At 47.6% G+C, this 223,503-nt stretch overlaps 26 protein-coding genes across 57 annotated transcripts; 12 read left to right on the forward strand and 14 right to left on the reverse strand.

Moving 5' to 3' along the window:
- Positions 1-475: 475 nt before the first annotated feature.
- Positions 476-2,005, reverse strand: LOC121598849 (lactoylglutathione lyase). The gene is made up of 4 exons (XM_041926183.1): positions 1,915-2,005; positions 1,731-1,843; positions 977-1,200; positions 476-868 (listed from the first exon to the last, which is right to left on the reverse strand). The coding sequence occupies exons 2-4, from the start codon at positions 1,794-1,796 to the stop codon at positions 625-627; spliced, it is 534 nt and encodes a 177-aa protein (XP_041782117.1). The 5' UTR covers positions 1,797-1,843; positions 1,915-2,005; the 3' UTR covers positions 476-624.
- A 75-nt stretch (positions 2,006-2,080) lies between these two features.
- On the reverse strand, positions 2,081-43,898 carry LOC121598837. Of its 4 annotated transcripts, none has more exons than XR_006005623.1 (15): positions 43,813-43,898; positions 42,917-42,968; positions 4,976-5,228; positions 4,790-4,882; positions 4,671-4,724; positions 4,367-4,604; positions 4,204-4,295; positions 4,072-4,140; positions 3,762-4,002; positions 3,605-3,696; positions 3,486-3,536; positions 3,184-3,421; positions 3,031-3,122; positions 2,437-2,959; positions 2,081-2,153 (listed from the first exon to the last, which is right to left on the reverse strand). XR_006005623.1 is itself a non-coding variant. In XM_041926159.1 (14 exons), exons 4-14 carry the CDS (start codon positions 4,874-4,876, stop codon positions 2,492-2,494), a joined length of 1,722 nt encoding a protein of 573 aa, XP_041782093.1. In that variant the 5' UTR covers positions 4,877-4,882; positions 4,955-5,228; positions 42,917-42,968; positions 43,813-43,898; the 3' UTR covers positions 2,115-2,491. The 4 variants fall into 4 exon arrangements, 1 of the variants encoding a protein (XP_041782093.1); XR_006005621.1 differs by having other exon boundaries at positions 4,955-5,228; XR_006005622.1 differs by having other exon boundaries at positions 4,948-5,228.
- On the forward strand, positions 12,807-47,108 carry LOC121598836 (bone morphogenetic protein 6). Of its 5 annotated transcripts, none has more exons than XM_041926154.1 (4): positions 12,807-13,187; positions 14,903-15,646; positions 43,844-43,979; positions 44,632-47,108. In XM_041926154.1, the coding sequence occupies exons 2-4, from the start codon at positions 15,059-15,061 to the stop codon at positions 45,915-45,917; spliced, it is 2,010 nt and encodes a 669-aa protein (XP_041782088.1). In that variant the 5' UTR covers positions 12,807-13,187; positions 14,903-15,058; the 3' UTR covers positions 45,918-47,108. The 5 variants fall into 5 exon arrangements, with proteins under 5 accessions (XP_041782088.1, XP_041782087.1, XP_041782090.1 ...); XM_041926153.1 differs by having other exon boundaries at positions 12,807-13,171; XM_041926156.1 differs by lacking the exon at positions 12,807-13,187 and adding an exon at positions 13,231-13,408.
- Positions 47,109-47,927: 819 nt separating this feature from the next.
- LOC121598846 (actin-related protein 10) lies at positions 47,928-49,513 on the forward strand. The gene is made up of 2 exons (XM_041926180.1): positions 47,928-48,143; positions 48,221-49,513. Exons 1-2 carry the CDS (start codon positions 48,073-48,075, stop codon positions 49,299-49,301), a joined length of 1,152 nt encoding a protein of 383 aa, XP_041782114.1. The 5' UTR covers positions 47,928-48,072; the 3' UTR covers positions 49,302-49,513.
- A 1,057-nt stretch (positions 49,514-50,570) lies between these two features.
- LOC121598839 (ATP synthase subunit beta, mitochondrial) lies at positions 50,571-53,046 on the reverse strand. 3 transcript variants are annotated; one of them, XM_041926171.1, is made up of 2 exons: positions 52,958-53,046; positions 50,571-52,803 (listed from the first exon to the last, which is right to left on the reverse strand). In XM_041926171.1, exon 2 carries the CDS (start codon positions 52,725-52,727, stop codon positions 51,219-51,221), a length of 1,509 nt encoding a protein of 502 aa, XP_041782105.1. In that variant the 5' UTR covers positions 52,728-52,803; positions 52,958-53,046; the 3' UTR covers positions 50,571-51,218. The 3 variants fall into 3 exon arrangements, with proteins under 3 accessions (XP_041782105.1, XP_041782103.1, XP_041782104.1); XM_041926169.1 differs by having other exon boundaries at positions 52,930-53,032; XM_041926170.1 differs by having other exon boundaries at positions 52,934-53,023.
- A 316-nt stretch (positions 53,047-53,362) lies between these two features.
- On the forward strand, positions 53,363-55,104 carry LOC121598845 (peptide chain release factor 1-like, mitochondrial). Its single transcript, XM_041926179.1, has one exon. The coding sequence runs from the start codon at positions 53,612-53,614 to the stop codon at positions 54,833-54,835; it is 1,224 nt and encodes a 407-aa protein (XP_041782113.1). The 5' UTR covers positions 53,363-53,611; the 3' UTR covers positions 54,836-55,104.
- LOC121598847 (exosome complex component RRP41) lies at positions 54,929-55,767 on the reverse strand. Its single transcript, XM_041926181.1, has one exon. It carries the CDS (start codon positions 55,682-55,684, stop codon positions 54,944-54,946), a length of 741 nt encoding a protein of 246 aa, XP_041782115.1. The 5' UTR covers positions 55,685-55,767; the 3' UTR covers positions 54,929-54,943.
- Positions 55,768-56,236: 469 nt separating this feature from the next.
- On the reverse strand, positions 56,237-61,702 carry LOC121598835 (interaptin-like). Its single transcript, XM_041926152.1, has 4 exons — positions 61,600-61,702; positions 57,161-59,616; positions 56,949-57,095; positions 56,237-56,877 (listed from the first exon to the last, which is right to left on the reverse strand). The coding sequence occupies exons 1-4, from the start codon at positions 61,652-61,654 to the stop codon at positions 56,626-56,628; spliced, it is 2,910 nt and encodes a 969-aa protein (XP_041782086.1). The 5' UTR covers positions 61,655-61,702; the 3' UTR covers positions 56,237-56,625.
- A 3,468-nt stretch (positions 61,703-65,170) lies between these two features.
- On the reverse strand, positions 65,171-66,122 carry LOC121598848 (trafficking protein particle complex subunit 5). The gene is made up of 4 exons (XM_041926182.1): positions 65,834-66,122; positions 65,640-65,766; positions 65,381-65,563; positions 65,171-65,290 (listed from the first exon to the last, which is right to left on the reverse strand). The coding sequence occupies exons 1-4, from the start codon at positions 66,001-66,003 to the stop codon at positions 65,192-65,194; spliced, it is 579 nt and encodes a 192-aa protein (XP_041782116.1). The 5' UTR covers positions 66,004-66,122; the 3' UTR covers positions 65,171-65,191.
- Positions 66,123-66,348: 226 nt separating this feature from the next.
- LOC121598844 (probable DNA-directed RNA polymerase I subunit RPA43) lies at positions 66,349-67,778 on the forward strand. Its single transcript, XM_041926178.1, has one exon. It carries the CDS (start codon positions 66,483-66,485, stop codon positions 67,716-67,718), a length of 1,236 nt encoding a protein of 411 aa, XP_041782112.1. The 5' UTR covers positions 66,349-66,482; the 3' UTR covers positions 67,719-67,778.
- Positions 67,779-68,325: 547 nt separating this feature from the next.
- Positions 68,326-89,731, reverse strand: LOC121598840 (sprouty-related, EVH1 domain-containing protein 1). 4 transcript variants are annotated; one of them, XM_041926172.1, is made up of 11 exons: positions 89,322-89,731; positions 87,421-88,330; positions 77,038-77,215; positions 76,742-76,910; positions 74,926-75,116; positions 74,523-74,586; positions 74,271-74,437; positions 73,110-73,342; positions 72,817-73,017; positions 72,571-72,744; positions 68,326-72,504 (listed from the first exon to the last, which is right to left on the reverse strand). In XM_041926172.1, the coding sequence occupies exons 2-10, from the start codon at positions 87,438-87,440 to the stop codon at positions 72,618-72,620; spliced, it is 1,350 nt and encodes a 449-aa protein (XP_041782106.1). In that variant the 5' UTR covers positions 87,441-88,330; positions 89,322-89,731; the 3' UTR covers positions 68,326-72,504; positions 72,571-72,617. The 4 variants fall into 4 exon arrangements, with proteins under 4 accessions (XP_041782106.1, XP_041782107.1, XP_041782108.1 ...); XM_041926173.1 differs by having other exon boundaries at positions 73,110-73,339; positions 89,322-89,729; XM_041926174.1 differs by having other exon boundaries at positions 73,110-73,297; positions 89,322-89,726.
- Positions 89,732-90,596: 865 nt separating this feature from the next.
- Positions 90,597-99,382, reverse strand: LOC121598833 (7SK snRNA methylphosphate capping enzyme bin3). Its single transcript, XM_041926150.1, has 5 exons — positions 98,706-99,382; positions 93,117-96,229; positions 92,813-93,031; positions 92,595-92,741; positions 90,597-92,502 (listed from the first exon to the last, which is right to left on the reverse strand). Exons 2-5 carry the CDS (start codon positions 96,162-96,164, stop codon positions 91,741-91,743), a joined length of 4,176 nt encoding a protein of 1,391 aa, XP_041782084.1. The 5' UTR covers positions 96,165-96,229; positions 98,706-99,382; the 3' UTR covers positions 90,597-91,740.
- A 284-nt stretch (positions 99,383-99,666) lies between these two features.
- LOC121598838 (stromal membrane-associated protein 2) lies at positions 99,667-105,029 on the forward strand. Of its 8 annotated transcripts, none has more exons than XM_041926160.1 (3): positions 99,667-99,897; positions 101,277-101,703; positions 102,240-105,029. In XM_041926160.1, the coding sequence occupies exons 2-3, from the start codon at positions 101,455-101,457 to the stop codon at positions 103,593-103,595; spliced, it is 1,605 nt and encodes a 534-aa protein (XP_041782094.1). In that variant the 5' UTR covers positions 99,667-99,897; positions 101,277-101,454; the 3' UTR covers positions 103,596-105,029. The 8 variants fall into 8 exon arrangements, with proteins under 8 accessions (XP_041782094.1, XP_041782102.1, XP_041782096.1 ...); XM_041926168.1 differs by having other exon boundaries at positions 99,688-99,712; XM_041926162.1 differs by lacking the exon at positions 99,667-99,897 and adding an exon at positions 99,909-100,014.
- Positions 105,030-105,100: 71 nt separating this feature from the next.
- LOC121598843 (nuclear inhibitor of protein phosphatase 1) lies at positions 105,101-107,254 on the reverse strand. Its single transcript, XM_041926176.1, has 5 exons — positions 106,975-107,254; positions 106,633-106,847; positions 106,335-106,552; positions 105,574-106,258; positions 105,101-105,494 (listed from the first exon to the last, which is right to left on the reverse strand). Exons 1-5 carry the CDS (start codon positions 107,001-107,003, stop codon positions 105,388-105,390), a joined length of 1,254 nt encoding a protein of 417 aa, XP_041782110.1. The 5' UTR covers positions 107,004-107,254; the 3' UTR covers positions 105,101-105,387.
- Positions 107,255-107,520: 266 nt separating this feature from the next.
- Positions 107,521-156,102, forward strand: LOC121598832 (serine/threonine-protein kinase Genghis Khan). 5 transcript variants are annotated; one of them, XM_041926144.1, is made up of 22 exons: positions 107,521-107,627; positions 109,384-109,866; positions 137,362-137,910; positions 137,980-138,455; positions 138,522-138,626; positions 138,699-140,575; positions 140,658-140,975; positions 141,053-141,159; positions 148,872-149,020; positions 149,270-149,728; positions 149,809-150,237; positions 150,300-150,395; positions 150,476-151,178; positions 151,253-151,351; positions 151,430-151,540; positions 151,607-151,792; positions 151,864-151,954; positions 152,030-152,180; positions 152,249-152,321; positions 152,400-152,524; positions 152,599-152,720; positions 152,805-156,102. In XM_041926144.1, the coding sequence occupies exons 3-21, from the start codon at positions 137,856-137,858 to the stop codon at positions 152,716-152,718; spliced, it is 5,730 nt and encodes a 1,909-aa protein (XP_041782078.1). In that variant the 5' UTR covers positions 107,521-107,627; positions 109,384-109,866; positions 137,362-137,855; the 3' UTR covers positions 152,719-152,720; positions 152,805-156,102. The 5 variants fall into 5 exon arrangements, with proteins under 5 accessions (XP_041782078.1, XP_041782083.1, XP_041782079.1 ...); XM_041926149.1 differs by having other exon boundaries at positions 149,465-149,728; XM_041926145.1 differs by having other exon boundaries at positions 107,540-107,627; positions 109,379-109,866.
- Positions 156,103-156,322: 220 nt separating this feature from the next.
- On the reverse strand, positions 156,323-159,658 carry LOC121598834. The gene is made up of 2 exons (XM_041926151.1): positions 159,463-159,658; positions 156,323-159,378 (listed from the first exon to the last, which is right to left on the reverse strand). Exon 2 carries the CDS (start codon positions 159,351-159,353, stop codon positions 156,387-156,389), a length of 2,967 nt encoding a protein of 988 aa, XP_041782085.1. The 5' UTR covers positions 159,354-159,378; positions 159,463-159,658; the 3' UTR covers positions 156,323-156,386.
- A 1,310-nt stretch (positions 159,659-160,968) lies between these two features.
- LOC121599426 (malonate--CoA ligase ACSF3, mitochondrial) lies at positions 160,969-166,009 on the forward strand. The gene is made up of 3 exons (XM_041927220.1): positions 160,969-161,785; positions 163,687-163,779; positions 163,861-166,009. The coding sequence occupies exons 1-3, from the start codon at positions 161,347-161,349 to the stop codon at positions 165,435-165,437; spliced, it is 2,109 nt and encodes a 702-aa protein (XP_041783154.1). The 5' UTR covers positions 160,969-161,346; the 3' UTR covers positions 165,438-166,009.
- A 1,720-nt stretch (positions 166,010-167,729) lies between these two features.
- Positions 167,730-190,526, forward strand: LOC121599002 (guanine nucleotide-binding protein G(s) subunit alpha). Of its 6 annotated transcripts, none has more exons than XM_041926423.1 (12): positions 167,730-167,829; positions 171,565-172,547; positions 186,007-186,650; positions 186,724-186,885; positions 186,987-187,083; positions 187,158-187,278; positions 187,417-187,545; positions 187,635-187,814; positions 187,925-188,049; positions 188,125-188,198; positions 188,282-188,428; positions 188,501-190,526. In XM_041926423.1, the coding sequence occupies exons 3-11, from the start codon at positions 186,534-186,536 to the stop codon at positions 188,426-188,428; spliced, it is 1,152 nt and encodes a 383-aa protein (XP_041782357.1). In that variant the 5' UTR covers positions 167,730-167,829; positions 171,565-172,547; positions 186,007-186,533; the 3' UTR covers positions 188,501-190,526. The 6 variants fall into 6 exon arrangements, with proteins under 6 accessions (XP_041782357.1, XP_041782354.1, XP_041782355.1 ...); XM_041926420.1 differs by having other exon boundaries at positions 167,789-168,063; XM_041926421.1 differs by having other exon boundaries at positions 167,789-168,054.
- Positions 190,527-196,603: 6,077 nt separating this feature from the next.
- LOC121600291 (probable phenylalanine--tRNA ligase, mitochondrial) lies at positions 196,604-198,396 on the forward strand. Its single transcript, XM_041928749.1, has 2 exons — positions 196,604-197,893; positions 197,963-198,396. Exons 1-2 carry the CDS (start codon positions 196,670-196,672, stop codon positions 198,128-198,130), a joined length of 1,392 nt encoding a protein of 463 aa, XP_041784683.1. The 5' UTR covers positions 196,604-196,669; the 3' UTR covers positions 198,131-198,396.
- A 153-nt stretch (positions 198,397-198,549) lies between these two features.
- Positions 198,550-202,963, forward strand: LOC121600294 (mitochondrial 2-oxoglutarate/malate carrier protein-like). Of its 2 annotated transcripts, none has more exons than XM_041928755.1 (5): positions 198,550-198,960; positions 200,821-201,057; positions 201,179-201,372; positions 201,448-201,658; positions 201,747-202,963. In XM_041928755.1, the coding sequence occupies exons 1-5, from the start codon at positions 198,905-198,907 to the stop codon at positions 201,973-201,975; spliced, it is 927 nt and encodes a 308-aa protein (XP_041784689.1). In that variant the 5' UTR covers positions 198,550-198,904; the 3' UTR covers positions 201,976-202,963. The 2 variants fall into 2 exon arrangements, with proteins under 2 accessions (XP_041784689.1, XP_041784688.1); XM_041928754.1 differs by lacking the exon at positions 198,550-198,960 and adding an exon at positions 199,857-199,966.
- LOC121600292 (inositol polyphosphate multikinase-like) lies at positions 202,836-205,501 on the reverse strand. The gene is made up of 3 exons (XM_041928750.1): positions 204,283-205,501; positions 203,367-204,199; positions 202,836-203,229 (listed from the first exon to the last, which is right to left on the reverse strand). The coding sequence occupies exons 1-3, from the start codon at positions 204,503-204,505 to the stop codon at positions 202,987-202,989; spliced, it is 1,299 nt and encodes a 432-aa protein (XP_041784684.1). The 5' UTR covers positions 204,506-205,501; the 3' UTR covers positions 202,836-202,986.
- Positions 205,502-205,543: 42 nt separating this feature from the next.
- On the reverse strand, positions 205,544-215,770 carry LOC121600293 (inositol hexakisphosphate kinase 1-like). 3 transcript variants are annotated; one of them, XM_041928753.1, is made up of 3 exons: positions 215,622-215,770; positions 206,030-206,801; positions 205,544-205,940 (listed from the first exon to the last, which is right to left on the reverse strand). In XM_041928753.1, exons 2-3 carry the CDS (start codon positions 206,622-206,624, stop codon positions 205,546-205,548), a joined length of 990 nt encoding a protein of 329 aa, XP_041784687.1. In that variant the 5' UTR covers positions 206,625-206,801; positions 215,622-215,770; the 3' UTR covers positions 205,544-205,545. The 3 variants fall into 3 exon arrangements, with proteins under 3 accessions (XP_041784687.1, XP_041784685.1, XP_041784686.1); XM_041928751.1 differs by lacking the exon at positions 215,622-215,770 and adding an exon at positions 210,078-210,436; XM_041928752.1 differs by lacking the exon at positions 215,622-215,770 and adding an exon at positions 210,010-210,436.
- LOC121600297 (hydroxyacyl-coenzyme A dehydrogenase, mitochondrial-like) lies at positions 206,887-208,241 on the reverse strand. Its single transcript, XM_041928757.1, has 3 exons — positions 207,929-208,241; positions 207,587-207,862; positions 206,887-207,524 (listed from the first exon to the last, which is right to left on the reverse strand). The coding sequence occupies exons 1-3, from the start codon at positions 208,001-208,003 to the stop codon at positions 206,985-206,987; spliced, it is 891 nt and encodes a 296-aa protein (XP_041784691.1). The 5' UTR covers positions 208,004-208,241; the 3' UTR covers positions 206,887-206,984.
- Positions 208,325-210,012, reverse strand: LOC121600296 (hydroxyacyl-coenzyme A dehydrogenase, mitochondrial-like). The gene is made up of 2 exons (XM_041928756.1): positions 209,378-210,012; positions 208,325-209,203 (listed from the first exon to the last, which is right to left on the reverse strand). Exons 1-2 carry the CDS (start codon positions 209,483-209,485, stop codon positions 208,388-208,390), a joined length of 924 nt encoding a protein of 307 aa, XP_041784690.1. The 5' UTR covers positions 209,486-210,012; the 3' UTR covers positions 208,325-208,387.
- Positions 210,952-212,361, forward strand: LOC121600299 (40S ribosomal protein S26). Its single transcript, XM_041928760.1, has 3 exons — positions 210,952-211,040; positions 211,454-211,631; positions 211,870-212,361. Exons 1-3 carry the CDS (start codon positions 211,038-211,040, stop codon positions 212,034-212,036), a joined length of 348 nt encoding a protein of 115 aa, XP_041784694.1. The 5' UTR covers positions 210,952-211,037; the 3' UTR covers positions 212,037-212,361.
- LOC121600298 (protein no-on-transient A-like) lies at positions 213,939-215,690 on the forward strand. The gene is made up of 3 exons (XM_041928758.1): positions 213,939-214,270; positions 214,342-214,668; positions 214,857-215,690. Exons 1-3 carry the CDS (start codon positions 214,240-214,242, stop codon positions 215,234-215,236), a joined length of 738 nt encoding a protein of 245 aa, XP_041784692.1. The 5' UTR covers positions 213,939-214,239; the 3' UTR covers positions 215,237-215,690.
- Positions 215,771-223,503: the final 7,733 nt, after the last annotated feature.

Genomic DNA, 223,503 nt, shown 5'->3' on the forward strand with positions numbered 1-223,503 from the left:
TCCGAACCGAGCAACGCTTCCAGTGGTGCGCGCAAAGCGAACTTCGCTCGCACCAACACTTCATCAGCGGGGCTGCGGGGCGACAGCAGTTGCGCATCGTTTGTCACGTTTGGTCGCTCACAACGAAAATCCCTATCCCATTCTAAAAGCCGGTGCGCTTTCATTCAATGGCGACAGTGATTCTGGCGTGAAGGGTTTACCGCTCATGCGAAAATGCACTAACAACTGCAAACTGCAGATGGATGCATGCTGAGGTTGAGGTCTCCCTATTTTGATGCTATTTTCCATTCAGGTTTCGAGCGGTTCTAGGCGCTGCTGCCCATCTTCAACAAGCTGTGCCTAATTACGGGCCGAGACAGCTGCTGAGACGCGCTTCGTCTTGTCATCGCAAATTAAAAAAAACCGCATCTGGAACCAAAACTGGGAGCACGTGATATTTTTAACTCTCTTTTTCGATCCATGCTGCAAAATGAAATATGCTTGGGTGGTTTTTATTCTTTTCCCTTCAAATTCTGCTCTTTTCGCATACGCCCTAATTATTAGCCCGTTTTCCGATTCCGACGTTATCGCTTGGTGAAGAAAAATATATAAATTCAATTAAAAAACAAACAAAGACAAATATTTTCAGTGCGTTTGCACCGTGGCTGCGTTGAAGATCTCGATCCAATAGCCGTCCGGGTCCTTAATAAAGGCCAAACCCTTCATGCGCCCCTCGTCCGGGCGCTTCACGTACTCGACGCCCAACCGATCGAACCGCTCGCACGCCTTCTTCACGTCCGGCACCATGATGCCGATGTGGCCGTAGCCGCGCGGGTCACTGTTACCGTTGTGGTACTTAAATTCGGCATCGTTCTCCGTGCCCCAGTTGCTAGAAAGAGAGAGAGAGGCAAAGAAAAAAAAAACACATCATCCATTATCGCATCGTTTTTTTTTAAGAGAGTGTCTTCCTCCTTTCCTTCACGGCGGTGGTACTTACTGGGTGAGTTCAAGGGTCCCCTTCCGGCTCATTGCCCACTGAACGCATTCCTTACGATCGGACGGCTGGTTGGCAATGTCCTCGTAGCCCATAAAGTACAGCGAAAACTTGGCCTCGGGGAAGTCCAGCTTGCAGAGCAAGTTCATCCCGAGCACCTCGTTGTAGAACGGGAGCGATGCACGCGGATCTTTGATGCGGTACATCGTTTGCTGGAACAGGAAGTTCTGCAGCCGGAAGTCACGGTGTCATAAAACAAAAACATATTAAAAACGAAAAAGACGATCGATTATCAAACAAGTGAGGCGATGAGTTGGATGGCAATGACTCGGTAAGAATTGGGTGCGTGAGAGTGTTCTTGCACAAGCGATAAGATAATGCGGGTTTTTTTATGGTAAAAGTCCGGAATGGTCGTGGGGACGCTCTGGTTGTAAAACGATTGACCATTCGCTGCTGCAATCGTCCATTGTAGGAATGTGAACGATTTAAATTGCACCATGGTGTGATAAAAATAGTGAAAAGCATTATACAATACGAGGAAGGGCCACGGGCCGGGGGCGTAATGCAACCGGCATACGTAAAGGCGTACGAGTTCAATGTAAACAACAGGCGGAAATGGACAGTGTAGCGATGAGATAATACTGTTTCTAACACTAAAAGACTTATTACGAGAAGTATGAAAGTGGATAATGTGTAAAAGATCCAAATTTAATAGATTTCTAAGGCAATGATAGCATTATTGAGCCTTTTCTCGTACCTTTGTGTCGGCATCCGGCAGCTTCAGCAGCTCCTTCGCTTCCTTGTCGGTCAGTCCTTCGCTCATTTTGCTGGATGTTGAGGTTTCCTCCACTTGCTAAGGCACAATACAATCTGCAAAAGGAACGGACGGATTGAAATAACAATTAAATAATATTGCACAGCGAGAAGAAAGTGTTTGGTACCTTCTAACAACTTCCCAGGGTTAAATCCAATTGGATTTGTTGTATTATTCCCGTTGACCAACTGACAGTTCCCCGCTAAACAAAAACGACAGTTTTCACGAGCTCACCAACGCTCCTAATCGATGAGTTTTTCCTCGATGGCGAGCGTTTTTGTAAGTCGTTGTGAGGGTTGTTGACGTTTTGAGCGAGGGTTTTTCAGGGTTTAAGATAGCCCCCAAAAAGCTCGCGTTGGTATGCGACTGTGTTGATGGACAAAATAAATGGCCAAACAAATTAATATATTCCACCACTGCCCTCCACCTCCTCCTTCATTGTACCCCACCCAGAGCTCCTTCATTGCATGTGTGTGCCCATCGCTCCGTCGCTCTTGCTTGCTCGTACATGTTACGCTTTTAACAATACGCAAAGGACCACCATGCAAGCTAGAAGGCTAGAACGGGTGGAAGAGCATCTAGATCAACGCAGGGTGAGCTATGCAGTCCCTTGACAATAAACATTAAACATTAAAACCCCTCGCCTTACCCTATGGCATACTGTTCACACTGTCAATTCAATTTCCCATTTTATTGGCATGCTCTTAGTCTATTCGAGCATTTGGGTATTTGTTCAGTACTTTTAACAATTCATTTTCTATTTCCTCGAGTTGCGCTTTTTCCTTCCGCAGCAATCGTTGGGAAAGGATTTCAATGAAGGGAGCTATACGCTGTCGCTCACTATCGCACGGCTGACGACTGGAGGCTTCTTTGGCCTCTTCTGTCGGCTGCGGAGGATCCTCAGCACCATCACAGGTTTGTTCCAGCCGTTCGACAGAATCTTCCCCTGCTAATAGCTGCTCCTGCTCTTCAAGATATTCCTCTTCTTCGTCATCGGAAGGATACGGTGATCCATCGATGCTAGATAACTGTTCCTGATCTTCATCATCGTCTGCATTGAGAATCTCGAGCGAATCCAGGAAAAATCCATCATCGTTCTTGCGTACGGTTGACGACCGCGGAGCATATGAATTCGATTGAGGTTCTGGTTTTGGTCGTGGAGATGATAAACGCTAAAAGAGAATTTAAAATAATAGCAATAAAGCTCAGTACCATGTGAAATTACACACTGTATATGACTTACCCGTTTCCTTGCTTTCCCATGCTGAATCACATCGGTCAAGAATGTCATGGCGTCGTACGCATACCAGGATGGTTGATATATTTGATCGGATTCTGCGAAAGTATGTGACAAATTAAAGCCTGAGGCTACAGATCAAACACTTTAATCCTATACCTTTTGCATCTTCGCTTGATTGTAGAATTTTCCTTCTTAGGCGACGAAACTGTGCCCGCAGCGAATTCCACTTGTCTTTACAGTCTTCTACGTCGAGATCCATCTCATCGGCAACTAGCTGCCAGGTATCTTCCAGCCTTTTAACATTCCCATAGTCTGGATGTGCTTTGTTCCACAGCAACGGATGGCTCTCCACAACCGCGATGAACTCCAACGTGTTTTCATTCGAAAGAAAGTACTACAAAACGACGAAACGGGAGCATTGAGGCCAAAAACGTAACATATTTTAACAATGCACTTACATTATTCTCAACAAACGTCGCATCTGTTCCTTCAGGAATGTTTCTATACGTCTTTGAAAAACAAGGCAAAGTAAGATGATCACGTTGCGGATAATGATTTAAATATAAAACTATCTTACCGTATTCGATGCTTTTCCATAATCCATCGTTCTGTTCAAGAACGTCATGGCTTCGTATGCATACCAGGAAGGTCGGTATATCTGATCGGATCCTATTATTAAACAATAGAACATGTGAACTAACCAACATAAGAGTGGAATCCACCCCTCCATTTACCTGATCCCTCCTTGCTAGTTGATTGTAAAACCTTTCCTCTGATTCTACGGTATTGGGCACGCATTGCAGCCCACTTTTCCTTGCAAACGTCTACATCCACGCTCATCTTTCTAGCGACCTCTTTCCATGCATCGTCAGCCTTTTTCGCGTACTTGTTGTCACGGTTTGCTCTATCCCACAGTACAGGCAAGCCCTCAATGATAGAAACAAGCTCAAGGGTGTTTTCTCGCGAAAGGGAATGCTGGGAAAAGGGAAATTGGAAACATATTTTTGCTAATATTTGACCATTTGATATTTCATGACCACTCACTGCATACTCGTCTAACGTTGGCTTCGGTTTCGTGTTTGCTGTGCAGTATTTAGTGTTGTTTCCATCAACCTTTTGAAAAAGAAATACAATCCAATCAAATACAAACTCGATATGTAAATAGTACAATATTACCGTATTTGTATCACCTTCACATTCCACTGCTTCGTTCAGGAATGCCATCGCTTCGTACGCATACCAGGATGGTTGATATATCTCGTCCGTGCCTTCAAGCCAACAAGACATAATATTTGTAAAGAATCTTGCCCACAAGCCACAGCCGAAACATATAACAAACCTGTTCCATTCTGGCTTGACTGCATCATTCTTCGCTTCAGTTTGCGAAACTGGGCCCGCAGACAGGTCCACTTCTCCTTGCACACCTCCACGTCAAGCTCCATCTTGGACGCCACCATGCGCCAGGCGTTTTCAGTCATTTTTACATTCTTGTAATCGAGCTGCGTCTTATCCCACAGCAACGGTTCACTCTCAACGATGGCAATCAGTTCTAGTGTCCTTTCTGCGGAGAAAAAGTACTGCCGAAAGAATGGCGTTAGCAATCGATCCCAAAAATGTACAGCAAACAGTGGATTCATGCTTACGCTATGCTCATCCAACGGTGTCTTTTGCTGCAAGATTGAACTGTTGGAATCGATCTAAAAAGATAACAAAAATAGTATTATAATTGTGTCTATTAGGGTTGTTTACAGAGCGCTTTCACCTCCGGTTCGGGATCGTAAACCACCAGCATCTCTGCAGCCTCATCGTACTCTTCTTCGTACATGTTGGGATCTGTTAACATTCCCATGGATAGCTGGAAAAATAAGAATAAAATTAATGGACTACATCGATTCCGCATTTCTGGAATACACTTCATACCACATACTTATTGTCCAAAGCTACTCACAACATATTTCTTTTAAAACATTTCAGCTAGTTCCGCGCTTCATCGATTCGTTTCCCGATCGGCTGTTGGTTTGTTTATGTTTTGCGGCGCGCGGACGGCATTTTTGACAGATGCTTTCTTGACGATTTGATTTGAATTCCCATAGCAGAAAAGAAAACGGTATGGGAAGACGAAATGGTGATAAATCCTACATCACTACGAACTTATGCTTTTCTTCACTCAACCTTCGCCGACAACTAATCCAGAATAATCCCTTGATGCAAAAAAAAACATTGAGAAAACATTACCATTGTCAGTTGCAAGTTTACCCGAATGCTTGTGTTTACGCCCGGCAAAACAGCTGTCAAGGTTAATACATTGTGCGACAGCTGTTGCTGAAGGGCCGTCTACACGAGGACTACTTAAGATTCATATACGTTATAATTTCAATTCGACGTTAAATATTCAAACGATGTTCGTTGCGTGTTCTATTTGAACATTATTTTTAATAAATGAGACGGTGTAAACACACAAAAAACCAAACAAGCTTGATAATCGATGCAATAGGTCAATCAGTATTTGATTTTTAGAATTTGTATCAATCAGTGAGAATTTTAAACATTGGTTGTATTTTTAAGCAGCAAAAGCATTTCTTAAGGTTCTAAAGTGTTTGTATTTTATATAAGCTTTTGAGTAATATATCCAAACACTTACCGTGCTGTAAAATACCTAAGATGGGAAAGTATAACTGATCCTACATCTGATTCAACTGATCCTACAAACTCGCCAAAGAACCGTTGCCATTTTTGCTGACGGTTCCTTTCAAAATCATTTATTAATGGAGAATTACTACAACCAGGCCTTTGTGGCCGGTATCCATTCATTTGCTTGCCTTCATGTTCTGATAAATCAAACACTCTACGTTCTAAGCTCATTTTTCATACCACCCGGATGAGGCACACACTTCACACGACCAACTGTTGAACGTACAAGCTGATTAGCTGATTTTGATCCATCAATAAATGATCCGCACCAGCAGAGTTTGCAACAAATTTACCGATAGCATCCCCGCATTTCGCGAGTGTTAAGCACCTTCCTTTTTGCTCACAATTGATACCATAATTTAGAAATCAATTAATCACACACAAAAGGTAGGATTGCGTGACAGAGAAGAGAAGAGCCCTTCGTACTGTTCGCAATAAATCGAGCGAAACACAATCTGTCTGCTTCGGCAACCGATGATCATGCTTTGGTTGATGTTTTATTGTGACAGACACGTTCGATGGCTGATGAAAATAGTGACCGCAATAAGGGCTCAAACTCACTGCTGCAACAACTGATTGCTGCTTGGAATATTCCCAAAAAGAGAGACCCTTTCCGGCATGTATGCATTCGAAAAAAAAATCCCTTCAATATCTATTGTTCCACTGCCACAGTCGTGACTTTACACCAGGGGGGTGGTGATGCTTTAAGGCGCATGCTGTTGATGAGCCTGGACCACACAGCCCAAAACTGCACGCAGACACAGACGAGCAGTACAAATTGCTTGCGCCATTAATCACCAACACGAAAGCGGAAGCGAAGGCAAAACTAAAAAGGCACACACCACACATGGAAGGGAAAATCCGCCGATCCCTTTTACCACCAGAGTCCAGAGCCTTGAATGGAGTCAACATGGCTTGGATAGCGATCGATCGATCTCTTCCCTTCGATGACGTTTCGCCATCAATGAAAGGGCCCCTTTCGTCATTGTCATTTGCGCCGCAAAATGATTTCCAGGAAAACAAAACAAAAGCAAACTAACCCACTAAACCCAGTACTAATCACAGGAAAACAGACGTCACCTAATCACCTAGTTTCTGTAGCTAATCGGACCAGCGAAATGAGAAACCGTCGCCATTCGTCACCAAAATGCACCGACGTCATGATGATAACGGTAATGATTCAGAGTGTCAAACACCCGCCAGGACGCAGGTCCGCACAGGTAATTCACGAGTAAATAAAACCGAAAATGTAATGCACGGTGGTTTTACTATCCCAACGTTATCTCGTGCAGCGTTTTTTTTTTGTTACCCTTCCTAGAGGAAAAAGAAACTCTTCCCACGTAATTAATTACGCAGTACGCGACGCTTAATCCTTGCCCTTGCGTCCTTCGCCACCGACGGCGCGTGGTCATCCGCATGGAAAGCATCGTTCAAATTCGTTGCATGAAAAGTGCTCAACATTTTACACAGAACCACTCTCACCACCGCCCGACCACCAATTCCCTTCCCTGGAATTTCCTGGAATTTCTGTGTACCAAGCTGCATGCGATATGTGTGCTTCTGGCGCTGCGGCTGCTGCTGCTGCTGCTGTCCGAATGTAGGTCAGTAGGGAATCAATTCGTAGGGCTCTCGGGATGCGCACAGGTAGTATAATCACCTCCAGCCGACCCGAAGAAGAGGACGCTGTAACGAAGCCCCCCATCACACACACACACACACATCACACACGATAAAGAGGAAAAAAACTGGAACAGAACAGTAGATTTAAAAAACAAACGAGACAAAAACGACATTTTTCATTCCGCACCATCCAATGCGCGATGCGTCCCCTCTCTCTCTCTCTCACCGTGGTGCACTCGCGGACGCGCGTTATCGCACGCCAGTCCGCTTTAAGCCCAGCTGCTCCGGTTTCCCACATTTCCCACATATCTCCCAAACTAACTAACAAAAAAAGTCCCCCCCTTTCCACCTCCCCCCCAACTTGGGGGTTCATTTTAACTATCGTTTTCGTCTTTCCGATTCTGTTTGTATGTTGCCACCACCCACCAGGAAGGGGCAACGGGCGTGGTGTAATGCCTCCCCGAAAAAGGGCTCACACTCCAACATCTTCCCTTACCTTTACAGTGCAACGCACCTGGCAGAATCATGGTGTGCTTCGACCTATCATCGTTGGTACGTGTGTGTGTTGTTATTCGTTGTTTCTTCCTTTTTTTTGCTTCTTTTTTTGGAGGGGAAGCGACGCCACAGCACGGGATCAACGATGAGTTTGAAAAGATGGGGCAGTAAAACAAAAACAAAAACAAAAATGCACAAGACCGGGAAGCTTCCGAGTGCCTCATGATGGTCAGTGATTTATGGGACGGATGGATGAGGACCGCGCTCTCCACCGAAAAGGGCTGGGAAGCGATTTCAATTAGTGCGATACGGCGCGTGGTACAAACCTGGGGGGGGGAGGGACGAAGAAGTCGAATTAGGACCGGCTTAAAGGGACGAACCCTTGCCCGTACACTTTCATTGCATGCGAAGGGTCATTAAAACGGTGCATCTCCACAGTCCACACATGGGTCATTTGTGCGTCTTTTTTTGTTGAAGTCGCAAAAATAAGGATTTTAGGGCGGAAAAAACACACAGCCGAACACAAACAAGCTGTCTGTGCTGTGCTGTGTGTGCATTTGCTTTACGAGTTTGTTTTCGTGTTTCCGGGGTCCCACCGTCCCACTGGATTGGGCTAATTGCAGCTCTTCAGCCCATTTGCAATGGGAGGCTGGCTATCAATTTACAACAGCAAAGGTACTCCTAATGCCACACGCTGCTACTGACCACACGACGGTTGACCACCACATTTCGGAAGGTACTCACAACAGCATCCCGATGGTTGTCATGGTTTGTTGGAGATGTCGATTCGAACCCGATAACTATGTTAAGGGCCTGTGTCTGATGCTATCTCTGCGCTCTAATCTTGTCCCATCTGACAGCACAGCTACCGATGCGATATTTGATCCTGAAGTTAAGCTCAGCAGAAAGCAACAAAGGAAGATTGCTTCCGTGTGTTTCGATTTGATCGTATTCTTAACGCTTTTTCGTGCGTCTGCTGAGCTGCTCACGCTTGTCAGCTGGTTGAAAGATGCATAAACAATTCCATGAAAAAAGAAGGTTCGATCCTGAATAGCTGCTCAATAAAGGAAAGCGAAGAAAACACGCACACACACTTTTAAATGCATTATTAACAATAACCGGGTTGCCCGAGGTTTGTTGGCGGCTTGGTGTGATCTACAATTATCGCTCCTCAAAACCACGCACGGAAATCAACGATAAACTAAAAATACAGGCCAATCCATACAAACTACCGTTGGAATAAATTGTCTAGTTGTGTGCTTTTTTTTTGCAAACCTTTCCTTCCTTTTGGGCAATTTTCTCCGCTCCAATTTGTCCTCCACGCCGGATGAAGGTGTCGAATAGCTAGAATCTTTCGATTCCATTTTCAATACGGGTTCTTTTTTTGGGTCAAACATCGATAACACTTTTCTGCATCCAGGGGTGTACAACTTTCGTGTTTCAAGAATCGGTTTATCCTTCTTAAAAATGCATTTTTCAAAATGATTATTAAAAGGGGGGAAACAGATCAAATAATAAGTTTGTCTAAAAAAGCATTCTAAAATATCACCAATGGGTTAGCGACACGTTGCCATAAAATCTTCCCCCATTTCTATGCAGAACGTTCGTCTCCATCGCCCAAAAACGCGACAACGGAGACAACGAACCCCAAACCGTATTTACCTTCTCCGATAACATTCGACCGGGGAAAACGATCTGCTCGATCTGCTCGATATAAAAGTGCAACGGAAGAGATCTGCGCTTCCCGTGTTCGCAGCCCCACTAACTTCCGGAATCGTTGTCGGCGGCTGAGTCACATCCCTCGCACGCACAGCGCGCTTCCGCAACCGTCCGAGATATGCGTAGCGGAATGCGCTGGCGGAAAGAATTTCGTACAAAACATTCCAATACCGTGTTTGCATCTTCCCACCTTTTTTTTTATTTTTCTTCTTCTTCTTTGGCAAATTGTTTACAGGTGCAAACGACGTCACACATTAACACGCCGTCCCATCCACCCGCCCCAGGGAGGGGGGGTGTGAGAATAAGGCGCAATTTTTGGACAATGATCACACCTTTCCCGTTCTGCTTGTGATGGTGTTGGATCTTGAGCTGAGAAAGTCATCCGGGGTAGCCGTGTATTGCCGCCATCGCTGGGTTATTTCCTCTGCATAATCTCCGCTTCCTTTTTTGCGCGTGGGCAAGTCACGCAGCTATGGTTTTCCCGCCAAAGATAGCACACACACACACAGGTGTTCAGAGTTGCGGCCGATTGATTTGTCATATGTTGTGTGCTATTGTTGGGTGTTGCGTTGAATAATATAAAAAAAAAAATTGGCGCATGATGAGGTATCGCCTACACCTGTCCGTTATCTGTCCGATGTGCTCCCCGGGGGGATTCCAAACATGTTGCTCACCTGTGGGCACTTTGTGATCGGTACCACACTCGCTCGGTGAGAGCGGTATCGTTCGATTTTTGTTTGATAAAACTAATTAGCTGGCGCCCTGTGCGCACCGAAGGTGGCGGTATTTCCGACCGACCGCTCAGCTGATAGCGCTGAAATTGAGTTAATTAATTCTAATAGTAGCTCCGGTTTAGGTGGTAGCCTTTATTTTTGATAGACACCATCACCAAAAGCGACGGTATCTTATTGGGGACGTATATCAGCTCACGCAACACCACGTGGCACTACTCTCCCCTTTTTCCTATTGTGCAACAACGTGGACTAACGCTATGCTCCAGTCTTGCAGATGCAGAGAACTATCCCCCCCCCCTGCTTCCTCGTCATCATGGTGCCATCGCATAGATAACGGGTCTGATTATGCACTCCCGGAGGGATTGGGGCGAGAGCCGCACGATGCACTGATAAGAAAGATTGCTCGTAAATACTCTTGCGCCAAGGGAGCAAAAAACCAGAAACGATTGCACGCCGACCATCGCCGACCGATCAACCTCGCATGGGCAATGGTCCGTTTGGGAGACACCATCTAATATTATCCACGTACCATGCCGGGTTCCCACGTGTTGCCCACGGGCGATGATTGATGCCGTCCTAAAAAATTCAATTTTACGCCGTCAAAAGCCCTTCTTCGTTTCGGTATGCGCCATCAGCAGCAATTGATTGCATAGCCCTTTTTTCCCGAGTCGTGATGGAGGCAGGAAGGAGAAATTTGTGAACCATTTCAGTGTTATTTAAATGCAAAGAGATGACAGTTTACCTTGGGGTGGAAGGTTTTAAGCAGATTTCGAGCTCAGTGCTCTGTTAAGTCTTCGCCTTCGCCACATTCGGAGGCACGGTAAGTCACGGGAAAAGCCCGACCAAACCGACACCGCAAAAGACGCAGTCATTGCTGCCTTCTCTCGGGTGCTAAATGAATTCGTCTCACTTTCACTCGGAAGTTCGAATTTCCAGCCGGCTTGACACGGTCGGTGGGGCCATCGACAACTGCGGCGGCCTGGTCCGTGGGACCTGTGCATGCGCCAAGGTAGGGGGAATTAATTAGTCCTAACGAACGCACGCAACAATCTACCCAACTCGTTCACCGTTCTCACCTCACTTCAGTGAGTAAGCGCGCGCGCACGAGGCACGCGTCTGCACACTTGCTCGTTCGTTTCCTCCCTCGAACATATGACGGACGGTGACGATTCGTTTCGGGAGCAATTAAAGTACGCCAGAAGTCAAAGTCAATGGTTTCGCTCCCGCCTGCTTCCCCCTCCCCAATCCAAGGAATGACCTCAAAAGTGTTCACCTTTAGCGGGCCCTTTTCTTTCCATTCCTTGACACCAAAGCCGGTAAGAATCCGTTGTGTGGTGGTGGTGAGATGTATGATTAATGTAAATCGTTTGTTTGATGTTTCAATCGCGGCGGAAGGCGGAGGTAATCCACCGATCCTTCGAAACCCGTTCGCTGCGCGGTGTCGGTGGCACTATGTGTGGGAAAGTTTTGTGAGTATTTGGAGAGAATATCTATCATACAGGATTAACAACGTTCGAACAGAATGTATCATGTGCAATCAGCAGTAAATTCGGTGAAAGAAACATGGATAAAGCGCCTATGGACAAGCGTATTATGGACTAATTCTGTTCTATTAAGTGAAACAGTATCGAATTACCATATACTTTCACACTTTTTCATCACTTAAATTGAAGAAAATTCTTTGACTCACCCATCTATGACGCATTTGTAAGCGATTGGCTAATTAACAAGTTCAATGAAATCTGATCCATGTTCATACAGACAAGAGCATTTTTTAATTATTTTAGCGAAATCAATGTGATTATATTTCTCGTATTGACGTTTTTAAAAGATTTGTTCTTATTTGATTCTTCTTTCAACATTCTATTATCAACTCAAAATGCTCAACTTATTCAATTTGTTGCAACTCGCAACGTACTGTGTCTAATTTTTGTCACGCACTGTAAAATACCCACGAGGCAACTTCGTTGCATCTTCGGGTTTCAGGCGTTCGCGTTATGCTCAAATGCAGGGTTGCTGGTACAATACGATGAAATGGGAAAATTTAAGAATAAAGGTAAGGAACCATTATATTGCCAGTTGATGATTTTTTTTTTTAAATTTTGCTAAGCCTTAGTTCCCCATAGAAAAAGAATAAGTCGTAGATCAAGCTGTCTTTTGATCCTTGGAGGGATAAATAACATTGATATATGAAATGAAATGTAAAGATCCAGATCTAATATCTACTAAGTAGCTTAAAGTATAAGAGAAATAATAATACTTCAAACATTTAAGCATTCAAATACAAGAAATATGAATTTTATATTTCATAAAGTCAAATGTAGGTTAAATAGAATATAAGCATTTAACAAAAAAAGTTGCGAATACGCATACTATTTTAGAATATTACTAAATTCACGAAACGCCACCCCTGTAATGGCCAATCGCGCCAAGGGCTCGTTCGTGCGTTCGTACCACACAGATTTTCCCAGTTCGTGCGCTCCGAGCCCTCCGACACCGCTGCTAGTTCAAATCGACTATTCCGACGGTGCGGTTCGTTCGCGCGGTCGCTCTCGACCCAGAAAAAGAAACATACATTCACACGTTCGCAACATTCGCGATCACGCTCGAACAAGCCTAAGAGAGATCGAGGGGAGGAAAATCTCGTGAAAATTAGAGAAACCAAAACAAATCTGCCTCATTTTGCCTCCGCGCAACTCGCAACTGCAACCAAAGAGGCATTTGGAAGTGTATTGATTGATTCGAGTAAAAAAAAAGAAGAAAACAAACAAACAAACAAAAATCGACATTTCGAACCGATTCGAAAATTGAAACGAAACGAAACGCTACCGCTAAACCAAAACGCGTGCCCCGAAGTGAACAGTTTTCAACAGTGGCTAAATAAGGTACGGGTGAGCAGTGGTGAGCAGTTGCAGGAGGTTCATAGCAAGAAGCAAGTGTTCAATGTTTTTCTCACAGCATAAATACCGGTGGTGATCGCCGGTGCATTTCCGCGACAGCACCACCGCAACTGTTCTTGCGGTGTTTTGATGAAATCGTTCGCTCTCGCTCAAACTGTGGCTCAAGCTGGGTGGCGTTTTTCGCAGCAGCAAGTTCTTCTTCGCAAAAACGGCAAGTGTGTTGTGAGTGATCGGGGCGATTGGAAGAAGTGTTTGTTATTGGGTTGGTTATGCTTAAACGCTTCACAAATGCGAATATCGTGAAACTTGATGCAAGTGCCGGCAAGTGCAAGTGGATTGAAAGGAAGAGAGAATAGGATACCTCACTTCCAGTGGGTGTGTGCAGCTAGTGAGTGATGTATTGCATCGAGAGAAAGAGAGAAAAAAGGCCACAGTGCATCAGATGACCAGACGAACGAGTCAAGCAGGATGTGAATCGCGAGAGCGACGACAGAAAAAAACAACGATCGTTTAAAACAAGACACCAAACATTCTTTCCTTTTGTTTTTTTGGCCTGTGATCCTCTCGCCATGGCGCGGAGGATGCTTATACAGTGTTGTGATCATTCCCAAAAACAAAATTGAAAAAACCAAGAATTGAGCTTATTGAAAACCGCCTCGCTTGAAACTGGCTATCAAAATCAAGATCGTTATCGGGTTGCGCGCGTTGTGTTGCACACGTTTGGCCCGAAAAAATCGTCTCCTTTCATGCTTTTGTAGCGCTGCAGATTCCTTTGCCGCTTCACGCCAACAAAACGAGCACAGCAAGAATGCAGAACGATTGGGGCGGCCGGTTTAGAGGTCCTTTTCAACGACAGCACCAAAAGAAGCCGTTGATCGTTCGGCCCAAACCGTCAAGTGAAAATTAGCAGCAAATTGGCGGTTGTTTGCTTGCACTCGTTAAAACAAGCGCCCTTAAGGGTTTGGCTTTTCTCTCTTCCGCCCCCAGGGGAGAACACGCCCGTCGCACATCGCACCGTTTTTTTATGGGACGCAGGCATCCTCCCTGCAGTTGCGAGGAGACGCCCTGACCAATATAGCCGGCAGGGATTATTTGAAGGGTACAGGCAGCACACGGATAACTCTCTCCGTATGTCTCTCTCCCGTTGGTCTCTTGGTTGGTTATAGAGCAACAACAATTTGCATAACACAATTCCCATGCTCCTCCTCCTGCCGCATCCCCAGTGCACGGTGGAGAAGGTGTTTGGAAACAGAACCCAGAACACAGACCTCCCATTTGAAAGTATAATTGTAATCAGTGTACGACTCTCACTACCGTTTTATAGGCGACCTGGGCCTCCCCCGATCCCCACCTTGGGTGTTTGCACTTACTTTGACCGCATTTGGACCGCGTCTGGGTGTATGTGACACAACCGCCCGCACGGTACATACACACGTTGGTGGCCACCTACTGCTCTGCTAACCGTGTGCGTGTTTGGCGTGCTCGGCCTGTCTCGGGCCTGTCCACATAAAACCCGATCGCCACCTAAAACGCCGGGTGAAAACGCGTGGGGTCAAACTGGGTGACTTTTGTCGCACGACACTGCTGCTTCCACCCCACATTCTAAGCCGCTTCGATGCGACTACATGGTAGAATTGGCTGGTGGACAGTCGATAGCGTGCTCGGATGACTCAACAACATCTCAAATGTTTTGTTTTCTTTCTCATTAATCTGCAGCATTTGACCTTTTCGCAAGTGTTTCGCAAGTGATCTCCGCTCTCCCCCAACCTACAGACACACGCGAGTGATCACGTTGCACAGTGAGTGGTTAGTGAGCGAGTGTAGAAAAGTGTCGTGTACAGAAAAAGCAATGCACAATAATCGCATCCCACGATGATGATGATGATGATGCGTGCCAGCAGTTGTAGCAGTAGTGATAGCGACTCCACTCTAATATCCAACAGTCACCGGCGCCATCTCGATCCTGACGAACGCTGCGAGATGCGCTCGACCGACGAACCCTGCCGCCCCACCGCGCTAAGCTTCCGACGGACACTACACACGCCGGTAGCGCGGGGCAAAAAACACACGTACAGTTACCCACACCACCATCACTACACTGCTCTTACTCCACCTCTTCATCGAGGGGTCGTACCGGGCGGTGTACGGTGCCGGTTGGTGCCGAGTGTGGTCAGCTTCCTGTCCAAGTTCCTGTTGTTCCTAGTTATCTGTGATAGTCAGACAGTATCCCGCGCTGCATTTCGGACTTCCGTCGCCGCTGCCGCCACCATCGGCCACCCGGACGTCTACACCGACAGTATTATTAGCAGTGGAGGCAGTGAAGACGATGGTGGTGGTGGTGGTGGTGGTGGTGGCGATGTGGAAGTTCAGCCCAGTTCCGGCGCGGCCATCAACCACACCAAGCTGCAGGAGATCGTGCTGGAAGGACTCGGCCTGAGCGCGCTACCCGACGTTCGCCTGGTAAGTGTCGCGCGGGTTTTGCCTAATTAATCGTATCCGGTGTCTGAACCTCCCCCGCGCCCTTTGGTTCCTCGTGGGACTTTTGGAGTGACGCAAAAACACAGACACGATCATGCCCTTGTGGTATTTGGCTTTAGTACGAAAATAGGCCCACAAGCGGGGAAATGTTTGGAAGGAATAAGTTTAAAATTAGGAAAGCAGTTTGAGCGGGCACTTCAAGTTATTACTGCTCTCTGTCTCTTTACGATCCATTAACATGTGTGAGTGCGTGTGATTGAAGTAACAAAAAATCAATCCAAACTACACTCTCTGCCAATGCGACCAGTGCGCACATAGCATTACCTGCTGCACTAGGTTGTTGTTTTAGTTGATGAGCTATAAACATTTTCAATTAACGATGTTACAAAGCCGCGCTCCACTCCTTCACTCGGTGAAAGTGAAAACTGGTCCCACACAAAGCTCGTCTTACTCTCCTCAGTGTGGTGTGCACTAGTGGTGGGAAATGCCTGAGCAAACCTGGAGGAACGGCACAGCCAATTGGAGACATCAGGTTCAAAACAACTCCGTTCTTCAATTCAGCAAAAGTTCTCAAAATGAAATGACGAGAATCGATCACATCCGGTCTTGCACGAACCGGTGCATATATCATATAGACTATCAGGCCGCACTGTCTCCGGCTACATCATTAACCAATTTAAACGTATTGGAGCAGTTCCACATCTTTAAAATAATGAACGGGTTGAATCCACTCCTTTTTTTCGGAACTCTTCCCATCACTAGCGTGCAGACTAGGCTGGACTTCACCATTGCACTAACACACCACACTGGTGGAAACCGTGTCAGGCTGTCAATCATCGTCATCCTGCTCGTCACCAGGCTAATAATCAGCATCCCACCTCCCCTCCCTCTGTCAGCAACGCCACTAATGTGCCAATAATCACCGTTCCACAAACCACCTCAATGAGGTGTACCCGCGTACGTGTGTTGATGTGCGTATCTAGTGTGCACGAGATGAGAGAAAGAGAGTACTTGACACTAAGCGCAACACACAAACACACAGCATCCTCTCAAAGCACTGCCTCCCTTCCCGGAATGCTGGCAGTACATCATAAATCTAGAACTCGGCCATATCCCCCGAAGGCAAGGACAACACCACCATCACCAGCAAACCCCTTTCCGCTTTCCCCTTTTTCCCTGCGGTTATGTGCCGGCAATTCCGTCGCCCCCCCCCCCCTTGTGCTTTCGTCCTTGCGCATACAGATGATTCGCGGGAAGCAAATAGCAAAACTCGAAGGTCAAAAGCACGAAGGGGAAACGACGCGAGACAGGGCAGGGCGGTAAGGAAAAATGCAAAAATCAATCCCCAGCACTTGTGTGCCAACTGATGTGCCATGGCTGGAAAGGCTGCTGGAGCGATTGTCGACCCAGGACGCAAAACTCGTTGCTCTCGTTGTTGCTCTTGAACTTGAACGGGAAACTTTGTCCTCCGGCCAAATACACTTTCTCTCAGTTCACGAGCAACCAGCAACATGCACACACACACACACAGCTTGCTAGGATGGTGGTGTTACTGTAATAAAACTTTTCCCACTGTTTGTCCCTCCTCTCGCTTTGTGCCAGCGACATCCGGTGCATCCACCGCGCGCGCGTATGTGTGTGTGTGTGAAATTCCTTTGCCACCAAATTTCAATCCCATTCTTGTTTGCAACTTCAAGCTCTAGCGCTGTGTAATACGAACTGCTGTGGACTTTCTTCCAATTTCCAAAAAAGGAAGGAAAGTGCTAGCAACCCCATAACCATAAACTAGGCGGGCCGAGGCACACACATCCACAAAGCGAAAGAATTGCCGGCAGCGGACTTTTGGCTCGTTCCGGCCCCGCCAACACCACAGCGGGGTGTCAAATTCGGGCCAGGGAAGTGAAGGGTGTAGCAAAAGAAAAGCAAAAAACGAACTTCCCACAAAACAAAATTGTACCACAATCCCCCACAAAACCAAGCGAGAAATGCGTCCATTTTTCATCGAGTGCAGCAGTGTGCAGTGCACGGTTGCATTGCTCCTCTCTACACTGTCGATGCTGGGATGCTACTGCTACAGCCGGTCGAGCACCAATACAGAATCGAACCAAATCAGGTCAAACGGGCAAACGACCAAAATTCGAAACTCGATTACAATGCTTCCGGGAAAATACAAACGATGAGGGATAGTAGAGTGTGTACAAGGGAAAATCTTGTGGTTGAAAAGAGAACGTTCTAGAGGATGCAGTGGTTTCCACCACATATGTGTGTAGTTATTTTCATTGTACTTCCTTACTAGTACTTCCTATGGTACACGTTTTTTTATGACGAAAAATTGATTTAAATGTTGAAAACTATTTAGATAAAACTTAAACGAGATTTTGGTACACGTCCGGTCTTGTAATAGATAACACGCCTAATCATTTGACCACAGAGCAGTTCAAATGAAGCTGCGTTAAAGTTGCTATTGTTTCAACACAACTCCGCCATACAAAATCGATTTTTATAGTAAAATGATTCTACAGTTCCTGAAACAAAATATTATTAATTTTAACCAGTAAAAACTAAAATCTCTTTCTTACTAAAAACCCCTGCAGCTATGCTTTTGAATTGCTCCACACCTCGGAAAAAGCATTGCTCGTAATAGAGATGCAATAGAAAAGAAATTGGGTAAAACCCCTATCCTCCCCTCCCTTCGATAGCATAGAATGGAAAATGTCGATAATGATTTGTTTAGATAATGTTCTCAATCCTCCCCCCAGCAACAATCGATCGAACCAGACCGCGCTCTGAGCTCGTGCGGACGTTCAGAATCCGTCCGACCGTGTGAATGGTGAATGGTGATCGTCGCAATCATGACAACATTCGAGATTGTGTTAATTTTGCTTCCATTATAGGAGTCAAATTAAATGAAGAGAATAAAAACACACACACACACAAACGACAAATCGAGACACCGTTCGAGAAGCTGCTCGCAAAAGTGCGCCCAGAATCGATTGGCCGCCCCGGCCCCCCGGAGGCTGGACTGGGTTCACGCGCCAGGGATTCGCACACACTCTGCGCGGCAAATGAAGGTGTCCCTCTCCACCATGTGCATGACACTACGAAAATAGAACTCCGGTGCGATTAATTTTAAATGAGCCTCGTCGCGAAATCTCGTGCCCCGCACTCGTTGCAACTTCCCCCCGGGGCGAGAAGAGGGCGGGGACGGGACGTGCGATGGACGTGAGCATAATTCTCGGCAATTTAGCCGATAGCGCGAGCGACCGAGCGCACACGGTTTTGGATGAATGGAGGATGAGTTTTCCCGTCTCCCTTCAGTTCAGCCCTTAAAGAAACTTTTGTGAATTTTTCTTCCCTTCCACTTTTGCTTGCCGGCTTGTTTAGCGGCGGTCCAAAAACTCGCGCAAAACATGGGATTCAATATTCTAATTTCATCCATGAATGTACACACCTCTCCTGCGTTGCCTGCCTGCCTGCATGCCTGCCTGCGTCTGAGAAGAGCAAACATCTGGGCTGACTAATAAGCATCGGATTGGCAGGGAAGGCGGTTGGGGATCCTTGTGGGAGAATCCTTTCCTTTTCGGTCGACTGTAAAAGAGGGCCCTAGGCAGGCAGCGGCGACGGCAGCCAAGATGTCAGACGCAATGAGCGATTTTTATTAGATTTGCGATGTTGTAATCGGTCCCAAAAAAGCGCCCGGGACCCGCTGTTTTCCCATCATCTCTGTTGGTTTACTCTCTCGGGCACCGTCGTCTCTCTTGGGCACCTTCTTCCAGCTGATCCAGCAGTGGATCGGCTCCATTTTTACCCTTCCTTTCATAAACAGCTGGCAGCTGGATTGCCTTTTTTTGTGTTACAAAATTTTCCCAGCATCCGGCACACAACTTTGCAGCCAGTGGTGGTGGGACCCCCTTTTTTCGGAAACGACTGGAAGGGGAGAGCACAACAGAAGGAATAAGTGGAGTGGTTTGGCATCTTCCAAGAGCCAGATTTAAATTGGCTGGCAGTGGAAAATTTGTTATCCATCTATATGGCTCCAAAGGAAGAGTGCAGAAAAAAAGAAACCAAGATCGAAGCATATTAAAAAACCGGCAAGCGGATTTAAGCATGAATGCTCGGTACGGTATGAGCACGCAAAAGCATAAAATCCAAAACACACACACAGTTCTTGGCAAAAAGGGATTTCTTTTATCCGTAAGAAAAACCTCAAGATGCACAGCACCGTTGGTCCTCGGGAAGAGGTGGAACAAGTTTGGTCGCCGATAAGCAGCTTCCCATGCTGGAGAGTCGCAGATAAGTCGCAGGCAGGAAAAACTGCATGAGCATGCAGCTTACTTTATCGATCTTGCTGTGTGTGTTTTTTCTCTCCCAAAGTACACCGGTATGTAGCCTTATCGCCGCTGCTGCGCTCCTGCTGACGGCCTTCCTCTTCACGAACCGATTATTTCGAACATGGTGTGTTTGCAAATCATGTACGTCTCCCTTCGCGGAAGTTCCTTCCCCCACATTGCGTCGGGTTGGACGATGCTGCGCTTATGCAAATGTACAAGCAACGACGATGTTGTCGTCTGACGAAGGTGAAGAAAATGTCAACAACAACAAAAAATACCACCAAAACAAAACCGTCCCAATTGGAAACGGACGGAGGGGTGAGTGCGTTCGCATCGCAGCGTTTTCGAAATTGATTTGCTAGCACATTAATTTAATTCTTCGCATCCGGCATATAGCGCCGTCCCGCCAAAATGGGGGACGTGATAAAGACTCGCAGCTCATTTCTTATCCCGTGGCGGTGGTCATTTGTTTGTTGGAGTGTAAAAAGAAGCTCCAAAACCGGCTGCATGCATTCATAAATTCTATTAATATGTAGATGCAGCTGATTGTGTGCCGGTTTTGGGTTGTTTTTGGGAGGCAACCGGTGGCGATATTAATTTTGTCACACTTGTGAATGGCGATAATAAGTTCAAGAAATGTATGATGATGTGTGCGAGGACTGTGTATGTATGTGTGGGGGATTATATCCTGATTAGGGTTGGAGATACATCATTCTCAAGGATCCTCTGCCCTGGTTGGTTTATAGGCCCCATGTGGACTAAAAACAGTGATGAAAGAGCATTTCAAGACATGTGCGCGACGTTGTCGAAGCAGCAGTTTGGTATCTATTTACGTTTTTCAACATGTTTTTATTTCTTCTTTTATAGCTTAAACAGAAATGTTACCACTCACACACACATCAAAAATCATGTTTCGTCTGTCGATGTTCCTCAAATTGCCATTCCCACAATACTCCCAGAGAATAATAAGATTTTTATCAAGGAGGGAATAGTGCGTCGCAAATGAGATTTGATCTCACAACTTTTGATGTGAAAGACCGTCAATTTAGTAACGGGTCTATAAGACTTCAACCGCAGGCTGTGCGCAGGATGTTAATAAGAGATCATCTTTTATCACTGATATACGTTGATCCATTTTAATCCACATTTTTATTCATCTTTCGGGTTTTTGAAACATATTTGAATCAAATTAAAAATCCTTAAATCCAGTAACTTTTAAAGCTCCTCCAAAGCAGTCTCACTTACGCATCAACCCAACTGCATTGCCATGCAAGTATGGAATGAAATCATCGATCGAACAACCTCAAAGTGCATACTGAAGATGTGATTTTGATAACCGCAGCAAACCATCACTTCCTCACCTTCCGTAATGTCCTTTCGCTTTCCCCGCTGTCTAGCAGTTCAGATTTCACTCTCCAAAGCATTATTCAATTATCCAACCAATCCCAGTTACTACATCCTTTCGCATCTCCCACACGCTACCCGCTCAAGCACTCTTGCGCCGAAGAAACTTTCTGAGAGGAGAGAACGAAGAAGAAGAATAAAAAAAAGCGTACCATTCCCCAAGTACAGCAGTGACCTACTAACACCGGAGTAACTGGAAGTATGTTTGATTTAATTATAATTAGAATTAGAACCTGCCTCCGCCTCGGTCACCGCAAAACCTCCGGGCGTGTAAACCGCTAGATTGCGGCAGCGCTCCATTAGCAAAATCTGTCCCCAGGGAGTGGGAGAACAGGACGACACGCAACCTGCCAGAACCTGCTGGCTTGTGTGTGTGTGTGTGTGTGTGTGTGTATGTGTGTGCGCTTACGTGCATAATTAAAATTGAATTTGATGCAGCTCGTTCTCCTTCTCTCTGTGCTACTACTGCTTGTTGCAGATGCTGCAGTTTCTAATGCAGACTCTACATTAGCAATGCCGATAGTTTCGCTTTTGTCTTTGCTTTCCAGACCTTTGCCGAAGGAACCAGAAACCTAATCAAAGGCAAAGCCAGATCGACCGGCAAGTATTACGCAACGGAATGGACGACCGCATGGGCAACAGGTTCGCAGCTTGAAGCGCTTTCTCGGTAATTAATCCGTTTTTTTTTGCGCAAAAGAAAGTGTTCACCAAGACAATTCTCTGCTCCACAACAAAGTGCACCACAAATACACACAGCTTGTGGTGCGTTCTGGAGCCGCTCGTGCCTTGTAAGCTCGCGATTTTACATCCTTATTATGCTGGCCGCGTACGCGTGCCGTTTTGCGCTCTTCGCGTCATTCGGCCAATACTGCGCGGCATGGTGGCCGTGTACCTATCGAGAACTTTTCCCACTAGTCCCGCGCCGCACACGGCTTCGGAAACAATTCGAACCCTTGCGTCAATTTACATAATTGAACCCCCGGTTCGGCTTGCGAGCGTCCCGCTTCGTTTGGCTGCCCCGACCGAACATATGCAGTTAGTTGTCGCCATTCGGTGTGCAGTGTGCGGTGCAAGCGCTACACAAATCGCATTCGCCGCCGTTGTCGTCGTCTTCGCTCGCTGCATCACCGACGCGCCGCGTCTCCGCGGTCACTTGTGGACGAGTGATTTATCGCGCAAAGGGGTTCATCCGTGCCCCGCACTACTGCTAACCTGCTTCGTTTTAATTATCCTCCGCCCGGTCGGTGGGGGCACGGCATCGAGAGCACGCGGACCCGCGATGGAACCTGGGGACGACGTAATATCGACAAATTGTCCACATTGCCGCCCTCTCATCGTCCCGACCCGGCCCCGACCGAGACGTGATCGTTCGATCGTTGGCTTTCATTGCGCATCACCATCATCATCATCGATTGCAGATTGCAGGCGCCACGACGCCTAACGTAGGAAGGAACGCGCAGAAGCTTCGGCCAACTCCTTGCTGAGCCGTCGTGATTTGAGCTGCGCAGACTGGTTAGTCTGCTCCATAAAGTGCCGCACTTGTCCACACCAGTCTGGGAACATTTGACATTGATGGGCATGTTAAAGTGTCGTTTTGGGAGGCTTGATGAAGAGCCTATAGCGTTGAAAGGACTGTTGTTTGACTTGGGTAAGGTTGAGTTAAATTTTCGACTTATTCGAGCAGTAATACAGACAAACAAATATTCGAGCAGTTTATAGCAAACCACCTTACTCATCCACTGGCATAGACATTTCACAATATGTCCTATTTGTTTACTGAGTTCAACATAAGTTGGTCAAACGTTAACTCTCCAAAAACGAAACCTTCTAGATAAACTTCGCCTGGCCCTGTGTTCGTTGTGCGGTTTGAAAAGCAGAAATAATCTGCCATAACTACTAATAAAGCATTCATACTAAACGTCGGATGATTATGTGCTTCCCGCTCAGCAACACTCAGAACGCGAAACACGCAACCATCACCACCGCCGCCGCCGCTGTCTTCCATCATATGTAACAACGAACGGCGCTGTACCGAACACGCCACCAGCACGACCGCATGCACACCCGTCAACATCACGGGCAGCAAGAAAGTGATCAATTTTGCTAGTGCAATCTGACCTGACCGACCGAGGGCCTCTCGTAAAGCCTCGCTCGGCGATGGTACGAGCCCCATAAGAGTCTGCAATAAATTCCCCGGCCATTACTCGCGCCCCGTCCGGAGCGTCACTAATAAAGATAAACGGAGGTTCACCGCACAGGTATTTCCTCTAGTTTCGGTTCCACACCTACTTGAGATGATCCGACCCATCACGTCAGTAGGGCATACACCGTGTGTGCTGACCGTGTAAAATTTATTAACAACCAATACCAATTATCGGCCTATCAGCTCAGTTCATAATAAACATTCCGGTGCTGCCTCTTTCGCTGTGCGGCTTTGTGCCGATAATCTCGATCAAACCTCCAATAAAGTTGAGTTTCCTTCGAAGGCTATTAAAAACAAAATCTGAAACTCCGAGAGTCCGAGATTGTGGTTTTATTTTTTAACGGCCTGTCGGTCGCAAATTTGCAAAATTGATAGCATGGAATTTTGGCGACGAAAAGTGGACTTGATAGCCAAAAAAACACACACAAATTCCCAACCCACGCCACGGTGATACAGGGAAGGAAAAGCAGTTAAACTAGTTCCAAACCACAACGATTGAGCCGCGTCTTTTTGGGTTTGCCTTCCCAATAATCGTTTCAACTTTATTGACATTGCACAACTGCTCGAATCGAGTTCGGGACTAAAAACTGACGCGTTTAATCGATCCGACCACTCAACTTGCGGATGTGCTCGATTTGATAAGAAGCAAAGATGAGTTCTTCCACACTCATGCATTCCACAGTGACTGTAAATCAGGATAAGTGGAATTAGTTTCACTTTCCAGTGGAAAAGCTTCCCATCCCGAAAATAAGATTGTTGCCGTTTTGACGCAACTCGCAACACTCCCGCACCATTTTACAGCAACGCAAGCAACAGAAAAGCCGATTGATTGTAAATGTCTTCATTATGATTCTCGCGCTTAATGTTCGTGTGTCCACACGGTCACAAGGTCTCGCCGCCGGTTTCTGTTGGTCGTTCGTCGCTTGCGATCAACGTCGTCGTCGTCGTCATTGCATCGACACGTCACGTGAGCAGCCACGATAAGAAACGGGACCAGTTTCGGAGGCCAGTTCCCGCAAGCTCCAACTCCACTCCACACCACGTCACTTCTTCTCAACCGTAGGTGTAGTACAGTCACACCGACACGCACTCACTTTGCCGGATGTTGTCGGAAAGCAACGCCACAACAGGTGAGTCTCACGATCGCATCGGAGGCCGGGCGCTCACGACAACAACAACGCTCCAACGAACGTGGAGCCACACGCACCGATCAGCAAACAATGCAAAAACTCGATGCTTATCTACCCTCGATCATCACGCGAACTTATTACGCACGCACACTATGCTTCATCGATGCCATGGAGGAGAGTTCGGGTGAACCTAATTAAACATGACTGAACATGATATAGCATTGTGCGTTCGACGTGTGGCTCTGTATGCGTGTGGTTAGAGAAGCAGAATAGCAGCTCAGACTCATTTTCAAATAGCAGCTTCCTTCCACAGTTTTTTCCCGTGGTGCGCCATAATTGGACGACACTTAGCAGTGTGACCTCTGCGTCTGCTGTTTGTTAAGTTTTGCAACCTGCAGAGATTTTAAGAAACTTCCCCACACATAAATGCAGCCCCGGCTGCAAGCTTTGACGCACGAGCAGAGATTCCCAATTCGCAATGCACGAAACGGCAAGCGAATGGATCGGAATGGATTATGATGGTAGAGAGACATGGCCTACAACAGGCCGGGGCTACGCAAGCAGCTCGAGATGAATATGGAAGACTACTACCATAAAAATCGACCATTAGCTAAACAGGTTTACGTTTTTTTATTTCGTTTCTGCCCTCCCGCTTCGACGTTGACACTGATAAAAGCGCACCACCACTACCTGCCGTCGGTGACCGCGTGTTGCGTCCGACGCCATTTTTTTAATGCGTTTGTTTTAATGGTGGAACTTTTGTTGCTGTTGTGATTCTGCTGTTTTGCACCTTCCGATGAGGCTCTTGCTGCGGGCGAAGAGTCTCTCTGTGGAGATGCAACAACGTGTCCCCTGAGGTGACGTGGATGGGTTCCTCATCACTTGCTGCGCGCAACGTTGACAGCAGGATGTTAACAGCTACGCCAGCCGGCGCAAGACATGTGCGAATTCCTCACTCACCTCCCAAGAAAGGAAATAAAGCAAGGTCCCGTGTATTTATGGTGCGTGCTTTTAACACACCCCCGAGAGGATCAAGTTCGCTAGCTCCTAGACCTTGGATCTATGATCCCGATGATCCTCTCTTGAACCTTCGCACTGTTCAAGTGAAAAGAGAAAGAACGCAAAACGCACCCACTTCCCGGAGTGCTATCCGTACAATGTTCCATTCCTTCTCATTTACACTGATTTATGCGGAGGGCTGTGTCGGAGAGCATCAAGCGGTGCCGAAAATTTGCAAATGATTGATCACCCGATCCTTTCTGCAAAAGGCGCACAAGACCACCCGCCGTCCCTGTCAAGAAGCTTGTCACGGCTTCGAATGCTTTAGTGCTTTATGAGGGTTTGCGTCTTAGCATTGCTTCTTCGCATTGATTACACTTATCCAAAGAACTTTATATTCGAAGGTCACAGCACACTGCTTACCTCGGCCCGGACTGATGCAGCTCATCGATAATGATGATCATTTGGACAGGAACTCCTCCTCTGGACAATAACGTATCATACTCATCTGTCTCTTCTTGCTGCCTTGTGTCGAGCAATTCATAGAATGATAAAAAAAAGACACGATCTTCTCCTCTCCCCGTCGTATAACCAGCTGATATGACAGATCCAGCAAAACATGAGTTTTTCATCACCCCTGCCACAAATAACCCGCGATCACTACGCGAATGAAACGCAAACAACTGAACAACGCTAATTTTAAAAATATAATCACACCCTTTCAGCTTAATGATGATGACTAAAGATTGCTAATAGGCGAACGTTCATCTGGTTTTTCACCACCCAAGTCGACGGCGGTGGCGGCGTGTTGTCAAACGCGCCCGAGAAGGAAAACACAACTCCCACTCGGCCAGGAGGACCAGTGGGAAGGGGGGGGGGGGTTGGTTGGCCGACCAATTGAATACCGAATTCCATCGCGTTCACCAATTAATTTGCTATACACTTTTTTGCTCGCTCGTGTTGTGGGTGACATTTGTGTTTTTGCGATGTTTTTCATGCTTTCTTATTACGTACTATTCCATGTAGGAATGTTATTTTCATTTGCATCGATACAGACACACACACACATATACACTAGCAGGCGCTTTCATGGTGAGATTTCAACTTTATGAAGAAGCAAAAAAATGGATATAAAACCGGTACCGGCAGCCAATTTGGATCCACTTTGGTCGAAACGTCCTTGCCCCGATGCGAAGAATGCCATCGAAACGGCAACCCCCGACGTCTCTTTCCGTTCGCCTTCGTTGGCGTTGCTATTTTTGGGTCGAATTTTCCATTCTTGCCACCCTCCAATCTCACCTACCCACCACCTCCACGTGGCCCTCCACGCACACAAACACACCATTCCTTCAAGTTCCATTTTTATCCCTTCCCCAGCCTCTGCACCGTTTGATAGAAAGGCCTTTCCTGCGCCTGTCAAAACAACACTGTCACGGTGATTTGTTGGTGAAAAAAGGCGCGATCAAGACGCACAATCATTTTGCGCAAAAAGAAAGGAAACTATCCGACGCCGGGCCGGAGAGCGTTGGAACAATTTATGGTATAAAAAGCGAGCGGAGATGAATCCACGACAACAACAACAACAACAAACCGCTCACAAGCCGTGGAATGTCTGGAATTTGTGCACGAAAAACACGACGCACACGCTGCCCTGGTTGGTGGCGCCTGTCGAATGTCGCGAGGAATTCGCGACATCAACAACGACATCACTCAGCTAGGTAATGCACACTTGGAGTTGCTATCGTCCGAGGTCTTCTGCCGTGTGCCAGATCGTAAAGATTCTTGATAGACGATCGGCGACCATATCCTGACGCGCTCGATGACGATGGAATGAAAAACGCCAACTCATCGGCACGAGAATACACATCCCGGGGGATAAGCTATATTTGTGTTGCCTTTTTTGCGTTGCCATGGATTTCTTAGACTTTTTTCCCGTTTTACGGCCATGTGCACCTTCCAGCGAACAATTTCGTTCATCCGAATATCGGTAAAGAAACAGGTATTGACCGGCGTGTGTGAGTGTGTAATGGAAGGCCACAATTTACGACCCATAAGGTCCCGGTGGAAGAGTCAGTACCCCCGGACACGGGTAGCTCCAACCGGAACTCGGGGCTGGTGCTCGCTACAAAGTTTCGTCCAGAATTTCACGGTCAAATCGATGTACGGAGTGTAGGTAAAGGTGGCCGTGAAACACGAATCGAAGCCACGATTGTGGATATAGCTTCGATCGATTTTTATGATCACCCGGTCCATTAGAGAGGGGGGGCGGGACATATGACTTATGGATGTTTTAGGTCTTGTCCAAAACACGTGGATCCTCTTCTACCGTCCGATAGGTCAGGTGATTCCCGTGTGCACCTACAAGGTGGAATGTAGTGGATAGCTTTGTGTGTGTGTTGAAATATATTTTATATTTTATATCTTTTTTCGGCCAGATTTATCACAAAAAAGCCATGTAGCTATGTAGCAAAATGGTGAAACACGTAGGTCATAAACATGTTTTCAAAATATTGTATCGCACATGCTCATGATGGTCCCAACGGAGCATAAAACTGAAAAGGTCCGCGCACCATTAATTCTTTGCAACCAAACGGCCCTCTAATGACTCACGCTCTTTCTGGTGAAGATAAGCCGGCATTTAACAGTGAAGAAGACAATCAAAACATTCAAACGATTCCGAAAAAACGTGGATCCATTTTTAGCACACCGTTTAGGACCAACAAACTCCCAACACACCCTGGATATGAGACCGATGAAACATCCTCGGGGTGGAAAGATGCCGAAACCCCGGTTGTTTGTGCCGCCCGGAGGACACAGCTGATCTGATACAATAACAATCTTCCAAATATCTCGTCGCTCTTCTTGGCAAAGACCGAACGGAAGCGGATACGCCTACTCAGCGCAGAGTTTAACCCGACCGGATGGCGAGCGGTTCGATTTTCACAGGGCAGCCCGGTGTTGTTCCGGACAGCAGGTACGCGTTACATTAACAGCAATCTGTGCGCGGACAAGACATTCCTTACCGATTACAACGCTTTTGTTTTACCGCTGCGCTATATTCTGCAACTCAGGAAGAGTGGGTGGATTTTTGTTATTGGGGAGATATTTACACCTAGCGCTTTCGCAGTGGGAAGTTCGATGGATGCCGTGTTTGAACGTCCGAAGAAGATTTCAACTGAGATCTGAAGAATAGAATGAATATTTGGCATAGTAAAGCCAGGTCGAAAGGACAGTTGTTGCATAGAACTATATCACAGTTGTAAGAACTACTCTGAAAATCGATAAAACTAATAAATGGAGTAGAGCTGATGCAGAAATTCCAATCGTAAGTCATAGATCTTAATTATTTGATGGCACACAAACAATTTCTGGAACACCATACGCTCTGAGTTAGAGCTCTGTCGGTGCACAATGCATATATAATAATATCTTCTTTAGTTGTAGATGCAACAACACTTGAGCAGCACGGCCCAGATGCACACAAAACAGGCGGCAACTAACCAAAAACAAAACCCGTATTAACGCATTACGGGTGATATGGCCCGATACGGTACGGGCCGTTATGCAGCCTGCGCCCATTCGAGCCCATTCGGCTTTATCTCGAGTGAGTCGTTGTCCCACCGCGTTCTTTTTTTGAAGGGTGCCGGCGTATGTGTGCGTGGTCGCTGCATGGCCATTTGGTTTTTTTCGGTAGACCTGTACTACCCTTGAGCAAACACCATACGACCTAGCAGGCCCCCGCCTTTGATGAGAATTGTTTGAAGAATGATCCAAAAAAAAGCCCAATACATACACAAGAAAGCGCAAGTACTTCTACTTCGTCCATCGTAAAGACCTTTCAGAAAATAGAAGTCGCTTTCGTTACTTTCCCCCCAACATTTCAGGGGGAGGGTGGGAGTTTTATAGGCCAATGGCCGAATTATCAGCCAATCGTATCCAATACCCACCACACTTGCACGTGTCATTGGGAAGCGTAATAAGGTTATCTTGGCTAATGTGTTCACGCCGTCCGGGCGCAATGACTCCCTCTCTCCCTGGGGCCGACCGACGACTCCGAGACCGTAAGAGAGGTGGCCTCTCGAGAGCAACCTGGCCTTTATGGTCCATCGCTTGCGGTGCGGCCGGCTCAATCCCCTCCATCCAGCGCAATGGACGGGATTGCCGATGTTTAACGACTTACTGTCACCGACATCGACGTCAGCGGCGTGGCTGTTTGTCAAATTTCACAACACGCTGCCACACAGCAGGCTGGCAGCAGGAAATGGGCCATACCTCACGCATGGTAACCGTGAGCAAACGTGTAACGCATCACGGGATTTTGTCATGCCGCCTGCGTGGTGGAGGCGACTGCAGGAACTTATCACACTAGGTCTGAAATCGTGAATTTCTGCTTTCCCAAAGGTATGGGTGGATTGTTTCTTGGACCCTTTCTTTCCACTTTCGTTGCAATCAGCCCCGTCTGTAAAGCTGAGTATACTACTCTAACACAATCACTTTAGCTCACGATTACCGTAAGAGGAGTATTCGCAAGACCATCCAACCAAACCCTGAAGCTGTGTTGATATTAAAACTAACATAAACAACAACAAAAACGCCACAAATTGAATTAGCTATTAGCAGTAGCAGCAGCAGCAGCAGGGCGGTAAATGTGAGAGGTGAGTGATAATTTTTGCGGCATTTCGCGACACGCTGATGGTTTGTCCGTTTGCGTCGCCTTCTGCGTCTACGCCAGCGGCCATCCTCGCAGCATTCGCCCTCCCCTTCGGTAATTACCCATTCCCGTGTGTACGGTGCGCTAGATTAACCTTGCAAAAATTAATCGCTCAGGGACGACCGATCGGTGAAGGGGTGCCCACACAGTGTGCTGCCTCTGATTTGGTAAGCCACGGGAAAGATCGCACGGTGATCATTACTTATCTGCGCTGAGCGTGGCAACACACACCTGTGAAGTTGTAAGAACACATTTTTCAAAAAAATATATAACGGAACGGATAGAAGAAGCTCATGGTACGAACAGAGTTCCTTCGGCAATACGCTTGCAGCAAGAACAAACATCCATTCCTACTCCGTATGTTAACCCACTTTTTCGAGTCCTTACTCCGGACATCCCGTTCTGATAAGACCAACAAAATGAGACCCTTTTTTCATGCGAGATCTTTCCCTTAAAACAACACCTTCGATCAGGTGGACCTAAATCTACAAACCGCGTTCACGTCACGCCCTGCGCTTAACGCTGTCGTCTCGCGATCGCATTCCGACCAGTTCCATTTCGCCCACCCGGACGACCTGAACAAATATCCTTTCCCGCGCGTGATGTGTTGCATCTTAATCTACCGACGCTAAGGAAGAAATCCGTCCCATTTATTGTGTTCGGAAAGCACAAAATTGGACCACGAACAAACAGACCTCGGAAGAGGATGGATGTACCCCTCTTTGAGCGCAGATAAACCTGGTGTAGATTGAGTCCTGGAATGATATTGGGCAATGCGCACTGTTTGCTTGTAGGTGGCAGGATCCGGACGGCGCTATCGTGTTCCTTTCCTAGTCCCCGCCTTGACGCCACGCTAATGGATCGGAGTCGGAGTAACAGTTAGTATGCAACCAGCGGGAATCGTCCGTCGGTAGATTCAGAGCAAACTTCCCAGGTAGAAGAAAGCGATCTTCAGGAATCCTTTTTTTTCCTCAACGATTCTTTTTTTATGATGCTGCTGTGATTTCAACCAAACATCGTGTGTGTGTTTTTTCCGTCGTTTGAAGATAAGCAAAAAAATATCAAACAAAACGACCCGGATTCTTTTGCCAGAGGAAGGGAGGACTAAAACGGGCACACGGGTAGAGGTAGAAATTCTTCAAGCATTGTTTTGTTGTGTCTCGTAGTTGTTTGATTCTTCAACAATTTTGCAGCCATACCAAGCAGAAAGTCACGCCGCAGGTGTTAAAGGAATGTGTCAATAATTTTCCGGTCCATTGATGAAGAAGAGCTGCTGCCGTACTTGACGCAACACGCTCATGTAGAGGGAGGGGAGGGCGTGTAAGCATTGATGTAGTACTCTCGAGACATCGGCCAAGAGAGCTGTGTGTGTGGGAGCCGCTTTTTCACATCCGGTTCGGGAGGGGAGGCCGGTGATAATGACAAAACCATTCACAACCGTTCAAGAGATTTGCTAAACCGTACGAAACGCCTTGAAGCAGCAAACAAAAACAAACCCTGTGACTGAAGAAGTGCGCTACTTCGGCAGGCAAAGCCTTAGGGGCCTAAGCCGACCAGAGCACAATTGCGGGGACCACGCGCGAAACAACGCAAGTGTGCGGAGAAGTTGGATCAAGTACCGGTGGAAGCACGCGAACTACCCGCGCGAGTCGCGTGACAACAAACCCCAGGGGGGAGATGACGAAAACGTGAAGTCGGCTCGATCATCAATCGATCGATCATCATTATTTTTGGGAAGATTTTGGAGCGTTGGGTTTTCCCCTCCAATACAGGACGGACTTTTACGAACTTTGACTGGAACAATATTTCAACCACTCGCATTAATCAGCACTCCCTACCCGTTGCGTGCGTTTGTGTACAGAGCATATAAATCAAGATCGAGTACTTTGGTCGAACAGGTTTCTCGTACTCATCTCCTTGGAACGCACCAGACGCAACACCCAATGCCCGACAATGCTGATTGATGAAAGTGTTCCGATTCCAGCCAAAGACACACCACGATCTCCTTCGACCTCAACCTTCGCCATTGACGTGCGATCTATTAAAACGCACCCCCAGCAAACAAAAAGTAAGGCCATAAGGTTCTTCCCTTTCTGTTAAAACATGCGTCACCATTAGGTGGAATTGCGCACCGATTAAAATATTACAAACCGATGCGAAGTTTGATTACGGCAACTGAACAAACGCCGACTTTGGAATGCTCCTCTCGGGAAGGATATACGTCGTGTAATAAAACTGTGTATAGTTTGTGGATGTGGTGCGGTCGCATCTGTTCCGCGGCAGCCAACTCAAGAATGCCCATGTCCACGTAGCACGCAGGAGCGCGGGTGTGGGGTGCAATAAATATTATGAATACATCCATCTTCCCAAAGCTATCTGCTACTTATCTAGTGTCTGTTTTGTGTGTGATTAATTTGAGCAGCTCACAAACGGTAATGACGAAAGTATGCCAGGAATGTAACTGCTGCTGTTTTGCGTGGAAAATGGTCACAACAATTTCACAACCCGTCGGCCTCGGCAGCGGCAGCGGCGGTAACGAAAGCAAAACGGCAAAACTCCCACGCGCCATCCCCAAATACTTCCGGCGCTCGTCAAAATCCCACGAGCACGTGTCGGAAGCACATCAAAGTCAAACCGATTTGTTGTTGCACACTGTTCCCTCCTCCCAGATAACGCCCAGGAGCCGGTGGTCGTGTGGTGATCGTAAATTTGCATTACACATCGAACGCCACACAGAGCAACAAACCAAAAACGAACCGAAGAATAAAAAAAAAAGAACCCGAATCTTGTCCAGATCTGCTCGATCATATCTTGCGGAAATAGCGAACCGCACGAAAAAATAACAACAACTTCATAAATAAAACATTGTTGCTATTTCTGAGCGCAACCCCGCGCCACCCGTTCGTCGGGTCGTCGTCTTCAGTGTGTTCGGGTCAATGTGAGGACTATTTTTGGCGTGTTCCAAAAATTGCTCAACATGCTCCTCTCCACCCAACGCAGGCATCTGACCGTCCGAATAATCGAATCGTCACTATTAATAGGTCCCTTACGGTTCCCTTGCCACCCTCTCGTCGGGAAGTTGCAAATATCAATGGGGATTTAATTTTAGCACAACCCTACCAAAGATTAGCCCCACGGGGTGGGTAGGAACCTTCTTCTCAACCCGCGGGCGGAGGGCAAGGGAGATTTGTTTGTTTATGTTTTGGCCGTTCTTAATGTTTTCGCCAACAGCCGTGCAGCCGGTGGGGACTTCGGGAGGAGTTGCCGACGGCGGAAGCGTGCTCCGTCCAATTCCGGCGAGAGTATTTTGGATCTTCTCACCCAACCCTCACCACCAACAAAACCTGTCGGCCAGCTGGTCGGCGGGATATCTGGAAAAAGGCCCCCGGGAGCCGATTTATGGAGTGAATCGATTGACAGACCGACCCCGACACTCCCGCCAGGTTTCGGTAAATCATCGTGATGCGTGTATCAGCACTCGGGGGCCGTTTTTTGCCCGCATCCGGCGTGTATGCTGGTAACACCGATAAACATGCTAAATCTTCCGTCAAGTAGCTGGCCGGCTCCATTCGCCATTCAGGCACGGTGATGGTCAGCAGTGCGGCACAGGGCACAGGCACGCACATTTCTGAGCATTTTGCGTGCTTTTTGTACGGCACACGCTCCGTGTTCTGAGCGCCCTCCCCTGTTTACATTGCAATCCGTTGAATCATCACGATTTGAATGGGATTTTGAGGGAATAGAGGGTGTAGAGAACATTGTGCGTATTTAAAGATTCCCCAAAAAAAGCAACATCCGCGTGCCTCTCTAAGTAGGCGAGTCATGATGACAGACGGAGCTACAGTTTTGACGGCTGCCTGTCATCGGGTTGGAAGTTGAGTGCGATTTATGAGCAACGCGGTTTGAATTTCAGAACATTCAGATTTCGGCACGGTTGTTACACTACAGTTGGGCTTTTCCTGCAAACCCTAAATATCGACCATGACTTCATGCCTTGCCGGGGCACAAAAGAGTACAGCCGCACAGATCTACTACGACGAAAGACGAGCAGAGAGAGAGAGAGAGAGAGAGAGAGAGAGAGAGAGAGAGAGAGAGAGAGAGAGAGAGAGAGAGAGAGAGAGCTAATTGACGGAGCACTTGACTCATCGCCGCAAGGTACGAGTGTACTTCTGGCCGCTTGGCAGCCAAAAATGCCACTCGATGTCACTTGACTGCCGGCCCGAACACGATCAGATAATTGCTTATCGAAGCCCAACAAACGTGAGCATGCCGAAAAGTACCCGAACCGGGCCTCAAACTATCCAAGACATCTCACACTTCTTTCCGATGCCGATTTCCCGCACAATGACTTGTCACTTTTCTTCCCTTTTTTTTGGCAAAACTGACCAACTTGAGGGGAAGTACCTGTTCCGGAGACTACTGGCACAGAGAAGCCTCAGAGCATGGTTCCTAGAGCTCGCGGTGATTCGGGCGAAGTATTGTTGCTTAGGAGCAGCAAAAAAATCGGACAACACATTAGAATTGGTCGCTCTGAAGGTACTCCTCTGACGTAGTTTTACCCCGTGATTCTGATAAGATCATCGAACATTATGACTAACACAGCACCGAGTTGGCCAGTGTGCGTTGGTGTATGTGTGTACATCTGGTTTCTGTACTGTGCCCGAAAATCGCTCTGACAACAGTAGCACTTCTGGATTTTGTCTACGCCCTGCATCCGAAACAATGTGCCTTTCTGCTGCAACTTCTGTACGTTCTGCACGACTTTCTCTCTCTCGAAAAAATCGGCTTACTACCAGTGTCAGCAAGCCAATGTTTAGAACCGAGACAAGACTCAAGATCGAGATCCGAGGGAAGAAAAAAAGCAAGCGTAAAAACATTCGTAATTACCCGTACCGAAAGTAAACATCCTGTGTGGCTGCCCTTACCAGCGTTCCATAATTCATGTGTCTCTACCGAAAAATATGCACCGCACAACTGCAACGGCAACTGCATCAACAACATGTCGGCACATTGCACAGAACGCCGCATCAGACCCGGCCCAGCAGTGTGGCCGAACTCCAGCTGCGGCACACAACTCCACGGGGATGGACGGGCAGATTAAGCGTACTTACCGACGGATTACCAACGACGATGATGATGACTACGACGCCGAAGCCGTCGCCGCCGCCGCTGCCGCCTGGTCGTCCAGACGGAGACGGAGAGTCATGGGTACCTCCGAAACGGTTGGTTGTTGCCGGCGCACGCATTGAAATGCTCCGCTTCATTGGCCATACCTTCGATGAGCTTTGTAACGTCGATCTTTATCTTCTTCCGATCCTCTAAACTAGCCTTGATTCAGCATGTTGTGTCGATCGTTCCTGGCAGTAGTGCCCTATGGCTGGACATTGCAAACACATGCAACCTCCACGCGTAACGCTCTGGAAACAATTTGTCATGCCCTTGATCCTTTTGCCAACAGGGTGTGCCCTCTGGTGTGCATGTATTATTCCTTTGCATGTTTTCTCGGGCTTTAGGGTAATGTTTGCTGTCGATTGTAACGAAAAAACCCATCATTCTCTCTATTTCTCCATAGCGCATTGCAACAAAAGTACGAAACCGAACCGGATGGAATGTTTCCAACCATTATCTCTCTTTCTTTGTCTGCCTTGTTTTTGTGTTCAGCTTTCTGTTTTAAGGACACTATTCTTGTGCGTTTGTGTTGTTAAAGAGACACTTCTATAACTTCATGTTTTTTTCTGTTGTCCTCAAGGTAATTAGGGAGGTGTACAATAAATGCCATAAACATAGGTACGTACGTCAGTCAAAACAACAGATCCATAAAGCGAAGGTGTTTCGGTGTTTCTCCTTCCCGTTCAAAAGCGTCCTAAACAAGCGTTCGTGTTATTTTTGTGGTTTTGGGATCGTAATCAACTGCAATTCTTTAAAAAAAAGCAAAACATTGCATCTAAAAATAGCTTGTTATCGGGAAAAGTATACCTTTTTCCCATTTTTCTTATCGGTAGTGCGGACAGTCTTTGCAGTACACCTTGGCGTGATGCACGATTGACTCGTCAAGCAACCTGACAGTGTAGACAGCTTTATCCATCATCATGTAGCTTGCGGTATTATGAGTACTCCCACCCGAAAATGCTATCAAAAATCAATCTTCACCCCAACTGAGCTGGTTGGGCTATTGCGGAAATACGCTCCGACACTAATTAATAGGCAATTGTTGTAAATCACAAAAAACCGAAAAATATCGCCCCAATCCCAGATACGGAAGGTCTGGGCTAAATCGAGACCTCCTATTGGGAGATGGTGGCAGATAACCTCAGGCCTTTTTTTGTTTTGGGGAATTCCCCGTCTAAAAGTACTAAGGCAAACCTTTCTACACCAGCGCACAATGTACGGTGTGACGGTGACGAAATATCTCGCCAGCTAGCGACAAATTGACCGTACTAATCGCAAAGCAATCGCCGCAAGTCATCTGACGGATCTGGCTTTCGGGGGTAGGTCCTCTTTGACAGACCACCAGCTCCACCGAAAAGAGCTAAAGCCTTAAGGTGGTACCGTGTTTCGCAATGTTTCCCGAACAAGGGAAATCCCCACGTGACTAAAAATCCCCCAAAACCCAGAGGAGAAGGGCGAAGAAACAAAAAGCAACCCAAGAAGACGGCTGTTAAAAGGAAATCTGCAAACAAGATCAAACTCACCGGCGGCGTACATCGGCGATCGTTGCCTTTTTTTTGCTGAAACGTCACGTTCGGTAGAGAAGTACCGCAACCGCGTGTTGCGATCACTTCAGACCGCAAGTTTGCGGATGCAATTGGATGAATCAGCGATTTCGCTTCCCCTCCCCCCCGGGGCACAGTTTCGAATGTGCGAATCAACTTCGGCTGTTTGCGGGAGTTTCTCGTCACGTTTTTGGAGCGAATTTTAAAAGGCTCTGAGGAGATGTTTAGAAGAGGTGTCCCGAACGGGCAAAAGAAACCCTCGAGGCGATGTACCTTCTGATGGAGTCATCATCAATGCCCAATCTGCTCAACCTAATTAGCAGTCGATGCCTATCGCCGGCCGATTCTTCTTCGCGAAACGAAAAACCCTCCAAAATCAGTAGCACAATTACGTGAATCGTGTGATAAATAGCCGATGCGGTGTTTGTCTGTGTGTGGAAAAGGTAATTCGTACGTTCCCCTTCATCCGGGGGTGCATACGAACCCCAGGCGAGCACCAGAAGGCGCTTGATTATAATCTTTACTGCTACCGTGCCCCTCACCACAGAAGATAAGAGGCACGCCAAACCCCCCGGAGGAACATTTCAACGAAGCAGTTCGTGCAAAACAAACGGTTGTAAAAGTGTGCCCAATGTTCACACGATAAAGATTTACGGCGCCTGTTTTTCTGTGCTGCAGGTTCGGGGAATCAAAGCCAAGCAAAAGATGTTCCTCTTTCGATAGGCAGATCTCTCACCAAACAAAAAGCTCATTACTATAGTTGATTTCCATTTGTACCGCTTGAACAGCAAAAATCTTGGAAGGCACAAACTCTTTTCAATCTACCCTTTTTTTGCGGGAACAGAATGAACAATGTAATACGAACGGTATCATCTGCACTCTCAATCAAAACTACTTCAATGCTACGCATTCTCCAGCGTGCCACTGTTGTTCTCCAAAAAAGGATCTCAGTACATCATTAAATTCCACCAAATAACTACCACTGCCGTCGTGATCGCGGTTTGCTTTGCGAATTTCTTCCGTCATCCTTGCACGTACGCGCATCGATCCTCACCGAGGTAAGTGCAAGTGCAACTGATCGATCGAAGCGACGATCGAAGCTGTTGGATAACTCGTTTTCCCTGCTCGGGGAGATCACCGCACACATGCTCCGCGTCATGCTTGTGGCAGCTAATAATTTCTTTCCGATCCTTACGCTGTGCGGGCTACACGCTCATTGCCACCGAACCGCTAATTACTGTTGACGTTGTTGTGTCGGCAGCGGGCAGATTCTTCTGTCATTGTACCGTCCTGCCTTACCTCCCAAGAGGAGGGTCGTCATCGAAGTAATGTATGTATCTCCACCACGCACACACACACACGATGTAATAAGTGTCGCATGGTCGAGGCATTGCCGCATTGCTAAACCGAACCTCGGCTATTCGCACTGTGCAAACACAGCGCGCGAGCATTGGCGCACATCCGTTTGGATGGGTCTTTTCGGCAAAGAGTTGCAACATACACACGTCCACTACATTGTCCAAGGCTTTGCCGGGCAGGTGACTGATGAAGATGAGCTTTCTTTTTCCACCGATGACCTCTCTCTGGGACCGATCGTGTATCTATGTGTGCATATGCATAGTCAGGTTTTGCATATGCGATGCGTGTGTACTCATGCGTACGGGTGAAGTAAGCCGATTAGCAAAATCCGGTGCCCACCGTCGGTTGGTTCAAGCTACCGCGCATGGGAATGTGCCGTTTGTGTGTGGTCTTCTGGGAGTTACGGGAGAGCTCGTCAAACCATCGTCCGAACAAACAAATAGCGAAGATGGTGTCATACCGTGGTATGATGATGACATCTAGCGTAACGCTTTACCGCGACGCTTGTTAGGCTGCGTTGGAGAGGCTCTACTCCAGAGGACCCGGTAGCCATCGATGCGGACATTGTCCTGTGTAAGGGACTTTACTCATGTCTTGCTTAAGAGCATGTAAACAATCGCATGATCCTAAGCTCATGACAAGGATTTTGTGGTTTGAAGACAACTTTGTAGGCTTGTCACATTCCACAATTGTTCCTGGAACATCTCCTTCAATATTTTAGCATTAATATCACTTCATTGGCTGGTATTAAAGACTAAAACGAATAAAGATTCTTCGAAGGATTGGAGTTTTGCCCGGAATCTCCTTTTTCAACAATAACCTGAACGAACGCTCCAAAGTGACTAGAAAACCAATCAAATTCCAGCCACCGTGAACTATGCCCTGACGCAAGGAATTAGGCTACCAAATGAAGTTAATCTGTACTGACCGATCGACGGCGCTTCCACGCGTAGAAACAAGCGTCCATCGCAACAAACACCACTGTGTACGATCGCGATCGAGATCCACACTCAAATTGATCACATTCGCATAAAATTTGCATCCCATTTGAATGGAACCGATTTGCCCGTTTGGCATTAGGCTTTTCTCTGTCGTCAACTTCACCTCTCGTACACATCCACGGGGGGGGGGGGGGGGGGGGTGGTGAGATAAAACCTCCCATGAAATCGAGGCGGAATACTTCACATAAGATCTTCTTTTTTTTCTTTTTTGGTTTAAAAATTAACCTCAACAGACGAATCAAATCATTCACTTGGATCATAAGAATCACGCTTTTTCCTAGACGATGATGATGCCCCGTCGGCTGATGTGGGAACTTGAAATATGACCCGTTTTCGAGGGCATCACATCTGAAGGGGATGTATTTGTTTGGAGTATAATACCATACGTCGCATCATAATTGTCACGAGCGTCGTCTATTTCGCCTTCAACCTCACGAGATGTTGTGTTTATGCAGCCACCCGAAGGGCTAAACTAAAAAGAGCATCAAGAGGGTTTGGATGACGGTCCTGCCGGAGGGCTCTCTTTATGCGCCGCCACTCCAATCCGTGCCGTGTCATGGAAAGTCAAGTTTAAGTACACAACACTGCACAACACCCCCTCCCAACACATAACGTAAGTGCACGTACCGGGTGTATCCTCTCCCCGAGGCTAGGCAGAGTTAACTGAAATCGAGCTAGTGTGTTAACTGCATTCGCCCGCAACTGTGGCGGTGTCGGTAGTAATAAAAAATCAATCTCCCAAATCTGCCCCGAAAAAAAAAATAACAATCTACCACAAACGTCAACTTAAATCATCTCCGGAGGGTTCTGCAGAGCTGGTGATGATTTAACCACCAAGCATAGCCTAAGTAAACACACACACACACTCGCACGCATGAGGACCCTTTTTCTGATGCGCCAGGGCATTAAAATCGGATCGGAGTGTTCCGCAACGGCCCAACCAACGCCATCCCACCTCGGGTACACGCGCTTTTTAAATGACTTTGCAATCGAGCAACCGCCGGAGCCCCGCTCCGTCAATAAACGACCCATTACCGAGGGGTTAAACATCGAAGCCATATGGCACAACACCCACAACGGCGTGTGACCCTGGGCACCCGAAAAAAAAGGGTGCCCGATCATGACCGTAAAATTGTCGGATTACCAACTGCACACGGAGAGCACGACGAAGGAACGACGTGCTAGACAAACAATCCCCTGGATTACGGCGCTTCCGGGCAGTGTTCCGGGGATCAGGATTGACTTCCAGGAATTCCCCTCCGTCCTGACGGTCGACCTGGATTCACGTGTGAGTGTGTTTTCCATAACCGAAAGGATCTTCCTATCCCAAAAGTACCGAATCGAAGGTTGTACACCGATAACCGTTAATGCTGAGAAAGAGAGAGAGAGAGAGACAGAGAGACAGTTCCCTCGATGGTTTATGATTATCAGGCTAACCACGGTAGCCTAATCGGATTGTTTTCGGTAGTACCTCAGCATGTCAATGACCGCTTTCTACCCAGCCGCTCTAAAATCCTCCAATATTTAGCCCTTTTGCCCTGGCACGTGTAAACACTCAAGCCAATAAAAAGTAAGGCCCTTCTAGATACCGGAACAGACCCCGAGATAAAGGGAGGAAGAACACACATCACAACTCCAAGAGTCATATTCCATTCCCACCAGCAGATGGCTTCAATAAACTTCGAAAATATGGACTCCCCCACCCAAAAGGGGAGTAGTTCAAAGTGATCCAAAGGCACGGAGAATGCTTTAACTGGTTCGGATATGTTCGTTAAACGTTTTCAAAACCCCAGTCACACCGTGTCAGCATGTTTTTGGCAGCTTCTTTTTTTTTGGGGACTTGATTCACACAACACGTTACCTAAGCTACCTCCTCTCCCATTATCTACCCAAGCCTCGGATTGTCCTCTTTGCACGGGCTATTCCGCTTCAGTGGACCAACTCCGGTGTTTACTGTTAAGAGCGCGCGCGCGCATGAACACACACACATACCTTATTAGCATCATTATGGGCATTACTATGCTACCAAGAGTTGACATAACCTTGCCGAAGCGACTGACACCACGGTGGTAGTACACGATACAATTTAAATCAGGATGTGTGCTGAAGGTTTCGTTCCGGTTGGCGCAAGTGTGTGTGTATGTGTGTGTGTACAGTTCACTTCCAGACAGCCCGTCAGACGGTCAGTGAACGCCCTCGAAGATGCAGTCCCCCTGAAGGATCTCCAAGGATCCATTATGCACCGTCCCAGCAAACAAGCTCTCTTTGACCGGCACCGACACAGCGTCCTCTCTTTATCGTTATCATCCGCAACACAAAAGACAGCCCGCTTTAAAAAGGATCCAATCCTGCCATTGAATGGCCGAAAGGTGCTTTCAGTTCCGGCGGGTGTACACAGCACACATCATCAGCGCCGTCGTCATCACAATACCCCTTTAAAAAACGAAACACTCCATCCCCAAGCCGTGCAGGCTATGCTTTTAGTGATGTGTAAAGGGTTTTTGCGTTCAATAGACACAATAGGTCACATTACGCGAACACGACCTACTGCTGCTGCTGCTGCTGCTGCAACTCCCTGCATGAGCTAAAGAGGTTGTCCATCTACGCCTTTAACGCACAGCTTCGGCCGTGTGAAGTGTGCTGTCATAATATTTGCACTCCAACCCGTACGTAGGCCCGTCTGAGGGAGGAGGGTGCGAACCTTACGGTTGAACAACAACGCGTGCTTTAAAGGGGAGGATGGGAGGATGGCGGTTCCATCAAATTTGGCCGTTTTTCAACACGCGTAGTAAAGGGAAGATCTTGATACCTTTGCGCAAGAAGCAAAACTTGTACGCGTACGCGTCCACTTGCCCTTAGATAGCGTCCCCAAGGGCAGCTGGATATGCTAAAGTAGCTCCAAAATGGTTTCTGCCTACTATTACGACCACCCATGAAGATCACCTGTCATCTGCAGGTGATCGGTGGTACTTAATCTTGTTCGTTATCGGTTGAGATGTTTTCCTCGGGGGGAGGCGGCTTAGGGAAATTTGCCATATGTTAGTGAGCGACCTGCGACGGTGGTCACCAATTGCCACTGTCTGCACACGCGCGAACGCTAATTGACATTTGCAAATTCCTGAAATTGTTTCCAATGCCCCAACACACTGCGTCTCTGCGGGGGTTTGGGTTTAGCCGCCGCAGTATTTGAGGTGGAATGTATTTAGCGTGGGAAATTGAATGGAGCAGACCTAACCACCTTCACATTCGCACACACACACACACATGGTCAGTGTACGGGGCGCAGTAAACAAAATATTGGACCGCCATAGGTGTCGGATGATTTCGTCGGACCCCGTGTTCAAGGTCCCCCGCCATGTTTTACAAATTTAAAGTTAATAATAAGATAGGCAAACGCTTACCCGGTCAAAAGCTTCGGCAGGTCAAATTTGAATTGCACGCCGAGGTCGAGGTCTGTAAATGAGAAAAATAACAAACTATTAAGCCGTGGCTCTTATCTTTAGGAATAGGTCCCCTTGGACAAAAGTCACCAGACCTCACACGCAAAGGCAACCAAAAACAGCAAAATGATTTACGACCCATTTCAGAATTATGATATAGCCATAATCCGCAATAAATTTCACCCAATGTTTTCTTTTAACGGGTTTCAAATCATCCTTCCTTCGACAACCCGCCGCAAGTCACCTGCGATGGGAAGATGGTGTCAATAATGCAAACCCGGCCAAGAAAGCAGGGCCGCCGGAGGAAGACACCACACGACACGATCGACATTAATTGGCACATAAATTTGGCACCTGTTTGACGCAACCTGTTCTGCCCGTTCTGCCCGTTCTTGCGACTGCTCTGTCGTTCGTTCTTGGGACATCCGCCTCGGTGGGATAATGCTGTGAAGCGCCCGAAAAACTTAAGGACACAGATAGCAGCAACAACAGCAAACCGGTCCACATTGGCCACACAACTCCACGGCAAATGTGCCGATTGCGGCCACTTTCAATCGTTTCAACTTGGACTTGTTTCATTATGCATGATAATGTCCAAAACGCGAGACGACCAGATCTGCAAAGCATATCTTTTTCCTCTCCCCGAATGTGCTGGATTATGGGTTTGTTTTTCGGGGCCTTTTTTGCCTTTTTTTTCGCGCGTTTTGACGGTTTTCCCATCATATCCTCTCCGTTCACTTTTCAAAAAACTGCCGTAACGGCCTCCTGTTTGCTTTCGCTTCTTTCTCCATCGTCCGCCGGGGTTCATACATATAGACATATTTTTGCTGTCCGTAATTTATTCCTCAAACACTTACTATTCTGCTGCTCCTTCTTCTTCTTCCGCAGATGGACATCAGCCAGCAGGAGTACGAGACGAAGTATGCAGAGTACTTGGAGCGTGTCAACCGTCGCCGTACCCTGGCCGGGACGGCCGAGGACGGTTGGTACGAGCAGCGGCAGCTCTTCCGCTTTCCCGGTTCAGGTGAGTGAAGTTGGTTACTAAAGAAAGAGATATAAAAGTAAAAGACATTCAAAACGGAGGACCATTATTTGGCTACCGCGAGGATTTACATCTTCTCGGAAAAAAACAAATCGGAAAAAAGGAGTCAAGGTCAAAGGCGTGCTCCGAAACAAAACAGAAAGTCAAAGCCATACTTGAAACCCGCGCACCTGATATGAAACGCAATCGAACCCACGAGACCCATTGGACCAAACGGCACCGGGTTAGTCCGGATGACGTAAAAGTGAAACATTAATGGAAACATAAATTGTAGGATTTTCGGTTTCGTGTGCCGATGAGATGCGAAATAACAGGGCAGGAAAGGAGAAGACCAGCGGTGGATGGGTGCACCCACAATTCTTGTGCAAGCTTTAACCGTTATCGTGGTCATTAGTGTGAGGGAGCCGAGAAAGGATGGATTGGAATTCTAAGGCCGTTCGTTAAATTATGGAGTGATTAAAAGCCCCGAAAAGGAATTTGAATAATCTGCAACTGTTTAAAGGACCCGCTGGCTGGAAGTGCTTCACACCAATGCGATTAAAAACTTGGAATGAATTACAAAATTTGAATTAAATTAGAGCAATTGGAGTGTTACTTACCGTGACCTATATATCTTTCCTACCCCATATTCCAGATCACACACTGAACCATCGGAAACTGCGCCGCAAGCGTTCGCTGCACAACGACTACGATCTCGTCTACATCCGGTTCGATATACCGACGCGGAATGCCAGCACCGGCCAGATGACGGGCTTCCAGTCGCCCTCGCTCTACCACGACCCCCGTGGGCAGCACGGCGAGGAGGATGAGGAGGAGGACGATGCTGCCGTCGTCGATAACCCTGCCAACGCGCTCGAGCATCCGTCGCCGTCGTCATCTCACAGCATCCATCGGCCGGGGCATCGGCAGTCCCTGTCCGAGCTGCCGCCCATCTCGCCCGAGAACATCGAGGAATCGTCGTTGAACATCATGCTAACCAGAAGACAAAACAGCGCACGCAGCACAAACGCGCACAGTAAACATCAACATCACTCGCAGCAGCAGCAGCAGGCGCATCAGGTTCAACAGTCGGCACCATCGCCGCCCGCATCTCCCGCCCAGCTTCACCAGCATCAGCTGCAGGCTCACGGTCATCGGCGGAAGGGGCGGGTACGATTCAAGCAGCATCAGCAGCAACACCACCACGCCTCCCAGCAGCAGCAGCAACACCAGCTTCACCCTGGCCGCGCAACAGTAACGATACACGTGTACCAGCTGGTGGAGCCGTACGAGCGCCACTTCCTCACCTCAAAGACGGTGGCGGTGCAGGAGATCCCCCCGAACGGAAGCCGCTGGTATCAGCTACCGCTGGAGGAGGCCGTCCGCACCTGGCTGGACGGGTCGCGCAAGAACCTGGGCCTGGAGCTGTACTGCGAGGGTTGTCACGCACAGGACGTACACATCGTGCACGACTCTTCGCCCTACTTCCGCAGCTACGACGAGACCCCGGTGCTGAACGTGGTCGGCCGGCTGGTGCAGCGCGAGAAGCGCTCCAAGCTGCAGCGCTACCGGCCCCAGATGCGGGACTACCTGTCGCCACCGAAGACGACCGCGTGCACCGCGGGCAACAAGCGCTGCTGCCGGCATCCGCTGCTGGTCGACTTCCGCGACATCGAGGGGTTCGATTTTATCATCCAGCCGAAGATCTTCGATGCCGGGTTCTGTCGGGGCCGCTGCCCCACCAAGTTCAATCCGGCGACGCACCACGCGCTGCTGCAGAGCCTGCTGCACGAGCACATCAAGTACGACGTGCCGAAGCCGTGCTGCGCCCCGTCCAGCCTCGACCACATCGATGTGCTGCACGCCGATCCGAAGAATCCGCAGCGGCTCAAGGTGTCCACCTGGCACAATATGCGCGTGCTCGAGTGTGCCTGCTCGTGATGGGCTTGCCGGAACGGAGCGCGGCCAGTGGCATTTATATCTCCAACGTAAACGAAAGTATTATCGCAAACCGTGTGCACAAAGCGAGCAGGAAAGGCGCCTGGTTAGGGGAAGTGTTGATTTTTGGTTGTACATTTCCTCCCCCATTTCCCTTCCGCGTATCTCTAGGCTGCACAGGTTCTTCTGCTGCGACAAAAAAAACGGGTTCCACGATGGATAACACTAGAACGGGAAAAGAGAAGGGAAACAGAGAGAGAGCAAGGGAGAGAGAGAGAGAGAGAGTTAATATATATTAGATTGTAGGTGTTTAGACGTTTAGAGAAAAAAAGTGCAAAGCGTTTAGGGTCAGTCACTACTGGCAGAAGGACTACTGTGTGTGTGTGTGTGTTCGTGTTGCTCTGTGTGCTTTGATGAGCCTGGACGGAGTCAGAGGTGGCAGACGGCAGCGCCCAGTAGCAGCGCGGTGGCGCGATTGACAACGATGCTGAGTGTTTTGAATTTTATTTATTTATTTATTCGTACGCGAACTGCATCCAAGCAATCGGACGGTACAAAACAATTCACTCGTTTGTAAATGTATATATTTACTGTATTGTACTACCGTATGTATTTAGGTCGGGTTTTTTTTTTTGCTTTGCGACCTGGCAGTTTTTTCTATAGTATGTTCCCTTTTTGTTTTTTAGTGTCCTTTCATTTTGCATTAAGCGCTCGCTCTCTTTTTCGCGTGACATGTGTAGTTTCGATTGTTTTTTTTTTGTACTTCTCCCGTCTCTCTTTCTCTTCGCACATTTTCCCGCCAATTAGACAATACAATGAACAAAAGTGCATTTCATGGTAAATCATTTTAATAATTCATGTTTTTTTTTGCCTTACGCGAATAGTATTACTTTCACACTTATCTTGTAAGCAAACTCTTCCCAATACAATCCCGCCGCGATTACAGGGGCGCAACAGAAACGTTTAGAGGAGAGTTTTCACAGGGCAGACTCTAACGGAAAGCTAGCAGATGCTAATCCTACTTACCAAAGGTAGTAATTGTCCGGTTCAGGGATTTTTGTTTTGTTTGTTGGCGCCCAATAAGTTGTACTCCGTTACCAGCGAGCAGTGTGAGGAAGTGCATACCGCAACAAAACGCCGGCTAGAATTAAAAGCTTTAGAGGTACGTTTTAGGTTCCGCGCCATACAAACAGATCGACACAAATACAATACTTACACAGCTGTATATATATATAAATGGTGTTAACGTCATCGTTCACTAACTAAGAGACTCGTTCCTACGCCCCCTACCCCTTTTGCAGAAGCTCTCGTGTCAGATAGTGTCCTATTTATTGAATCTTCATATACCCTATGAGTGTGCATAACTCCCTGTACCGAGCACACCATACCATGTTAGTGGATGCTTACACCTTATCAAAAGGAGAGAGAGAGGGAGAGATAAAAAGTAAATAAATCAATACAAAACAAATAAATAAAAAGAATAAGTAAAAACACACGCACACAATCGAACGAACCGTACCTAAAAACCGAAACGAAATTTCCCCCTTTCGAACGATTCGAACGATCACGATTTAACGAAACGAAAGTAATAAAGTGCAGCCAGAGGAGTGCTTTTCACCCACCCCCCGATGAATGTCAACGAAAACTGCAACCTTCCAACTATTGGTGTCTATTGGCTTCTTTAAAAAAACATTACTTCGAATGCTATGATTGGCAAATACTTGTTTAATAAATAAACGTGCAAAAGCTACTCTCTGGAGGTTACGTTTTATGTTGTTTTTTCGTTTATAGCACACTCCATCCGAAATTAAACACTTTTTAGTTGATCAGTTGTTATACAATTCAAGTTCCACCGCCGAAATTTAAAATCAGTTCAATCTGTTTCCTTGCAACGGTCCAGCCACGTGCTTACGTTCGTATTTCAAACGTCACAGATTACATGTAGCATTTTCACCGGGCAGTACGTTTGACATTTCACGAAGAAAGCCGAAGTTTGACAGTTTGCATTGCGGTTTGATGACAACATATGTAAATAAATAAAAAAAAAGATAAAATTACACCCATAAATTAGAAACACTTTAGAAAAGTGCTATTTTCTATCATCTTTACAACAGAAGTAAGATACGTTGTCGTTTAGCTTTGTAACAAAATCATTAAAATGCCACTGTACGAAACAATGCTTCAAGAAAAACCGGCCATAGTGCTGGAAATCGGTACCGCTTTGACCAAGTAAGTGCCTTACCTCGGGGACACCCATTTTTGGGAAAACGTTTCCTACTTAGAATCTCCCATCCTTCCCGCTACAGATTGGGCTTCGCCGGAGAACCATACCCGCGCAGCATCATCCCATCGGAGGTGCTGGACCATCAGGCAAAGAATGCCGGCCTGACGGCACCGAACCGGCGGCTCTTCGACTACACCAACGAGGTCGAGCTGTACGATTGGTTGGTCGAGTTTCTCAAGACGATCTTCTTCAAGTACGTGCTCGTTAGCCCCAAAGACCGCAAGGTGGTGATAGTGGAATCCGTGCTCTGCCCGACCATCATCAAGGAAAAGCTGGCCCGCGCCCTGTTCGTCCACTTTGACGTGTCGTCCGTGTTCTTCGTGCCGACGCATCTGGTCGTGCTGGCAACGCTCGCCGTCGAGACAGCGCTCGTCGTGGACATCGGCTACAAAGAAGCGATCGTGGTGCCGGTGTTCTGTGGCGTACAGGCGCTGTACGCTTGGGAAGCACAACCACTAGCCGCCGAGAGCGTGCACAACGAAATCCGGCGTCAGTTGATCGAGAGCGGGGTAGACGAAGGTCTGCTCACCGAAAGCACGGTGGAGGACATCAAGATACGCACTTGCTTCGTCACGACGGCCGACCGGGCGGCCAAGTATCGTGCGGACGGTGGTGCATCGCTGCAGCCCTGCCCCGACGTTGACTATCCGGCAAAGGGTGAGGCGATCATCAAAGTTACCGGACGGTTGCGCGAAACCGCCTACGAGGTCATGTTCCCGGAGGATAACGATCGGCTCGGGCTGCCGTACATCGTGCTGAACGCGATTCTCAAGTGCCCCCGGGACATGCGGGTACCGCTGGCCAGCAATCTCGTCCTGATCGGGGGTAGCACGATGGTGCAGGGGCTGACCGCCCGGCTCAAGTCGGAACTGTTGGCCCTGCTGCAGACCGACCTGTACAAGGAGCGGCTGTTTGTGCAGGCGTTCAAGTTTCATAAGGCACCGGCGGAACCGAACTTTACCGCCTGGCTCGGTGGATCGATCTACGGTGCGACCGATCTGGTGCTGACGAAATCGATCACCCGGGAAGCGTACAGCAAGAATCAAACCATTCCCGACTTTACCAACTATGAGGAGACGCGCGGCGTGCCGATGCGGGGCTGACGGCAGAAGGGCAAGGGGCAGCGTGGGGGAACGGTTGCGATTAAGTGATAAATATTATTTATATACTCTACTCTAATTACTTGTACTGCTGATGCTGATGAGAAAACTCTAATCCCCGGGCGTACCCCGTCTTGTTGGCATTTTCTAAAGCAAAGTAAAGAAATATAATTCATCTTAATGAAATAAAAAAAAAAGTTACTTACACCAATAAAAAACGATGCCAATTTGGTTCTGGTTGTGTGAATTTTGAAAAATTGTTTAATCTCAAGTTGATAAGCGAACATGTCAAAACGGCCAGCGCCTTTTCCTATTGGATTGGATTCTAACGGGATTCGCTCGGAAGAGGAAAGACGATGACAGCATTTTGTTTTTATTCGAAAAAAGGTCATTTGCTAGGGGGAAAGAAATATCGATTAGCGCTAATTATTACTCCGCGGCTATACAACACTAATTCCTATCTATTTTCCTCCTTGTTCTGTGTAATGCGGCACTATTATTTACGCCAGGATTTACCTTGCAAAATCTATTCTTTCTGTAGAGAGAGCATACGAATACACCTTTTTGTCAATGTATGGCACAAACACTACAATATCGCCTACTTATGCAAGTTTCATAGATGAAGTGCAACCTTCTTCTCCTGCCTGCATGATCCCATCATTTATGTAAGCAATGCAAAAAAAAACATTTTAAAATGTATAGCTTAAATTTCTGTGTTATCTTCTTCCTCCCGTTCTTCCTCACCCTTTCAATCAACATCAGCTGAGAGCGGCAGCGACACATTCCATTGCGCATCCCCCACCGGAAGAACATCAGCAAAAAGCACTCCCTTTCTTTTCTCCTTCCTCCCCCCCTGCAGGTAGTAACAATGTTTGTCCACCTTCCCTGCCGCAGATTACATAAAGTTAGCCCACGGGACGAAGAATATTATGCTGCCAAAATAGCGCACAGATTTTGTTTGTCTGCCTTTTTTCTCCCTCCCTCCCTCCGGCTTCTATTAATATCGTACCGGTGATGGTGACGGTCGAGCGGGCGGATGACAGCCAACACGCGTGTATGTGCCACTTGTGCAATACACCATTTTCCCGTTTGTTCGACGAAATGGATGCAAATTCCCGTCAAATGCCTACTGTGATCGGAACTTTGACCTACAATCATTGCAGCAAAGCGCACACTTTTCGGATGCATTTTGTGCGTAGCAGTGTTCTGGTCCCCGTTTTTCCTTCCCACCCCATTCCCAATCAATACAAGGAAAGTACTGAGACGACAAACTCTGTTATCGATTACGTGTATTTTCGAACGAATTTAAAACAACAAATACACACTACATTTACCCCACACTCTTGCACCAACAAAAAACCGAACCTTAAGAGTCGTGTTCTTTGCTCTCTCTCTCTCCCTCGTTCGTCGTTCATAGATTAGGATGTTCTTCGATTCGATTGGCTGCATCTTTTTCTTTTTTCTAACAACGATTATGACCGAATGTGGTGACCCGCTGCAAAATCCGCTGCGATGGATGGTAGTGTTTGGGAGGAGGTGCATTGCCGGATTTCACGCTGGTCAGCTCATTCCACACATACACACACTGATTTGTCTTGAAAGGCAGTCGTTACGCGCGCACGTTAGAATCGCAGCTCGAGTTGTTTCGTAAGAGATGGTGGTGTGTGTTGGTGGTGACGGGATTGAGTTGTTTCAAATCGACTTTCGTGCTCCACGATTTCTGATGGTTTTCTCTTCGCTGGTCAAAACGCATTCTCTTCTCTAAGTAAAATCTAACGGCCAGTTTTGGAACCGCTTTTTTTGCTTTGACGAATGGCAGCAGTACAGGTTGGTGGTGGTGGTGGTGGTGTTGGTTAGCTGCGCACCGTTCGTAATTCGATAATGGCAGCAGGCGTTTGCTGTGAAGAGGGCTCAGCCACCTTAGGCAGCCTCCTTGGCCAGACGCTCCGCCTTCTCGACGACCTCCTCGATCGGGCCGACCATGTAGAAGGCCACCTCCGGCAGATGGTCGAGCTCACCGTTCAGGATCTTGGTGAAGCCCTTGATGGTTTCCTCCAGCGGCACCAGCTTGCCGGCGTGGCCGGTGAACACCTCGGCGACCTGGAACGGCTGCGACAGGAAGCGCTGGATCTTGCGGGCGCGGGCAACCGTCAGCTTGTCCTCCTCGGACAACTCATCCATACCCAGGATAGCGATGATGTCCTGGAGCGACTTGTAGTCCTGCAGGATCTTCTGCACGCCACGGGCGATGTTGTAGTGCTCGGCGCCGATGATGTTCGGGTCCATGATACGCGAGGTCGAATCGAGCGGATCGACCGCCGGGTAGATGCCCAGCTCGGCGATGGCACGCGACAGCACGGTGGTGGCGTCCAAGTGAGCGAAGGTGGTGGCCGGAGCCGGATCGGTCAGATCGTCAGCGGGCACGTAGATGGCCTGCACCGACGTGATCGAACCCTTCTTCGTGGTGGTGATGCGCTCCTGCATGCTACCCATGTCCGTGGCCAGGGTCGGCTGGTAACCGACGGCGGACGGGATACGACCCAGCAGGGCAGACACCTCCGAACCGGCCTGGGTGAAGCGGAAGATGTTGTCGATGAACAGCAGCACATCCTGACCCTCCTGGTCGCGGAAGTACTCGGCCACGGTCAGGCCGGTCAGCGCGACACGGGCACGGGCGCCCGGCGGCTCGTTCATCTGGCCGTACACCAGCGCGACCTTGGACGACTTGTCCTTCAGCGAGATGACACCACCCTCAATCATCTCGTTGTACAGATCGTTACCCTCGCGGGTGCGCTCGCCGACGCCGGCAAACACGGAGTAGCCACCGTGCGCCTTGGCGACGTTGTTGATCAGCTCCATGATGAGTACGGTCTTGCCGACGCCGGCACCACCGAACAGGCCGATCTTGCCGCCCTTCGCGTACGGGGCCAGCAGGTCCACCACCTTGATGCCCGTCACCAGGATCTCCTGCTCGACGCTCATCTCGATGAACTCGGGCGCCTCGGCGTGGATCGGCGCCGACAGGTTCGTGTCGATCGGGCCGCGCTCATCGATCGGCTCGCCGATCACGTTAATGATGCGACCGAGCGTCTCCGCCCCGACCGGGATACGGATGGGCGAACCGGTGTCCAGCACGCGCTGCCCACGCACCAGACCCTCCGTACCGTCCATGGCAATGGTGCGCACCGTGTTCTCACCCAGATGTTGCGCAACCTCCAGCACCAGCCGGGCGCTGCGGCCCTGCACCTCCAGCGCGTTCAGAATCGGGGGCAGCTGCTCGTCGAACTGCACGTCCACGACGGCACCGATGACGGCCACTACCTTACCCTGCGCTCCGGCCGCGGCATTCACCGCCGCCTTTGCCGCGTACGACCGGGCCAAGATCGGCCTGGTCGCCGCGGACATGAGCGTTTTCATCGAGGAAAACATCTCTTTTCTCGAATGTCACACCCTTTCGCCCGGATTTATGGTGTTTTTTCGGTTTCGCTGGTACGAACGGGGCCGTCTGGAATGGGGGAGAGACAAAAAAGCCGGTGGAAAATTAGCACTCGCACACTGCACACACACTGGTTATCTAACAAGATGGTGGCCGGGATGAAAAAAGTGAGAAGGTGGTTATGTAAAACCTAACCTGCCTTTTGCGGTGGACGACGACGTACCTACTCGGGGAAAATGAAAAGAGAGAATAAATGGACAGAACTGGATTCGACCCCGGCGCACTATAAACGTCACGCACGAAGCCGGCCCGAACGGGGCCCGAGCCCGGCACGAAGCTTGAGTGACGTTTCGAATGTCAAATGTTGAATGTTCGAATTTCGACCAGCTGCAATTTGCGGTTGGGTGTTTGAATGTTTTGTGTATTTTTTGGAAAAATTACACAGAGCTCTTGATTAAACAGCAATACAATTGATGTTTGAAGTATTTTAAGACCTTGTTTCAATTATTTGGTCCATTTCATGTTCATACAAAACCTACATTCAGCGAGGAGATACCGTTATCAAGCAGCAGAATTTCATCAAAATGCTTTATTAATCAAATAAGAAACCTATTTCAACACATTCATAACCAAATCACCAATCAAATTTAGAAATTTTCGTCTTCTAGCTATGCTTCGATTGTTTCAAACATTCAACGAAGCAGTAAAAACATTTTCCCAAACGTCATTCGAGAGGGTTAAAAAACTCCACCTAGAAATTGAACGAACGTAAACAAATGCGGCAAATTTTACCGCAAAGAGCACGAGCAATATTTATCTTTCTCGAACGTAACTACCGAATATATCCGTTATTGGCTGGCAGAGTTATTAAACTAAAATGCTGCTGAACCGGTTATCCCGCATCGTTCAGGTGGGGAGTAAGCTCACCACCTCGCTGCAATGCAACCGGCTTCGAACGAGCCTACCGATCAGGAGGAGCCTCTGCCAGGCGGCCCATCCCAACGGTGCACTGTTTCAAATATCGGACGACAAAATACAGAAGTACCTCGAACGGCTGCGCCTGGAGTACTACGCGCTGAAGGTGCAGGAGCAACGCACCCGAAAGGACATCCAGCGCATGCTGCTGCTGTCGAACGTGGTGGAGATGTACGAGCAGCGCAAGATAATCGTGGACAATCTCAGCTCGCTCAAGGAGCTGAAGGACGACAAGGACGACGAGATGGTGCAGCTGCTGAAGGAGGAGCGGGAAGCGTACGGAAGCATTCTGTTCCGGCTGGACAGCGAAATTCTGAACGGCATTCTGTCGATGGACGACGAGGAAGACTACGGTTCGCTCATCATGGAGGTAACGGCCGGTGTCGGTGGCCAGGAAGCGATGCTGTTTGCCCGCGAACTGTTCGACATGTACTGTGGGTACGTGGAGTACAAAGGGTGGGAGGTGGAGATGCTCCAGACGGAGGATACGGACATTGGCGGGACGAGACACGCGACCACGGTCATCAGCGGGCCGGATGCGTACCGCTACCTGAAGCACGAGGGAGGCGTCCATCGGGTGCAGCGCATCCCGGCGACGGAGAAATCTGGCCGCATACACACCAGCACCGTCACCGTGTCCATCATTCCCCGGCCGGACGATTTTCAGGTCGAGCTGAAGGAGAAGGATCTAAAGATCGAAACGAAGCGCGCAAGCGGAGCCGGGGGACAGCACGTGAACACTACGGACAGTGCGGTCCGGATCGTGCATTTGCCCACGGGCATTGCCGTCGAGTGCCAAACGGAACGATCGCAGCAGAAGAATCGCGAAATAGCGAAACAGAAGCTGACCGCCAAGTTGATGCAGATCGAGCTTGAGGCACGGTTTAGCAGTACGCAAGCGCTCAAGAAGTCGCAGGTCGGTCAGAGTCTGCGCAACGAGAAGATTCGCACGTACAACTTCAATCAGGATCGTATTACGGACCACCGGATAGAGGGAGGCACTGCGCACAACCTGAAGGGCTTTCTGGAGGGTGGCGAACAGTTGGACGACATGATCGAGAAGCTGCGACGCTCCCAGCGCCGGAAGCAGCTGATGGACATCATCAAGCGGGAGTGTGAGCAGTGAAACTGTATTCCATTCCCTTCCTTAATCGCCTAGTCGCACGCTTTGAAGTAGAAAACACACGTTACAACCAAACAGTGAAGTGTTTTCGTTGCACATTCGAAATTTGGTTTATTTGTGAACATTTCCCCACCCACCGGCCTGTCCGAGGTAAGTGACGTGCTCGCGCACTGTCTGGTCGATGACGTTCTGCACCTCCCGGCAGCCTTTCAGTGCCGTCTCGAGCACCTTCGGCAGATGGTCCAGATGGAATCGTTGCGACATTTCCATGAAAGCAATCTTCCCGCTGCTCGGTAGCGAGGCGACCGTAAGCGTCGGCCCACCGCTCGTTTCCTCCAGATGGGACACATCCATCAGCGGCACGTTCCCGTTCGCAAGCGACGCGGTGCAGGCACACACGTACTCCTTCAAACAGATGCCCGCATCGATCAGGGCCAGGGTGGCCGCATTGACCGACGCGCAGTAGTTACCACCGTCCGCCTGCAGCACCTCGATGTATACATCGATCTGTGACCGGGGGTAAAGCTCCATCTTGATCGAGGCACTGAGCGCCTGCTTCAGGTGGATCGTCATTTCCTGCGATTTGCGATCGCCGCGCGGTCGCTTCTTCCGTTCGCCCGTCGAAAACGTGGCCATGCTGTACTGGCAGTTGACGATCGCCTCGTCAAAGTTGCTCCGCTTCGAGGATGCTTGATGTGGTCCGTAGACGGCCGCCAGTACCTTGGTGTTGCCCTGCTCGACGTAAGCGCTACCGTCCGGTTGGCTGAAGACACCCATTTTGCAGTGTATCTGGCGCAGTTCGTTCGCTCGCCGGCCATCCAACCGAAGGCCCTGGTCCGAGAGTAGCTCCATTGTGTGCGGGGAAGGCTAAAATTGTAACAAAAGCAGCGAAAGAGTGTGCGGCGACCGGCGTGTTTACCCGTGGCGGTTGCGAGTTTATTTATTTACACTGTTTTGACAGTTCGCGTGTTGCCGCGTGCTTGTGAGCACAGTAGGCTGTGGTGGCGCAGTTTTGGTCATAATTGTTAAATTTCAAATTTACAGCACTTTTTTTTAAATGCTGAATGTGCTGAATGCACACACGTGCACGTCGTTATCAATTTCAAATTTTGTAACGGAAAGTATGTTGATTTAAAACACAGTTAATTAATGCAATGCCAAGAGAAACTGACTTGCCTGATGAAGTGATAAGAAACAGCAGAATGCTCTTAGCGTACTTTACTTGACGCCAAGAAAATGACTATAACTATAAAGGCTTTATCTAAAGGCTTTATTAGCTTTATCAATTCGTTACATCGATCTTCCAAAAGAATGTAGGACACACTCGTTCGGACCTGTCGGTCAACCCATCAAACCGTACAAAAACATTTAGTAGATCGAGTTTATTAGTAGGTAAGAGCAAGTGTTTATTTATTACATTCCTACATTACATGACTTTCACATGCTATCTGTTCTTTCATTTCGTAAGCCAAAAGTATGAAATTTGTAATATTTTTTTTCTAAATTTTTCTGATTTATTCTTCACACGTATCGGGTGTAAGAATGTCTGTATCTGTTTTTCGGTCACTATGTTTCCTTTCCATCCACGGTTCGAGAAGCACAAGTAGGATTAAAGGGGAAATGGGAAGAGCTCTTACTGCGGAAAGAGCGTAGGGCGGAAATAAATAATTTTAAATTTACATCTTCGTTTACATCGCATCTCGCAGCCGCCGTTACGAGGAAGGAAACCTCTGACCATCTCAGTTTCATACCATTGTGCCAACCATACCAGCACAACCGTTGGCCGATCACAATTAGTTGTTGCGTGCCCGCAGCACGTTCGACCGTGGGCTGAACACACCGATCTGGGCCGGCGAGCGGTTCTCCTTGCCGGGGAACGGTGACACGATCAGCTGCTTCTTCGGCGTCTTCGGGCTGGCCGTTGCCGACAGGTACTTGATCGAACCGTTCAGCTTCTGGGGTGAATCGAAGGTGGACAGTTGCTGTTGAAGGTTCTGGATGGTGTTTTCCTGCTTCTTGTTCAGCTCTTGCAGTTTGGCAATTTTCTACAGAGAATGGGGAGAGGAAAAAGAGGACCTTTAGTATACATTTTCCACCTGGTTAAGATAAAACGTACCGCTTTGAGCTGCTGTTGATCCTTATTGCATTCCAGGTTCTTCATCTTCTGGCGATTGTTCTGATTTTCCAGCAGCTCCGTGTACTTGTCCGAGGTCTCTTTGGCAAACTCTTCCACAATGCGTAGCTTTTCTTCCGTTTCCTTTAGCTTTAAAATGTGAGAGAAAGCAGTTAAAATACATAGTTCCATGTTCGGGCTACAAACCTCCTTACCTTTTCGATGATTTCTGATCCATTCTGATCACCGCCTGCACTCTCGATCATCTCGTGGATCGTACCAAGCGGTTGCTTCTCCGACATTCCACCCTGATGCTGCTGCTGCTGCTGCTGCTGCTGTTCCTGCTGCTCCAGCTGGTTGATGATGTTTTCGATCAAAAAGTTCGGCACCAACCGTTCATCATCGTCAACCGTCTCCTCCTCCACCGCCGGCCCTCCAGCACCGTGCGCCGGCAGCTCCGACTGACCGAGCCGACTCTCCGCCTGGTTGTACTTCTCGAACTGTTCGCACTTAAACCGGAACGTCATGTTTTCCAGCTTGATGTTTTTGTTCTCGTTCTCGAGCTCGAAGATCTTCTTGTCCTTCGTGTCCAGCTCGATGCGGGCCAGCTCGATGCCGTTCGCAAACTCGTCCAGCAGCGCCTTCAGATCCTGGATGTACGCTTCCCGCGCATCGTACTTCTTCTTCAGCTCCTCGTACATCTCCAGATAGCGGCCCATGCTTTCCTCCATCCGCTCGCTGAACAGCTTGCCGATCTGCGACACCGTCAGTATCGCTTCCTCCTCCGAGCTCATCAGCTTCTCGAACACCTCGTTCTTGTCGCGCATCTCCTTCTCCAGCGCGGTCGAGGAGGTCCGGAGCGCTCCCAGCACACGCTGATACTCGACCAGCTCCTCGCGCAGCTTGCCATTGGCCGACTCGATCTCCGCCTTGCTGCGCAGCACCTGCTCCAGCTCCGCCTTCAGCAGCTCCACATCGCCGTCCGACTTTTTCAACCGCTCCATCAAGATGTTCACCGTCGAGCGGGTGTTGTTCAGCGTCAGCTGGTAGTTGTACTTCTCCGTCTTGAGCCGCGAGCACTCCAGGGCCAGATCGCGCGCCTCCGTCTCGAGCTCGTCGCGCGACTTTGCGCCCGGCTCGAGCTCCACCTGCAGCCGGCGCTCCAGCTCCGCCAGCCTGTTCTCGTTCTCCTTGATCACCTCGTTCGATGCCTCCCAGAGGGTGCGCAGGTCGCGCTTCTCGAACTCGCACTGCATGATCTCCGTTTCCGCAATCTTCTGACACTTGTCCAGCTCCTTCTGCCAGTGCAGCTTCTCGGCGGCCAGCGCCGCCGAGATCGAGCTCTGGATCGACAGCTCCAGCGCCTTCACGCGCTCCTCGTTCTGGATGTCCGCGATGCGGATCTTCTCCTCCGCCTGCTCGCCGATCCGCTCCAGCTCGCGCTGCTGCTCCTGCTCGAGCCGCTTCACCCGGTCGGAGTGTTCCTTCACCAGCTTCGACTTTTCCAGCACGAAGATCGACTCGCACTCCTTGATCTTCATCTCGTTCAGCTCGGCCATGGTGGCGAGCTGCGCCTCGTGCTTCTTGCACAGCGCCGTCAGCTCCTGGTTGAACTCGTTCCGGATGTCGCTGCGCAGATCGTCCATCTCGAACTGGCGCTCGTTCAGCTCCTCCTGCATGCCCGCCACGATCGCGACCTGCTCCGCCAGCTTCGTCAGCAACCGGGCGTTCTCCTGCCGCAGCTGATCGATCTCGCGGATCGTGTTGCGGCCCTCCTCCACGTACCGCACCATATCCTCCTCGGCCTGTGCCTTCAAATAGCGCACCTGCTCCTTCAGATCCCGTCCCTCGATCACCAGCTCATTCAGCCCATCCTCCATCAGCTTAATTTCGTCCGACTTGCGCTGCAGCTCCACATCGTGCGCCTCGAGAATCTCGCGCAGTGCCACCAGCTCCTCGTTCAGGAAGTGGTTCTCACCCTCAATCACCTCGTAATCGTTCTGCAGCATCCGGTGCACCACCAGCAGCTCCTCGTACCGGATTTCCAGCTCCGTCTTGGAGTCGTGCATGTCGCACAGCTGCCGCTCGTAGCTGCGATGCAGCTCCCGGATCTCGCCCTCGTACTCCTTCACCTTCTCTAGACAGCCCTCCGCAATGTGCTGCAGCAGTTCGTCCGCTTTCGCAATGCTCGTAAGCTCACGCTCCAGCAGCATGATCTGGTTGTCCTTTTCCGCAATCAAACTCATCCGATCGAGCTCGGCCCGCTGATGCTCCGCCCGCAGCTCTTGCATCTTCGCCTGCAGCTGCTCATTTTCTTCGCGCGCTTTGGCGAGCGCTTCCTTGTTAACGTCGATCTTGTTGTAGAGCTGCACGATCGGTGGAACTTTGCTGGCGGAATGCACTTCCAGTGCCTTTTCCGAGCTGCCACACTCCGCGAGACGGCTCAGCTTTTCCTCCTTGGCGGAGGACTTCTTCGGCGTCAGGTCGGAGATGTGCTTGAACTTTAGGCGACGGGGCAGCGAGGGCGTCCGGAACAGGCTGAGGGCGCTTTTGGTCGTCTTGATCGACTCCGCGTCCATGCTGCCACCGATCTTGATTTTGTCCTCCTTTTTTGACTTCTTCGGGAGCTCCTTCTCTTTCGGCTCAGCGAACGCTGAAGGAGACGAAACGGCTGGTTGGGAGAAGAAGGAAAGAAAGTGGACAAAAACGGTTAAAATCATTGGGTTATAAATAATGCTAAATTCAACACTCTAAGCGACATTCCCTTGTCGCTAGCATTTCGTCAACGTTCAAACCAATTGATGTCCCGCTGGGTCTGTCTTACAAAAGGCAGACGGCAAACTGTGCCTCTACTTGGGTGTCCCCCAACACTTATTCTTAAGACCGTTAAGCAGCTAGGCTCGTGCGCAGCCGAGAACTGCCTTATCTACCCCCCTCCTTCGGTCTGTTTGGACAGATGTCTTTAGGTCACGCACCAGTAAGCATTACTGGTGCCACATCTTTCGACACTTAATGGACGAACCTAACCCAGTCTTACAATGAGCAGCATTACAGCTTGCAGCTTTTGCCATAATGTCCGTACACACTTCCTGGCCATTGTTGATGCGTAGAATGAAAGAGGATTCGTCACTCACAAACAAAAAAGCTATCAAAACTCGCATGAAAACAATCTGGCGTAGGAGAAGATGTACATTCTCGGGGGAAGGGAGAAAAAAAATAGTTATTGTATATGAAGAACATTGAACGACCCAAAGTGTAGTGTGACACTCTGCCTTTTCTTGAGTAGAAAGCCAGAAATGATTAATTAAAAACTCATACAAAAACGATACAAAACTCAACGAAGGAACTGTTTTTTTTCTTGTCTCCACAACACACAACACCGTCCACTCGCAACTTCATTAATCATACGCATCAGAGCACGTGAACCGTGGCGTGATGCGGTTCGTCACACGCAGCGGCAAAGAAAAGGTGTGTGTGCGCGCGCGCCTTCCACCTTTGAACTCGTTCCTTGTTCTTCCCGATGGAAGTCTTAGCGTAACGAAAAAAGGGAAGAGAAAGAACCAACAAACAGTTGGAAAAGGTGTGCAGCGCTTGTTCAAACCGGGGGAAAAAGGGATCCCGCACCCATTCCGGAAATGCGGCCCTCGAGGCATCTAATTGCTGCGCTCTGGTCGTAATTACTGGCGCGCACGTGGTCGCTACGATCGTTCCTTGTAACGGTCGGATCGGTGTTATTTCGTTGGGGGGAAGGAATGATTTGTACATTCTTTGAGGAAGAAAAAAAAAAAAGATAAAGTAGTAAAGATAGACCGATAAGAGTTGCTGTCGTGTGGGCGCAGTAAAGGAAAGTCGCGTGCATAGCGACATACGCTCGCGTGCGCGAACGACACACGCCGTTGTGTTGAATTTGAATTTTAACGCACCTGCGTCCGTTGCGTGAAACGCTAACTAAGGCATAGCCTACTGCTGTAGGGTTTGTACAATTGAGCTCAACCTTTCTCTTCCTTATTCTTGTTAACATTCTTCAGTCAAGATGAATCGAACAGAAATCAATTACCCTCATCCTCATAACATTCCTCCATAGCGCTCCCCCTGTCGCTCATGTCGAGTTTGCGCGGGAAATTACATTCAAACACTTTCTCACGCTGCACATCCATCTAGCAGCTCTTCAGCTTGCAATCCGGTCCCTTCGCTTTGTCCGCTCAAAATCGCCCCTATGAAGCCAGCAGCATACGCAATCAAGCAGTGCGCACAATACTTGATGACGGGTAAAAATCGCTTTTCCCCCTCTTTGCGTGTATGTGTGTGTGTTGTCGCCCGAAAAAAAGGACGTTTCGTTTGCGAGGGGCAAACATCACCGTTCGTTACCAAGGGGACGCCGTACGCGCGTTTTCTCACGCAATATATCCGGCCCTGCGCGTAACGCACACACAGTGTTGCGCAGGAAGGTTGGATGAATGCGCAGTGGCAACATGCAACAATCACGCGAAAAGGGAGCGGGACTTAGAATGTGCATTGTAGGCCGTTGTGACGAAGACGTCTCGTTGGGAAAGGAATATTTAATGGGATTGTTTTCCTCGTTCAATTCAATCGAACCTGAACGATCAGAAAGACTGTATGGGGAAAAAGAATTAAGCTCAAAACGGACACTTACCTGGCACATCGTTGAATCTCTTCAGCTTCGCCTTCGAGAACGACATCTTCAACATTTATATAGTGTTTTGGGGGATAACGGGTGGGGGGGGGGGGGAGGCGATAATACAAAACAAAAACAACGAAAACGGGGGGAAAAACACAAGAACGTGCTCAAAACGAAAAATAAAAAATGTTTGAAACAAACACAAAAACGAAACGAAAATCGCTTAACTTTTGCTCGCCCTTCCCGGGTCTCGCTCTCGGCAAACAGGTAAACTTAATGGAAATAACCAAACTTAACAGAAGGCTGGTGAACCATTTGTTTTATACATAATCGGGATGGTGCCGGTTCTTTTTTTTTTCAACTTTCTATTGCCGTTTTGTGTGTTCTTGTCTACTTTTGCGGATCATCGGTACTTGCTGGTTCGTTGTAGTGGACATAGACGCACACACACACTCTCTCTATCCGTATTGAGCAATATTTAGTTATGGGATAGATATAAATTCGCTTTCAGTTCACACTTTCCTAAATCACATGCTTTCTGAATCGTTCTTTAACTCTGTATCCCTTTCCGTTTCATAAAACAATCTCAAACAAACACAAACACACACTAATCCTCGCTAAACTAAACTAGGCCGAAAGAAAAATTAAGTCGCAAGTGAAACTTTGCCTAACCGACGCTCTAGCGATGCGCTCCTGACTGTGGTTCCGTTACGAATAAAATGCACACTGCCCGTTCGTGCCGATCAAACGGCAACCTCGAGCGAGGGAACACTCACACAACGATACCGTTTGCTCGGCATATAGCGAAGTTGCGGGTCCAGGCACAGCAAACAGGGGTCGCACGCATGAAGAGGTAAAGCGGCAAGCAGGTAGGCAGCAAGAAGGGAAAGCAAGGGCACAACATTGACGTCAGGACATCTTTTTCTTGGCGCGTGTCGTAAGGATAAGGAACGGTGGGGTAATATCGTTATGTACCAAGGTGTATGGCCCTTGGTTGGCGGGCTTTTTAAAGGGGGTTTTGGTTGTTTTGCGACTGGAAAGATCGTTACAGGCCGGTAGCAGGAACCGTTTTACTGCTCCTGTAGGTGACGGTTAGGTTTGTGTAAATCAATGATTATAATGTTGGGGTTCGGGTTGCGCTTTAAGAAATCCGTCTGCAGCTGGATCCTAAAAAGGAGAAAAAAAAGATCAATAAGCATGCATTATTAAGAGGTTTAGATAAAAGGCAATAAATGGTGCAAAGTAAGAAGATGATTTAGCTTCAAACTAATCAAATACATAGAAGTGGTTCTTATCAATAGAAATTACAAATTGCATGATTCAAAAGTAAAGTACAAATAAATTCAATTTAAAGTAGAATAATTGAAATTGATTGCTCCAACCTTCGCCCAAATCAATCATCCCACAAACAGGGGAAAAGATTTCGCCAAAAAAAAAGGGCCACGATGTTCGACGTGTGCACAAAAACCTTATTGTCGTAACATACATCATTCAAAACGCTTTCCATTGAAAAGCGTCTTTTATCGTCGCAATCGCTGCAATGCTGCAATTGCAACGCACCGGGACGTACTTTCCAAGATGCCAGTTGACAACAGCTGCCCCTGGGTTATTTTTTGGAGGGAAACTCCTATTTGCTTCGACCTTTTTCCCCTGTCCCCCGGGGTGCGTGCTCTTCAAAGACGGCAGGAAGCAAACCGCACACAAACGTTCATCCTCAACGGATTGGAAGGAGATCTCCCGCCAGCAAAGACGTCGTGTCGGTGTGGTGGTGGTGGTAGTGTTATGTACAACACTGAAAGCTGAAAAAATCAGCTGGTTTGCTTCCTTTTGCATCTTTCTCGCATCTTTCGTGGCCGTTTCTTATTTAAAAATCGTCCCCGTTTGCAAGAAGGACACGGCGAAAGGAAACGCCAAAGGAGGGAAGTGTACGGCGAAAAGAAAGAAGCAAGGAATAATGTAATAAGGGAATTAAATACGCAGTTTCAGCTTCGAACGGTTTCGAAGGACGAAAGAGCGCAAGAAAAAGAAACCGAAAGGAAAATGGGATAAGACACTGGAGACACAGGCTGGTTTCGGTGCTTGCCGGAATGGTTAGCGAGAAAGGAAAGAGAAAGATCAAACAAAACAAAACCAACGACCGGGAAGATGATATGAAATGGAATGCGAATTTGCAATTCTTCCGGACGGTCTGCCGGTCCTGCCCTGTAGAACGATGTTTATGATAATTTGCCGGGCCGGGATTGGGACCGGTTTAAAGAGCAAGGCTTGCTTGTCGTCCCATTTCGGGTAGCTCCTGGATCGGGGATCTGCTCGCCCGGACAGCCCGACTGCATTAGAATTAGAAATATGGGCTATGGAAAATTTGCATTTCCTTTCTTTTCTCCTTCTGGATTATTGTGCTAGCCGGTTTTGCATGTGAGTTTTTCCCTTTAATTCCCGCAAATCGGGTTACCTCGCAAGACATTCGAGTCAAAGAGGATGAACGTGAGCATTTTTGCGATGCAAACGTGTTAAATTGATTGGATGTACAACTATATCGAATAATGTTTAACTGAAATCATTTCATATTGAGATTCACAATGTTCTCTAATTTCGTAAAAGTTGAAAATAAAAGCTCCATCGTAGGACTGTCTTGGTCGAAGAGTATTCAAAATTGACAAATAAATACATTGTTTTAATTCAAGTTCCTCAAAAAACTCTACACACCGATAATTCATCCATCTTGTGCTCCACTGACTGCAAAAAGAGAGGAATGAGATCAGTTATGGGTAAAGTTGGCAAAAATGTGGAGTCGACTCTGATCCGACTCCTATAATTTCGGAATCGACTCCGGAAGGTAGGTCCGCCCGACATTATCAGGAATCACCCGGAATCGTCCTAAGTCGCCCGGAGTCGCCCGGAGTCGTCCGGAGTCGTTGGGAGTCCTTCAGAGTCGTCTAGAGTCGCTCGGAGTCCTCCGAAATCGGATGGAGATAACTCAGACTCCGAACGACTCTGAGCGACTCCGGACAACTCTGAACGACTCCCAACGACTCCGGACGACTCCGACTCCGGGCGGAACTAGTAGTTCGGATGATGCCGGAGTCGTGAGTGCGCTCCAAAGAGCACATTACTACATGCGAGTGTTGGGTTTGTAACATACATTTGTCCCACAATTCGACTATCATTCTGAAACCAGAGCATGGAAGGATATTCGTCCTGTAAATTCAAATGTCAAAGAACTACAGCGAACGTTTTCGTTATTGCCTGAAACAAATTATTGTGCCATATTGGACGTGTTATCGATAGAAACGACGAGAGTTAAGAGCTAGATTTATGATCAAAGTGACCTTCTAGGAAAAAAAGGAAAGTTTCATACTATACGGATTCTTAACGCAATTCTATTACCACAGAGCATGATGGACTTTGTAGAACGATTGCGCTTTAGATTAGATACAATTACAGATTGATTTCAGCATCAAGTGAAGCTTTCACACTATCGGAATATCCAGCATGGAACTCAAACTAAAGGAAATATTTAATTTCTTTCAAATTTATCATATCGCTTGATGTCTACAAGCTGTCTTACCTATCGGGAAGCATCGCGTTATATGGAATAAATACATTTTTATTTATCTTCCAGCTGTTTGTCTCTGCTGATAACATGATCCTCAAACTTTACCATATACGTGGTGCCTTTGTGCCAGTGGGCGGAAACCTGGCATGTCTACAAGGAAGAGGGACGCAACAAGAAAAATAAACCCCAAATTAAATCCCATCCAAATGTGTGTTGGCTATGGGGTCAACCAATACTTACGAAACCACAGTTTGATAGTACCGCCTGCACGATGCCGGCCACAAAGACGGCACAGTTTAGCGAACCCTTGTCCTTCGGCACGCTGATGAATTTGTTCACCAAAGGTTCCTTTTCGATAATGTAGTAAGTGCATTCATCATCGGTAGCATGTTCCAGCTTGTCGGCCTCTTTGCCGAAGAGAGTCTGTTAAAAAAAAAAGAACCTGTTCATGATTCATACCGTTTCCCCATGGCCGTTTGCGTGTGTTTTGCAAGCGAACCTTCCACAGTGTAGTTTTGATAAACAGCAGCATGTTGATCAGCTTCGTCTCGCGCTTCGAGTTGCGTTCGCGCACAAAGTAAAGATCGATTATGCGGCATCCCACATCCTTGCCCATATCGTGCAGCCTGCAATTGAAAGCGGGAACGGGGCTGTAGAATGCAGCTGCAAAGCATTGGCATCTTGGACTATTACCTCGTCTGTAGGTCGGGAATGGTGCTGACACGGCTCTGTGAATACTGGACCAGCTCGGAGAACAGGAGGGCGTAGCTGCTCAGCGACACCTCACCCTTTCCGCGGCTCAGCGGCTTATCCAGGATGCTCGCCTTTGGGCGGGTGGAAAGATTAAGATTAATCTTTTCCATCGTTTATTGCTCGAGCACAAACTGCTTTTCCACGGGTGAATGTTTTCTCCTTCCCCAGAAGCGAGTACGGTTTGTTTACATTTTTTTACCCAACGCTGTCACCCAACTGGGAACAAGTGCAACGATGCAAACTGGAAAACTTTCAAAATGAAATTTAGAACTAATGATATCTACATTAATGATAAAGGGAAAATTAGAAAAATAATTGAATATTGTGTAAATAACTTGATAAAAACAAGCGCAATTTAAAATGTAAAATGCATTTTACAAATCACACACCATGTGCTGTTGTAGTGTTTCGCTGACGTTGAAATATTTCACCATCCGTCAAAGCAACTGTCACTCGTCCCTGAAGTCTGACAGCTGGGCCGCAAGATCATAACATAAATATTACCACGCTTTCCAGCGGGGGAACGATGTCCAGCTAGGAAAACCGGGAAAAGTGTCGCGTAATAGGAAAAACATCCCCAGCATCCAACATGCACCGAACAACGATTGCAAAATATACCAAGTTTTCCGCCGAGGAGCTGCAGAAATCGACCGCCGATCCGCTGTCCTGCGTGGCCGCGGTGCAGCTGAACGAGATCCTGAGCCTGCGGCCGCGTGATTGCGAGCACATCGTCAAAGGTGTGAAGCGCTGCGTGACGGACAAGATCGGCCGGTACCACGCAAAGCTGAACGGGATCGTGCTCGGGTATGCGAAGATACGCGTCGACAATGCGCTGTCCGCGCTGCGGCTGGACAGCCCGTACCTGCACGTGCGTACCACGATCGATTACTACGTGTTTCAGCCCCGGATCGGTTCGACCTTGCGGGGTACGGTGAACTACGTCTCGAAGAATTTTGTCAGTGCCGTCATCTACCGGGTGTTCAACGTGACGGTCAAGCTGGGCAAACAAACCGCCAGGCTGCATGCGCTCAAGAACGGGTCGGACATTTCGTTCACCGTGAACTCGTGCGACATGAAAAGCGAACTGCCCGTCATCGAGGGTGAGCTGGTGCTGAACGGAGTCATTCCGGTCCGCATCAAGACGGAACAGGGCGCACAGAATGGAGGGGATTGCGATGAGGTAGAGGAAGTCGCGATGGAGACAGACGCCGGCGTCAAGCAGGAACCGAAAACACCCAAAAAGAAAGCGTCGAAAAAGAGCAAGGAGGTACCGGAAGCGGTATCGAGGGCAGCAACACCACCGGCAACGAACGGTGTTACTGCCGGCATGCCACTCATGGACGATTCAAGCAGCAGCGAATCGGAAAACGATGAAAGAAGTCTTCTCATCAAGTCGCTGCTCGGCGAAATGTTTGGCGACGAGTTTACGGAGAGCACAAAGAGCAGCAAAAAGGACAAAAAGAAGAAGGATAAGAAAGAGAAGAAGCAAAAGAAAAAGTCACCTCAGAAATCAACCGTGCCGGTGGAAACGGTACGAATCAAGAAGGAAGTGTTATCGTCGGACGAGGACGAACCTTCTGCCGCGGTGGAGCAGCAGCCCACCGGCAGCACCCAAGGCAAGGCCAAGTCGAAGAAGAACGGCACGAATGGTGTCCGCCTCAATGGCAGTGCGGCAACTCCGGCTTCACCCGATGCGGTCAATGGTGAAACGACGACGACGCCGGCGAAAAAGCGCAAAATCCGGTTCGATCTTAACGATACGGTAGTGCACATCAAAACGGAACCCACTGAAAGTAGCAAAAAGAAGAAGAAAAACGCTGAATAAATAATAGAACGTAATAAGCCTTGTTTTCCATAAAACAAACAAAAAAAGAAACGACTTAAATTCCGGGCTTGAAGAGGGTGAAAGTTGAGAAAAAGGAACGTAAAATGTTCACAATACTTTCTTTCCCCGCAGCAAGTTGCCAGCCGAGGTGAGTTCAAAATGCACGCCTAATGTTCTTATGATCTTATTTTCATCTCTCATAATTTATTAGAATTATAAATATTTGCTTTTTACAAATATCGTTTTCTCTTTTTTTCCTCAGTTTCTCTTATTCTCCTCATCTTGCTCTTTCATCTGTTTTATATTTTCTGTCGAACGTTTCACTATTTCAGCATCGTGTGCGCGGGCATGTTTGCTGCACATGCACACACAAACACCCAAGCTGCATCCGACACTCCACACACCTGTGGCCTGTGCAGACGGCGGGTGGCGCCGGCACTGGCCCTTAAAATGGCCGCTAGGGCTTGCCGCAAGTGCACGTGCACCAGCCAGCCGTCGCACCCGCACACAACACACTTTCTTCTTTCTCTCTGTCACACCTCGATTCTATTATAATCCATGTTTCGCTGCTTTACTTTTATAATGGTTTCTGTTCGGTTTTGTTCTGTTTTTCAATATAATTTATGTATTATTTGCATATATTTATAATGGGCACAACAGCGCACACTGCTGCGCAGCGCTTAATGCCGTTTTCTGTTGCTCTTTTCTGAGAGAAAGAGAGAGAGAGGGAGAGTGTGTGTGGGGGGGTGTGTCTACCGGGGTCCGGTGCATTTGCCTTTACCGGACCGAGAGCCGGGGGTCGTCGGCGTCGTGGGATGTGTATTGGTTTCGGAAAAGAAATCAATTGAAAGAAATCCTCAAATTTCAATTCATTTCCATTACACAATTGTACACATCACGCCACAAAAGGGCTGCACGCGCATTTGTTTCTTTTTTTCTGCATGTTTGTTGTATTTCATTATTATTACATATTATTTTCCACCTCCTTTCGCAGGATCACTTTATTCCGTGTTTCGTGTTTCGTTCCACGCGTGATCCGTAGGTTCCGCATTCCGTTCCTTGACACTCCGTGTCTCTCATGGCTTTCTTCCTTTCTCTATGCTAACGGGTATAGTAAGCTTTTAGTGTTTTTGTTTTCTCTTCTTTTTTAGATGATTAAGTAGCTGCAAAATGGCAAATGAAGTGTGCTGCTTTCGTAACTGCTGCCTGTGGTATTATCGTTTGTTCGGTCACGGTGTCGGTTGCAGTTTTCTTCTCCCTTTCGGCACACCACATTTTAGTCTTTATAGGGTGTCGCGCACTGACACGGCACTAACGTGTTGCATTAGCCCTACCTTTGCGTGAGTGTGGTGCCCGTGGTTTACACTGCACCATTTATGAAATACTCTCACACACACACAGACATTTTCCCATTACGTGTTTGGTTGTGTATCGATACAACAGTAAAACATGAATATTTTGAATAAGAATACATACATTATGTTGTACCGTCGTGTACACGACACGTGTAGTAATGGCGCGCAACTGTATTCGCCTGAACGCACCATTGGCACGAGCCATGTGTTTTGTTTTGTTTTTCCATTTAAATTATTTGTTCTTGCTTCGAATGCTGGTTCGCAAATGGCATTTTCTGAATCGTCACTTGTATGGTTTTTTGCTTTTATGGGAGATGGTTTGTGAGTGCCAATGCATGATTCATTGCATTCCTGCTTTGCTCGAATGTGTTGTGGTGTGTGATCGACCTTCTTCTTCTGCTGCTGCATGGTTTTATGTATTATCTACTTTCTTTATAGATATTTGCACGTATATATATAAATTCTTTCCATATCCTCATCTTCTTCTTCTATTGATCTTTGCAAATTCGATCAACAACTTTATACGTCTTCAGCTTTTCGGGGAGTCGAAGGGAACCCGGGAAACAGAGAGTGTAGGCTCGCACTGCGCTGGGACGTTTAAAGCATCAATCGAACCATTATTGAGCCCTTACAACAGTTCGACCGGAAGCTTTGGTGCCCTCGGCAAGCTCGAGTACCTCCACCACTGCTCGCGAGTCCTTTCTTCCCTCGGGGACGCTAATACGCTTTTCTTGAACGAAAAGAAGGAAACAATGGGGGCGTAATTTAAGGATGAAAAACAGATTCTGCATTTTATGGCCATGGCGGCTTTCACCGATCCTCTCCCGAGTGCATCATGGCGGGAAGCGAATCCTACCCAAAATGAACACAGGGAACAGGAAGCCACAACGACACGTGGTGATGGTACGCCACTGTTGCGCTTTCTTATCATTATCGAGCTTGGTTTTCGTGCTCCTTTTTGTAGCTATTTCGTTTGCTTCTCCTCCTTCTCCTCATCATTAAACAGCTTATCTATCAGTTTTACAGCGATCAGAGTTTTTGGTTCCTTATTGTGTTTTCCCTTTAATTTTGGTTTTCCATTTTGTTTTAAATACGCACTGGTAATGTACAACACGATCGCCGATATTAACACTAGACGAAACGTGTTTGAAGAGCGGATGGAAAAACATAAAAGAAATGATTAGCTTCTGCCGTCTGCCGGTCGGTGTGTGTAATAATTTTTCCACTGAAAACGTGGCAAAAACTTATTGGACCAAAAACCGAACGAACACGACACGATTGACCTGTTTTGCTGCCAACAACTGCCAACAAATGCAACGAGCGCATGTGCATAATAATATCATTGTTTTCTTCTTCTTCTTCTTTTTGTATAGATAAAGTAACAATCTCTCGGACGCAAGAAAACGTTTAGAACTTTTCATATACTAACGAAAGCAGCATTCGTGCATTCACACTTACTTAATGATTTGTGTGAGTGCAGTTGTGTGTGTGTTCTTAACTAACGCGCAACGTAAGGGGTCAACAACGGCGGTCAAACATTCGCTTTAGGTGGGGTATGTAACCCCCCCACAAAGTATGTCGAGGAATTGAGTGGAACGGATGAATTATGTTAAAATCAGCACACAATAAAAATAATACTAGACTGCACCTTTTTTAGAACAAAGTAACTCCCGTAAAGTAACATCGATTCGTACGAAACAGTGAAGCAGCAACACACGTACGAAAGAAGTTGTCGTGTTTGCGTTGCTTATTAAATTTCATCTTGAATAGGTCATTCAAACAGTCACATAAATGTCTCCGAAATGGTTTAATATTTCCGATGCGATTGAACGACGCATACCTGCTACTGTAGAGCACTGGGAGAGTTTCCGAACTAAATAAAGTCCCTCTCTTCTCGTTGTTCGAGATTGTGTGGAAATAGAAGCACAACAACGTGGTAACGATTTCGCTTTCGTAAAAAAGGGTTCATCATAAAGATTGAATCGATATGAATTAACAATTGTAAATTGTATGGCCACAAACTCACCCGATGGCGTGACACTCCACTCCGTAAAGTAAGAGGAGAAACATAATTTCAGTTTAATCTTCATTTCTGTTTGGTGTGTATCATTGTGCCGGTAAGGATGTCTTACGGTGATACAGTTTCTACTTCTAAACGGGAGTGAACTGCATTATTTGTTTCTTGTTTTTTGTATCTTCCATTTCACTGCTAACAAACTGTCACACCGCGGTTTAAGTTCTGTTTTCTCCAGTAATTCATGTGTTCTATGTTTCTTTGCAAATGGGGGAAGGGCGAGGACGTTCTATACAAAGTTTCGTACACGGTACATTCGGTAGTTTAGTTTAGTTTTGTTTTAGAGTTTAGTAGTAGCAGTAGTAGCAAACTGGGTTTATTTATTTGTTGGAGGTTTGATTTACTATGTTTTTGTTGTTGTTGCGTGCTTCGCCTTTGCAAAAATCGGTTTGAAACAGTCGTTTTTCACACCTTCAACGGGTGGTGACCTCTTTCTCAAACCTTCTCTTGATCGCCCATCGAAATGCATTTTGCATCCGATTCCGCATTCGTCTTTCCGTTTCGAATGGATTCTGTCGTAGCTTTGTATTACGAATATCGCGCAATCTGCGCGTTGGCGCAACTTTATTTCTATGCCACATGTGTGCATCCTAAACAATCGTTTCTCCTCTCTTGTCTGGGTTTTGTGTTTCGCTACATTGATTTTCCGTACCTGTTCGTTAGAAAACATTCACTAGTTCCGATTTCCCTTTCACGGTTTCTGCTAGAAAAACACGAAACAGCTCAATCCTGGATCCACACAATTGCGCAACTGCGCACTCGTGCAAAACTTTGGTTAATTATTGACGGTGTTCTGTAGCAGATGCTGGGTTTGGGGGGGTGGTATTGGTGTTTTTCTGCCTGCTGCGCCGACACTGCGCCATTGTCCTGTAGGCGTTTGTTCTGCCTGCTTCTACACAAAACCTCCGCCCCCTCCTACTACTAATGGCCACCAGCAGTCCCCCTTTCCGAATCTCTCCCACAGTGGGATTGGAACGCTTTCCAGCTTCTTTTCCTTATCACTACTATTACCTTCTATTCCTCGGATTGAATGTGGGGAAGAGTTTGTTCTTTCTTCTTTCTTTTCTGTCTGTATATGCATGTGTGTGTGTGTGTGTTTGAATGTGTCTGTATGCTGCCCCATTGTCCTTGCGCGGGGGGTCCGCGGAGGGGTATGTGTATTTGCACACAATCCGTTGCAAAAAGCGGATTCAAATCACCTCCTCTCTTCTTCTGTGTCTCATAACCGTTATAAGTATTTTGCTGCTGCTGCTGCTGCTTCTGCTGCTGTTGCGCACCGAAGGTGATCCTATTACACTACACTTTCCGTTTTCCTCCTACTGCTATCTTCGAGAGCTGCACACTTTATGGCGATTATCTGTCGGAAATAGTTTTGAAATGAAATTTTACGATTCTTTGTTTGCCAACGGCATCCAATACATACCAATCTAGCCGATTAATACTTGTAAGGTTAATGATTTTGATCGGATGTCAAATTTGTGGTTTGTGCTTGCCACCGCACAACCGACAGTGAACGCCGATCCAGTGGCAAGCACGCAATGGCGGATAGCACCAAAGGCATGGCACCAGCAGGGAAAGTAACGTCAGCCCGATCCACCTGCGGAGAGTGGAAAGAGAGATCAATATTAATCAAGCAATCGAATTGGAGGTGGTGTCCCTGTAGCCGTACCGCTTCGTGCAGCCAGACTCGCCGGTGCACAGGCACGGATGTGATGCCGTTTCACCCTCCGAGTCCTTCATGCAGTGGTACAGCATGCACCGGGCGCACGGCATCCCGGACACGTTCTCGATCGCCGTCCGGACGCAGTCGGGCGCATAATCGCACGACCCCTTGTGGTTCCACTCATCGTTGTAAAACTCCTGACAGTATCTGATGGACAGAGCGTGAGAGAGAGAGAGAAAGTACCGAATTTACCCACTTTGTTGGACCAGGTTGTTGGGTTGGGGGAGGGTATGTGTTACCTGCACCGGAGCCGTGTCTTGATGAGCGTGCCTTCCTTCATGATGGGCGGTACGGAGGTGGCCCCGGCATTAGCGGCAGCGTCCAGGGCGTTCCGTTTCTTGAGACTCGAGGTCGAATCGCGTCGCCCGCCGATGAGTGAGCCGCCGATCGGTGGTTCTTCGATGACCGGATAGTTATAGTCGTGCACCTTCAAGTGATAGAAATTATACTTTAGCTTGATGTCGCACGGCTGCTTCATGGTGTGTGTTGCGCGCCATCGGGCAGGATTGTGCATGTGGTCGTGTTTCGGTGTTCGATGCGTTTTCGACGAGTCGCCCGATTTATCCATTGTTTTTCGATGACATTTGTAACGCACACATACACACACATAGGCATCAAACAAAAACATACACAACACAGTATTCAGTTTGTTAATGCGATTTGGTCGTACACGCATACACAAACACACACACACACAGTGGGTTGGTGGTGTAGAGAGGATGTGGATGTAGTAGCATGCACAAAGAAAAAGAGAAAAACAATTATAATAAAAAACCTTTTTTCGTGTGTGTATTTGATATCGCCCACCCCCGACTCCCTCACACACTTGGCGAAGGATGTTTTATGCAGGCAGGATGACAATGACAAGTTAACGATGAAACAATGCGCTTCTGTTGACTAATTCACTTCACTACTTCTACACACTGTTAGAACGGTTACCAGTCAGCGAAGATGACCATCTGCGGTAAGTTCGCACAGAATGGAACAAATATTGATTCTCCTCGGATTCGGCCTCGGCAAACTGTGGTCCGATTGCTTCTCTATATGGCAATAGATTCTTTGTTGTTTGCCTTCTAATGATTTCAACCTATTCTCAGCCGTCGGATGAGCTACAACACAGAGTTACACACCTCTACCGGCACACATTCACAGGACATTCAAGCTCAGCTCTGTTGCTTTGATACTAATCTAGAAGGCACACACTGGCATCCTACACTTGCTACCGTGGGGGTCTGGTGGTTTCTATAGCACCGAGAACGATCAATGGGGATGGGGATGAAATGAAACAAGCGAACAAGCATCCCTCTTCCACCCCGGACACATGCCTCTACGATTGGATAAGCATATCAACCCTACACACACACACACCCCCCCCCCCCCTTCTATACCCGGATACTTACGTCGGTTATCTGAACGTACGAATAGTTATCACCAGGTACTAGAGGAGTCACTTTTTCATCACCAGGCTTGCTGCTGCTGATCAGCGGTGATGGTTTATCGCCCGATATGTATTGAATACTGGATTGCTGCTGCTGCTGCTGCTGTTGTGATTGTTTATCGACGCTTTCTGCAGCAAAGAAAAAAGAGTATGAGTGCTATTTATGCACGGGATTGCAAATCACACTGAGCGAAGGGGAGGAAAGGGTGCTTACGATGGCTTCCACTGCCTTCCGAGTTGGATCGTGATTCCGAAGGTTCAATCGGTAAGTCCAGCGTCTAATCAACCGGGATGATGGTTCATCGGGTTGGCAGCGATTGGATGTGGTACGTAGACGGAGAGAAAGAAGCAAAAAATCAGTATTGCTGGTACCCGTGGCTCGGTCCGATGACTCTACCACCGATGGGTGTCCTCCGATTTGGCACACTACTGTCCTGGGCAACCGTTCTGGGTCAGCGATTGCGGCCGAATGTGAACCACTGCCGGTCGCATCGACGCAGGACGACGCACAGGCTTTGCAACAGTGCGCCGGGAGACACCCATCCGAAGGGGGGGGGGGGGGGGATAGTAGTAGAGTAGAACCGCACGGGTTCTCGAGAGACCACCTCCACACCTACCATGAACACGTCGTCTTCACCAACTGTTTCATCGTCGTCGTCGTTGTAGCCGTCACCGGCGTCACCATCGGCGTCCACCGTCGTAGCACGTAACGGGAGCAGCAGTTCGGTGGCGGTATCGTCCGACGTACCGGTGGGATGGGGGGAACCGACACGGTTCGAGGTGTTTGGTGTCGTTGCATCAGCCATACCTGGGGTGGTTAGGGTAGTGGAGTGAGAGAGAGAGAGGTACAAGTTAAGACGCACGCATTAATAAGATTGTACTGGGCGGAGACGGAAAAACGACAAAACTTTAACGGTAACGGAAAAGGGCAAACGAAACACACAAAGATTACTTAACAACAGAACAACAACAACAACACATAACATATTTAAGGGGAAACATTTTGGCGCGCGCAAGGGAAGGTCAGTCGCAGCCGCATGGGGTTAAGGGACGATTTGTTTCGTTTTTTTTTTGGCGTTTTCCTAGATTTTCCTTCGGCAGACATTATGTCACAGACACCAAGTGGACTGCAAGGAAACCTTCCAAGGACACTGGCCAGGGAAACAGTGAAAGTATTTCCCCATTCCCGGCCATTATGTAAATGTTTTTAACGTTTACGAGTCCCTTCGTGTGTGTGTGTGCATACGCGGGCGTTATGCAGTCGGCTGCCCCATAACGCAAACCCTCGCGTCCCACGGGGTGTGGGTACAGTTTTCGAACCGGATTATGCTCGTTAGGGCGATGTAATTAAGACAGAAAAGAACCGCCATCGGACACACGCGTTTAATCCACTTTGCGCGTCCAAAATTCTGGATCGAAGCATCGCAGACGCGTCATTATGAGGCTTTGTCACGCATCGCTAGGAGCAGTTTAAACGGAATTTAATCTGCTCCGGGGTATCGTGTTTAGTTTTTAGTCCTAAAAAACAAAACAACTTAAGAAGCATTAACACAACACAAAACAACATAAGAAGCGGCAGGGAACCGAAACGAACAACACATAACACAAGGACGCCACACAGCATTCTCCTTCGGCACAAACTTACCCAGCGTTCGGAATCGAGTATTCGTAATTCGTTATCATTATTGGGACGGGTGCGTTACATTAAGATTTTTTTAATCGCAAAGCGTTACGGGCGATCATGAGCGCCATCGGTGCAGATTCGGTTCAGCCGTTGTCATCACATTTGCGTTGTTGTTGTTGTAGTGCAGAGTTTGCAGATTGTTTTATTGCGCACGCAACGAACCCAGCGCGGCCCAGCACAGAGAGAAAAGACGAAAGGTGGAAAATGTGTGAAAAAGTGAGTGTGTGGCAGGGTTGTTGCATTGTGACCGAGTTTGCACCGAGGGTGCACTATAGAATGGGAGGTGGGAGTGATGGTTGATTGGATTGGGTCCTCCTCTCGAAAGCGGGCGGAAGAGGATCGAAAAAGGAGTATTAAGAGAAGGCACTGTGGTGCTGTAGAATGGACGGGGTGGTTTCCACTGAAACCAACGATGACCTGAGATTAAATATTCATCGTGACTGCAAGGATGGAACGTCGGGAGCATGTGCTTCCTGATGGGATCCCATCGATACGGGAGGGGGAAAAAAAACTAGTCGAATCTATGTGTGTCTGTGGGTGGCAGCGAATGAAAGATAGCAAATGCAGGGGGGTGGTTCGCATGCAAAAAAAAAGGAATCCTTCGCCTAACGGTAAACGGGGGTTTGCCCTCCCTCTATTAGAAGCAAACGGATTTTCCCCCGCTCTTTCTCCCGCAGCAAGGATGGTGCGCATGGTGTTGTCGCTCTGCTCTATGTGTGCGACTGGGACAGGGCCAGTACTATGCTCACCATCAATGAGGTCATCGTAGGCACGGATGATTCCCTTGTCGAAAGCCCTCGCATCGGCGGCGGTCTGAAAGGTGAGCCCGTTCCGTTGCTTTCCAGCGCGCCAATGATGAAAGGTAGGCATGACTTTGAAGTATTGCAAGTCTCTATTAATAACACAACTTAGTATAACCTAAAATTAGAGAAAGAGAGAGAGAGAGATAGAGAAAGGGAGAGGTGGCATTAATATTACCTGCTCATATGCATTGGAAGAAGGGGTTAAGAGCGGTAGCGGAAGATTCCGGTTGTCGTACACTTACGGTTTGGTCAGATATTCTTTGCCCGTAGATGATGTACTCGTGACCGCCACCGTCCGGTGGCAGTCGGGCGCGTTTGCGGATGGAAACGTTCGCCAGGCCACCGCCTTGCAGTGGTAACCATCCTTCCGTGCTCTCATCTCTGGCCATCACTTGTGCGCGTACTCTAACTAAGAAATCACTGTAAATGGTACAAGAAGAAAATGGCGAACATTAGAAGAGATCAGCAGCGACAAAGGAGTTAGAATATGGACTAGAGCTAACGTGCAGGGTTTGAATGGGGTCCCATAGAGTAAGTGGATGAGTGAAGGCTCTTTCAAATGACATATTAGACAGGTCGTGAGTTCGAATCTCCTCTTTGACAACAACAGACGTTGTTTTATTGGAGTTAATTATTAAAGGGAGAATTAAAACAAATGAGTCAGTCAACATTAACATGAAACTGTTTTGTTGTGTATCGTATCACAAACAACACTACAATTTTCGTGACGTCAGTAAAATTATGCATTTTAAAGCAAACAGAGGGGAAACACATGGATCAACCTTGGAATCCCGTACATCTATCTAACCTGTCCGGACATATCACACACCGATCGTCATAGCCTTCTTCCTCAGCCTAGCTTCGGTCGGCCTGCGCTTCGTATGCTCAATGAAATGACACATTCCTCCCAGCAGATTCCACACCCTCTTCCCATCACCCCCACCCATCTCCCATATTCTAAGCTGGTAAAACACTTTGCCATTCCCACACCTCGTTCCCCGTAACGCTACACCACACACCGCGCCCTCCAGACCACTCCTAGGCAATAAAAACTAATGAGAAATAAACATTCACCAGCTGAAAACGACCGCCCTGTCTCTCTCATTCTCTCTCTTTCTTTCTCTATCTCCCTAGGCCCTAAGGTCACAATTTCCAAATGCACTTATGCTTCCGGCCACCAACGCTGTCCTCCCCTCCCCCTCTCTCTCTTCAAAGACCCTCTCACAACCCCTCGTAACCCGTCATCACAGTGTTCCATGCCGTCATCATCTCGGGGACACACACACACACATGGCCCCATCGTCCTTGTTGCCGCGCTGCGCTACTGCTGCTGGCGTCATCCTGGGCCCCAAAAGATACATCACCATCATCATCATCATCATCATCATCATCATCATCATCATCATCATCAACAACTTGAAGAACCATGCACCCCTCCCACCCGTTGTGCTCACAGGTCACAGTGTTGCCAGCAGTGTTGCCTCGCACACTCCACACACCCTTTCTGCTGCCTAGACCCAGCGGTTTGCGCACCATCATTTCGCGACCTCGACGGTGACGAATACCAATATACCTTCTTCTTCCTGCACCCCACTATTGCTCTTCCTCCTCCTCCATTTCATTAGGGCAGCAGCAGCACCAGCACCAGCAGCACATTCCCAATGAAAAGTGTAAGCGGGGAGTAGAGTGTGCCAGCGGTGATGGGGTTGCCTCCTTCGGCTCTCACACCTTCCCTATATGCCCGCCTCAGTTCTGTTCCGTTCCGTTCAAGAAAGCGAGACAGGGCCATATACACGCCGCGCAAAAACATTCCGAAAATAATCCCATTCATTCTTTTTCTCTAATTTTCATTGATATGCGCACGGTGCTGCGCTCTCTCTCTCTCGTAGAAATATCTCTCACTTTCTTCATCTCTCTCGCTCGCTCACTGTAAATCTCTTTTTCAGTTGGAGCGAAGAGGAGGCTGGTTCTCATACACACAAGATTGGTGCGTTTGGTTGTTTGGGCACGCCAAATCATTGCGCTCTCGAAACACTACAAACGGAAAGAGAAAGAGAGAGAGAGAGAGAGAGAATGCGTGTGTGTGGGATAGCGCACGCATCAGGGATTTGGTGTTATATCCTGCCATCATCCTTCGAGTGAGATCTGGCCCACTCGCTGCTCGCTGCTGCTCAATCTTTCCTTATCTCTAAACAGAGCAAACCAGGATGCGTGGCGGTGGGTGTCAAATATATGACACCATTAATAACAAGTGTTTACTATTCCGTCTGACAGAACAACCGTCATCTGACAGACTGGAGGATATGTTGCCCCCGTGCCCGTGACGTGGCGCAAACCAAATTTCCCGTACCCAAAACGGAGCGATGTTACACAGTTTGCAAGGTATTTGGGAACCTTTTTTTTGCGACCTGCTCTACCTCCAGGCTTTCCCAATTTAACAAAACTTCAAGGGAAGGACAATCGCAGCAGCAGCAGCAGCAGCAGCTCCAGTTGGTACGAAAGAGAGCAAAGCAGGCGCTGAAGCTAGGACGCTAGAGCGAAAGCAAACGAGCGCAAAACAACTTCCGCTTTTCACAGCAGGGCGTCTATATTGCTTGCCGCTCGTGTCGCTCTTTCCAAGCACATCCCCAGGCTTTTTGCCCTGCGCTGTGTGGGGGAGCGTTTCCTCCCGTGAATGCCAACCATTCAAGCGGATGCTACACTGACAGCACTAGCAGCAGCAGCACGAGCAGGCCTGGATTTTCAAGGATTCGTGAGGCTCGTGAATGAACGAACTCCTGCGTTTAGCAAAGTGCAAATGGGGCAAACAGAGCAGCGCTCTTTCACAAACTCGTGTGACTAGCAGAGCTTACTTTATGAATCGGAGAACCGCACTGCGCACGGATGCGCGTGTGTGTGTGTCTATGTGTGTGCGAGTGTCAGAATGGGTTTGGATTTTCGTTCATCAAACTCGTTATTCTTTTTGAGCGATTTGCGATCGTTGAATGAAATGCTGAACAAAGGAAATATTTTAGTACATTCGTCATCGCTCCTCGTTAAGAGCAGCAACGCTTCCGACATGTGAGCAATTTTACGGTGCCATGCGTAACACGGCACGGTTGTTTACATTGGCTTTTAATAACAAATGGCGCCTTTTTATACCCCACTCGCGAATATAAACAATGTCAACAGCTGTAAGCTGTTGTGATATTATTTTAAAATAATTCTTTGGCGAGATATTGCTTAAGCCATCAGAATTTGTTCGAATTTTGCCTCGTTAGCTCAGTTTCGTAAGCCAGATCTCAGCGAGTTATAAATGTCTAAAAAGAGGCTTCAAATTCAAGAAATTACTATTACCATGAACACTAACAAACACACTTTAAGTAGCGTTTGAGACCGAAAATATTAACTACGATCATACGGTCCCTCAAAGCAAAGAGATCGCTAGATAAAATTCATTTCCCTTGACGCACCATATTGCTGTGTGAAAGAATTTCCACACACACACACACACACCCCGTACACGCTCATGCCACCACAATTGCGTCTTATAAACACTCAAACGCAAATGAGCCCTCGGAGACCTCTGGCCCGAACATCGTTCCTCAAATTACATCGGTTTCCTACTCCTCTGTCACCCCAGCCAGCCTCTGACAGCAACGTTATTCTCGCAAGGGCACGTGATGCCACACCGACCGATGATGACGCGGAGGGGGGAGGGACGGGGGAAGGTCCCCGAGTGTGTATGTGTATGGTCACACTTGGTTTGAGGGGGGGGGGGGGGGGGCAGGGCCCTTGGCGCAAACGATCGTGACGTGCGAGGCGTCCTCTGGTGCGATCGTTGAAAGGCGGTTTGTTTTTTTGTTTTTTTTTTTTGCACGTAGCAGCAGAGAAGTTCATTCATAAAACTGGTGATCGTTTGGTGGAGGAGGAGTAGGAGGAGAACAAGTGACTTCTTTACCCCCGCTTTCCCTGCCCGGGGAAACCACCTACAGAGTGAGGCGCGCACAAGCACGAACGAGATGTTATTAATGATCACCATTTCCTGGCCGGTTCCGTCCGGTTTGCGGTTTGCCATGCCATCCTCTCCTTGTCATTGCCACCGCTTGCTCGGCAGCTACAACAAACGTAAGTACACACGGTTGCACATACCCACAATTGTGTCCCTCGCAGTCCCTTAAATGAGGCACCCTTTTGAGCTCTGCTGTAAGGGATGATGACGATGATGATGACGATGATGATGATGATGGTTTCGCTACCCTATCAGGCGTTCCTAAACCATTCCCATTGCAAATGAGTCACGTACGGCGGCTATCTCCCCGTCTCCCCACCTTACCACCAGAGCAGTCAGCAACCTCCGAGGAGATCGGTGCGACATTAGGTAAGTTATTTTAAATTTGATATTTAATTTCTTTCCCGGTCCGGGTCCTTCCTCCACCGGCACGCTCGCCCAACTACGAAGTCGACAACGGATGGGGAAGAATCGTGAGACTGACGTCAAATCTGGGAAGGTTTTTAGGTGGTCCGAGATAAGATCAAACAGCTCAGTTCGCTCTGGCGCCTTGCCCTCCCCCCCCCCACCCCACCACCAACCACCACCACCATACCGCTCTCTCCGTCCTTGTAGCAGCATAAATTGGAAGAATTTTTGGCCACCTCAGCATTCTCTCTCTCTCTCTCTCTCTCTCTCTCTATCTCTCTCTCTTCTCTCTCTCCTCTCTCTCTCTCTCTCTCTCTCTCACTACACAGCCAGCCCCCCTTTTGCTGACTTCCGCTTTAGAGTCAACAAAAATCAATTAAGATCAACCCCTTGCTGCCCCATGGCACCGAGGCCACCGAGCGCGTGTTTTTACGGCTTCACGAGCTTCCTCCATTCCTTCGCCCATTCCCCTCCACTCCACTCGGAAGCTCCGGCTCGGAATTTGTCACGCAGGCGGCGTTATCAATGGTGTGGGAGTGTGCGTACCAGCGGCAACGACTTTCACAGCAGCTCATTCATGCTCTGTACCAAAGACGACCCCCTTCCCCTTTCCCTCTACCCCCAACCAAATGATACGATCAGGGCAAGAGTCAAGCACTGGGAGTGGACTAGCAATTCACACAAATTAGATACACCCCCCTTCCCCCCCCCCTCTCTCCTGACGCAATAACGTGCCACTCGTGGGGTTGGGAGAGTAATGTGGTGGCCAGATGATGACTTCCACACATCTTTATTCTCAAACCCCCCCCCTGCGAGAGGGGCCACAACCTTCGCGTGACACACGGAATTAAAATACTGGACATTGATGAGAAACCCAACCAGTAAAACAAGGGTAGAGAGGGAGTGGCGCCTGCAAGCATGTTGTTTTGCTTTACTGTTCTGTACTGTTCTGTGATGCTACAAAGGTTGGACAAAGGTTTGGCATGGAAATGAAGTCGTTTTTAAAGGCATTATAACATTGTTTTCCCTGAAACACTGCGCTGTTGGACCAATTGTTGGACAATCTGCTGTGCGAATTGCAATCGTTTGGCTCTAACTTATACTCTACCAATTTGTGCCTTTAAGCCTAGTACAGAGTTTTTCTTGTTTTTTTTTTTTACTTTTGGGACACTGACTTCTTCACTCTTTCGTGCGGGAAGTGAACTTTATGTTATTGGAAGAAGTGGTCTATACGGTACTCTTTTTACCCAAGAAATATTTGCTCGAAATTATGTTCCCACATCTGCTCGATTTGTACTCGATTTATGTGTGATCAAGTGTGTTGCAAGCGCCAAGATTTGGTGTGGTCGTAACTTAGAAGTTTCTCTATCGATGAACGAGGCCGTCGAGCTTATTTTTCATTGCTTGCTATGGTTTTTGAAAAATAAAAGCTAATTTTGTGTGATGTTATTCTATAAAAAATGGGTATTATTTAAGTATAAAATGGGTACATGACCAACTATAACGATAGGAAACATCATTTCCGAGCGAATCTTGAAGAAAGCAACAAAAAAGCCGCATCTCTGTCGATTTTAAAGGACTTTTTCTAAATTCCCATTAACTGGTGCAGTTTAAGGGAAGTTTAAGGCTGCAGTTTAAGAGATTTTGCTCGAAATCCCGATTATTCGTGCTCGAAAATGTCAGTCGGTTAGAATCCAAAGTTATTTGGAATCCAATAGGAATTTTCAATGTTTATTTCCCATACGAAATACTCAAGAAATACTACTCTTCTTCTTTTCTTGCTTGTTATAAGCAGAGACTGAATTTATAACCTGAATTCCACAGAAGACCTCGAAATTCTAACGATATATTACTGGTGTTAGTATCTTCGGACCCTGATTCGTGAAACTTATGCTAAATAGAACATCTATGATCTATAAAAATGTCCTTGTAGTAGAGAAGTTTAGATAAATATTAAGATCTGATATCCGTGAAAAGTCCAATTTAGCATCCTTCTTGCATACCTTATTGGGATCTTGGACTTATTGGAGCCTATAAAAAATCTACAAAAACCTAAGAAAACCAACACGGAGAAAACTGTCAAACAATTCCGTAACATTCTCCAGAATGCTGACGAATTGACCTGTCCCGTACTTTGCGGGAAGTACGTCAGAGAAGCACGAGCGTATGAAAACATCGCCTTTCCTTCTCACTCTCTCGCACAAAAACAGTATCCTCCCCCTTTCGACTTCGTCTCTCCCTACGTACCATCATCCATCCACTGTCTGGAACTCTCCAAACTCCTTTTGGCCTAGTTTCGCGAACCCCATTGCTCGCACGCAGAGGGAGCCTTCTTGCATGCGCGGCACCCCATGCGCTGGCATGTCCCGTTTTCGCAGCCCAAGCACACACACACACACGCACACAGCTTCTCTGTTCCATGTGTGAAGCACACAGTGGATTTCTCTCAATGACTGCAAAAACCAATGGGCTTGTGGTGTTTGATATTGCCGTTGCTGCCGTTGCTTTCGTCGACGAATCCTTGAACGGTAATGCAACGATACAACTTGAATCCTTGAAGTTGGTGAGCATGTGTGTGTGTGTGTGTGTGGCTGTGCCTTTTATCCTTTAACAACCACTTATATCCCTGGCCCTGTTGGTTGAGTTATACAGGAATTTGAGTGCATTTTTCACCCCTGTATTTGGCTATTGAAACAACAAAACACGCACACATACATACCCATTGTGCATGTCCCTATCCTGATGACGACACATGCGCGCACAAGCAAAAACAGTGTACAAAAAAAACTGGAACACATAATTGGAAGAGACTTTTCTGTGTTTTTTTATTTTTTTTTTTTTTTTTTTGAACAACCTCTTGCACACAGACCCCAAAACAAGGACGAAACAATTCCTTTCTGGAATGTGAAGCACACACACACACACACACACACAAACACGTGTGCCTTTTTGTGGCCATGTTGCCAGCCTAATGCTAATGGGATTCGTGTTGGATGTAGTTGCGTGTTCTAATTCGCATGGAACGGGGTGTATTGGAGTGTATACAGAAAGCACCTTGGATGTGGAAGGGGGGACCACCATCATCCACCCTCTCTAAGAGGAGAGGGGTAAAAGCTGGGCAAGAAAATGTTTGGCCATCCACCAAACAAACCACACCACCGACCTTCACCAGCTGCGCCCCGTACACTTCACCCAATCCACCAATCATGATGATGATGATGGTGGTGGATGCGAACCTGGCAGAGAGCGGGGCACGGATGGGCAAAATCGTCCCTACCGCGCACTGACCGCGCCGCGGATCCACATTTTTCTCAATGAAATCCACCCGAGCGCGCTCGCCCTTTCTCATTCATGAAAGAAACAGTGCAAACCGCCACCACACATACACACACACACACATTTACAGGTCACATATACAGTGCGATCCTTTTTTGGAACCACGCAGAAGAAGGGAGAGAGAGACTGTTGCGTTGCGGCGACCTCCGAGGGGGGGACTTGCTACTGGTCGATGATGAGAGAAGCTCTCGCGATTCTCTCACCAGCTCGAATTGGGGGGGCGAGAAATGTTAAAAAACCTCCCCTCTGTTGTTGTCCGCTTCCCCTCGCCCTCACTGTTTATCGTGTATGCTCTCCAGACAGTTTCGCGCACCACCAACCATTTTCACGAACGACCGAGAAAATCTAAACCCGAGAGTCGAGCGCGCGCGAGAGAGAGAGACAGTGAAAGAGAATGGAAGCGATGTACTGGCAAAATAAAACTAAAAATCAGCATTATCTATGGGAAAAAATAGTTCCACCACGGAAACGGGAGTGTGAGAGTGTGAGCGAACCAAATCAGCTGCAAACCAAGGCTCTCGTCGTCGCTAGGCTTTACAGAGGTTATCCTGTTCCCCCCCCCCCATTCCCATTCAATTCGATTTAACCCTCACAACACACAGTAGCCCGCGCTTGCCTCACAGGACACCACCAAACGATCAGTTGCCAAGGGTAGTGTGCGCGTTGCCAGGAGCATTGGAACATAGAACAAATGTCTCTACCTAGACCCAAAAGAGAGCCCAAGGGAAGTAATGGGGAACAAAAGATCGCTGAATGGCAGCATAATCGACAGGAGCGTCAACTACAATTGCAGCCAAAAAAAAGGATAATCGTTCAAACCTACCAACTCTTGGGGCTGGGCATTTCGTGTGCTGGAAATTAGCGCACGGGAGAGGGCGTGTGCGCATATTCGCACACAAACAAACACACACAGAAACACACACGTGCGCGCACATGCAAACACAATTCTCTAAAAAGGTTCGTCCTGCATGCCACGGCAAGGGAAAACGATGAATGATTTTCCGCCGATGCCAAATCCCCCGGACACTGTGTGTGTGTGTGGGGGGGGGGGGGGGTTTGTCCTCCATCCAGCTGTCGTTGATGGTGCTCCCTGTCCTCTTCCCCTCCGCCTGCAGGTGCTATATTTCCATTCTAGGTGCGACCGTACCGTGGATTCCCTGTCCTCATACCACCGCCTGTCTGCCTGCCAAGTATCAAGGCCAATAGAACGCCTGGGTGGTTGCTTTGTAGCCTCATTGATTCCATTCCATTTGGCGTCCTTCCCAGCGCGCATATAGGGCGGCGGTGTTCTCTCTGTGGGTCTATTCCTATTGGCGATGGTTCACACACACACACAGACACACATTTTCATTCATATTTCGTGTCATTCTAATTTGATTCTTTTTACTAGTAGCTGCGCTTTTGTTCGTTGCGAATAATGTTCTTCCAATTTAATTAGGCCATCGCTCGTTCCTTCTTCATTTGTTTAAGTAAACGTTCAGGACGTCAGAATCTCTTTGGAGAATCTGCTTCGTACCTATAAGGATGATTTATGTCTTAGTTTAGCTTTGCTGTAGGCTTTTTGAATCATTGTGAAAAACAGTTAGAGAGGACATTGCGATCTAATCCTGAACTGTTTGAAATTCCGCGATTTCTTCTTCTCGATACCCTAACAAAACATCCAAAAGACTCTTTTAGCATTGATTCTAGTAGCAAAATGTTTTACAACTGCAACGTCCTTTGACCTCAACTAAACAATTTTCCTCATTAACCAATGAAGGTCTGCGCCTGAAGTTCTGGCAACTGTACTTCAAATCTACGATATATGGATATCGAATTAAGATACGCTTAAGTTAATACTTGATCGGAGAAGGATTAGGAGTTCTTCAATGAAATTAAACCGATTTGAAAGTCTGTCTGGCTTTAAGATGACTTTCAGGACTTTCAAACCTTCATAGTTGGGAGCACTACTTCTAAAGCATTACATTTTGGTACAAAGCTGTCATTTTGGAGAATGTCACTGGGGCATAGGTTCGTCACTACCCTATGTATATCACATCTACTTGAACTACCGGATGATTGAGGAGTATGGAAGGGATGGAAGTCCCACTCTACATAAGGCCCAACGATTGAAGGTATTATTTCATTGACAAGTAGACGCTTGACATTCCCAAAACGGTACTTTCTTGCAGTCCCTCAAATCAAGCAGATCTTGAAGAGCCCAGGATGGACAAAACTTCACGCCAAGAAATACCTTCCCGTAGTAGGCGGGCATGTGGTCGATGCGTTGATGTGGCGATATTTCTTTATTTTTGATGACAACACACACACAACCGCGCGCGCTGGCACCTCGAAAAGGATATCAGAGAATAGCACGACACACTAGGCAATTGAGAAGTGAGAGAAAGAGAGAGCTCTTTTTTTGTGAGAGAGCATCCTGGGAGCACCAGCAAACAAGGTAAGGTTCAAGCCCATGGTATGTGTATCCTCGCACGATGAAACGGCAAGTTTGCAAAATTAGGCAGCCCGATTTGAGCGGAAGAGAAGGAGCGAAACCTTCCAAGATGTATCCGAAACCGAAACTCTGAACGGAGAGAGTAAATGGATCCTGGTTGTTTTTTTCCCCTTCTCCACTCCCTCCTGCACCACGCAGAGGATAAAAGCCTCGCACCACAGTGAGCAAGAGTGAAATGGCAAATGGATGGAATTTTGGGTTGGTGCGGTAGAGAGGGCGAAAAGAATACGAAATATTCGTTCGCCAAAAGCTGTTCAAAAAAGCGTTCCTTTTCTTCTGATCATCGTTTTCACACAACGTACAACTAACGCTATTTACATGCTAGAGTTTTGAATGTAAGTTAACTCCTGGGAAGATTTCTATAAAGGATACGCCACCACGGCGTTAGTTACTTACTCTTCATATGCCTCGGTCATGATTAGAAATCTCGAATATACTAATATTTTGGGGTAGCAGCACTGTTTTCACCATTTTTGTAACTGTACATGAGCTCCGGGAACCGAGCAGCAGCGACGACGACGACAACGACGGCGGCGATCGACTACGTGGAAGGCTTGGATATTGTTGTCGATCCTAGTAGGCGAGTGTGTGTGTGTTGTTTTGCTCGGTGCCCTGTATCTGTGCCCAACAGTCCTCGCAACAGTCGCTTGCAACTCTTGCGTGGATGTGTGGTTTTGTTATCCTGGCTGGGACAGATCGCTTCTCGTTGCCCTTTATCCCTTGGACTTGCTTTCGAACAACAACCACAACAACACGTGGGAGAGACACACACACACACGCTGATTGGAGAACTGCCCTCTAGCTGAATATTGGCAACACTTCTTCACTTGACACCCTATTGAGCCGTTGCGTGGGGCCAGACACACACGCGCACACACTGTTGACACAGCAGACTGTGGCCAAAAGATGCCTTTTAATTATATAAACACACGCGCGCTCTCGTCACACACACACACACACTGCTGATTCGTTGCAACTTTTCCTTTACAGTGGCAGACACTTTGGCAGCAGCAGCAGATACACTTTTGTAGGCTTTTTGGCCACACTCTTTACACTCCAATGCGGTTTCGCTTGTGCTTCCTTGCCTAGCGATCGTGTTGCTCCAGAAAGTAGCCGGACACGCCTGTCGGACACAGCAAGATATCACTATTTTACACTAACCCTTTTCCCATTTTCAGGCTACCCTTTCAGGAGATAGATGCCCCACAGCAACCGTCGTCCTGGCTCTTATGCACGCAATCACACAACACTATTATACAAAAGAACCCACCACACACACTCGGGCGCGCGCACCAACACTCACGTACTGAAAGAATGTATGAGGAGAAAAAAATACGATTGGATTTTAAAAAGGAATAATCAAATTGGAAACTGCAATTGGAATCGAACTGGATCCGGAATCTGGACACAATCTTCGCACACGCAAGGGGGTCGCCCTGCTCTCGGTTTATCAATGTGCGTGCGTGTGTGTAAGTGCATGTGCGTGTGTGTGTATGTGCAGAGTTGACAGCTGAAAAGGGCGACGCTTGGGTGGAAACTGTGCAAAATCCCTCCCTGTTTCTGCGGAAAGCTGATTTTTTTTCCAGTGGAAAGTGCGAATCCGTCGCGAAGGCAATTTTCACAGCTAGTGATGCTCCTCCTGCTGTTGTTGGTGCAGTTGGAGGATTTTGCTCTTTGTTTTTTCTTCCATCCTATCCTTCCCTTCCCACCTCTCTCCCTCTCTCGCATAAACTTTTACATTTTCCACTGGCCGAAAATTGGGTGGTGCGTTTTTTCCTCACTTCACTTCTTTCGGGTACTTTCTTTTAACAACAGCTCCTTTTTGCAGCTCGTTTGGTCTTGGGAAGCAGTGAAAAATAGGAAGCTTCCGAGCCTATAGGCTTCCCATTACTGCGGCAACCACCCCACCACACCCGTCTCGCAGCGAGTCCGGAACGTTCCAGCCACTCCTGCATCCAGCGTTCCACCAGCGGTTGCGCTCCATATGCACACGGGGTGGGAGGAGGAGCGGGTCGTACATGCAGGAAAAAGGGAAAACGCACCCCGAAACACACACACTCACACAGACCGGGCCGTGCGCTCCCGTGAAATGGTCCAGGGAGGTTCACGGATGGGTTTTGCGCTCTGGTGCGCTGCCTTTGTACTTGTATGTGCTTGCTTGCCTTTGTACAACGCCCGTCTACAGTCACAGTAGGCACTGCCGTCTTCGTTGGATACAGCCCGAAACAACAGACCCAAGCACACACAAACACACACACGCACGCACGCACACGCACGGGTTACAGAAATTCACGCACCGTGCAGGCCAATCTTGCCTGCATGCCAGGCCAGGACACACGCCAGGAAAGTGCCAGGGACACACCAAACCCGAACCCAGAGAGCACACAGCAGCAGCGCGACCGATCCGACCGCGACAGGGAACGCTCTTGTTTCTTTTCCTTTTTTCTTTTCTTTTTCGGTTGCGCTACAGCAATCTCGCCCTCGCCGTGTTCCTCGCGGATGGTCTCTCTCTCGCTCTATCTCGCGGGTGCTGCTTATCCTGCTTATGCGCTCTCCCGCTGGTACGCACTTTTGCTCGCGCGCTACTCCTCTCACACGGCCGCTCGCTCGCTCGCTCGCTCGCTCTCGCTCTCTGCCTCATACACACTTGCACACGGGCACGCACATATTCACTGCTCCTGATTGCAGGCTGGATTATTATGGATATAATCGAACGCGGCCCTCCTGCCGCTGACCCTTGCACGATACTGCAAAACGCACGGCCGAAACGAACCTGTGCTGTGTCTGCTGCCGATGCAAACGTACTGCCTCCAGCACGCGAAACGAACGGGGGGCACTATTTGCACGCGAAATGGTCGCGTCTTTTTTGCTGTAATTTCAACCAGCCAGAGCTTGTGTGTATCTTCCTCTAAGATCCTAAGATGACAGCTAAATGCCTTTGCTCGGGCTCTCTCGCTCGCTCGCTCGCTCTCTTTCCCTGTTGCACAGCTCGTTCCTTGCGCTGTCAAAAGGCCCTATGCCGAACCGATTGCCAGAACGTGACGATCGACAACAATTCGAACGAAATGCATGAAATATTTCAAGATGTTCTTACACCAACATGCAATCAGGAGCAGATAAATTGATTTTGCATTTTTTTTGTCGCCATTTAAGGCCGTTGCAATAAAACGGGATTAATCTACAGTGTGAAATGAAGACAATTTATCAAAATCTACAATAAATACCAATATTTTTTCATGATTCAAAATTAACCCTTGATGTTCAGCGATTTCAGCATGTCTCAGCCCGTCACAGAAAGCTGAAACGGCCGTTAATTTGGCCAAGTTTATACGCATGAAAGGTTTATATCTGGAAAAGGTGTAATAATATTTTTCTTTTAATACACATTCTTCAAGAGATTGCACCGCAAAATTCAACATTTAAGCCATTGTAGATGTAAATTGCTTTATCTACTTACCAATTGCCCGGTGTCATTCAAATGCTAACGCGCTAGCTCACACAAAATTGCATCTGTTTCTGTTGATAATTTTTGAATTTTCATATTCAGCTTAGAACGTTGAACGAAAGGCAAATTCAAGTAGTATTATATTGTGTACAATTCAAATAATTTAAACATGTTTCATCCATACCGGGGAAAAAAAAAAACGTTCGGATATTTAACCTCTACTCTATGCTCCTCTACGCAAACGATGCACCGTATTTTCTTTCATTCAAATGTACATTGTTTTCCAATACCCTCACACTCACTCAACTCCCCCCAAAACGTGGAGGTGATAATTTTGTAAGCAAACTTTGTATAGTCGTACAATTTACAATTGCCAACTGACGTACGCATTTTGGATTTCACCCTACATGCCCTAAATCGCTACTCTGTCTACTTGTGTGTGGGAAGGGGACTAAGCTACGCATAATAATGATGCGTATGGCGCGCTCGTCCATAGAAATAGAAGCTTAATTACCCCCTGACAACGTTTACAAAATAACGCAACTAAACAGATGTAATTGGGATCATTAAAAAATAATAACTGTCTTAACGAAACTCCATCTCGATCCTACTCACTGTACTGGAGTGCTCGAGGGGGTGTGAGAAACCCGGCAACAACAAACGCCGGACCACGCCCGGGTGTAATTATCTGGTAATCTAAGCGCCGAGGAATGAGGATAACATAAGCAAACTATAACAGCGGTTAGCGCCTATTGCCTGTCCTGTCCTGTGATGCGTGTGTCTTCAACTTTGTGCTGTTTCTACACATATGTTATATGAGCTGTGGCATTAGAGATAGAGAGAGAGCGAGTGTGTGCATGAGAAAATGGGGAAATTACCCTCGTCGTAGCTACTACATCCTGTGCGCACACTCTTCCCCTGCGGTGCACATTGCTAGTTTCGCGTGTACTAATCGCGATTTGTTTGTTTGTTTGTTTTTTTGGTTTCTCTTCCTGAAGATTATCAACTCTTTTTGAAAATGTGAAATCTATATCACACGGTGTGGGATATACTGAGCGGCAGCACGCAGCAGTTCCGCCTGCTGCTTGCTCCTCCTTCTATCTGTCTATATCTTACACTTTTGCTCAGTAGTGGCACCGCGGTTTTGGCTAGTTTTGTCGTCGTTTTTGTGCGTCCAAAGCCTTCAAACATAACCTACTTGAGAGTGTGCCCAGAGAGTTGCTTCTGTGTCCTATGATTTCTATCACCTCTTCACCACCACCACGCTTGGTCTACTTGTCTGGCTGGGAGTGCCCGCTGGGTGAGTTGGATTGGTCGTCCGTCAGGAAACTGCCGGCCAACTGCTGCTGCCGGGTCGGTGTCTGGGACGCCGAGTGGGACGACAGTTCCGAATCGGAATCGGTTATTGCCCCACCGCCACCACCACCACCGCCGCCGCCGTTTCCGCTCCGATAGCTGCTCGGGCGCATCGCATCGTAGCCGTGCAGTGGCGCAAACACTTCGATCGGCGGGTAAACATGGTGCCGCCGCTGGCTACTCCCGCCACTGGCCGTACTCACGTAGTAGTGGTCATCGTTGTCCACGCTTCTGATGCTGGCCGAGTTGGGTGTGTTCGAAGCCGACCGCCGATACGACCCACCGCCACCCCCGCTCGTCGCCAGCATGTCCGACGGTGGCGACCACGTGGTCGAATAGATGGGCGACGCAAAACAGTAGCTACCGGGCCGGTGCGTATTGGCGATGTCGTAGCTCGGCAGATAGCTGTCCGTCTGCCGTGGGTTGTAGTACGGTGAGGTTGAGGCAAAGCCGCCACTTCCACCGCCACTGCCACCGCCGTGCGAGGGGGTCGGCGGCTGCCGGTAGCTGTAGCTCGGTGCGTACGGTGTCATCGCACCCCAGATGCAGCCGGCGGCCGACTGCGACGCGGTGACTATGTCCGTGTAGATACCGCGATGGTTCTCGTACGGTGTGCCTGGGTGGTACGTGTCGCTCCATTTCGCCTGCGACGGTGTAAAATCGCCCTTAATGTAAAGCTAGACGGGGGAAGGTAAAAAAGATAAAATGTAAATGCCATATAACTATTTGGTCGCCTCGCACCATCAACAAACAAACTACTGCTACTCACCTGGATAGGGCGCCGGAATCCCTTACTCAGATGGCGCGGTATGCCAAGCGGAAAGCTGTGACTGAAGCCCACCTCCGGGCTGAGCAGGTAGTCGTGAAAGTATTTCGGGAAGAATTCAATTTTCTGATAATTTTCAAAAATTGTTTCCTGCAAAATCAAACATAATAAATTTATAATTCCTTCCAAAAGTTCAATAAAAACGCCTCGTTCTTCCATACCGTAAGTTTCTTCTTCTTCTTATAGCTCGCCCAGTTCTGTGCCTCCAGGATCAGCTTCCCGCCCGGCCGCAGATGGTTGAACATGCGCTTGAACGCCGTCTTCAGCCCGACGTCACCGTAGTTCAGATGGATCCACTTGGTCACCGAAAGGCACAGGATCAGATCGTACTGCTGCGTGTCGAAGTTGATCATCTGTTCATCCTTGAGGACGTAATTCATCTGCAAAAAAAAAAAACGATTGTTTCGTATAAGATTCTTCTGTTTGTGAAAACCACCAACCCACCAAAACCACAGGCCAACTTACCGTTTTAAACCTCACATTATTCGGGAACTTGTTTTCCGGCCGACCAATATCCATCTGGTGCTCCTTCCCACTGAAGTTGCCCATCGTGACGGGGAACGAGATCGGGAAGTACTGCGACTGTTCCGGCTTGTTCCGTCGCAGATGGTGCTGCTGATGCTGCTGGTGGTGCTGACTGTTGTGATGCTGCCCATGGCGTCCCCCCTTCTGGCCGAACCGTTTTCGGCGTCGTTTTTGTCGTACCACAACACGATTGCTGGTTTCGGCTGGCTCGGCAATCGCTGGTGGTTCAGGTGGTGCTTTTTCAGCATCTTCATTGCTTGCCGCTGCTGGGTTGACCGTTTGCGTGACAATCTCTTCTGCAGGTGCCACTGAAACGTTATCTTCCGTCTCAGCAATGCTCGCTGGTGGTGTCGGAACCGCGACAGGAGTAGCAGCAGATGGTTCCGTGCCTCCACCTTCTTGACTAGTCGATGGCTGTGGTGCACTTACAGCAATTGGAGCCGGATCGCTCTGCAACGGGAGCGTCTCCTTACTGGCAGCCAACTCCTCGCTTACCTCCATCTTGGTGACGGTGGCCGAAACGACCGTCGACGATTCCCGGTGACCTCGTCTGCCCGCCCCGGGCACAACCGTGCGCGGCACCCGCACGTACTTGGCCAGGTTTTTGCGCGCCTTCGCTATCAGCTTGCCGTCCACGTCGATGCCGATGGCCGACTTGGTGTGGAGCGATTTGGCGATCGCGATCGTCATCAGGCCCACGTTGCACCCAATGTCCAGCACGTCCTTGTCCCGGAAGAGGTACGCATTGCGCATGAACACCTTTAGCCGCACGTCGATGAATTCGTTCAGGCTGTGGTAACCGTAGTAACGATCGTAATTGCCGAAGTGATACCGGCTAGTGGCTGCCAGTGAACTCTGTGACGGTGGAACGGTGCCCTGGGACGTTCCTTGCGTCAAGCTTAACGGTCGTTCAATCGACCCGACGCCACTACCCACCTTTCCGGCCGACGTACCCACCACATTCGCTTCATTCGATCGTCCTTCCTCCTTAACGGCACCACCCTCATCACCCACTTGCTTCTTATGATCCTCCAACCCGTCCGTTCGTTCAGTTTTGTGCGCCTTCTCTTGTACCTGCCCTTCCGAACTCCGGTCAGCGCCGGTCGCAATCGTTCCATCCTCTCCATGCTGTTCGTCCGTGACAGACGTGGTGGAAAAGGTTCGGGTGCGATTCCGCCCAGCACTGCCCGCGGCCCCACTCCCACCCGCATTGGCCGGCCAGTGGGCACGCTTCCAGCCGCCCGGCTGCGGGATGACCGGACTGACGATCTTGTCCATCGAATCCATCCGGCGCAGCTTGTTCTTGGTGCTGTTTGTACTCTCGCTCGTGCGGCGCTTCCGGCCGCCGGCACTTTCGAGATCGAGCTTCAGGTTGCGCATCACCCTGTCCCGTTCGCGCTCCTGCTCGGTCAGCAGACCGCCGGCGGAGGAGCCGGGCCGTTCCATGACAGCTGCACCGGACACGTGGTGCACGTGTCCTTGCTGTACGGACGACGACGACGCCGCCACCGGGCCTGTTCCGCTCGTTGACGGTTGCCCGCCAAAGTGTGCCAGGTGAAAGTGGGCGCTGCCCGTATCCGCATCCGGCACCGGGAGCGAGAAACGCTGCTCCCCCGCTGCTGCATCGGCCAGTTTCTGCCCGATCCCGGTAAAGGATGCTTCCTCCGCCGTCGTTGCCTCTTCCGCATCGGCAGCAACTCCTCCTCCCGCACCACCACCACCACCACTGGCTGCTCCACTGCTGGTGCCCACCAGCTCCTCGGCACCGAGCGGCGGCGGCGGCAGCTGCTCGATCGACAGCAACCCGTCGTTCCGCTCGGTGGTGGTGCGCGATTTGCGCTTGCGCTTGTTGCGCGGCCGCTGCTTGCGCTTCATCGGCGAGCAGAGCTGCATCTCGTACTCGACCGAGTCGACCGGATCGAGCAGATGCAGCGGATCGTTGATGTTCGGCGGTATGATCACCTCGATCTTTGCCTTGTAGTGGGGCGGCGTCGGTATCGGCGACGACTTCGGCGTGACCGCGTTCTCCGACTCGTTCTGCAGGCTGTTCAGGTTGAGTGGGTCGGAAATGTTGCCGCCGAGCAGGAACTTGGTCGGCGGCACGATACACTCCTTGCGCGGCCGCTTGTCCGGGAGGAAGAACTTCGACACCGACTGGAGCCGCTTGTTGCGCACCTCCATCGGCGTGAGGTTCTGCTGCTTCGGGTGTTTGTTCTTTTGTGGGGGCATGGCGGACGACATCATCATGGTTGACCCGGTGCCCCCCTGTTGCTGCCCTGTTGCGCCGGATGATGTCTGCGATCCGGTCGGTTGTTGTTGCTGCTGTTGCTGTTGCTGCTGTTGTTGTTGTGCGCTGCCGGATGATGAGGATGAAGCGAGCTGGGAGGAATGGGCCAGTCCCTGCTGGTGCACCTGATGGAAGCAGCCCGGTTCCGCGGGATGCGTGTCACCCGCGTTGAGCCCCGCAGCACCCAAATCCTCTCCCGCGATACCGTTCGCTGCGTTGCCCTCCTCCATCTTTCCGATCGCTTGTGATCCAACAGCACTGCCACCGGATTTGTCCTTTCTTCCACCTCTTGCTGGGCAGTCCTTGCCACCCGGCCCACGGCCACGGTACTTGTTCGCTTTCCATTTCTGCTGCTTTTTCTGTTTCTTGCCTCCACCATGCTGCTGCTGCTGCTGCTGCTGCTGCTGCTGCTGCTGGAGATGGCGCTGCTGTTGAGGATTGTTTTTCCGATTATGGTTACCACATCCTCCACCACCACCACCACCTCCTCCTCCTCCCCCTCCACCTCTTCCCTTGCCGGCACCACCTCCGCCACTCGGTTCAATCATTGAGTTCGGTGGACGCGCCGCCCGGTGCGCATTGCACCGGCGTGTCTCTTCTGTTCGGCCATTGCCTCCACCTCCACCACCACCACCACCACCACCTCCGCTGGCATCTGCCGTCGAATCATCTTCTGCAGCCGCTACCGAGGGTCCTTCCATCGTAAACTAGTTTTTCCTTAAGTTTGTCTTCAAACCCGGTGTTTATTGATTGCGAGATCAAAGATCTAAGAATAAAAAAAACATAAAAATGAAAAAAAAAGGTTAGTTAATTATTTCACACAGCAAGGAAAGAAATTAAAGGCTATAATAAAGAGGACGATTGAAATTAAGTCGGACTGAACCATATGATTCTAAAAATAGTTGTGATTCATAGTTATGCCCACTGCACGGTGCTTCATGTAAAATCATGATCGAACGAGAGACATGTGCGCAACTTATGGGGTCATACTTTCTCAAAAAGGAAGTTGGTTTATGTGAACAATTACATTACACACACACACACACACACACAAAGCAAAACAATTTCTTCAAGATGTCATCACTGGTAAGCCAAGGGTGCTCCCGCAACGATGCAATGAATACGTCCGAGTTTCGATGGCAAATGTTTATAGCGCGAAAAGGGAAGTGAGCCCGCCCTTCTGCAGCCGCATATGCCGGAGCCAAAGGCACATGGCATTGAAAAGACGCGATTTTAGTGTGCAGTACAAAGGTTTGCACCAAATTCGCTTTTCTAAAGGGCGCAAAACCAGTTTTTTTTTTTTTTCTTGGTTTCCACCCCAAAACTAGTTGTTGCCCGTCCAGGTTCACAATTTAACCGTTTTTTGGAGTTGTTTGCTAGTTGCGTTCGTATGGGGATTTGGCTGCGTATTTTTTGTTCTTAGTCACCGTTCCGAATATCGTAGTTTTCAGATACGTGTTTATTTTAAAGAAGCACTGCCAGCAGCTTACTTCATGAAATCTCACATAAATTTAATTTGAAAAAGACCTACAGGATGCAATAACGTATAACGTAAACCCAACACACACTACGGCTGATTTTGTTGGAGCAGTTGCTTCCTGCACATACCAACACACGCATACACACACACACACACAGGGCGACCAACGGAGCAAACCGATGAGTGTGAGGTGTGAGCAGCAGTTGCAAACGCACATACGCTTGACTCGCGTACAGTGTGGATCAAGCTTTGCGCAGATGGAGATTTAATGAAGAAAATAGCAAATAACCAATTCACTTTCGTGTTGCATGCAATACAATGGATTCAAATCCAACGACAAGTATGATATAAATAATTCCCAATATTGACTAAACGGAGTCTTTTCGATGGTCAACTGTGAAGTTGATCAAATGGGAATGTGACGACTCTGTAGAGCCTGCAAAGAGTAAAAATCTGCACGTTCTGATCATTCATATTCTTCTGTGTGGATACTGTTCGATGCAACTATATCATTGCAACCAGGTAATTAAATGATTATATCACCCAAGACAATCATCTCCATCCGTGATGGAATCTCCGTGCATAGATAAACTTCTTCTTTCTGTTTGGTTTGGGACGGTAAACGTCAACATTGCTTCCCATGCAACTAAGCAGGCTATGTGACTGCCACATGGCATTCCATATCTTCCAACTGTACAACGCGATCTAAAAGTATTGAAAAATGTCAGATGAAAATACGTAATCTGGCCGAGTGAAAATACGTCAATATGAAAATGCCAGGAAGAAATAACGTTGAATGTAGGCAGAATTGGTGGTCCAAAATCAAAAGCAAAAAAAAACCGTTTGATAGCAGTTGGTTTGTCCGACAGTGTGTGTGTGTGTGTGTGTGTATGTGCACTGCTGCTGCTGCTGCTGCTGCTGTTTGCCAGTGTGATGTATTGCCACATCCAAAACAGCACACAGGCCAATGTTTAGGAAGGGTGGTGCCTGCGGTGGCAAGGGAACAACCAAATTGGCCATCCGAACCATCGCCATGTGCGTAGCAGCATGTTCGACGAATGCGCGCACCACCGCCACGACCGTGTCGTCGTCTTAACCGGTTCCTCCTTTTTTTGTTTTCATCTCTCCCCCCCCCCCTCCTCCTCCCTCACCCACAACAGATCCATCAACACAGGTTAGATGGCCAGATTTTTTTTGTGTTAGTCGCCCGTTTTCTACTCTCTGTCTCTCTTCGCCGCACACACACATGGGCAGTTTGTTTGTGTCGCCTATGGTTCGTCACATCTGATCCGCGCGCGTTAACGAGATGCGCGAGATGCATCTCCAGCGCAAAATTGAAAAAAAACACACACATACACACGTACACAGCGATATCGAAAACTGATGGAGCGGAGTTATGTGCGTGAAGAGACAAACACACCATTCGTGTCACATCGCGCGAACAATATAATTCTGCAATCGACACGCTGTCTCGCTCGCGCTCGAACTGCGCTCAAGTAGAGCGCGCGCGCGTGTGAAGAGCACACTCTTCTGTCACTGGTAGCAATGGTGCCGTCTCGCTTTAGCATCGTTCCGCACAGTGCGGGTGCAACCGGGACGGCACCGTTGCCCGTACTCTTTCAATTTTTTATTTGCAGTAGTCCCACAGTCACCGTGGACAAATGAAGATGGGGCAATTTTTCCCATAACGGACACTGAAATATTTCTACACCCATTTTTTTTTCTCTACACACGTAAAGCGCACAGCGCGCACACTACTAACCTTCTTCGAATTGTCAATTGTTACTGCACTGCAACTCGCGTCTATGCACGGTGAAAATGCACTCAATCGTCGGACACGGTACGGATACGCTGCCACACCACTCCTTGCGCGCTGAGCAAATGGTTTCGATATCCTCCTTTGTACGTCGGTCGGCGCGTACACACACAGGCACGCATGTTTTTCGTTGTCCTTCCTTCTCGCTCACACTACAGTCGACCGCTTTATCGCCCGTCTCGCACGGTCCGTTGATGGAGCTCTGTTGCTTTCTCGGTTACGCGCACAGCCTTCTGCCGTATGTGGTTGTGCTGTTTTGCTCACTTGCGCGTGAAGAATGTCTGCATTTCGCTTGCACCCACTTGCGTGCGCTATCCCGTTCGTGTGCAAACAAACGCAGCCACACTGCACAGGACACACACACACTCACTCACTCGCGTGCTCTCTCGCTCTCGCTTTTTTGGCTGTCGGTTGGAAGTTGATCGTTTGTTTTGCCGTTTCTGTTTTAAATATTGATCACACGTGCACTAAAATTTGGAACCCAAAATGGATGGATGGATCGTTGGTACGTATCGTGTGCGGGGCACAGACGGAGACGTCCGCACAGCTTGCGCGTCTTCAGCGATTTAAACGTGCAAGAGCTTGTCTGTTTCGTTCTGTCTGCCTGGAATGACAGCAACCGCCTGACAAGCGGTTTTTGTTCAGCTCTTGTGGTTCGTTTCTTATGAAGACGAGGGCGTTTGCTGAATTGTGATTCAAATTTACTGTTCGTTATTTTTACTTATTTCGTATTTCAAGTGTTTTTGAATGGAAGTATTTGCATGAAAAATGTATCTAATCCATCAAGAAATGAAATTTGGCATTTTTTTTACATCTTTTCACAGCTGACACTCCCGCGCCTTTTCAACTTCACCCTATAAACTCACTGACACGCGCAATGACACGAATTTGACAGCGCGACACACATACAACAACAAAAAAAGACGCAGAGAAGAAAACAAACAACGAAACAGGTACAACTCGGCAAAAATATATCCACGACGGTTTTGTGCACGAATCTTCACATATTTCACCACCGACTGCCGTCGTGTCGTTACGCCGCTCGACCGCAATTACGTGCAAGTTGCAGTATTAAGTGCAGGTGCTGGCGCAACGCAACGGTTCGTGCCACACGATACGACGAAAGCGCCAGGAGCGGGTGTGTATGCCGTCCTTTCCGATAAGCGAAAGAAGCACTAGAAGAAGATAGGGGTTCGTGCGTGTGTGTGTTTGTGTGCGCGCATACCAGCCAGTGGAAATAACAAAGATATTTACCGTGAGTGGAATAGTCCCTCTGTCGAGGAAATCAGTGAGTCGGCCGTTTTTCGGACTGCTGCACTGAAGAGGAAAAGCGGATTTTCTTCCTTGCGGGAAAGTGTGGGCGTGTGTTGGTAAATAGAGAAAGAGAGAGAGAGATCCCCTTTATTCTGCGGGTGGATATCCTCGGGTGCATTGGCGCAGGGTGGTAGAAAGGAAGTGATAACAGCAAGGTGGATTGGTGGCATACGCCCCCTGTGCAATCTTCATGGCCAGGATTGTATCAGCGCCAGGAAGCGTTCGAGTGTTTAAAGATCATTTGCTAAACTCGCTTTCTTGCAGCAAACGAACACCTTCAAGTGGTGGCGCAAACATGTTTACTTTGCGAAAGCAATTTCTTATGCGAAGGCCAAAGCGAAACGATTTCACCCAGCGGGCCCGTGTTTTCGGTTGGCCGATGTGTCATCGGGGGAAAAAAGAAATCGTTTGTTATCACAATGCACGGACACACTCACGCCTTGTGTGTTAGGCAGTTATGTGTGAAAAGTATCGTTGCCTGTCTTCATCATCACCCCCCCCCCCCCCCTGCTTCCAGGAGTCAAGTGTGTGTGGCCATTGTAACGACGATTGTCTTCCAATTTTCAGATCTTTCAATTTTCCTCATGCCGACTTTTGGTGCTTGGAAATTAAGGAAAGCCTTTCAAAAAAAGGATCGTCCTTGTACGGCGTTTGAAATTAGCACTGCGAATACTTTGATTCGTGGCCTGCTTGTGATAAAAAAACACACACGAATGGAACAAATCAAGCACCAGGTGGCGGGCTGCTTCGATCGAAATTTGATAAAAACAGTCTACCATGTTCCCGTTCCAGCACATTCTAGCCAACCGTGGGGGACCGTAAATTAAGACCAATCGTGTGAATTAGTTTCATTTTATTACAGTGTGTGTATGTATGTATTTTTTATTCATTCCGCCTTACACCCAGCAAGTACAGTGACGGAAAACGGAATAGGAACTTTTATTATTCTTGCGCCCGAAGATTTCGCCCGTCTCGACACCATTCCGTTCTTTTTTACGCCTTCTATGTTCACTTCCGGTCAGGGTTTGCAACCAGCAAGAGATAGCGGTTGCAGCGGGCAACTGATATTCTCATACCACTGCGCCTGCATGGGTTTGTGTGTGTGTGTGTGCTGGGAGTAGTGTACAGTGTGTATTGTTAATTGCATTGAATATTAATGATTTCTTTCCCTTTTTTCATATGTTTTCTTTACGCATCGAAAAGACACTGGGACGGATCGAGCTAGAGCTAAAGTCGGCAGGCGATAAGATAGAAGCCTCTCCCATCGCCCTTTGTTGCGTGATAAACATAAGCTCCTCAGATTTTTGGACCACTGCTGGTTTGCAATTAGAGGCGTCCAACACCGCCCCCCACCCGCCAGCACGAGCAGCGAGCGCGCGAAATGAGCAGGAAAAATGAGACGGAGCGGCAGAAGCAGATACAGGAAAAGTGTCAGATGCTGCTGACGAAGATGCTGCGGGACGACGACAACAAGTACTGCGTGGACTGCGACGCGAAGGGACCGCGCTGGGCGTCCTGGAATTTGGGCGTGTTTCTGTGCATCCGCTGTGCCGGCATCCACCGCAATCTGGGCGTCCACATTAGCCGGGTGAAGTCGGTCAACCTGGACAGCTGGACACCGGAACAGGTGGTAAGTAATAGGGCAAGAGAGAGGGTTAAGAGGAGGGGGTAAAAAGCACGTGACACGGTACGACACCGGTGGCGGAAACGTTGGTGCGTACCGTGCCCATGCGCCGTGCTGTGTGCGCTCTCCCTCCCCCCCATGGTGGCGTGTTGCCGCTATTACACCCCCCCTCCCCCACCACCAAGCACATCAATCTCGGCTGTTTCTTAATTAATTGCTTTATTTCCTCCCCGTTCCCTACCTATGCCTATGGGGTGAGTTTTTGGGGTGTGCGCCAGTGTTGGTGCGCCACAACGCTCCTGTGCGTTCGTGTTGATTTTTTGGGCACGGCTACTAGAATCAGGAGGTGAATTAATTTCACCTAATCACGTACACCTGGGAGCGATTTAGATAGAGATAAATGCTCAAATCAGACGAAAATGTCTGTTTTGAGACAGTAAAGCACAATTAAACAGTTTTTTTTTAATTTTCAAAATATTATTTAAATTGTAATTAAACTAAATTCTGTTAAAATAAAGCAAAAACTCTCCCTCTCACCGTAGGTTTCCCTCGAGCAGATGGGCAACTCCCGTGCCCGGGCCGTGTACGAAGCAATGATACCGGACGGGTTCCGGCGTCCGCAGACCGATTCCGCACTCGAGAGCTTCATCCGGGCCAAGTACGAGCACAAGAAGTATCTTGCCCGGGAGTGGGTCCCACCGCCGGCCCCGAAAGTTGACTGGGACCGGGAGATCGACGAGGAGATCGAGCGGCAAAAGCGCAAGAAAAAAGCTTCCTCCTCGGGTGGGGCCGGCGGCACCATCGGCTCGGTCGGTGGATCGCTCTCCCTTTCATCGCCCGCGGACAGGAAATCCCATTCAGCGGGTGGTGCATCCAGCGCCGCCTCACCTTCGTCGGTCGGATCGGCTGTGCCAAAGCTGAAAGCCCCTGCCAGCAGTATGAAACCGTCCAGCCGGAATTCGGGTGGTGGTGCCGGTGGTTCACTGAACAGCTCTGCCTCCTCGTCGGACGCGGCCAGTGGCCAATCGGCGGTGCAAAACACGAGCGCTGGGACGGATCTGCTCGGCCTGTCGCTTGGCGAGGGCAGTTTGACGCCGAATCACAGCAGCGCTAGCAACAAACCCGCCAACGGACTGTCTGCGACCGGCGGCAGCAGCAGCAGCAGCAATGGGGTGGATTTGCTCGAGCGGAAAAACAACGACCCGGACGATCTGGCAAAGGTGGAGGCGGACTTTTTCAATCAAGCCGGCAGCACTGGTGCTGGTGCGGGCGGGCTGGACGCAAGCGGCAAGCTGACGAAGGACAAAATTATGGCCCTTTACGGATCGGCTCCGAGCAGTGGACCGACGCCGCTCGGCAGTGGGTTCGGTGGACCGGCGGCGGGTGGTTTCGGTGGATTCCAGCAGGCCGGCAGCACGTTCCCGCCCGCCAACGGGGCCGGCATGATGCCGGCGAACGCGTTCGGTGCGTTCCAAACGTTCCCGACCGGTGCCGGACCACAACCGCCGCCCGGACAGTACGCGATGATGGGTGCGGGCGTACCGCCGCAGATGGTGTTCCACAGCAACAATGGTGCGATGGGCGGTGCTCCCGGCGGCATGATGGCACAGCAGGGCGCGATGTTTAACGCACAGCAGGTCGGCGTTCCGCCGATGGTTCCCGCGTACGGTGCAATGGCGGGCCAGTACGGTGCTGCCAGTGGTTTCCCGCCCATGATGGGTATGCAGCCCCCCCAGCAAGGGCAGGTAATGGGACCGGGAGGAGGCGGAGTGGCTGCGTTTGCTAACTTTCCTAAAGCCGTCCCTCCGCAGCAGCAGCAGCAGCAGCAGCAACAGCAAGCGCAAGACAAGCTAAGCAATCAGTTCGGCACGATGAATCTGCGAGACGTGTGGCAATAAGAGAAGAACCGTGGACCTTAGCAATCCCCTCGGGGCCGTCTAACTTATCTAGAGCCTCTAGCCACACACACACACACACACACACACACACACGCGCGCGCAGTCCCCTTTCTCCCGTCCGAAAGCCAAAAGCAGTTGAAAAAACGATAAAAAAAACCAGTTTAAAGTACCGAAACCGGTAAGCGGGTGGGGGAAGGAACCTAAAAACACTATCACAACAGGAAGCAGGAATGGGGAAGTAAAATGGTGCGAGCGAGCGAGCGGGCGGGCGCGCAGATTGTAGGGCAATTACACTTATTTAGCTAAACGAAACATGAGAATGAAAACTATGGAAAAGCATAAGCAGAATCACAAGTATATAGATATATAAATATAATAGTAGGTTAGTGTTGAACCATACCCTCCCCCTTACTTCCCCTCCTCTTCTCCCTCCTTCCCCTGCTGGCATGATGCCCCGCCATCGTTTCGTCTGTGTGTGTGTGTACACTCTTGTTCGATTAGAAGGATAATCCTTCGTAGTCGTATTAACTTTCCTTTTCCATTCCGACGGTGACTCACTGCGAAAGGGTTAGAAATATAAATATACAGGAAAGGGTGCACGATCAAGACAGGGATGAAAATACTATACTATTACTGCGACCGTATTCGCACCGTCGCATTCAGGGTACCAGGAAGACAAACATTGACACAGCGGTTCCTTTTCCGAGAGTTTGTTTTGTTTTCTGTTGTAACTGCTACTATTTTGAATTAAAAGGAGATGAAACAAAGAGCTACTGTATACATACACATATTATGGTATTACTTACATCGCGGATGTTGGCTGTGTGTCTGATGTTGGGGGGGGGGCGCAGTGGAGAAAATCAAGGGAAAATGCGTACACTACTGTATACCGAATAGGGTATGGAAGATGGAAGCGAACGGAAGCAACAGTTACGATGTGCAAGAATTTGTTTAAGTAAAAGGCAATTTTAAACTACATGTCCATGCCCCAGTCCACACACACACACACAGGGAGAATGAGAGGGATGGAAATACACAGAGTTGCATAAAAGCTGTATTTCTCACAATGTGTTTGCGTGTCTAGAGTATTCTAATTGGAAATGCAGGAGGGGTTTTGTGAAGATGCAATACCGGGCGACCCAGCCATAGGAGGAGCATCAGCTCAGAAAGCACGTGTCCGTGTGTGTTGAGGTATTAGTGGATGTCGCTGCAGCATGGAAGCTATATTTTAGAGAATAATTAAAAGAATGAATGACGTGAATACGATCCGATTCATCGATACCGACGATAGCGTAATCGGACCGGACTAGAAGTATTTCCTTTTCTCCCCATCCCTTCCCCACCTTCCCCAACTAACCCCCCTGAAATGGGCATATGTGCTGCGGTTAATTGTATTTAGTTGTGGAAATAAATCGATCGAATGCGAAACACTTACATCTAGGCAATCTTCCAAAGCTTTCAGTCCCTTAATTGCTACCTTTGGTTGCTTCTTTCCCGTTTTTTGTACGTTTTCCATTTTAGTTTGCCTGCGATTCTGCATACGATTTCATTTTTATTTCTCAAAACTACCAGTTTCTTATAGTTCTGTATGTTTTACAAATATGCTTCACCTTCCACCAGACAAGCTCGGTCAGAGTGGACACACGGTGCAGCGACTATGACTATTAAATGTTACAGAATATTCGTTCGTCCTGTACACTAATTGCGTTCCTCAGTTAGTGTTGCGCTGTTGTCTGTAATGCATGAGTGTGTGTGTATGTGTATTTGCACGAGGTTACCAGTCTCCTTTCGCTTAAAAGCTGCCCAACCCGAGCGGTTTCCGGCCCGGCCACTGTTCCTTGGCATACTTCTTCTTCTTCGGCTCATCCGACGTGTCCGGTTGCTTCTCCCCGGCTTTGGCTAAAAGAAGAACGGAGTGAAAATACAATTAGCATCGCACGATCTGTCTTGGATCTTGGATTGTCATTGTTTTGCTTACCAGCAGCGTTCATGCCACTACCAGACGCAGTCGCACCCGGTACGGCGAACATCGGCACCGAGGTGGACGGCTCACGGACCTGCGGCGGTGCCGGGTTGACGTCCGGTGCCGGATTTGGCAACAGTATGCCCAGCTTGGTCGACAGCCCACTCGGTGTCGTGTCCATGTCGAAGCTTCCGAAGCTACGCCCATCGGAGGACGAACTGGATCCTGCGCCACTACCTCCCGCACCACCACCACCCCCATCAACTGGATCGATTCCGTGGTAAAGGCTGGTCGGTGCGCTCCCCTGTGCCTGACCGTGACCACCGCCCGTCAGCGCGTGGTGATGGGAGTGCAGATGGAACCCACCGGCTTTCATGCCGCTGGACGGTGGTGACGTCACGATGCCCATGTTGTTCTGCACCTCCATCTTGGCGCGCTTGGCCGACACCGGCACGACGGTGGACTGGATGAGATTGCGGAACCGGCCGATCGATGGATCGATATCTTCCGGGTTGATGATGATTTCGTCCTCGTTGAACGCGACCCCTTTCCGCTTGTTGCGCTTGTTCTTCTTGTACGAGCTGCCGCCGGTACCGCCCGGTCCGCCGGCACCGCCCGCCCCACCGACACTGCCACCGTCGTCCGCGATGCCGAGCATCGAGATGCGCCGATTGTGGGCCGTATTGTATTCGGTTAGATTCTACAAAAAACCAGAAAGAGAGTAATATGCAACGAACGGCACCCGACAAATTGCCGACAAATGGCGTGTTCCTTACATCGAGCTCGGTTTGACTTTCGGGCAACCCGAGAAAGGTGCCGTCACTGATGTCCATCATCGGTATGTCCTCCATGATGTTGGTGCGCGACCCGACGGTTGGCCGCTCGCGCAGTATGTAGTGGCGGGTGGAGGCACCGAAGCTAAACTGGCTGTTGATCTGCAGCTGGGTCGGTTTGTTGGCCTCCAGGCGGACCGAACCGATGAACGTGCCGTGCGCTAAAGCGAGTAGCAAGAATTGACCAACAACATACACTTACTCACGCACACACACACAGAGGGAAACAATGGGGACTTACTGCTGCCGAGGTCGACTAGGTAGGCGATGTGAAGATGCTTGTGGTAGACGAAGGCGGCGTGGACCCGCGAACAGGAAGCATGGTCGATGCAGAAGTCGTTCATCTGCGGATTACGCCCGAACAGGTAGCATCGCTTTTCGTCGATCATCAGCTTCTGGACGAGCTTGTCCTCCTTCATCACATCCAGATGCAGACCGGTCGGTGGCTTTCCGGCCCTGTGAGGACAGAAGCAAATTAAAACCAACGCGTAAGGAAAGTGTATCGTCCAACCGTTGTTCGCCTTGCCAGATGTTGTTCGGTGGCGCTCAACTAAACAACATCCCACACCCTGCGCTCGCTTACCAAGATGGAATATCATAGTGATTGGACATTGGTTTTGGAAGGAACGGGAGTTTATCCAAATGTTTCGTTTGATTACGGCGCACGTTGACTTTAGATGGTTGTACTCTCTACGGCAGCGCTGGTGCCGGAAAACAACATTATTAGTTAAATAATACTTCCCGAGTGTGAACCAATACACAGCGTACGATTGTTTTTCTCCAATTGCTTCAGTTGGACAGGTAAGATCAGGGGTGCAATGTGACAGATCAACGAAAGATTGGAGTTGCGGTTAGGGTGCCTTTATACCGGTGCGAGTTTGGTGCAACTGCCACAGCGATGCGAGTATTTTTAGTCCGTTTGAAAACCCGGATCTAAATAAAATTATACAAACAATAAGAGATGCATTTGCGCTTAGTTAACGTTCTCCGCCTTTTAAATAGTAAAAAGAAAACTAACAAACATTTCCCCACTACGCTTGTTGGGAATGGTTTGAACCGCATTGACAGCTGTCATCGCGCAAATGCTACTTGGGTCGTTCTTTTCGCGCACACACACTCACACACGGACACACTGATCGAAAGCCAGAGGGGTTATTTTGCTTCCCTCAACACAAAAGGCACTTTTCTCTCTCTCGGTGTCGGTGTGTGCGGACGCGTTTTCTGGCTGCGAAGACGGTAACGTGAAAATGGAATTTCTCTGGCCCAACATCATCATCGCACGGATTTTGCCGTTGCAACGTTTAGTGTGCGTGTGTGTGTGTGTGTGTGTGTTCGAATGCAAATCCCAAAACTAGTGAAATGCACTGAACTTTCGTGTAATTTGCCCACGATTGTGGAAAGAATTTTGTTCCACCACCACCTCTCTCTCGCCTGCCCCGTTACGCGACAGGGGTGCGCTGCTGATGCGAAGGAAAAATAGCCCCGTGCCAACGTGACCCCATGGCGACGGTGGAGTTCTCGTTCGGGAACTGAATGTGTGTGTGTGTATGTGTGTGCGAGTGTGCATGCGTATGTGTGTGTGTGTGTGTGTGTGTATGTGAGAGTTGAATGGAAGAAAGCGACGGCTCGGCCGTCTGTCTGGCTGGCGCTGCTGCTGCTGCTGCTGGCCCGTTGAGATCGAGCAAATCGGCAACGCAATCTGCCTACGGGGCGGACCTCCGATTATAGAACATCCGCGGCATGTAAAGTCAAGAAAAAGACCCAAAATTGTTCTCGTTTGTGTACTGTAAGGAAGGAAAGACGGTGGATGCTGTGAAGTAAAAACTCCGTCATCTGCACGCCTGCTACGGGCTGGCTGTGTGTGGCACGGGGTGCTCTGGCTGGCTGGACGGCAACATTGTGCGCTTGACTACGCCGACTCGTCGAGATATGGCGGCTGTGGGCTCTGTGGCTTGTCGTGGCGGCAGACGTTCGATAGCGAGCTTTGTTGAATGAATTTATTCCATCCAAGCAAGTGGATCTAACTTTTCGTACAATTGGAGTAGAAAAAGAAGCCAAGGGAACAAGTAGCGTTGAAGTGCCAGGGGATGCGAGGGTAGGGAAGAAAAAGTTCCCAAGTGGTGGTAGCGAAAGTGGCACCGGTTTTTCGTTGTCACCGTTCCATCCTACTCTCTCTCCCTCTCTCGCACAACGCTCGCTCACTTTCACGCTTCTACTCGCTCGCTCTCTCGCTTGCTCTTTCACTCTAATCGCTTTTGGTGACACTTGAACGTCACAGGGTGGTCCGACGGGTAGCGAAAAGGGAAACAACAGGAAGAGCAGAGAAACGATGTTTTGTTTCGCTTGCTCTCCCATATTTTGTCGTGTGCGTGTTGCCTTTCACACCAATTGAGGAGGGGGCCGCCCGGGAGTGTGTGTACGCGCGTTAGCTTACCTATGCGGTCCGTGCACACATGCATGAAGAGGAGTTGGAATGCGTGGGAGTGTGATTTTCTATAAACGCTTTGGTCGGTATGTGTGTGTGTGTGTGCATGCGTGCGTGCGGTCGTGTGCTGTTTTTTTTTTTGTTTCTTCACCACCATCGCTGTACGTTCCGGGAGCGTGGGAGGGAAGAGAGACTCGTGCGTGCGTTGTTTTCTTGTTGTTTTTCCTTCCTTTGAGATGGTCACGAATTTCATTAAAAAGGGTAAAAGGTGAGCAAAAGGAAACAAAACACACAGGAGGTGTTGGAGGATAACACGGAAAGACAAGTTAGTAGGAGTGCGAGAGAAAGAGCAGAGCGTGAGGGAGAGCGAACTTTCAACACACTCACGCAGCAGAGCAAAGTCGATCGATCAGATTGTGAGGCATTTTTTGTATGTTGTTTGTTTGTGTTGCGCGTTTGTGACTCTGCATGTGCGGGTTCAATACTTACGTTTCGACCGCGTCCGTTTGTGGGTACATCGTTTTTAATACGAATTCGCGTTCCACTTTTTCCTTTCCTAAAGCGCAGTGCTAACAACAAACCGTAGTGTAGAGTGATTTTGGCCAGTGGAAGGAGCAGTGTTCGCCACCCTGCGTTTGTGTGGTTGTGGTTGTGAACGTGTGCGTGTGTGTGTGTGTGTGTGTGGAACCCAACAATAAACCAACGGCAAAAAGTGTTCGGGGTGTGAGGTGTACCAAAGTGCAACAAACGCGAAAGAATCGACTCATTTCGCCTACTACTACCCTACGTTCTTTCGTGTGAGTGTGTGCTTGTCGGTGCGTGCGTGTGTGTGTGCAGTGTTTTGTGTCAGCTGTCAGGTTTGAAAGAAGGCGCCTGGCGGGTCCGCTTAGCGTGAACAGCGACGCGAAATTGGATTGTGGCGTCGCGTAAACAGTGCTGAGACCACAGAGACGCACATACACGTGTGTGTGTGTGTGTATACGCACATACAGAGAGCAACGCCGTTCGTCATCACCTCCTCCTCGTGGTCGCCGCCGTCAACCATAAAAGGTGAGTTAAATGGGCGACACAAGTAAACCAGCTGCTGGGAGGGGTGAAGGGGGGGAACGAGGGCAAAGGGATTGATCTTTCAACATGCTAACGAAGGTGACGGACTCTTTGTTTGTGATTGGGTTTATTTCCTTGATCTTCACTCCAATATGCTTAGCCTCAGCAATGGTACGTATGACGAGGCTTGATTTTATGACCAAACTATGGCATTTTGGGATTCTCATTTAATTACGTTGTTCAACAGCATCACAGCGACCCGATGGGATTTACCATGGGAATAGTATCATGTAAGCTATATGCCCATTTTAGTACGATCTTTGCGAGTGGTTGGATGGTCTAATGGTATGCGCGCTTACGCTTCAACCAACTCGGACGCAGTTCGATTCCCATCCAAAATATGTTGTATACAACACTTTTCAGGGCTTTTCGAATCTGTTAAAAAAGTAACATTACACCTGAATGGGAAACATCCTCTGCAGGCGGCAACTTTCTTTAATAATAGGTCTCTTGTCCGGTGTTGATTCCGGTGTTTTTGTGTTGTACCGAAAACGAAAATCTCTTCTGTGTATGTGTTGTCCATCCAACCGGGAACATCTATCTCACACACAACAAAAAAAAGCCGCACGCGCGCGCAGACATCTTCGTCTCCCTATCTCTATCTCTCTCTCTATCCCAGTCCTGTAGGTCGTTCTCACATTTCGCGCACCACCACCATCACTACCGCGCCCATGCTCCTCTTTATGGAGGCGCTTGCGGTGTGTAGGCATTTTGGTGCAACTGTCCGGGTTAGCGGGAGGAGAAGACACCTCCCCCCCCCTCCCCATATCCCGCCAGGCCAAGCATGCTTCACCAATGTCATTCATGATGGGCTGTGTGCGCTTGCTGGTGCCGTGCCGTTTGGTTTATTGGTCTCGTACTATAAATAGTACTACACAAAACACACACACACACATGCACACAAGCACGCAATCACGTGTGTGTGTCAGGCAGGTTTAAACGTTGTTTTGCTTTCTTCTTCGTCCAGAGGGTAAAGTGATACGATTTATGGTTTTGTTGTTTATTATTTTCATTTAATTCGATTTAAATATCAAAATTGCGACTCGCAACCAAAACACAAAGCGTGTGTTTGTATTAATTTAATATAACGCAGATAAAGCTACAAAAACCTAGTCCAAGTGTGCTGTGAGACACACCTTTGTGTGTTAGTGCGGCAGTTCTCATGCACTAAAACGGGACTCGGGGAAGCCCTTGTGCCGTGGCATGTGTCGGCAATTATGATTCCCTCAAGCGCTCCTCGGCTCGATCGATATGGCAAACACACATACACACACACACACTCTCGCGCTGTATCTGTTTCTAATCCAGTGCCGCAAGGCACAGTGCCAGTGCCGCCGGATGGTCATACCGAGGTTGTGTGTGCTTGTCTGTCCGTCCCTTTTCCAACTGCACCAGAATGGGCGGTACCGGTCCGGTACTGTAGGGCGGGTTGAAGACGGGAGCAGCATTGGTAGGCCATGATTTTAATGTTTTGCCGCATGAAGTACGAAATTTAAATGTTGTTTATTATAATCGGAGCATTTGACTAAATGGCCATTTCAGTGATCAGATTGTCAAACAAAAATATGGAATTTCGTGACAAAAAAAAAAACGAAATCATGCTTTGCATGCGTTATGGTATTTTAATCTAATTTTTGACACCACATGCACCAATAGGCTTTGTGAAAATAGTTTGAAATTTCAGGTGAAGCCACGTAGAATTGTTACATGTTTTGCATTTAAACTCATTAGTATTAATCTCGTACATCAACACTGTTTCAAACATAAACAAACACTCATTGCAATTTAGTGCACATTTGCAGCTTTGTTGCAATATTTTTTATACACGCTGCTTGCCCCTATGTTGTATCATCACCATCGTCACCGCCATCATCATCATCAACATTGCCGTACGGTATATTACCCACCGAATGTGCGTCCGTTGTGTGTCAATCTGGGTCCAATGATTTAAATGCCATTGTTGGAGGTTGAATGCGCGAAATGGCAATGGCGTGCACGGAATTCTTAAGCGCAACACCATGTGCGCCTGCCCCGGGTCGGCCAATAGTTTGATCTTGGCTGCCTCCAGCGTTGTCTCACCTCCCACACCCTCCCATAGCCAATGTTGCTGCCCATGTGGTGATGCTTTTTCAAAGAGAGATGACCAAAGAGGTCTCCTCTATTTTGCCGCTTCTTCGTTTTCTGTCTCAAATCAAGGCTTTTTGCAAATGTATGCTAAATTGGCACCGTCGAGGATAGACGATTGTTTAGTGTCGATGTTCGAGTACACTTGCTGCCTCGATCACGTAACAACGAGCATTGGAAGGGAGAGGTGTGATGAGGCTTCATTTGAATAGAGAGTTTGTTTGAAGCACACGGTGAAACAAGTTTGGAAGTTACTTCATGAAAACTAACTTGAAATAGAACGGCCCAGTTTTTTTGTTTGTATCGGATGTAAAATGAAACCCTTGCGTGCTTCATGAATGAAGAAGGCGTTTGCATTATTTTCATGGTGACCCACAATTGGGGAGGAAATTTATATAAAAAAAAATATGCAAAAATATCGCTCTCACAGCTTTTCACGCGCCCCGGTGCAATTGGTCGGGAGCGGGATAAGTAATCGTGTTAGTTTCCGTGTCCGCCAGTACTTCACCGCTCAGGCTCGTTATTGCACGAGTCGCCTGGTCGCAGCTCACCCTGCTCTAGCAGCCTCATACAGAATGCTTGGCTGTTTAGAAAAAAAATCGACTGCTGCTCACAGCCACAATTTAAATCAAAATTTCCCTCCCCACCACCTTCCCGGTCCCGGTCATGGGAAAGTAAGTCGAGTTTGTGCCTCCTGAACCCACCCGAGACGAGAGGTGGGGATGTAAAAACGGCTGTAACGATAGCGTAAATTGTGGGGTTATGGAAGTTACCGCTCGTTCATAATTTAACTATTATTATTATTAGTACGTTGTGCCATTGTAGGAGGGAGTTGGCCGGGAGGGAGAGAGAGAGAGGGACAGTATAAGTTGCGCGGCGGTGGCGTAATTTATCCGCTGTAACAGAGACTTGAAATTCCAGCACGCGGCGTTCGAGCTCCGGTGTGGAGGGAAGGATCGCCGCAAACATATTTTCAGCTGTTTTCCGGAGTTCACCATAAGCTTTTGATGTTTTTTTTCCCGCCTGCAAATAGTTGATACCATTATTCAGTTGTACCTTTTCAATTTAACTATTCAGATTCAGCAGTTTTTGTGACTGTATAATCATAACAAATGGAATAGTGTGTATTAGAATTCAATGATGGAAGAATAGAAGTTGCAGCATTTATTGGCGATTAACAGCTATAGCAAGCGGCAGACCCGTGGTGTAGTGACAGACACTCAGCCGCAGCACGCAAACGGTCGTTAGTTCAAATCTCATATGGAAAAACGCACTTAACTTTGATCAAGCCAAAATATAGAACTAAAAGTTTTATAAATGTTGGAGAAGAAGGATAAAAGCGGATGTTTTTATCTGATAATGTAAAATTCGCTAGAATCAGTTACATATTGCTCTCTTCAACAACGAGGAGGAGGGAATTATCATGGAACAAGAGTCCTCCCTAGCATGATATCGCTTTTTTTGCTGGTATTTCTAGCCATTTGTTAGCTCCGAGTGAAGTTTGTAATTAATTAAAAGCCCTCTTTAAAATACTTTGCGATTCCTCAGAACTGCACCTCTCCCCCCCTTTCAGTGTTCAATCGTGAGCTCCCCCCCCCCCCCCGCGTCATATGGGACAGGGGGGGTGGTACGTTATAGCTTCACTTTACGCGTTCAATTTGCGATGCGAGATTATTCATTCATTCGCTCGTTAGTATGCTTATTTGATCGACAAACGGGCGCTGCGGCAAACCTGGGCCAGAGGGAAATCCCTTCCTCTGTGTTCTATCGATACAAGGAGAAGCAAAAAAAAAACGCGCTTTGTGTGTGACGCGACGCGTCCAATACGAGACGAGATCGCGCGCGTTTACTACGCAGTAAGGCAGAGGCGGCCGCTGGTACGGTCCGCGAGAGATCATGCGTCCAAATGCGCAGACCTTTGTGTTGGCGCCGTGAAGGTAAAGTACAGCAAAATGGATAGCCTCCCTCTGGACATAAAACTGAAACGCTTGGAGGAGGAGACTGGAGATATCAACTTGAAGAGACGTTTTGGCAACGATAATTCCATAACTAGATGATCGTAGTTGATGTTGCCGATCGTTAATCTCATGTTAATTCGCTTTACAATTTTGCGATTAGCTTATTAGTCAAACGGTAAGAAGATATCTACTTTTAGCACGTTTTCACTTATAGCTCCCCCCCCCCCCTCCCCCTTCCTGCAAAACATTCCATTTGATGGGCCAAAAATAGGTTTTGTTTAAATCATAACGCTTGACTCAATTCAGGATTCGCGCGCGGATGCTTTACCTCTGCCGGTGCTATTTATTGTCCTATAATATTCACTGCGTGTCGCCATGTGCCTCTCCTGTTGAGCTCTGTGTATCGAGAGGATGTTTTTTTTTTAGTCGAAGAATTATTTTTAACTTCCCATAGTACCGAGAGTGTTGAGTTGCCTGCCGCGTGCAGAGGAGGAAGCATCGAGGAGGAAATATAATATTTTAGCTCGTGCATGATCGTGCGTGCTTCTGCGTGATGGATTAAAAAAAAAGACGGAAAGACGGCAACTGAATGAGGGCTACAATAAACAGGTCAGGTGTGACGAGGGTGTGTGTGTGTGTGTATAAATATATCTCTTGCTCGACGAAAGCGCATGTTTCTCACGTGTGCGATGGTGATTGAGCGCATGTGAAGCAGTTTCCTCCAACACGGCGAGTTGAACGGTTTGGCTGCTTCTGCTGCCTTCTCACTCCCCCAAGGGAAGCGGCAAAATACCAAATGCATGATTTGGCACAATCTTCCCTTCACGACGGGGGAGGTGTTTACGTGGAGCACAGGAGCGCGAGAACTGTACGAGAATTGGGAACGAAGAAGGGTCACAATTTTCCGCGCACACGGTGCAGCTTGTTTTTGGCACAGCCAGCAGCAGTAGAAGCTGCAGAGGTGGTGAGTGTTTGTGCAGGTGAATAAAATGTTGTTTTTGGCGACATGCTACGATGGCCTATTAATAATTCGTTTGTCGAAGATTCCTTTGTGTTGGGCCGTATTGTTTGCAAAGATTCAATCGTGTAATTTTAACGGTAGAATGCGTCGCAAATGGGTCCAATTTTGTAAACAAAACTTTCATTTATTTAGCAGAAATATTAGAAGGTTTATTTTATCATTGCTGCTCATACCTAGATGGCGCCACTTCATATTGTTCGCAAGCATCTTTATAATCGCTTTGTTTACGTTGTGACAAACGTTGGAGAGTCGCCCCAGCCCTTGGGCACTATCTCTGTTAATGTTTATGCATGATGAACTGCACTCTTTCCGCCCTTTTGCCATGAACTCCGACGACAGTCCTTGGGCCCCGCGTTATGAAGGATGCACTCGAGCATTAGAATTTTAAATCACTTCCTTCGAGCGCGGGGCATCGCCGCTTTGGCGATCGCGATCGCAATCGGACACTAATTGAAAGTGAACCCTGTTCCCTCCCCCGTCATCCCGCCTTTCTGATCGATCGATTCACATCGATCCATATTTGCCGACTGCTGTCAACTGTCAACTTATCTGCCGGTCGTTCGTACGGTCCGATTTGCAAAAACGGCGCATAATGTCCGGATCCTCATTTGTCGCAGAGTGCGCGCAATGCGATAATGTTGCAACAAGTTTACACAACGCTGAGAGGGAGAGAGGGAGGGAGCAGGGCTGGTGCATCATCAGCACAAGGAGATTAGTGTCCAAGCTTCCCCTCCCCATGGACCCAACCCCCCCATTGCGTAGACAAATGAGTACAAATGATGGCGTTGCTGCGCTGCTGCGGCGTGCAAAATCTGAGCGATTTCCATTCCGGGACAGACCGGCTATGGGGACGCACAAGTGGTGGGCCCCTTTTTTGGTGGTGGCGGTGGTGGTGATGATGATGGTGGTCACAAACGAGAGCGCTGGTACACTACCCCCATGTGCCTTTGCCCCGCTTGCGCTTTTGCAAAGATGCATTTTTTGGAGTCATGCCACGGCGCGAATGCCAATGCCGAATGAAGTGCGACGCGCGGTGCGAACGTGTGTGTGTGTGGACGAGGCAGATATCTAGAAGGCAAACGATGATGAGAGGGAGATAAGAGGAAAGACATGCCTAGGTTGGGTGTATGTTGGGGGGGGGGGGGGGGGGGGCTGGGTTAGGAATCGTTTCCGTGACAAAACGGCAGGACCAGCGCATACCTTCGATCAGCTGACAAACTGTGTTAAGAGTGTGTCCCGCGGGTGGTAATAATCGGAGCGGAACAGGTCTGGGGGACTGTGTTGGATTGCATTCCTTGTCAATCACAGCACAACCGATTTGTGGATGACTCTGTGCATGACTCTTCTGCTGTGGTGTGACCAAGCCACAAGCATGTCGAAGAAGAAGGAGTGGAGTTTGTCGGGCGTTTTGTTTTTGCATCGTTTTATTTCTCGCTTCCTCCTCGCTTGTTACTCGGTCTGTTGACCGTTTCGGATGCGTGTCGAGATTTGTGACCGTTTTACGACTCTCGCGGGCTTATCTTGTGTCATATTGGGCGGACGCAGCGGCACTGCCGAAGGTTTCGTGTGGCATTTCGCACATTTGTTCGGCGTTTTTTTTTTGGTTTTGGGCGGATAGAATGGACGGGTTTGGACAGGGAGCTTTGTTCGATCTTTTTATTGCAGCCTGCCGGCCTGCCTGCCTGCCTGCCACCCTGTAAATGCTGCCCTGCAACCCCATCCACCACCCCCTGAGCGCGATCATCCAACGCGATCGCGCTGCGTTCGCGGCCGAGGGCAAGGTAATAAAATTGATTTTTATTCAAATGCGAATATGGTATGGGCCGGCTGGCTGACTACGCGCTCTCGCACACACCACCCACCCACTCGGTGTCGAGTACTACGTACGTACGTCCAAAGGAGCTCGTTTCGCACGTTTCTTTGTTTAATCCGGCACTGCCCCGGCTACGCCTTCGGTTGGTTCTGAGGAGATTTGCTATTTGCCGCACGGACGACCTGACGGAAGGCCAGCATTTGCCAGTAGTACCACGGGGGCAAACAGAAGAGCGGGAGATTAAGCAAGTCCCGGGATATGCTTTCAAAGTGGCAACTTGATCTCTGTCATTCTCGTTGACTCGATTGTGAAGTGGAGAAGGTGGAAGAGAGGTGTATTGCAAATCAGAGTACAGTTTGGAAAATGATTTGGAGATTGGCCTGTCCTGGGCTGGCAGGGAGGCAGGCCAAGCCAAAACGATGGAATACAAATTGAGCATAATGTCCCACTGCTGTACACATAGCGCCGGGAAATCGGGTTGCTCAAGTTTCGGTTTTTAGGAGGGATTACGATAGGAAGAAGGAATTTTAGGCTTATCGGAAGGACGGATAGCATTGTTTTTATTGAGCCATTGTATGGATGTTTTGGGGGCCAACACAGAGCTATCTTGCGGCAGAAGGATGTCGGGGTTTTCCCAGGCCTTTTTTGTGTCTGTAGCTGAAGTTACTACGACATACGAGAATGGCAGGAATATCAGGTTTTATGAGGTTTTACGAGTATGTTTTCCATAATGGTGGGGTTTTTCTGAAGAGATGTCGTTGTACAATCATAACCAAGATTGGTTATACAAGAATCTTGAAGAATTACTTGTTCTTCATTGTTTGAATGCATCTGTTGAAGTTTTGGGATCTTTCAACGCAATGCTGGATACTCAAACTCCAATTTCTTCAGTTCTTGGACTGGCAAATGGGTTACTATTGGCTACGAAGAGTAGCTCTGCTCTAGAACATGGCTTGTTTAGGTTCTTGGAGGACTTGGCAACTGGATTCATGGGATACTGTAGAAATGTAGACAAAAGGAATCTTCTGATCATCTCGATGCTCCAATGTTTCTATTATAATAGAAAAATTTCTCCAACTATTTTTCTATTATAATAGACCTGTAAGACATGCAAACCTCGATACATTACATCACCATCTTCAAAACATCATCTAAAACTCTTTTCAGAGTAAGAACCTAGTTTGAGCACAATCGATATGTCCTAGATGAAAGACACATACAGCCAGCAGTCAGTCCATCGGTATAGAGTCAGTTTAGCAACTTAGCATGTAACTTAGTCTATTGGCTTGTTAATTTTATGATCACCAGAGCCAATATCATCATTCTACCACAGCCCCAACACAGAGTAGGAAATTACCCACCTCCTCCACCGCAGTATTTGTTTATGGCATTTCTCTTTCCTTGCTTTTGAAGCTGGTGCTAAGTGGAGGTTTATCGATTTTCTGAAACCATTCTGCTGTGGAACCACAACCAACGGACAAAAAGAAAAGAATACTTCGGCGTCGGCTAGAATTCATAGCTCACACATTGCGCGTTTGTGCGTTTGTGCTCTAATAGGTAGGTGCGGTTACATTTGAATATTGGATTTTTACTAGTTGCGTACGAAGTTGCTTCTATTTTGGACATGCCAGAATAATAGTGCGACGTTTTGGTGTCGTGCGTTGGACGAACTGCTCTCGCGGCATTCAATTACGATTCGAACGTCAAGCGGAGAGGAGGAGTACGTAGTGACCTTTTTCACGGTCTCGCCAAGTGTGTACGTCTTCCATTGGGGGTTTCAAGTATTGGGACAAATATTGTTCTATCTCTTCATCTTTTAGCCGACAGAGAGGGAGAGCGATTGAAGAGAAACTAACCCTGCCGATGACTAATTTCGTTGCCAAAACTGTACCAAGCCCCCCGCTATCCCGGTGGGCACGGTTATGTGACGAGAGTCAGTTGTATTTGCTTTTGGTAGTACGTTTGGTACATAGGCACAGAGAAACACAAGCACGTGCTACCTTTTTGCGTTGCAAAAGTTTGATGACCGATCTGCACGGACAAACCCGAACTCCACCCCAAATAGGGAGGGGAATAATGATCTTGAATCTTGAGTGAATAGCCAGCCCGGCCAGCCAGCCCGCTCTCCTGGCCTGCACCTGAGCAGCAACGTGCTCCTCCTGCCATGTGTGTGTGTAGTGCGTCCATGAGCCATGTCTCATGACTCATACTCTGACAGGCGATTCAATGCTGAAAGTTGGAGTGTGCCTTTTGAGGTCTTTTCAGGGGGCTTCTGCTCGCTAGACACACATATTTCTTTGAGTTTGCTCAATTTCTTGAGTTCTTTACTAGACCGATCTCCAATTCCAATGCAAATATCTCCAATAACTTCAATAATAACGTCGGAAGGTAATATTTTAAGAGTGTTGTGGGTCTATTTTCATACAGACGCTTCACCGAACGACATCACCCTGTAAGATGTCAAACACCTTCGCGTGACGTCACAAGGTTGAGAACCGAGCAGGAGAAGGTTACATGATCGTGTGCAGGAATCGGTCAGCACCAATAAACTAAGCAAGAACGGAGCAAAAGAGAGAGAGAGAGAGAGAGAGAGAGAGAGAGAGAGAGAGAGAGAGAGAGAGAGGGGAGGGAGTATAGTTTTGCCACGCCAGCAACGTCAGCGAACAGATAGATCATCGTGTGTACTAATAAGGAATGTCGATGGCGCGCCACGAAGTTGACGTTGCTCGAACCACCAAACACATGGTGGAAGAAGGAGCACAGAGCAACGACGGCTCAAATGTGGACAGAGAGTGGTTTTGATTTTTGTTTTGCTTATTTAAAGGAGTCCACTACTGCTACTACTGCCCGGCCTCAGGCACAGAGACTCGTCAGCTGTGCTGTTGTTGTTGTTACGTCGGGAAGGTGAGGTTTCTCGGTTTACAACAGCTCCCCAAAAAGGCTGATTGTTGGGTACACTTGACGGCGACACTTCCAGCAAGATAGGCCCGCCGCCGTACCCGTGAGTGGCCACTCGAAAGACGCCCCTCACGCTTGGGTTCTCACAACGCTGGCGCGCCGCCCGATGCTTTGCGAGGGTTCAAACAATGCGGGACGAAGGTGGCAAAGGCAATCGAAATAGGAGACTGACGGCGCCGACCGAGTGTGGTCGCTTATTGTGCAGTAGCGATGAGACCATTTTTCGCTGGGGGGGCTTCCATGTCGATGATGATGATGATGATGATGATGTGATAATGATCACACGGTAGCACAGTCCCAGAGGTTGCTCGATATCCCATTCGTTTATTCCGCCATTATGCTTAGCGATCGTGCCATTACACTCCCACTGAAATTTGTACGAAAAAACAGAGGGATCCAGAGTCTGGGTTGGGAGGAGGGTGGTGGTGGTCAAACATGCACACCTACCACCCTCTGGCAAAGGTGACGTAAGTGGGACTCTCTAGGTTCGTGTGGCTTTTTGATTCATTTCAATGCTGTATTCTCTTGATGCTGTGGGAAACGTACGCCACAATGTGGAAAGTCCTTACGGACGGCGAATTTTCTACTTCGTTTGATTCATTACCCTCTTCCTCAGGCTTACGAGAGTAAGTGGTGCGATGGTTCACGTTGTCGTCAATCGATAAAAAAGCGGTAGAGAAAGTTAGTTTTGTCCCGTCTTTACTCACACTGCACTGTGTTATCTTCGTTTGTACCATCGATACATCAAGAATGAGTCCAATGACACTCAATGTACTTGAAGTCCAGGGGTGGGCAAATTGTCACTAGTTGCTACATACCTTAAAGATTATCATAAATATTGTCACAAATTACCCAATTAGTAATAGATTTAAGGAGCTAAGAAAACATTTCCGTTTACGAACTGCTATTAATAGTAAAAGCTTCAGGTGAAATTGTTTATAAAGCTTTTCAAGTAATTATAAACATGCTTAGAACTCTTTACTAAAGCTGTCTTGGACTTCTAGGACAGCCTTTTCCAAGAAAGAGTATACAAAACACAAAGGATGTCTCTAACCAGTTAAAATATGTAACTATTAACCCTTTAAATGATGATTTGATGTTATCTTATGTCAAAAATTAAAGAACAAGTTAGGATTTAAAATCATCAAAGATTCGGTGAACCAACTTAACCGATTACCCTCACTATTACAAGCAAATCACGCTCCCAATTGCTCAACCCTGGCTGGCGGATATTATGTCACAGCGCTCGCAAGAAGTTTCACCCACTTTTCCGGCCACTGGCATTTGCACACAACACCCTCTCTGATAGTACGGGGCCAGAGTGGGAGGTAGTATAGGCCCGTCTTCCGCCCTTCGTTCGTTCGTTCGTTCTCAATCTTTCGGGAGAGGTACCTATAGGTCCCATTGTCATCCTACGAACGTCGTCAATTCTTGGCTTTTTACCGGGCGCTGTTATCTGTCTGTGTGTCGGTCGTTTCCGTGAAGCCCTAGTACAGGGGGTCGCAAAACCCTTACGAAGAAGAAGAAGAACACGAGGAAGAAGCGGGCTAGGTCGTTACACTATTGTGGCCGCGATCTTCCGCCACTAACGCCGGCAACAGAGCGCGATAGAACCGCGCGCTTGAAGTGCAATGTTCCCTAGTTTCGGGTAGTGCATTTGCCTACACACTCCTGTCCTGCCCCTGTCTACACCCGGGTTTTTTGGTACATGCAGTGATTGTTTGTCAAGGAAATGGAAAGACCTTCTTTTATAAAGCCTACCACCCAGGGAACGGTCTTTCGCGCGGCGTTCGTCCCTTCCTTGATCGGGTTCTATTTTTGGGGGTCGGTCGGTGGGAAAACCCTATCCCACGGTGCCCCTATTGCCGTAATTTGTGCTCATTTTTTTGTGCTGCGCGTGTGTGTGTGTAATGATTGCAGCAGCGCTTTAAAACTAATGTTTAATGCGCATGTTTCGAGGTGGGTACGTTAGAGATAATGGGACACTTTTGTGTCACAGTTGTTTGTAAAGTGGAGCAATTTGGTGTTGTAGAATAAAGCTGGGGAACATTTAAATAACAAACAAGTGTTCAGAAACTTTTATTTCGACATCATGCTTTAGTCAATCTAATTGATTTTATATTTTAATCCAAATAACAATGGTTGAAAACGACGCTGGCGTTAACAACCATTTTAAAAATAGTACTGTCTTTTCTTTTGCATCCATTTCCTCTCCATCTGGCTCCCCATAAATCATCTACCTGTCATTCCCTTGGGTGTAATAATACGTGTCACAGTGTTGATATACTTTTTGAATATTTACATCCTCTCCCCGCCTCACACACCCACACACCTATAGTCAAATTACCAACCTCTGTGTGCTGATAAGCAAAACGTTTTGATTTTTCCAATTCGCGCACCACACGCATCGCCCACACGGTTCCTCCCTTAGACTTTTAGAGCTTTTCCTTTCGAATGACGTCAATCCTGTACTCCTGTCCTGTCCTGTCCCACCTTTGCTTGTTCCTTGTAAGGGACAGATGGAGCGACCGTCCGCTAAATGGCATTCCATCGATCGCTACAGTTTCTTGTGTCAGGGGTGTTTTTTCGTTTTGTTTGCTTACTTTGCTGTCACGCATAACCTAAAACGGAAGCACGAATATGGTTGATGATGAGTGCAGATTTCCGGCGCGGATAATGTGGTGAAAATCATCGTATAAACACAAAGCCACACATACGCCGTTTGTGGTGCAGTAAAGTGCGAGAATTAGAAGCATGTTGCTGGTTGGTTGTTTGGTTGGAAGCAAAACGTGAGCAGAATGTGGCGGAATTCCTCGGCGGAAGATAGCGCCTTTGCTTAGGTGCTGCGCTGCGCCACAACACGCTTATCAAATAATGCTCCCAATGAGGAATAGAAATAGGTATAGGCGATGGTAGCTGCTTCCGCGCTTTATAGAAGCTGCAGCTGTTGATTGTTATGGCGGTGGGCTAGTAGTGCACGTATAGTGTACAAAAAAAACGGTGTACAAAATATGTGCCGAAAATTTCCTCATGTTTGCACATGACGCCACACAGGTGAAATGGGGCGAAACAGGACCGTGTGCTGCCGTAGGTTATGAGGAAGCTTAAATGAGCCACGAAGCACGTACCGACGTTTCTGTTTGTCCGAGCAGTTTTATCGGCGGCGTGCACAAGGCGCTTTCATGCTGCAGATACTTGCACACCGGAAAGATACTTGCCAACATTTCGGATGTGTGTTTGGGTTTAGAGGTAGTAGCATCCTTGTTTACTCTTCTTTTTTTTGGGGTGACAAATAAAACCCATTCTAACATTTTGGATATTCCCAGTACGGCTATCAGTCTCTCTCTCGAATGTGTTGAAGCCCTAGCGATGATGGATTTTAGCTGAAAGCCGCTACCGAACTATTTCTCGAAAATCATTTTGCATAAACTCCTCCGTATGAAATTGCATGAGTCATTTGTCTTAATCGCCGATAATGGCTTAAGCAAACTATTGAATATACCTTGTTCTGACTGTATATGAGTCACGTAAAAATTGTCGGCTTGATAGGGCAGATAACTGATTTATTTCCTTCCGGCGTCAACTTCTCTTATCTGTCGCACATCGTAATAAAATCTTCAAACTGAATCCCACAATATCTCCATTTAAATTTGCTGAATTCTTTTCCTCGCATGATGTTATCACATCGTCCCCCACGTTGATGATGGGCCCAATATAAACCATGATGTCCCTTGAACTCCTGTGGATGTGGAAAATGCCAGCTAATCCTTGGTTTTGCCGGGACGGGAAGCTACTCCAAAGCTACTCTCCCCGCATTTTCCAACAGCTTGAATTGTGTACTCAGAAAACAATAGGAAAAAAACGTCACAACAGAAAAAAGGAACTCGTAGATTTGCAAAGCTTTGCATATTTTATGAATTTACGTTTCGTTCCGAGTGGGTTTGTGATTTTGCTGGTTTTCCCCGTGCAGGAAGTGCTTCTTCTGTCTGGGTGGAAATGGAAAAGCTGGGAGAGATGGCGAGGAACGAGAAAACCTGTGTGCGTGTGTAAGCTTTTCCAACAAATAAAAAGGAGGCGTGTTGTGTCTGTGGTAGCAGTGGAATCGATATTTCCCGTCATATGAACATTATTAAAAGCACGGAAATAAATCACTACAAGCCGAAGTTCCGACTCCAACTGACCAGCTGGCGCTGTCATTGATGTGGTTGTTGAAGGGTGTTGTGTAAAGTAAATAAAAAAAAAAAACACATCCCAATTATCCCAAAACAGATTGCCATCGGAAAACGACGCTGATGGGTTAGGGGTAGGTTTGATTATTTAACGCCGCTAAATCTCGCATATCTCTTAACGAGGGCATATCTCTGGCAGGGGTGTGATGTGTGTTGCGTTAGTTACAAAATGAGCTGGGGCAACCACAAAAAAGAGGTCAACAGAGCAAAGGGAAACGCGCATTTTACAACGCATTGCCCTGCAAACGACGGTGTTGGTGGACCATCGAAAGCAGCAGCACTGCAAGAAATCTGGTCCAAGTTCTGGGGTAGACTATTCAGCAGCGCGAGCGCGCGCGTCAGATCGCTCGACATGATTGACACATCTGTTTCTGGTGGAGGAAACGAACGGCAGAAGAGAAGGGTTCAGAAGCGCGATGTATTGGGGATAGGTCACTCCGTTTCTCAACTCCACAGCAGCTAGTCCACTGCTTACGTGCTGCTCCACGGTCAACTGGCCGGTCGTGTAGGAGTGTTAGAGTTGTGTGTGTTTTTGCCCGCGGGAAAATGGAGAAGTTCTTTTTCCTCATCCCAAATGTATGCTGCTTTAAATCGAACTGTACGGACCCCTCCCGTCTTGGCACCGATGATAGCGCACCATGTGTTTGTTGTTCATTAGAAGAGTGATATACATTTGCAAAAACGACGTGGTTGATATTTCCCTCCCGCGGGGGGCACACTTTTGTATATTTTCCCAAAAAGCCAAGAGTGGTTGGAATGGCATATTCCACACCACCAGCTCACCGTGTGTCAATCGTGTGCCAAATGGTGGTGATGGTGGTGGGTGATGTAAATATTTTTCCGTGCCATTGAACAACGATAAAGTTGCTTGGGATGTGTGTGTGTGTGTGTGGTATCGAGGCGCACCTCCTCCTGCACTACGAGATGGATTTTTCCGCTCACAGTTCTCGGCGACCGACGGGCAGCGTTGGCACACAATGGGGCCGACGACCATGTGATGGTTGAGGTGATCCGATTTTCCTCACTACTAAGCTGTGTTCATATTTAAACTGCCCGCAGGAACGACGAGAAAAGCTGTCGTGAAAACTGTGCTCTATTTGTGATGGAGTCACTTGGAGGTGTTTATTTGCTTTACAATGTTTGGCATCTGAATGCGGCACGAGCAGGCTGTGTTTTGGCACACGCTCACCAATTGGTTTGGGCATCGGGTATCGGAAAATTTGTATGGATTAATAGAAACCCACCACCAAGTCCCGTGATTGGGGATTGAGTAGAATTTCGCGTGGATTTTGTCCAATTTTTGCAAACTGCTTTTGTAGCAGACTCTTGCGTAAATGTGTTTGTAACAAAGTTGATGAGATTGGAGTGGAGTACCATGATTATATCATCATTTTAGATCATCAAAGTTTAAGGTCCTCTGTGATTGGAACCTCATCAACATTGATTTCAAATAAGCGAAGGGTTTGTGTGGATTACAGATGAGTTTTCGTGTATCAAAAAGAGCTCTGATGAGGAGTTCGTTATAGGATTTTGATGACTCTGTTACTCCTGGGCTCTACGCCTCTAAGATCAGGTCACTTGAGAAAGTATTCCTACTACCTCAGATATGTTGGAATCATTCTGTCAGAAGCTGTTCAGGATGACGAGCTGTCTTGATAGCCGTTTTGTTCGTAGCGTTGTGTCATTAAATCCACAAGAACCTATCCGATAACATCTATGTACTGTGGAGTTCCTAGCATGCTAGTTGCCTGCTGCCTGAGTATGTGGACATCTTCAGAAATGATCCAACATTAAATTTAATATCATGTCACATCGTTCACATCATCACTACTAACATCTTTCCACCTAAAAGACAGAGTGCAGAAAACGCTTTGTGTACACAGATACTTGTCATTCGCAAAGTGTCAACAGAAGTTGAAACAAAACCTCATCATAAACAAGTGCCCCATTGCCGAATTCTTCGAACGGGGCGAGGCGGGATGGGTTTGGGAGGACACACAGTCTCCCTCTCTCACATTTCCACCATGATCTCACGTTGTTGTTTAGTGTGGCGAAGATTTCCTGTGAGGCTTTCATTTCTAACAAACCATTCTGCTTGCTGCCTCCCGTGTTCTGCTGTAGTCTAACGGCGGCTGTGGGTCGGTTGTTTGCGCCTGCTGCTGCACCGGCCTTAGCCTCCCGGATCAGGCACTTGAAAGTTGTTTTCCGTTCCACCGGAGTTCTTTCCCCCCTGCCTGCCCTGCCAACCAGCCAGTCGGGTGGCGGTCTTTCAAAAGAACTGCCACTTTTTTTTTTGCTTGAAATTCACTTTCAAGGCACGTTTTGCTGGCGACGAGACGAGAACGATGCTGGTGCGCGATTTGGTTTTGTCGTGTTAGAGAGAAACGGTGTGTGTGTACCGTGCACAGTGCAGTGTGGAATGCTGCACCCGTGTGTGGCATATATATACACACACACTCCTCACGATACACTGAAAATAGATGCAATTAATTTCTGCTGCAGAGGGGAGGAGAACTCCTGACGGACGGAGTGTGTGGTGTATGTGTCATCGTGCGCGGGAACAGCAACCATCACCAGTTGATTATGAGCTACCGTGGTTTAGAACGGGTTCAGGCTGCTCCTGTACTGTTGAGGAGCGCTCTCTATAGAGCGTATAAAGAGCCTTTCTAGCCTGGGCAGCATAAACCATTAATGTGAGGTACTCGATTGCACGCGCGCGTATTGTGAGGCGCGTTGGCGCGTAAAATATGTTGTCTTTTCTATCAGTTTCAAGGTACACACTTCCACGGACGTTGCGTAAAGTGGCAGCAGATAAGATAGATTTATCTACCATTTACTGTCTGTTAGAATAAGTACACACACACACACAAAACAAAAACAACCTCACCTCAACAGAGATAAACAAATGGAACGCGAACAGCGCGCAGCGTTAGTAAAGTTTTCTCACCACCTTCGCCATCCAGATGGCGCGGCGCGCGTCCAGTAGTCAAAAGGTGTACTCTGGTGCCGGCAAAACAAACGCACCATAACCTTCAAAACGGTGAGCAATACAAGCACGCGGCCTGTGTGGCGGCGGTGGCGCAGTGTATGAAATGCAATTTTAATTAAGGCTCAGCAACTATTCGAAACATTTGCCATTTGCTACGGCTGCGGCTGTAGCTTGTTGCTACTGGGGAATCGTTTGGTTGTTGGGGTTGGGCAGCGGCTGAGAGGCCCTTTTTTCCAATGCCCTCAGTGTGCCGCCACGTGGGGCCGGTGAACATATTTGCTCAATTAGTGTTTTCCAGATGGTTGAAATAGCTACGGGCCAATTTTAAAAGTATCATCGTTGGGTGGCGGTGCGCACACGCTGCAAATGCAACTTCTTTTGTATTTGTGTTTGTTTGTTTCTTTCTTTAAACTATCTTTTTCCTGTTCCAGTTGTTAACGCATGACATATTTGTCTCTTATAACCAACTAGTCATGCTCTACTATCTTGTGTTTTTTCTTCTGTTTCTTCAAGATGATTTTCAACAAATGTCATGTCAACCAGGTAGTATAAACATAATGATTGCGCCTAATCGCATGCAAGTGGAAAGGAAAAGCAAAACATGAAAATCATTCTAACGAACAAAAACCTTAAGGATTTTTTACTTTTTCAAGACAATATCTTTTAAGGAAATAAACTGTATCTTTTAAGGAAATATCTCGTAAAAACCCGTGTAATTCTATGCTTATTTCGAGAATAAAAAAATGGAAAGCTCGTTGCTGCCTTTAACAAATAAGTAAAAAAACTTCAAATGACAAGAAGTATTATGAATTTGTAATGGGTTATTTCAGATTGTTTCAAAGTACCGTACAGCACAACTTCTTGCGTATAAATTACAATCTTAGAGTAGACAAAAAACACACGTTTGTTTGTATGGTGTGTCATGTGATTTTTTCATTAACGTATTGCAAAGGTCACGCATTTGTGTGGAGTTTGCCGTTTGCGCGCTTGCATCATAACTTTGTTGCGCAGAAGAGTGACTTTTTCTCTCTATCTCCTGTCTCTACACACCTGTACCGCCCATACAGGTCGTTCTGATGGTCAACGAGACGCTTTTTTCCCACTTGCACTACTGCACTGTCCGATGATTCTTTTTTGTATCGCGCACAAAAAATACAAGCTCCCCTCAATCCGCATGTTCGAACAACAAAAAAAAAACAAAAGTATGTTTAACAAGCGCACCAGCATTTTGCGCCCATGTTGTACCCAGTTGCGCGCACACACCAACGGTTTGTTTCGTCCTTTTGTTTCTGTATGTTGTGTTTGTTTTGCTACGGGAGGTTTTTTGTCTACTCTGTGTTAACCCTTCCTATCATTTTGCTTACCAAAACCGAATTATCGTTTAAATTGTGCCAAGAAGCCGGGGAGAGCGCGTGCCGCGGCGATAATGAGGCAGTGTGTGAACTCTCTGTGTGGTAAGGAAGGCTTTTCTATTTATTTTTTTCTTTTTTTTGCTGCATTGTGAAGGAAGCAACCAACAATAATTGGCCAGATCGAAGCTTAATTGAGCCTTTGGTGCTGCCTCTGCAACGCCCCCGTGTACGATGGGATGCTTTTTAAATGATTGTGAATAATCATGAAAAATTAGCGTGGTGCCCTCTACACCTCCTCTTCCGTGTGCTGTATGGGCGCCCATTCGAGGTTGGCGGGTGGGTGTGTGGGTGGTGAAATCAAATATGTGTAGCAAAAAATGAAGAGAGGGCAATTTAAATTACCACCAGTGTATGTGTGTGTGGGTCGATTGGGTGGAGCTTTAAATTTTGCAGCGCCAAAATCATCGTCTCACTGTGAGGAATCGTTTTGACTTGAGCGTTTTCTCACTCACTGAATGGGGGGAGGAGCACGTTATCTTCTCATGCATAATTATCGCGCGTATCATATTCGCACCATCGGGGAAGCTTTTTTTTCTTTCTGAAAAGAGGCTCACTTCGAGAGAGGGGTGTAGTGGAGACGGTCTTTTAAATGGGGGAAAAAGAGACGAAGCTGTGAAGAGCAATTATTGAGTGATGTAAAGAAGATAAGCGTTGGGTAAAGGTGTGTGTGATTTTCTGGATTGCAATGAATCTTTTTAACAATATAATTTGCATTAATTTGCACTTAAAAATGCTTTAAAAATATGTTTTTTTTACCATAATTTAAATAGCCATTACGTTTAAATTCTCCATCCAAGCTATTATACGTAAACCTTCAACGTAAGCCGCAGCCCAACTCCGCTTCTCTCTCTCTCTGTCTCTCTGCTTGTACGCTATTTTTGCTACGTGCTTTCGGCGCGATTTTCTTCTCCCTTGGCGCTTGAAGTATATGGATGCTCCAATGCTGGAGGGAAACATTGCCACACATCATCCTACTCTATTAACAACGGGGTGGTCGCGTACCAACGATGATGACAGACGACGAGCCAGTGGACCACCAGGCTCCAGCATTCGTGCAAGAAAATGTGAAGTGTTTTGAGACCGATCTCGACACCACCACCACCACGCCACCATCATCACCATTAAAACACGCGGGGTAATGGTACTTGTATCTGCGTATGTGTTAGAAGAGCAGTAGAAGAAAATCGGTCGGTCGGTTGGAGTGAGGCCTGTTGTCTGGGCCAAGAAATGTTGGTCAGTGTGTTACGATGTTACGAACCGATCCGATGATGAGCGAAAAATCATTTTAAAAAATGCAATTGCAATCGGCAGAGGGTATGTTTGGAAACGGCGCGGTAGATGAATTATGATCTCATTGTGTATCTCAGGTGTCAGGTGAAAATAATTACTGCACGTGGCGTAACGCGTCGGACGAATCCAATAATTGTTTGTGAAATATGTTTGGATCCTCTTTGGATGTGTTTGTCTTACAGCATGAAGTTCAAAGCAGTTCTGTTTTTCAGCGAGAGAGGGCAAGCAAACGCGCCGAACTCATCATGGAGCGTGATTCAAAATGTCACATTTAAAGGTCACGCAGATTGTGGCCACCTTCAAGCTGTGTAGGTTTCATGTAATGAAGCTGTTTTTGTACTTTTTTTTTGGGGAAAAAAGTTTGAATTCCGTCACGTTTTACCTTTGAAACGAGAGCAGAAAATGGAAGAAAACAGACGAACAGAAAGAAAATTGGATTTGGTCGACAGGTGGCCTCAGCGATTGGACACTTTGAAGAATATTTTATTCTTCTGAACCTTCATGAAGTCATTCGTTTGTGGTCCTTTGAGCCTACAATGTTAAATGCGACTGTCAAAAGGCGAAGTTCGGTGTGATACCTGTGCTCTATTAACGCGTGACAAACTTTCTGATGTTAATAACACTGGTACCTGGTCTTGCTCCTTACCTGCCGGTCTTAATTAGTTCACCCGTGTCCATGAATGGTGTGATAACATGAAAGGGTGTCGTCGTTCTCGTAACAAACCGTCCCGTCGGTAGCCTCCAACCTTTCCTTACATGACGATGCGCCACGTATTCCGATGGCTGTGTGTCCAAGTTCGGTCGGCTTCTCCCCTAGATGGGCATCCAATTTGTTATGAATCCTTGCCGATCTACTGCCTCGAGAGGTGTACTCATCTTACCAAAGGGAAACTCAGAAAAAAAAACATGTTGGCTGCAGAACACGGGCGCGTAGTTATGATGGACGATTGAAGCGCGCTCTCGCATAAATTGCGCATAATTCCCTTGAAGCCGGGCCCGAGTGTCTCGTGCCTTCCGGGCCAAAGCGTAATGCTAATGGTGGCGTAGTGGACGCATTGCCGCATCTGAACCTTTGCTGGGTGCTAAAAGCGATGTTTCATTTCCATTTTGGAGCAAACAAAAGTCCCTCAATGTGTTGTGCGGTGGCTTTAACCTCCGTAAAGTAGGCAGACAACGTGCTAAAATGAATGTTATGTTTTAAAATCATTTCTGGCAATGCACGTGTTCACAAAGGAGCATCAATGCGAAATGCTTCTCAAATAGTGCAAGACATAATACCCCTCCAGCCTTCTCTCTGCTTGATAACAACTCCATCAGTGAGCACGAGTGGAAGATCATTAAACGATCGCGACATAATAGCGTCTTCCGGAAGGGAAAGCCGGAGCTAAATTCCGTACCGGCAATCAAGCGTTGACGTGCCGCCGCGCACTGGCCCTCCGCCCTGTATCGCTCAAGTATTCAAGTTCCACTTCAGTTCATTTTTGATCCAATTTCTTGTCATTGAGGAGCGCAAAAAAATGCGACTGCGACGCGAGATGAAGGTAGATTGAGATAATAAAAAAGCACCTTCTCCACCCCTTGCACCGAATAAAAAGTTGTCGTAAACAGAAATGCGGCTGGGCGGCGGTGTCTACAATTGACGCACTTTTCGGCACATGCACGCGCTCGCGATCGTGGGGTGGTGTGGCGCGTGGGAATCGCATTTCGAGCTCCCCATTGACACAAGCCAACGCGATCGCGCGCGCGCGCACACGCTCGCGCGACACCTTTTGCGTAAGTTAACGACGGCGTAAATGACGCCTTGGGCCGGTGGTGCGGTGGCGCCTCCATTATATGCCCTTAGCCGCCTGCGTGTGAGCTGCGTGTTTTTTCTCTCCTGCTGTTGTTCTCTGCCATCTCCCCGCACATACACTGCAGGTTTTGGGGAAGCAGCGATCGAAGGGGAAATGAAAACAGAAGTGAAAAAAGGCCACATTTGGAAAAGACATCGGTGCGACATGGGAACCACCACCACACTGTGCTCTGTGTGTGTGTGTGTGTAAGACGCGCGGTGGAAGTAGGAGGACGGATGGTGTAGTATGTCCAGCAAGACATGACTTTTCACGGGTTAACGCGCGTTGCGCTTTTAGATCTCTCTATTTCTCCGTTTCGCCCGGTCGAAGCTGCTTTATAGAGGGTCTCGGCTTGTACCGATAATTTGCTGTATTTTTAATGTGACACTGACTGTGTGTGTGACTCTGTTTAGTAGTGCCGTCGTCGTTGTTGGGCCTGTGAACGTCGAAGTTTTCGGCGTTTACAAACTCTGTTCTGCCCGATTGCTTCTAGCAGCAGTAGTAGTAGTAGTCATTCACTGTAAAGCGAACGATAGGAGGGAGGGGATCACGCACAGATTCCAAAACAAGCAATCGGGCACATGTCGAGGACAGCAGACAGATGGAATAGAGAATGACTAGATCAACGAATCGCTTTAAATTGGAACATTTCAAAGATTCGGAGGAATTTCCATATAATTATAATATTATAGCACACTTGATATCAAAACACATATGCGGCATTTTTTGGCAAAAGACATTGAATTATGTCATTGCGATTTCGACTGATCAGGTCTTTCGCTTAGCAAAAGCTTTTGTGTGATATTGACTGATAAATTTACATTATTCTGTTACTTATCTGGCATAGTTTAGTGCCTTGGATATGGATTAAATCATCCATGCCACAATGCACCCACAAAACAATCGATATATAGAACAGCTTACAAAACTATAGAGTAGAGTGCAGAAAAATGCACTCCAAAGGGCAACATGCTTGCACACTATAAAGCTACTACTACCTTGCAAAAAGCTCGAATCGCACATTCGCCGGTGTGAGTCATTTCAGTAGCGCAGTATTGATTTTTGCTGCTCTTTTCCGGGTTCTCCTCAGTCCCCAAGGGTTGGTTGGTTGGGCCGGAAAATGTACCGTCCGGATGATGGGCAGAGGGATGAGATCATTCAACCTTACCGATATAGACTCTCGGCCCCGTTCCCGGTGTAGATAGGATAGGGATACGCGATGGATAAGGGTCGGCTGTTGGCGTCAGCAGCCCGCTTGTCAGAGAATGATGCTTCTATTAAGCGCCCAGACGCTTGGTCTAGACATCCGCAACGCCGAAGTGTGGTGGTACAGTGGTGGACTCTGTGTCTCTGTGCTCTCTATTGCAGAGCATTTGAGTCCAGTATTTTGCTCTCTTTTTTCGGACCTTTTTTCGTGTTTGTGGAACGTTTTTTTTTTTTTTTGCAATAAGAGAGAGATAACATTTTTATTCAATTTTAGAAGTGGCCATAGTTTGGAGGTTGTAATTACCTCACGAGTGTATCACGAATCGTGACGAGTTGTTTTTTGCTTGATTTACAATGCGACAAACTGGGGCGATAAAACCAATGATAAATTGTGTCGTCAAAGGGTATAGAGTTGGTGGGGTTTGACTTGCTCACTGCTTCGTTTCAGAGGGTCGAAGAGTAATGAAAACATCGATACAGCTTATGACCCGCCGCGAGCTTTCCTCGTCCTCATTTTCATACAAAAATACACACACATATACAGTCACCTAAATAATCTGTACGTCAAACTCCAAAAACCCGCCCCCTAATGAATATTTCATTCCCAAATATCCCGGCGTATTCGTTAGAATTGCGACAAAAATGGGGGGGGGGGGGGGGAAAAATAGCGTTTCAACGCGTCGTCAAATCCGGAAGTTCTATTTGCCTACATTTACCTACAGCAATTCGGCCCCATAATTTGGTTTAACCGGCCGGCGGCGAGACTGTGGGGACAAGCTACGTGCGGCAGAGCTGGATTTTGGTGCCACCCAAAAGCGAGAGTTTCAGTCCTGTGTGTAGCCCTTTTTCCTTACACACAGCCATTTCGTAAATATCGTATTTTTCTCGCAAATGGAATACAATGTTACTATGGCTGCTGGTGATCATAAAAAAATGGAAATATATACCTCCACCAGCATGGCGGCGGAGGAATTACTTTCGTTTTCACCCTTGATCGAAGGGAAAAGTGCATTCGAGAGGCAATAATTCACTTGGAAAAGGAAATGTCTTACTCACGGTCCCCACATAAACTCTGTCCAACAGACTGGGAGAGAGAACAAGAGAGAGTGGGTGAGAATTTGTCCCACTGTCGGGCGCCGTGTGCGTTGGTGTTCCCCCTAATCCCTTGTTTTGTCTCCCTTTCCTCGCTGGAAGTGTGAAGCCAAAGGGTGGGAGGATTAGATATGGCTTTGCCACACTTGCCCAACAACTTGCCATTATAATATTGCCAATGGTTGGTGTAGAAAATTCGTACTCCAACACCTTCCGACCATCCCCAGTGTCTGAAGTAAGCAACTGCTCGTTGCCGTCCTGTTGGAAATGGCCGGCTGTTTTCCCGAGTTTTCCCCGCTTAATGTCCTTTGTGTGGCATAGGGTTGGGAGAGAAAGAAAGAAAAAGGAATATGGCTAATGCACTATCGCCCACACACAACACACCCTTGCACAGCCAAAAGGTAGTTTATCCTCCGGGTTTGCCATTATTTATACGTCTGCGAGAGAGCTGCGAGGGCAGCAAACAGCAAACTTATGAGGGTGAGTTTGTGTGGACCATTTCATTGGTTTGATTATGTTTATTTACGTCTCTGTTGAGTTCTCTGTACTCCTCTTCACCAGACACACGCGCTCTGTGAGGGTCAAGGCGGTCATAAAATCAGCCAGCTAGGTACACAGAAGGGAGGTGTATGTGGGCTTTATTTGCTAGTTACCTCTTCCAACAGGGACTTTTCATCGCTATTAGTCAGCTGCAGTGTGCTTACGTACACTGCACCTTGTGGAAAAGGGGAAAAGATAATATCATAAATTTGTTCATTAAATACACTTTTTTATTTTTTTTTTTTTTGTTGTCTTGTCACTGTAATGGTGGAAAGGGTTTTTTTAAATCACTCCAATGATTGCTTGAGTGCATCCGAACTCATCCTATTTTTCTATTAATTTTCTTGATGCACTTGATGCAGAAAGCGTTTGGGATCGCATGAACACACTTGTGTTTGGTCATTAATTTCCGATAATTGTGCCTTCCGCGCACGTGTTACTGGGCTGTGGGCTGAAGAAGGAAACTCATCCGACCGTGAAACGTTTCGTGGGGCGCCACTATTTTTTTCTTACTGTTAAAAAATGAGTGTAATTAAACGATTAGCTTTTGTCTGTGCTGCAATCACAGCACTGTACTGCTGGCTGGCTGACTAGCGGGATAATTGTTTAAACGATGGTAGATTTGTTGTTCGATTCGGAGTTTATTGAGTGGTAAACCATTTTGACAGTTGAGAAATTAAACAAGTCTTTTATGTTTATTTCACTATTTCAATTGAGGGTCAGAGAAGAATGAAAAAGCCAACAAACGGTGGTTAAGACTCTGCGTCAGCTTAATGAATAATAAATAACATTTTGCGAAAGTGGACTAACCGAAACCTTCTTCCGCTCGTTCAACAAAACCATCCTCTGCTAATTGCGCCGACACAACTGGGAAAACAGGAGCCGCCGGGACCAAGTGTCAGTATTGGCTTTTCCTTCCTTTCTTCCATTTTTTATTTCGCTCTCCCGCACACGCTAACCGCCATTTTGCACGATGCATTATGCATCCATCCTTCACCGTCGTAACCGCGGATAAAGTTTCAACCCCCAAAAAACCACACCAGAGCTTGCCCTCCAGGTCATCATAGCTCTCTCTCTCTCTCTCTCTCTCTCTCTCTCTCTCTCTCTCTCTCTCTCTCTCTCTCTCTCTCTCTCTCTCTCTCTCTCTTGCACTCTGTCAAGCTCAACGAAACGGACTCTCGAAAGGAATGGAAAACCCGCATTTGGGAGGTTGATTTTCAGTAACCGACACGGAAAAGAGGGACACATTTCAATCCACCGAAAATGGTTGTACAAATATTGGCTTTGGGATAACAGCAAGAGCAACAAAATTGGAGCAATGGACAGACAAGAAGAAGGTAGAAATATAATGTGATAAAAATTTAAACAAGCTAACAGCACAAGCACGCCCGAGATAAGAGAAAGGTGTCGTTCCTTATAAAAAGCGAATTAAACTTGCGATAGATGATGGTGATGGATGTCTGGCTGGCAGAAGGACACCTTCTTTCGCAAGCTTTTTATCCATCAAAACGTGTCTTCGTTGATTAGATCACCTTTTTTGCCTTTTTCATTGGAAATATGTATTCCTTTGGGAACGATCCTCCTCGCCCTCGTCATCATAATTGAATTTCCTTTTTGGTAGTTGTATGTTCGCATAATTACTCATAACATTTTGCCGTCCATAATTGCAATTTGCATTTTCATTCGATGACCCATTTTTCTCAAACAATTACAGTTGGTGAATAATTTCGGAAGTGTGAAAGAAATTACGCTAACCATCCTCCATTGATTACAAGGCAAAACCATCGGTTAATGTGTGTAGGAAAAGCGGTTTTCATCGCGGATGGGGTTGTTTTTTCCTGCTGCTGCTGCTCATTGTAGATCACTTTCCGCACTTCATGCCCCGTGACACACACCCCGTGCTCACTAATTACGGGCGGAATTGTATGGAAAGCACAAGCTCCGGATGAATAAAGATGAAAACAGCAGCAACACACTCACACACACACGCACACATGCCACAGAAGAGACATGAAAACGATCGTGTGCCTCCAGCAATCATACATAACTGCATACTAATGTTGAAAGGGAGGCCAAAACAAAAGAAGAACAAAAAACGAAAAAGTGTACCATGTGGTACGCCTAGGGAGGAAAAGTTACAACGAAACAGAATTTTTCGCTCCAATAATTTGGCTTTTGCATTGCGTACAGGGGGAGGGCAGTGCTTGCTTTCGTGACTGGTCTAGCATTGTTTATCTCCCTCTCTCTTTATTGCTCTCCATGGCCCTTTTGCCTTCTTTTTTTGGTCCATTTTAAGGACAAACATCAGCCCCTTAGATTCCGGAAAAGCTCACTTAGTCAACCGAGCCAACCCTTCAGGGTCGTTTAAAGATTCGTCAAATTTAGCAACATTGTACTACAAATGATTATGAAATGTTCTACACAAGTAATGTTTGCTATGTGCATGCCAAAAGTATGCCGGAACTGTCAGTAGTGGGGCCACCACATCCATCACAAATGTGTGCTAATGCCGCGACGGAGATGGAGGAAGAAGTTCAGCGCTCACGCCATCCCGAAGGCACGCGAATGCAGCGCGCATTGTCTGTCTTCACAGCATTGTGCATTAATTCGACTGCAGTCAGCACACAGCATTGTTTCGGTATGCTGAATCACGGGTGGTGGGGGGGGGGGGGTTGCATGAGATCCGTTTTCGCTTCAGTGCGAGAGGTTTGCATCCTATTCTCTTAAAATGACCCAATTACATCCAGCGACTACGACCACCGGCTAATGGTGAGGGAAATGGTAATGCATCTTGCGTGCGGTAACAATTTCACATTAAACTTGGGAGAGTTCTAATTTATTGCCCATCTTTGGGTGTGCAGTTAAGCACGCCCAGCACGTCCCGTTTGGGGGGATATTAAAAGGGAAAATAAATTATTTTTGCACAAATGCTTCATTGTACTAATTTTTACTTATTTTTCTTCTATCATTACAGACATTTCACCTCATCTATCTTCCGTCTTGCCCCTGAACTGATCCAATGGTACAGCAGTGCAGCAGTGGTAAGCCACCGTCACGGTGGTGGCGGTTGTCCTAATGTCCTGCCGGAGGGATAACGCCACCGCCATTGGGCGGTTCCTAACGCTGCAGGAGCCGAAAGCAAACCACTTTCGTTGTCCCGAACGTCGCTGTAACCAGCGCAGTCCAGCACCGATATTATTGCACACGAGCGAAAGTGGGACGAAATAAGCAGGAGAGGAGTAGAATAAAATTATTGTAGCGAAATTTCGGTGTGCACGAGACGAATGGAAGAAAAGTAGCTCTCGAGGCTTAGATAGGTTTATAAACAATCTATCCCTGCGTTATTAAGCTAGATAGAGCGCATCATATACACACACACAAACACAAATCCAGCGCATCCGATTGCGAAGCTCGGAACAGAATTTCTAGGCCGTAACAAGAAATCAACAAACTACGCGCAGTACGACGATGGCTTCCGATCAGAAGGATGTCCTCGCGGGACTAAACCTTTCCAAGCTGTCAGGTAAGCCGGGTGAGGTGGCCCTGTGATTTTCGAACCTGTAAATTAATGACATGTCCTTTCCCTTTCTAGTACAATCGCCTGCGGCCCGACTGAAAGAGCTGGAAAGCCTTATCCTCGACCAGGTCACCGGTAGCAGCGGTACAAACAACAACTTCAGCAGCAATGGCAGCAACGGAACGACCACCGCGAACAACACCACCACCACCAGCAGCCCGCTGTTTGGTACGATCCTTAGCGGGGTGGTGGCCGCCGCCGGTCTGTCGGCGGAAAAGTTCCTGTCGGTGGAAACGATGCTCGACTGTCTGGTGGTGCTGTACGACGAGTGCTGCAATTCGTCGCTGCGCCGCGAGAAGACCGTGTCGGACTTTATCGAGCTGATGAAGTCGGTCGTGCAGAGCGTGAAGCAGCTGCGGCTGTCCCGGGACGACTTCGAGGTGCTGAAGGTGATCGGGCGCGGCGCGTTCGGCGAGGTGTGCGTCGTGCGGATGCATCACACTAGTCAGATCTATGCGATGAAGATACTGAACAAATGGGAAATGTTGAAGGTAAATGAAGATATTTTCTTTTTGCTAATGTTCCTTTTGAAATAATCATGTTTCTTTTTTTTACAGCGTGCCGAAACGGCCTGCTTCCGGGAGGAGCGAGATGTGCTGGTCTTCGGTGACCGGCGATGGATAACGAATCTACATTACGCTTTCCAGGATGACATCAATTTGGTATGTAGAGCTAAAGTGCTGAAGAAAAACAAATTGCAACAAAACCATTTTCGATTTATTGCACTTTTTCAGTACCTCATAATGGATTACTACTGTGGTGGTGATTTGCTAACGTTGCTGAGCAAGTTCGAGGACCGGCTGCCGGAAGACATGGCCCGGTTCTACATCGCCGAAATGGTACTAGCGATACACAGTATCCACGAGCTGAAGTACGTGCACCGGGACATCAAGCCGGACAACATCGTGCTCGATGCGAGCGGCCACGTACGGTTGGCCGACTTCGGCTCGTGCTTGCGGCTCGGCCCGCAAGGCACGGTACAGTCGAACGTTGCAGTCGGCACGCCCGACTACATCTCGCCCGAGATACTGCGCGCGATGGAGGACGGCCAGGGTAAGTACGGGCCCGAGTGTGACTGGTGGTCGCTCGGCGTCTGCATGTACGAGATGCTGTTCGGCGAGACGCCGTTCTACGCGGAAAGTCTGGTGGAAACGTACGGCAAGATAATGAACCACAAAAATTCGTTCGACTTCCCGAACGACGACGACGAGCTCGGGGTGAGCGAGCAGGCCAAGGATCTGATCCGGCGGCTGATCTGCGCCCCGGAGTACCGGCTCGGCCAGAACGGTATCGACGATTTCAAGGCGCACCCGTGGTTCGAGGGCATCAGCTGGGACACGATACGGAACGGGCAGGCACCGTACATCCCGGAGGTTTCTAGTCCAACCGACACGTCCAACTTCGACGTCGACGACACGGACATCAAGCTGTCCGATGCGGTGCCGCCCACGACGAACCCTGCCTTCTCCGGGCACCATCTGCCGTTCGTGGGCTTCACCTTCACCAAGGACAGCTCGCTGTCGGACGTGGGCCGACTGTCGCGTGCCATCACGAGTACGAACAGCGCCAGCCAACCGTTGCCACCGTTGAAGCTGGAAAAGCACGGCTCGGAGGAGAAGCAGCGCCTCAGCCCGGACAGCACGCGGAAGCTGCAGGACGAAATCAACATCCTGACCAAGCGCAACTGCGAGCTGGAGAGCCAGATCAAGAGCTTCGAGCGGGTCGGTGCCATGTCGGTGGGGACGGCCGCCGCCGGCGACTCGGTCGACGGCCAGGTCGACGCAAAGATCAAGGAGAACGAAAAGATGATCCGTCTGCTGCGGCAGGAGAAGGAAGACCTGGCGAAGGAGCACCAGGACGCGCTCGATCGGCTAAAGCAGCAGGACAAGGAGCTGAAAGATGCGCTGGAGCAGCGCAAACTGGCGATGGCCGAGTACACGGAGGTCACGGACAAGCTTTCCGATCTGCGCCAGCAGAAGCAGAAGCTGTCGCGGCAGGTACGCGACAAGGAGGAGGAGCTGGAGGTGACGATGCAGAAGGTGGACACGCTGCGCAGCGAGCTGCGCAAGACGGACAAGCTGCGCCGGGAGCAGGACGCTCGCATACAGGATCTAATCTCGGAGCTGAACCGGGAGCGGCAGCAGCGTGAGCGGTCGGAAGAGTGCTACCGGCAGCTGCAGATGGAGGCGCGCAGCCGCAGCTCGTCCGAGCTCGGCTCGTCCAACTCGCTCGGCATCTCGTCGTCCGATTCGATCCGGCTCGAGATCGACCGGCTGGAGGTGGAGTACAGCGAGAAGATCAATCAGCAGCAGACCCGCTACAACATCGAAATATCGGCCCTAAGGGACCAGCTGAACGAGGCGGACAACCATCGGGAGATGCTGCAGCGCGAGCTGCAGCAGGCGCGCGAAAAGCTCGACTCGAGCCGGCTCGAATCGCTCACCGACTCGGAGGAAACGATTCTCGAGCTGCGCAAGCGGCACGAGCGCGAGAAGAAGATCCTGCTCGACGATAACCGCAAGCTGATCACCGATCTCGAGATGATCAGCGAGTCCAACCGCCGTCTGACGGCCGAACGGCTGCAAATGGAAAGCGAATATGAGGACCTAAGGTAGGTGGGGGAGGATGGGGAGCGCGAAGGTCAAAATAATAGCGATCTTCATTGCTAACTTACGATCGTTTTCCGATTGCAGAAATAGACGCCAAGCATTCAGCCAATGGGAACGTCAGATAGCGGAGATCATTCAGTGGGTGTCGGACGAGAAGGATGCGCGCGGTTACCTTCAGGCGCTCGCGACCAAGATGACCGAGGAGCTCGAGTACCTGAAGCACACCGGGCCGCTCAACCACAATGCGAGCGACAACAAGAACTGGCGCAACCGTCGGTCGCAGAAGCTCGACAAGATGGAACTGCTAAATCTGCAGAGCTCGCTGCAGAACGAAATCCAGGCGAAGGCTGTCATTTCGGAAGAGCTTACGCGCACCAGAACTGATCTCGTGGCGGCTCAAAAGTGAGTTCAGCTCGTCAGATATGAAATGCAGAACGCTAAAAGCGGCAACGTGTTTGCTCATTACTCTTACATTTTAGGGACCTGCGAGAGACGCGCCAGATCTGCGAATCGATTGGCAGTGAGCTGAAGCGCAAGGAAAGCGTGATCAAGGAGCTACAGCAGCGGCTTGAATCCAACGAAGGATGTGAGTACAACGTAGTTGAACGGAACTGTTACCTTTTTTTCGATTTTGTTAATAACCCCAGGGATAATACGCTATGGAGTTTTGCAAGCTTACAACTGCCCAGATTCCGTCTGGAATATGGAATTCGTTCCGGAATTTAAATACTTTTTTCCCGTAATCGTACGCGGGTAATGTGGAGCTTTTGTATAGGCTGCTGCCATTGGAGCATTTCTTTTTTGTTAGTTTGCGAAGGGCAGTGTGTTTTTTAGCTTTTATAGAACCAAACGCGTCCGATATGGATGGGGACTGACTGATGGGTGTATGTGTGTATCGCTGAGAAGACGTGTTCGAAATAAGCGCTGTAGTAGTTTTTTTTTGTTTAACCGCTGTTTTAAATGTGCTTTTAAAAGATTGGTGCCGGGAGCAAGTAGGTAGTTGGTAGAATTATCTTAACAGTATAACACTTTTTTCCGGCGTGGGTATGTAGGTGTGTAGCTGCTGAAAGGAATGCTTTTAATTAATCTAGTAAAATGTGTTTCGTACGTCAGTTTTTTACTTCTCTTTCGCGATTTCACACTACGACAAGGTGCAACGACAAGTTTGCACACTTTAAAGGGTTCTAAATGTTTGAAATTCGAGCCCGGGATCAGTTACTAACCCCCATCGTGTACACTGGAATGCAACGATTTTAACGTGTTCTATTACACAGCCTCTGCAGTGCTTGCTTGTTTAAACGTAGCTCATCATATCGCGATCGAACCGGGCGTACCGATTCGATCGTATTATCAGAAAGCGAATAGGTAAATTTACAACTTTCTGCACATATGGTATGCATTGCACAAGTATTCCGTAAAAACCGTATCTAGCTTGAAACGCGTCTAAAAGAGATGATTATTCTATGCATTCAATATTGTACCATAGAGGTACGACTCCTTGGGTTCACAACCCCTTAAGATAGATCTAGCGATCAAAATTCTTAACCCCCTTAAATATCCTCGCTCCAACCCCTAGCCTATGTCCTCACTGTCCCATCTACCCATCTCTGTGTTGTTGTGTATTTGTATCAATTCTGTAAGCGTAGTAGTGCCGTAGATCTTGAATCCTGGGGATTCCTGGTCACTAATGTTGCGGGACGATAGTGCTTTGCGCTGGTTGTAAAAAAGTACAAGGTGTAGGATACAGATCTGTTAGCAAATGCAACGGGAAGAGATGTTAGAACCTTTATAGCGAAACAATTTCCATGAAATTCAATTTCAATGAAAAAAGAAAAAAAGGGGAAAAATGATCGAACCACGGTCCCAGACAAGCTTGTGACAATGACACACGCGACCATTCAAGGATTACTTTTATTTCGCTGCTTAAGGTGTGTCCTGCTAGCAAAAACAGTTAAAAGATGTGTAGCCTAGTATAGCGGGGGAGGGAAAGCAAGTTTGTGCCAGGGTTTCAACCGCTGTCTGATAGTCTCAAACGAGAGAAGCCTTCAGAAAGTGTGCTTGTGTGTATGATATTTGTGTGCGTGTGCGTGTGTGTATTTGTTATTTTGCGTGCTGCCGGCACGCACAAAATCTCTTCTTTATTCTCTATGCTGATCCAAACTAAATTTGTTTGATTGTGTTTCCTCGTCGATTCGTACGCTCATCGCGGTCAACAATACCAACCAACGTACACAACCACATCTGTTAAAAAAAAAACTCGAAAATCTTCTGTACTTCATTAAACCCAAAAATCCGATAAACTTTAACTTCATCATCCTACTACTGCTGGCAACATTTATCGCCTCGATGCGCCACGCCACAGTGCCACTGCCGGTGATGCAGTCCTGGAGTCATGGAGAAGGATCGACGGCGAGCAGCCGAAGAAGCACCAGCAGCATTCGTGGATTCGGCGCCAATCTCAACGAACCGCTGTTCGGTGGTCGACCGAGAAGCTCGAGAGAGGTGGAAATGCGGGACGTGTTGGAGACGGTACGGAAACAGCAGTTGATTTCCGCCCCATCGGCAACGTCAACGCATAGTACCGCCACCACCACCACCACCACCAACACGACCGCTTACGACGACGACCGGTTGGTCGAAAACTTGCTAAACGATGTGCGACGGAGTGAAGAAAACAACAGACCAACGGAGGGTGGAAAAGCCAAGAGCGGCACGCTAACCGGTGCCACCGATGAGCTGACCGAGTTCGAGCGGGCCGTGCTGAACAAATACATCCGCGAGCTGCAGGAAACGGCCGGAGCAGGATCCACCGTGCAGGCGAACGATCAAGGTGATGATAGTAGTGTGCGTGATAATAGGCTAAGGACGATGGGTGGAGTAGAGCTGGACGAAAATGCAAACCCACTGGCAGGCGTGGCAGCAACACCGGATGCGGCCCAACCGAAGGCGCCCCACACGAGCGAAGAGGCGGCGGGGATGGTGGATAACGAGGACGAAGACTTGCCAGTGACGGCATCAACAAATCCACAGGTTGTTACACACGCTGATGCGAGTACGCTCACTAGCACTGGCACTACTAGCAGCATCAGTAGCAGCAACAATTGCACCACTACCGCCCTCACCATCAGCAACTGCAGCAATATCATCGCCGCAAATAACAACAGCAACGAACGCATTGGTAACCAGTCGAAGGGCGACGAACGTAACGCCAAACCAAGCGACCCCATGGAGGGTGATGCTAACACTAACAACGATCATAACAGTGTTGCTGCTCCATCCATAAGCTGCTCTACCAATACTACTACCACTACTAATGACAATGCTGCGCAACGGTGGAGCGAAGCAGAATCCGCAACGACTACAGCCGCCTCGAGTACGATGGCGACGATGGGGGCGCCTGCTGCAGCGACGTCAGCCGCAGGTGGTGGTGACGCGACGGTGGCACGGGAGACGATGGCCGCGAACCGGAGCCGAGCAATGAGACGTAACTTTTCCGTGTGGGTCGGTGTGACATCCTGCGTCTGGGGCCTGTTGCTCTACCTAATCAAAACGTATACGTAATACTTCTTTCTTTCTGTTACTTCCCGCCTATTCACACCCGTTTGTTTGCTAAACCCCAAAACCAACCTCTCCCGCGTGCTGCCAGGAAACCTCCATTTTTTTTTTTTTTTGACGAAATTATGTTGATGTTGCAGTGGATTTGAGTTAACTTGTTTTTAGTTCGTTTCTTTTTTTTGTTAGGTTTCTATTTTTTTTTTTTAATTGTAACATTTTCCGATGCATTTCCTCTCTCTCTCTCCTTCTCTTCCGATGCATTTCTGATCTGTTGTGAAAAAGAGTTTCTAGTTTTCTTTTTGTTCGCTGAACCATTTCTGTTGTTTTTCGTTTGGTTTTCGTTTCGTTTTTAATTATTCTTATACTTTTTTATGTTTACTGTTTTTTGTTTGTTTGTTCAGCTGTGATTTACTAAAGTTGCCAACAGCTTTCTTACTCTTTTGTAAATTATTGCTTTTTTTATGTGTTTGTATCTGTCCAGTTATCGTTTTACTGCTACTGTCTTTGTTTATACGTGTTTGTTGGCTTTAGTTACTCGTTTTGAACGCATCAAACGCGTTCGCTTAAAACCTCCGTTTTTGTTTTGTGTTTCCGTTTTATGCTCCAACCTTCCCTATCTTTTCCAACAGTGGATCTACTGTGGAATGTTGCAGTTGGTCAGTGGATTAAGAGGCACTTTGTTTGAATAAGAGAGCGTGTCTCGCGTTAGCAAAACTGTTTACCGTAAGCATAAATATCATTTACACCACCTAATGCCCCACCTGTTTTGAATGCTCGCGTGGCGATTATCGTTAAAGATGTATTTTCACGTACATTATAGGTAAGCACTCTCATAATCCAGTGTGTGTATTGTGCATTGTGCCGTAGTGAAAGAGTAAATGGTTTAAACAACAAATTAAGAAACATAGCTTAATAATATAACTCTTAAACCGTAACCATCACTCAGAGAGTAGTGATCTTTGAAACTGCTTAACATAGAAGAATACAATGAACAAGAACAACAATAATAATTATTCATAATTGCCTAAAACGAAGCCTAAACTCGCTCGAAACTGACCAACAGCAAACGAAACCAAAAACCGCATTAAACCCTCAACATCAATTAATTTCGTTAATCCCTTAATTTCATCTCACTGTAATCGGTTTGTTGTTGCAAGATGTTGGAAGATGTCTTTCGCCAACGTTTGTCCTAAACTACCTGGCCCGTAACACACAAACACCATACCATTGCTATCTCATTTGCTCGTGCCATTCGCTCGTTCATTCTCAAATCCATCCATCAATTCGATAACACGTGTGCTGCGTCCCGGGAGCCACCAGCGGCAGATCGAGATGTGCAGGTTGATGCAAAATAATTCGATGAAATACAGAGAGAGCACTCGCAGCTTTGCCGATCAGAATTGGAAGTAATCATTAGTAGACCACCACTCTCATGCTCTCGCTCATGCTCTCGCACCCATATGCTCAATTCCACATGCCATGCTGCCGCGTGCTCATGATAAAGCGCAGGAAGACGATGCCAAACTTATCCATCTAAAACTGCAAAATCCTGACGTTGTGCACAGCATTAAGTCATTCATCTCAAGCTCGCTCCCATCTCCCACCACCAAAAACACTCGATATCTTACGTGCGCGCGTAGCTGTGTGCCTTCAACATTCGGCCCGCGTGTGTTTGCGCCCGCGCACGCTGTTTTGCTGCGAAAGCTCTCCCCGCCCTGTAGCGCTCTCATCCATAGCCCCAAGCAGCCAAAAATCCCAACCAAAGAGGACGGACCCACGGTGGTGGGCCTCCTCCGCGCATACTATCACCACTCTCTACATCTGTTGTTCTTCTGTTGTGATGTTTCTTCCCTCTTGCAGATCGTTGTAACAATAATAAACTCGAACAGTGTTGTAGTTGCCATAACAGAAAAGTAACGACGACAATCACTACAACCACCACGACCACAACCATCCGAACCACCGACGACATTGGTGCCGAGCAGCAGCAGCAGCAGCAGCGCTACCGATGCTGTGCGGCGGCCCAGGACGAACTCATCGAACCGCCCCATGTCACCACGATCACCACCATCGATCATGCCACCCTCATCCCACGCTCGATCTTGCCAGTAGCGAACGGCGGTGGCAGCTGCCCAGGAGCAGCGGCAGCAGCAGCCCTGATCGCCTTACCATCGCCCACGACGGAACCATCTGTGACAGGGTCGTCACCGTCGGTGGAGCAGGTGAATGATCTCGTAGCGCTACTCACGCCTCCGGTAACGCCACAGTTGGTGGCGCGAGACGAACAAGAGTCTGAAGAAGAGTCACCATATAGCATAGCCAATACAGACAGTGCCAATGTGGAAAATACACCCACTGGTGTGGCAACAGAGGAGGAGCACGACGAATCCTCCATGCCACTGCTTTTGGACAGCGCAGAACAAATCCCCTCGCCTGCAGTACACGAGGAGGAGGAGGAGGAGGAGGAACACATTTCATATCCCATCACACCAAAGATTGAAGATAGCGAACCCGCAGCTACTGTGCCGCTTATCGAAGATGGTGAACCTAACGTCACTGCAACGGATATAACGAATCCGCCGACCACACCGGGTGGCGAAATCATTCGGTCCAATGGCATCATACCCTCGCGCTCACGATCACTCTCATCACTGCATGCTTCCTCGTCGGCGTCACGGTCGTCCTCGTGCTCGTCCCCGGCGCCAGAAGCGAACGCACCGGCGGAACTCTCGAAATCGGCCACCGTGGCGATGCTTACGTTTCAGCGCAACCGTCGCAAAGGCAGTGGCCGGAAGCGTAAGAAGCGCCGCGATCGCCACCGAAAGTAGGGGGAGCGAGCGGGTCGGGTAGACGTTGTGTTGTCAGCTTAGGGTTCTAGTCAATAATGGGGGGGGGGGACACGATGAAAGGAATGAAAGGCGACAGCAACACAACCAACCCCCTTCGGATATATACAGTCTGGGAAACAACGGTTGTGCAATAGTTGTACTTAGAGCAAACGCTTACAATAGAAATGAATCTCAGCAAGTGTTCGTAGAGCAATCAGAAACAAACCGCGAATAGAGCGGAGAGGGGGCGAATTAGTTCTTGTTTTCGTTCGATCTTTTCAACTCAAAGCTACACAAGACTCCTAAAGCGTTGTATGATTATAGCCGTAAATAGCAAAAGGAATACTTTTTTCAAATTTGAGTTTTAGCCGTATATTCCGCGTAAACAGGACATTGTCAAATCCAGGTTGACGACAACTAGCAAACAACGAACAAAATGTTTGTTTTTTTTTTTGCATTTGTTCCATAGGCCCGTTACGTTATGTTTGATTTTTGAGTTTATTCAGAAGTGTTCAATTTCCGGGACTTTCCGATGTAATTAAATTAAAAAAAAAATCATTATTTTGAGAGTGAGAGTGCCTAGAGCGTTGCAAACTACTGTTCGGTTGAGTTTTTCTCTCGCTTTGTTAATACGCATGTTAAAGAACCTAGAACCTGGTTGGATGTGTAGGGTATAGGCCGCCATACCACAAAGTCGCGCAGTAAAACTAACTAAAACTTATTGTTGATTTAATTAGGTGAGATAAGATCGTTTTTTTGTTTGGCCATGTTGTTGGTTGTAGGTTAAAACAAAACAAACATACAAGAATTATATCCTGAAAGGAAAGTTGTTGAATTCAAAGAAATATAGATCAATATAGTAATGGAGAAACGATCGCTGTCCGATGGGATTTGGAGTGGGTTTCGGGTTACACATGTCGGTCAGGTGTTACGCGTGCTTAACCGGGGAGATGCTTACGAAGCTGTAGTTTATATCGTTTTGCATTTAGATTGAAGCGCCCAAAATTGTAGGGGTGGTAGGTACAGCGGTATGTAGTGTTTTTGTTTGGTTATTTTGAAATTTATTTTCCTTTCCCTATAATGTCCCTCTGATCCCTTAATGCATCACCCCCCCAAGACCCACACCATCGTTCAGGTTGTTATGCTAACTGCTCCAAGGCCTTTGTCGACAGCTACTCAACGAACGAGAAAACTGCTTATGAGACATTGTATGAGGCATGCCAGACTGTCGCTAATGCTCCACACATAACGTTTTGTGAACGTTTAGCAAACGTAATCCAGCAACAGTAAGACGATGCAGTTTTGCGTGTTTTTGTTTTGTTTTTTGTTTTGTTTTTACTGATTGCGGTACATCCGTACACACATCAGTGTTACTAGCCGCTGTTAAATTTCATCCACAACACTACGATTACAATCATGTACTAATACAACCAATCATGTACGTTCTTTCTCTCTTTTTTCTTGTATTTTATATATCTCCCTTCAACAAACCGCTCGAAAATGACTCTTAATCTGCCAATGCCTTCTGTACTCCTGGAACTCTGCCCCATTTTCTCTCATCTACGCGTAATGACAACTGATTGAAACAACAACAACCAAAACAACATCACAAAACTCTTGCTACACAAACCATAAAACAACATGATATTACTCTTTTTTTTCCATTACCTCTACTATGTACATTCCCCCACATACACGTTTGTGTTTTATTTTGTGAAAACATTGCATTCCATCCCCAAAATGGTTGGCAAAACCTTTCCCCATCACCATCACCGATTGGTTTGCTTTTTGCCGTCATCTTCATGCGCATCATCCTCATTACTCGTTTGGTAAATAACTCGGTTTGGTTTTTGATGCGTGCGTAACGTTCGTGCTTTAACACCAACAAAACCACGACCACGGGCGCAAACGGCAGTTCTCGAGAGGCCCTCGTCGCAGATGTCCTATCTGGATCACTTTTTGAAGGAGTCTGGAGGCGTTGGAAGCGGTGGTGGCGGCAGCGGCGGTGGCGGTGGCGGCTCCAGCTCAACAACGCACACCAACTCAACGTTGGCCATCAACATGGTAAGTAGCCGCGAGCTTATTCAACATTTTGGGGGATTATTTTCGTATCGTGGGAACAACCTCTTGGGAACTTATTGCTAGTAGTTATCTCCTGTTGTAGTTAGTACGGTAGATTCAATTTTTTAGTTCTCCTGACTTCCCACCGTGAAGCGACGAGGTTTTTTTTCTTATCTTTTTGTTTGCAATGCTTACTGGAAACAAACAAAACCAATATTCTTTTCACGCACTTCCGTTTCCGTGTTCAAGCAGCCACCAGCAACGGCAACCGGATCGAGCAGTAGCACTGTTGCACCGCACCGCAAAAGCAGTAGCGGTAGCCAGCACGTAAACACTTCCACCAGTTCCTCCTCGAACAATCTCACCTCCACGAATGCACCGCACCTGAACCAAACCCATAATCAAAGCCTTTCCTCACTACACACACAACAATTACACCACCAACAGGTGCACCAGCAGCAGCAGCAGCAGAGCCCGGCGCAAACGCAACCAATGCAGCAAGCCCACCACACGTACAGCAATCAGCAGCAGTTGCTGCAACAGCAACAGCAGCAGCAGCAACAGCAACAGCAGCAGCAGGAACAACAGGCACAACAGCCATCGATGCACCATTCGAACTACTCGATGGAAAGCGAAGATGGAGACGTGGAGGATAACAACCGGGGACATTCGCTGTCCAGCTCGAAGAGCAATCTGAGCGATCACTCGCTGGTATGTATTGAAACGCGTTTCGCAATCGCAACAACACCCAAATCGCTTACTGATTTAATCAATTGTATCTTCTATTGCAGAGCATGCACAGCGTGATGATGTCCCACCAGCAGGACTTGCATCCCCATCGGCAGCAGAAAGCGAAGGTGCACCAGTTCCTCGTGCGGACATTCTCCAGCCCGACCAAGTGCAACCACTGCACCTCGCTGATGGTGGGCCTGACGCGCCAGGGTGTCGTGTGCGAGCTCTGCGGCTTTGCCTGCCACATGATCTGCTGCCCGAAGGTGCCGACCCAGTGTCCGGTGCCGTCCGATCAGACGAAGCGTCCGCTCGGTATCGATCCGACGCGCGGCATCGGTACGGCGTACGAGGGCTACGTGAAGGTGCCGAAGCTGGGCGGCGTCAAGCGGGGCTGGGTGCGCCAGTTCGTCGTGGTGTGCGATTTCAAGCTATTCCTGTACGACATCTCCGCCGATCGCAGTGCGCTGCCGAGCGTTCATGTAACACAGGTAAGGAGTGTCTTGGGACATATCCATATAAGCCAGGGCTTTAATGTTGCTCCGTATTGCAGGTGCTGGATATGCGTGATCCCGAGTTTACGGTTTCCGGTGTGCGCGAGAGTGACGTCATTCATGCGACGAAGAAGGATGTGCCGTGCATATTTAGAGTGAGTAAATAATAGAATTGTGCTGCAAACGGAAGCTCCTTCATGCAAACACTCGTGGTGTTTCTCTTCGCTTTATGTAGATCACGACCTCCCTGCTCGACGGGGGTCCTTCCCTGCAAACGCTGATGCTTGCCGACACCGAGTCGGAGAAGGCAAAGTGGGTCGTGGCGCTCAGCGAGCTGCACCGCATACTGAAGCGCAACAATCTGCCGAACACGGCCATGTTCCGTGTGCGCGAGGTGCTCGACAGCACGGTGTCGGCGATCCGCAATGCGCTCAGCGCACTGATTATCGACCCCGAGCGCATACTGCTCGGTACGGAGGATGGGCTGTTCTGTCTCGATCTCGATCGCAGCCAGATAGCGCGCATCGGCGAAAGCAAGAAGGTGTACCAGCTGTGGTACATCGCCGAGGAGCAGCTGCTGGTGATACTGTGCGGCAAGCAGCGGCATCTGCGCCTGTTACCAATACGTGCCCTCGAGACGGTCGACGTGGAGTGGATCAAGGTGGCGGAGTCGAAGAACTGCATCACGGCCTGCACCGGCATCATCGAGCGCGGCCCGCAGCCGGTGTTCTGCATTGTGCTGGCGTTGAAGCGCCAGAACACGTCCCAGATTGTGGTGTACGTAGTGAACCGGGATCGCAGCCGGCATCACAAGATGTGCGAGTTCACGGTAGCGTACCCGGTGCAGAGCCTACAGGTGCTGTCCGATATGCGGCTGGCCGTTGGTCACCAGAGTGGCTTCACCGCCTACTGCCTGCAGGGTGCGGCCAAAGCGATGCGTAAGTGTAACCGCGAGACGGCAGCAGTGTTTGTAGAGCGGTCGTTAATGTTCTGTTTCCCCCTCGAATTGCAGCTTTAGTGCACCCGGAGAATCAGTTGAACAATTTCCTCAACTTTTCCGGCGTCGATGCGTGGCGAGTAATTGAGATTCAGTCCGGTCACGGTGGCAATGGTAAGTTTCCGCTGTTTGAACTGTTTAAAGCCTGTTGAATGTTAATCAATATTGCCACGTTTTGTTTTCTTCCACCAGTGCATGGCGAATACTTGCTCGTGTTTCAAACGCTCGCGATCTACGTTGATCTGCAGGGACGCAAATCGCGTGACCGTGAAATCATGTATCCTGCTGTCCCTAAGCATATCAGTGAGTTTCGACATTGGCATTCTGCCTAGATTATGTATATTAAACAACTATTTTCCCCCGCTGCAGCATACTGTGACGGCCATCTACTAGTCTACTCGGAAACCCATCTGGACATCTTCAACACGCAAACCGCCGAATGGGTGCAGTCAATTGGTTTAAAACGTTCCCGTCCGCTAATGAACAATGGCAGCCTTACGCTAACCTACATCAACGACGGCGTAAACGTCGTGTATCTGGCCAACATGCACACGAGTATGTTTTGTTTCCATCGGCTCGAATGTTTGAAAAGAAAATAATTTCAACGCCCTTTTTTTAAATCGCAGGAGAATTGCTCAATCTGTCCCCATGTGATCGCGATGGTCGGCTGAAATCGAAACGCTTTTCATTGCGCGAACCCAACCGAACTATTCGCACGTAAGTGGTGTATAGCTCATTTCACGTAAATCTCATTTTTCCGATAATGCCTTCCATCTTTTTTCATTCCTGTAGGAGCACCGATCGTCGCTCGAAGCTTATCTCCGCGCCCACTAACTTCAACCATATCTCGCACATGGGCCCTGGCGATGGCATCCAGAAACAACGGCTGCTCGATCTACCAACCACGATCGAAACGGCCGACCAGAGTACGCAACAGCAACGGGTAATTATTTGCTCCGGGTGGTCCGTATTTTATCAATAAAACTAATGTTTGCTTTTGTTGTTGTAAAGATTTCAACGATGCGGCATGCTCCGCCACCACCCCGTGCGCCTCCGCGTCCCTCGATGATCCACCAACTGAACGGTTAGTATCGCGCATGGTGTCGCGCTGTGTGACCTCACCGTGAATTATTCCATTAACACATTTTGCATCCCTCAAAAGGATCGAACAACTCTCTACCAGGTGCAAAGCGTACGGCACCAGCCAGACCGCGCGATCAGCCACCGTCGTTACCACGCTCACCTAGTCCGTTGGGAAGCATGTCCTCTCTGCACGATGTTCTAAAGGTAATGGCTCACAGTAGTGTCTCCATCTTTCTTAACCCGCCTGCTCATCTCATCCATCCTTATCCCTTTTGCAGGTTTCGGTCGCCGATATGCAGTCGGAATCCAGGCAAAGTGTGGCGAGCAACAATTCCAGCTCCGTATCGACGCCACCCTCCCCGACGAATGATCGGTTAAGTTCAAGCTACGATTCATAATGGTTAGATCAAAAGCAAAATCAAGCCTCTGCGCAAAGCGTTACAGTGTCGTGAGGAGTAAAGGTGCGTTCTGCTTTCCGTTACAGTTTCCTGAAATACTTCACCAAATTGCTAACCATCCGCTCGGCGCTGGAACACAGCGGACGGACGTTCTGCCTGAAGGGGGGACCGTCGGCGTCGTCTCGTCGGTCCGGTCGCGGCACAGGCCCGAACGATGACGACGACGACCCAGCGGACACTTAGCAGCTAAGAGTGTGTTTTTTTCCATTCTTTTTGTTTTGTTTTGTTTTGTTAATGTTTCATTGTAAGAAATGCGCCATATATCGTTACATTATTTTGCTTCCCGCATGCGAAAACACCAATGACTCCCGTAGCACGGTGTTTGCAGTCACGCCGTTTCTTTTCCACGTCAAGTGCTTCGCTATAGTTATGCGCGCGATTGTGTGGTTTCCTCTCCGTTAGAATGACGGTGCTAAGTAATGATCGATGATCTCTTTCTCTCTTCCCCTATCTTATCTCGCTACGCGTGGAAGACGTGCCTGCATGACTGTGTGGCGACTGTAGCGTACTATAAATTCGTTTTTAAGGTAGTACATTTTTCATCCATCTTCTCGCACCGCGCGGGGGACTACGTAGCACCCGTCTTGTGACAAGTGAACACATTCAGGCAACTGTATCAATTATGGCAAGCAAACGAACGAAACGGTCGATCGTACGATCAAGGTTGTAGTGGGGGGTAAAGCAACAAACTTACAAAACCAATCAGTTGGTGTGATTTATATCTAAAAGTAGAAGAGAGGATATGTGCGGCTTTAGTGGGGTGTCGTTCGACCGTGCCCCGTTGCGTCTTTCGGGTGCGTGTTCGTGTGTGTGCGTGTGCGTGTGCAATAGAAAGTATGCAAGCGAGTCGATGCTGTTACATGCAAATGGGAATGGATCTGTCGCTGGAATCATCATCATCATCGCCCGTTACCATTATAATGTCATTTAAGAAAGCTAATGTAGCGAAGGAAGGAGACACGTTTACCACGTAGTTGTACTATTGCCATTAAATCTACTCTCTATAACGAAAAACAAAAACAAACAAAAACTATCACAAATATTCCTGCCCGAGTCATCGGTATTTGCTATTCATTCCTGTAGCCTACACACAACATTAACATTATGTAAAAAGTATCGCAACCGGTAATAATGCTAGGCAGACGCGCAAGGGTTTCCCGGCACTGATCTTGCCGACTTTGCCAGAGAGAGAGAGAGAGAGAGAGAGAGAGAGAGAGAGTGTGTGTGAAAACAGCAAGGCAAAGGCACTCTCTCATACTGTAACTGTAATAGTTCTTGTTCCATCGCGTTACTCTCCTCTATCCTATCGACTCGGTTCACTAGTGTTTTTTGCTAAAATTTAAAATCATCGAAATATCCTAAACAACGACCACATCTCTCGTGGAGGCGGAGGAAGGAGCAGCTGCATCGATTGTTCCATAGTCTATGCTACTTACAGTCACGATACTGAAACTAGTTAAACGCCGCTTCTAACGGCGCACACTACCATAATAAATGTACGAATGGGCGTAGTAAGTGATCGATCCCGTTCTGGTGGATCGTACCGCGTGTGTGTGTACCGCACATGTGCGCACGCATCGTTCGCGGAAGGGAGTGCGGGAGTGTAGTGGTGAAACACGTGGTGTAAGAGCTGTAGATAATATACACACTCTCAGATGGTGCTTCCAAAAAGAAAGAAAAAAACGTAGCAGTTGCAAAATTAGCCTGTAAGGATAACCACATTTGCTCGACGATTCGCACCCATGCATACACACACACGCGCACTACCACAGGCGAACAGGCGAAGGAAGGCGAGGCACAGGCCCGCAAACGTGTCAATATACAAACGTGAATTTAGAAGTGAATCCGTGAGCAAATTACAACTTGAAATCAAATTATACATACCTTCAGAACGTTTACATACACAAATCTAGCAGCATTACAAGGGAAAAGCGAAAAGCGCCCATAACGATAATTGGGGGGATTGACGCCGCAATACTCCTCGCGTTTACGCAAGCGCGGCTGAACAAAGACAGAGTACTAACCGAGACGGCCGGGAGAAAGGGAGAGCGAAAAAAGAAAAACCACGAGGACAATATTTAGTATTTTCAGTGCAGATTAATACTGCATTTGTTGCGTAATGTGTAACAATAAAGGGGAAGAGGCCTGGAATGAGGCAACGGGGGGGATGGTGGGTACTAGAATGGCGCAACGCGAGGCTTGGCTTGCCGAATGGGCTACTACACCCTGGCAGAGCGTGTATTTTGAATGGCGATCGTGTAGTTATGTACGTTTAAAATATCGATCATCAACCATAACGAGTTCACACACACACACACACGCGCATGCATGCATACATTAGCTAACGTTTACATTGTACGGTTTACCCACTTACTGCTGCAGCCTGCGGGGAGAACAACACTTCTCTAACTACTATATAGTAGGCTGGATGGAGTGGTAGTGCAGAAATTACTGTGCTGTCTCTTTTGCGGAACGGTTTTTAATGTGTAACTTAACTAGTAGCCTTTTGGTTTTAACTTCCTTTCCTTAGTTGGATTTTAGCACGTGCGTGCGCGTTTCGGGTAAATGATCGAAACGCGACACATTACAATTTCGAATTCGCGCCATTCTTTCTTTAATTTTTTTACGAACACTCCCTCCTGTTTTTTCTCTTGTTGTAGTGCAAATTCTTTCGTTTAATTTATTTCATTGTGTATCGAAAAGCTTCTAAAATAATCTTTATTTATGTGTAGTAGTCGAAATATGTGCCGCATGACGAGAGGAAGAGAGACAGAGAGAGAGAGAGAGAGAGAGAGAGAGAGAGAGAGAGAGAGAGAGAGAGAGAGAGAGAGAGAGAGAAAGGGATTATACTAATTGTGTATCAAAAGGGGCACGATTTAACAGCAACTATAAGTACACAAATCTGCATTTCGGACACACTGATGGGTTTGCTTTTCAGTTCAGTGAGTTAAGAGGGCTCAATTGTTAGAATGCAAGGAGAGCAGACAGGAAGGAGTAAAATATAGGTCCGAGTGGTAAACACGGCAGATTGGATGGATGGTACGGTCCACCTCGTCCTGCGTATATACTAATGCACAGCTTGTGCGATGTAACAGCAAAGCAAAATGTTTCACAATCGAAAACGAAAAGCCCCACACACTCCCAAAGGATGTAAATGCGCAAATTGAGGCGGCAATAAACAACAAAAACAACCAGGCAACGAATGGACGACTAATAATAAGGACGACAGCGCCTGCTAGATGTTGTGCTTGTATAGAAGAGCATTGTAAAGATGATGTTGTGGATACAGTTACAAAGTAAAATACAACTCAAAACAGCCAAACAGATTGTGGAAGTTTTGTTTTTACGTACTTTTTCTTTCCCGATTTGAGAAATTGTATTTGTATTCGCCATTGAGTTGAGTTGGGGATATATTTCTTTTTAACGGTTTTGCAGCAGTTGTTCTTTTTTATGTTTTAGTTTGACATACTTACCTGCACCTTTCCCGCTATTCACCGCTAATATTCTTAAACGTGCCACAAACGTGTTGACAAAAGAAGTGAGAAAATGGATACGGGTAGTTTTTTTTTTCGGTTGAAAATAAACATTTTATTTGTTTTTGCACTCTATCATATATCCATAATAGCCATAAAATTATCGTAATTATATGAACTGATTTCCACTGTTGGTGCGTTCAGATACAATGGAGCGTACTTTTTTGCCTCGAAATCTCTAACCGTGGCGTGCAGTTTGGCCAAGTAAATCATCAGGTTGCGCGAAGCATTACGCTCCTCGACACGAACGAGCAACAACCTTACCGGCTGGTTATTCGACTTTACCTCCTTCAATCGCGTGACAACGTTTGTCCCTTCTAGCACATTCATTGTGCGTACCATGTCCCCGATCAACTGGGGTGCATCAATAAAAAAGCAAAGGTACCAGATGCTTTGCTGCTGTTTCATACGCCAAGTGTCGAATAAATGAAATTTCCTAGGCATGAAAAGGTCTGGATGCAAAACATGTGTAAAGGCGTTAACACCCAACCAACCGTCGAATGAGGAGGTCTTGGTAAATTCATCGTACAGCTGTTTGAAAACATACTGCTCCAGCTTGGCTGCACCGTCCCGGCATATCAGCGTACGGCAATGGCTAAGCACGTTCCATTTGCGGGTGTTCGGAACGTTCGCGTACTCGTCGAATGCAGTGGGACGAAAGACTGAACCGACAAGCCGTTCAGTGGCTTCTGCACAACCATGTCGCATCGCAACATCGATCGGTGCCGCTTTGAATACAACGGTACTGAATAGGGTACCGGCCGCTGGTGCATGCTGCATGATCTCTAACCAATTAAGCAAATGGTTGGCCCCTACGCCCGTATTATACACCGTGCTAAGCGTGTCTGCCAGAAACAACGCGTCTGGACTATGGCCTAACTCATCCACTACATTGGGCTGGATATGGTGTGGAAACTGTCTATACGCACGCCGTATGCCGTACGGCGCTCCCGTGTATTCAAAGTATGTACATTTGCTTATGACTATACTGTCCAAAAGCGTTCTCACCCTTCCCATCGATGGGTGCACATGCGTTCGGTAAAAGGACGCTACCTTGGGCGATAGAAGATTTTCCGATAGCCAAGATGCCGCATACAGTTCCACAAACAGTTGATGTTTGAATATTGGCACACCATTAACGACACCTTTAAACACGCCGCGCGAATTAAAAATGCTTGTGCGCAATCGCTCCATCAAACTGGTGAACTGAGTTTCATATGGAGACAGCAGCGCCTTTACTGTTTGCTCGCCGAAGAGCGTACACATTGCGAGCCTGCCTAGATCGTGCGTATTACAAACAACTTTAAAGTTATGGGAGGTTTGGTATATACCGAAGGCCCTACATTTAGGCGAAAGAATTTTGGCGTAATATCGACTGCCATTAAAATGCTGAAGTAGTTGATATATAGTTAAATTTCTAGGCTCAGTTAGGAGGTCTATTAACTTCCGCGAAATGGTAAAATTTTCCAACTGCAACATATAGGGCATTGCGACACTCCATAGTCGGCAGAACATTTCCAAGAACAGTGGCTCTGCTAAGATCGAGTTGTAGTACGATACAAGCCGACCAGTTAGTGAATAGAATGTGAGGGACAGTTCTTCTCGCTGCTCCACTGATAACGAGACACAGAAGTCAATGTTATCCAACAGCTTGTTAATGTGTGCGATCTGATCCGCGACTGAGTACGGCTTGAGGTACAGCGTCTGGCGTCGAAACAAATTACCGGGCTCCTCCGTACGAGATGTGACGTACAGTCCTCGCATCGTCTTTTTAGTGGTAACATTTTGTAGGGCATTGAACATGTTCCATACTAAAGCCTTATCACCTTGCGGCAATTCGTTGAATTCATCGAACAGCAGCCACAGTTCATTTGCGTTAAATTTCTCCACAAACAGGCGTAGCATTACTGTTTGCTCGAATGGTAACGGACACGAACATTCATTCAGATATAATTTTTCACCCCCAAAGCGTAAAAAGCTGCAACATTGATCTGCTAATTGTTCGGCGTCACTGAGCGCTTGCCGTTTACCATGCCGTTCACCACTTGCGACCAAGTGGACGTAAAAATAAATACGAAATAACGTTTGTATCGCTTGCTGCTGTGCCTTCCAGTTGTTACCAGTTTCAGACTGCATTCCCTTCAAAATGGCGCTTAGATAACACGAATGTTCGGTTACACTGAATCGTACCACCCACCAGGCGGGATTGTACTGCTCGATATATTGCGCCAACCAGCGTAGGTAGGTGCTCTTGCCACTGCCGGCCGGACCCATGATAAGCAACATTGGGATGTGGTCATCATCCAACAGCTCATGTAAATTTTCTTCGCTATATTCATAATCAACCTGCGGCTGTAGCGGTTTACTCCTTAGCCATTCCTCCTTAACATAGGAGAAAGTGTCGTTATACTTCTGCACAGGTACGTAGTCTTTCGATTTTTTGTCATACTGGCTCAAGAAACTATAGTCCCATTCCGTAGAGTAACCTTTTTTAAACTCCTTGAACAAATCCTCAACATTGCACGACAAATATCTTCCATTATCTGCTCGAGTTAATGTTCGCTGTACAAATATGTGCTCATCCCGTATAAAATCTGCTTCATTTTCAGTCGGATTTACGATGAATTTGTCTAAAATCCTAAGTGCAACGCTCAAACTGACCTCTGTATCCCCTTCATTACAATTACAATAGCAAAGTTCATAATTCTTCTTTAAATTGATTTCAAACAATTTACCGAAGGGTACTTGCGTTCCACACAGCTGCACAGTTTGTTCGAACACCGTGCTGTATTCCTTTTTCAAATCTCCCAGACTGAAACGCTCAGCTCGATGCTTTTTTTCAATCTGTTTCAAAGTATTGTAACCGTTCATTTGATCTCTTTTGTGTTGATCTCCACTGCCTACTGAAACTGCTTCCTGCTTCCGACTCGGGCTTGGCTTATCTTGCAGTGAGCTCGCTTTTAGCTGTTCGTTGCATTCGTCGGTTGCTTTTGCCAGACTCTCCATTTTGCATTCGTCGGTTGTTTTTGCCAGACTCTCCATTTTGTTCAATTGTAAGAAAGCAGATCTGTTCAGGAGTGGAAAATTGTGGTAAAGAATTACACTTGTTTTGCCACACTATTTTCGACTTGCTAATTGTTGCCTTACTTACACAATGATCTATAATCTCAGAATCTCTTCTACTTCTTGTTCTTTGGCACCGGGACGATCTCGGTTCGTCTATTTCCAGCCTAATAGAGCACAAACCAATTTGATCTGCTGCGCAAATCCACGTATTATTCCTTTCTTTTCAATCCACACACGGAAGCTGTCAGTGCGACTTGATGACACCCTCTGTGCAAAGCGACGGAAGAAATTTCTCAAGCCTTCTTTTTCTCTCCTACGGCAAATTTATCAAGCAGCTCCCCCCTGTGCAAAGCGACGGAAGAAATCATTGCCTTTCGCGCATTTTCTCAGGCCTTCTTTTTCGCTCCTACGGCAAATTTGTCGAGCAGCGTTTGAGCTACCCGTCCCTGGCTCCGCCAAGGTGTATGGATATTAGGAGGTGAAGTGCTTCAGAGCAAATTGACATTTCGCGACTTGACATAACAATACTGGCGGCTCCGGTATTAAAATCATGAAGGGCTGGAGGGGGGTATCAAGGTGTATTTATTGACGAGGTGAATTATTAGCTCGTTTGCTGGGCGCCATCATTGAGTATTGTTATGTCAAATCGCATACAATTTTCTATACCCCCCTCCAGCCCTTCATGATTTTAATACCGGAGCCGCCAGTATTGTTATGTCAAGTCGCGAAATGTCAATTTGCTCTGAAGCACTTCACCTCCTAATATCCATACACCTTGGGGGGTATAGAAAATTGTATGCGATTTGACATAACAATACTCAATGATGGCGCCCAGCAAACGAGCTAATAATTCACCTCGTCAATAAATACACCTTGGGCTCCGCTTCCTACCTTTAGCCTGAGCGCGCTGTTACAGGTTTAGATGTGTATGTGCGCCAGACGGCCAATCGCTGTTAGCCGTCGTCCGTGCTCATGCCCTCCATAGCGCTAGCTCTTTCTCGCGTGTGATCAATGCTCGCGAGCTGTTGTGGCGCTTAAAAAAGCCGTTAACAAACATTGCGGCGAAGAAGTTGAATTTTCAAAAATCAAACCAAAACAGCGCAATGAGTTCAAACGATGCAATGTAAAAATGACTTCTGGAATGAAAATGAAAATTTCAAAGGTTCAATCGGTTGTAAGATTCTACAACAGATGGGGCCATCAACCTATTCCCTTGTTTTAAAATGAGAATGTGTAAAATTGTGTAGAATAATGTAGAAAACATGGGCAAACCTGCACCTCCATAGAGCTGTCAAAATTAAACATGGACGGGCTAATATTAGCATTGGACCAGTCCATGCACGTGCTTGGAGAGAAAGTAAATCTCGGGAGCGACAAAACATGCAGCACACATTGCAGAATGACTGTTGAAAAACGCTGTAATTGTTATTTCCTTTGGAATGAAATGACTCTAAAACAAATCCCAACCGTTAGCGCATTTCTTCAAACTCGCGGACCGCTTGGTACGGTTGCATCAGCACGAAACTGCTCGAACTCTTGCACGAGGCGTGGACTGTCAACTGTCAAACCTGCCCATGCGACCCAGCCTGATCGTCCGGCGCAGAAAGACTACAACATAAATCAAGTCGGCAGGGCGAACGTGTTTCTGCTTCCTGCTGTGTGAACAGTAAAACGGTGAACAAAAAAAGCAAACTCAACCAACCACTGCACCTTCTGAACTCTTTTACACTCGAAAAAGAAACACCGCAGACGATAGTGCAGCGCGTATTCATGGTGGCTAACAGTGGCGTGCGAGTGAACATCTTCCATTACAATCCGGAGTGAAAACGCATTTCATAACAACTGCAGCGGCAGCGACAGCTTCAGTTTACAGTGCATTGACCGAGCAGCAGGCAACGGGAAGAAGCAGTTGGTGTACCGGGCGCACATACACCGCATATCTGTGATTTGGCACCGGCGTGTGACCAGTATGACGAAATTTATGCTTGCCAGGCGCTGCCTGGAGGTAGCGACCGATACGCTCGGCACGGCCGCAAACACCCTTGCACCCCGGCTATCGGCCGCTGGACCGTTCGGCTGGATGAAACAGTACCACACCCTGCCGGGGGGCGTACGGACACAGGGCCGCACCTATTCCACGCAAACCGACAGCCGCAAGTCCGCCACCCAGGGCTTTGACGATGGCGACCGTCCACCGGTCGATCCGGAGACGGTGCATGCGGATCTGCTGCGCCGACTGACGAAGCTGTACGAGCAGGAGGTGGCCCGGGAGCTGATCGTGCCACCGTTCAAGCAAGCCCTGCTGTACGGCGAGAAGGCAGCCGTCCGTGACCAGGTCGGCGATTTTAGCTTCATCCAGCTGTACGAAGCGGTCAAACGATTGGCGGCTCAGATATCCAAATGTTGCGGTAAGTTTGGATGAACCTTTTTTTTCGCATGATACAACTTTTCCCTCAGTGTCGGTAAGGTTGTGTGCACTGTTCCCGGCATGTGCATACGGTGCGTGAACCGGTTTTGCTGTACCTACGCTTTTGGACAGACGTTCAAGGCCGTCGTCGATGGATATGCCGCTGGCGACAACGACCCGTCCGTAGAGGAGGGGTGCTGCTAATGCATTGGGGCGCCAGTCCCCGGGGGGCGGAAGCAAGGGGACGGAAAAGCAGCACCAAAAATAGTACAACTGTTTTGCAAAAACAAGACATTTGCGCATCTTTCCTTTCCCCTCGCGTAGATCTAATCCCGCAAAAGGTAGAGTAAGAAGAAGGCGAACGAACAAACAACTCTTGACACAGTTGGAAGTCCAAGCAGGCGGTGCAAACTGCGTCGAACTGAGAGCGTGCGGAGGGAGTCGCTCGAGCGTTTTGTGCGACATTCTCGAAATTTGAAACCTTGAACCTTTTCGGTGCCGGAGTGATCGCGAGCCAGAAACGTTGTTTACTAACTTCACGCTCGATCTCACGGGTGAAGGTCGTTTAAATGACTTCATGTTGGATTTTTGCGTTGAACGATATATGGGTGATCGGTTGAACGTAGAGATGTAAGAATTGTATTTATCAGCAAGAATACTTCAGTTCACTTTGTGCCTGGATGGGAAGATATTGGGGAAGGAAATGGAGCAGCTGAAAGTGAAAGGAAGTTTACACCTAATCCTTCCCTAGAGCGATCGTATTACGGCGCCACACAATCGTTGGTTCGAATTACCAAACGCGCGCTCTGTACAATGTAATCATGTGGTAAATAATCGCGACATTTGCAACATACAAATTAACAAAAATAAGGACCACAGGTGTATGTGTGGCAATTAGGATAAAAAGGCTACTTTTACTACCACCGCTCGCTCGGTGGCCCTATGTGTGAATCAGCGCAAAATGTAAACAACAAGCAATAGGAAGAAAGGGTACTGAGAAAGGGTCTGTCACATTGCTTTCCCCCGCCATTCCTTCTCGCACCCCCCCCCCCCCACCCCCTTCTATTGGGTTTTGATTTCTTATGAGATAAGATTTACGCGATACGCAAACGGGCGCCGACCGGCTGTCGTCGGTCTGTATGTGTGTGTGTGTGTGTGTAGCGCCCCGTGACTGTTGTCGCACGACGAACGATCGGCGTCATAGTTCGCGCACCGCACGGCCACGGCCATCACCGATCACCGGTCGTGGGTGTTGATGGCGCGAATCCGGCTATTTATAATGCACTTGATGAGCGTACAGCATAAAAACGTTTAACGACCACCACTACTCAGGCCTCATTGACGACTCCTGTTTTGGTTGCAAAAACGGCAACAACAACCACCGGGAAAAGCCGGTAAAATGTCGGGTCAAATGGTTTTGCTGCCTCTCTATCGTCTATCGTCACCGCAATCGATGGTGGTGAAGCAGACGAACGAAGGAATGCGATAACCCGCCACACACACACACACACACAACACCCTCTTGCACGCATCGGTGCTGCGCGCCTCCTTCCCCTGTTTTCCACCCCTGTTGTGCATCTAAAGCTTGTTGTTTGGCCTGTCTCAAACGGAATACACATTATTCATGCGAGATTAGCGATGGAGCCGTTTCGTTGTGCCGTTTCGAGCTCGTCTCGTCTTGAAACGACGGCGCATTCGATTTGTGTGCGAATTTCAAATCGCCATTTTACGCTCGGGTGCTAATGAAACGGGCAAATGGTTCCCCCATTTTGCTGATAAAACGATCTATTTGAGCGCAAAATGAAGTTGGAAAAGAACTTTTTTTATTAGAAATCATTTAAATAATAATTTTAAAATAACATGCTCTTTTTCCCTTCATATTTCGTTTCGTCATCCAAACAGGTAGTGCTTCCCAATCTCGTGTGGCATTTCTCTGTCCCAACAATATCACATACGTGATCAGCCAATGGGCTTGCTGGTTTTCCGGGCAAGTTGGTAAGACCAGCCACTACTGTTGTTTGCAATGCTTTCTTATTTACTATGAAATAATCTTTTCCATCGCTTACCTTTTTTTAGCTGTGCCCTTGAATGCAAAGTATCCGGCCGACCTGCTCGAGTACTATATCAAAGATTCCGATGCTTCGCTGCTGCTAACGACGCCGGAATTTCTTCCCCTGGCGGAACCACTGGCCGCAAAGCTACAGAAACCCCTGCTGGTGGTTAATCATGACCTGATCCACACGAACGGTGGTGTGGCGGGTGGTACGACGAACGGAGGGGACGCCGCCGCACCGATGGCCGACGTGGTGTCCTACCTCGATCCGACGAGAGAAAACTTGCTCCAGCTGAACGATACGCTCGTGGTGGAAAGCGCACTGAATGGGGAGTTTTATCGCGACGCGAACGCACTAATCCTGTACACCTCCGGCACGACCGGTAAGCCGAAGGGAGTGGTCCTTAGCTACGCCAATCTGGACGCTCAGCTCCGTGCCCTGGCGCACGCGTGGCAAGTAAGTGCGACCGATTCGGTGCTACACACGCTGCCGCTCAACCACGTGCATGGGACGATCAATGCACTCAACTTGCCGCTGGCCGTCGGGGCGAAGTGCGTCATGCTGCCCAAGTTCGACAGCAGCAGCGTGTGGAGCTACCTGCTGAACGTGAACATGACCACGAAGGAGCGCGTGAACGTGTTCATGGGCGTGCCGACGATGTACGGGCTGCTGATCCGCGAGTACGACAGCGTGTTCGGCAAGAACGCGCGCATGTGCGATTACGTCAAGACGCACTGCAAGAACAAGATACGGCTGATGATTTCCGGCTCGGCCCCGCTGCCGGGCAATATCTTCGCTCGGTGGAATGAAATCACGGGCCACCGGTTGCTGGAGCGGTACGGCATGACCGAAATCGGTATGGCCATCTCGAACCCGTACGTGCAGGATGGCGAGCAGCGCAGCCGCAAGCAGGGCTGCGTGGGAATGCCACTGCCCGGGGTGAGTGTGCGTATCGTGGAGCAGGAAAGTGGCCGCACGCTAACGCTGGAGGGGCGCGAAAATGAAGGATTTTGGAAGAGTGGAGCAGCGGACAGCACCCCGAAGCAGCAGGAGGACACCATTGCCGGCCAGCTGTACGTGAAGGGACGGTCGGTGTTCCGCGAGTACTGGCAGAAGCCGCAGGAAACGGCGTCCGAGTTCGATGCGGACGGTTGGTTCCGGACGGGCGACACGGCACGGTACGAAAGCGGCACGATACGCATCCTGGGGCGCACCTCGGTGGACATTATCAAATCCGGCGGCTTTAAGCTGTCCGCGCTCGAGATCGAAACGGCACTGCACGAACATCCGGACACGAGCGATGTGGCGGTGCTCGGCCTGCCGGACGAAACCTGGGGCCAGCGGGTAGTGGCGGTGATAAGTTTGCGCGACCACGTTGCCGCCGAATCGTTCAGCATTCCAAAGCTGCTGGTGTGGCTGGAACAGAAGCTGCCCAAGCAGGCCATCCCTAAGGAGGTCCGGCTGGTGGGCGAGATTCCGCGCAATGCGATGGGCAAAATTAACAAACGCGAACTGATCGACAGGTTGTACGGAGACAGCACCGCGACAGCAACGCCGACGCCGCCAGCAAGCAGTACGGCGGGAGACAGTAAACCCTAAGCTAAGCAACTGTCTGGAGGTCGGTTAATGCAAAGTCCGCGACCGCAACGCGCACAGCAGAAGAAAACGTATTTATATGCACACCATGCGCCCGGCGCGGCGACAATGTGAAGCGGATGTGATGAGCTAGATAGGAAGGAAAGAGGGCAAAACAAGCCCCGGTGGTCTCGTCACTAGTCAGACACACACACATAAAAGCCCATCTTCCGCTTCACTCGGTCGCCGGCTTACCCGTGGCGGGAGGGAGGAAATGTTGCAAACTCCCATTGTGTCTCAGCATGCATTATTTACTTATATTTCGTTTGTAATTATGTTCTTCGTATTGTATCGTATCCTCCGCTCGCGGGCGGGCCCATCTTTCGGAAATTGTTGGGCGAAACCGGAGCAACGTGGAGATCGTGATTGGCGCGATGAGGGTGGGTGAGTGAGAGTGCGTGAGAATGGGTGATAATGATCATATATCATCATCACCCATAATCGGGTATGTGGGAACGTGAAACAAACAAAGCTTTTGACAACAAGGTTCCAAATTTGTTGACGAATTATATTGCAACACGCCTGTGTTTTGGTAATTTTGTGTATTGGGTGTTAACATATCCGAATCAAATTATCGAGAAATTGATGCCGTTCTGGAGGACAACAATGTTTGCCACTAGTACAGTACTTTGATTAACTTCTATTTTATCGTTTTATAGGCTTCATACTGAATCTGAGTATTCTTTTTGAAGCAAGAAATGACTAATGAAATCTGGATAGCCTGTTTTAAGGCAGACTGCGCATCGGAACATACCGATACTATTAAAATTGAGCAAGCAATCCACATCATTCCGCGAAGTAGGAGGTTGGTAGTCGTCACCGTCAGTTTACCGTTTGTACCGTAGAGTAACAGCGGCGTGCGTGTGAACGTTGTGAATGTTTGCGCGTGTGAAAATCACGAGCAAAGTGTGTGCACGAACACACACGCACACACACACACACACACACACACATACAAACTGGGAGAGGGGGGTGGCTGGTTCTGCTGACTGGTGTGCGACCGTGAGCTTTGCGAAGCTGTAACGAGTGAGCTGCTGGGTGAGCTGCTGGTGAGAAGGTCTCCAGCCAACCGAGCGTAGTGAGCGGCGCGCGCGTGACTCACCGTGGCGTGAAAACGGGTTTTCGCGTTTTCCGCTTTTCGGCAGTGCTTTTGTTAGGGAATTTTCCTCTGGAGCAAGTGCACGCTGCTTCACACGGGGAAAATAGGGTGGAAAAAAACTTTAGTGGTACAGGCAGGCCTTGACCGACAGCGGTTGTTTTGAGCCAAAGAAGAAGAAGAAGAAGAATTAGGTTTTATGAATCTTTCGTTGAGATTCATTCACATGAATCTTCAGTGTTGAGTGATTCGAATCTCGGCGAAGATTCATGAATCTCTAAAGATTTATGAATATCCAAGGATTTATGAATCTTCAAATATTCAATAATCTATAACTTCATTATATCCATTAATATCTATATGTATATTTCCAGAGATTCATGAATCTATCACAATTATTGAACTTGCGCTATCCCGCTTAATAACATGCCCGTCGTGAGTTCAAGCCTCGCATGGATCGTCTCCCCGTAGCTAAACGAACTATCCGGCTTCATGGTACTTGCCAAGAAGTTTCGAAAGCCTTTATATATCGGGGAATACCTATAGTTAGGTGTAATGCACTGGTCTGGACGTACAGATATCAACATGTGCGACTTAACAACATGTCCGTAATAGGTTCAAGCCTCGAGTGGACCGTGCCCCCATATGTAGGACTGACTATCCTGCTACGTTTAATCAGTAAGTCACTGAAAGTCAAGTCCAGTAGTGATACAGGTTGATTAAAAAGTGAAAATTTCAAAAAAAGTACTATGGAAAATGCCCCTGGATTTCATTTTTTTATTTATTCTATTTCTTAAAATCTGTAGTGAAGGATAGTTAAATTGAGTAGAACATTAAATTACAAACAGTTTAAAAACGTGAAGTTCGAATAATTTTTGATTTACAAACTAAAACAACTAATCAGCTGGCAACCAGGCCAAGGGTGTCACATTTGACGTTTGCTTGCCCGTCCTGTTTTACAGCTCAACAATTTTCAGTAATTGCTTTTCAAGCAATAAAATGCACCTTTCCCTTTAAGCATTATTGTCCTGTTGATCGAAATTTGTGCAAAACAAGTTTTACCCATTTTACCCTCAAATGAACGCAGGGGAAAAGCTTAACTAACCCTTACCCTTACTTTGCTATCACTTTTTCCACAGATCTCGTGACAGGCCCGGCTGCCGTGAGCTAACCTGCCGCCTTCGATACACGACCACCCCCGGATAAGCGAGCTTTCACTGCAATCGCAAAATTCAGCAGAGAGTTTTGCCTACTGCGAGGGTGTGTATTACTTTTCGCGCACGGTGAATTCACAATCCCCCCGGCCATTTCGTACCGTGTGTGTGCGTGTGTGTGTGCGCGATTTCGTGCCTGGAGCGAAATTCTGGTTGCTGGAGCACCCTCGTCCGCCCGCCTGCCTCCACCCCCCACCACTCCGTTCAACGCCCGTCAGCGCTGCACACACGCACGAACGGTTCCTGTGAGTGTGTCTGTTCCTGTCCTTTGGTACGAAAGGTACACCACCAGCAGAACGGCAAAAAAAGGGATTCTCCACTGAGTGGAAGAAACATTGGTCGCAACACCACCTCCCTCCTTCCTTTCCCCTTCAATTTTGGCAACCCACCCACATGGGGTGGTGCAGAGCAAAAAAGGAGAAGAAACCCCGTCGCAAAAGTGGTTATCGAAAAGCGCCCATAGGGCCCCTTGTATTACCGTGTGCGTACGTGTGTGTGTGTGTTTTTTTGTGTGCCCGTGAGAAAGAGAGAGGTGCGTGCGTGCGTTCGTGCAAGTATTGCACGACATTACAGGTGTGTCTGTCTCTGCTCTGGCTGCTGCAGCACCTTTGCCGTGTGTGTGTGTGTATGTCTGTTTGTGTATGTGTTTGTTTCGTGTGCGTAATTTATCACCCGTGTTACGATGTGGGGTGAGCTGTTAAAGGGTGGAATACAACTGGAATCGCAGGAAAAGAACAACTTCAACCCCCTTGTCTGGGGCGAGATGGAGGTGAAAAAGAAGGGTGATGAGGGTGGGATAGTGATTTGCCCTCCGTGCAGCAGTAAAACCTCCAGCGCACCCGCAGCTCTAGCAAGCCCGTGAAAATTCGTGCAAAGTGGAAGTAGGCGAGCAGGAAAAAAACACACACACAGACACACGCACACACGACCTTTTGGAACAAAATAAAATCAGCAGCAGTACAAAGAGCGAGAAAGAGAGAGCAAACACGCTAACGCGCTAGAGAGTGAAAGAGAGAAAGAGTGTGTGTATATGAGAGGGCCCGCGCGCGCACTTGACCGTGAGAGGGAGAGAGCGCTGTCGCACGGACGTACAGAGAGAGAGAAAGAGCGAGCGCGCACAGTTTTGCTGTGCACGTACTGAAATGCTGCTTGCGAGTGAGCATGTGTGTGTGTGTGTGTGTAAGCAAAGGAGCGAGAGTAGTAGCAGCAGGCGCACACACGATTAGTACTGGTAGTAGTAGTGCGCCAGTGCGCTTGGTGTAACTGTTGGTAGTGGTAACAGTGCTTACACCACACAGGGCAGAGAAAGATAGCGAATGTGTTGGTACTAATTTCGAGGCAAAAAAGAAACAAAAAAATCAACACTGAAAAGAAAAATGTTATTACGGCGGCGGTGGGTGTTGAGATCGAACACACAGTAGTTGCAGTAGTTTGGCTAGGAGGGTGATTGGTAAGGGAAAAATACCCCCCCCCACCTCCTGGAACACAGAAGGAGAATTTTAAGCTCCAGCTCCGGCACAGGCGTCTCCAAAGCAGGGTGTCGCTGAGAGCGCATTCAGTGTATTCCGTGCGTGTGTTTGACTGTGTGTGTGTGTGATGCACGACTTTTTCCAATTCTTACACGCTTTGACCGTGAAAGTTTCGTTCGTGAACGTTTGCTGTAAAGTAACGTGAAAACGGCCCCAAAGCACGACCGCGGCGGGGTTGAAGCTGGGCTGGAAAAACACCCCCTCGCCCTCCCCGGTTACAGAGGAGTGTCCGCGGCTCGCGAAATCAATTTTGATAGCTCTTGATGTTCTTGTGCCTCTTCGCCCTCGGGTGGGGGAGGGAGGTTCGAACTCGCTCTCGCCCCGTGCCTGTTTTCGATGCTCACGCGCTCTCTCTCTCTCTCTCTATGTGTCGGGCGCTCTCCCATGAATCGCTCTCGCCCTGTTGGGTTGGGGTCCTTCGATCGAACGGGTAAAGGTCGTCATGGATTTCACACAGCAAAGAAGGTGCCCATAGGGAAATCGTTCAGCGCCTACTACTAAACCCCCCCCCCCTCCTCCCCCGTTGTTGCCATCGTAGTCGAAAGGCCTCGTCCGTCCTTTTCGACGAAGGGGTGAAATGGGCAACCACTTCCGTTGCTTTTGAAAGACGGGAGCCAACAGTAGTAGTAGTAGTAGTAGATTCTATGCGCCTTCTGGAAATAGCTGTTTGCATGTCCCCGCGTGTGTGTGTGTGTGTGTGTTTGTGCCCCATTCTTTCTCGTGTGTCCCATCGCTGTGCGCGCGCGTATGTGTGTGTGTGGGAGTGTGAGAAATGGTTTGCTCAAATCCCCCTCCCCCCCCACCCATCGAGCAAAAAAAAAAAAACAATACCAGCAGGCCCCGTCTCAGTGGTTGCGAGATGCAGTCGATGGGAAGCTGTGCACGAAGCAAAGACACCACCTGTGTGCACCCCTCGTGAGGAACGGTTTGGCGCTTTGGGTAAAGAAAGGGAGGCTGAAGCGCCTCTTAGCACCCAGTGTGTGTGTGTGTGTGTGTGGTGTGGGTGTGTGTGTGTGTGTGTGTGTGTGTGTGTGTGTGTGTGTGTGTGTGTGTGTGGTGTGGGTGTGTGTGTGTGTGTGTGTGTGTGTGTGTGTGTGGCCTTTTTGCTTTGCACTCTTGTGAATATCGGAACGTCCCAAAGTGAGAAAAGTAATGGCAAAGCGAGTGAGAACAAAAGTCTTTTGCATCGTTCGATAAGAATCTAAAATTGTCCTCCAAATGTTGCATGCTTGGATGTGTGTGCCTGGGTGTCTCTGTGTGTTTGGTTGTGTGTGTATGTGAGTGTGTGTATTTGTGCAAAGTGTTGCCGTGAGCAAAGTGGATGACAAAGTGTGTATTTTTCCCCCTAGAAAAAGGAGGATTGTTTTGTACTAACGATGTAAAGAGCAAGCGAGTGCGACAAAGTTTGGTGCTTGTGCTGCGAAGAGAGCTGGGAAGTGAGACGGGCACCCATCAGTTTACCGTTTGTACCGTAGAGTAACTGCGGCGTGCGTGTGAACGTTGTGAATGTTTGCGCGTGTGAAAATCACGAGCAAAGTGTGTGCACGAAACACACGCACACTCACACACACACACACACACACATACAAACTGGGAGAGGGGGGTGGCTGGTTCTGCTGACTGGTGTGCGACCGTGAGCTTTGCGAAGCTGTAACGAGTGAGCTGCTGGGTGAGCTGCTGGTGAGAAGGTCTCCAGCCAACCGAGCGTAGTGAGCGGCGCGCGCGTGACTCACCGTGGCGTGAAAACGGGGTTTTCGCGTTTTCCGCTTTTCGGCAGTGCTTTTGTTAGGGAATTTTCCTCTGGAGCAAGTGCACGCTGCTTCACACGGGGAAAATGGGGTGGAAAAAAACTTTAGTGTGTAAGGTCACGCTGAGTTGTCGCGAGATAGTCAGCTAAGGAATGAGGAGCTTTTTTGGTTCAAGCAAAGAAAAACATACCCGTGAAAACTCACGAAAAGTCAAACCACCAGCCGCGGCAGCAGCTGTCTGTGCGTGTCCATGTGTGTGTGTGTGTTTGTTTGTGTGAATGTGTGCAACCAGTGCCTTCCTCACCAACGGTGATTTTCCACGAAAATGAAAAAAAAAATCTAATTGCCATCAAAATTGTATTTTGGTGGCCAACTTGTGTGAATATAGTGTGTGTGGTCTTTCGCTCATACATTGTTTACGTGATTTTTTTTTGTGAATTTTGCCACCTTTTCTTTTCGGTTAACAATTTCATTCCCCCCCCCCCCTCCTGTTTTTTATTGCAGCTTGCAGTGTGCAGTGCGTGCGTGCGTGTGTGTGTTTGTCTGTCCGACGTTCTGATTCCTGCCTAGCCTCCTAGCGCGGAGAGTGTTTGTGTGTGTGAGTGCGTGCGATCAAACAGTAGGCGAGGAGCGAGTGTGCAACACTACCGGATAGGAAAAAAAGGAGAAGAAGAAACACACCCCAGCTCTACTCTGGCAGAAGGTGGGCGGCCCCCGGGGGAAGAGAGAGAGCAAATCAATAGCAACCGGTTGCTAGCTGCTGCTGTCAAACGCGAAACAGCGAAAGAAACGCGAAGAAAAGCGGCCCTAACCGTGGTCATCCTTGATTTTTGCCTTTTATTTTCGATTGTGAGACAGTGTGTGAGTGTGTGTAGTGTCCTGTGTCCTGTGTCTTCTACCCTAGTAAACGGGGAGCAGGGCCACAAATGTAACACTTCACTGCTTTGCAGCTTCTTCCTCTTGACGACGGGACACGGTACCGGGGCAACGAGCGCACCAAGCGCCCGAAGGATTTCCTCCTGAAGACATCTACTTTGGGAAGAATACGGCCTCGCGCACCATCGTCCCTGATCGATCCCCCAGTGTGTGTTTGTGTTGTGTTGCCTACTGTGTGAGGTTTGCTTTGTTACTATTGTGTACCGATTTAGTGCGTGTGTGTGTGTGGAAAGTGTAATGTTGTAATTTAATAATAAGAAAGAAAAAAAAAGATGACGTGCTGTTAAAAGTGCAGTGTAACAGTAAGCTTAAAGTGTGTGAAAAATTAGCAAAATAAGAAGAAGAAACACGTCCGTTTCGGTGTGTGCAGTCCCTACGAGCCTCTGCCGCGATCGTCAGCCTACAATCCGGTTGAGAGATATACCTCACAAACAACGCGACAGCAATTGGCCCCCATTGTGTAGAAATTAACTAGGCAGGAATAATCCTCGAGTTACACAGTAACAGCAAAGCGCGGTCAACAACGCGTATCCTGAGACGAGTAAAAGAAGGTAATTTTAAAAGTGACCGTTTGTTATTCGCCTCTAAGTAGCTATAGTTTCATGTCCTTGAAACATATTCCTTGGAATTGGATTAACTACATTAAGGTGTTAACTACCTTAAGCGAAAGTGTATATGGGACGTTAGGGTAGCATTTTACGTGTCTAAGGCCCCGTTTCCTGATTTTACTGTCGATTTTGAAGCGTAAGACCTCATGCAAGAGCAATTATGGTTGAGATTTGCTGCAAACCAACAGTATAAATTATGTAATAACTTTCCACCTGGAAATGTAATGGAGTTGACGGAAACTTTAGGTAGAATCATCGGTAATCTTAAATTCACCTACTACGGGAAGATTATCTTAGTCCCTGTCCGTAGTCTGTACTAGTGATGGGTAAAATTGGCCAAAACCCGGAGTCGACTCCGATAGTTTTGGAACCACCTTATAATCGACGAACCAGCATTATCCGGTGTTGTTCGGAATCGTACGAAGCCGTTCGGAATTGCGCGAAGTCGTTCGGAATCGTCTGGAGCTGTCCGGAAGTCGTCCGCAGTTGTTCAGAGTCGGAGTCGTCCGGAGTCGCTTGGAGTCGTACGGAGTCGCCTGGAGTCGTCCGTAGTCACCCGGAGTCAGAGTCGTACCAAGTCGTCCTGAACCGACCGGAGTCAAAGTCGTTCGGAGTCGGCCGGATTGGACCTTCGAAACAAAGGCCTGAACACGAAGTACACGCCCAGAGTGAAAGACAAAAAATACAACGAAATTAAATACCTGATCACAAGCACACTGCATCGGACAGCACCAGTATACTCCGATCGACTCTGAACGACACTGAATGACTCCGACTCCGGGCGACTCTGGTCGACTCTGGACGACTCTGGACGACTCCACCCGACTTCGGACGACTCTGACATCGGGCGGAACTAGTGGCTGCCATTTTTTAAACATTCCGAATCATACTTACAATAGTTGGACTGGGATCGACTTCGTGGGTGCGCTCCAGAAAGCACATCACTAGTCTGTACTAGTCATGCTCGCTAGCTAATCGGCGAAAAAGACATCCCAAAACGCTTCTCCCAAAACCGACGCACCATCGCCAGGAATTTCCTTTTGCGAGACCAACGCGAGATCAATATTTATTGCCGTGTTTTTGTTGCCGCCGCCTGTATGAAGTTGTCCAAGCTTTTACGATTCTTTTTATAGAAAATTATTATCGACTATTAGGGGGGTTATAAAAAAGGGTCTCTCTGCTGTGCTCCCAGGTTGCACACCCGGTGGCTGTTTTTTCTTCTTTTTTTTTTTTTTTTGTTTAAACCATCCATAAGTCACCCTTGGAAATGCGAAGAGCAGAGGGAAAAGGGGGAAAGAGGGGGAGAGAACGGCTCAATACGATTAGAACATTTTGAAGCAACAGAGCAATTGGAGGAAAGGGAGAGAGCGAGATTGACGGTGAAGATGGAGAGAGGGGGGGGGAAAGGGAGAGAGAGAGAATTGGGAGAAAGTGAAGAGAAACAAGCAAAGAGTAGAAGTTGGGATGGCAAGAGTGTCGCCCCGTACGTTGACCTTCTGAAAATCGACTTTCTGGACTGCTTGGGGGGAGCGGTGTTGTACATTTCCTTGAGCTGTTTAGTATCCTATGGCATTTTTTAAATACTATTCCTATTTTTAGGACTTTTAAGGACATATCAAGAATTTCAATTCCCTCGTAAAGTTACTTTATAGAATTTGGCCGAAAATGTAAATGCAAACAATAGAGCTTTCGCTGAACATGTTTTAATCCTTGAAGTCTTACGGCTTCCTGTGAGCAATAGGTGACCAATGCCCACCAGCAACAATGTGCTTTTAACTGTGCCTCTGTATGCCTGGTTGTGTGTGTTTGAATACGAGAGAGAGAGAGAGAGAGAGAGAGAGAGAGAGAGAGAGAGAGAGAGAGAGAGAGAGAGAGAGAGAGAGAGAGAGAGAGAGAGAGAGAGAGAGAGAGAGAGAGAGAGAGAGAGAGAGAGAGGGAATGCCTGTTTGTATGCATAAGCTTAGCGTGCACTACACCAGGCATGGCATGGAAGATCATCGACGGAACCACTGTGATTCGTTCACACTTCACTCTCAACATCCAATGAGTGTCTGGTCTCTCGGGGCACACCGAATGCGGCCTCCCCCCACCCAATAAAAGGATCTCATTTTATTGTGGCCCATGCTTTTCCATCCCTGGAATATGGCAGGAACGGCAAGAGATTTGGCTCTAATGTCTCTTCTTCAGTCTTGCTCTGGCTGGCTGCTCTCCCCAAACATCCACCCAACACTGAAAGAGCAGTTTTTCCTCTCTGTGTATGTGTGTATACCTCTCCAGAGCGCTCGAGTGTGCTGGAATGTTTCCTGCTGGACACACTCTTGCAGACGACTGACAGTTTATTCAAAAGTGAAGTCAGTTGGGATTCAATCATCTACAAAAGACAGAAAAGATATCGCCTTGGCTCCTTCCTGTGTGCAAGATATTCCATTCCAACTTTTCCCGTGGCAGGAGAGAGGCCTATCCTGTCAAAAAGGACACATTGGTTCCGTTCTCAGAGAAGCTTGCTCTCCCCAGCGTGTAGGAAATTCATACTATCCCGAAGAGTCAAAAGAGCACCAATGCCTCCGGTGGCACCTCGCCAGAGTGCTCTTCTCATGTAGGAAAGCGAGTGAGAAGTCACTTTCCATAGTGAGCGAGGGTGAGTTTTCCTTCCAACCGTTGATTGCTCTGTTTTTCCAAAGACCAGCAGCTACGACTAGTGAGATGTAACCGTAGTGAGCGAAATGTTGCAATGAGATGAAGAATTTGAGTAGGTGAGACGTTTTCCATATGTCTCCTTTAGGCTATTGTTTGGTGAGAAGCGAGTGGGGAACATAATTCCTCAAGCTGTGTTTGAAATCCTACAAATTGGAGGATTTTTGTGTGTTAAAATATGTATCAAACAACTACCAGTCTTTCGTATCACACTGCCCCATACTCACACTGGCCATGAGAAGGCTGTAAAACCGATGTACTAGAGCGCTTCTCTTTCTCAGTAACGCGCCCCAGCCATTATCGCTCTCAAGGTAACTTCCGCGGCAACGCAGAGAGCTTGATCACGCACGTGCCTCTCTGTGTGTGTGTGTGTGTGTGTGTGTGTGTGTGTGTGTGTGTGTGTGTGTGTGTGCTCGCGCTCCCGTCTATCTTTTTCGCGGTTATCTCACCCCTCCCTCGCTACGATCTTACAGGAGGTGATTTGTGGGAGATTGAATCGTGTGGCTCTTCTTCCAGCCCTGCTGGTCAGTTGCTCGCCCATGTTCAGCCCATGTGTGCCAGCCTGTGTGTGAGTATATCATCCAGATTCAACACACACACACACAAACGCAACGCAAGAGGGAGAGTTGTACGTAGAAGACGGACGAGCACAATAATTGCATCTGCTCAAGCACCAGCGACCATTCTTTAGGGTGCTCTGTTGCTTGTTTAGCCTTAAAGTGCTTCGTCGTTGCGCGTGTGTGTGTGTGTGTGTGTGTGCTGTTGTACACACTGAAGTCAAGTTTTATAAATCCTCAATACAGAAGACATCAAGTGAGGGAGAATGAGAGCGGGAGAGAGAGCGCTAAAGGCTAAAAGATTGAATTAGCTGGAACTGCTCACGACCCTGGTATACTGAGTAGATCATAAACTCAGAGCGCTACAACACACGGGTGAGTTGATCTCCAGCATGTGCCAATGTGCTTCCCGAAAAGCTTCCCAAACTCCTGGATACACTCCTCGATGGGCCAATCAATTGACTGCTGAACTCAACGATGATATTGATAGCTTTTTTTCTTTTCTTCGATCTATGTTGTTCAGAGTGGTCCAATCCACATTGATTGCCACGCGGTGTTAATACACAACTTCGTGTTTGACGCTAGGATTTTTGTTTTTTTTTTTTAACTTTATGGAGACGCCTAGTGGTTGGTAGATTTATTTTGTTTTATATTTTGTTTATGGTTTCAATTAACACTAGAATGTACAGAGTGTGGACAAAAACTGGCATAAGTATTGCTAGATACGAATGTATTATTTATCTATTATCATATCAAAAATTAATTATGTGTCATCTTTCTTTTCTTTTTATCATCTTTTGATTTATTGATGTATAAGCTTTTTAAACTACAAGATTCAAGCAATATGCGGTGCTAAATGCATCAATTAAATGCTTTGCATGGCATCATCTTGTCAATCCATACAATCGGAGGAACTTAAACCGGTTTGTGAATCATGCATTCGTTTTATATTCCCCATTGCGCAGCTAAAACACTCCCAAAACGACTTGCAAACAGCATCCATAAACATGAGTCACTCCGCAAATCATAACACCTTCAACCCGTTCTGGTGTCCTCTCCTGTTATCAATGATGAACAATTTCCGAAACAAAAAACAAAAATGCCGATTGATTGGTTTCGTTGTCACATGCGTTTCTCATACGCTTTGTGTCTGGTTGTTGTTTCAAAACAAGGAAAGGGGGAGGGGGGTGGTTTGAATATTGGACAACAATTAATTCTCACTCTTGGTCTTTGGATTTGCTGTGCGTGGAGGCGATGAATCATTGATTCCGGTAACATCTGGATTATAATATGCGATGCTAATGGCTTTGTAAATAGCTGTCAGTCGCGGTAATGAATGCTTTCTTCAAAGCTGGCTGCTGGACAGGAAGAGGAACTGCATCGCAGCACATCTGCTAATTATCGCCCTCGAAATGCATAATTAACAGAAATCTTATTCCCAAGCATCGACGCGATGACTCAGAGCCCTACGCGCTGGTTCGCAGTTCGAAAGGGTCCGTCCAACTTTCGACCGTGATCATTGTTGTTATTGTTTGCAATAGAGGCGACGACAGCCACCTCCGATGCCATTGCCCAGACGCCTGCTGCCATCCAATCAAGACGTCGAGGTCGAAACAATGATAACGAACAGGTTTTACACGAAATGTGCTGCAACGGGCCCCGATAGTCAGATTTACGGTCTAATAGGGACGGAGCTTCACTTTGGCACATTGGCACCGATGACTAACAAGCGCGCGCGCACACACACACACACACACACACGAGTGTTTGTGTTTGTGTGTGGGCGGGTGCTATCACAGATGATAAGCTTGCAATGACGTTTTGAAACTGGCTAGGCTCTGGTGGTCGCTTTCTTTGGCTGCAATTTAGAAATGGTTTGATGGTCTCGTATGTGTGAACTTTAACGTTACAAAGACATTTGCTTTGCTCACAATACTGCCTCAAATATTCATGCAGCATATAGAGACGAAGGTCGAATCAATGATGCATTTTGTTGTGGTTCGTTTGTTTGGTAAGAATTTCATAACATTGAAGCAAAGACCCACGATTGTGGGTATTTCTCATTCACACCATTTCATCCAACAAAGCAAAAAAAAGGCAGCTTCTCTCCCTTACTCTCGGCTTTCGACTCTCAGCTCGGGTGCCTTAGGGCAAAAGGCGCACAAAAAAAGGCTCCATCGTCGTTGAAAAGGAAGGAAGGAAGCAATCGTGATTGGAGAAAAGACGGGAAATCCGAGAATCCATTCCGAACCTTCAACCCAATGCACACTATATCCTTGTTGTGGGGCGTCCAAATGAACCCATGGGGGGTGGGGTTTAATGATTTCCTAAAAAATCTCACCGACCATGTAGCCACGGGGTTGTTTTTCCCACGCTTTTCTTACGTCTCATTTGCTGCTGCTGCCGCCGCCGCTGCTATGTACTACGAGGTACGGAATGGGGAATTCGACCCGTGCTTCTGCTGCTGCTGCTATGTACTACGAGGTACGGAATGGGGAATTCGACCCGTGCTTCTGCTGCTGCTGCTACTATATTCGTCCCAATGTGCCCGCGCCTGCTCATTGATCCCTTTTCCTCGGTTGATAACCGGAGGCTCAATGGTTGGCCGCTTAAGGCCGATTAGGTGTGCGGCGGATTTGACTGATTCGCGCGGGGCCAGGTAAGCCCAGAAACAACATCTGTTAAGCTCTTTCCCTTCCCTGTTTTACCAGCAATTTAATTTCTCTCGCTGTGTCCTCGCTTTCTCTTCTACTGTTTCTACTGTCTGTCCTGCGGTACTAACACATATCGATTGGATATGTTTTTGCTGCCATTCTGCCATCTCTTCGGCTGGACACCGAGCAATAAAAACAAAAAAAGATATCCACCACACTATCACTACACCTGTGCCATACTTTATAGCTCCTTCCTTCCTGGACGGCTCAGCAAAACGTCAGTCTCAGAACAGCACTCGTGCGTGTGTGTGTGTGTGTGTGTGTGTGTGTGTGTGTGTGTGTGAGGTATCTCCAGCCCACGTCTTTTGGACCCGAGTTTGGCGTGCATGTACGCAATCAGACCGAATTGAGCCCGGGCACGAATGGGAAGAATAGTGCACTTCCCCCAACCAACCAACCAACCAGCTAGAGACACACGATGGGGCACGATGACGATAAAAATTATCTTTTATCTCTTAGCGATTCTTCGGCCCATGTCGTCATTTGCGGTTAGGCTGGGTGGGTGAGTGGTGGTGGTCGTGTTTGGTGACGTAACGTACGTACATCACTCGTACGGACGCAAATTTTGAATGAGCGGGATTGGGGTGAGTGGGAGCGGGGGGAGGGGGGGCTCTATTTATTTTTGGAGCTTTTTCCCTCATACTCTCTCCTCCGTTTATCTCTCTCTCTCAACTGTGGTTTTCGGTTCGAGTGTTAGCAAGAAAGAGCAACCCGACCGCCGCTTCTGCGTCGCCAAGCTCATCAATGAACGCAGGTGAAAATACACCGCCCAGCCACCCAGCCACCCAGCCAGCCAGTCCGTGGACTGGAGCGAAAAATGGCAACAGTGAGCTCGTGGGTCGTGGGTGTTGTTTCTCGATTGTCCCATTATGTTTTTGTTGAACAACTGAAAATAGTATTGTTTTGCGTTGTTTCTTCCCGCTCCTCCTTGGCTCGGTTACGAACGACACAGCGGATGACATTTTGAGATGGATCGAAAAGCGCTGTAATCGTAACGATTAGTTTGATCTGCCGGTCAACATTACCCTAGAACCGCCCCCCCCCCCTGTTCGCCCGCGGGCCTGTACAATTTTCTAGCGCATTGCGCCTCTGGATGCCTTTGCGCTATCGATTCGCGTGAAAGCTCATGCGATCGGTTTCTCTCGAGCACCGGGAATATGGCTACGGAGAATCTGATTTTTCGATTAATGGTACCGCGCGTTCTCGACTGCGTAAAGGGGGATGGGGGGGGGGGGGGGGGGCAATGTTGAATAATTAATCGAACGTTTGGTTTGCGTTCGTTTGCCACTTTTAGAACGGTGGTGGGCTCTCTTTGGTTGGTTGGTGGTGGCGGCGGCCGGTGGTGAGTTACTGAAACGAGATTACGGTCTGGGAGTGTGTGTGTGTAACTTGCTTGCCCGCTACTGATTGAATTCAGTTCTTTAATTATTGATTTTCAATTCTATATCCTGTTCTGTTTCAACGAAAGCAAAGGATTCGCTCAAATAAAGAAACAGTGGTGGGTGGTGGGACATGGTGCTTGAAAGATTTACCGTGTTTTGTAGAGCTGTTCATAAGTTTAGTTGTTAGTTTTTTTAAATATTGAAGTTTTTTAAATTAATCGTTTTTTTTCCATCCGACCTCAAGCACAGTGAAGCAATCTAGTTCATTTAGTATAAAACAACTGACATTTTCTATAAATAACATACGGCCCAATACATATTCTCTTATTTCTTTCATCCATCCGGAAGCAATCCATAACACATAATGCAATTGATTAGCGTAAACCACAATAACTTCCACTTTCGGGGTAAAACATGTATACGACATCATCCTGGCTGTGTATGCCGTGTAGCATTGAACCTTTTAATTTCACCTTCCCAGCATCGCCATGAACGCGCCCGCGTGCTTCAATGGTATATGAATAAAACCCCTTTTCCTTTTGTGGTTAATTGTGATATTTTAAGGGAAATTTGTTACCATTTCCTATGAAGTGAAATCCCCCCCCCTCCCCCCTTCCTCTCGGTCTACATGCCAAAAACGGAGCAAATTGTGTGCACAGCGTGCAATGACCTCAATGCTTGAGTAAAGTCACGTTTGAGCCACGTTTAAAAATGGACGGATTTTGACGAATCCTTCGAAATTGTACTTCGAAAGGTCAGCTCTAATAATAATTGAAATTGTTGTGAGGTTACATACGGCAAATGCTGCTGACTGAAGCAGAAGAAGTGATCAAAACTAGCAGAGCAAATGAAATGGCAAGGAAATTCGTACCACAATCTTCAAACTTCCAATGGAGCAGCCTGGTGGTTTGTAATATTTTATTCAGAAAAAAAATATGTATTAGTCAACATATTACATGATTTTGGGATTTATGGATGAAATTTGGTAATATTTTACATACTGTTAGGGGTAATCTGTCCTGTGCTAAAATCGGCTTCCAAACTTCACAGGAGAACCACAGTTCCACAGATCATACAGTGCTTACATACAGAGTTTCGCAATTTTATTTCGACGCGTTTTGTAAATATTAATGCTTCGTTAGTTGATTCGTGCAGTAAGCGTATCCATCGCCTTGTGTACAGGTGTCCATTCAATCGCTAAAGCTCAGTTTGTTTCCGCCCGGTTTCCCTTTTACAGCACGTTGGACACCGTTTAATCGGGCTCGTGTTAATGTTGTTAACATTATATTTGCCACCTTACCCACCTTGCGTACCTCTGCCCCACTGGACTTGAGTTAAACTGCCGTCCAACCGCACCAAAACATCGCGGCCACCAGCACCACACGATGATCGTGTCATTCAGTTTGGATGAATGTATTACACCCAGTCGCATGGAAAGGTGATGTGTGATAGATCGTTTGCGGTCGGTTGAGGGGATCGGTCTTTTGTCTTGGCGAAAACAGCAAACTGTTGATGATGGCTTTGCACTGCCCACTCGATATACACAGGGGAAGGGTAGCACGGTTGGCATCCGCTCGATCACGATTGGAAGATTGTGGATTGTGGAATGGTCGGTGGAATCGTAGATGCGTACTGGCGACGGTTTTGCATTGGCGATGATCGTCCACGGTCGACTTGTACAGTCCGGTCACATAATCGTCTCCCTTCCGCTGGTCTCTCCCCTTCTGTTGTTGAGTGTGCGATCGTGACCGAGACCGAGTCGGGCTGCAGGAAAAGGAGAAAGGCGGCCTGTACGTATGGACGAGACTGTTAAACTGTGTGTCTCCATTCCACGTTTGTTGGCGCGCGAGTTTGGTGCCCTGCGACCGTCGTCGTCGTCGTCGTATGTGTGTGGCGCATGATCGTTTTTGTGCCCCCCCCCCTCCCCCCCTCCCTGCCTCTCGCGTCCCTTTTGGGTGGGGTTGGGTATTGTCTCGGACGGCGCACACAGATCGGGCCGAGATGTGGAGTGAATAATTGAGTTGAGCCAGGAGAAAGGATGCATTCCTGACCATGATAGATCATCCGGTTTCATTGATGTGTGCAAAACAGCGGCCCTCTTGTTGGCTGCATAAAATTCCCATTTCGTTGTGACAAAATGCAATATTCATGTGCATTTCTTTTGGTAATATTCATAAAACGCGACAATCATTCCTTCTCTTTACTAGCTGGTAGCAATTTTGTTACATTTCTCTAAATGGGTAATGTTCTTTGCCTACGACAACACTGCATAATTGTTGGACGAAACCATTTTAATGCAAATACACAAGCGGCCCACCTTCCAAAATTGCTTCTCGTTATGTGGCTGCGGAATCCTAACCTAACCATCAGCAGGCACACGTAACAGTGCTTCTTCCTCATGGAGAGGCACACGGGTGGGTGAGAAAGAAATTGAAAGAATCATGTAACATTTCACCTAGCTCGCCTTGCCCGGTGACCTATCGATTAATGCTAATCAAGAACCGAAGTGCATTTCTGTATCACCGTCGATCATCAGCGTGTGGTGGAGTAGCGGTAGTAACAGGGGTAAGGTGACTACTTGGGAGGAATGAGCCAAGCGAACACGGTGATAGTTCTCCCCCCCCCCCCCCTCCCTATTTCTGTCAAATGGAAGGGAGAAGGTGTAATTGAGAATCGAGCACGGTGCTGCTGCTGCTGGACTGGAATGTGCAAAGCGATGGTGCTGATGGACGACGCCAGGAACGATGGAGAAAGGTCCGTCCGGCGAATGTGTCCAGAGGTGTGTGTGATGGGGCAAATGGGGCCGTCGGATAGAATTCTATGGCGTGCCTTGCTGGCTTAGACTGCCGCCAGCAATTATCTATTTGTTTGCGTACTGCTTGAGCGAGCCCGACAGCGATGGAAGCTCGAGACAAATTATCGATAGTTGTGATGATGATTGCACGAAAGTGTTTGGTGTGCTCCAGTGTCCCCCAGAACCCGATCCAGCGGGGTTACAATTTGCAATATTCCACCAGCGCGACCAACGATCCTAATGGAATGGTAGTCTAATGGAATGTTTGGGACAAAACTGTAACGTAATTGTTGCGGCCTTTCTCAACATTCTATTCATTTGCAACTTATAATAAATGTTATGAAATGTATGGAAAATTACCCAAAGTTGTTCGCAACTGCAACAGGAGGTGCGTTAAAATTTGTTGTCCAGTTTGCGTGACTCGGCTCGTTTGCAATCGGGGACCACCTTCGCTCGATCTGTGAGTGTCGTCAACACGATAACTCAATCGAAAGTAAAAGAGGTCAAATCAATGATCAGCAGTCCGTCGTTACGATGATGGTCTGGTGTAATGGTAGCAATTGCAATCGGCAAACCCAGTCAATTAGACTCGGTTGGTGTGTATTATAATGTTTAAATATCGAAGAAAAGCGAGAAAATATGGTTATGTTCTGTAATGAAAACATTAATTAAGATTTAAAATTAATGCTAAGGATTTCAAACCGGTCATTAACTTCAGTTTTATTATAAATCGTGTTGATGGGAAGCTCTAAATATTAGCTTTCCATTCGCTTAATTCGACAACAACGTTCGTTGAAAAAGCAAACGATTTTGCAACGCCCGCTCTGTTGTGTTGAACGTATGGTCCTGTGCAAGTCTGCTTGTTCTGCCACACTACAGGATGTGAGTTCAAGTCCCCTACTCTTGACCATAAACAAACAGTACCCCACTATTCGACAAAGGTTTTTAATGGTACGTTTTTGTTCAGCTCGCCTACTACCCGGTTGATGCGGCTTTTGTTTGTGTTGTTTGTGCCCCTGTTTGTGAATCACACATTTTTGAAAGGCGAGAATAATTGTGCGTAAATGCACTCGCCGCCGCTCACCTCATTGCACCACAACTCCCTCCCACCTCCAAAGCAGTCATTATCATCATCATCGTTGTCCGCGCACATTCGTTTCTCGGTTCAAGGGACGAGGTGTGGGGGTGTAGTCTCGAGTGTGAGACGATGCTGACAACGTTTGTGTGTAAGTGTACGCTGCCCCGCACACACAAACCAAGATGATGTTTTCAAAACCGGATGAAAATAGTCCGGATAGCGCGCAGAGGGAGGGCGGTGGCGCTTTTTTGCTTTGCGATTTTTTGTCGCTTCTTCCTTCTCCATCCACTCACGCGGCATTTGTGGTTTGGGGGAGAGGGGGGGGGGGGGAGATTCTAAACCACAAATCCTCCCGCCTCGCTCCATCCACCCAGCACCCAGCACCATGCCACAATGCTTCAAAGTGGCCTGTATTGCAGGGAGAGTGGGGAGTAAAGAGGGCGAGACGCGGGACTGGAGCGGGATGAAAGACAGGTGCTAGATAATCATAGATGCGGCGATGGCGGACACACTCACACAGACACTCCGAGCGACAATCGGTGCGGATATACGACGATTGATAATACGCTGAGCAAATTTTCTCACATTGCATAATTATCAACAGCAGCAGCAGCAGCAGCTAAATGCCGCTCGCGCACCAACAACTGTTGCAAAGCAAATCATAGCTGAAATGTGTGCTGAAGGTTGTGAGAGTAAGAGAGAAAGAGAGAGGGTTTGAACAGCCAGATAGCGCAAACGAGAGATAGAGAGAGCTCTGGTGAGAAGGAAACCAAAGGTGGTGAAACGAGATGATAACATGGTTGAAGTGTACTATTAAAAAAAAAGAGGGTAGCGCAATTCCTGGAACACAGGCCACACATAGCTGGATGAGCGGGTGATGGTCTGGAGGGGTTGGGTGGGCAGAAACGTGTGCGTTTAAATACTCGTGCGACTCACTGCACCGAAGTGCATTTTGAAGTGCAGCTAATAAACTAACAAGCATATGAAAACAAACCTGTGCTGTGCGAGCGGGCTTGTTGGAGGAGATGGCACTTGAAACATGGTTTATATACCGAGTTGGCTCGGTAGTACTAATAAATCGTTGATCGCCACGTTTGATCGTTCTGCGACAAAGTAGTGAACGAATCGAATCTGACAAGATGAGCTCTGTTTTGAGAAAACTTCTTGCTCGAGATTTGCAAACATTTGCAAAGGTCATTAAACATTTGTAATTAAAGGTTAATTATGTAGTTGCCTTGTTGTTCTCTGCGTGATACAATTTTTAGTACATTTTAGTACTAATGTAATAAGAGATGTTAACAATGATTGATTTTACTGGAGATAACTTTATGCCATTGCCAATGTTATTAGTTTTATAAAACTTTCAATTGATTTGTGACAAATCTACTGGGCCTGATGTAACGAAGGGTTAATAGTTCGATATAGAGCCTTTGATAATTTCGCACCTGGAATGAGCACCTCGAACCTGCAACGAGAGGAACGGTACAATTGGAGACGATTATATTGTTATTTATAGTATCCATATCATGCTCGAAAGGCTTTGCAGTACTCCGCACCGCATGCAGGCATGTGCCCCCGGGGGCGGATACATTATTCGCCTCGTATCGCATCGCTTCTCCGTCGTCAGGCCGTTCATTAAGAAGGCATCGGGGTCCGGTCTACGCGCATTTCCGATCGCGTGTGAAGTACCTTGTGCTGGTGTTGCCGCCTTCCTCATTTCGTTTCACCTCTCCCAACCTGCAACCGACACGCATTTCTTTCCCAGCAAAGGCAAAAGATAGCCCTTTCGCGTAATCGATGACGGGTGTAAACTCCGGGTTCCTTCCCTTCCACTCCCAACGTTGCCCAGTAGCAAAGTGGATGTAGTAGAAACGTGGACGGAGGGCGACATAGAACCGGCAATCAGCCGTAGAGGGAGAGAGCAAGAGAGAGAGACTTGCGCGCCCGGCACGAGGTTGTGCACACATTTCATTAACAAGTGCATCAGGTTCTCCTAACGTCAGCAGCGTCGGTTAGAATTCGAACTGAGCGTGCGTGATCTAGACACACAGTGTGTAGCCTTCCTACCTTGCATTACAATTTCATACACACACATCCACACACATCCACATATGTACAAGCAATCTCCGACAATTTCCGACGATTGTGTGACTCTAATGTTTCGATTCTTCTTATCGTTTCAGAGTATCAGGCGAGGAGACACCGGAGTCTGTGGCTGTCCGTAGTTGCTGCTCGGGACCCCAACCTCTGGCAGTGTCCCGAAGGTTGCACCGATCTTCACGAACAAGACACACGAAACATGAGCGTTTGTGATACAGTGCGATTGGTAGTATGCGGCACATCGGATAGAGAGCAAAAGGCTTAAGGTGTGTTAGTAACTGAAACTTGGAGTAGGAAACGGATTGAAGATATCGCCGAAACATCAACCAGAAAACGTTCTCAATCCACACCCAACGAAGCGGTTGTAGCTGTCCAAAAGGGGGCTTTGCAAGACAGATCCATCAAACGGACAACAACACCACCACCACCACCACCACCACACACCGCACCAGTAGCAGCAGTAGCAGCAGCAGCGACGAAGACGGAGGGTTCTCGGGAAACATCGCACCCCATCTAGACGCTGGCTCGCAACGGTGAAGCGCGGGGGGCCGAGTCTCCCGATACGTCACCGGAAGGCGGTGCCACCTGCTGGTGGGCGCCCTGGTCAGCGATGGGTTGCTTCGGCTCAGCCGGATCGAAACAGTCGGACTCGAACAGCTCCGAGGATACCAAGAGCCAGAAACGGCGCAGCGATGCGATCACGCGGCAACTCCAGAAGGACAAACAGGTGAGGGGAAGTCTACGCATGGGGATGCGTCGATGGAAAACGCCTTTAACTCGATTGCTGTTCCCAATTCCAGGTGTACAGAGCGACGCACAGACTGTTACTACTCGGGGCCGGTGAGTCCGGCAAGTCCACCATCGTGAAACAGATGAGAATATTGCACGTGAACGGGTTTTCCGACAGTGAGCGGAAGCAGAAGATAGAGGACATTAAGAAGAACATTCGTGATGCTATCCTGGTGAGTAGGGAGAGGAAACAGATCGATTTACCCCATGCTTGTCTGTCCCCTGCCTTCGACTTAGAGTATTAATTCATTTGCTTCTTCCCGTCCACCTGCAGACAATTACCGGTGCAATGAGCACACTGACGCCGCCTATTCAGTTAGAGAAACCGGAAAATCAGGCACGTGTAGACTACATTCAGGATTATGCGTCAGGTAAGAAGCCGTAGCTAAGAACATGGGTCGTTTCGCGTACTAAATCCCTTCTTTTCGTTCACTCTACCTGGTAGGGCCTGATTTCAATTATCCACCGGAATTCTACGAGCACACCGAGGAGCTGTGGAAAGATCGCGGTGTCCAGCAGACGTACGAGCGATCGAACGAGTATCAATTAATTGATTGTGCTAAATAGTAAGTTGACAGAGGAAGCCGGAAGCCACCGTCTCAAAACGGTTCCACGCCACTGTCGCTCTTCATTAACCTCTGTGCGGCTGAATTACGGAATGTTGTTCTAACGTGTTCGTGTTTTGCTTCCCTTTCTGCTACCAGCTTTCTGGATCGTGTTAGTGAAATCAAGCAGCCTAACTATACTCCAACCGAGCAGGATATCCTGAGATGTCGTGTGCTAACCTCTGGCATTTTCGAAACTAGGTTTCAGGTTGATAAAGTGAATTTCCAGTAAGTAGCGCCCGCGGCAGCCGGCTGCAATCCGTTTCCCTGCGCTTACATTCCCACATTCACGTGCCCTTTCTTCCCACCCGAAACAGCATGTTCGACGTCGGAGGGCAGCGTGACGAGCGGCGTAAGTGGATCCAATGCTTCAACGATGTCACAGCAATCATCTTCGTGACGGCGTGCTCTAGTTATAATATGGTCCTGCGCGAAGATCCCACACAAAACCGGCTACGGGAGTCGCTGGATCTGTTTAAAAGTATTTGGAATAATCGGTAAGCAATGCGTCCGCGGTGGTACTGGTACTGGTGGCACACATTTGACAGTGGACAGCTGCAACAATAACGTGGGGCTTTTTTGTGTTTTTGCTCCCTTTTCCCTACAGATGGTTACGGACTATATCCGTTATATTGTTTTTAAACAAGCAAGACTTACTGGCCGAAAAGATAAAGGCAGGCAAGAGCAAGCTGTCCGATTACTTTGGCGAGTTCAACCGTTACCAGACGCCAGGTAGGATGCTGGTTTTGCTGTGTTGCTGTGCTGCATAGCTCATACTAATATTGTTTTCATTCCACCTACTTTTAGCCGACGCCGTGTGCGAAATGGGCGAGGATCCAGAAGTGATTAGAGCAAAATATTTTATAAGGGACGAGTTTTTGGTAAGTTGGGACGGTGTGGCAGATGCTTGCTACACTTGGAAGATATGTTAAATTCAACTCCTCTTCCCTGCCCCTCTTTGCAGCGTATATCGACAGCGAGTGGCGATGGCAAACACTACTGCTATCCACACTTTACCTGCGCTGTAGATACGGAAAACATCAAGAGAGTTTTCAACGATTGTCGGGACATCATTCAGCGGATGCATCTGCGGCAATATGAGTTGTTATAGGTAGGGAAGGATCTTTCCGTCCGTTTGTAGGGTTTGTGTTACTATATTCGTTGTTTTGTTGCTTCTTTTCAGATATACTTAATGATTTCGATACAACAGCAACTTGGTCGTCTCATTTTAGTTGTGTCTATCGTGAAACAAATATCAAACCTAGCCAAACTATACTAATTTTATAATAAAACAAATATTTGATTAGGAATTAATCAAAACAAAAAAATGGAACATGCATAAGCACACAACAAACAAGTACACACACACACATCCACACGAATACACATGCCTCTAACCATCCCACACAGTACACACATACACACCCTCCTCCAACCCTCCATAGAGAGATGCATAAGATCACCGAGATCGCGCAACTACACCAATGTTGCTCTGAGCACGTGCGCAGTCACGCAAACGAACAACGTTTGGACGAACAAACGACGACACAGTGAACCCCCCGCTGCTCGGAAAACATACACCAACTGGTGACATTTACTGGTCAACCGGGTCGTGTAGACCGGGGGAGGCAAAAAGGATCCCAAAAAAAAACATCCCTATCGGAAAATAAGATTCGGCCATGATGGCATCGTGTGCGGAGCCTGTGGACGAACACGCGTGTGCGTGTGCGTGGTGGTGCAATCAATACTAGGCGCTGTTCGGGCACGCTAATGCTCGAATAAAGGCAAACATTTAAAATCCACCTCCAATCACACATACACAGACAAAGAGAGAGAGAGAGTAAGAGAGAGGCATTAGAAGCAACAAAGTAACAACTGCCGTCGAATTGCGCAAATTAGTCAAAAAAGAAGGAGCAAGAGCAGAACAAAGCAAAGGTGTCACGTGTATCTCGTTGCAAGGGTTGCAAGCAAGGCAGGATAAGCAGCGTAAGTGGGGAAACATTATCCTCCCGCACCCTCTACCCACGAACTAAACCAAATCTAAAAGCAGAAGTAAAAAGAAAAAGAGAAGAAGAGAGAATACAAGGTTTAGAGCTTGCACTCCTTGTAAACTAATGGTTTGATCGGGCGGGCGGCTACGGATAAAACAGACGCGCGCATAACCACAGCACAGTTTCTCATGTTCTCGCTGATCTGCTAAGTGTCTACCGAACACGACCAGAGATAAATAGAGAGAGAGAGAGAGAGAGAGAGAAAGATAGGAAGGTCGAACAAAAAGAAGAGGGCTGCTAGAGGTAAGCCTTTTGTGCAATAAAATCGGTGGGTGTAGAATTAGGTTTTAGTGGGATAAAAGTAACTATGAAACAAACAAATCCCACCCCACAAGTACACGTACACAGACACACACTCACTATAAAGAGGCCATCGCCGCCCGATCAACGTAACGTGGTGGTGCGCTGTACAGAGGAGAGGGTTAGCTGTTACCCCCGCGCTCCGGGTGCGTGTGCAAATGTAAATGTGCTGGCAAAAGGGTGGAGACGATACACTACTTTCCTTCCACCAAAAGGCCGCCATTCGTTACAGCAGCAGCAAATGCTTTAGTAGAAGAAATCGTTCCACAAACACACACATCCAGCATACAACAGTAAAAGCTCACTCGACACAAGCAAAACAGTGTAGGCAAAACGAGATTCGTGACGCTGCTCCCTTCACAGCTTCCAGTTGGCTGCTTCCGAAGGAGGAGAGAGAGAGATAATTGTAGTTGCAGAGAATGAAAGCTTCATTGTGCAGGCAAATCATGATACATAGATACACACACACACATATACACACGCAGACACTCATACACATAAAGTGCAACACTGTTCTGTGAACTGGGTAGCAAGATAGGACGAAAGAAGGGAAAGAGAGAAAAGGGATGTAGATTTAGTAATATTATCGCAACGTAGCTGTTGGAATTTCAGTATTTCGCTCTCATGTTTTATAGTTGTTTGTTTTGTTTGTTTGTTTGTTTTATTTTTTGTTTGCTAGTAAGCGACTAATAAGCCCAGGCGCGCCCATCACACGCATCTGTTGTGTGTATTGTTGTGGTAAAATGTTGTTATTGTTTTAAATCTGGCCTGGTCCAACACCGCTAAGCAATGTTTAGTATGAAAGGAAAAGAAAACAGGTTCGGTCCTACTCCCCCCCCCCCCCTCAACACTTACACACACATACATATACACAGTAAAACCAATTATGTATTAACTCTAGATCACCGCATGCGCCGCCATAAGACTCTACCTTCTATTGTTTATGTTTAAAAAGAGAGAAAGAGAGAGAACGAAAAGCAGTAGGTCTCTCACAACCCCGTGAAAGCGTAATGCGTGTAATATGCGAGCGAGACGAGCGCGAAGAAGAAAGAAGGAAGGACTCTGTTGTAGAAGGAATTTGTTATTTGTTTTCATAGGTTTTGTTTTAGGTAAAGAGAAAGTTTTAGCTGCAATGGTTTACTCTTTTGATATGCACGTATATAAGTTACAGGGGTTGCTGTAGTTTTTTGTTTTAATCTGTTGACAGTCAAACTGCAGGGTTCGTCGAGAGAGGAAGGGTTGTAAAAAGGAAGAGTTAGTTGCTTGTTATGTTACGATTATTTTATTTTGTTTCGTTATTAGAAAATACATTTCTGTTTTGCTACTCTGTACAAAAACAAAACAAAAGATTATAACCAGAAAGAGAAGAGAGAAAACAAACGCAAACACGTAGGATTACACACAAACACACATATGCATACGATCGCGATCGCGAGGTGGGTGCGTTTTTTCGTCGTTTTTGTTTTAGTTGTCCACTACTACTACTACTACTACTACTACTACTACTACTACTACTACTACTACTACTACTACTACTACTACGTACGCTCGCTGTAAATGTAGATTTTTAAAACGTGTCTCACCATATAGATGTGTGTGTTGTGTTGTGTGATTACAACAGTAGCTGGATCGGTGTGGCAGCAGCAGTAGTAGCAGAAGCAGCAGCAGCAGCAGCAGCATTGCAGGCATTGGGTGTGTACGTTGTGCAGAAGGGAATCTAACTAGTGAAGAGAATCGACGAGAGAGAGAGAGAGAGAGAGAGAGAGAGAGAGAGAGAGAGAAAGGGGGATGTAGTGTGAGTGGGGTGGCTTTAGCAAAATACGTAGATAAATGTAATGATGAGATAATGTGTGTGTGTGTGGGTGTGTGGGTGTGTGGGTGTTGTGAGAGAATCGTACATGGAGGAAAAAAGGAAGGAAGGATGCGCACAGTGTAGCAAGAGGTGCGGACTAGTGAAAATGTTATTTTGAAACAGAATAAAATTCTCTTAGGTTATTGCTGAAAGGTTTATTTACCGTTCTGTAAAAAGTTGAAAGATGATGATGAAGCAGATGAGACAGAATCAAAGGATAAGACTATAGATAATCCAATTCACAGTACGAATCATGAAACCAAGTCAGCTGGAGCCCAAGGATCCCCTTCCTATACACAGACACTTGTTTCCGTTTTTAATCACAAAATGAGGTTTCCATACTCTCGCTTACGATTTCTTTTTTTCTACACACAGTTCTACACATGCACACAGACCATTGTGTTCTATTTTTTGCTGTTTTTTTGTTGTTTCAAAGTATATATATATGTTAGAATCTCGTAAGGGCAGCACGGAAAGTGGTAGGGTAGAGAGAAAGAAAGAAAGAGAGAGAGAGAGAGAGAGAGAGAAAGAGAGAGGCAAACAAATAAATGGACCGCAACGGGAAATAACGGCGAGGTAAATATTTAACAAAACAATCCCTCCGAACTCCCGGACGGAAAGCGCCACGGGGGTCAGTGTCGCTAGCAAACAGGAAACGGAAAAGCAAACTGGCACACGGTGTGGATCAGGGGTGTGGTGGGAGCATCTTTGTGTACGTATGTAATGCGGGTATCATACAATGGTTCTGTGTAGGATGTGTAAAAAAAAACTGGCAGCAGCAGCAACAAAACCACTAGAAAGCGCATCACAACTCAGTGTAACAGAACAAGAAGAAAAACATCTAAAAAAACACACACACACACACTCACACACATACACAAACAAACACACAAAACTTAACCAATCAGAATCAGATGGCAATTTTGTATAGCTTTATCGATGGAATAGACGAAAACACACAAACACACACAAAGAAAGAAAGAAACAAACAAAAAGAATATTTGAACGGAAATGATAGTAACAATGAATGGTGTTTATTAATAGATGTTAAAGTAGTCAACATAAACAAAGAACAAGAAAGAGAGAGAGAGATAAAAAAAACGTAACACGTAATGGAAGAAACGTAACGCAAATAAATGGCGCAAAAAACAAAATCGCAACCACAAAAAAAAGGTGAACTGTGAACGAAAGAAGAAGCGGTCGAGAAGCGGTGGCATTAATAACAACATGATGGAAATTACATTCGCTAACCGTTTTTCGTTGGCGCGACTTGGTCTTGGGTTTTATTTTGCGAGCGAGATTGGCCCTACTACTACCATCTTCAAGTGTAGGAGCAATTTTGATTCTTTTAAAAACATGTTTTAATTTTCTTTGGTTTTTCTTGCTGTTTTGGTTTTAGCTGTCTCTAGTAGTGCGACTTGCGATTGCTTTCGTACTCGATTCCAGTTTGTACATATAGTGTCATTCCTTTCTTAAAACCATTAAGCCAGACCTGTGTCGACACACCCACCCCACCCAAGGATACACAAAATGCACATACACACACAAACACACATAACAAATACTTTAAAAGAGCGTTTGCATATGCGAGTTGAGGGACGGGAAGTAATGAACCGGAAATGGGGAAAGAGCTTATGTTTTTTTTGTTATTATGTTACATTTAATATTAAGTTTTGAACAAACAAACAAACAAAAACCAGTAACGGCCATCGCAAACTAGATAATAACCAAATTAATTGTTTTTTTTAAAAATCACTCACTTACACACTTACACATCAATCTAGTTACCAGTTTCTTTCGTTGTAGAAGGGTCCCCCCCCCCCCCACCATGTCTTTGCGGCTGCATTTCCGCGTGTCTTCTGTGCCCGTGTCTGTAAGAGTAGTGCAACATGAATGTAGGTGTGAACTGTGGGTGTGAAAAACAGTATATGGCGAACTGTGCACTACAGAACAGTGATTGTTATTTATTTTATTTTTATTTTACCAACGCTCCCTCCTGGATAGGTTTGGGGGGGGGGGGGGAGGAAACCACTAAAACCTACGAAGAAGAAGCATAGGCAATCTAACGAGTATACACATACACACACAGTCACTCACTCACAGAAAGACACACATACACAAGCCAGCGATCGCTCAGATTTCCCAACATACAAAAGGAAAACGGCGCCAGTGAAGGTAGTGATGGAAGTTAATGGGAAAATCGCTTGAGACCGGTCGGTCCTGTGAAGGTTGCGAACAGGAAAGGGGGCAGGCTAGATAAAAATGCGACGGGGAAATCCATTTACATTGAAAATAATTATAATAAAAAAAGAAGAAAGGTGTAGTAAATCTGCAAACAAAAAGCAAAAAATGAAAATGTATATCGTTTACACATACATATACATACATATACATATATACAACTTATATATATATATACCTATATATATATACATTTAGCGAGGGAGAAGAAGGTAAAGAGAAAGAGAGAGAAAAGAGAGATAGAGAGAGAAAAAAGATGAAATCACAGATGCAACCAACAGATGTACTATTTTTGGTTTCGTTTATACTAATACGCTCTCCTTGTCCCTCTCCATCCATCCCTCCCTTGTAAAGATGTCTTCTTCTGCCTTCTCCTTTAGCAGCTACTTTCCTAGCACACACCCCCAGCCACAACCACCACCACCTTTCTCGTACCTTTCTTCTCTGCTGTGTTAGTCAATTGTCGCCGACCGTCATTGACACGTGAGCTTTCGGACTGTTAGGAAAACTCTGTAACGGAAAAGAGGAAAGAACACACACCCACACAGACAAACATATATTCGGTGTGCATGTCGTATAGCATACCTTCGGAAGTGATGATTGAAGCAAAAACACTGCTGCTGTACCTAGTTTACTACTGTGTATGTATATGCTGGCCGCACGTTGTACTGTGGCATCATTCTGGTTGGCAAAACAAAATCGTAGTAGTCGCTGCGTGGACGACCTCCTAACATCAAGGAACAATCCACACACTCTCCACCCCACAGCTAACTTAGATCGTAAAGCAACATCCTTTAGCAACACGCGTGTGTTGCGCGTACCACACACACACACACACACGCACACTCAAGATCCCATCCACACACATACACGCACACGCATAGACAGAACACGTACGATGAAACTTCACCTAGCAACAGGTAGGATTACTAGGTTCTCGTGCATGGGCCAGCGAAATGCGGTGCGCAGAATGAAGCTCCGTTCTACCACTTAAGACGAGCGGCCTCTGTTGGCTTAACCGATCACGTGTCCCCTTTTCGAGCAATTTGCTTAGTCTACTGTTTTCGGTTTGTGTTTGGAAGTTTGGATTGGTTCAAACAATGCCATTGGATTCATTGGAAAATGGAAAGCAGCGAAGTGAAGTGTAATAAGCAGCACTAACCTAAACACTCGTAGGCTAAGTGAACGATCATTTGCAATATAGTAAGAGGTAGAGGAGTTAGTAGCCACTCCAGGTAGGAGATAACAGAATCATCGGATCATCGTTCTTTTTTTAAATTATTTTTTTATGTTCTCTTTATCCTTTCACTCAAGTTAGAAGAAACACCGGTCATGGATGATACAAAATTCATACTAAAACGTAGACTAAACATGAGCGAACGGCGGGGCGCTGTTTGTTGTGTGAACATGGAAGCTAATCAAGCGAGAAATAAGAGTGTTCATGGTGGCAAAACAGTGGAGACGGATATGTAGTGGTGGCATAATAAGTATCTGCAAAACACGCAAACAATTTCCAGAAAAAAAAAAACAAAAAAAGTCATTATTAAACTCTCAAGGCAAGCAAATCAAGCAACAGAGACAGAAACAGCAAACTCGGTTTTGTATGCGCAGCACGCAGTAAAATCAGTGAAGCAGCAGTAGTAAAACTAAACAAATCACTCGATGCAGATGCGCAGGTGCAAGTACTCTTTTATATAGCTGTATAGAAAGAACACAACTGAAATGGGAGGAACACTGGAAGGGCACAGAAAAACCAAAACCAAAAAAAAAAAAAAGAACAGATTCAATTGAATGTGCGTGTGTGCATGAAAAGAGTAACAAAATGGGGTAGATGAAAGAAGATAAAAATGATAAAACAAACGTGGGCGCGCGCTAGGGTTCTGCTAGAAAGAAGAAAAAATAAAATAAAATAATAATATAACACTAAGAGGTGCCACCCACATACACCCACACACACACCTACACTGAGTGGTGGTAATCCCGAGGAGAAAGAAAGGAAGAGAAAACATTAAATGCGTACGGAAAACACGCCACCACCCCCTGCTGGCAGAGCAAGCAACAAATAGTCATAGATTGTAGATGAAGAACAACCAGAGAGAAAGAGATAGGGAGAAAACTAAGAGAAAAGGGCGCACAAAACAAAAAGAATATTACAATGAAACAAACAAACAAACAAAAAAAGAAACCCAGAGAAAGAAGAAAATGTTGTTGCAAGGCAAAATCAGAGCAAAACACACAAAATGTAAGAAATGGAAATTAAATATAACACAAAATAACAAAATGCATGCAAAGCAACCCACTAACAGACAACAAAAGAAAAAAAAAAAGGTAGAAAGAGCGAAACGAGAGAAACAAAACAAAGTAATGAGAGAATATAAAAGAAAACAAATGATGATGATACCAACCAAACCTACCAAGAGCAGAGATCTTGATATAAGTAGACAGCTGCTGAAAGCGATAAAATATGGGCTATGGGAAGGGGAAAAAAACAAACACGTGAATTAATAAAACAAACAAAAAACAACAGCAAACAGTAAAACCACGCGGTCAGAACACGTATAATGGAGTATGAGGAATGGAATGTAAACGAGAAACTTTGAGGAAATTAAAACCAAGAAAACCCTATCGGAATATGTGAAAAATAAAGCAGATAAAAAGTTTAGCTAGTTTTGTGTACTTACTCTGGGGAGAAAAAGCGCTGATTTTCGATGGGATTTCCTTCACGTGGCAAGCCTTCCTCAACTGTCCGATTAGAAATTTAAAACGGAAGAAGTCAACTACACGACATAAACTTGCCGACAACTGTCATCATCGGCGCGGATTGTTTGTTTACATATTCTGCTGCGCCAGTACGAAGTACACAGTGTGCGGATCAGGAGAGACTGTTGTGCAATATTGCATTTCACAAATGTTAATTTTCAGTTTTCGACAGTTAGCATCGCGCGTGGGGCGGCCATTTCCTGTGCATGCGTGCCGCCCTAGCCAACCCAAGCACTGCGATGGCCGGCAGTATGGCAGCCAGGCAAAGATCAACAAAGACACGATCGACCTGTACCGGCAGCAGTACGTGCGTGATTCGTGGACGAACCTAACGCCAAAGGTGCTGTCCCATCTCGACCGCAACCTGCATCTGCAACGCAACCATCCGCTGTCGATTGTGCGGGAAAAGATAGTAAAGTACTTCTACGGCGCTTACCTGAGTCCGCGGGGCAACCCGCTGTTCAGCGTGTACGACAACCTGAGCCCGGTGGTGACGGTGGAGCAAAACTTTGACCAGCTGCTGATACCGGCGGATCATCCGAGCCGGGCCAAGAGCGACTGTTACTACGTGAACAAGGACTATCTGCTGCGTGCGCACACGACCGCCCACCAGGTGGAGCTGATACAAGCCGGGCTAGACAACTTCCTGGTCGTGGGCGATGTGTACCGGCGGGACGAGATCGACGCCACGCACTACCCGGTGTTCCACCAGCTGGACGCGGTCCGAATCGTGCACCAGGACAAGCTGTTCGAGCGCAACCCGGAGCTGAAGATACACGAAACGCACTACAAAACGCACCTGTCGAACGGTAGCCCGACGACGGGCACGAGCAGCCCGCTGGCGGACTGTATCGACCAGCACAAGCAGCCCTGCCACACGCTGGAAGCGGTGAAGCTGTGCGAGCACGAGATGAAAAAGATACTGGTCGGCATGGTGCAGAAGCTGTTCGGGCAGGACATCCAGTACCGCTGGGTGGACGGCTACTTTCCCTTCACGCAGCCGTCGTGGGAGCTGGAGATTTACTTCAACGGCAGCTGGCTCGAGATACTGGGCTGTGGCATTACGCGCAACGAGATTCTCGAGCGGGCCGGTGTGCAGAACTCGATCGCGTACGCGTTCGGCGTTGGGCTGGAGCGGTTGGCAATGATACTGTTCGACATACCGGACATTCGGCTGTTTTGGAGCACGGACAGCGGGTTTCTGAACCAGTTCCGGGACGATCGGATCGTGAAGTACAAACCGATCTCGTCGTATCCGCAGTGCAGCAACGATTTGTCGTTCTGGTTGCCGGAAGGCATGCCGGCGGACCAGTTTGCGCTGAACGATTTCTACGACATTGTGCGTAGCGTCGGTGGAGACATTATTGAACAGGTCGGTGGGTGGGGAGTTTTGTTCCGCCTTAGGGACAGTGTTTTGATAATGTTTCTTATTTTCCCGTAGGTGACTCTGATCGATCGATTTACGCATCCCAAAACGGGCAAGAGCAGTCTCTGCTTCCGCATCGTCTATCGGCACATGGAGCGTACGCTGACGCAGGCAGAGGTGAACGTGGTGCATGCCAAGATCGGTTCCGAGCTGGTAGCATCGTACAATGTTAGCATACGATAAGCAAATGAAACATTAAAGCGTTCACATCCCCCGTCGGATTGGATGTAACTTGAAGTTGAAGTTAAAGCTGAATATGTGTGGAGTTTTGATTGATGAATAATGAAATAGCCATAACGTTCATACACAAATGCTCGCTGTTGCTACTATTTGGCGCAAAAATATAGACTTGCTAAAGCTCCAAACCGGTCTAGCTCCGATAAAATAGAACAGTTGAATGAAAGTAACGAAATAAAGACGCCAAACGGTCAAATTTCGATGTTCGAAAATAAATTCAAATTTTGACAACCGTCAACCATCGGAACAACAACAACAAACCCTTGAGGTGCCGCCGGATGAAATCATCTTCGCGTTGAAAATCCCCTCCATTGCTCGCAGTTTTGACACCATCCCCATCCACCATCGTAGAAACCGGTAAATTAATATCGCCCGTCAGGCGGTTAAGTCATTCGTTATCATTCTACCACCATTCTATCCACAGGCAATATCGCGAGTTTAGCCCAGCACCTGGATCGAATACACGCACACACACACACTGTGACGCTTGTCACAGGCGCCTTTCACCGTGCTCACCGTGGTCCAGATTTGGGACAGTGCATTCGTACGCAGGCCGTAGGCGCGGACCCTGACCTTCGCGCTGTACCGATCAGCACACACACGAACAGTTAACGATCAGTCGGTGTCCGCACAACATCGGATCCCAATTACACTCGATTTCTCCCCGGTGCCCGAAGTCATCGCGTTAGGAGCGTTCCCCTGCTAAAGTGTGTTTCCGAAATGTCCGACAAAAAGCGACCTGTTTACGTGCAGTACGTCCTTGGAGGACTATCTGGGTGAGTGGCGTCTCGGTGGAGAATTATTCCCGTTCATAATCAAATGCATGCCGTTTCCAAAGGCAAACCCTCGGTGGAGTTCAATTGATGGAAGTGATTAGTTAGCGAGAAAGTAAAACGAAGCCTCCCTTCGAAGAGCACAAAACACGGCGAAGAAGAAGGTGACCTCGTTTCGCGGTGCGAAGAGAGGAGGAATTGTTTTGCCGCTGTTGCGTCAATGAATGCGGCAACGTACGCAGATGATGGTCTCCCGGTTATGTTTGTCCCTGCCACCGTATCGCTACATCTCCCCTTCTCCTCTCCTTTAAACACCCTCCCAACCTGCGTTGAAGTACGGTTAAATATAGACCTTGGCGTAAGAAGATAGCTGCCGTGCCCAAACCGTGGCGGTGGAAGAACATGGGGGCCACGCGAACAAAACCACCCCCGTTGGCATTGCGTTTTCACGTACGCAAACCCATTTCCGACGATCGTCGGACGTACCTACCGATCATCAACGTCAAACGGTGCCATTAGGGGGAGGTGGGGGAAAAAAAGAAAATGCTGTAGAAAGTTTTAGGGACGGCTGCCGGCAAGGTCACCACCGTCCCACGATCAGCTGACGCGTTTCTACGTCCGTTTCGCCAATCCCAAAATAGGATGGGCCCTTCCTGCTTTTTTTAAACAGTGATTTTCACATCATTCCAGCTCGCCCGATGTACGCACTGGCAGCTAGCGGAGAGATAAACGGAAGGGCAAAGGTTGGCGAAAAATCTTATCAGCCTTCGCGTGGTTTTGCTTGCTTTGCAACGGCACACGGTACACGGATTAAAGTGCATTGTGCTAAAAGTACGCCACCTGATTAATCATAGCAAGCCTTGGAATAGTCTGAGATCATTTGAAGCACACACGCACACACACTGTTTTGCTGTATGCGCTTTTTAGACGTCCGCCCTTGTGCGCTTAGTGAGTTGTATATTGTTCGAGCATGGAGGGGAGCAGATCGGGCAGACACATCGTCCGTCATGTAAGATAGGCTTGCGTAATCGCATTCTTCTCAATACCTCGTGGTGGCGCCGGCGGCGGCGCCTGGTAACCCGCCGTGTATTGGAACTATTTCCAGTGCGGAACGGTTTGGTAAACAGCTTCGTTAGCAGCTGCCGCGAAGAGCGCGGGACGACAGTCAACAGCGACATTTTTGTTAGCAATTATCGATCGCGCTTGAATGGCAATCGAGGGGGGTGGGGGGGGGGGGGGTGTGACCACGCGGGAGTAGAGGCTGGTGGTTAATTTGAAGTAGTGTTACATTATCGATTCGGTTCGATTTCATGTTTCCCGAGCTGCCCCACTTGCAAGATTGATGCATTTGATTCTACTGTGTTAAATAATTCATGTAGGCGCGTGACCAGAAAAAGGGAAGTTCTCCTTTTAGTGGTTTGTCCTCGATTTTTAGTAGAACAAGACCAACATGGTTCGGTCCTGGGTGATTTAAATACAGGGTTTTGCAGGGGTTCTCATAGTTGTCGGACACTTCCTTGACTCTTTCTTATTGGAAAAGAACTTCATATATTGGAAATTGGACTCTATGGCACCTGTATTGGAGAGGCTCCTTGGCAATTCTTATTGGATTCTTCCAACAAGAGTGCTATAGAGTCCAATTCCCAATACATTAAGTTCATTTCGTGTCAGAAAGAGTCTCTCTCCCTGTGATGGAGTTGTATGAAGCTAGGTCTAGAAGCCATGATATCCCTCAAGACAAGCAAATTATTTTCTCCTAGTCCGTGTATCGTTTTCTCTAGGTTCTATCATATTTTTTAAATTGATTTCCAAAAATATCTGCTGCTACAGCAATTGACAGTGATTTTCCTTCATTCTCCACAGCATCGGAGCGACATGTGTCGTGCAGCCGCTGGATCTGGTGAAAACGCGCATGCAAATCTCCGGCATGGGCGGTGCGGCCAAGGAGTACAACAACACGTTCGACGCGATCGGCAAGATCATGCGGCGTGAGGGCGTGCTGGCGATGTACAAGGGGCTGAGCGCCGCCATCATGCGACAGGCCACCTACACCACGACCCGCCTCGGTGTGTACACGTCGCTCAATGATGCCTACAAACAGTGAGAGCCCCAGTTCCAGTTTTGCCACCGTTGTTCCTACCGTCCAACAAGACGCAAGACAAAAGGCTCCGGAATGTGAACTGATATTTGTTCCACCCTGTTTCTTCGCCTCTTTCGCCAGGAAAACCAACAAAACACCGAACCTGCTCGCCTCGATGGCCATGGGCATGACGGCCGGTGCGATCGGTTCCTTTGTCGGCAATCCGAGCGAGCTGATCCTGATCCGGATGACGGCCGACGGCCGCTTGCCAGTGGCCGAGCGGCGCAACTACACCGGCTTCTTCAACGCACTGTTCCGGATTGCCCGGGAAGAAGGTAAGCAGCACGAATGGCGTCGCTCCTGCGCGTATGAATGGCCCCGGTAATGGTTCCCCTGTTTCACATCCAAAGGTGTCCTGTCGCTATGGCGCGGTTGCGTACCGACGATGGGCCGCGCGATGGTGGTAAATGCTGCCCAGCTCGCTTCCTACTCGCAAGCCAAGGCGTACCTGGTCAGCTCGCAGCTGCTCCAGGAAGGTATTGGACTACACTTTACCGCCAGTATGTTCTCGGGACTGATCACGACGGCGGCCTCCCTACCAGTCGACATTGCCAAGACAAGGTAATTAAGCTAATGATTGACGTGAAAAGAGCGCGCACACGGAATGTACTGACCCTGTTTCCGCTTTGTTTTTTTTTTCGATTGCCAGAATTCAAAACATGAAGGTTGCGCCGGGTGAAGTGCCGCCATACAAGAGCACGGTCGACGTCATCGTGAAGGTAATCCGGCACGAGGGACTGTTTGCGCTCTGGAAGGGCTTCACCGCCTACTACGGCCGGCTCGGCCCGCACACCGTGCTAACGTTCATCATTCTGGAGCAGCTGAACGGGCTGTACAACAAGCACATGGGCGTGGAGGGCAGCAAATCGGGCCTGTAAGCGGTCCAACCATCTTCCTTCCATCCCTCCCTACCTCTTCCGTTAGGCCACGTGTTCAATCCCTCTCGTGGCGCGAGAGAGAGAGACAGGGCAGCAGCGAACGCGACAACGCCGGAAACGCACGCCGCTGCTGCTGTGCACGCATTTCTTTCGATGGCAATTTGTAAATGTTACTTTCCGTTTTTTCCTGCTCTGTAACTTTTTGTTGCTGTATCATCATCCCAACAACACCAGAAATCGATAAAAAGCTGAGCTTAATAGATAGAGAGATAAAGGAGACGCCGTATTACTTCGGAATTGCCGGTAAAATAGCACACAGATTTAAAGGAAGAAGAAAAAAAACCAGCCCCAAATAACTGTTTCGAAACACACCTGTTTGGTTGCATGGCAACCTTCAAATGTTCAGCATCGCACACATATTGCATATCCCCCTCACAACGTAACGGGGTTCGTTTTCGTTTGCAAAAAAACCGTTGGCAACCGTCCAAGCAAGCGGGATGGCGCCATGCGTCGCGTCTTTCAACTTTCCCTGCTTCGCCGGGCTGTGCTGCTGGCCGACTGCCAGTCAGTCAGTCAGTCAGTTGTGAACTTGAGCCGGCAAATGATAGGATAGCAATTCGTAATGCAATATTAAATCGTAGGGTAGCAGCAGTAGCACAATGCTTTAAGCCGAGAAACACACACTAGGAAGGAAACGAATTGTGACAATATAGTGCGGGAATAGTGTGTTTTTTTTTTATAGTAGCAGGTGGAGCAATTGCCGCAACGTCCTGTATTCAGGAAGCGTTTGCACCGTGAAGCGGCTGCAGCATCAGCAGGAGAATAACCGAATGTTCGTGTACGTGTATATGTATAATATATATATTTTTTCGCCGTTTGTTTTTCGCCCATGTAGGAACTCTAGAGCCAAGGGTAATTATACACACACAACACAATACAGAAGAAACACATCGGAAATAAAACCACAACAACGCATAGCGAACGAGAACGAATGTTGTGTAGCGACTCCTGTCAAGCGACTCCCTGCCGGGGGGTGTTTTGTATCTCGCAGTCCTGCAGCAGTCCCTCGAACAGCTTCACCAGACTGTCGATGCCCTCGAGATAGTTCCGATCGACGGACGGCTGCTCGGTCGGCGCCACCGGGAACGTGTGGGCAAAGTCGATCATGCGGGCCTTCGCCCAGATCTTTTCCTCGTACGAGCCGACCAGGTTGTCCAGCATGAAGGTGTAGTTTTCCTTCATGATTTTTATGTCCTAGAGAAGGCCGGGACAGAATGAAAGAACGAAAGAAACCATTAGCAGCGGTCAGAACGTGTCGATCGATGAAGAAGGAATCCAAGTAAGCGATTTAAACCCTTGAGTGGAATTCTATAGAACACCATACTACCTACCTGTTCGTAGTTGTGATTGGTGGAGTGACTACGCTGAATCTGGAAGTAGTGCTGCAGCGGTTCCACATCGCCCAGCTCGTTGATCGCATTTGTGCAGAACACGGGCGACCCCGGATTGCTACTGCCAGCTCCCGCTCCTTTCACCCCCGCTGACGTTGGTGTCGTTGGTGTATTCGGTGTACGGGGTGACTTCCTACCACCGTGCAGCAGCACCGGCTTTAACCGGCGCGCATCGTACACCAGCAGCACCGAGCTCGCGTACAGCCGGTACGCCGTTTGCGTCCGCGCCCACTTCTGAATGTTCCACAGATCCGTCAGAAACTGTATCAGCTGCTGCCGGCACAGGCCGCCGGCATCTGCGTTGAGAAACCGCCGGACCGCATCCTTCACCGTCGCCTCGGTCAGCTTCTTGCCGTACTCCTTTCCGTACCGCTGCACCCGGCCCGCCTGAAGCGAGTAGAACTGAAAGCCCGGTATGCAGAAGCCGTACGCTTCGCGGCTCTCCACGTACTTGGACGCTTCGTAGCGTCGCTTTTCCTCCGTCGCCGTCGGGTCCCACGACCGGCGCCCGATCTTGACGTCCATTATGCACGGTTCCAGCATGCCCTGGGTGAGGTCCTCCAGCTGCAGGAAGTCTATCAGCTCACCGTCGATCGGCAGCTGCCGGTGGCCCCGGTACTGCGGTGTCAGTTCGCGCAACAGTGCCAGCTCGGTGCGCTGCTGCTCGCCTGCGGCTTGCTGTATCTGTTGGTAGAATTTCAGTTCCCGCTGGCCGGCTAGCAGCTTGGCAAGCGGCTTCAGTACCGATCCATCGTCGACGCTTTTTAGCAGACCTGTGTGTGTGTGGGGGGGGGGGGGGGATTAAGATGATTAGAATGTGTTTTTTTTAGAAGGGCTTTTTCCCACTTCCACTTACCCAACGAATCAGTTCCCTTGTGGAAGGCATGTCCCGCCACCTGGCAGGGCAGTGGTAGGAAGCCCTCCGGCAGCGCGGGACACTCATCCGGCGACTGCATGCCATACCCGAGGGGGGACTTTTTCCCTTGAACAGCCACCGTACCGCTGACATTCAGCGTCGTCGGACGGTTGGTCGACGAGGTTTTGCGCTTCTGGTACGGTGGAAGCTTAAGTTGACTCATCCTGGAACCTTTTTTTCCCGCAGCCCGTGTTCACGGAAGGACACAGGCAAACTAAAATGGGTTCCAGCAGCGTAACGGGAGAGGATTCCGAGACAGTTGCTTTTTATCGTTCGAAGGTAAGCGGGAACGGAATGGATGTCCATTATCATTCGGTGAGGAATTATCGTACCGAGCGGGGGGTGTTTATCGGGCGTGAGTCTGTCCTTTTCTTCAGCTCTCTGCTCACGCTCCAACCCCTTGTGGCGAGAGGGAAATGGGAATACCCGCGAAAAGATATCCCCGACCGGAACACCTTCCTAATCCCACACACCCACCACGTGGGATAACTGCGCGAACCGATAATGCAATTGATAACGGCACATTATCCACTGTCCACACTCTGTGATTCTTTTGGGATGGGTCTTTGTTATGTTGGAACGTCCGCTTTGACGCGTCTTTATTGGCGTCTTTTGTGTGTGTGTCGATTTTGGTTATTTAAATAAGTAGCAAGAGCTTTTTTCTTAACCCTAACTCCGACGTCGCGCGTGGAAACCGTGCTGTTTGCGTATTGCGCGCAATCGAACGCCGGATTATACCCTGCGCACTAAATGCGCATCTGTTTTGTGCTTTGCAGTTGTATTTAAGTAGTAGGCGCGCGGGTGGGACATCATCCCAAAAAACCATCAATTTTGGTATCATAGTAAGCGTTGAATGGCGCTTGTAAACGTACTTTTTTTTTTTAAATCCATTTTTTACAGTATACAAATCTTAATAAACACAACAACATTACTTGCAGTATGGCGTAACGTATGGCAATTGCAAATTTTTGGCCAATAGTGGGTGAAAAACAAAACGCATTTCACTGCTGTTGGTGTCTTTGTTTTTTTTTTTATGTTTTGAGCAACACAAATTAAAGCGAGTTCTCTGTCACAGGGTCTGTCTGGAAATGGCCGTACTTACAGTACACATTTCAACACACCCTATCAAAATTATTCAAAAATATTCTCCCGCTTTTCCCCTCTCTCTCTCTCATTACCAGTCTTTTTTCCGTCTTTTTTTTTTTAGTCAACGTTTCCGTCAGCGGCAAGAAACTGTTCGAACAGGCCCACCAAACTCTCCACTCCCTGTAAGTAATTGTCGTCGACGGTGCCGGCTTCGGAAGCGTCCGCTGGAAAGGCGTGCGCAAAGTCTATCATGCGTGCCTTAACGGTCAGCGGCGCCGCCGCTGCCGTTTGGCCGTTCGAAGCGTTCAGACTTGTGTTTCTCTGCAGTGCACTGTCTCCACACTGCCCGAGCTGGGCCGCATCGTACACGAGCAGCACGGAGCTGGAGTACAGCCGGAGCGTGGTTTGCTTGCGCGCCCAATCCCGTATGATGCGCAAATCGGCCAGGAATCGTTCCAGCAGCGTGCGCGACAGTCGTCCATCTTCCGTTGCGTTTAAATACAGCAGAAATGCTACAAAAAAGGGAAAAAACACCCCCCCCCCCCCCCCCCGATTAGTATCACCTCAGTGTGGTCTCCTCAACATTCTCCACCATTCTCACCGTCACGGATGTTGTCCTCGGTGAGCCGCTTGCCGTAATCCTTCCCGTGCCGCACCAGCGCGCCTCCCTTGCGCACGGCGTAAAACTGAAAGCCGGGAATGCACAGCCCGTACCGCTGCCGGCAGGCTTTGTACTTGCCTTCCTCCGCCCGGCGCTTCTCGGGCGTCGCCAGCGGGTCCCACGTGCGGCGCCCAATCTTCACATCCATGATGCATGGCCACTCCAGCCCGGCGGTCAAATCTTCCAGCTGGATGAACTCAACCTCCCGCCCGTCCACGGTCAGCTTCGGGTGGCCGTAATACTGTGGCACTACCCGGAACAGCGGCGTCCAGAGACCTTCCTCCTCGGCGTCACCGCCAGCTTCTCGGTGCCGACGTCGCACTTCCTCCAGCCGCTCGTAGAAAGCGATCTCGCGTATACCGCACTGTACCTTGCCGGTTGGCTTCAGGACCGTGCCAGCGTCGTCGCCGTCGTCGCCGATGGGTTTCAGCAGCCCCAGGCAACCCTGGGCGGCGGTGTGGCCGGCGACCTGGTTCTCCAGCAGCGACACACCGGCCGGTAGCTTGGATGGTGCGGGGCCGTCCCCCTGCGACATACTGTGGCCGTGTGGGGGTGGGTTTGATGAGCAGAACGAAACGAACGAACTCGAACAGACGTGTGTGTGTGTGTGTGTGTGTGTGTGTGTGTGTGTGTGTGTGTGTGAGTGTGTCGTCGGTCTTATCTTAAATCCGGCGACTCATTGCAATTCAATTCGGTGTTGGAGATAAGCGGTCTACAAAAAGAAGGGGTGAGTAAAACCAAAGTGAGAATAAGGGTGAAAATTCAAGCAATTTAAAATATTAAGATTTAAAAGAATATTTAAAAAGCCGTTTTAAAGTATATTTCTTCCAATGATCAAACACAGGTCAAACGTAAACCCACCACCACCACCACCACCCATCCACCCATCACTCTTTTATTTGTAGCTGTAAAACCCTTCGCCCGACTTCACCCCCAGCTTCTTCTCGCGCACCACCATCCGCTCGAGCAGTTCGCTCGGCCGCGTTCCCTCGTCCGCCGGGTTGCGCGCGTGCCGTTCGTGCAGTATCGAGCGCACCGTGTCCAGCCCGACAATGTCCATCAGCTCGAACGGGCCCATCGGATGGCCGAGCCCCAGCTTCATCGCCACGTCCACGTCCCGGTGGGTCGCATCGCCCCGCTCCACCATCCCGAGCGCCTCGTGTATCACCGGAAACAGCAACCGATTGACGACGAAGCCCGGCACATCCCGGCAGGTGATGCACGTTTTGCGCAAACTTTTCCCAAACGCCAGCAACGCTTCGTGCGTCCCGTCTGATGTGTCTTTCGTGCGCACCACCTCGATCAGCCGCATCATCGGCACGGGGTTGAAGAAGTGTAGCCCACCGATGCGATCTTTGCGGGCGGCCGACGAACCAATCTCGCCAATCGACAGCGAGGATGTGTTGCTGGTGAGAATGGTGTGAGGGGGTGCTTTCTGGAAGGATGGAAAGGCATTAGCAAACGATGAAGAGGGAGAGAGGTCACACACGCACATACCTGATCGAGCAGTTTGAAGAGCGTTTGCTTTTGTTGGAGATTTTCCACGATCGCTTCAATCACAAGATCGGTGCCGGCAACGACCTCCTCTAGCTGCACGCTGTACGCCAAGCGGGCGGCGGTGTCGGTGAAGAATTTACCCTCCGCCTGCTCGTTGCCCTTGCTGACGTGTTGGGCCATCCGGCGCAGATCCTTCTCCACCTGGCGCCTCGCACGCCCGGCCGCATCCTCGCTCACCTCGACCACGGTCACCCGGTACCCGTTGGCGGCTGTTATCTGTCCCTCCCCAAAAAGGGAAATTGCATTCCAATTTTTTGTGGCCTTTTTAACGAGCCCACTTACCATCGCAATGCCGGAACCCATCACACCGCCACCAATGACGGTGACGTGCTTAATATTCACCGCTGCCGCTGCCATCGCACACAACAATTTAGCACTTTTGCAAACACCAAATGGGACCGAAAAAAGCTGCTCGTACACGGACACGGAGATCAGCGAGTGCGGTCACAGCCGGTTCTTCGCGCACAACAACTCCCAATGACCCGCCGTACAAAAACAGAGTCGCGCGTATCAAGGGGGAGCTTATCTGATAAAAGCAAAACAAAAAACAAACGAACACAAGTACGGAACGTCAATATAGGACACACAGTCACACACACACACACACACACCCATTAGGGACCTTTGACGCCGCACAATGTGCATTTCGGAGCATACAAATCGGTCAACAATCAATGCTGCCCCAAACACTAAATGCTTTTATTAAATATAACCTTCCTCAGCGTCCTGCTTTCTCCCATCTCACTTTTTGTAGGAATAGAACCCTTCGCCACTCTTCACCCCCAGCTTGCCCTCGCTGACGAGCTTCTGGAGCGACTGGATCGGCACAAACAGTGGATCGTTCGGGAACTTCTCGTGCCATCCCTGCAGGATGTTGTTGGTCGTGTCCAGCCCGACGTAGTCGACCAGCTCGATCGGTCCCATCGGGTAGCCGGCGCCGAGCTTCATCGCCGTGTCAATGTCGCGCGGCGACGCATCGCCCCGCTCGAGCAGCCGGATCGCTTCCGCCATGTACGGCACGAGCAGCCGGTTCACCACGAACCCGGGCGTATCCTTGCACGTGATGCACGCCTTGCCCAGCCGCTGTCCGAACGCCTGCAGCGCCTGGAACGTTTCGTCCGACGTCCGGTCGGTGCGGATGATCTCGAGCAGCTTCATGACCGGCACGGGGTTGAAGAAGTGCAGCCCCCCGAACCGATCCTGCCGCTTCGTCACCGACCCAATCTCGGCAATCGACAGCGAGGACGTGTTGCTGGCAAAGATGGTGTGAGCGGGGGCCGCCTCGTCCAGCTTGCCGAACAGCGCGTGCTTCACGTCCATCCGCTCGACGATCGCTTCCACGACCAGGTCCGCTCCCTCCACGGCCACCTCCGGCTTGGTGGCGCCACCGATCTTTGCCAGCGTGCCGTCGACAAACTGTTGGCCCTTGGCGGCATCGTCTTTGTACTGTTTTTTGGCCACCCGTTCCAGACTTTTGCGGATGCCACCGATCGCCTTCTCCACGAGCGCATCGTTCATCTCGACCAGCGTCACATTGTGGCCCGTGGCCGCGGCAACCTAGCGAAAGGTGGTGGAGGGGGAGGGGGGTTATAGAACGGAAAATGAATTTAAACCGGCACACCGCAGCATCCGGGCCCACTGTGCGAGGGGGGCCGTTTCGTGATCGTTCCGCGTGAACGAGACGACCTTTGGACTTTGGAACCGTCCTGTCGCGGCTTCACTTTCACCTACCTGTGCGATGCCGGAACCCATCAGTCCACCGCCCACAACGACCACATTGTTAATCTTGGCAGCGGTGGCCATATTGCGGGTAAAGGTACGCAGCACCGACATGGCCATTTTGTTCGCAACAGTTACGAGTTTACGAGACACACACGGTACGGTAACGACAAGCAACACGGAATGACTCTCGTGATTAGGACCGGCTAGTGGCAGACCGGCTTCACAGGTGATAAGCGTATCAAGATCTCCCCCACGACAAGACAGATCGACAGAGCAAGGAGAGCGTGATGACGGACGATGACGATGACGATGTGTTGTGTGTTGCTGCTGCTGATCCGAGTGGTCGTATGCCACCCGGCTATCTCACATCTGCGGCCGATGGGTTTACGTTGCCCATTGCACAAACACACACATACACCAATGCACACACACACACACACTCATGGCACTGGTAGCACTAGCGCACGGAACCATTTGACAGCCGGAATGACCGATCGACTATGTAAATAAACACTTGCACCGGACGGAACGAGGGTTTTGCACCATTTTGGATGGCAGCAATATGGTACAATAGAGCGAAGGATTGAGATTCGACATTCTTCGACTACTTTGATCGTTTGGCTATTTTTAAAGCAACTAACCCGATCTGTCTCACTAATCGGAGGCCTCGGTCGGGGGCAAGAAGTACCGAAGAAGAAACAAAACAAACCTGCGTCTTGTTTACGGGCCCCCGCCAACTGCACCGGATCGGATGGATAAACACAACCAAGCGATGGAATCAGCACAAGCACAGCAGCATACGGTATTTATGCTAGCAAAACGGATGCACTATTATGTTGTCGCTATGTTTTGCGGGCGAGAAATAATAAAGGGGCACAGAACAAACCCGTGCTCCAGCAGAAGATTTGTATACGGCGCAGCCAGCGAACAGCGTTGAAGCACGCGCACGCACACCAACACACTGGAACTGTCAAACGGAATGGAGCGAGCCCGATCGAATGTTGGAATCCAGTTCAAGCTGGATTGAATTGATCGATGTTGCGGAAATGTTGGGAAGATAGTGAAATTACTGGCTGGAATTGTAAGAAAGAATCGGAAACTGCACCAACAATTCTTCCTTTGGATTATTTCGCGTTTAAAATTGAACAAACCTTCAAATCATTTCAAATAACGGTCATATTGAACTTAATCGATCAAACAAATGTCGATCTACACAACCGGAAGTGGAGCTTGAAGTTTTTAAAAACTCACAAAAAATGTAAAATAATGAAAAATAGAGAAAAGAAAAGAGTATCAACTACATTTTGTCCATTTTGATCTATTAAATCCAGAATAAATAATAAGTCTGATTTTCGCCGAAATAAACAATCAATGTACCGGTTTGAACCAATGTAAAATTAAAACAAAAAGTACATAACATCCATCATCAAAATGCAAGCTGAACGATAAATAAACACACAACAAAATAAGTGCAAAGCTTTTGTAGAAAAATTATTTCTTCAACAGAATCGATTAATCCTCATAGATTTTATATTCCTACCTCCTAGAATAATCGACGATCAAATCTGCCAGTGACAGCAGAAACGTCAAAATGCCAGGCTTCGTGCAAGCGAGAAGCAGACCTTGCCGTTCTCTACTTCCGTGGTACTGTTACTGATCTGTCACCAAAATGGTAAGTGCGTAAAATTTGTTAAAAAACCGGCCGTAAATCCCCGTGGAACTGTGCGAAACTGGATTTATTCACTGCGGAAAACGTATTGGAAGTGAAATTGATTGTGGTTTTCCCCGAAATTGCCCCGGCGGGCGGTGAAAATTGAGCTTCCGCGCGTCCGGTGTCAGCCTCTGCCCGGCGGTGTGGTATCGACACAGACAGACACACACGCACGCACATACCCCAAGTTACACACAGTGGGGTGTGCATGCGTTTCAACATGGCGTGGCTGTCGGGGAAGAATAATACACACAGCCATGAAAACCGACTCAAAATGATGGTTGTGGTGGTTTGTGGCTTTTGACTAATCTGGTGGTTCTCTTGTTTACTTGCATTGTTGCCGTGGGACCCCCCGATGATGCGACGGTGCGCAGACTAAGAAGAGGCGTAATGGAGGACGCTGCAAGCACAACCGCGGCCATGTGAAAGCCGTCCGCTGCACCAACTGCGCTCGTTGCGTGCCGAAGGATAAGGCGATCAAGAAGTTCGTCATCCGCAACATCGTGGAAGCGGCTGCCGTTCGGGACATCTCCGACGCTTCGGTGTACAGCTGTGAGTATCACGTTTATCTGAACTTGAGCATTCCCCAACCCAGCGGAATGAACACAGCTCTATCTATAAACGTTTCTACGTGAGGAAAACATACCACTTTGGATCTTTCGAAAAGAGATGAATTCGAATATTTGCTATCTGATCGATTAGAACATCCATTCATACAACTCCCCTTCCCTTCCGAACCGTTCACTAATCTGCTTTGCGAATGCTTCTTCTCCTCTCCCCCTTTTTCCAGCATACGTACTGCCGAAACTGTATGCCAAGCTGCACTACTGCGTGTCGTGCGCCATCCACTCGAAGGTTGTCCGTAACCGTTCGAAGGAGACCCGTCGCATCCGTACGCCTCCGCAGCGATCCTTCCCGAAGGACATGAACCGACAGCAAAACGCCCAGCGCAAGTAAGCGCCTGTCGCCGGGTCGAGTGTTCTTCCCTCCTTCGGACGTGTTCCCGACCATCCCACACACACACACACCATCTTAGCAACAACAACCGCTCTCGGGAACACAGGAACGGAGTGCGAAGGAAGGATAGAGGAGAAGATTGCTGGTTCGATTAGGATGGGAATTGTTTTTTGGCGATCCCGGACCTCGGGTGGTGGTTCAGGTTGTTGCATTCGAGTTTCGTGTTTCTATACATTGTAAGAAGGGGGAACAGAGAATGTGCTAAGAGGCGAGTGAAATATAAGCGAGCACCTCCGGTGCTGAAAGGAATTCCATCTAATCGGAACATACTCTTGCGTTCGATGTCCGTGTGGGTGCGCATTGTGGTGGAAAGAAACGGACTAGTGGGTTTGAAACGGGATTGAAACGGTTTCGTTGGCTACAGAGCCACTCTTCGAGGGCAGTAATTGGATGTAAATGGATAACCCTATTCAAGGCCCGGTTTGACGGTTCTTAAAACATATATCCTGGCACTAAGATGTCCTTCAAACCATCATGTATGCAAACGCACTCGATATCCCATCAAAACAAGGATCGGGATTCCTGCCGTGATTCCCATGCATACAGTGCACGACGATTTTGGTCGCTGACGATGACAACGATCGACAAACGTCTCGGCGATGCATGTAAACACCTTGCGTTCCCAGTCGACATTTAGAGCTTAGTGCATGTCTCCACGTACCATTAGATGGCGCGATATTGAGATAATCTTATTTCAATTTTAAAAAATCTTTAAGAGCGTTTCTACATACACCGAGAAAGCAGCTGAGAAAATAACTGACAGCATGCTTTGACAGCGACTGACAGCATTTTCGGTGAGAGAAATCTACTCAGCATGCAAAGAACGATGGAGCTGAGAAAAAATTGAATTGACAGTTTATGGCGAACGATCAATTATAGTCTGCATTTTTGCCGTCTAATAATCGTAGAAATATTGTTAAAAAATAAAAGAAGATTTTTTGACTTCATTTTAGCGATTAAAATGAATTTTTTGAACATCATTTTAAAAGTCTCTTCTCGGCGCTTTTCAGAGCTTCTGGACACACCGGCGTGAGAAACAGATTGTCAATTCTCTCACAGCCATCTCTCAGCTGCAGTCTCGGTGTATGTAGAAACGCTCTCACAACCATCTCTCACCTGCAGTCTCGGTGTATGTAGAAACGCTCTAAAACGAATTCTTCCAAGGGTTATCGCAAATTGGTTCAATTGGATTGGATTGGATGCTAGAGCCTAGAAAGAACCGTGGAAAATAGCCTTTGCGCGAAAAATAGTTCCGTTGCTTCAAAGCCTTCAGGCCAAGCATCTCACAGCGCCCCTCATAGTCCAGTTGGACACTCCAGGAGCCCAAGCGAACCGCGTGAACTTGCACTGGATCGACTCTAAACGACCCATTGGGCGAGCAGCTAAAGGCCACCATAGTATCGAAGCGTATTCCAGCATTGGCCGCTTCAAAGCGCAGTATAGCATCTTGATGCAGGATCAGTCCCGGGAAGGTTATGGATTGGAAACCAGTTACAGGATCTGTATAAGTTCTGAAAACAGTATTGGTTCAGGATCAGTGCTAGGAACGGTGAGATAATGGTAGTCGCTCCTGCGGGCGTGCGTGCGGAACAATCAAAATTTCTTGAATCTGACGCAAGCGTTTCCAAAATGTCACCCACAGTGGGTATCAAATTCCATACGTTTTCAGAAAACTCACTCACGCCCGCCTGAGCGATTACCGCTACCTATGGGTTCTGCAGAATAAACAGGACTTTTAGAGCGTTTCAAAATCATTTAGATCGCTTTCGCCCCTACAGTACGCCTTCGAACAGTTTAAACAAACATCTTCTCTCCGCACCTTGTAAACGCGGCTTCAGCGCCGCATTTGCGAATGTCAAAAAAGGACTGCCGGAGAAGAGTTGTTTTGTTTAGCGCCTCCGTTTTGTGCAAGAAGAAGAGTCTCTTTCTGCAAAGTCCTTAAATAATAATAATACAGGCCCACCCATCGCTGGTGTGTGCGTATGTAACATGTGTGTGTAAGCGTAAAGCGTGTGATGTAAAACGTGCGACGGACGGACGACTGCTGATTATCTCTTTGGCAAGGGTTTGGAGGACAATTGGAACACAGAGGAATCAAGGCACGAGAGGGGAAACCCAAAACAAACACACCCACACAGCAAACATGAGTCGTTGGGATCGGAGAAGTGACGAAGGTATGAGGAGCTCTTGGGTAATGGCATCCAGGAAAAGGTCACTAACATCCGCTCCCCCCTCCTCTCCACAGGACAATACGATCAACGGCAGCGGAATGAGACACGGCACGGCTCGAACCATCGGCCCCGGCTGAGTCGCAGCAAATCCCGCTCGGACTCGTCCGAGTCCCGGTCACGGTCAAGGTCCCGGTCCCGCTCACCAGCCTCGCACAACGCCCGCCACCACGGGTCATCATCGTCCGCTTCCGCATCGTACCGGGACGACCGGTACGAGGAAAGAAACCAGCAGCAGCAGCACCGGCAGTACCGGCAGGACGAGGAGGAACGGCGCCGAAGGCAGGAAGCGCTCGATAGCCGCGGCCGTGCCGGCCCGAACGGCACCGGAACCGGTCCGGGTGGTGAGATCTATTTCCCTCCGCCTTTCCAAACACCGCTATCCCGTTCCCTCCCCGTCCTGAACTACTATTCCACCCCCACACTCCGTTGAAATATCGCATGCGCTTACCTTCTCCCCTCAACATACGCACATTTAAACGCGCGCCGGCTAATTGTTCCGAGGGACGCCCACCTCATTCTCGTTTTTAAGGCACGGTGGGAAGGCGAGCTGGAGGCAGCGGAAGTGGCGGCGGCGGCGGCGGTGGTGCGATCAGTCGAACGTCCACAGCGCCGGGTGCGAAACCGGCAAAGCCACCGGTGGCCGGCATACAGATGAAGCTGGCGGCACCGGCAAGCAAGGAACCGCCCCGGCTGATGAAACCGGTCGCGAACGCGTTCCGGCTGGCGGACGACAGCGACGACAGCGAGCCGGAAGAGATGCCGGCCGAGTGCCGGATGCGGATGCGCAACATTGGGCGCGATACGCCCACCTCATCCGGTCCGAACTCGTTCGGCAAGACGAAGCACGGCTTCTGTGATTCGAAGAAGATGTTCGAGAAGAAGATCGGCAGCAGCCTCAGCAACCGCTGAGGCCTCGGTGAAGTCAGGCATTATAGCTCTAGCAAACGGCGCGAACAGTGAAGAGAGGACAAACGAGTAGGAAGACAGGAGAAAGGGTCAGGGTTGAGAAGGATTAGCTTTAAGTGTCGCTCTATTTATCCCAACACCGGCAGTGCGGAAGGAGCCAGGAAGCGCCCGCCCGGTGAAACGTTGCATTAGCGTAGTGAAATGGTTTTTGCTATTTGTTTGCTCCCGAAAATGCTGCAGAGGGAAGGGCTACGGGGACGTGAAAGGGGGGAGGGCAATCAGCACAGTACTACTACTCACCCTTCGCTTCCCTTGCCGCCGCTTGCCGTGCGCGCATTGCCAATCGAGTTTTAGAATAAAACGAAACTTCTTTCAAGTTACTAATTACCTTCGCTCACTGCACAGCCCATTCTCACACGATAGAAATCAAGCAAAGATGAATAAAAACTTTCCTTTACTAGCCAGTTTCGTCCAACTAATGGTCCTGTGTTGATGCACCCCTCTTCTGCCATCTGGAACGATCCGAAAGCAACGGCATACTGCGATTGATTTTCTCACACTGCGCGACTACGCACAACTACGCACACGCACAGCTGCTTACAAAACGGGACACGGACACAGGCGGTTTTTTTTGAAAAAATTAAATTTATTCAGAAAAATTAAAAAAAATCATCCATCATCATTCGGCATGTATTTATATAGTTTAGTGTGTGTGTTTGTTTGTTTGCATGTTGTTTCTTGTTCCACTTTTTTCCACTTTTTTGCTTTACTTGTTTTTCCTTATTCTTTCTCTCTCTCTCTCTCTCTTTCTCTATCGTTTCTATTGTGTTTCTAATTGCGCAATCTGCTTTTGTTTGTTGTTGCGTTTCTTTTCACTTATTTTTCCTTCCTGTTCACTTTCTGTTAGCAAAGTTGTCTTTTTGCTTTTCCACGTCCCTGTTTAGATGACAACTTTTTCCTTTTCCGTATGATTGGATGTTTTTTTCATTCTCTCTCTCTTTCGCTCTCCTTTCTGTAGGTGTTGTTCTTTTCTCCGTTTTGCTGTACCATTGTGCTTTTTTTTTCTCTTGTTTCTGTACTGATCTTAATGAAAGTGTTTTAGAATCTTTCTTGCACGCGGTTGGCTTTTTGCGTGCAGCTTCCTCAATTTGGTAAGCATGTTCTTTTGGAGTTTATTTTGTTTTCCTTTCCTTTACTTCTCTCGCTCTCTCTCTCTATCTCTTTATTCCTTTACACCGGATGGGTGAACAAATTGTTGTATGTGTTTTTACTTATTTGATTCATGTTTTACTCTTTTTTTGTTGTGTTTGTTAAATTATTTTCTTTTCTTATACTCATTCTTCGTTTACTTTTACTTTTACTTTAAATAGAGGTAGTGAGGTAGATTTTTTTTTTTCATTTCCACTCTTCTCGCCTTTCAATATGCGTGCACGCTTCTTCTTCTTCTTTTTCGTCTTCCCTCCCCTTCAACTGATTGCGCGCCATTCGGTTCACTTTTCTCGCTTCACGGTTTCGCTCTCTCTCTCTCTCTCTCTCTCTCTCTCTCTCTCTCTCTCATTCTCTTCGACGGCGGCTCCTCTCCGGCGCTAAAATCTTGTTCAAACTTCAATGCCTTAAGCTGATTATACAAGTGTTTATTTTCACCGAACTCGGATATCTGGTTTTGGGGTGGGAGAGAGGGTAGTTTTAATCTTCTGTGAGACCGCACACAAACATTCTTCTGCACTGTTTATCTATTTTCTCTGTATTCGCAATGGTTTGTATTGAGTTATAAGTATGTTTTCAAATCTTTATTTACTTCTGACTTACTTAAATGTTTGATGGGAGTATGGTCTGTACTGTATTACCATTTTGATTGTTATTGATTTTTGTTTTCTTTTCCCATTTTAAACTTTTGCTTTAACTGTTTTGTGTTTTAGATTGGCTATTGTAAAGATTATGTAAAGCTTTAGCGTTTTCTATGCCTTTCTGTTTTTTTTGTTGCTGTTACAGTTTATGATATAGTTGTAAAACGAGTGCCGTTAAATTGTTGTGTCAAATAGCAAGCAGTACTGTTCTAATGCGTATGTTTTTTTTTTTTGTTTCAATTTTAATCCAAATAAGTTTGGTTTGAAAGTTGTCTTGCGAATGTGTTTTTTTTTCTTACGCGTGGTGAGTGACGAAATAAAAGTACTATAACTGAAAACGCAATTTTCTTTTCTACCCTATGATTTTTTTTTACTGCATTTAGTGTGTGTGTGTTTTTTTTCATAATAGAAATCAAATTTACTTCTCACAACACATCTGTTTGTTTTACGTGATTTGTATGATTTGTTAAATTTACGTTCAAACATGTTTTTTTTTTCTTCTTTTTTTTTATTACTTCATGCACTAAGACCAGCATACAACTGAGACCAGTCTATGTAGGATAAACATAAATGTAGCTTTTTACCATTTTTATTTATTACTCTTTTTTATCCATTTTTTTTTGTATGTGTATTTGTGTATTGTTAAGCTCCGTACCACCACTATGAGAAATTCGAAAATTATAAAGTTCTATCGATAGATTTATATATGTGTGTTTATGTGATTTAGATGTGTATAATATTTAATGATTGCCTCCATGTATTTTTAATGTTTGTTTTCCTTTTCTCAAGCCTTTTGCATGGGGTTTTTTTTCTTTGCACGGTGTGAGCTTTGTATGTGTCTGTCCGGTGAAAACAACGAAAAAATAGGAAACTATGATTATAAGTATAGTAATTATAGTCATGATGATTACGATTAAAAAAATAATAATAAACATAGTAATAATAGGCTACAACTAATGATAATGTAGTTTCGCTTTAGCAATTAGAATAATTTTAAAGAATCGTACGAGAGAAATAAGCATTCTTGTTTCAGTGTTTCACCAATCCTACAACCTAGGTGTATATATAAATCTTTATCCTTTATATATATATGGGAGTCTCTATATATATATATTGGTTTCATGTTGCCCAAACCCTCACCACGCCATTTCCCTCTTACTTTTCGCGCTCTCTCTCTTTCCCATTATCTCTTCTTCGCGCTTATAGTTGGTTCCATTTGTTGCCCTACCTTTTTTTACAGTAATAATAATTAAAAAAAAAAACAAAAAAAACTATTTTTATCCTCTCCCTATTCCAGTTGTCTCCCTTCGCGATCCTTTTCCCAAACATCTGTATGCTCGCTTCCGGTTCCATTTCTTTGATCTTCGTTCCTTTCCCACACATGCTTTCCTTGCTCCTTTTCCCCCAAACAAAAAAAACCAACTCCAAACAAACTAACCGCATCCTTTTCCTTTCCTTTCTCGCTCTCTGCCCCAATTCCTACTGCCCTTCTTTGCTGGTGGGAGGGGTGGGGGAGGGGGAGGGGGGAAGAATATAAATACAGATAATGACAGGAATATAAACTATTATCACACAGGCATGTCAATTATTTGCATTATATCCTAAAACACATCCACTCATTATCCTTTTTCGCCCCAGGGGAGGGTTCGGGAACGACGACGGCGACGACGACGACGACCACGCGCGACGAACGGCGACGGTTATGCAAAAGATGAGATTTGACAAAAACAACAAATAAAAAAAAAAAAGTACAAAAGAAAATAATCTTACGGGGACCAAAAACAAGTTCAAACGTTTTGCAGTGTCCATTTGGTTTCATCCACTTTACACACTGGGGGTATTCTTCTGTTTGTTTCCCATTTTCCCATTCGTTACTGTGTTTGTGTTGTGATTGTTTTACGATCTTGAGGTATGTTTGAAACTGTTATTAATTTTCTTTTGTCTATTTTAACTGTTTTTCATTGACTTCTGTGTTTCAAAAATTAGAAAAAATAAAAACTTTCACTTTTTGTGTTGTGCAACTCTGTCAAGGTATATAAAGCAACATTAGGTAAATTAGAGAAAAATCAAACTTAACACACAGACACAAAACAAGAGGATGAGAACAAGGGGGGGGGGGGGCAATGTGCAAAACTTGATAAACCGTCCTTAAGTAGCAGGAAAAAGGATGATGATACGCGGAAGATAACGAACTGTTTCTCCTCATGTTTCTCCCTCGCGAGCAAAGCCCTCGCTCTTCTCCACTGCCTTTCAAAAGCCTAACAACTTGCGGTGTTTGCGTGGTGACAGTAGTACAATAAGTAGTAGTAGTAGTGGTAGTAGTAGAAGTAGCAGTAATCGTAGTAGTAACAAGAATAATTGGGAATAATCATCGGTCGAACGGGTTAACCTGCCTATTTCTCTCTCTCTCTCTCTCTCTCTCTCTCTCTCTCACTCTCTCTCTCTCTCTCGCTACATCTTTCTACTATTTTTATGCGGTTCAAATGATATTCAGCGCACACAACACGGAACCACACACACAAATACACGTACACGTACGCATACTAGCACCACCACCATCAATTTCGATTTAGGTGTAGTTCAGTCTCCATTTTTGCATGTAAAAACAAAGCCGATGGTGGCCGTGTTAGCTTGTTTGTGTTTATCTGTGTGTTTGTGTGTTGTACTGTAAAGAGATGTTTTGTGGTTTTCCCCCCCTCTACTTGCGCATTCTATTTTCTATTGTTTTTTTTTTTCATTTACTTTTAAATCGCTAAAATCGCTTACACACTAACTGAAAGGGGTTTTACACTTAGGAGGAGCTGGGAACGCAACTAGCTAGCTAGCTTATTTTAAATTAATCCGTCTTTAACAACACAAAAATGCATTTCCTTGCCCGTTTTCGGCTGAATGGTGGTGGTAATGGATTGTTGTTGTTGTTTTATGTTTTTGTTTTGTTTCTTACCCCATCATCTGTATGTGCCTGTTCTCTACGCTCTCCCGTTTTAACACTTTTGTCCTTCAAAAAAGAAAATAAAAGCTAACACTGAAACGATCTACAGGGCCCTAAAAAACGATAACGCAAGCAAATCATAGTGTGTGTGTGTATAATGCATCAACATAATAATTTCGAAACAATAAACCAAAAACAATGTATGTTTTCTCCGTGCTGCAGCACACAAGCTCGCTTAGAAATCGGCACAAAAGGAGAAGAGGCGTTAGTTGTCTGCTTTTTTTTTTGAAATACACAAATGTAGTTGTTTCGTCTCGTTTTCTTCTTTAGCAGCCTGATGTGGCGTTCTATTTCATCCTTTGCGTATAATGGTTGCAAAAATCAATACCCTTCTTTTGGTTGCTTATTCTGTTAGCAATTATTAGCTCTAATTTTTCGTGTTTTTTCCTCTCTTTTGTATTGTATTGTTTTGTTTTGTTTTGCTCTTCCTTTTGCTCAAAACAACATTGCTGGCTCTCAATTCGGCGGATGTACGAAAAATTAAAGTAATGTTGAATACAAAACACATGCAGTATTCCATAGAAGTAGTACAAGTAGTCGATCTTCATAGTAAGCAATTAATTAAGCGAAAAGTAGCATTTTGTTTTTATCCCCCTGGTAGTACAATAAAGCATAATTTTTCTTCAAACTTTTTTTTTGTAAGCGCGCTTTATGTTGTGCTTGTTTTCTTTTTTTGTTTTGTGTATGCTGTCTTGTTTCACACATTCTTAGCATTTTGTTTTTATTACTCTAAAATTATAATGAGAAATTAATTTTAAACGCTTGTGTTGAATTGTTTTTACTTCTTCTTGTATGCTTATGTTTTTTTTATGTTTTGTTTCCCAAGGTATGAAGTAACCAAATATATGTTTTTCTTTTCTTTACACACTACACTCATCCAATTTGGTGCCTCCGGTTTAAGACATTGTATCGGGATATAGTTGTATGATTTAATGCTTTTTAATGTTTACTTTCCTCATGTGTTGTGTGCACTTTAGGCAGGGGAGACACTAACATAAGCGTTGCCTGTTTGCCCGTTGGGCGAAAAACACAACAATTACAATAGTTCTACAAGATTCTACAGCGAAAAAACACAACGACCCATTGGAATATAGTGAACCATTGTTTTTGATAAACCCACCCGTGTGTGGAACATCAAACTAAGAAAACTCTCTCCGCGTCTGCTACTTTTAAATGGATATTTGTTTCGGTTTTGGTTTCAGAAGGGATGAGGTTTCATTTAGTGTTTGAAAATTTGCATACTGATCTTAGCAGTGATATTGGGATTTGTTAGACATTTTTTTTTCTTCATTTTTCTATAAGTTGTGTGTTTTCAAACATCAAATTTCAAGTTGTATGTTGCGGATGTGTTTTTTGTTTCCCTTTTGTGTCTCAATGTGAAGTAGGCTTATTATTACTATATATTATTGAGGAGTTAGTGTTTGCCTTTCTGCCATTGGTTAGTACACACGCGGGTGTAGGTAGATAGTTGGCCATCATTTACACGCTTTGATTGGTTACTGATGCACCATTCTGTTGTGTCTTGTGTGTGTGTGTCTTGCCCTTTGCAGTGTGCATCTTGCGTACACATATTGGTTTTGTATCTTTGTATTCCTCCCTTTGCTTTATCATCTCTCTGTGTATGTGTCGTTTAGATAGTGTACGATTTTGTTGGCTATTATATTCTATCTTCAAACCATGAGGTATAAACAGTGTTTTTCGAAATATTTCATTTCAATCATTTCAAACCTGAATTTGCTTTTTTGCTTCACTATTTCCAAGATGCTTTTCATGTTTTTTTTGTTTTCTTTTTCTTGTGTTGAATTTTTGCGTCATATTGATCAGCGATTGCAGCCCGTTTGCTGGGACAAGGTGATCTTTATCTTCCTCTTCTTCATCTTCTACGGTCTATCAGTGTATGGGTATGACATTTATTAAAAAGTTCGTTCAAAGTATGTGCTCCTTTTGCTACCATATACTCTACGCCAATTAGGGAGGGTGTGAGAGAAAGGTTTGGGTGGAGGTGGTGTGTTGTTAGCTTAAAAGTGTTAAGATCTATTTGTATTGCATTAATTTTAATACCCACCAAAGGGTGACACGGTAATGATAGATTAAATGATAAAAAAGCATTAAAAACTACCAATCGTCTGTGCAGCAAATGTGCAGGTCTGCGCCCTTGGGATTATGCATTGATTGTTTAATGTTTTGTCTGTCTTCTATTCATTTTGCGTGCTTGTTTTATGCTTTCACTATATGTTTCACGTCAATTCAAATGTATTAGCAGCAGTATTACAATAGAACAATTCGAAAAGGGGTTTCGAAATTAAATCATTAGTTTTGTGTTTAATTTTTAACTTTTTCTTTTTTTGTTTGCTTTTTGATCGCTTTTCTGTTAATTTTATGTACTGTAACACACATACACTCACACAAATTTAGCCAAAATGTCCGTTTCACTTTCTGTTTCCAATAATACATCAACTAACACCGTGTTATGGTTAATGGTACCGTATGTTTTCTTGCCAGTTTTTCGGGGTGAGACTAATCATCATCATTGGTTGTGTGTGTACGCGAGTGTACCTCAACTAATAGCTTACGTTAATTGCCAATAAAGATTTAGTTTCATGCTTTGTTTTCATCATCTTTTTGTCCGATCACCTTGTCTCGGGCTGGCGTGGTTATCCATATTTAATTATTTAGTGTTTCTCTTTTGCTCATCTATGTTTTCTTCTACTCCAAATCTTCGATAGTTTTGTTTGTTTTGTGAATTCGCTTATGATAGTAGTTTCGTTTTGCATTTCATTTTTCATCTTGTTTTGTTTTTTGTTTTTTTGTTGTGTCTTCTCTTTTATATCTGGCAGTGATACAAGCTTCTTTCGAGGGCTTTAGATTTATCCAATTTCTCTTTCGGCCATGTTTGTTCAGGGTGTCACCTTCCTCTGTTAGCATTCTCTAAAAGCTTTTGTATCGTTTTTTTCTGCTTCCAATTTTTGTTTGTTGCCTTCTCGGTTTGCGTGTTTTCATGTTCGCGGTTCTTGCTCTGGCTTATAGGCGCATAATTCGCTCTATTACCTTTGTGTATTTGTGTATGTGTGTGTTAGGAGAGTTTTGCCATGTTTTTTTCTTTTTGTTGTTGTTGCCATTATTCTTGCACATTGTTCAGGAGTGGCCATAATCTTGCTTCTATGTTTCTTTTCCATCAAGCGGAGTGTAGTGTGGACGCTATTCATTCGGTGTTGTATTCTTCCAGTGTTTAGTTTTGCTTTGCCTTCCATTGTTGCAGTATTGTTCAGCTGGGTCGAAGTTGAGTTCGATTCTTTTGACGCGGAGCGTTAAAGGAAAGTGAAAAATAACAACACTTTACAACGGTTTCATCAAGTGTTTGTACATTTCGCATGCGTGTTTCTGCTGTTTGCTGTGCGTGGTGAACTTTTCCGGGCAGCGGGTTTGCGCAG

Source organism: Anopheles merus, chromosome 3L (assembly GCF_017562075.2).
Source record: "Anopheles merus strain MAF chromosome 3L, AmerM5.1, whole genome shotgun sequence".
Taxonomy (NCBI): Eukaryota; Metazoa; Arthropoda; class Insecta; order Diptera; family Culicidae; genus Anopheles; species Anopheles merus.

Coding starts and splice junctions, on each gene's coding strand:
- LOC121598849 (XM_041926183.1), bottom strand. CDS start 1,796: ATGAGCGAAGGACTGACCGACAAGGAAGCGAAGGAGCTGCTGAAGCTG. Junction 1,201..1,730: donor TGCCGGATGCCGACACAAAG/GTACGAGAAAAG, acceptor TTCCGGCTGCAG/AACTTCCTGTTCCAGCAAAC. Junction 869..976: donor GGGACCCTTGAACTCACCCA/GTAAGTACCACC, acceptor CTCTCTTTCTAG/CAACTGGGGCACGGAGAACG.
- LOC121598837 (XM_041926159.1), bottom strand. CDS start 4,876: ATGGGAATGTTAACAGATCCCAACATGTACGAAGAAGAGTACGATGAG. Junction 4,725..4,789: donor TTTACGATCCCGAACCGGAG/GTGAAAGCGCTC, acceptor TTATCTTTTTAG/ATCGATTCCAACAGTTCAAT. Junction 4,003..4,071: donor CAACGTTAGACGAGTATGCA/GTGAGTGGTCAT, acceptor CCCTTTTCCCAG/CATTCCCTTTCGCGAGAAAA.
- LOC121598836 (XM_041926154.1), top strand. CDS start 15,059: ATGATGATGATGATGATGCGTGCCAGCAGTTGTAGCAGTAGTGATAGC. Junction 15,647..43,843: donor CGCTACCCGACGTTCGCCTG/GTAAGTGTCGCG, acceptor CTTCTTCCGCAG/ATGGACATCAGCCAGCAGGA. Junction 43,980..44,631: donor CTTCCGCTTTCCCGGTTCAG/GTGAGTGAAGTT, acceptor CCCATATTCCAG/ATCACACACTGAACCATCGG.
- LOC121598846 (XM_041926180.1), top strand. CDS start 48,073: ATGCCACTGTACGAAACAATGCTTCAAGAAAAACCGGCCATAGTGCTG. Junction 48,144..48,220: donor ATCGGTACCGCTTTGACCAA/GTAAGTGCCTTA, acceptor TTCCCGCTACAG/ATTGGGCTTCGCCGGAGAAC.
- LOC121598839 (XM_041926171.1), bottom strand. CDS start 52,727: ATGTTTTCCTCGATGAAAACGCTCATGTCCGCGGCGACCAGGCCGATC.
- LOC121598845 (XM_041926179.1), top strand. CDS start 53,612: ATGCTGCTGAACCGGTTATCCCGCATCGTTCAGGTGGGGAGTAAGCTC.
- LOC121598847 (XM_041926181.1), bottom strand. CDS start 55,684: ATGGAGCTACTCTCGGACCAGGGCCTTCGGTTGGATGGCCGGCGAGCG.
- LOC121598835 (XM_041926152.1), bottom strand. CDS start 61,654: ATGTTGAAGATGTCGTTCTCGAAGGCGAAGCTGAAGAGATTCAACGAT. Junction 59,617..61,599: donor GAGATTCAACGATGTGCCAG/GTAAGTGTCCGT, acceptor TCTCCCAACCAG/CCGTTTCGTCTCCTTCAGCG. Junction 57,096..57,160: donor GATCAGAAATCATCGAAAAG/GTAAGGAGGTTT, acceptor CACATTTTAAAG/CTAAAGGAAACGGAAGAAAA.
- LOC121598848 (XM_041926182.1), bottom strand. CDS start 66,003: ATGGAAAAGATTAATCTTAATCTTTCCACCCGCCCAAAGGCGAGCATC. Junction 65,767..65,833: donor ATTCCCGACCTACAGACGAG/GTAATAGTCCAA, acceptor TTTCAATTGCAG/GCTGCACGATATGGGCAAGG. Junction 65,564..65,639: donor TCAAAACTACACTGTGGAAG/GTTCGCTTGCAA, acceptor TTTTTTTAACAG/ACTCTCTTCGGCAAAGAGGC.
- LOC121598844 (XM_041926178.1), top strand. CDS start 66,483: ATGCACCGAACAACGATTGCAAAATATACCAAGTTTTCCGCCGAGGAG.
- LOC121598840 (XM_041926172.1), bottom strand. CDS start 87,440: ATGACCGAGGCATATGAAGA. Junction 77,216..87,420: donor ATGACCGAGGCATATGAAGA/GTAAGTAACTAA, acceptor TACCATTTACAG/TGATTTCTTAGTTAGAGTAC. Junction 76,911..77,037: donor AAAGAATATCTGACCAAACC/GTAAGTGTACGA, acceptor CTCTAATTTTAG/GTTATACTAAGTTGTGTTAT.
- LOC121598833 (XM_041926150.1), bottom strand. CDS start 96,164: ATGGAAGGACCCTCGGTAGCGGCTGCAGAAGATGATTCGACGGCAGAT. Junction 93,032..93,116: donor ATAATGTGAGGTTTAAAACG/GTAAGTTGGCCT, acceptor TTTTTTTTGCAG/ATGAATTACGTCCTCAAGGA. Junction 92,742..92,812: donor AGAAGAAGAAGAAACTTACG/GTATGGAAGAAC, acceptor TTGATTTTGCAG/GAAACAATTTTTGAAAATTA.
- LOC121598838 (XM_041926160.1), top strand. CDS start 101,455: ATGAGCAGGAAAAATGAGACGGAGCGGCAGAAGCAGATACAGGAAAAG. Junction 101,704..102,239: donor GCTGGACACCGGAACAGGTG/GTAAGTAATAGG, acceptor CTCTCACCGTAG/GTTTCCCTCGAGCAGATGGG.
- LOC121598843 (XM_041926176.1), bottom strand. CDS start 107,003: ATGTCCAATCACTATGATATTCCATCTTG. Junction 106,259..106,334: donor AAAGTCAAACCGAGCTCGAT/GTAAGGAACACG, acceptor GGTTTTTTGTAG/AATCTAACCGAATACAATAC. Junction 105,495..105,573: donor TAGTGGCATGAACGCTGCTG/GTAAGCAAAACA, acceptor TTCTTCTTTTAG/CCAAAGCCGGGGAGAAGCAA.
- LOC121598832 (XM_041926144.1), top strand. CDS start 137,856: ATGGCTTCCGATCAGAAGGATGTCCTCGCGGGACTAAACCTTTCCAAG. Junction 137,911..137,979: donor AAACCTTTCCAAGCTGTCAG/GTAAGCCGGGTG, acceptor TTCCCTTTCTAG/TACAATCGCCTGCGGCCCGA. Junction 151,955..152,029: donor CCCAACCGAACTATTCGCAC/GTAAGTGGTGTA, acceptor TCATTCCTGTAG/GAGCACCGATCGTCGCTCGA.
- LOC121598834 (XM_041926151.1), bottom strand. CDS start 159,353: ATGGAGAGTCTGGCAAAAACAACCGACGAATGCAAAATGGAGAGTCTG.
- LOC121599426 (XM_041927220.1), top strand. CDS start 161,347: ATGACGAAATTTATGCTTGCCAGGCGCTGCCTGGAGGTAGCGACCGAT. Junction 161,786..163,686: donor TCAGATATCCAAATGTTGCG/GTAAGTTTGGAT, acceptor TCATCCAAACAG/GTAGTGCTTCCCAATCTCGT. Junction 163,780..163,860: donor CTGGTTTTCCGGGCAAGTTG/GTAAGACCAGCC, acceptor ACCTTTTTTTAG/CTGTGCCCTTGAATGCAAAG.
- LOC121599002 (XM_041926423.1), top strand. CDS start 186,534: ATGGGTTGCTTCGGCTCAGCCGGATCGAAACAGTCGGACTCGAACAGC. Junction 186,651..186,723: donor AACTCCAGAAGGACAAACAG/GTGAGGGGAAGT, acceptor TCCCAATTCCAG/GTGTACAGAGCGACGCACAG. Junction 187,546..187,634: donor GTTGATAAAGTGAATTTCCA/GTAAGTAGCGCC, acceptor CACCCGAAACAG/CATGTTCGACGTCGGAGGGC.
- LOC121600291 (XM_041928749.1), top strand. CDS start 196,670: ATGTTAATTTTCAGTTTTCGACAGTTAGCATCGCGCGTGGGGCGGCCA. Junction 197,894..197,962: donor GTGGAGACATTATTGAACAG/GTCGGTGGGTGG, acceptor ATTTTCCCGTAG/GTGACTCTGATCGATCGATT.
- LOC121600294 (XM_041928754.1), top strand. CDS start 199,872: ATGCGCTTTTTAGACGTCCGCCCTTGTGCGCTTAGTGAGTTGTATATT. Junction 199,967..200,820: donor GCAGACACATCGTCCGTCAT/GTAAGATAGGCT, acceptor CATTCTCCACAG/CATCGGAGCGACATGTGTCG. Junction 201,058..201,178: donor CTCAATGATGCCTACAAACA/GTGAGAGCCCCA, acceptor CTCTTTCGCCAG/GAAAACCAACAAAACACCGA.
- LOC121600292 (XM_041928750.1), bottom strand. CDS start 204,505: ATGAGTCAACTTAAGCTTCCACCGTACCAGAAGCGCAAAACCTCGTCG. Junction 204,200..204,282: donor CAAGGGAACTGATTCGTTGG/GTAAGTGGAAGT, acceptor ACACACACACAG/GTCTGCTAAAAAGCGTCGAC. Junction 203,230..203,366: donor CCAATCACAACTACGAACAG/GTAGGTAGTATG, acceptor GGCCTTCTCTAG/GACATAAAAATCATGAAGGA.
- LOC121600293 (XM_041928753.1), bottom strand. CDS start 206,624: ATGTCGCAGGGGGACGGCCCCGCACCATCCAAGCTACCGGCCGGTGTG. Junction 205,941..206,029: donor CGAGGACAACATCCGTGACG/GTGAGAATGGTG, acceptor CCTTTTTTGTAG/CATTTCTGCTGTATTTAAAC.
- LOC121600297 (XM_041928757.1), bottom strand. CDS start 208,003: ATGGCAGCGGCAGCGGTGAATATTAAGCACGTCACCGTCATTGGTGGC. Junction 207,863..207,928: donor TGGGTTCCGGCATTGCGATG/GTAAGTGGGCTC, acceptor GGGGAGGGACAG/ATAACAGCCGCCAACGGGTA. Junction 207,525..207,586: donor TCTTCAAACTGCTCGATCAG/GTATGTGCGTGT, acceptor CCATCCTTCCAG/AAAGCACCCCCTCACACCAT.
- LOC121600296 (XM_041928756.1), bottom strand. CDS start 209,485: ATGGCCATGTCGGTGCTGCGTACCTTTACCCGCAATATGGCCACCGCT. Junction 209,204..209,377: donor TGGGTTCCGGCATCGCACAG/GTAGGTGAAAGT, acceptor ACCTTTCGCTAG/GTTGCCGCGGCCACGGGCCA.
- LOC121600299 (XM_041928760.1), top strand. Junction 211,632..211,869: donor CGACGCTTCGGTGTACAGCT/GTGAGTATCACG, acceptor CCCTTTTTCCAG/CATACGTACTGCCGAAACTG.
- LOC121600298 (XM_041928758.1), top strand. CDS start 214,240: ATGAGTCGTTGGGATCGGAGAAGTGACGAAG. Junction 214,271..214,341: donor GGATCGGAGAAGTGACGAAG/GTATGAGGAGCT, acceptor TCCTCTCCACAG/GACAATACGATCAACGGCAG. Junction 214,669..214,856: donor CACCGGAACCGGTCCGGGTG/GTGAGATCTATT, acceptor CTCGTTTTTAAG/GCACGGTGGGAAGGCGAGCT.